The sequence below is a fragment of the Micrasema longulum genome, unplaced genomic scaffold (assembly GCF_059751315.1).
Source record: "Micrasema longulum isolate JH-2025_06_02 unplaced genomic scaffold, ASM5975131v1 h1tg000905l, whole genome shotgun sequence".
NCBI classification, from domain to species: Eukaryota; Metazoa; Arthropoda; class Insecta; order Trichoptera; family Brachycentridae; genus Micrasema; species Micrasema longulum.
In genome coordinates this window covers 1-225000 of record NW_028278096.1, presented here as the reverse complement: position 1 = coordinate 225000, position 225000 = coordinate 1, and the positions used below count along the sequence as shown (strand labels likewise).

The following is a 225000-nucleotide window of genomic DNA, read 5'->3' as shown; positions in this document are numbered from 1 at the left end:
GAAAAAAGATAAAAAACATAAGAAAAAAGATAAAAAAAGATAAAAAACATAAGAAACATAAGAAAAAAGATAAAAAACATAAGAAAAAAGATAAAAAAAGATAAAAAAAAAACATAAGAAACATAAGAAAAAAGATAAAAAACATAAGAAAAAAGATAAAAAAAGATAAAAAAACATAAGAAAAAAGATAAAAAAAGATAAAAAAACATAAGAAACATAAGAAAAAAGATAAAAAACATAAGAAACATAAGAAAAAAGATAAAAAACATAAGAAAAAAGATAAAAAAAGATAAAAAAAACATAAGAAACATAAGAAAAAAGATAAAAAACATAAGAAACATAAGAAAAAAGATAAAAAACATAAGAAAAACCAACCTAACCTAACCTAACCTAACCTAACCTAACCTAACCTAACCAACATAAGAAAAAAGATAAAAAACATAAGAAAAAAGATAAAAAAAGATAAAAAACATAAGAAACATAAGAAAAAAGATAAAAAAACATAAGAAAAAAGATAAAAAAAGATAAAAAAAAACATAAGAAACATAAGAAAAAAGATAAAAAACATAAGAAAAAAGATAAAAAAAGATAAAAAAACATAAGAAACATAAGAAAAAAGATAAAAAACATAAGAAACATAAGAAAAAAGATAAAAAACATAAGAAAAAAGATAAAAAAAGATAAAAAAAACATAAGAAACATAAGAAAAAAGATAAAAAACATAAGAAACATAAGAAAAAAGATAAAAAACATAAGAAAAACCAACCTAACCTAACCTAACCTAACCTAACCTAACCTAACCTAACCAACATAAGAAAAAAGATAAAAAACATAAGAAAAAAGATAAAAAAAGATAAAAAACATAAGAAACATAAGAAAAAAGATAAAAAACATAAGAAAAAAGATAAAAAAAGATTAAAAAAAAACATAAGAAACATAAGAAAAAAGATAAAAAACATAAGAAAAAAGATAAAAAAAGATAAAAAACATAAGAAAAAAGATAAAAAAACATAAGAAACATAAGAAAAAAGATAAAAAAAGATAAAAAAACATAAGAAACATAAGAAAAAAGATAAAAAACATAAGAAAAAAGATAAAAAAGATAAAAAATAAGAAAAAAAAGATAAAAAACATAAGAAAAACCAACCTAACCTAACCTAACCTAACCTAACCTAACCTAAAGATAAAAAACCTAAGAAAAACCAACCTAACCTAACCTAACCTAACCTAACCTAACCTAACCTAACCTAACCAACATAAGAAAAAAGATAAAAAACATAAGAAACATAAGAAAAAAGATAAAAAACATAAGAAAAAAGATAAAAAAAGATAAAAAAACATAAGAAACATAAGAAAAAAGATAAAAAACATAAGAAAAAAGATAAAAAAAGATAAAAAAAAACATAAGAAACATAAGAAAAAAGATAAAAAACATAAGAAAAAAGATAAAAAATAAGAAAAAAAAGATAAAAAACATAAGAAAAACCAACCTAACCTAACCTAACCTAACCTAACCTAACCTAACCTAACCTAACCTAACCTAACCTAACCTAACCTAACCTAACCTAACCTAACCTAACCTAACCTAACCTAACCTAACCTAACCTAACCTAACCTAACCTAACCTAACCTAACCTAACCTAACCTAACCTAACCTAACCTAACCTAACCTAACCTAACCTAACCTAACCTAACCTAACCTAACCTAACCTAACCTAACCTAACCTAACCTAACCTAACCTAACCTAACCTAACCTAACCTAACCTAACCTAACCTAACCTAACCTAACCTAACCTAACCTAACCTAACCTAACCTAACCTAACCTAACCTAACCTAACCTAACCTAACCTAACCTAACCTAACCTAACCTAACCTAACCTAACCTAACCTAACCTAACCTAACCTAACCTAACCTAACCTAACCTAACCTAACCTAACCTAACCTAACCTAACCTAACCTAACCTAACCTAACCTAACCTAACCTAACCTAACCTAACCTAACCTAACCTAACCTAACCTAACCTAACCTAACCTAACCTAACCTAACCTAACCTAACCTAACCTAACCTAACCTAACCTAACCTAACCTAACCTAACCTAACCTAACCTAACCTAACCTAACCTAACCTAACCTAACCTAACCTAACCTAACCTAACCTAACCTAACCTAACCTAACCTAACCTAACCTAACCTAACCTAACCTAACCTAACCTAACCTAACCTAACCTAACCTAACCTAACCTAACCTAACCTAACTTTTGACCTTTGACTTCTGAACTTTGTTGACCATTGACCATTGACCACTTCTGATCTGACATTTTACATTTGAACTTTGACATTTGACCTCTGAACTTTGCTGACCAGACATTTAAACTTTAACATTTGACCTTTGACCTCTGAACTTTGTTGACCTTTGAAATTTCACCTCTGACCTGACTGACCTGACATTTTACATTTGACCTTTGAAATTTTTTCTTTGACCTTTTTTGACCTGACATTTTACATTTGACCTTTGACATTTTACCTTTGACATTTGACATTTGACATTTAACCTTTGAAATTTGACATTTGACCTCTGACCTTTGCTGACCTGATATTTGAACTTTGACATTTTACATTTGACCTTTGACCGTTGACGTCTGAAGTTTGCTCATCTGACCTCTGACTTGACAATTAAACTTTGACATTTGACATTTAACCTTTGACATTTAACATTTATCCTTCGAAATTTGACATTTGACCTTTGCTGACCTGATATTTGAACTTTGACATTTGACCTCTGACCTTTGACCTCTGAACTTTGCTGAACCCCCACCTTTGCTGACCTTTGAAATTTGAACTCTGACTCTTGCTGACCTGACATTTGACGTTTGACATTTTACATTTGACCTTTGACATTTGACCTCTCACTTTTGACCTCTGATGGTTGCTGACCTGACATTTAAACTTTGACATTTGACCTCTGACCTTTGACCTCTGAACTGAATCTTTGAACTTTGCTGAACCCCCACCTTTGCTGACCTTTGCAATTTGAACTCTGACTCTTGCTGACCTGACATTTGACCTTTGACCTTTGACATTTGACCTCTGATGGTTGCTGACCTGACATTTAAACTTTGACATTTGACCTCTGAAATTTGACCTCTGACCTTTGTAAATATGTAATAGTGTAAATAATAAATTTAAGTTCAGGGGAACTAATTAATCTTCTTGCATACCGTGTCCCCTCAGCAACCATCAGAGGTCAAAAGTGAGAGGTCAAATGTCAAAGGTCAAATGTAAAATGTCAAACGTCAAATGTCAGGTCAGCAAGAATCAGAGTTCAAATTTCAAAGGTCAGCAAAGGTGGGGGTTCAGCAAAGTTCAGAGGTCAAAGGTCAGAGGTCAAATGTCAAAGTTCAAATATCAGGTCAGCAAAGGTCAAATGTCAAATTTCGAAGGTTAAATGTTAAATGTCAAAGGTTAAATGTCAAATGTCAAAGTTTAAATGTCAAGTCAGCAAACGTCAGAGGTCAGATGAGCAAACTTCAGACGTCAACGGTCAAAGGTCAAATGTAAAATGTCAAAGTTCAAATGTCAGGTCAGCAAAGGTCAGAGGTCAAATGTCAAATTTCTAAGGTTAAATGTCAAATGTCAAAGGTAAAATGTCAAAGGTAAAATGTCAAAGGTCAAATGTAAAATGTCAGGTCAGAAAAGGTCAAAGAAAAAATTTCAAAGGTCAAATGTAAAATGTCAGGTCAGTCAGGTCAGAGGTAAAATTTCAAAGGTCAACAAAGTTCAGAGGTCAAAGGTCAAATGTTAAAGTTTAAATGTCAGGTCAACAAAGTTCAGAGAACAAATGTCAAAGTTCAAATGTAAAATGTCAGATCAGAAGTGGTCAATGGTCAATGGTCAATGGTCAACAAAGTTCAGAAGTCAAAGGTCAAAAGTCAGGTCAGCAAAGGTCAAAGGTCAGAGGTCAAAGGTCAGAGGTCAAAAGTCAAATGTAAATTGTTAAAGTTCAAATGTCAGGTCAGCAAAGATCAAATTTCAAAGGTTAAATGTCAAATGTCAAATGTAAAATGTCAGGTCAGAAAAGGTCGGAGGTAAAATTTCAAAGGTCAACAAAGTTCAGAGGTCAAAGGTCATATGTCAAAGTTTAAATGTCAGATCAACAAATTTCAGAGGTCAAAGGTCAAATGTAAGGTCAGCAAAGGTCAGAGGTCAAATGTCAAAGGTCAAAGGTCATAGGTCAAAAGTCAAAGTTTAAATGTCAGGTCAACAAAGTTCAGAGATCAAATTTCAAATGGCAGGTCAGCAAAGGTCAGAGGTCAAAGTTCAAAGGTCAGAGGTCAAAGGTCAAAGGTCAGAGGTCAAATGTCAAAGTTTAAATGTCAGGTCAACAAAGTTCAGTTCCGTCATTTTTGTGTGCAAGAAGGTGAGAAAATTCATGGTCAGCCAAGGCGGAATCAGATACTTGGATACTAGAGGGTACAGGTTGAAGACACCAAGAAGGACAAAGAAGACGATCATCGATGCTGGAACTGCATCAAGATGGCCAAGTGTAAAACTGAGGCATCTAAGCACAGGGCCAATGTTAGGGAATGTCACTACCGAATCAAAATAATGATAAGGACTATGGAGAGAGTCAATTATAGCTAGTTTTATTTTGACTACCACAAACAGCATCCATTCTTACATCGCTGGCGCGACTAAAGTTATACAGTGGAACCTGGGCCGCTGTTAATCGGCACAAGAAGAAGCACTGGCTACTGTTAACCTGTCTGTACAGGGGAAGGATATACTGCTGCTTCAGGTTTATCGCCCAATCACCCTCTTGCCTACTTTTAGTAAGGTACTAAAAAAACTCATCAGGAATAGGATGGATAGATGCCTTTCGTCCCCATGTGCGAGGCAATTTGGCTTTACCAGAGCTCGATCCACGAAGGATGCCATCCGCCTGACTTGTAACTGGGGCAGAGATGCTCGGGCAAAATATGCCTGTGGGATATTTTTGGACATTTTTGGGACCTTTGACCTTTGGCCTGGTGGCCAATGGTTTTGGTTAAACTAAAGGCCAGGGGCTGCTTAAGAGAGCTTTTCGGAATATTTCGAAGTTACCTTGGAAATCGCTCCATATCGGTGATCCACGGGTCTGTTAGGGTCAAGAAATCAACAGCGATGGGATGCCCACAGGGCTGTCCTAGGGCTGTCTCTCTGGAACGTGGTCTTTAGTAAACTAAACTTACATTTTCACCGCAGTAGACGATGGGCCTAATGGTTAAGGGTAATCTTGACAGAGCAAGGAATCCAAACATCAGGATGAGGTTCGGTTCTTTAGGGAGGTAAAATCTTACCTTGGCGTGCAGCCGGACATGACAGGTTCGTTTCTAGGGCACGCAAAATCGATTTCAACGAAAGCCTGCTCCATCTTTATGAAAGTTAGAAGGATAAACAGAGTGAATTGGGGTATTGGGGGTGCCGGAGTCTGAACGCTCTATTCTATAGGGGGACCTACGTATTGCAGCTGACATACGCTGCAATAGTGTGGGTGCACCGAGCTGGACACGACAGGTTCGTTTCTGGGGCACGCAAAATCGATTTTAACGAAAGCCTGCTCCGTCTTTATGATAGTTAGAAAGATAAGGGGGTGCCGGAGTCTGAACGCTCTATAGGGAGACCTACGTAGCGCAGCTGACATACACTGCAGTAGTGTGGGTGCACCGAGTCTCTTCGGGGAATGTGCAAAGAACCCTTTTGAGTGGGCAAAGGCTACCTCTGTTAGCCATGACGGGTGCCTACAGAACCGTATCCACTGCCGCCCTGCCTATTTCAGCTAGAGAACTTCTCGCAGATCTCAAGGTGATGGAGTCGTCGGCGGTAAAATTACTAAAAAGGGGGGATGTGGTGGATTATTTTGACACAACTTTACAGTTACGAGAGGAAGAAAGACTAACACCCTTGATTCAACGAATCAAGAGGAGGACGATGGAGGTCTGACAGAGTAGATGGGACGCTGCGATCACGGGAAGGTGGATATACTTGTTTTTCCTAGACATCTCGATGAGACTGAAGTTAGGTACGAGTTGCTTGAACCACAACATGGTTAAAATGCTATCAGGACACGGCGAGTTTGGTGCAAAACTTTTGATTTGGGTCTAGTGTATTGTGCAGCGTGTGCTTGCGGTGAATTCTGTCAAACAGCGTCCCATATTCTATGGGACTGCCCACTCCTGGACACGGGGAGGGACATGGTGGTTTGGAGTCTGAGCAATGTGCCGAGACCTGTTTGGTGTACCGATTTAGTGGCGAATAGGAGCAACTTGAAGTTGGCATTTTCTGCGTTTGTGAAGGGGTGGGTTCAAAAGTGAGACATGTTGGGGGCCCCTCGATCTCGACCGAGATAACCCCTGGGCCTACTGCACCAGTAGATTGCACATATACGGGAGGAATGGATCCATGCTGGTCGAGGTGCGGAACTCATGTCTGTGCCGTCTTTGTCCCGATCTAAGGGAAGGTGGGGGTAATTATTTTTTTACTAAACAGGAGTCACTGGACGTGTCTGGACTGGACTGAGGTTTTTGACTGCGGGTGCCCCTGTCAGTGGACATCTTTTGTTGAGGACTTCCCTGAGCACGGAAAATACGTTTTTTTATTGCTTTCGTTTGATGAGGTAAAATTCTTCAACAATTACAGTTTTGAGTAGGTATGAGTGGTGCCAAAAGTTGGTTTGCAACCAGTAGTCTTTGGGTAAGTCTGCTGCTTTTGGGTGCGCTGCCGGCGACTGGCCTTGACTATCACCTGGAGGCGTTCTGGTGCTCCAGAGATTAGTAACTGACGTTTCCTATCACTGTCAACATAAAGGGGTTTGAAATGGGTGAAGGGTTTATTTATTTATTTTATTTATACTTCCCTTTGTCTTTACCTTGTAGACGATGAAGGGTTGTTTTAAAGAGACATTGAAAGTTGTAAATATAAATATTTGTTCGCGCTTTTTCTTACTGAATTTGGTTAGTAAAGGATGAATATAATCATAATGAAGTATAATCAATTCGTAATGAAAAAAAAAATTGCTTGCTTCTATGAGTGAATCCGAAAAAAGACATTTAGTCTTTAAAACGGATTCGGGTATGTGGTAGATGCTTTCAATGCTGCTTCAGGAGACTTACACAGGCAACACGGGCAAAATTAATGCATCGTAAACGATGAATCAATCGGTAATAAATAAATCGGTAACATCATCGGAGCATGTCTGTAAAGCAGCGGTTATAATCTGCAAACTCAATTTAAATGAAATTCTGTTGAGCAAATACCGGACTCCAATACAACGATGGTTCAAATTACAACTGACGCCGGACCCATGGTAATCGGATCCATGTACATGGAACCAACCTCGGATGTTGCTCCCGCTCTGGATAAACTCAGACTCTTAGGAGATGTTCCCATTCTCATCTTAACGCCAAAAATGTGTGGTGGGGAAGCGCTAGAACGGACCGAAGTGGCGAAAAAGTTGCAGATTTCTTATCAGAATTCGATCTACATGCCTTAAATGAAGGTAATCGGCCTCCTTTTGAGACCTATCGCGGTCAACGCTACATGAAAAGCGTCATTGACTTGACATTCTGCTCTTCAAGTTTGTTGGACACCGTAGACAGAAGGAGAGTCGAGTCTAACAATAACCATTTAAGTGATCATAATACCATTCTTTGAAATTTCTGCGAGAGTATGGAACCCCACGGAAACCAAAAAGGCCATCTTTAATATCAAAAAGGCCAACTCGGAAAAAAATTCGAAAGAAGTTCAGCGAAAAGTAAGGGAGCGTATATTATCACAGATTTCCTTCTCCGAAGTAAGCAACTCGCTGGATTTGGAGAAAATATCGTTTTGTTGATAGCGAGGGTCATTGTCATCCCCGAACCGGGAAAGGATGACCTTCAAGACATCAAGTCCCACAGGCCGATAGGACTCATCTCGGTACTTGGTAAAGTACTCAAGAAGAAGACGATTAATCGGATCAACTGGCATTTCATCGCAAAGTTGAGTCAGAAGCAATATGAATTTACACCCCAGAAATCAACAGAGGACGCTCTTAACGCATCAGTCAAAGTAATTAGGACTGAGTACAAGAAAATGATCGTAGCGATCTCGCTCGATATAAGAGGAGCCTTCGATAATGCTTAATGGTCATTCTTAATGTGCCAACTGAGCAGTAAAAAGTGCCCTCGAAACTTGTTCTTGCTGGTGAAGAGCTATCATCAACAAAGAAAAGTCATATTGTCGCACTTTGATGCCACCCTCGAAAAGGTGACAACCATAGGATGCGTTCAGGGATCCTCCTGCGGACCGAGCTTCTGGAATCACATCTTAGATGATGTACTCCAGAAGGACTTAGGTGCGGGAGTTGAACTGAAGGCATTCGCGGACAACCTTATCTTGACTGCCGTGGCAGACAAAACATCAGAACTTGAGAGGATATCAACCAATGCGCTGAAGATTATAACAACATGGGGCTCTAAAGCCAAACTCTAATTCGCCGAAGACAAAACCAATGCGATGTTTATTTAACAAAAAAAAAAGGACCGCCAGCCAGCCATTCACATGAACGGAGTCCAGTTGAATTACGTGGACTACTTTAAGGTGTTGGGTCTTACCATAGATAGCAACCTTAATTGGTTCAAACACGTTGACAATGTTTGTTAAAAAGCCGCAGGCATTACAAACAAACTCGTGAGAGCCGCCAAGCCTACATTAGGTGCGTCGTCGGAGATTATGAAGCAAATATACGTAGGCGCTGTAGAACCTCTGATCACGTACGCCTCAAGCGTGCCTCAAGACTTGCCGCAGAATCGATTTTATCAGGGAGTGGGAGACTATTTCTCACACCGCTCTGGTGCAGAAAAGCGTCATCGCCAGTTCTCTAACTTCAGCCGGTCCGATAAGCTACGCTTCCATGGCAGCATCTGGTTTCTCCCGTGATGTTGTCGTCAGCTCTTCGGACAAATCCAAGACGAGCTCTGACATCATGGCTACATTGAAGCAGGATGTTAGACCATCCGTCTTAAAGGTCGGAGTTAAGCTCGGGTTTCCTAGGACAGCGGTGCCCGTATTTTAACGGCCGTAGTGAACATTAATGCGGTTGACAGCCGTCGTAACGGTGACTAGAGAGTGGTTTCCTATAAAAATGGTGTTGATAACACCGTTAAAAAATAAAACCATTCTCTAGTCACCACTACGACGGCTGTCCACCGCATCACCGTTCACTACGGCCGTTAAGATACGGGCACCGCTGTCCTAGGAAACCCTAGCTTTAGCGTTATGATCCCGGCAAAGGACAACAAGGTCATCAAACTACCGACATTTAACGATGCCAAAACCATAAGGGCTGAAAATAAAAATGACATCTTTGTAAGACGTTTCTTCCCAACAACATTTTTTTATATAACTTATTATTTACGTTTCTTAAAACGTTAAAAAAAAGACAATTATATTTTAATGATATTGTATTATGTTATACATTTTTCGGAATAAAGACTATTAAAAAAAAAAAAAAGATAGTTGAAATGTTTGACAACAAAGTTGACGCTTGTATAGCAATAAATGTAAATATCATACATAATTATTACCTATTCTTTAATTATCTTAAATATAGGTACACAATTCAAAATACTTTTAATGCATTTCCTAAGATCTTACGTTTTTGATATAGACTGAACGGCGCGGGCACGAAGCGGGACACTCTTCGTCTGTTGTTGTAAGTTGTGGTGTTCTAACTAAGAGGGTATTTCAAATATCACTATTACGATTAAATTAAATATAATCTTAGCTGACTTCTCTATATAAATATATTACCCGCATCTACTGACATAATATAACAAACAGACACATTATTTTTATACTTGTTACGTTACTGTTAAGCTTTTATACTTGTTTTTTTTTTCCATTTTTTTTCACCACGTTACGTTACTGTCTAAGTTATAGCAAATAATGCGTTGCCCTAAACACTTTTTATAAATGAGATACCAAATAATGATACAGTCGAATCATTCGTTGTAAGAGATATGACTTATAATTAAATGAAAAATGTACTTAAACAAATAACTAATTGTATACTTATTTCATAAATTGTATTTTACGAATGTCACGTCTGATCACGACGTACATCCGTTAAAGAATGAAGGCGAAGAAGGCAATTACCCACGAATTCAAATGCTATATTATATATCTAGAGCTCGTAACGTGCCTATTTAATTAAACGTCATTGCCTCAAGCTACTAAATTTTTAAAACAAATTTGCGGGTTTTAAATAATTTAAATCACGCTCGTAATTATCATTATTACTATGGATAACTAAAGTAAAATGTATAATATTATACCTTAAGTTTAAACTATAGAAACTAGAGTTTAAGGTCTTGCGCACGTATTTTTCACTGTACTTATATTGAAATTACCGTTCTCCACATAACCCTGCGCGTGGCCCGTAATTCAATGTGTATGCTTTATTTTACCAATTAATCTTTCGATTGTTATTTCATAACTTAAAAATAAGTTTATTTTATTTCTACATTTCACATTTTTCCTGTTTTGGGTGCCTAATTTTTGAAATAGTAAACATAAAATCTGTTGAAGGAAACAAAATCTCAGAGATGTACTAACAAATTAATCATCATCATTAGCTTGACAGCCCTGGGTGGGCCTCGGCTGAATCCAGGAGTCTCCTCTATTCTTGCCGGTTTGCTGCCCTTCCTCTCCAGTTCTTCACTTCCAACATTATTGTATCCGCACTGATGCAGTATATCCATCGCATTTTGGGCCTTCCTGGTCTTGTGCTTGTGGCACAGAGAGAATTAGGAGTTTTATGGGGTTATTCATAGTCCATTCTAAATATATGACCAGCCCTCCTCAAGCGGCCCATCAAGATGGGGTTGATTTCATCTGGTGCTCCGTAGATTTCATTCAGCTCCTTATTGTAGCGACGACGCCATTTGTTGTTTTCTCTCACAGGGCCATAGGCAACTCTGATGATTCTTCTTTCGAGAGCTGCAATGGTCCCCTCAATATTCTTTGTAAAATAACCTAGGTTTAGGAGGCATATGTCAGGATCGGTTTGATCAGAGTTTTGTACAGTATTATCTTAGTATTTTTTCGTATCAATTTAGACCTTTATTGTTTCTGAAGCGCGTAGTAACAAAAAAAAATGTAGGTACTAACGAAGTAATGTTTGGTAATTTTTAGATTTCTAAGTACAAAAAAAATATGCGTATTTATTAAATACAATAATTTACCATCCTAACAAAATACATAAAACGGTAAATTAATTGAATTATTTAAATACTTCACAATGGGAGATTTACTTATAAGCTTACTTCAAAATAATATTTTAGCTTACGTTTACGTTTGAAAAATCTGGTAAATAGCCTCAAAATGTACTGAGTCAAATACAGATAGGTATTCAATAAAAAGCAAAATGGCTAATGTTAGGTACAATGTGAAAGCCTTGTCAATTAATATTTCTCTCGTCTTCTGTTCGAAGATTTTCGTTATAACTGATATTGCAATAAAACAGTTACTCAGTCGAGTTAAATAACGATTATTTATCGGAATTAACTTGAGGTTCATTGGTATTTGCATGAATGCGCATGTGTCTTTTTAAATTAGGTCGCAATGCACAAGTGAATGTGCAATGTGGGCATGAAAATGGTTTCTCTCCAGTATGAGTACGCATGTGAAGAGTTAAACTGGCTTTAGATGAATATAAGTCTGAACACTCTGAGCAAGAGAACGGTTTCTCTCCGGTATGTGTGCGCATGTGTAACGTAAGACTGCCTTTTACCGAACATTTGTATGTACACTCTGAACACGAGAAGGGTTTCTCCCCAGTGTGGGTGCGCATGTGTAACGTAAGACTACTTTTGACTGAACATTTGTAGGCACACTCTGAGCAAGAGAACGGTTTATTTCCAGAATGCGTACGCATGTGCATTGTAATACTATATTTTGATATACCTTTGTATGAACACAACGAGCAAGAAAACGGTTTATGCCCAGTATGAGAACGAATATGCAATATTAAACTATCCCTCGATGAACTTTTATATGTACAATCTGAACAAGCGAAAGGTTTCTCGCCAGTGTGGGTTCGTATGTGATTTTGTAATCTCGATTTCATCGAACACTTGTACGTGCAAAGTGAGCAAGAGAACGGTTTCTCGCCCGTGTGGGTGCGTATGTGCTGTTGTAATCTACATTTCACTGAAGATTTGTAGTCGCACATAGAGCAAATATACGGTTTCTCGCCAGTATGGGTGCGGATGTGTAATGTCAAATTGGATCTGGATGAACATTTGAATGTACACTCTGTGCAAGAAAATGGGTGCTCCCCAGTGTGGGAACTAATGTGCGATTTCAAATCCTGTTTCCGTTTACACGTGCGCTCACAATACGGACACTTGTGTATTTTTTTATGAGGTCTTTTTGATTGTAATTTACCACTGTCTTCTAAATTTTCAAGTTTGATTCTCTTCATCTCGAGCTTATCTGAAACAAAATGTTAACTGAGCACCAAGTTTTGCACTGTAAAATACTTAAGTTCACTAGATAATTTAATGTTGGCATTTCGGCCTTGAGCATGTATTCCGAACAAATTTACATTAAATACAAACAAATCTAGTTTTGCGAATTCATAAACTCAAAACTTTCGCGATTATTGTGTTAAGTGTAAAAGTTAGTCATCTGTCTCACAGAAATATTTTTGAGACAAAATTATCGATTAAACAGTAACTAAGAAACATCTTCAACTTAAGGGATTCATTTTGTTGGTAAAAACGACTAAACCTATGCGGATCAGATTGCGAATAGATTGGTAAAACTTCCCCAGAAACCAACGTGGCGTGTAAAATAATCAATAAAATAACAAAGATCGATAAGCTTATTTGTTACCTTCTCCAGCGTCGCCACATTGTTGTTCAATGTCAGGAGAGTCGATATCCACTTCCATATCGCTACTAACTCTTTCACCGGACCGTCGTCCAGTACTGGTCCCCGGTTCAGTCTTCACGGTAGCGACACTTGCTTCCTCACAAAATTCTTCTTCACTATGAACACCATCTTCTTCTGCATCCGGTTCGACTTTGACGACGGGAATTTCTGGGTAAAAGAATTCCTTTGCGGAGGAATATGATAAATCGGCAAACCGGTGTGAGATCTCTTTATTCATTATTTTGGGTTCCATCGTAGAAGAAGAAATTTCCTCCCAATCGCCAGTCTCCGGTTCAGGTTTAATGCTCACCGAAGTGTGCTCCATTTTGCAATTAAGTACTTACAATAATTTCTTCCAGTGTTTTCGCTAAACTCTATAAGGTGGATATCCTGCAAAATGAAATTTATGGATTACGACTGAATACATGCGTGTTATGCCACCACAAGGCTGCCCAATGCTCAGGTTGCATGTGAAAAATGTGAAAAAATAGTAGAAAATGAGTGTTGAAAACAACTTGATACCAAATAAGAAACCAATAATACGTACGCACGCATGGGAATGCAGCGGTACTGACTGTATTGACAGTAGACTGCAAGATTAATAAAAGTATTAACGGTAAACTAAACAACTTCATTCGTGGAGACCGGTTACAACTATAATATTGTCGTAACACTTCGTAGTTTGTACGGACTGAAAACTCGACGCACTGACAGATCATGCCGAGCAGCCATTTCGCGTAAGGCGCAATGGCGCATAGCCAATGGCATATATATCTATGGAAAATAGTTAAAAGATGTGTATATCTTTTCCTATTTTCCATAGATATTGAGGGCCAGAGACACGTTTGTACTTTGACGAGCTTCGACAAGCACAAGCGTGTGGTTCGGGCGTTTAGCTTACCTTTCGGACGCTTGCCGCAGTTTGGGACGGTGGTATTTTGTAAAAATATCGAAGAAAACAATAAATTTAATCTTACCTGCTTTAGGCTCGAACCAATGAACGCCCAGAGGTGATATTTTACGGCTGCGAGAGCGTTTAGAATATCACCTCATGACAAACTTCTGCATTTGAAAGGGTGTTGATGCTGAGGTTTGAATTGCAAACGCATGCCAAGCTTTTCTTTAGCGGGTGTAGGTAGCGTTAGAAGTAATTTGTACAGCCAGAAGTTCGTGTACTTAGTACCGTCAACGCCTTTTTAATTAATTAGTGCTGTGTTTCACTTAATACGGTTTTTAACAAAATACATATGTTTACTCTACATTTATTGACAAAAGATAACTAAAAATGGATTAAAACTATAGTCGCAAACATTAAATTAAGCAAATACTTAAAAATAACTGAAAATATATCATTCAACTCTAATAATCGTAATTTTTGTGGCGTTTCACAAGAAAATGTCTTTTTTTTTTTGTATATATAAACTCCTTGTGTGATTATTTGAGAAATTACTATAATACCTTGAACCCATACGATGTTCGCTCAGAGACATTTTCGTAAATAACTCCATGGCTGTTTAACTCTTAAAAGACTGTGCTGAATAATCCCTTTGCAGCCGGTGCTGTAACACAATGTGACCACAAGCATAAGTCGAGATATTTTGAAATGTAAGCTAAAATACCAAATTATTTACAATGGTATGTGTTAAAAATGATCTTTATTCAAAGATGTTACATAAAAAATATAAAATTAAAGCATATTTATGCAAAATAAAGTTAGAAATTGTGTTCATTCCTTTTAAAATCCCGCCAGCAAGCGCTGCCGCTCGCGTCTGGTTGTCGACTGAATTCCGAATTAGATTTACGACTGAATTTAGCGGAAATAGATCAACCGGGAGACTAGAAAGTATGCTTTGCTAATTCAACTCTTATTTGAATGCAAAAAAGAATATCAATTTTTTCTTGCAAATAAATACTAGATTTTATTAGCATAAATAAAAACGCTCTTAAAACATATTCTTAGAATAATATTGAAATAATACCTAAAAAAATAGCAAAAAAAAACTTGTAAGAAATAAAATAATAGTACGTAATACGTAATATAATTAAATCATAATTACACATACACAAAAATGAAAACGTAAACACGTGTTTTAAAACTAGTTACGAACAAATTTTTTGAACACTTTAAATTAAATAACTTTGGTTCTATTTAACGGTTAAAAAAAGCTTTGAACATACTTTACAACAGTTTGTTATAACTTCAAAAAATATACGTAGAGTTGAAAAATCTTTTCAATGTAATTACAAATAACTTCTTCAATAAACGCTTATATAAATTATAAAAGCCTGTCCAAGAATTGAGTCAAAACTTTTAAGCATTATAATTACTTAATTAATTTTTTGGGCACCTCAAAACACACAATGGTTTTCTTTTAACGTCGATAAATATTGCAGATTTAGTTTCGAAGAGTTTCAGAAAAAACACGCGCACTACGTTTATTTGGGCATTTTTACACCATCCTGTTTTTCTTGTTACATCTTCTGAACTTTCGTGTGTTGGCAATTCAACATCATGGAAATTGATGGTTTGGTGCAAGAAGAGAAAGAACATGAAGAGTACGTTTCTAAGAACATTTCGGTAGCGTTCGTTTGCTTTCGGTGGAATTTTACACACTATGTTTACGTGTATTTACGTTAGAAACTACAAATTGTAAAGCTAACGACCGCGGAAAGAATATTCTTAAACTTCTATCGTTGATTCTCTGATCAGTGTTTTTTTTTATATCCATAATATAGTTACTTTATTTTTATTTAAGTCAAGATTAAAATGTCACTATCTAAATATTTAAATTGTTCCTTTATCCTTCTTCTTTCCTTCCCACCCCCTCTCCGCTCTTCATGGTAAAGTATATATTTTTTAACTAAATGTTTATTTTGTTAATCTTTCTTTTTAATTTTTGTATAAAATTGTAAGATTCAATATGTCCATGTATTTATAATTTTCTCAAACTGAACGGTTTAAGTAGGTAGGAAGAAATTGCCTTAAGGTAATATGCCCGCCCTTACATGTATATATATATATACATATATATATATATATAAAGTGTCAAATAAATAAAAATAAAGGAGTTTAAACAAGCAATATCTATCAGCTCCATAAAAACTCTAAGCAGCCACCTTCAAGTTTTTCTCACACAAGAATATTATCTTGTTAATTTGTCTCCAATATCCACAACTACTTTTGTAGGGTTGTAGTGAAGTATAATTTCTGGATTTTTCGCTCCCCTCCAAAACGGTTTCTCTTTATTCATTATCATTATCTGATTCTAAAATTTGGTCCCCCCTCAAACACCTTTGGAAGGCTCATATTCACTTTCTGTATCTGTATTTTCACACTCAATATTGTCTTCTACGTCTAAAACATCTTCTCTATTTTCCATCTCCATGTCACTTTCATCACCTGCATATTAAATGTTCTCAATTTCTTTGTTAGTAAAATTTCGAGACATCGCTCATCCGGGGCAAAAACGACACAACTAACATTTTTTTTAAAACCGTGATAAGTATGTCGCTTGCAAGAACAAGACTTGTCTTATAAATACGTGTTTTATCCGGTGCAAAAACGGCAGAATGATAGTTTGACTACAAACGAGCATTTGTGCCAACGAAAAATTTGAACAATTTTATAAGTACTAGTGACAACAACGCCTGATTTGTAAGTTGCGCGCGGGGACCTGCCGAAAGCGCTTGTGTCTGTGCCTGTGTAGACATAAAGGTGATCTTATTTTCACCCACAGGTAATAACTTGCCATAATTGTCTAAAAATATATTATCCCAGTACAACAACGACGTAAATATAAGCATTAATATTTTATTGGTATATTTTGAGATCATTTGAAGTAATTTTTGAAAACTTTTTGCAATCCGTTAACAAATTAACAGTCCAAACTAACGTAATATTCAACAAAATTGTGAAAATATATTTTAAAAAGTAATTTATGACTATAACAATCTTTAATAAAATAAAATCATATTCACTGCAGTTATGTCGTTATTGCACCGGATGAGCGACATGATAAATTATGTAATTTTTTTATTTATTTCAAAATACAAAAATGTACAAAAACACAATTGTATTCCCATGAGTTAGCAAACTCATTCTGGGATTGATACAATTAAAGATTATCAGATAAAAATACATTTAGTTGAACATAATTAAAACAAAAATGGACATATCTCGGAGACCTTTTTAAAAACAAATTATAATATATTATTTAACATTAAATCACATGGGTCAAGGGTTATCGATAAATAATTTGAGGAAATGATTTTTTTAGTGTTATTTGATTTCCATTCGTAGACTGGTAAGAAATTGATTAAAAGTGAATAGGCAGGAGGTTATATTGAGTAGAGGCGAATTTAGAGGAGTGTACAGGGGGTATTTTTATTTTTAATGTTGTAATAACTTATATTTACATATAAGGTTTTAATCAAAAATCCTTGGGCACACTTCCACTTATTTGTTTGACCAATTAGCGCTTTCATCCTCTAATGGACATCTTCAGACTGGCGAATATTATACAATGTAAGGATGATTTATAGAAATCAAAATATTATCTTAAGTGTGGAAATGAGTGGAAGTGTACCAAGTATTTTTGATTAATAACTTATATGTAAATGTATGTAAATCATTACAATGAAATTCCATCAAGAATTGTCAAAAAATAATTTAAATCAGATAAATTGTGAATAAATTGTTGAAACATTTTGGGAACACGGTGTGTTAAATACAGCGTCAGCTCAGTATACTACAAAAAACTGCACGCGACTGATGTGTTCTCTGTCCCACAAGTGGTATAATTTTGTATCGTGCTCTTTCGGTATTGTTTTCTCGGTCACTCAAGCTCCGCCCCTAACTAATAGTGTCCTTGTCGGTCTTCTGATATGCTATATTCTCGTGCTCTTTCTTATAAAATTTAATAAACCACTTATAAAACTGGCATCTCTTTTGTTTGTTTTAATTTATTTTACAAAATGAAGAAAATGTTTTTTATAGAAAAAGCCCGTGCATTTTTAATAAAAATGTTTCCTTATTTTGGTGTAAAAAAGTCCATATAAGGATTCCAAAAAATATGAGTTGGTTATTAAAAAAAATAAGAGCGTTATTAAATGTTTTTACCCGAGGTAGACATCCGTTACCGCATAGCCACACATGAGTTAACCATCTTGGATGAACATATTAAGTTCTCCAAACCAATCTTCATGTTTAAGATGCGCATTTATAACTGGATTTTGTCAAAGAAAAGAGATCACTGTATAATATTGCTCCGAGAATAAATTGTTTATAGTATCGATGCTGTCTTCATTGTTGCCCTTATATGTTTATATTGTAACGTTGTAAATAACAAGTCCAACGTACCCCGTTTTGAAAGCATTTTAGTACTGGATTATAATTCTAAGTTGCCTGATTTAGCGCCATCTGACGGCCACAGTAGTAACTCATCCATACGATATCCGTGCAGTAGAAATAGATTCTTTTCCATTTGAAAACTCGGGACGAACAGTCCAACTGTCTACTAGGGTCCAAAACAGCAAAATACTTCGTTTTGAGAATAGGTATCTCAGAAGAATCTCAGGTGTGCGGTGGTTTGATTTCGTGTGGAACGAAGTAATAATAGAACGAACGCAGCAAACTCTTGTAACGACTGACATCAAATGGAGTTAATACGGTTGGCTTGGCCATGTAATGCGGATTTCTGAGAATCTTCACTTTGTTGCACTATAATAAAAGTGTGCACTGTGTTTATTAAAAAAAAACAATGAAAAATAATAGTCTTAACTGAAGTTTTGTCTGTGTTCAAAAGATGGAAAAATACGAATGTGTTTGTTGAATTTATTTACCAAACAAAAAACACTCGGCCTGGTTTTAATTTAACGAATTTCGACTCGATTATTACTTTCAGTTAATCGGCTGGAGCTTGAATTATGTACCATGCTTGAGGTTTTGGTTTTGATTCCTGGCAGAGTGGACCTGAAAGAATAGTTTTAAAAGTGGTTATATATTGAAAACACTTATCTAACCTACCATGTTACAAAAACTATTCAGACACCCTGGATGCAGTGCCTACATTTTTGCGAAGGGAATATTTAAGTCTATGTATTTACGAATGGTATGACGCCAATAATGAACCAGGATTGTGGTCCAAAAATAAAAACAATTGAATCTTTGCCAATTATTTAATAAATAGCATTACAGTGTATCTATTTATTTTTAAATGCAGTAATTAAAATGGGGTTCTTTTCCAAATTGGCTAACATGAACTAAAAGGTTATTATAAGAAATAATGTACTGGAAGATTATGTTATGAATTCGAATTTAAATATTTTTAAATATTGCCGCGTTTTTTTCCAAAACAAACAAAGGTTTGTTTTATGGTGAATAATGAAAATACCTGCTATAGCTTGTATCAATGTGAAGAGCGCCCTTAATTTTTAAAATAAACCAGTCAAAGGTGAACTTTCTAACGTAAAACGTTTCTAGTAAACTTATTTTAAATCATAAAATAATATTTTATTCTAATAAAAGTTGGTGCTGAATTATTTTTTTTTTAAACAAAATATTAGCGTTTTTATAATTTACCCAAATATTTCAATTTCGGTGGGCATTTTCAACAAGTTGTAAATAACTCACTATTAGAAAATGGTAATCAAGTTGGGGTAGAGTAGAGCCTCGAGCCTCTGGCCCGCGATTCCACAACACTAGCCACGGGACTACAATTCTAAAATTTTGATATTCAAGTAAAATTTTGTTTCAGATAAGCCTGAGATAAAGAAAATCAAACTGGAATATTTAGAGAAGCATAGATTAAAGTCAAATAGTCCCAATAAAAAAAATACTCACGTGTCCATTTTGCGAGCAAACGTATCACCGAAAGAGAATTTTAAATCGCACGTTTATTCACAAACTGGGGAGCAGCAATGCATAATTTGTTCATACAAATGTCCAACAAAATATATTCTTACAATTCACGTGCGTACTCACACTGGGGAGAAACTTTTCTCTTGCTTAGAATGTATATACAATTGTTCATCGGAATCTAATCTTATAACACACATGCGCACCCATACTCTCAAAGCTCTTTCTCTTGTTCAGACTGCAAACTTTAATTTTCATCCAAATTCAATTTGAAATTACACATTCGCACCCATACGGGTGAGAAACCATATGGGTACTTGCACTTTGTGCGAATACAAATTTCCATTAAAAAGTAGATTACGACAACACATGCTCTCCCATACGGGTGAAAAACCGTTCTTTTGCTTGCATTGCGATTTTAGATTTACGATAAAATCAAGATTACAAATTCACGTACTCACCCATACTGGTGAAAAACCATTATTTTGCTCAAATTGTCCATTTAAAGGTTCATTAAGAGAGAGTTTAAAAAAGCACGTACGTACCCATACTGGAGAGAATATGTTCTCTTGCTCAAAGTTTAAATATAAATGTTGTATAAGAAGTATCTTACATCGCGCATGCGTACCCATGCTGGGTATAAACCATTTTAATGCTCACAGTGCACGTTCACGTGTTCGCTGAAATGCAATTTAATAAAGCACACGAGTTCTCATCGTAAGAAACCATTCACTTGCTCATTGTATACCTACAAAGGTGCTACAATGTCTTTTTTGCGACTTCATTCGTTAATTCACTCGACCGAGTAGTTAACTATGTTGTTTTCAAAATGCGTAAGTATACACGTTGTTTCAGGACCAGGGCCCTTATCACAAGATTTCAATGGCAGAATTCGGTTCGATTTGGCAGAATTGTTTGTGTTAGAGACGAAGCGAAACCGAATCTTCGCCATACTTCGCATAGTATGGATGTCCTCGTTTTTGCTTTTGCGTACAACTATTTCTATATCGTTTTTATACCGAAAGGTCATTTTACACGAATGCTATCGTTACTTGTCGTTTTGGCAATTCGCTTTCGTGTTTTGCAAGTCAAAAAGTTGTCAGTTTTTGTTTGCTAAGTTTAAGACCGTGAGCTTCAGATAAACATTCATCACGGTAAACATTTTTTTTTTAATCCCAATTTTTTTTCTTTAAAAAACACTGTTTTTTTAATGTTTTTATTTTTGTAATCTGAAAATTGACTAAATCCTTAAGGATTAATTTCTCTAACTAAAATACATTTCACAAAGCTTTTTTATGTAGTTGTATAAAAACAGAATGACACGAATCCTTTGGCCATTTTCCTGTCTTCCCAGATGTGGCTACATATTGTGTAAAACATATCCACACAATAGTCTCCCATTTTTTTTTATGTTCTCTGTGGAAATTTCGTCCACACTGAGAGCCTTTCCTGGTGGAAATGAATTGCTGCGATTACTTACTCCTGTAGCTACGAACATACCTCAATGACTTTTATCTCTAATTTCTGAAACTGGTTCGCGTTCGCCAATATTTCGGAAATCAATTGTGGCTGGACAGTTTCCAGTAAAAAGTTAATGGAAATATATTTTCCAGACTTCTGTAATGTTTTTAATTTCTGTTATTCTACATCCATCGTCATCTTCGATTGTCTATGTCTTTTTAATTTAAATTGACGAGTTATTAATCTCATTTTGCTATGTACATTTATTTATTAACGGAATTAGACCATACAAAAAATGGTAAACAAATATTCAAACTATCTATATGTAAAGTTGAAATAAAATTTAAATTGAAAAAATCAAACCTATGCCAAAAAACTCTATTATAATTACTACCTCATTACCTATATAAATCTTTACAACAACTCCTATGATGAAATGAATAAACCAAATATTCTCATTTTTATGTTTGGTCAGAAAGATATTTTTTACAGCATCTGTTTATTATTAAAACAACTGCTTGTCTTTTGGTCGTACATAATACATACGTTGATTGGTTAGTATTGATAAATAATGGTTTCCGGTTATTTTCAATGTTGGTAAATTCAAATCATGTTATTTCTCTTCAAATTTTGGTAGTTTCTATTTCATTTACTAATGAAATTTTTCACCGCAACAAGCCAGGACGCCTAGCTACAGTGGTAAAATACATCACAAAACAACCAGGCTGAGGGCAAAAATACATTAAACTATTGTAATTTCACTTGAAATCGAGTCCGGAACCGGATATGTCGGGCAAGCGTCTTAACCAGTCCATGGAAGGCGCCATTTGGTTTGATATAAAAATGAAAACTACCCTCCGTCCCCTCCTCACCAACACCCCGCCCGGTGTCCTTGGATCTACCGATTTTTTTCTTGATGCAGGTTGGCAAATCTGTTTGCCAATACCTATTGTCTATGCTCCTCACACAAAATGGCCGCGCGGTGTAATCTGACAGAACAATGTGATCTGACAGAACAATATTCTAATATAGCTTGATTAGAATGACATTTGTCAGAAAAAGTGACGACATAACTTTGTAGTAACTAAGGAGTTATTTATATTGACATACGAAAAATCATTCGTATCTGGCGTGTTAATTTACTTTTTTAATACAATGCCTGACACATAAATATATAAAATCAGCTATAAAACTAACATAAATCTAATTATTAACGACGTTCTTACAAATTTACATCATTTTGCAAAAACGTTAGAGATGGGACAAATTAATCAATGTAAATTGATCGAATAAAAAAATAATTCATTTGATGTTGTTCATGAAAAAAGTATAAATGTCTTATTTTTGGTGAATAATTGTCTTAAACACACTATAATAGGCTTGTTTTTGTGTTTTAATATCAATTTTCGTAAACAGAGTTTCATGATTGCATGAAATAACTGATAAAATCCATTTGATCAGTGATCAGTAATTTCCATCACTAGGTAATGAAATTAGTTTGACAGCTGTCACTCTAATCAAGCTATATTTTAAGGACTATAGTTATATAACTGTGAATTTGAATTTACTCTTAATGTAACCTATTATTCATCCTCCGTCTTTAATCAGCGATGCTACATTACTACATTACTATGTAGCCGCATGGAAAGGGAACATAATTATAATAAAGTGCTTTCTTATTTGGTGTTGTTTTCGCAACTCTTATTTTCCACTGTTCACTTTCGTTGTTTTTGGACAACCTCAACGTATTGAGCAACCGGAGAGTGAGTTTCTGTGGTCGCCATCCATAACTTTATGCGAGGTTTATAAGTAAGATTGTTTACTTTACCTTCCTTATTCCATCAGTATGCATAGGCGTTAATTTATACCACGGGTGCAATTATGAATCTTCTCTATCCCCTAGCTAGAGAGTGGTTAATTTGAGTTTCCCTCGGCACGGGACGCCCCAGTGAGGGAACATTATTCTGTATAAAAAAAATACAAACAAAATCAAAGTAAAAATAAACAAATGAATTTTTTTTTTCCATGCGACTAATTTTTGCTTCATATATGGCCACACTGATGATTAAACGTCAAAAAATTTGAATACGTGAAAGCAAACACGGTGATTTTCATTTATAACATTATTGCGACCTTAAGCATAACCCAAAACACTTAATTAGGTTGAATATTGACCAAACCGTATTAGTTTTATTTCAGTTATTGAAGCAGTTTTACTTATAACGTTTAATCGTCAGTGTGGCCATTATATGAAGCAAAGAATCGTCACATAAAAAAATAATCTTCAAATTAATCACTCTCTAGGGCAGTGGTTCTAAACCTTTTTGAAGTCAGGAAGCACTTTTGATCATAAGGAAAATTTGCGGTACACCAAAACTAAAAATTCAAGACATACAAAGATAACTTTTAAAAATAAAACTGATTATTTTATTACAGAATAGTTAAAAATGACATTAATAAAAAAAATGCATAAAAACATAAATACTACAATGAAACTTTTTGCGGTGAAATGTGACACCTGAGCTTGTCGACTTTTAAAAATTTCAGCGATGTTAGGTCTAATATTTGATATAGGTATTTTCATTTCTTCATCTAAAATACAAAGTTTTTCACGTTTCTTCGTTTTTATATTGGTTAATGTCGAGAAATCTATCTCACACAAATATGAGGTTGAAAACTGTAGTATTTTATTTTTAAATTAAAGATGCACTTATTTTATAAACAGCATACACACAACATTATCGAAATAAACGCATAAAAGATTATTTAATCTCAAAGTTTGTATATAAGCTACATAAACGCAATAACGCAAGGGGAATCCCTTGCGTGGAAGTGCTAGTAACCGAGCAATGATTCTGGTGACCACTGCTGTGAGACGAGCGCAGACAACTTCACTTTGCAAGGGTGCTGCCATTTAGCCAGTATATATGCAACTCAAATCGCACAGTAAATGAACCAACATTAAATTTTGGTTTTCATAATTTCGCGGAGCACCGGTTAAGAACCACCGCTCTAGGGGGTGGAGAAAATTTAGGATACCACCACTGGTTTACAAGAGCCACTGTAGTTTAGAGATGTGGGAATTCAAAATTTTCGCTTTGCTTGAATAATTTGGTTTTAAATGTTTTTTAATGGGATTTCACTTTCAAGCTTGTGACAAATGTGATGGCTTCGCATTTAAACCTCCCAAGTGAGAAATTCGCACTTTCGTTTTACACTAACATGCGTTATGCAACGGTGCGAAATCATCAAATTAGATCCATTTTAATACTTCAATGATACGGAACCAGCGAAGAACGATTCAAACCGGTTTACAATATTCACAAATATACCAGTCGCGATGATTTCGCGAAAACGATTAAACCGGTCACATGATTCAAGTATCACTCGTCTTTTATTTCTATAATAACCCATTTTTCAACACTGATACAACTTTTGCTGGGACTTAAATGAAAAACAATACACATAATTTTAGCATTTATTTTGTTTAGTTGTAAGAATAATTTCAGAACATCTAGTCATTAAACATTATACAACACAAATTTCGTTACATTTAAGAATTCAATCCAATTCTTTTATGGCATATCAAATTAACCTGCCTCGTTTTTGCCTACATTATTCATTTGAGCAGGGCACTATCTTGATAGTATTATATTATTTTTTGTGCATTCAAAATTACATTGTATTACTTATTGCTATATTATCATTATATGCCCATAGTACTTTTACGTGGGTATTCTTGTATTATAACATATAGGTGCCAATATATATATACAAATACAAAAAGTTCAGAGTTAGTATAAAACTATTCGTGAAATCTCTGATCATTTTCAAATGCGGGCCTGGATTATCAACGGCGAGGTACAAAACAGATCTAAATCATCACTGGTTTGATTTGTAAGCCGCCGCATGCGGGTAACTGGGGATTTAGTGAATATAATATTTGTATCAGGATTATGGCTGAGAAACAAAAAATAAGACTAGTTGGGGTATGTTGGATACGATCTATTATTATTTTGGCCATTACGTGTGATAAATACACTATAATCCAGGAATTCCGCATTTCCACTAATAAGAGCATTTCTTAACCGTAAATTAGCACACGAATCTTTACGCTTTATAGAAAATCCTAATAAGGAAAACTTCAAACACGGGCACAAAAGAACCACCGTAAAAATCTTCTAGAACCGAAAAATAACATTTAAAAAGAGCCTATGTAAAATACCGAAAGATATGTTCTTTAATGATCTATTGTCCTTCGAGTTCGCTAAAGCGACGTTTTCATACAAATTCGATTTTTGGTCTGTTCTTCTCTACCTTTTTCCACTTCCGTTTCTGGTGGGTTTAAAAATCATTCGTTTTTACTATTTATGTACTATTTTTACATTTTTTTAATGTAACTTATTTTATTGTTTTAATACGCATGCAAAAAATAACATACAACAGATGCTAAAATACAACTGGGAATATATAAATAAATTAATACCGGTACCAATTAAAAGAAAAGGGGAATATAAGAAGGGAAAGATATGAGAGTTTATGGAAGAGAAAAAAACCGCAAACTACCAATGGCTTTAAGAATTGGAGCGCAGGTTATTGAGCAATAAGCAAGTCTATCAATATAAATATTTAGAATGTTGGCTGAATGATAAATGGGATCACTCACAGAAGATCAAAGTCAGAATACGGATGGCGCGAGACTGTTTTTTCAGGATGCGTGACCCCCTCTGCAGCAGAAACTTCAATTTAAACCTCCGAATGCGGATTGTACGATGTTACGTCTTCGCAATATTTTTTACGTCGTCAAAATGTGAACTCATCCAAACCACTTGAAATAGAAGCCTTTAAAATGTGGTGCTACATGAAGATATTAAAAATCTCCTAGGCGGACAGAATCCAAAACCATGACATTCTCCGACAGATGAAAAATAATAAAGAAGCGCATCTCTTGGTAGAAAAGCATAAATAAACGAAAACTCGAGTACTTTAAGCATGTGATGAGAGGCGAGAAAATAACATTTTACAAGTCAAGGGGAAGACGTAGTGTAGGAAAAGAGCACATCTCTAGGCTGAAGAACTTGCGAAAATTGTTGCCATGATATCCTCCATCGGAGAGAGGAACGATAGGAAAAAGGATATGAAAGAGATTCAAAGTTGATGGAGAAACATAATTTGATCGTGGATGGAAGATAATTCCAAAGTGAAGCCGCGTGGACCGTTTATGAGTTTGTAAATAAGGAGGAATTATGGATGGGAATTAGGGGGTTACTTTAAAAACGTGAACGAAGAGGTAAGCCATGATCTCATAGCGCTTAAAATTTTCACGGAGATATTAGTGGAGCGTTGGTACTAAGTAGTACAGTGAACAGAACTGTTTCTGCTGCGGAAATATGTTTTGTTTGCAATAACCGGTACATCGAGTTACAATTACCATAATACAACAATTTTTATTGTGAATTACAGGAGTGTAGCTTCTTGATATAATGCGTATAATAAAATCATACAATCAACTACTGAATTCACATCAAACTATTATTTCAATGGTCACATTTATTTTTCTTTTATTTATTTATTTCGAGGGCCTACGCCTTTGACAAAGTATAAAATAATATTGAAAAATAATTATAATGAAACAAAACACAAGTATAGAAAATATAAATACACAAAATAAAATAAAATCAGCAGAAAATAAAGAAATAATAAAAGAAAATTAAAAAAGAAAATATAGCATAGGTATGCAGCAAATTAACAATAAATAAAGAGTTTAAATATAAAAAGTATTGAAGTAACAGAGGCGATGTATCATAGTATAAACAGTAAAACAAGTATAACACTTAATAATTTAGAAAAGAGATGATAAAAAATAATGATTTTAATTTGTATGAAGATAAATAAATCAAATTTTCCATGTTTGTTCGCTAATATGTGGAGCCGTGGAATAGGAGAGTATTTAGCATAGTTTGAACTATGCAAATCAACAGCAAAAGGACATTAACGTGTGTACAATAATTCTACCCCAAGCAGTAACATGTGTTCATCAATAGAAAAGTTTTCCACTCGTGCAAAAAAAATTAAAAACATTCCAGGTGTAAGCGTAAGTTCTACGCTTGTATTAGGTAAATTTTGCGTTTAAGTTTCGTGAGTTATTCAGATTATATTTTCATTTGATTGAAAGAAGGATATCTCATTTGAGAGATCTAAGATATATTTGAAATTACACTCTGAGCACGAAATTGATTTTTCCCGTGCGAAGAAATTCTGTGTTGTAACAAATACTTTTTAAAGTTGCACGTAAATTCGCACTCAGAACATGCAAATAAGTTCTTATTAGTATGAGTGAGCAAATGTCTTTTTAAATAATGTTTTCTTGTAAATGTGCGTGTGCACTCTGAGCATACGAAAGGTTTCTCGCCCGAATGTGTTAACATGTGAGATTTTAAAGACCCCTTTTGATAGCAAGAGTAACTACACTCCAAGCAAGAAAATGGCTTTTCACCTGTGTGAGTCAGCAAATGCTTCTTTAGAGCTCTTTTCAGAATACAAGTATATTTGCATTCTGGGCAGGAAAACGGTTTGACTTCAGAGTGGGTAAACATGTGAGATTTTAACGATCCTTTTTGCGAACATGTGTATTTACACTCTGTGCAAGAGAATGGTTTCTCACCGGTGTGAGTTACCATATGTTTGTTTAAAGCACTTAATCTGGAGCACACGTATTCGCACTGTGGGCAGGTAAATGGTTTCTCGCCAGTATGAGATAACATATGACTTTCTAGAGTAACTTTCTGTTTGCAAGTATAACTACACTCCGAGCAAGAATAAGGTTTTTCGCCGGTGTGATTTAACATGTGCGCTTTTAGGGAGCTTACTCTAAAGCACATGTATGGACACTGTGGGCAAGAAAATGGCTTTTCACCCGTATGAGTCGACATGTGATAATTCAAAGTAACTTTCTGTTTGCAGGTATAACTACACTCTGAGCAAGAGAATGGATTCACGCCAGAATGAATTAACAAGTGCCTTTTTAAATTCGTCATTTCTGAAAACGTACGATCACATTCTGGGCAGGCATATTTTTTAAAATTAGGATCAATCGGCGGGCGTACTTTTTTGACATACTTTTTAACGTTCTTGGAAAAATGGATTTCATCTGAAAGAAAAAATATATTATTTTACACGAGAAATAAAAGTCACGCGAGCACGGCGATATATTTTTTTGTCTTTTTATAGCACTACAACAGCTCAAGATGCCTGATTGATGAAGCACAGGACGCCTATATTACAAAAAACACATTTTACATCTTGTGATCTGACTGGGAATTGAACCCGTGAGACAGCAAAGATAAGAGTTAATCTTACTCACTTGTATTCCCTTCTTTATCGGTAGGAGATTCCAAACGATTTCGCTCAATAGAAGGATGGGACGTATCCGGGTCCAAATCGTCCCTGACTCCTCCGCTGTGCTGTAGTCCGGTACTGGTTCCAGGTTGTATGTTGACAGTGGTAAATCTTGCATCCTTACTTCTAGTGGAGTATGGCGATACCTCTTCTTCGGAATAATTATCATCTTCACTGTCTGTTGAGAGTTCGGCTTTGATTAGTGGAACTTCTGGGTAGGAAAATTCATTGGAGTCTTTAGGGAGGGAGTCTCTATCTGCAGGAGACTTTTCTGGCCCAGTCTGGAGATTGTCTTCGGCGTCGCTAGTCTTCGGAACTCCCTCGACACTCACAAAGGCTAGCTCCATCCTCTGCAAGAATGTGTATACATTAGTTAGTTAGTTAGTCTGCAGACGTTGTTGTTTTTAAATATACATAATTAATTATCATCATCGTTTCCCTAGCTGCACCCAGTGGTGCGTATGGCAGTGCATTGGTACTCCCGATTTCAGCGTATTTACATCAACTTTGTTACTTGGAAGATAAAATTATCAGTCTTGATTCAGTCGCCAGTTTGGAAATAGTGAATAATTGCGGTTTTCAATTTAATCGGTTTTAACCGATTTTAAAACAACTATTTTACGTCCACGCTGCCAAGAATCGAACCCGGAAGTGGTCTCAGGCATAATAGGCGAACCCGCCAACCACTACACTACGAGGCGGAATTATCTTTAGTAGATTTCCTTTATCGGGATTTTTATCGGACAATAGACATTCGAAACGCTCGTCCAGAGTTCTGGTTCACAACCGGAACGTTTAAGAGCCGATCTAGTGATTTACGTCACAGAACACCAAGGCTCGAGACAAATCGCAATAGTGATCTCACCGGCAATCGAAGCCGAAACCCCGCGTGCGCAAGGCGAGCGTCTTAACTGTTACACCACGGGGGCCGCCAATGCTAACATGACTACGCAATTTCTAACATTTACTCGAGTGCAAATAGGTGATTATAAAATATAGTCAAAATTTTAATTTTATAAACAGTGTTTGACTTACTTCGATAATTTATGAGTAAATTTATGAACGTAGAACCTGTATAGTTTGGATGAAGCGAGTAACATGTTAAAGTTAAAGGCATATAGAAAATAGGGACACACGAGTATTGCTTACCTTTTCACGGGCTAAAATTCTAATGTCACGACCAGAGTATTCTCAAATATCCAGCAGTAATAATTTCTTCTAAATGAGTTAGAAACGCGGCAGCCCACTGACGCGTCACTTCAGGCGGCCATCTTAAGGACGCTTCATGGTCCGCAGACAATAAACGAGTAAACAACCATAAACTAAAATATATATGAATCATCTAGGTAGGTACCTATTGAATTATTGTTTACTTGAATATTTCCATTTTGGGGGCATTTTACAAAGAGTTCATAACTCAGTCACAGAAAAAAGGCATACATTTTGTGGTTGACTAAATACGCAACATTACCACAAGACCACAACCACAACATATATTATTAGCCAACCGGTTTCGGAACCTAATCTATTTTATGATAAGGGTAGGTATTCTGAAAGCAATATAAATTTATTTTCCATATAAATTTGGACACTCATTACGTCACTATTTTTTTACAGATCTATCCAAAAATATTTTTTTTGTTTTAATTGTCTTACCGGGCAAGACTTTATGCTTTGGATACCAGTTGACCGGAAAGGAAAGGAAAGGAAACACAAAAATTTCTTGAAATGGTAGCCAAGCGCTCCCCTTCCATCGGTGTTTAGTATTTATTGACTTTATTCGTTGTTTTTAGATGGATGTTTTTTATAGCATAAGCAGATTCGCCCCATCCCCCAATATTAATGGGACGAAGGAAAAAATCAATCCATTATAATATGGAAATACATATAATAATTACAGGTCTGATTTATAAATGTGTACTCCTGTTTAACAGACGTCGCTAACTCACTCCATATTTTCACTTTATAAAGCAAACCGACATGAAGGAATTAATAATTATTATTAACCGAAAGAAATTTTTTTATATATTCAGACCCCTGTATTTAGTAGCCTTACGTGTCATGTACAAGACTAATGTAGTCGGAAAAAAATAGTTTTTGTTTATCTTGGAAATGGGATGTTCGATCACTGATTTCGGTTTATTATATTTTGATTATCCGAAAGAGATTACGGATGCTGGGTCTGTTACATCGTTTTGTGGGATGGCGATGGGTTTTGTTTAAAAGAAACATCCATATAGGTAGAAAGTCTCATCGGAGAGCATTTGGATTTAGTAACAATGTTTTGATTTAAATTAAATTTGTACATTTATTGTTTATTAGTTGAGGTATAATTATTAGGTGTTCAAATTTTATTTGTACAACTATCTAAAAATAAATACATTACATTAATGAAAAATGTGCACATCTAGGTACATATTTACAATTTAAGTCTTTAAAGATTTGGACATCTAACTTAAAAATGAAATAAAACACGTTTTTTTAGTTAATTTGTTAATAAATTGTATAATCTTATTTTGTTTTAAAAAGGGGCATACAAATTAAATAATGTTAAAATACATCTAATCGTAAGTAACAATTTCTACAATAGGTTTAGCGTAAATTATTACAATGAAAAGGGGCCATTAGCACCACAATAGTTGTTTGCGTTTTTGTCAAAGCGGATCGTTTCATCTTACGCTTTCACATGATAGTTTTTGCCCATTTGATGAAAACGCAACAACGGTTTAATATTCGATATCAATCCCATCAGGAAAAATTCCGGAATTTGTTTTGAACAAACATTTTGACTTACCAAAACACGATAAAAAATGTCTGAAATTACACGCAGACAAGGTGACTCGCCGCAGTAGCGCAGCGCTTTTCGCACCATTATCGATGCAGTGTTATCTTAAACACAAATTATTCTGCGAGAATCCAGTCCGAGTTAAATCTCGCTTCCGAAAAACACATCATACTTTCTTTTCTTTCTCGCGCTATCGCGGTGTACCTCCATCATTCATAATACGAGAAGGTAAGTTGATCAGTCTTACACTTTAAGCATCTTAAAACTAAAATTTTGAATTAATGAATTTTCGCAGAATACATTCAAAGTAAAAATATCTCGAGAATGTTCGCACGAGTGAAATTATAAGAATATTATGTGATAGCTTCGTGGAAAAAGTCTCTCTGAGTATTGAGTATAAAAAAAGTATTCAAAAAATGCAAAACATTTTTCCGGGTGGTATAAATTTGACTACCGCTATGCCACTATGCCAGTAAGGGAGTAAGGAAGTAAACGACTCTATGAATCGGAGACTAGTGGCATAATATGTTGGAGACTATATAATGCCTAAATTGTATATCAATGTGGTTTTAGTATCAAAAAAATTCATCAAATATGTGGTGCGTTTTTAAAACAAAAGGAAAATGTTTGCACCGGTCTAAAACGTTTTATTGGCATAATCACAATTAACATGAATGTTTATTTATATTTATTTCAACACCCTAAGGGCTTTTACAACATTTTTACAGAAACAAACAAGTTAGATAAAATGGTAAATACACGGGAAAACAAAAAAATAAGTGAGGGTTTTCCACATTTTTAAATTATTATTTTTAAATAAGCTAAAACTGACGACTGCTTTAATTTTTCCGTGCGATATCAAATAAATTTTCTACAATATATAATATAAATAAAGATATTTTGAATTACCTGAAAATGAAAAACACACGCCCTAATTACATTACCACGCCATGCTTATCAGCTGGCCTCGGCGGGCATGACGTGTGATGTCAAAGTGACACGACGCTGGCTTCGAGCCATTTTGAGCGTATCCAAAATATAAAGATGAATTATTTTTTTTATACATTGATAGTTATATTAGAATCGTTATCGTCATCAAAAGCATACAAAAATTAACATATAAATTATTAAGTCCTACGGACTTGATAATTGAACGTGTGAAAAGATTTTGATTTAAACACTAAAATTTACTTTCAATATCCGTTCATTCGGTATCGGCTCGTCCGACGCAGCTTAACATTTTGAGAAAAGTTAACGTTAAACATTACCATATTTATATATCTATTTTATCATTCTTTCGTCAGTCATTTGTTACGCATGACCGAACCGTTTCAGTGACCCTTATTCTCATATTATCAATGACACCTCTCTCAGATTTGCACTCTCTCTTGATTTCGTCATTCGTAACCCTTTCACATATTCATCCGAAAGGTCGCATTTCAATCCTGTTCACTCTGCTATATTTTTACTAGCGATTAGTGCGCTCGGTGCCCCATTCATTTCGTTGCCCGCATTCACGCTTCCGAGTCTCGAAATACGCTTCCCGGACACGCGAATTCTTCTGCTCGCTCGAGACACGAATGAATGAGAGATCACTGTACGTATATTGTAAACTAACTGATAATTTCCTTAGTTAATTTATCTAATTATTCGCTACGACATTAGGTACTTAAGTTTAATTTTTAAACAAAATTTCCATCACATTTTATCACTTGGCCCAAATTATAAACATTATCCTACAGACTAAAACTAACTTTAAACCCTCGTCATCTTTTCCTCTTCCGCACCCGGTGCCTCGATCATATTTTACATAGAAGATGATCAGTCTTAACACAGCCAGTCGGGTGCCAATCCGCAATTAGTAATATGCGCAATACTTTAGACGATAAACAAACTAATGAAGTCAAACTAAATACACTCGTTACGAGCGACAATTTGTGGGTAGTGTCGCGGACTCCGGATCGGGAGGTCCGAGGTCCGAATCCCACTCTACCGAAACTTACTTACATTTTTAAATTTTGTATTAAAAAAATTAAAACAAAAACAACTCGTCTATTTATAATACGTCAAAGCAACAAACACAGATAAAAATTAATAGCAAAAAGTGCTCGGCGGGCCATCTAATCAACAATTGTAATGGGGACAGCATGGGGACAGATTGAGGACAGACATTTAAATAATAATCTTAGATATCTTAGAGTTTTAAAGTACGGTGTTCGATCATCCGAGTGCTGAATATTTTTCTAATACTACATGGAAAAGAATTTCACCGGAAAAAATAAATCATTTCCTATTATATTAATATTTGAGTCGTAGAGTTTAAACCCTCTCTGCGTTAATTTTGATAGCAAAGAGATAGAGATGTCATAAGGGATATGTGTCTCATAATCATCGAAAATCGCCAGAACAGTTTTCAAACTCTACGACTCATTTTTTAAAATATAATTTATAAGGAAATTTATTGTCAATGTTAATTATTAGATACGTATATAATATTAGATACGAGAGTTTGAATAAACAAACAACAATCCGTTATGCCAAATAGGTGCGCAGATTTTCACGGTCACTGTTATCATTATTATATTATACATAATATGTATCTTTTGGGGTAATCCCGTGTAAGTTGGATTTGTTACGACGTAACAACATTTGGAACTGTGGGAAAAATAAAACGAAGATTTTGCATAATGTAGAAATTACAGTGCAATCATAAACTGAACATGGTTCGTGCCGGAATAAACCACCGCCCGATGACAGATCATAAGTTCAGTAAATGCTTAAATTCCCATATTCTCAACAGCTTCGCATCTGTTGAAAAAACATCTAATATTGATATCTGTCATACCCAAAATATTGTTAATCAAATTGTGCTAATTAGAGTGACGTAAATTTTATGTCAATTTTTAAGAATGATAATTTTCAACAGGCGTTGAATTAGACTAGTTTTATCTTCTCTCGTGCCGTCTGGCGTGCAGTTGCGGCGTGGCGTGGCGTGCTGCGCAGTGGCTAGTCGCGTCTCGCCTGACTCAGATGTCCACTTCCACGATCTTCCTCTTGAGTGAGTTTCCCCCGACCGAGCCCTTCTTGATGATCTCGGCCTTCAGGCGACCGTACCACTCCATCCTGGACACTCCGTAATCCTGAGGAGATAAATCACTAATTACAATCGAATACATTAATCTTAACATCATCATCATCGCACCCAATGGGACATCGTTACTCCGATGAGAGAAGATAAAAATATTTGGAAGTTCAAAATTATGCAAGTCTTTTGCGTAAAATCTCCGGGGTAAACCAAAATTAGTAGCACCCTTAGATACCGGCAGTTCACTCGGTTATTCGGTCATTTAGTTCAGTCAGTTGGTCGAATAGTAGTAGAATCTGTCATCCGCACTGTACAACTGTCTAGAAGTTTCAAAAAGCTTCATTCTAGCAACGTGTTTTAGAATGCTAACTAACTCACCCAGTAGCCGAACGGAATCTGACTGTTGGCTCCGTGCACAACGGCCCAGAGTGCCCAGAACAGGTGGCTGGCGAGGGTAAAGGCGTCCACCTCGGAGTTGAGTCGGTTCACCTGCTCCGCGTGCACTTCTCCTTCCATCGTCAGCAGGTACTGCCGCATGAAGATCTCCTACAAACAGACATCGAGCTCGTTACATGCGCGGCAATAACATTATATGGCGATTCCGTTGCGGCTACCGAACCTCCCTTGTTTTTTGTGTAAATGGGATTACAGTATTATTGACTCGCTTATAGTGTACGAGGTATTGGCTATCTTTATCCAGTAGGGAGTAGGGAGTAGGGTGGCGAACCTTCACAAGAACCACAGAATCTGCACTATCGATGGACTTCAGTAGGTCTCACATTTCACTTGAAGAGATCACGCCATTTGTTTCTTATTATCATTTATTATCCTTATTGCCTGTGCGAATCTACCCGTGTAAGATACCTCCGTTGATCGCATCACAATCCGGGGCGCTTACGGTTAGATGGCCGACTGTGAAACTGGTGTTAGGGGTTCGGATAATGAAATCCGAGATTTTTTCACAGTTGATCTGGGTGTGGTGTATTTTTCATCAACTTCCTTCGATATCCTCTCTTTCCAACCTGCAAACGAGCCTCTCAAATAGAAGCGCGGAGTGAACCACTCTTATTGACAAAAAAAACCTTATCTAAACTGAGGATATATTGAATTTATAACTTTGACTAACAACATAATATAACAATGAATTGTATTTAAAAAATGATTTCTAACTAATTAGTTCGTCGGATTTGGCTACCAGATTTGAAATTTAAGATTCAATCCTACATTGGCTGAAATACTCGCATTCAAAAGTATTTTAGCGATTAATTTAAATACGAGCCATTCTACATAAAATTTATTGGATTACAATGCAATCGAAGCACCGAAAGTGGTCTTCGCACATCGCCTGAGGATAAAGTAATGCTGAGTAATGATAATATTACATATTGCGTACACAGCTTTACTTGTTTAACTGCAAAATAACAATTGTACTCGAATACAGAGGTTAGTAACAAATGCCTATATTATCCGTTTGTATTTTTATTGAAAATTCAACTTTGTTTAAAACCACTTTCCATATTTTAACCAATAAGATATTTGTTTAAAACCGATGCATTCGAGTAATATAATATCACCGACCATTTGACAAGTGTGTTCCATTTAAAGATATAATATAACATTAAGTTATTAATTAATTATTTAAATCATTGTTTAAAACCACTGTATTTTAGCAAACATATTATTACAATAATTTATAGCATTTTTCTCAGAAGCTATGTCTTATGAGCCGAGACCCGTGGAATTTAGTGTATACATTGAAAAGTATCAAGTCCGGGAACCGAATCCGGGGCCTTAAGCGCGGAAGGCGAACGCTTCGACCGCCGCACCGCGAGGCGGACTTTTCTCTGGCCGATTTCCTTTTTTGGCATTTTTACCCGAGAGTAGCTATCGAGGGGCAAACACTCGTCCGAGATTCCGGTTCTATTTCACACGCGAAACTGTATTCCTCATCCGCCCGGACACAGACTATACTATACCAAAATACAGTGGTTAGAAACAGTATGTTTTCTCAAGTATTGTGTTATTAGTGATATAGTGATACATTGTGATTACTGCCAAATGTTCCGTACTGTGCTGGGACATGTCCTCGCCCGCGCGTGTGTGGCCGCGTGCTCGCGCGCTCGCTGCGGGAGTACCCGAACTTGCGGCTAAAAATTGACAACAAAAGTGACGCATGCGGAATGTTGAATCCTAACTTCGTGCAGACTCATCCGACCATATCCGACTCAATGATCTCTCGAACCCAACAGCACCGGTCATAACGGATGGAACGCACTTCAAATAAAACTTTATTATTTGTTCACCCGAATAACTTCTTTTTATTTTTCTTTTCAAAATTGATAAGGCAATATTGTCTGCGTACACACTTAACATTGATATAAAAATACAGGATTTTTTTTTTAGTTTTACGAGAATAACTATGTAATTTATTTTGCCTAAAAATATTGTAATATTTTGCCTAAAAATATTGTAATATTTTAGGTTTTAAAATATATATGAAATAATGGTACTTAAAGAGGGCTGCAGTCTGATAAAACTTAAGGAATTCGTACAATTTCAAAATTTTAAAATGTCATTAAAAATATAAATTTGCACCAACCATTGATATCAGCCATTCAACGGCATTAAAATTTTGTTAAAAACTTACAGTAGAAATTAAATATTTACAACCATAATTAACTATTATTCTTTAAAAAAAAAACACAATTCCATAAAGAAGGGTTTGATATAACAACAACAACAACAACAATAAACAAATTTAACCTAAAATTGTAGAAAACATTGTGTAATTTAAAATTTTCGTATTTCATTTCAAAAACAAATTTGTAAGATTTTGCTTCAATCACATTTCTATTTAATTTATTATCATTAAATCATTAGAACAAATTTGACTCCGATACTTACGTCTTTATACGAGTACCGACATACCCGGGTACAGTCTAGATTTCAAGAGGCATAACCTGCCAGTCGAAAAGTAATTATATTTTAGTTATATAAAATTTTTAAGCATACTTTTTATCAGAAATACGTAAAAAAAATATTGTTTTCAGATAAAAATGAGATAATATTTCGATACCTTAGTTTTTAATGGCGCAATTTTGAAAGAACGGTGTTTTAAAATGGCAAAATAAAATGATTTCCTTACTTTTTATCAGACTGCCTCGACGATACTCAATAATCAATTTTTATGTATTTTCTCGTAAGTATTCATAGATCGAAACATTTTAAAAACGAATGAAGATGAACCAATATTTTGTAGCAATCATTTTCAAACGGAAAGATGCATCCTCGCAGTAGTTTTCATAGGCAGATTCAACCCCGGTTCTTTAAGAAATTAATTTATTTGGTTCACTTTAAATATAGCATTTTATTCCTCTTTAAATCGCAATTCACCGCGGTCATGAACGCCCGACATTATTCAACGAGCATTCTGTATAATTACTGAGTCGATGATTGCGTTAATTATTTATATTTTTATAGATATCAAAAATCATTCCGTGTAAATGAAGGACAGAATTAGAATAAACTTAGTCGGTAACGAATTACTCTCCCCCGGTTATCTGTTTCCCGGGGCGAAAGACCTGCGAGAAAGCAAAAAAGAAAAAGAAGAAGGCTGATCGAACATCGCAATATTGAGAGAATAAAATCAACGTGACGTATTATATCGATCGACAATGTCAAGATCAACATATTACAACACGGGTGAAGAACATTTTTGCGAAGGGAATATGGGAGTCTGGGCATTTACAGGGCTCGTGACCTGTCATTGGCCGGTTTAAGCAGCCAACGTGTAACATTCACATTCAGCTGCCAGTCTATTAAATATTATTCACTATGAAATATCGCGGGAATCCAACCCGAGACCTGAGTGCAGTTCCCTACGCACTATTAGGTGCGAAAAGGGGAATGACGATGATGAACATTCATATTTCTTCATTCATAAGTACAATAGCTGAAACCTTTATAGATGTGGGCGAGATTCATCTTAGTAAATTATTTTTATTTATTAAATCTAGCGGACAATGCGAAAACATGAAAATGTTCATATTTTCTAGGTGATCAGCCGGGTTGAGTGAATTATACGCTGTGCGACATTCACCGTTCCGCTTACGGGCAGTTGACTTCCACATTCACAAATGGAAATATTTTATTTGGTTTAGTTTTTCATAGAAATTGGAAGTACGATGAACACCAGCGACATCTATTGTTGAAAGGAATAAGCTTCCAAGATGCGCAACATTTTTAACTCTTAATTTATAATATACAACCTACTTACCGAGACTTCCATATTCCCAACAGCTTTAACTCTATAGAACAAATCAAAATATTATTATAAACAAAGTAGGGTTCGCACGAGGACAGAACGATGGAACGATATATTGTCCTAGAGATAGACAGGCCGGCGGTGAACGTGCGTTCACACGGACAGGAAAGTGGGACGATAGCTACTCACTCTGCACGTGCGTGTCGCTCCCTTTTTATTATTCTGTTTGACCTCTGACTATTCTGGTTTTTCGCAAACTAGCTCGTAACTCGCGTCGTCGTGTATTCATTTTTGCAGCGCTCCACGCGTGAACGACGGTCAAATCGTCCCATCGTGTTGTCCTGCGGTCGAGTCACGTAGATGGGTCAGGACAAAATTGTCTTATGTATTGTATCGTTTTCGTGCGAACCCGGCTTTGAACGATGTTTATTAATTATTAAATAATAAATCGACGCTCGTGATGAACTACTAAAATGGACATACAATCATATAAATACAGGCGACATATATAAATCTCGGCTTTGCATTTAACAAATAAAAAAAGGCAGATTATAGTATTGGATATTTTTTGAGTGTGATATAACTTTAAATTGAAAAGAAGCAAATATTTGTTGGAATATCTTTGTTTATACTTCGTTCGAACAATGACAAAATGTCCTCCGCGACTAACAGTCACATAACGCATTCAGCCTGTTCAATTTTTGCGACTTTTTGTAACAAATACAGCGTTCCAAAATGATGCGTTTTATATTGGCTTCCGATGCTTCGAGAGTTATCGGTTTGTTCCCCTATGGGAATATACCGTGAACTTAACGCAGCCCAATAGGAAATAATCCGATTGCCTCGAATCGCTAGATTGTAAAATTATTGCCAAACTTGTCTCATGATAAATTCACGGTTTCACAAAGAACCCTGCGTTTGGCAAACTTGACACAGATTTTTAAAGTAAATTTCCATAATTCGTGAGCTTTGTTCCGTTGTAAGGCGTTCCATTGTTAGTTTGAGTATTGTTGCAGAGCACAAACGCAAAAAAAAAAACTGTTATCGTTAGCTCGACAAGACAGTATTACCAATCGAAAGTTCTATCACAACAAAACAAAACACCCGTTAGGTGGCGGATTATTGGCTTTATAAAAGGTGAATTTCCGAGAGAGAAATATATTTGAATCAAGAAGTAATCGGTTTATATGGATAACAATGTTTTTACCTTTTGTTCCAATGTGGGGTAGTGGTCGAAAATCTCATAGTAATAAGGCTCTTCCGGGTTCGTGTAATCGTAGGCCCACTCGACAAAGTGATTCGCTAGATCGAATCCTCTGTGGTTGTATGAACAGTATTCGTAGTCGATGAGGACTAACTTCGGTTCTCCGTTGTCTGACTCTTCGGAGGTCTTGCTTATGATGGAATCGTTGGTTGCGCAGTCCTCATCCAAGTGCGGGTGGAGATTCAGCTGTCCGGTTGCGAGACGGTTCTGTCCGGTAGTTAGATCTTCGCTACCGGTTGCGAGATGTTTCTGTCTCGTTGTCGGATCTCCGTGACCGGTCGAGAGACGGCTCGGTCCGGTCGGGAGATCTCCGCGACCGGTCGCGAGACGGTTCTGTCCGGCTGCGAGATCTCCGTGACCGGTCGTGAGATCCTCTTCACCGGAAGCCGACCTCATATCTGCGTCAGACTGAGAAGCGATACGCGCCAAGCTCTCGGAACTAACGGAGGAGTAGTCTATGTTCAAATCATCGTTAGTCTCATCATTGTGGGGTATTTCTTCTTCTCTAAGAAGTATGTTGCCTAAAAAATAAAATATAACAAATTTTGAGTACGCCGAAACCATTTTAGACATTTTTTTGTGTTTTTTTTCCTGACGGGATTGATTCGATATTTAGATATTTTCGACAGAGATGAAGCTGCGCTGTTAAGAATACGTAAGTGTAGGCATTTGCACGGGCTTTACGCCTTTATGATCTTCGGCTAGGTTAAGTAATCACAGTGTAACATTCACCATTTCACCAATAGGTTTTCAATTTTCGTTATGCTCGGTTCAGATGTTATATTCACAAGCGTATGTTGATTTCAATTTATTAATTGTTGAATCGCATTATATAGTTATAATTTATTGACCTTTACGGCAGATCGAATGAATCCTATGTAACAAAAATAATAAAACTAAGCTATGGGTTTTAGTCAGATTTTGATTAAAATACCTCGAGGTAATATTGCATAGGCATAACTGGCTGACTGTTTCCCTGAACAAAAACCTCAGTGCCTCTGATTTACTTAACAATTGTTGTCAGTGCTACTCCACGGGTTGTCGTAGATTGTAGATATCAAATAGAATAACATTACAAATGACAAGTTGATGTATAGAAAACAGATAGCCGCTAAACTGCCGATATGTACAGAAAAATATGTTCATATTATGCGCAAAAACCGTATTCTAATAGTATAATGGGCGAATTCTGACTTGCATTAGTGTGCGGCTTCTGGGTGTGTAAAACAGTGCGTGAGATCTCGCTCTAGTATAATTATCGGGAACATACAAATTGATCTCTTTCAGTATATTTGGATTATATATACTTTCGGAAATCAGCTATAGAAATGTTTCCTGAGAAAAATATGAAGACGAGATTCGAGGGTATTGTAATTCGCATAATTATTATATCATTGTGTATGGAGATGTTGCGACGTTACCTTCCTGCAGGTCATTATGACAGAAGACTACGGGAGAGTCCACGGTGGAGAGGTAATCTCGCAGCCAGGCGACCTCCTTCTCCAGCTTGTACTCGCGCATTTTGTTTATTCCTTTGGCTTCTTTATCATTCTACAAATACAAAAAAAGCAACATACATTTATTTTATTGTTACATTAAAATATAAGATATAAATTGAAAATACTCGGTACACATCTGCTTATTTATTTGACCAATTAGCGCTTTCACCCTCTAACGGGCATCTTCACACTAGTAAATATAAAACAGTCATTCTATAATTACAATGGAATTCCATCGAGAATTGTCAATAAGTAACTTAAATCGAATCACATATTTTTTATTACGGTTTGAGTATATTGTTACGATCAATTCTTAAATTTACTTATGATATTGTAATTCACGAGCCGATCGGAAAGGGACATTACACTTCATATTATATTAAACGAACAAACCGGATAGGACGAAGACAGAACTAGCCACTTTACTATGTCTTTGCATACAGAACACGCATCCTCTATATTCGTACATCATTCATTTTCACATCCTCGTTTTCTGCATCCATCAACATTTGCATTGTAAATCTTTTTAGCCCTTTCTTTAGCCGTCCATTCGCTCTACACGGATGCAGAAAACGAGGAAGGTCGAGGAAGACACGGCATGATTGGTGTAGGTTATAATGTTTAAATCCTGCGCGTGATCAGTACGAACTGCCAGGAAATGGAATAAAAATCAGGACGTGTGACAAATGAGATAGCTGAGCACGTCGAGGGTCAGACCTTGGGTTTGTAGTGCTGCAGATGCTGCAGGGACGCCCGCAGCCACTTGTCCATCTTCCTCCACATCCACTGCGGCACCTTACACAAGGGGACGTCCATCTTGTGGATGGCGGCCATCTTCTCCGCGATCTTCATGGACAGTGCCGGCTCCGAAAGCTCGCGAGTCTTGAGCGTGCGCGCCTGGGAATAGATCGATGACATTATACGAGAGCTTAGTCATATATTTACATAAGTCGCACTCGACATTAGTATGCACGAGTATGTAGTCATCGGTGTTTTCAATCAAGCCTTATTCGGGGCTCGCAATCGGCGAGAGAGGTAAAAGTAAAATCAAAGGTTTTAGGTCCCACACTATAGCAAAAAATTACAATGATTTTAGTGAGAAGGCTACGCCTGTTTTTTATTTTAACAATAGTGGTTCTATTTTGAGACGCAAAAAGCTAAATTAATTTTTAAATAAGGTTTTTTGTTTTGTAAGATGTGGGAGATGGCACTAATAATTTCAAAACTTCCGTTGCCAGCTCCGGATGTTCTTTCCTCTTCATCTTCTTTGTGCCTCGATCTCCAAAATCCGAAACTCGAGTTTCAAGTGACTGGGAGCAGTCGCGTGCACAGAGTAGGCAGTAGGAAAAATAACATACATTTTACATGTTAATGATAAATCTTACCAGACAATTTCCTTCACATGCCACGTGGGTGTTATGAATAACTAAACTATTGGCTTGTACTCGATATTGAAATTACCTAAGCCAAGTCAAATATCCACCCGAGTGCCATATTTTGTGCTGTCAAGACTGACTGATTTTAGGTTATAACATATAAGTTGTGTCTGTTTTATTTCCAAATGAAGAGAACAAAAAGAACACAACAAATTTGTCGATAATGTTCTCAACAATGTTTCGAGTATGTCCAAATGTTTGCAGACAGGCTGGATTTCCTCCCTAGGGAGTTATTCCGATCTAAATTTGTTGCAACAGAGAGGGAAATCATTTTTGAGAAGGGAATATGCATTATTATATGCTTATGATCTGTCGTTGGCTGGTTTAACCCTTAGACTGCTAAACAACGATATATCGTTGTTGTTAATCCCTATCATAAAGTTCTAACTAGACTGATGCTGACGTCATAATCCCCAAAAGGGTAAATGAATTCGGGAACTGCTTGTTGCACTTAACCGTCAGTGGTATAAAACATTTTCAAAACATAAAAATTACTTATTCGACGGGTTATTATTCAGTTTCGTACCTATTTCAGCCCTACGGAAAATTTAATACAAAAAATGTTTTCTTACGCGCGGTAAAAATTCGAGCATTAAATTGTATGGCAAAGTTTCTTGAAAATTAATAAAAAATAATATAAAATATTTTAATAAAAACTACTTTGAACGACGTCACTTGTTCATATAAATCATCCAAGATATATTTTACTCAAATTTTGTTTAGCATGCATTGATGGAAGTGGTAGCTTTGATAATAAGGGCACTTTGCCCCGCAATCAACAAAAAAACCATTATAATACTGTCGTTTCAATAATAACTATTAAAACAATGCGCCTTGAGATTGCTGTGCGAGATCATTTTTGCTTGTTTTTATTTTCGATTAAGAAAGGGTTTACAACCGCTGTACGAGAATGTGTTGCGGGCGGCACGAGTTGTCTATCTTGCTCACTCCACTGGGCTTGAATTAGATATTTATGAAATGGAAGATTTTTCTTGGAATTGCTATTAATTTTCAAAACAGTAGTGTGTTTGGAAAACAACGTATTCGATAAAATATTTTAAAAATGTATTAATAATAAGATTTCTGATTAGATTCTTGAAAAACTGCGTAGCAGCGTAAGGGTTAAGTGGCCACTAGCAAATGACAGGTCATAAACCCCGTAAATGCCTAAGCCTAGAGTGACTCACCCCAATGTACTCCTCTATCCGCCCTCCGGAGAACACGCCGTGCAGCTTGGGCCCGAGGCGGCGCTCGGACAGGAGGGCGAATATGACCGAGTCCATGATGATGTTGTCCACTCCGCGCTCGCTCTGCGTCTGCCCGTAAATCCGCACCAGAACCTGCGACACGTTCGACAGCGAATGAACAAAAGCGCCCACGCCTTTCCCGAAACTGTTCGTGAAGACTAGTGTCTTTCTTCAGTTTCGCGTATTCGTATAAGAATAACCAGCTGAGCCTCTATTTCAGAGGCTTGCCAGCGGGTGAGATATAGTATATTGAAGGAACAACACTCGGACCGATTAAAAAAATATATATCTTAAATTTGTTTTTTTTGCAACTGGCGGGAATCGAATCGGTGACGCCAATTTTACAGTCGGCCGTCTAACTAACTACGCCTCTACAAACAAACCATCACGCCGCTTCTCTGTAGGGGTAGGCAGAGAGATGTTTTTTAAAATAATTTTTTTTTTTTCAGAAAAAACATTTGGGTTCTTACGATTTACCTAATTATTTCAATTTTAGTGGCCATTTTCAACAAGTCGAAATTTTAGCCATTCTTTCGCCATCCCTTAGCTCCGCACGCCCAAACCAATGCAGGACTCTTTTTGTCAGTCGTACTCGTCGGGTCTCCACATTGTGCACTGTGCACCGATTGCGGATAGTTTGACCACACAGAAATGGCATTTTGACAGCATCCAGCATACGTACGCATACATACTTACCCATTCTATACTTCCCCCCCACACATAACGGTGAATCTGTTCAATATCTACGGAGGTCGGGTAGAGCGACTCACCTTCCTGGGTTCCTCGAGGCTGAAGGCGGACTGGGGCGGCGCCGGGGGCCAGCGGGCCCTGTCCGGGAGCGCCACATAGTACAGATAATTGGACAGGCCCCCGCTAGAAAGGAAAACATCATCAGCTAGGTAAACTATTATACGAAGACAGAATTACGCGAGAAACACTGATATCTTCGGAAACTCGTAAAGCATTTTCAAAAGGAGGGTTCGGAAGTTATTGATCCTTTGTAAAATTTAGATTCAAAGCATTAACTTATCGTTATAATTAAAATAAAACATGGGCAGAATGGTGAATATTACACAGAGTGTAAAGCGGTAACTAAAACAAGCCAATGACAGGATATAAGCCCTGTAAATGCCTAAACTTCCATATTCCCTTCTGTTGCCATATTACCTTCTGTTGCGATCTTCTATTTAGATCTTTATATTTCCCTAGAGAGTAAATCCAACCTGTATACTAATATTTCGACATAATTAAAACATCATTGATTAATGATCTCTCTTGAAAATGCCCACTTAGGCGAAATGCTCGTCTGACAAATCAAATAAAGTGAATCTAAACCGAGGAGTTTTTATTTATTCGTGTAAATTACATCTTTTTAGAATAAAATTTTACCAAACTGAAACTAAATTTTAATTATATTACAAATTAAATTTTGGTCTATTTAACAACTCCACATTATTGGTGTTCACGTATAATTGGTAAAAGATGTTCAGTGTTATTATTTTATGTATTGTATATATTATATAATATATATTAACAAATTTGTAAAAAATTGGTTACTGGATTTAGGTCGAGAAAAATCGGAAAATTTACTCAAAATAAATTCCTAATAAATGAATATTGTATAACTGTATAGTAAATTAACTAGTAGGTAGTCATGTTATTGTTTATTTAGCATAAAAATGTCTGCCTTAAAACAGGTTGTACCCAGGCTGTAGTCAGGCAGACTAGACATGATCCAGAGAAGTCTATTACCTAAGTGTTTATGTAGTAGATAAAGTTATTGTTATTTTTGTTAATAAACTATGTTTATTTTTATTATATTATTATATATTATGATATATTTTACTGTTTGTGAACTGAAAATAAACAAATAAATTTTGAAAAACTTTCATTATATCCAGAAAGCTATCAAAACACTTGGAATTTTTGTAATATAAAGAAGTTCAGATATGGGGTAAAAATATAATAAATAATTGCTTTTCCGCAGCACGGAAAGTAAAGAAAAAAGAAATAATAGATAACACGGAGAACGACTCGTCGATTATGCAAAGGTCCTCAGACAGGCAACAGGCAGCAGGCAGCAGGCAGCAGGCAGCAGGCAGCAGGCAGCAGTTGTAACACGTTGTTCTGGTGGGCGCCACTTGATGACGAATTCACTGGAACCTCGTTTTATACTGATTTTGAAATAAAAGGATCCAAAATATGTATATATATTTTTTTAAACATTCATTTAACAGAGCATAATAGTAATATAATGAGGAAATTCAGTGTTTTTAAAGAAAAATGTATATTTGAACGTAGTTACGCAGAAAGCAATAAAAAAAAATTAGATAACGGTGTTATCGGGTGCAGTAAGATCAATTCTATGTTCTGCTAAAAACAGCCAGGCCGCTTTCATACTATATTAAGATGCCTACTTGGTGGGAAGCGCTTGTTAACCCTTACGCTGCTACGCAGTTTTTCAAGAATCTAATCAGAAATCTTATTATTAATACATTTTAAAAATATTTTATCGAATACGTTTTTTTCCAAGCACACTACTGTTTTAAAAATTAATAGCAATTCCAAGAAAAATCTTCCATTTCATAAATATCTAATTCAAGCCCAGTGGAGTGAGCAAGATGGACAACTCGTGCAGCCCGCAACACATTCTCGTACAGCGGTTGTAAACCCTTTCTTAATGGAAAATAAAAACAAACAAAAATGATCTGGCGGGGCAAAGTGCCCTTATTATCAAACCTACCACTTCCATCAATGCATGCTAAACAAAATTTGAGTAAAATATTTCTTGGAATTTGTTGCAACAGAGAGGGAACACATTTTTGCCTAGGGAATATGGAAGTCTAGGCATTTACAGGACTTATGATCTGTAATTGGCTGTTTTAAATGGCCACTTTACACACTGCGAAACATTCACCATTCACGATTATTTTTACATTACCTCAACTCTTGCATCTGTTGACTTTTGCAAACTAAAAGAGCTGAAACCTTTATTGAATTCGGCGAGTTTCATCTGGATAAATTATTTCACCTCCTAGGTAATGCCTAAAAATACTTAAAAAATATTTTTTTTATGCAAATTATTTCGATCAACAATATTTTGAGTATGTCCAAATGTTTGTATGGAGTTATTTAGATTGAAACTTCATGATAACGGGTAAATGTACTAAGAAGTGATGTTATTTCTTGGTAGATGTTATAATATAATTTTAAGTTAAAAAATAATGTTTTCGTACAACTGTCTCACAAATTGATATCACTTCCAAGAAAAATATTCCGTTTCACTAATAGCTAGTTCATGCATAATGGATTGAGCGAGATAGACATCAGTTGCTGAAATTACAAACAGCTGTGGTAAATTACATATTGTGTACATTTATATATATTTTTAATCTTACTTTATTACTCTAACTGACAAGTTAACTCTGCAAAGGGTCCTTTTTATTGTGAATAAATATACAAAGTATATTATTCAAAATGATAACGGATATTAAAAGTGATATAGAAATAATAATACCTTACCTAGAAACTCGGAAGCTTAGCAGCTCAACCTATTCCGAAAGTGAATTCGACAATAACGATCAACTTCTAAGTGATAGTGATGATAGTTTATATGACTCTTATGAAGAGCTCAAAATCGAAGAAGCATTTCTGAAATATTTTTGGATCAAGATCGAGCTGATATACTTTATTTACCACAATTACGTTTTGTTTGTAGAATAGTTTCTAGAATAGAGTTTGTAGAGTAATAATTACGTTTTGTTTGTAGAGTAATAATTACTACCTAATGAAAAGCTAAAACATTTAAATTTCACATTACTGTAGGTACCCATTATAATAAATCAACAAATGATTTTTAATATTCAAACGTCCTAATTGACAATCATTTAGGTTCCATGGTGAATTATTTTTATATTTTATCGCTCTTTACTTATTTGTTTATATTCTTAATTACGGGGTTTTCCGGTGATATAGGGACCTTACTAGATAAGAGTTATTATATTAAAGGTAAAGTATTCAATTAGTTATTCATTACGGAAATACATCAATATTTTTGTAATCACTGCTACTACTACTACTACTACCATCACGCCATTTCCCCGTAGGGGTAGGCAGAGAGAATGGACCGCCACACACGTCTATCCTGGCATACACTCCTAGCCTCTTCCACATTCATACATCTTGTCATACATGTCCTTCGGTTCTGTCTGCTTTTGACATGACCAGACTTAAGATTTTGGTTTATCTGATCATGCCACGTCTTCCTTGGTCGTCCTCGTCTAACGTTGCCGTTCATTTTTGCCATATATACTTGTTTTACCATTCTCTCGTCGTCCATTCGTTCTACGTGACCAAACCATCTCAGAGACCCTTTCTTAATCTTATCAATTATACTTGTCTCAGATTTACACTCTCGCCTGATTTCATCATTCGTAACCCTGTCATACATTGATTTCCCACACATTCGTCTAAGAGATCGCATTTCAACCGCGTTCACTCGGCTTTCATCCTTCCTCTGCCAGTTCCATGTTTCACTTCCATACATAAGTGTTGGGACTAAAACTCCGTTGTGCACTGCCAGTTTAGCTTCGATTGACATATTTTTATTAGAAATTACTGTGCTTAGTGCTCCGTTCATTTTGTTTCCCGCATTCACTCTTCTTTCAACATCTTTTTCTACTCTTCCATCTCTTGAAAACATGCTTCCCAGGTACACAAATTCTTCTACTTGCTCGAGACATTCGTTGTTTACATTTATTATGCAGTCAGTAACCTCACTATCCCTTTCAAATACCATCACTTTTGACTTACTTTCGTTCATCGCCAATTCGCTCTCCAGGCATACATCATACATTCTAGAGACTATTTGCTGCAAATCAGCCTTGCTGCTTGCTACCAGAACTGCATCGTCAGCATACAACAAGCAGCTTACTGAAAAATTATCAATTTTTGCTCCAATACCCATACATTCTATCTCTTTCATACAGTTGTCCATGTATAGATTAAACAACCATGGTGACATTACACATCCCTGTTTCACGCCTTTTGAGATCTCAAACCAAGATGTAAATCCCCCATTAACTCTTATACACGCTGAACTCTCCTCATAGAGAGACGATACTGCACGTATAAGTTTATTGTTTACTCCATACTTTTCCAACACGCCCCACAATTTCATTCTATCTACTTTATCATACGCTTTTTGCAAATCGACAAATGCGCAGAATAGTTTTTGACTTTTGGCCAAAACCTTCTCCGTTAGCATTCGCAGCGCAAAAATTTGATCCGTGCATCCACGTCCACTCATAAAGGCTCCTTGCACGTCCCACACTTTGTCTTTCGTCACCTTTCTTACTTTCTCGATTATAATTTTCCCATACAGTTTACCGACAGAACTCAGAAGACTGATGGCCCTATAGTTTCCACATTCCGCACGAGATCCCTTTCCCTTATATAAAGGCATGACAACTGCCCTCCTCCAATCCAACGGCGTATGTCCTTCCTTTAGGCAGAGATTGAAAAGTCTGTGCAGCCATGTACCCACGATCTGGCCACCACTCTTCAGATATTCCACAGCAACCTTATCATACCCAACGGATTTTGTAATCACTGGATCGGGTATAATAGCAGGGAAGACACAGAATATAATTATTTTTCTCAAATATCATATAAGTGATTAAAAATTCTAAATATTAAAATGATTTATTTTTTATTTCACTGTTTTTGCAATGTGAAAAATTCCCTGTTTCCGTTCCCGGCTAGCTAGAAGTTTCCTGTATTTAGTCGTTTCTCTTTTTTTAAAAACACTGCAAATTTAAACATCATAAATAAATGTATAATGAGGAAATTTAGTTGTTTAAAAAAATATATATATTTGTTAATAAACTACTAAACAAAGCTTTTTTTTTCAATTTTTATGTATCGTATATCAGCGCTACGATTTTTTAAAGTTTTGTATTTCCGAAATTAATCCGCGTGTGACGTCGCAAGTTCTCTTCCGCTTCTTCTTGATTTGTTCTGTTGATTGCTCCATTGACGATTAGCAAACCGGAAATCTTCCACAACCCTATTATCATTGGTTGATTCATATAAACAAGTGACGTCGTTCAAAGTAGTTCGTTTTTATTAAAATATTTTATATTATTTTTTATTAATTTTCAAGAAACTTTGCTGTACAATTTAATGCTCGAATTTTCACCGCGCGTAAGAAAACATTTTTTGTATTAAATTTTCCGTAGGGCTGAAATAGGTACGAAACTGAATAATAACCCGTCGAATAAGTCATTTTTATGTTTTGAAAATGTTTTATACCACTGACGGTTAAATGCAACAAGCAGTTCCCGAATTCATTTACCCTTTTGGGGATTATGACGTCAGCATCAGTCTAGTTAGAACTTTATGATAGGGATTAACAACAACGATATATCGTTGTTTAGCAGTCTAAGGGTTAATATAGTCGTAAACTTCGGAGACTTATCGAGAAATATCTACAAAAAACATCAATAATATTTTCTTATTTGTTAAAGGCATAAACCGTCGAGGAAATAAATAAATAAATAAACGATGTTGTCATTGATGTTATTTGCAGCAGCCGAATGTCAAGGCAACCGAGAATTGACAAATCTGAATACTTTATTCTCGTTTTTTTTGCAAATCAACATTCCGAGGTCATTTTTTGCATAGCAGACAGCGAACTGCGAAGTGCAAATTTCATAATGTTATTTGCAAACGAAGACATTTGACGCCATATTTTTCAGTGTTTGACAACCTTGTAATACATTTTCATTATCATTTGATAATCGCGAACGAATTCACTAACGGGCCCCTCGCGTTAAATTTATATTTGCCCGCTCTAACAATATTTTGAGTTTTTCCAAATATTTGAAGACTGCGACTGGATTTTGTCCTCTGGGTAGTTTAACATATAACAACAGAGATAGAGAACTAGACATTTAAGATCGGCTGATTTGAGTGGCCACTTTGTACACTGTTTAACATTCGCCATTTTGCCTATGTTTAAACATACATATTTCTTTAATTTCTTCCACCTTCATTTTTGTGAAGTTATTAATGCGGGTGAGATTCATCCGGCTAAATTACTTCACCTACTAGGCATTGCCTGAAAATACTTGAAAAGTATTTTTCACGTCGAAAAAGCTTTCGGTTCTTTTACTTTACGAAAGTCAACAGATGGAACAGTTAAGGAAATGCGGATGTTTAAACACAGGCAGAAATCATCAAAGAGACCACTTAAACTAACCGATGACAGGTCATAAGCCCTGTAAATGTCTAGACTTCCATATTCTCCTCTCAAAAATGTTTACCCTCTCCGTTGCGATAAATTTCAACCTGAATTACTCCCCGGGGAGTGAAATCCAGCCTCGTCTCGTCTACAAACATTTGAACATGCTCAAAATATTTCTGACCAAACGGTTTAATAGCCCGTATCTTGACTTCACATCTTAACTCCTGACAAATGGTCGAGATGCTCTTCAATCTGTGACCTAATGCGGCCCCCTATGCAGTATTACAATTTTCCACAATAAACATTACTTGAAGCAATTAACCGCAAAAGTAAATATATTTTAATGACTTGTAATAATTAAAGTGTCTGTCTGACCTTGGGGGATAATGTCTCGAATCACGTGACCGGAAACATTCCGATGCAGTTGGAACGTTGCGGTACTTAACTTAAACACATCTTATTATGAATTATGATTTAACTATATGGCCATATTGACGATATGCACACAGAGCAATCTGTATACAAGTCCCCGCTGGGGTAATTTCATTCCACCGATCGGAGAAATGAAATAATCTGAGATTCCCTCGATACACCCAAATCTATTTTAGGATGTTTCTAGCCAGTGTTGAAAATTGTACATTTGTTAGCGTTTAAGGTAAGCGATCATTTTAAGAGTATTTATTAGATTCAAAGACAAAGTATCGAGGTGATTCTACGATTACCTGTTTTTATTTTTTAAATTTTATTTGTCTTATGTTGATTTTTACACAATTTGTCACCCGTCTAGACTGATTGTGAATTTGCAAGTTTTTAATTAATGAAACATAATAATATGGGTACACAAAAGAAAATTATACTACGCGTCGAGGAGAAAGATAAAAACACATTTTTATACTGGATTCGTCATAAATTCTTTTGTAGTCCCGTGCAATAATCCACTCAGTTATTGACCTCAAACATATTGAAACCATTCGTAGCTTTCAAAGAACTGTTCGACTGACTGATCGTGCGGATTCGCCGATTATTAAAAAACACGTTATTGCCTTCCAAAAACAAACGTTAAAATTTTCGGCATATGCTGGCCCATATCGACCGTGCGGTTCGTAAAATTACGTTATTGCCTTTCAAAAATTCTTAGCAATATCCAATTGTCATTAAAAAAAAAATTCAAAGCAAAATGCAAATTTCACATCGGGTCGGATGGTGCGGTTTTAGTAGTATTAAGCCCTCGCTGACCTGATCCTGCGGAACTCCAAGTCCTCGGGAGAGATGGTCTTCCACTGCCCCTTGAGGAAGTCCCGGCAGATGTTGGCTGTAACCTCTCGCATCTTCACCTCGTCACAGCACATGGACAAGTACTGCAACAGACAACACACTCCGCATGAGCCAAACATTACTGATATTATTGTCTCGATAATTTGAGCTACTTATGCGCTTCGGAATACGGATTGTTTTTCTTCGGTTGTTCGAGTGCGTGTCGTAGTGAACTTTAACTCGTTAACTATAAAGGAATTATTCCAAATAAAAACATAAACTTGAAAGACCTTAGAACTACTAACTATAGTCAACAAATCCCAAAATCAGTCTTTTTTATTTTGATGTTAGACAATAGCAATCCAATAACTAATTTTCTTAGTATCTCTATCTCTCTTAGTACAAAATATTTCTCTTCGTCATTTTTTTTACATCATTATATATTTTTATACATAAATATATACTATTTACCTAAGTATTAATTTTAAAAAATAATGCATATATTTTTTCGTTTAATGTTATTCAAAATTGTTTTATTAGTTTTTTTGTTTTTTTTAGCTAGTTCAAAGTATTTCTAAGACAAATTTATCTTTTTTTTATCGATAATTCTATAACTGGTAATATTTTATTATTTTATATAGTTTATCTTTTTTAGACTTTCTTAATTTGTTAATTAATAATACTGTTTTAAATGCTCTGTATTACTTATGCTTACATGCATGTATATTTAATTGTATTTGTAACTAAGTGCCGTTTATTTCAATAAAATAAAATAAAAAAAATATTAGAATGGGCAACGATTCGAGATCTCTAATGGTGCCAATTTTCCAGTCGAGGACAGTCGAGGACAGCCGATCGTAACCCAGAATGGTGAGGCCCAGTAAATGCGTAGACCTACATTAATTAACATCTTAATCTTAAAATATTATTTGTACAATAAAAGATACAGTGTAGTCGGATAAGGGGAGTGGATATGATAGGAGTCTTGTAAACAATAATAAATACCCACATAGTCAGAGGAATGTCGAGTTAAGTATTCACTGATATCACGAAGTGTGTACTTTAAATTAATTGCTTGGTATTTCAAAGGCTGTATCAAAATATTCATTATTGTGCTCATTGATGATTAGAAAACTGTCGAGGTCTGAGAAAGAATTTGCTGATTCTTATGTATGATAATTATCCTGCTGAATCCGAATATGCCATCAGAATTTCATCAATCAATCAGTCTTTGTTTTTTTGTAATTATATGTTTCACTCCCAAATTAACATCTCATCTCTCATGTTTAATTTAAATAATTTCTCATCTTCATAGCCGTGTTATGCGCCGATGCGCCGATGCGCCGATGCGCCGATGCGATCGCACACGGAGAATGATTATTCCAAGTCCACCAGATCAACTGACAAGACACGAAAATTTCGTATATTCATTTATTATTCAAAAGATGTTGCAAAAAAACATTATTCTTTACTTGAAAACTACGGTATTAAATTAAGTATTATGTCGTACTAGCGTAGTAAGGGAGTAAGATTATATCTCCAATCGTTCCCAAAGGACTGCGTATGGATTTATATAATAAAATAGTAATTTTTGTCTTCACGATTATTTCTGTCTACATCGGACGCGTTCCGCCCGCATATTGTGAAAATTTGAAAACAATAATATGTATTTAATTATTCAAAATTATAAATATTAAAAAAAATAATAATCTACAAACATTCCTAAAATTATCGCCGTAAATGTTTGCGCACGCGATTTACAAATTCAAATAATATTTTCAGGATACATACCTCCTACCTATCTATGTTCTGAATGTCAAGGTACCCCGGCCCGATAGTATTCGTTATGTACTCTGAAATCTGGACACTACTTTTCATTTTGAATCCAGCCATAAGTCAAGTAAGGTTCATAACGTTGTAGTTCATACGAGACTCGTAGAGATAAGAGCATCCAACTCGTGTAATGCGATGAAAAAAAGATTCTATAGTCCTTCAAATATAGCTTGATTAGAATGACAGCTGTCAAACTAATTTCATTAGTGATGGAAATTACTGATCACAGATCAAGTCGATTTTATCAGTTATTTCATGCAATCATGAAACTCTGTTTCCGAAAATTGATATAAAAAACGCAAAAACAAGCCTATTAGAGTGTGTTTAAGACAATTATTCACCAAAAAATAAGACATTTAAACTTTTTTCATGAACAACATCAAATGAATTCTTTTTTTATTTGATCAATTTACATTGATCAATTTGTCCCATCTCTAATGTTTTTGCATGTAGCCTTGTAAAAACGTTAATAATTAGGTTTATTTTAGTTTTTTTTCCTTTTAAAGCTGATTTTATATATTAATGTTGATTTATGTGTCAAGCATTGTATTAAAAAAATTAATTAACATGCCAGATATGAATGATTTTTCGTGTGTCAATATAAATAACTATTTTGACGTTACTACAAAGTTATGTCGTCGCTTTTGCTGACAAATGTCATTCTAATCAAGTTATATTTTAAGGACTATAATAACGTATTGCGCAAAGTTTTAAATGGTGCATTATTGTAATTTGGCCATAATATAAAAACATCTCGAGTTTTAGGTACTGTCCTAATGCTTACAGCTTCACCGCTAGACGCGCCAGCTGCTGCGCACCGTTAATTTATAGAAGATCTATTATTATTATTATCACGGGAAGCTTATAAAGCACCATATTCATAATACAACACCTCAAGCGCACTTTACAAAAGTGATTTTACGCAATATTGATTTTAATTAGATATCTATCTGTATCTACTGTCGTACCTACTAAAAGCAAGAACATGATTATTTGTTGTCAGCATCCTCGCTGATAATATTCACCGCACGCGCCCGGTCTACTTGCCCCCATTCGGCGATGCATGTGGTACTTTACTAATGGATTCCATCAGTAGATTACAGATTTTAAAATACACTGTTCTTGGTATTACAGATAATTTTAAATAAGCGCCACCCCATAGGGAGATGCATTATTTTAGCAGATGGCTAAACTGCTATATGCATCCGAGAGCTAGGTACCTACTTTACATCCCGAGTGGTACTTTGTTATCTACCGCCGGCTGATAAAATGCAACATGTGCCTATCTAAGTGGTTAATCCATTACAGCCGCTTTCAAAAATATAGTTTGTACCGGGCATTTTTACTTACCCGATAGTGTATTGTATTGTAATACCTAGTCTCGCTCTCGGGGGCGCGCCATTCGAAGAAAGATGAATACGACCCGGCATCTTGAGCTCAGTGGGAATAACATTATGTTTAATCTTCTCTTGAAATGTATGTCAGCGGCTTAAAGTAACTTAGCGAGTTGACAGGAGGTAAACAATTAACACCTCCGATAGAAACATAAGAACTCATTAAATATAAAATGATAAGTTATCTGTATTTTCCTCGGAAGATATATTATTACAAGTTTTTGGAGTAGTGCGTAAATATATTTAGTCGGCCATTTTCGATCGCTATCGAGATAACTTCATACATTATATTTAGTTATGAAAGATATTATTGATAATAGGACGGACACTCATAAACATATTCTCATGTATGTTCTAATAATAACAATGTACCTTCTGCTTGAATTTTGATATGTTTTTTTTCTTCATAATACTTTTTAACAGCCTTATATGAAATTGAATTTTGTTACTTTTTTCTTGCATTGTGATTATGTTCATGTTGGCTATATTATAAACAAACATCATCGTATTGTAAAATATCCTTTGCTTATATATTCTTTTAGTACTTTTGATTAATTTAACATCAAATTGTTCATGTTTTTAAGAAACTCTGCGGTACAATTTAATGGTCTAATTTTTACTGCGCATAAGAAAACATTTTTATATCCTATTTCCCGTAGGGCTGAACACCCTCATTGGAAAACGTTTTATATCTTTTGGACCCATTTCACGCACATTCAATTCATTATTTAATTTTTTCGCTTCAATTATATCGTTATTTCTCTTATCTTCTAATGTCCTTCTATCGAGATGTGTTTTACCTTTTTTATTGATTAGTCATTTTATTATTTTATGTACCTATCTACTACGCGGGTGATCGACGTCTGAGCCAATTTTTTTTTTTAATTTTGTCTTAATAGTCTATTAAGAAATAAAATAAAAACCAGTGAACTTCCTCATTTACGTGTCATAAACGTGGCTAGCCAAATTGTAAAATGCCAAGTGTTGACAATACGGCTGATCGACGATTGGCCCTTTTACAATACGGAAGCAATACGTATTTCGGCTAAAATGACAATCCGGCTGCGACGTATACATAAAAATCGATTTATTCGATTTTAGTATTCGGAGTGCCCCATCCCTACAAATGTCAAATCAAACCTAACCTGCATGATGAGTAGCTAGCGTACAATGAACATAATACGTACATGTGAACATATGTCATCTGCACTATACACCATACATCACACCAGCTCATTTACCTTGTACTGTTGAAGAAAGCGTTTCAAAATCATTTTAAAGGGTTCGTTTCCAAGTTTATTTTTCCACGTCACAACTCGGAGCGGAAAACGGTCACGGCAGTCACGGCAGTCACCACACTCACCACACAGCCACACAGCCACACAGCCACACAGTCACCGAGGGATCCAATTTAACGAGAGCGGTACTTTATTGGGATTATAAATACGGCAAACGAAAATCGGTAGGGGTGCGTAAGAAAAATCGGTAGACTCTTAGTTCTGGACATATTAATGCATAGACGCGCACTATAGAGTAAAATATTTTAAAAACTAGTGACACGAAAACGTAACCATAGTTACTAAGTTTGTTTATTTACACCAGGGCTACATTCAACGATCACGCATTTGCTAGTACCAAAAGTTGGAGGATACTAATTTTCGGTACATAAAAAGTTTATATTTTAACGTTAACAATCAACATTCGTTTTTGGTGGATCCCAATCAGATTATTTCCTTAAATTCCTTCTAATTTCGACCCATTTATTTCTTTTCACTGGATTTTGGGGAATGCAAATTGTAAAATATTCCTAATTGTCAATGGCAACCGCTGTCCACTAATATGAACGCAATATTTCCCGAGTGTGACGTGCCGCGTGCCCGCGTCTAGTTATTCTACGTCAGAGCTTGTAGTCATGTGTAATGTGTAGTCATTAGTCGTGAACGACATAATTAAACAAATAAACCTAAATAAAAAGCACTTTATAATAAAGTTATTGTAATCTACCCCGTGCTACTTTTAATTTATTCCCGACATTCGGATCCGCGCCGCCGCGCCGCCGCGGTCTGACCTCTCTTCGTACTCGTACGCGCATTTTCTCCCTGGATTATGACAATTATTATAGTCCTTAAAGTATAGCAAGGAGTGATTTATATTGACACGCGAAAAATCATTCGTATCTGGCATGTTCATTTATTTTTTTAATACAATGCTTGACATATAAATCAACATAATTATATCAAATGAGCTTTAAAACTAAAATAAACCTAATTATTAACGACGTTCTTACAAAGTTACATCATTTTGCAAAAATGTTTACGATGGGACCAATTGATCAATGGAAATCGATAGATTAAAAAATAATTCATTGGTTGTTGTTCGTGAAAAAAAAGTATTTTATGTCTTATTTTTTAGTAAATAATTGTCTTAAACACACTATAATATGCATGTTTTTGCGATTTTACATAAATTTTCGGAAACAGAGTTTCATGTTTGCATGAAAAAATGGATAAAATCGATTTGATCGGTACATGATCAGTGATCAGTAATTTCCCATCACTAGTACTAATCCACATTAGTTTGGCAGCTGTCATAGAAATGATTAAAATCAAGCTATATTTTAAGGACTATAAAAGCGATGATTTTTTTACGCACTAGATTTGTAAATTGTCTTTAATTAGAGCTAGGACCATCCAAAGGGCATTAAAAGCGCCTGGTTTTGTTTGAAAAAAATCACAACGTGCCGACACAGAAAATGTCTCAGTTAATTAATATTTCCTTTCGTTTCTCCGTGAATATAAAAAAATATATTTTGTTTTTCAGTTATAAATAAAAAAAACTGCATTTTTATTTTTTACGCGTGTATGGGAGACGCACGCGTGAATTATGCGATCATTCACTGTCAGCAACGACAGCAACCGACTGAGTTTCACACAACACCGGCTACAGAAAACAGCGTCTCTGTCTTCCTTATATGTGTTATATCTTCGTGCTTTCTCTAATACAGATGTTTTGCTGTATTTGCGGACATCATTCTTCGGGTAGCGAGGTTAAATATTTTTTGTATTAAAATCCAGCATAGTTATACAAATTTTACTTTCCAAATCCGGTGTGAAAATGTCCATTTGAAGATAGCAAAAAATATAACTTCAACATTTAAAAAAAAGAGAGAGATGTATCAGTCTTGTATTCTATGTCGGCTAGTGGGACATCACAGCCGCACAAAAGTTAAGGAAATGAACACGGGCCAGCCGCCAGCCGCAAGAAAAAAGCCGTATTTTAAAATCAGTCGTGGCAACAACTTTACTGCGTAATCCAGAATGGGGGGTAATAATACTTCAAAGTTTTACCTTTTTACGGCTGTTTTTTATTTATTGATTGATTGGTACCTACCTATGCATTCGCTACCTACTAGTGGTAGGTGGTAGGTAATATACCGAAAATAGAGAGAATACAGAATAGAACTTACCGGTTTCACGCTAAACATCCTTTTTGGGAACATATCGCATCACCGCACTCGGTAGATCACACAATTCTGTACTTTGTACTGTCAAATCACTATTATCGTGAAAGGCATGAAAGTGGTCATCAATAACACAAAAATTAAAAATAAAAGCTCGTCGTTCGGCCAAAGAAGCTTCGAGTTTTTAAGTCCCAAAGCGTTTGCTTAAAAACAAATGAACTCAATAAATTTGAGAAAATATGGATGTTGGAAATGGGAGATTCGAAATTTCGAGAGTCTCTAGACATTGTCAGTGTAGATTTTTTAGGTAAATTAAAAAAAAAAGTTGCTAGAATTTCACCCGTCCGTGCACTCTGTAGCTGCAAGACGTTTGGTAAAATTAGCTTTGATATTATGTAAATGAACTAACTGAATAACGTAAACGTCAACTATACAAAATAGGGTCTAGATTTCCAACTGTCCGTGCGCTCTGCGGCTGCTGGATATGTCGCAATCTAGAATGTTTGTGTATTTTTTGTTAAAAACCCGCCAGTTATTTGTGAAATGTAAATGGGGGCTAGATTTCTAACCGCCCGAGCGCTCTGCAGCTGCAAGACGTGTCGCAATCTAGCTTCCGCGTGTTACTAAAATGTAATATAATCGGAAACGGGGAACTGAATCACGACGTAGCTGCGAGACTTGTTGGGATGTTCATTGTACAGTTGTACAGCGCCCTTGAAGTGATTTTCACGAAAATTACGCTATGGAAGTTATACAGAATAAATAAATAAGCCGAGACTCTAACTATCGAAATCGAGACCGGTAGCTCAATCACAAATAACTATCGACGTGCTTAAAAACGTGCTAAGCATTTGAGCGATCACAATTAACAATAATGAACATGCTCAAGTTATCGCAGGCATAAGTCAACGCGTGTGTAATTCACGCGTTGACTTATGCCTGCGATACATTCTCAAAATTGCGAAAATTGATAGATTTACTTACTACATTCACATTTTTTTTTTATATGAATGAGGATGTTCGGTGATTCTTTAAATATTTTTTATTTGTTAAGACTAAAACTAAGGAATTTTTTTATATTTTTATGGATCGTATTATCAGCGCTATGATTTTTAAAAGTTTTTTATTTCTAAAATTACTCCGCGTGTGACGTCTCAAGATCTCTTCCGCTTCTTTTCGGTCAGTTCTGCCGATTGGTCCGTTGACGGTTAGTAAACCGTAAATCTTCCACAACGCTCTTATCGTCGGTCGATCGTGTGAACTAAGAACGTCGTTCAAAGTAGTTCGTTTCCATTAAAATATTTTTTATTGTTTTCTTCATACATTTGAAAGAAACATCGCGGTAAAATTGAATGCTCTAATTTTTACCGCGCGTATGAAAACACTTTTGTATCCAATTGCCCGTAGGGCTGAAGTTCCTCATTGTCGTTAGTTTAGAATAGTCTCGAAATTTCGCCGACGTCAGACGCAGACGTCGCAAGTTCTCTTCGATGAGTTGTCCAGATTGGTGGGTTGGCTTCCCGGTAACCGGAAATATATCACAACACTCTGTCATCGGTTGATTTTGGAGAACTAGCGACGTCGTTTAAATTAGTTCATTTTCATTAAAATCATTTATATAATTTTTTCATAGATTTTCTAGAAACTTTGCCGTACGTACGTTTACCGCGCATAAGAAAACCTTTTTTTATGTTTTTCGTCCCATGGCCCCGATTACGATGGGAAGTTAACAGAGTTATCTTCGACTGTCTATAAAGAAAACCCGTGTACGAAAATTTGTATATTTGCGGGAACATTTCAAGTATCTTCGTCCGTAACCTATAATTGAACATGTTCAGAAGAAAAAAATGTAGGTACGCATATTCTGCTTTTCATACAGAAAACTTCATATTACTTTGTCGATAAAATTGAAGATAAATGCTAACTTCCCATTTTGATCGGGACCCCGGTGTCAAAGTTATTTAAGAAGGGAATATAAAATTCTGGGGTGTTTTTGTTAATTACACACTGTGTAACATTCGCCGTTAGGGCCACGTTGGAGCATCCGCAACTCTTCCATTTGTCGCTTAATTGGCCGCAAGGGCTGGCCTCTATCCACTATCCACCCTACTTGAGACGGGGGTGATATTCTTTCGAATTATTTCACCCACCCACGGTCCGATTTGTCCGCAAACATTCGAATCTTCCGGACTGTATTTTGGCCAGAGAATCTGGCGAGGGTTATCTCCGCCCGATCGAGTGTCACCGGTTATCAGAAAATGAATATATTTAGTTTGATCAATTCGCGGTATCGCGCGGCGTGCTGCGCCTTGCGACTCACGGAATACGGAACGGCCACGCGAGAATTCGCGAAACTTACGAGTATATTTGTTCGCTTTTATTCGCTTTTTCTCGCTCTCGAGGCCAATCGATATGACAGAAATGACGCGTGCGCGGTAAACAAACGTGTTTTATACTGCGCGCTATTTCAAAAGTATTTTACTAACAATATTCATGTGTACTAACAAATGTTTGTAGACAAGCCCGGATTTAATCCCCAAATTACAACTTACAACTGGGACTTCCATTCGAGACACGAGACTCGAAAGTCTCTACCCCTAATAAACATACTTCCCAGTAGCTCGATCACGAATAACTATCGACGTGCTTAAAAACATGCTAAGCATTTGAGCGATGAACATGCTGAAGTTATCGCGGTCACAAGTCAACGCGTGTATCGGCTTGGTTTTTGTTTTCCTCGTAAATAAATACAGTTCACTGGCGAAAAATCGGCGTTTACTATAAAAAATAATACAATATATTGCATTTGCAAAATAGTAAGAAGTATCTAATACAAAAAAGTGAAAATTAAATTACAATTACTACGGCGACTGCTTTTCTTGACATTTGGGTCGCCAACCGCCGGCCAAATGCAATAAATAGCGTGATAAATAATAAATAAACGAAAATAGGAGTTTTGGAATATTTTCCATATTTCCACCGGCGAAATTGAAATACGCGATTCCGCAGCAGGATTATGCGCCGCGAAACGTAAATATTTGGACATTTAATATTAGGTGTTCGCGGATGTTGCATTGTGATCGCGAATACGATAAACAACCATGGTGAGCGATTGTTGTCACGTCGCTAATAAGCTAATAAGCACATTCGTCTACATTCACGGTGATCTCACATTTAGTCATACAACCATTTCGTTGGATTTATCAACATTCATCGGCAATCGCTTTCCTTGCGGACATCGGGGAAGTTCGGAAGTTCGTTAGTTCAGTGTCCAGTGTCCAGTGTCCAGTGGTGCGGGAGATAGAATATAAAATATGTTTAGAATAAAAAATAATAACTACTTTGAACTACGATCAACCAATCAATGATAGCGTTGTTGCACTTTTGACAGCTACGGGGTTCTACTTTTTAATGTCAGGACAACTCACCGATGAGAATTAGTGACATCACGGGCGAAGTAATTTTAATATTACAAAACTTTAAAAAATCATAACGATGAGAATACGATACATAAATACTAAATAGTTAGTTTACTAGTTCGCTAGTTTGACAAATAAGACATGTCGCGAGAGTGATGAAACCGATTGCCGGTCTCCCAAACAACGCGGATTTATTAATTTTGTGTTTTTATTAATATATATATTTATCATAATTAATATTATAATTACGAGGCTATGTTGAATGCGAAGGAAGCGATCTGCTGATGAACGTCGATTAATCAAATGTGATGTTTTTGAAAGAAATGAAAGTATAAGTAAATGTGAAATCACCGCGAATGGGGTTATACTAAAACGGGCAGAGGAATCTCTGTATCCGGGGAGTATGTTAACTAGGGATGGAATGACTGAGAAGGATATTAGAGGATATAGAAGGTAAGGAGGGTGAGTGCCGGGAACAGAGTGAACGATGGATTTAAATCAACCTTGGCAAATAAATGTTCGTCGCGAGAGTCAAAATTAGCAGTTCACGATGGAGTCCCGGTCCCCGACCCTGATGTACGGGAGCGAAGTATGGACTTGGAAAAACGGAGGAGTAAAGTAAGCTGAATGCTGTCGAAATGCGATCTCTCAGTCGAATGTGTGGTAAAAATATGTACGATAGATGCGCAAATGTCGAGATCCGTACATCGTGTAAGGCTGAGATAAGCGCTATCGACAAAATCGAGAAAGGAGCTCCGCGTCGGTTCGGACATGCAGAGCGAATGGACAGCGAAAGAACGGCTAAAAATATTTACAACGCGAATGTTGATGGATGCAGAAATAGAGGAAGACCGAGAAAGACGTGGCATGACCGAATCCGACAAATGCTCGAAGGCGGACATGTTAAAAGTCGGAATAATCGGCGCGCGTGCACGAGAGGTGAATGAACGTGGAGGAAGCGAGATATGTACGCAAATATAGAGTGACGTGGCGTTCTATCATCTCTGCCTACCCTTACGGGGAAACCGCGTGATGGTGTGAATATATATATACACATACAATTATAGCGTAATAATGTTTGCTTTTAAAATTATGACTTCCTATGTTTGTACTTACCTGTATAATTTTTGAAAATGGCCCTTGGGCGTATTGGAAAATTAAATATATAAATAAACACTAACATAATGTTGCTTAAAAGAGTAAATAACCCCGACAGTCAAAAATATATCGACGCTGGTCCCCGATTACAATGGGGAGTTGACAGAGTTATCTCCGACTGTCTATAAAGAAAACCCCTTAATTGTGTAGGAAAATGAGTATGTTTGCGCGAACATTTCAAGTATCTCCGTTGGTAGCCTATAATAGAACATGTTTAGAAGAAAAATTGTATGCGTATTCTGCTTTTCACATAAAACTGAAGATAAATGTTAACTTTCCATTGTAATCGGTACCCTGGAAAGGAAAAAGTTACCGAGCAACTTTACCAATTAAGTTTTTTTTTTTTAATTAATAAAGAATCTCGTATTTTAATTTATTTTAAATTGCGCAGGAGGAATCACGCCAAAATAATACGAATAATATGAGATTATTATATAGTTTCCAGCGTCGATATCATTTCACTACATAGCGGTAAACACAGTGAGTCATCGTGTAATGGAAATATAAACATATTTCAAATAATCGAAACAAAGAAAGAAACTAAATTAAGAACGTAGTTCTTAGAATAATAACAAATATAAAGTTTCTTCGTTTTACTGATGCGCAAATTCTGCCGGCCTCGCGGTGCAGTGACCAGCGCGTTTGCCTGCCGTGCGAGAGGTCTCGGGCTCGATTCCCGACGTGGCCGTGGTCCGCGTATGGAAGTCCGCAGTCTCATATCTGGACCATTTAACAATAATAAATAAATTTCACCAAAAGTCTCGTAATCGCTGCGCTCACTTAACACGGCGAATATATTACATTGCTGGCTTGACAGTTGACAGTTGACAGCGGCACAGAAAAACCAAGTAATAGAAATATCTCGCGATTCAGCGGTGGAGTGTAATTTCGAAGAATCCTCTTTATCAAGTTTTCGGGTGAACGTAAATAAAGATCATCAGGAAATATCAGAAGAAGCGCTGAAGCATTTACTGCTTTTCTCCAGCACATACCTCTGTGAAAAGGCATTCTCCGCTCTTGTATATACTAAAAACAAATACGGAAACAGATTACAAGTGGAATCCGATTTGAGATTACAACTTAGTAGTAAACAAGACAAGGACAATCAAGACTAATGAACCAGGGACTGAAATTATAAAATAAACTACCAGACAAAACTAAACAAAAGACTTTTGAACAACAGAGTATAAATGAAAAATGTATATATTATTTTATGTAAAATGAATGTAATAATCCGTAAGGGTTTATAAATAAATTTTCAAATAAAAAAAAATAAAAAAAGTAACATCAACCCGAATATCACTAATTTAGTTACAAAAAAGCAACTCCAACCTTCTCACTTCTCATTAGTTAACCGTGTTGGTGTTGGCGGTGTTGGCGGTGTTGGCGGTGTTGGCGGTGCTGTTGCGCGTTCATTATTAACGTATTTTTTTTGTAAGAAAGTTTTTTTTGTGTTTGTATTGGTAATGGATAAAACATCAACAGTCCCAGATATGCTATTTTAATATGTACTTTTATTATATAAAAGCACAGAATTAAGAATAGTCCAGAAACCGCATACGCACATCAAACAGAAGGCGACTCAACTACTCATAAATGAGTAGGTTTACGTTTTGACCCATTAGATTATTTGTAGACGTCGCTCAGTACGCAACTCCCGATTTGAATTCAACTATGCCGAGTTGTGTCCCTTTAAAGTGTAGAAATACTGCTAGGATCTTAAAGAAATAGGAAGCAATCACATTTCATGTGTAGTTAACAAATGAATGTGTATGTAACAAATGCATTACTTAAAAATTGAATTTTTTTTCCATCTGTCAGATTGTCGAAGAAACAAAATGAATATTTCGTTAGTGTTGTCAGGGTAGTAAATTTTTTTACCCTACTTTGCTCGTCTAGTGAGAGAACTAATGAAAATTGGATCTCGGATTAAACAACTCTATCGAGGATATTTGACCGACATTATCTTTAAAACATCAAATATTATTTAACTTATACTTATACTTAACAAATATTATAAAAATATCCGTTTTATGTAAAATAAAATTTGTTTTATATTGCAAGTTCAAAGTTCACTAACCCTTTACTTATCTACTCTGTTGTGTCAATCAATATTTCCGCGTGCACAATAAAATTTTAGAGAAATTAACAAATTGCTTTTTTTTTACCTTACATTTGTGTTATGATTAATTTTTTACCATCTGGCAACATTACGCGGCGACTTCACGAATGCGCGCGGCGAAAGTGAGGCGAAAGGGGGGGGGGGGATTTTAGGACACAGTTCGATGTATTCAAATTATGATTCTACGCTACTTCTGAACTATTCTTAATTCTACGTATAAAAGTCATTATTTCACATTAAAAGTTCTTTATAGATTGAAGTTATCTCATTTGGTTCACGAGTTACCTACAATGTATTGGAAATCGCGCGATCAAAAAATCTTTTTCCTGAACATTTCGTTCAATGTGGTTTATCCTACAGATATTTCGGTATTTAAAGGGGTGTTTTTACACCAGCATATTTTACAGTCCCTGGACCGGCGCCTGAAGCGCGAGGTTGATCATCTTGCCTTCGTGTAAGAAAAATGAACAACATACGCCGCGATGGTGCACCGATGTAGTGCCCTATGCACTATGCACCATTAGGTGCGGAGAAGGAATGACGATGATGAACAAATAAACATATTTTTCGAATAAAACGTACGAGCGTTATATAATTTGCAGATCCGCGAATTAAATTGCAAATACATGCAAAATTTGTCAATTTGCCAAAAAAGTCGAGTTTCATGTTCCGTGTGTACACAGCTGCTGAATATAATTGTTTAAGTTTTAAAATACCGGCTGTTTTATTTTCAAAAACAAAATTAAAAAAATAGGACGCTATTACAAAAATATTCGAACGATTCAAAAAAAGCTTTCGAATACTTTTGACGTTTAGTTCCAATCTTCATTTTTGCACGTCACCGGTTTTACAGGTTTTGTAAAAAATAAGAAACGTCACGCACACCGGTATCCGCGCTCGCGACGTACATATGTATGCCGCATACGTCAAAATATTTCAACAAAAATAATAAAATACCTCCGGCATGATGTTTAAGGCACCAAATTTACACTTAGAACTATTTGAGGCACTATTTTCAATGGGTTTGACTATCCCACACTGTCACGGTAAGTTAAACGAGGTGTTTAATGTTATAATATAAGATTTGTAACTGGACACCACTGCACTGACGCGACTCTCCGCTACGAGACTTGCTTAAATACTAAAGCTAAAATTAAAGTTAAAATTGTAAAGCGCGTGCGCCTTTACATTCGCGATGTTGCTAGATATAATTGTATTATCTTAATCCGATGTTATCATATTATCAAAATTAATTTGTATTAGATAAAGAACAGCATAGATTGACCGTACAGATACTTTGTAAAGAAATCTACGTGTGCGTTCACACGAGGGCGATACAATAAGCAGTGCCTACTACAGCAACTGCCGCGCAGGATAAGACAATGGGACAATATAACATTCGTGCAACGCTGCGAAAATGAATACACGACGACGCGAGCGAGTTCTCGAAAAATATTATTTCTTAAATGGCAAGATGTATTGGAATCGTTGAAGGACAAACTAAATAATAAAAATGCGCGGGAGCGACACACGCGCCGAGTGAGTCGCTATTGTCCCGTCCGTGCGCGTTTACACGAGGACAATGCGACCGCGCGTGGCGGTGGGAGTAATCCATTATCCTGCCGAGATAGTCTGCACGTCTATCTCTGGGGCAATGTGTCTATTGATCTGTCCTCCATAATTTTTTCTCCATGGTCTTTGAGGGCTTGCAGCGACTGCCCTTCCTCGAGGGATGAAATTACGTCGCATATGCGGATGATGCTCTTCTGCTGCCAGCTGACAGTGGAAGGGGGCTTGAGACCGAGGGCTCAGCGACAGTGTCAATGGTATTGGAATGGGGATGTAGAAATAAACTAACCTTTACTCCGCGAAAGATGTTGAGCCTAAGTAAAGGGTAACCTTGACAAAGCGAGGAATGCAAACATCGGGATGGGAAGCCAGGGGGTTCAATTCATTAAGGAGGTAAGACCGCGGTGTGCAGCCGGACACGACGGGTTCGTTTCTGGCGCATGCAAAATAGATTTCTGCGAAAGCCTAAAGAGGGAGCTCTTTTTAAAAATGAGAAGGGTAAGCGGAGAGAATTGGGGTGTTAGGGGTGCCGGAATCTGTGTGCTCTATAGGAGGACCTACGTAGAGCAGCTGATAAGGTCGATGGAGGTCTGGCGGAATAGATATGATGCTGCTATTACGGGAAGGTGGACATACTTGTTTTTCCTGGACATCACAGCACGGTTCAGATGCTATCAGATCACGGCGAGTTTGGCGCAAAACTTTTTGATTTGGGACTAGTACATTGCGCCGCATGTGCTTGCGGCGAACCCTGCCAAACAGCGTCTCATATTCTGCGGGACGGCCCACTTCCAGGCACGGAGAGGGACATGATGGTTTCTAATCCAAGCGAGGTCCCGAAACCTGTTCGGTGTGCTGAGCTGGTGGTGAATACGAGCAACCTGAGGGCATTTTCTGTATTTGCGGAGGAGCGGGTCAGAGATGGGACTCGTCGAGGGCCCCTCGATCTCGAATTGAGATAATCCCCTGACCTACTGTTTCTGCGTATAGAATCGGGTTGCGGTCCCGTGGTTAGCGTCTCTGACTCGCGGATTAAAGGTCCACGGTTCGAACCCCACTCTGCCCCAACTTTATTATCATTTTCTAATAATGAGTTTTTTACAACTCGTTGAATATGGCCTTCAAAATAAAATATTTGGGTAAATTATAGGAATGCTAATATTTATTTTTTCTTTAAAAAAAAACAGATATACGCGAGAAATGGACCCACGCTAGTCTGGGTGCAGAAATCAAGTTTGTGCCGTTTTTGCCTCGATCTATGTGAGCGGCGCATCCGCAGTCCACAGTGACAACAAGTCACAGTCACCGCGGGGGGGGGGGGGGTCTTACTGCGTACTCGGATTGTATATATTTCCAGAATAAATGTTTTCCAAGACAAATATGATGTCAAGATTATTAGTGTTATCAATTTGCGAAGGTGTTGAATTTAACATGTCATTTGACTTAATCAGATCGTAGTCAGAATCCTGGAGAGAGTTTATTAGGCTATTAAATCTAGCATATTCTCAGATAAGAATGAGCTGGGGATTACTGTTATCGCGTTGCCGCCCACAAATAGAGTTGATTGATGCTCTGCCCGCTATCTTCACAGATCGGTGCATAGGACACCGCACTACATTGACTGCAGTCTCGTTCCGAGAGCCTTAACTTAACTCGGCATCGGGTCCTCTAGTCCCGGACAACTTCTGCTGAGAATTTCTGAATAACAGATTGGAGAGGGGGGTTTCACAATACGCACACTGACCCATCACCTCCAACATCATTTCCCTGTCCTCTCCTGCTGGTGCATAGGGAGCTGCATTGGCACTCCGACTGCTTACGCTTCAGGTGCCAGTTCAGGGACAGTGAAATTTTGCGGCATAAAACCACCTTAAAAACAAATATTTCGTGTCAACTCTCCTAGGAATCGAATTCGGGCTCTCGTGGCGAGCACTCCAACCACTAAACTACGAGAGGGATTTTTCTCCTTTCGATTTCTTTTTTTTAGATTTTTAACGGAGAGTCGTCATCGAGTCGAAACTACTCGTCCGAGATTCTGGTTCTGTTTCACACAGAGAACTGTTTTCTTCATCCACCTGGACTTTGACAAAAAGGAGTAGACAAATTACCATATTTTATGGACCATAAGATGCACTTTTTTACTCTGAAAATTCAATCAAAAATTGGGGCACATCTTATGGTCCGATGCTTTTTATCGTCTGAAACATTCTTTTTTTCTAAAATTTGATGGATTAATTTCAGTTCATCAATACATCTCCTCATGTGCGCACGCCGATTATTCCTAACATTTGTTGGACTCTGTCGCGCCATGTCTTACTAGGTCTATCGTTTTCTGCATCCATCAACATTCGCATCGTAGATCCTTTTAGCCGTTCTTTCGCTGTACATTCGCTCTACATGTCACCACTTTCTTGATTTTGTCAGTAATTTATTTATTTAACTTTTTGTACATAATTTTATTTGTACATTGGCGGGCTTATTGCCAAATGGCAATATCTTCCAACCAACCGATAAAATAATAGTTTTATTTTTATAATACTATTTACAAAACATATTCAATAGAAAATAAAGATTAAAAAGCTAAAGATATATAAAAATAGAAATAAACATATTTGTTTATAAATTACCTTAAATCAAAACTATTACTTAATGGGAAAAGGGGAAAAAGAGGAAAAAGGAAAGGAGGAGAGAGATCTCAGTAATCCTTGTCTCAGGAATCAACAACATTAAATACCAAGCTCTCGAGGACAAAAACTATTTTCAAGTGAAGAGTTAAGGACTGGATTTTCCTCAGTGGGAGGGATTTGAGTGGGAAATTCCGCGATGATTTTTCAAATGTTCGAGTTTACAGCTTACCATATTGATGTGCCATATACTTATATGTTTTTTTCAATTAATTTTTGTGTTTCTGATCCTATATTTGCGGTGATATACTCATGTGTCTGTATCAACTATGTGCTCATCTTATCTCAACACAGGACTTCAACTCCCACGGAGTTAGGACTTATGTTTTAAATTATGTGCAATAAACTAATGTATGTAAATAAATAAATAAAAAAATAATTAATAATGGAATTGATTTATTTCATCATCATCAACATTCCATGTCCGCTCCCTAGTTGGAGCATAATACGGTAACCGCAAGGAGCCTCCTGGCATCACAGATTCAGAGTCAGGTTTGCGTCCCATATTTCTGACGCAAACTGCCGACGAACAGACAGTAACGGACATCGCGAGCCTGGTACTGTGTACGAGCGGGCGAGCTCGGTCAAGACTCTCATGAGGCATCCCCGGCATCGGAGGTAGCTCAGGCGACCGTATCGCCTCTGCTTTGTGACAGTTGTCACCGAGGTTTGCTGCGTCACCACCGCCCATCTTCAGAGACTCCTATTCTCAAGACTCGGTATTTTGTTTTGTCGGGCCCTAATGAGGTTTTACGATTCGCATCAGTAGAGGAGAATAGGACTGATTTACTTACTAACCTTTTACAGCTGATTAACATGATGGCGTGTTTTTGTTATTATTCTGCTTCATCTGTGCGGCCTGAAGCCCATTTGCCTAAGTTATCTCTCCGCATGTGACGATGAAACCGACCTGGTTCCATTTTAAATTTCTGCTTTTTTCTACGACATCTTCCAATTTTGTAAGCTTTCAACGGTTCATTTTTTGACGTTCTTTTTGTTCCCTAGCATACTTCCTTCTGCGCAACGTGGAATACTCGATAGAGTTCCCCAAAAATTAAATTCAATACTTCGCTACAATGATGAAGAAAGGAAGGTATAGAAATAAATTAACAACAAGTTTATCTTTACAAAATGGACAATTTATTTCCTAATTAATTGGTCAATATGACTAGACAATAAGGAATTTCAATTAACTCTAATTATTATAATAAAATGGGGTATTATGCCACCTCGCTCGGTATCATTCAATTGTTATATACAAAATCGAATGTGCACATAGTAAAATTTACAGAAAAAAGTAATCTTTACATCTTGAAATTCCTTACTACAACAATCTTAATACGAGTGGCTATTAAAATTACTGACTAACAGTCTGCAATCAGAACTATCTTTATATTAATTACATCCCACAAATTCCATTAGTTTTGCAATGTGTCTGGAGTCTGTCTCGCGAAAGACGAGTTAGCAACAAAATTGAAAGATATGATGAAAGATGTATTTAAATGTTTGAATGAAAACTACTGGATACATTTTTATTGAATGTATGTATTACTAGTAAAACCCCGTGCAATGAAAGTGCTAAAATCTGAACATCTCTCACAGGTTCTAGAATGGTTTGGACTCAAAAAACAGAAAACTGTTTTGATTATCACGGTAGTATTTATTTTTAGACATGTTTTTTTACTATTTTCAGTTCTATGTTCAGGCTCAGAAAGGATTACACTCGATTGCAGTAAAACATAGTATAATAGGCTGTATTGAAATATGACAACACATCATCGTTAACTACTGACAGCGTGTATCTATCGACACATAGGTTTTATATTTTTAAGCAACTACTAATTTTTATTGTTTGTGAAATAACCTTAATAAAATTTGGTAATTAACGTATAATCTTTACTATTTTGTTTTTTTATGCTTATTTTGAAATTTAAAAAAAAAAACAACACAACTTATATAAACACCAAATACATAAATCTATCGAATAAAAAAATTAATACCAAAAACTAAAATTTTATCCTTAATTAATTTTTATAGAAGGCAATCTACCTCCAGCCCCATGATGTTAGCTAAAGACATCATCTCATCAATTACATCGTGCTCATCGGGCACCGCCTCGAACCCTTCGAAGTCACGTTCGATGAGGTTTTACGATACGAGACTTCCTAACATTTTTTTGTCATCGTGCGAATTGCTCTTCACGAGGAGTGCTCGCTGAGCGAGATTCAGCTGTTTTTAAAAATGCGAATACTAGGAATTAGTTTAGTGTTGCGATAGCGAGGGAGCGGCGCTATAAGGAGAGATGCATCGCCTCCGCGAGCCTGAGCTGGAAGTCCCGGTAGAGCAGTTTCCCCCCGAGGGGGACCCGGTACAGGAACATGTCCAGCGTCATGAGGCACAGCCCCTTGCCGTTCATCGGGAAGCGCTCGCAGAGGGGCGCGGGGATGCGGTGGCGCGCGCCCGTGACCGCCAGCCAGCTGCTCACATCCGCGCGCGTCCAGTTTCTGGGATCTGCAAACGACCCCACCGTTAATTACGCGCATATGAAAGGTAGTGTCGTTCAAACTGAATTTCAGGACTGCGCTCCCGTTATTCTAAGATTATAAAAATTTGTAAATGTACTAAGAATGTCCAAATTTATTGCAACGGGGAAGGAAAACATTTTTCAAAATGGAATATGGAAGTCTAGGCATTTACGGCTGAGGGTTATGGCCTGTCATTGGCTGGTTTAAGTGGCCACTTTATACACTATAACATTCCAGATTTGAACACCCACATTTCTTCATCTCTTCCATCAGTTGACTTTTTTGAAGTAAAAGAGCTGAAACCTTTATCGATGTAAGTGAAATTGGTTTCATTTCCCCTAGGGAGTGTAGTGTGTCCCCAGCTTTCCCGGCGAACATCTGGACATGCTTAAAATATTGTCGGTTCAATAATAGTATTTGAGAATCCTTTTTACCTGTTGGCAATGTTTCTTCGATATATGTCTGTCTCCTTTCCTCCGTCGCCGGCGTCCCTCTCCAATGGTGAGCGCTGATCGGTCCTCTCTCCCCTGCGCAGACCGCCAAACCTCCGTCCATTTCGTATTATATGTCAATTTGACAGTTTCAAATGCAAATTCTATCTCGAGAGGTTTCTTCGTCGGTAACTGATTACTAAATGAAGTTTGTTTTTACTCGATTCATTCTTCAAGAGCGGGCGTTCTACCTGCAAAAATATAAAACAATCACACTATAGGCGTCGATTAAAATAACGAGATGAGCATTTCTGAAGAAAGTTACGGACAGATGATCGAGAAAGTTGACAGCTTAAAATACCCGGGAGCGATGTTCCCTCTAAATCTAGGGTTTCTTAAGATCCTGTTTTCAAACGGCTGTGATTTGCGGTGGGCGTAAAAAGACGGCCATCTGAACGGTGATCAACAGCAACAAAAGCTGCCTGCCTAAAACGAGGACTCAAAATGTAAAACAACTGTTTTTTTAACTGGACTCGCACATAACTATCATTATGTTAATTGTTTGTAAATCTTCTGTTGTTTTTCCAATTGTTACTGGTTTTAATAATTGCATTATAAATGTGAAAAACAAACGTCAAGAACAAATAGAAGAATTTGTGTATCTGGGAAGTGTGATTTCAAGAGATGGAAGAGTAGAAAAAGATGTTGAAAGGAGAGTGGGTGCGGGCTACGAAAATGGCGCACTGAGCACGGTAATTGCTAGTAAAAATATGTCAATCGAAGCTAAACTGGCAGTGCACGATGGAGTTATACGTAAGTCCGAGTCAGGTATAATTGATTAGATTAAGAAAGGGTGTCTGAGGTGGTTTAGTCATGTAGAACGAATGGATGACGAAAGAATTGTAAAACTGGTATATATGGCGAGAATGAACAGTAATGTGGGACGAAAACGACCGAGGAAGACGGGGCATGATCAGATAAACCGTAATCTTATGTCTGATCATGTCAAAAGCAGGTAGAACCGAGCATGTATGACAAGATGTATGAATGTGAAGGATGCTAGGAATGTATGCCAGTATAGACGAGTGTGGTGGTCCATCCTCTCCCTCTAAATGGTGTGATGGTAGTAGAGGTAGTAGTAAAATGAAAAGACTTGTTTTTATAAAAGTGTGTCACGAGTCGCGAAGCCTCGCTCGGGGGGTCGCGGGCGCAAGCGAGACTAGAGTAATTCAGACAAGCCCTGTTAATGCCTAGACCTAGCCTAATACTCCCTTCTCTTAAATGTTCTCCATCTCTGTTGTAATGTGTTATTCCTTTTTTGCTTGTGCATAGCTTTAATGGTAAAGTATATAGCCATCAAAAAAGAAATAAGTAATACATATATTATGTTATATTTTGCAGATCATGTTTGACGGAGGGTAATTATGGACAAAAAGTGACAAAAAAATAAATATACACAACACCACCACGGGGATGTGGTGGTGTTGCCAGTACGGTAATATAATATAGTACCTACACAGCAAGGGGGCGACGGACTAGGCGACTATGCTCCCCGCTTCCGCTTCCGCGTATCATTATTAATAAACACATTTTTAAAAACCCAAAAGTCTAGTTATTTAGAGCGCCCATAACCTGTCACGAAATTGACTAATTTACTACCCAATGTCAAAATCTTTATATTTGTCTGAATATTAAATAACTTTAAAATCTTGGACACAAAAAATTTAGATTAATCTTTTAATAAACTACATAGCGGTTTGCACCATCTATTTGTTTATAAATACACATTGAATAGCGTTATTTTTGCCCTTATTTGTGTTCTGCATAGGTTTATGTTATTTTTGTTCATTAGATAATTCATAAAGCGCCATTTTTGTAAAATTCACCTCAAGGGCGCTGTACACTAAATAAATATCCTAGCACGTCTTGCAGCTACAGGCTACAGAGCGCATGGACGATTAGGGTTCTAATTCCTCGTTTCCAATTATGATATATTTCAATTATAGCAGATAGGAGCTAGATTACAGTCTTGCAGCTACAGAGCGCATGGACGGTAAGTAATCTACCCCCTATATTTATATTATGTTTTAATTTGACAGAAAAAAAAAATGTATTTATCAATTGTGTATTATGTCGGCCTCGTGGTGTAATGGTCAGCGCGTTTGCCTACCATGCAAGAGGTCTCGGGTTCGATTGCCGAAATTGAAATATTCTAGAGTAAAAAGGTGTTTTCACACTAGAATATTTTATAGTCCTGAACCTGAAACGTATGACTGATCATCTTCCCTTCATGTAACAAGTGATCAAACGCTGCGATTTGTATACCAATGCAGTGCCCTAAGTACCATTAGGTGCGGAAAGGGAATGATGATGATAATAAAGATTTTTTAATTTTCAATTATTTCAGAATTATTACTCCTAGATTATACCTATCTCAGATTTGTACTAGTCGTATGTACTAGTTGTATTTGTACCCTGTCACATATAGATTTTCCATACATTCGTCTGAGATACCGCATTTCGACCGCGGTCTCTCCGCTTTCATCCTTCCTCTACGCCAATTCGTGAGTATTATCAAATACCAAAATCTACCTTGGCAAATAAATGTTTGTCGCCGGAGGCGAAATTAGCCGTTGACAATGGAGTCCCGGTGCCGACCCTTACGCACGGAAGAGAAGTGCGTAATAGGGAAATATCACATACTACGAATACCGATAAAAATTTATAAAATGGACTTAGAATAACTAATTGTATTTTCAAAATCAATATGGATATTGTGGATATATTTAACTTTAAAAAATGAATTTTTTAAAAATATGTCACTAGAAAAACGCGGCACGTTTGGTCTTGATAATTGTGACGTCAAGATTTTCGACAATGTTCTAAACAAATTTGAATGGTCGGGAACAAATAAACATGAATCATGACGTATTAGGGGCGTGGCCAATGCGATGACCGTTTTTGCGAAATTCATAATAACAAATTTAAAAGTATTTTTTATGTATTAGTAAATGAGTAACAAAAAAATCATTTCCTTTACGGGACAGTACTTCAGACTTCACAGACCCTTTTTACGAAATGTAAAAAAAAAGTGAGATTTCCCTATTGGAAAAAACAGATGACAGTATAGGCTGAATGCTGTCGAAACGCGATTTCTGTGCGGTCAAACTGCGTACAGTAGCTCAATCACAAATAACTATCGACGTGCTCAAACACATGCTAAGCATTTGAGCGATCGCAATGAACAATAATGAACAGTCATAAGTCAACGCGTGTGTAATCTCTAAGTCAGCACTCGTGTCGGTTTGTTTTTTGTTTTCCTCGTAAATAAATACAGTTCACTGGGGAAAAATCGGCGTTTACTACAAAAAAAAACAATATATCGCGTGGTGACTGCTTTTCTTGAAATTTGGCTTACCTGCAATAAATAGCGTGATAAATAATAAATAAATAAATAAAAATGGCAGGTTTTTTAATATTTTCCATATTTACACCGATGAAATTGAAATATGTGATTGCGCAGCAGGATTATGCGTCGCGAAACGTAAATATTTCCACATTTAATATTAGGCGTTCACGGATGTTCCATTGTGATCGCGAATACGATAAAAAACGATAGTGAGAAATTGTCATCACGTCGGTAGTTATCTGCGATCGAGGCACTGGAGGACCGCGCGCTCCAACCGCTCCAACCGGGGAGCGAACGTGGTGTGACGACGAGAGGAAACGAGGTCTGTGCGCGATGGCAGAGTCGGCATATGGCGGTGTATCCTCTCGGCCTACGGCGTTACGGTGTGTTCCGTTTGCTGTTTGTGTTTTAATGGGTAGTAAGTTATATGGTACGTCACTTCCCCTTCCCTTCAGCTGTCTCTTCCTGTTCTATTATTAAATTTTAAAACGTGTTCCAAATCGTTCTATATCCGGAGAACGGAGTACCTTCTCGAAATCGACGATTTTAAATTGACAGAATACCTTATTTATTTATTTGACGATATTGTAGTCCGCATTACTGTCCGGTGTCCGGGCTGTTTAACTGTTTAACCCATCACGTACGTAGTAATGCAGACTGTAAACATAAGTTAGAATTTCGTGAATAGAAAGCAGATAGCTGCCAATCTGCCGATATGTACAGAAAAATAGATCCGTAATATCCGCAGAAACTGTATTCAGCAAGCGAATTGTCCTATCGATGGGTGAGTTCTGACTCGCATTCGTGTGCGAGCTTCTGGGTGTGTAAAGCAGTGCGTGAGATCTCGCTCTAGTGTAATTATCGGGAACATACAAACTGATCTCTTTCTTGGATTATTTTTATTTTATTTTTTATTTCACTTTTTGTGCATAATGATAACATTATAATTGTACATTGGCGGGCTTATTGCCAAATGGCAATTTCTTCCAACCAACCAATAAAATAAAAGTTTAATTTTTATAATTCAAGTTACAGAACATATTCAATAGAAAAAAAGATTAAAAAGCAAAAGACTAACTAAAATAGAAATAAACGTATTTGTTTATAAATTACCTTAAACCAAAACTATTACTCGATGGAAAAAAGAAAAAAAGAGGAAAAAGGAAAGGAGAGATTAAGGAAGAGAAAGGAGATGTTTCTTCAGGCGTGATTTAAACAGAGATACTGTAGTAACATCTTTGATGGTGGATGGGAGATGATTCCACAGTCGAGCCGCACGGACACTATATGAGTTAGAGAAGAAAGAGGAATCGTGGATGGGTATTAAGAGAGTGCCTTGAGAATTAGAACGAAGAGGTAAACCATGAACTTGTAAGTTATATATACTTCTAGAAATCAGCTTATAGAAATGTTTCCCGAGAGAAATTTGCCGACGAGACTGGAGGGTGTCGTCATCCAGCGTCCCCGCCGGACATAATGACGGATACAAGAATGGATAGTTATTATTTACTTTAAGATATAAGTTTCGCAAACATCACGCTTGAACCTTCTCTATTTCGAGGATGTGGTTCGATTCAGGAGGCTGCCAAATGACGGAACAGTATTCTACCTATAGGTAGTATGCTGCGGACCGGGGTATCGTCACTATCCACTATCGTCGTATCGTCGTATCGTCGTATCGTGCAATGTGCGAATTGCTGTAGTGTTATTGAAATATGTCATTTATATTCTGTACATCCGCGTCTGTGTCCAGGCGAATGATAAATACAGCGATGACGTATGACAGACGGCCGCTCTCAGGTAAACAAAGGCAGAATGATCAATGTTCCACAGAGTGTAAAACGGCGACAGCAGTTCTCGAGCCCTGTGAATTCCGTATTTCCTTCTCCAATCCATCTCCGCTGTAATGAGTGAGTGCCGCATGCAGTGCCCCATGGACCAAAATGCGCGAGTGGCGGGTGGAGGGTAGCGGCCGGCGCACGACCGGAAGCAGGAAGTGGCGGGGGACGGAAGTCGCGGGGGCCCAGTGTCGGGTTTGAGAGCCCGCGCTATTTCCGCGCCATTATTGTGGCGTACCAAATATCCCTTTTACGAATTCAACTCATTCTTTTTTCGCTATTATTTTTATTCTATTGTATTTTTATTATTTCCTATTGTATAGGAGAGGATAGAACGCCATATCACTCTATCTTGTCATACATTTATACATATTCTCATGCACGCACGCCGATTACTCCTACTTTTGACACGTCCATCTTCGAGTATTTGATGAACTCGATCATGCCATGTCTTTCTCGGTCTTCCTCGTTTTCTGCACCCATCAAATTTCTTGACACTTCACGGATCTCGACATTTGTGCACCTATCATACATCGTTTTAATACACATTCGCCCGAGGGATCGCATTTCGACAGCATTCAACCTCCTTTCATCATCATTTTTCCAATTCCATACTTCGCTCCCATACATAAGAGTTGGCACTAGAACTCCGTTGTGAACTGCTAGTTATTTAGCCTCCTGCGATAAACATCTGTTTGCCAAAGTAGATTTCTTAAGCAATAACACAATATCCAGAGATTAATGATCATAAACTCAGTGTCGATATGACACGCATACTTTCTGCTTTAGAAACAATATATTTATTTGTTTTCAGTTCACTAACTTGTGTGTGCGATGTGCAAAGTGCGATATACGAAGTACGAAGTACGAGTTTATACAAATCATTAAATAATAACACAACATATCAGAATACAAAAATTAAATATGTTAAGTAGCTTAAAATTTAATTAAAATATACGTAAGGAATGCAATTTAATTGAAAATATATGTAATTTATATAACTTGATCATTTCTCTTACATGGAGGTAAGATGATCAGTCATATGCTGCAGGTACCAGTCCAGGGACTATGAAATATTCTAGTGTGAAAACACCTTCTCAAATAAATATTTTATATCAACCATGTCGGGAATCAACCCCGAGATCTCAATAACAATTATTGTGGTAAAAATAATTACAAAAAAAGACTCCCGGTCCATGAAGAATTATAGAAATTGAAAAAATAACATTTTCAGGCGTTGCCTAGTATGTTTGTGTTATTGTTTAAATTTAATGTTGTGCACACAGTGCTATGTTAATATAAATCTAGACAATATTACGAACAAAAAATAAACCTAACACAGCACCAATTACGTACACAACACAATATATGAAACAACTATCTAACAGTACAACAAGATGTAAGAAGAATTTGTGCTTTGTGTGAATTTACTAGTGATTGTGTTTTTATTGTTGTGAGTATGAAATGTAGTGCGTGGAGTGAGGTGTATGGAGTGATGTGGTGTTTATGTAGTGTGTATTCTGGTAGTACCTAGTTTAGTATTAATTGATTCTGTTTATTTTCAAAGAGGCTAAATGATACTAATACTTATTACAGTAACTTTAAACTTTGAAGTGGGGCACACATAAGCAAATTCCCCTATGTGCTCCAATAATAACAATAATAACATTAGTAATACTAAACATTAAAATCTATAAGACTCAGCTTCCGTTTGTAGCAGAGAGCTGAGTCGTTAAAGATGTCTAAATCGTACATCTTCTCAATTTTAGAAAAGTTACTAACTGCTCTTCCTGTAGGTGAAATAATTCAATCAGACGAATCTCAACCGCATAAATAAAGGTTTCAGCTCTTAAAATTTCACAAACATCGACAGATGAAAGGATTGAAGGAATATAGATGTTCAAATGTGGGCGAATGGTGAATGTTACACAGTTTGTAAAGTGGCCACTTAAACCAGTCCATGACAGGTCATAAGCCCTGTAGATGCCTAGACTTTTATTTTATCTTCTCTCAAATGTTCTTCATCTCTGTTGTATGTTTATGTTAATAGCTCCCCAGAGAGTTGAATCCAGTCCTTGTCTACAAAAATTTGAACAAACTCACAATATTGTTAATGAAAAGTATATAATTCAAACTAAGCCAAAAAAAAATCTATCGAAATATTAGCGATAGGATTTTCAAAATTACTTCGCGTGTGACGTCTCGAGTTCTCTTCTTCCACCTTCGTGTAACGAGAAATTATCAAGATACGCTCCGCGATCGGTGTACCGATGCAGTGCCCCATGCACCATTCGATGCGGAAAGGGAATGATGATGATCGCCTTACCCTCATATGACAGCTGCGAAATGCGCTGCGTTCGGTTTGCAAATGCAGTACCCTATGCACCACTGGGTCCGTAAAGGGGAAGACGAATGTTTTGTAATTAATTAATTAAATATACGAGTGACTTACCAGTTATTTTTGTTAATCCGGAATAAAGTTCACTGCAAATCACTCTTGTATTTTTATTTTAATAACTTTTTTATGTAAATAACGCTATAATTAGCGCACAATTTTATACGGTTTTGATCTTCGTATGTTTTTCTAACAGTTTTTAATTAGTAAAATGAGTTATAATATTTATTAGACGACAGTCTTCAGGTTGTGGCGCGAACAAGCGAACAGGCGAACGTGCGGCACGTGGCGCGTCCGGACGCGGCGGGAAACGATTCGGGAATGAATGGAAAAAGGAGGCAGATTGGCAGATTGGTTATTTTGACGCCTGTTTGGTCGTCCCATATAACATCTGTACTACAGTGTGGTTTGAAGATATAATACAAAAATAATATTTAATATTTTAAATGTATGATATATCGTCGGTAAACCGGTGCCCTCTAAATGCCCTCTAAGTGCGTTATTGTCCATGATTATGGTATCTTTTTATCATATTTTGGACGTGACACGCGACGACGTGACACACACTCGCGAAGACATTCTAGTTCCTTTAAATGTTATGGATAATTATTTCAGTATAAAATATTAAGCTGTAAAGTAAATACTAACCTCCTGAATAAAATACAAATAAATATAACACTCAGACATCGGGAAATATTTAAACTGCTTTTGTTTTCAGGTAATCCTCCATACCACACACCTATGGCCCGCATGTGTCGGGAATATAATATATACTGCCGAAACAATAACATTGACATTTTTCATGATACTCTCTCAGTTTTTGCGAATAATCTCTTGGGAATAAATCTTATTTAATAAGTACACACGCATAACTTATTTTTTATTGCATTGTAACCTGTATAAAAAAATATATAAAATATATATTATATCTTAATATATAAATCTATTTTGTGTAACTCTATAATTGAAGATATATATGCATGTAAAATTGTATCGACGAATACTTTCAAATTGTACGTTTTCTAGTATGTATATTTGTTGAATTACCTAATAAAATAAAATAAATTTAAATTTAAAAAATGTCTGGTGGATTTTAATGTTTTCACTTAGAAAACATAATAAAATAAATAACTATAATAGTGGCTTTTTACAGAAAACTTAACTTCAGAGGATATAATGCATTTTATCGGACAATAAATGACATAGCGCTAGTTCAAAGCAACAGTGAGATATCTCTGAAGAACATGTTCTGAGATAATCGGACTTTGTTGAGGTGTGCAAGGTCTAGCAGAATTAAATTATTTGAAGTAGATTATGAATAATATATTTTCACACAGATTAACTATCGTCCTTCAATATTTTATTATTTGTAAACATTAATTTATTTAATTTACTAACATATCCACCACATGCGTATCTCAAAATCAGAAATTTCGGATTTATCTCACTGTTGCATGTTGCATGTTGCAAGTTGCAAGTTGCTTTGAGCTGGCGATATGTATAACTTCATTTTTAACTAGTTTATTTTCAAATTATGCCATTAAGATGAGGAACACCGACGATATCGATTGATTTGACATAAACGGCACAAATTGACTTTAACATAATACTCGAAACTTCACTGACAGAATGCATTAAGACTTAATGATTAAGTCATTAAAATAAGTCCCGAGATAATCGCATTTAAATCTTTTTTTATTCTTTCAACGCGTTATTTCTCCCACAATTTTCTTTTATTTTAATTTTTTTTAAACTTCGAAATAGTAATCAACATTTTGCATCTTGCACAACATTTTTAATACATAAAGACTGTTGACTGAATGCATTCTGTCAGTATAGCCTCGATATGCGTTGAAAATATACAGTCATACATAATAAGTATCAAAAACAAAGATTTTTCAACATAAAAGACCAATTTAGTTTTGATAAATTTTGTAAAAGAAGTGAACATTGAATGTGACAAAAAATAAAATAAATAAGAAACTCAAGTTAGAAAAGAATAATTGTTGACATATGCGCTTTCCACGGAGGCTATCGTTGGTAATTAGTAGAAATACCAGGCAATATAATATGGGATTGATTTGGTTTATTTATAATGTAATATGTTGTATGGCGTACAGAGCAGTTACTTAGTACGAATCAGGGGTAATATTCCAAACGCTCTCGCGGCCGTAGAAAAACCTTTTATCTCGCGTATTAACATGCGAAATACGCGGGGTAAAAGTGTTTTCTACGCTCGCGAGAGCGGTTCGGAATAGCACCGCAGGGCTTCCTAAGATCTGTGCTACAGAAAACTAGCAAAGTGTTTGAGGTTTTAGTAAATTCAAAGAAGTGTTTAATTTCAACATTAAAATTAAATTTTCAACATCAACCCTAGCCCTTATTCGTATAAAATCATAATAAAAATATAACAAAAACAAACCATCACGCCGTCGTAGGCAGAGAGGATAGAACGCCATATCACTCTATCTTTACGTACAGACCTCGCTTCCTCTACATGCATACATCTTCTCATGCACGCACGCCGATTATTCCTACTTTAGACATGTCCATCTTCGAGTATTTGATGGACTCGATCGTGCCACGTCTTTCTCGGTCTTCCTCGTTTTCTGCATCCATCAACATTAGCATCGTACATCCAAAAGGATTTAGGATGTACGAAGGATGTACGGCTAAAAAGCCGTTCTTTCACTGGCCATTCGTTCCACATCATGTCCGAACCGACTCGGCACCCCTTTCTTGATTCTGTCGATGATGCAAGTCTCAGCCTTACACAGTTCACGGATCTCGACCTATCATACATCAATTTACTACACATTTGCCTGAGGGATCTGATTTCGACAGCATTCGACCTACCTTCATCATTATTTTTCAAATTCCATACTTCGCTCCCATACATTAGAGTTGGCACCAGAACTCCATTGTGAACTGCTAGTTTTGCCTCATGCGATAAACATTTGTTTGCCAAAGTAGATTTCAATGCACCGTTCGCCCTGTTTCCGGTACACACCCTCCTTTCAATTCCTAGTAAACATACTTCCCAGATACACAAATTCTTCCGCATGATTCAGAATATCTCCGTTCACTCTGATCTCACATTTAGTTTTATTTCCACCCCTTTCAAGAACCCGAATATGGTACATTATATTATAAGTTTAACGTGTTTTTTTAGAGTTTGTAACATAAAATGTTAAATATTTCTAGTCTACAAAAACGTAGAACTAATTTTGACTCCATATATATGTTCGGCATACTAAATGGTATAATCGATGTTCCATCATTACTGGGACAAGTAAAATTCAATATCCCGACTCGTAGATTGAGAAACAATGAAGTACTGTTCATCGATCAGCATAGAACAAACTATGGCCTAAATTCTCCAATGACCCGCCTTTGTCGTATTGTTAACTCAAGACAGGATCTGGACTTTTTTGGTTTAAGTTTACAACGATTTAAACGAGCACTACATAAATAGTCCAGATCTTGTCTCGATGTCCCTTATGTTTGTCAATGCTTCTTTCTTTTTTCTTTAAATGTTTTAAACTATTCTTTTATTGTAATATTTAAACCTTATAAATTGTATACATGGACAATGTCCGTTAATAAATAAATAAATAAATAAAAATAAAATGCAATTAATTTTTAAATGTTTGTGTTTTTTTTAATGTGACTCCAATTTCCCAACCACCTTGCGAGCGTCAGCGGAAGTGGGTATTGTGTATTATTGGAATAACTTCCATTGATTCATTATTGGGTTCCTGCTTCCTACTCCTGCTCCACTCCTACGCGGGACGCGGGTGTGTGAGTGTGCGAGTGTGCGAGTGTGCGAGTGTGCGAGTGTGTGCGAGAGGCGAGAGGACGGCGCGTCGCAGGGGGGCCAAGGGGGTCCCGTCACGCGGACACGACACCTACCCTCCACTTAGCAACAGGAAACAGACAGACACGCTTAGCTACAATAATCATTCCGTGGAGGGTTGTAAGTTGGAATTTACCGCTAAGGGTAGATTCTCGCATAGACAACTGACGTATTTATATGTTGTTATTTTATCGCTTCCTTTAGAAGTTTACTGCTTTTTAATTTTGTTTACAAACAGACTGGTTCATCGGTTATTGTTGCAAAGTCAGTGGTACCGTGGCACTTCCTATGTACAACCGAATGAGCGTGAACCCAAAATAATAATAATTATGGATAACTTATATAGCGCCATTTTCGTAATATATTACCTCAAGAGCGCTTTACAAAGTGATTATATAGGGATATAAATTTAATTTTAACTTTTTAATTTAAGAAAAATAATGTACTTTTTCATATTACTTTTTCACCACATGCTAAGAATTTATTCAAATGATTTAGAGAACAAGTGGGTTTTAAGTTTCTTCCGAAACATCACTTCACTCTCACAGCCTCGCACCTCTGCTGGGAGAGCATTCCATGCCGTAGGGCCTGCGCCCGCAAATGCACGTTCGCCGAATTTAGTGCGCTGTTTGCGTAGAGGTATAATAACTTTTCCTTTCGACGTAGATGAAGCTGATCTAAGCGTAAGACGTCTGTCAGCTGGTTCATCTGGAATGTAGAGTTCCCTTAGATATTCTGGAGCAGAGTTGTGCAGTGACTTATACATAAGCCAACAGAGTTTGTATTCCACCCTCTGTGGAAAACGTAGCCAGTGCAATTCCCGAAGTAGTGGAGTGATATGACTGAACTTAAAATAAGTCTCGCTGCGGCATTCAATACAGACTGTAGGCGAGTCATTTTATTCATCGGTAGACCAGCGTAGATACCATTACAATAATCGACTCTAGACACTACAAACGCATTTATTAATTGACGGGCGGCATCAACTGGCAAATTTTTGCGTATGCATTTAATCTGTCTCAGCTGGTAAAAGCATAAACCTATCGTTCTACTAATTTGAGCGTCACGAGAAAGGTCAGAATAAGGATGACTCCCAGTGGTTTAACGGTGGGTAAAGCGGTACTCCTTACAATGGGTAGTGCCTAGTTCCTAGTGCCGCATCCTGAATCAAATTCTGTCGTTCTGTCACCCATCTACCATCTACCATCTACCATCTACCATCTACCATCTACCATCTACCATCTACCATCTACCATCTACCATCTACCATCTACCATCTACCATCTACCATCTACCATCTACCATCTACCATCTACCATCTACCATCTACCATCTACCATCTACCATCTACCATCTACCATCTACCATCTACCATCTACCATCTACCATCTACCATCTACCATCTACCATCTACCATCTACCATCTACCATCTACCATCTACCATCTACCATCTACCATCTACCATCTACCATCTACCATCTACCATCTACCATCTACCATCTACCATCTACCATCTACCATCTACCATCTACCATCTACCATCTACCATCTACCATCTACCATCTACCATCTACCATCTACCATCTACCATCTACCATCTACCATCTACCATCTACCATCTACCATCTACCATCTACCATCTACCATCTACCATCTACCATCTACCATCTACCATCTACCATCTACCATCTACCATCTACCATCTACCATCTACCATCTACCATCTACCATCTACCATCTACCATCTACCATCTACCATCTACCATCTACCATCTACCATCTACCATCTACCATCTACCATCTACCATCTACCATCTACCATCTACCATCTACCATCTACCATCTACCATCTACCATCTACCATCTACCATCTACCATCTACCATCTACCATCTACCATCTACCATCTACCATCTACCATCTAGGTAGCGAGTATGACTACTTGTATATATAATGTTTCCAGGGTCATAACTAATTATTTTATTTATTCTTACTTCAAATTAAAGAAAATAGATATTAAATATAATTTTTATTTAAAAATTAAAGAAAATAATTAAATATAAGCCACCAATTAAAAATACTCGGTTGGTTTCCACTTATTTATTCGACCAATTAGCGCTTCCCCCTCCAATGGGCATCTTCAGACTGATAAATATTAAAACATTGTATACAGTGTAAGGATAAATATTTTAATTTTCTGACCATTTCCTGAAAGTCGTAAATAACTTGCGCTGGAAAATTGGAATCGAGCTGTAGTAGAGTGAGATTTGAACCTCGGACCTTTGGCCCGTGAGTCGAAAAAATAAGTCGAAAGAGATACAATACTTGAAATATTTAGTAAAATTTTAAAAGTATTTTTAATTGGTAACTCCGCGACCTAGAGTATGCCGACGTTGCGGTTGTAATTGACGATTCAGTCGCGGGTCTTCGGCCCCCGGTAGGCTGGTACTCCGCACGCATAGTTTAAAAAATCAATATTGCAAAAACGCACGTACTGTGTGACACTTCGTGCCTCGATGCCCAAAATCCCCTGACTCTGTCAAACCGGGTCATCGAAAGGGTCGAGAGTTTCAAATACCGGGGAGTTTATGTTACAGAGTAGCGGTGAAGGCTGTCTGGAGATCGGATATTTACTCCGTGAAAATCAAATGCCGCCTATATAACGCCCGCGTAACACCTATTCTCCTCTGCGGATGCGAATCGTGGCACCTCACTAGGGCGCGATATAGCACAATTCTGAGTTTTGAGAATAGGCGTCACAGAAGGATCTCGGGCGTGCGGCGGTTTGACCTTGCGCGGAACAAACTAATAAGAGAACGGACGCAGCAAACTCCGGCGACAGCTATCATCGAGCGGAGGCGATACGGTTGGCTCGGCCACGTGCTGCGGATGCCTCCCGAGAGCCTTAACCACGCTCGCCTACTTTACGAGGCATCGGGTTCTCGGCGTCCCGGGCGTCCACTGCTGACTGTTCGTCGGCAGTTCGTGTTTTACATTTTTTTTTTTGCACCACAACAGGCCAGGAGGCCTAATTACAGTGGTGAATTACATCACAGAGCCCAGGCTTGAGAAAAATCACATTTTAATTTTTGTGTTCTCACCGGGAATCGAACCCGGAACCTTCCGTGCGTGAGTCAAGCGTCTTGACCACTACACCACGGAGGCCGCCGTGTTAGAACTACGAGTCGCGAACTTGACTTGGGAGGATGCGCAGGAGCTGGCAGCCGTCAGAGATGCCTGAAAGATATTCGTGGACACCGTATGCTCCAACTAGGGAGCAGTGGATTACCTACAATGGATTTCCATCATGAATTGTCATTGGATAACTTCGATCAAATTATTTAAATAAGCTTGAAAGTCCCGATGAAATAAAAGAACAACAAATTTAAATATCAGTAACTCCCTAGGAAGGAAATCGATCCAGTCTGCAAGCATTTGGACATACTCAAACATTATTGAAAGAAATTTTATTCATATTTAAAGCATTATCTTTGTGGTAAAACATTTTACTAAATGTTATAAAATATTTGTATTTAACCACTTACCGACATTTTTATGCCTACCGGTTTTGAGACGTACCCGAAAGAGAGAGATATGTATAGTGGATCTTGCATGTTGGTTTGATTAGTGTCCTGACGAAACCGGTAGACATAGAAAAGTCGGTAAGTGGCTTTATACAAATATTCTATTGAATGTTATTACATTTAGTTGACTTCTTTGAAGAAATAAGTTTATTTTTATAGCTTTTCGATTCACTGTTATGTTACACATCAAAGAACTCGTATCATCGCGAGCTATGAGCTACGAGATGCACCCGAGTACAGCCGAACGTAATCCGACACATCGCGACCGCGGGTTGCGGCCGATTTTTGGCCGATACCGAAACTCCGGTCGCTAGCGAGATGATTTATGAATGCAGAAGGCAAAGACAGGGTGACACGGCGTTATATCGTCTCTCCCTACCCCTATAGTCCATAGTCTATAGTGTATAGGGGAATCGGCCGCGGCGTGCAGATTTGTCCGTTTGTCAATACTATATTTTCAATTCCGCCGGATACGGGATCTCGATTTAATTATTCGAAATCCTCAAGCCGCATCCTTTTCCCGTGTGCTGTGTATTGTGTAGTGCGTACCGTGCACTGTGTATTGCGCACAATGCGCACCCACCCGCTCGCGCAACGAGAGAAGAGAACACATCCCCGACCTTGGCCGGAAGCGGCGTCCTCGGCCGGCGTCGCAGGAAGTGAGACAAACGAAGTCGGTCCAACTGTCACTCGCTTCCGGTCCGAATATTGCCTCCATAAACACACACAATGCCCGGCCGTTTGTCCGCCGCAACTATCATAATATATTATAGTGTATTTTGTCATTATACCGTACCTACGAATGTATGTATTGTATAATGAGAATCCGCTCTTTATCCGTGGGTTTCCGCTGGAAGTTGGAGCATATGGACGCTGGCCGCGTCACGTAGGCGACCACTCCCGAATGAACAGTTTCTTTCCCGATCCGCGGCCAGTCGTGGTGCATAGGGCACGGGCGGAGCATTGGCAGTCCAACTGCGGCGTGTCTGGATCATTGTTCATACGTTTATTGATTTATTTATGGTTACATATTTACACATTTTCTTACAGAAATTTACATTTTGTTACATAGGCAATAGGCATAGAATTAATAATAATCCAGAAGGAGCGTAAAATCATATTCGAATACATCGGACTGTGTCCAAAAATGCCACCACTATGCCCCCGCTTTCGCCACGCGCATTCCTGCCATCACCGCGTAATGTTGCCAGATGGAAAAAAAATCATAACACAAATGTAAGGTAAAAAAAAGCAATCTGTTAATTTCCCTAAAATTTTATTGTGCACGCGGAAATATTGATTGACGCAACAGAGTAGTTTCATTCATAGTAATTAGGTCATTTAATAAGAGTAATTGAATGAACTTTAAACTTAAAATATAAAACAAATTTTATTTAACATAAAACGGATATTTTTATATCTTGTTAAATTGATGTTTTAAAGATAATATCGGTCAAATGTCCACCACAGAGTTGTTTAATCCGAGGTCCGATTTTCATAAGTTCTCTCATTAGATGAGCAAAGTAAGGTAAAAAAATTTACTACCCTGGCAACACTTACGAAATTTCCATTTTGTTTCTTCGACAATCTGACAGATGGAAAAATAATTCAATGTTTAAGTAATGCATTTGCTACCCACACATGCATTTGCTAATTACACATGAAATGTGATACCATCCTGTTTCTTTAAGATCCTGGCAGTTTTTCTACACTTTAAAAGGACACAACACGGCATAATTGAATTCAAATCAGGAGTTGCGTACTGAACGACGTCTACAAAGTAGCTAATGGATCAAAACGTAAACCTACTCATTCATGAGTAGTTTATTCGCCTTCTGTTTGATGTGCGTATGCGGTTTCTGGACTATTCTTAATTCTATGGCAATATGTTTAATGAGCGTAGTAAAAGCATGCATACATATTTATTTTTGTTTTTTGCAGGCGATTCATCTAAACTGCCTAACAATTCACATCCACAATTTAATAAGCAAAGTGGCGACATTATCGAGTCTTTTTTTCAAATCAAAAACTTTGTTCCAAAAACGGAAAAAATTCTTATGTACGAAGCCTTTGTAAAAACTGAAATATGTAATATTTTATTTTAATAACGTAAACGGCAAATCTGCCTTTTACAAACATTTATAATATTAACATATTTGGCTTAATATTTTTTTTTTTTTAAAACATGAATTTTAAAAACAAGATTTATAAAAAAAACAATTAAACCAAAAATTATACAAGATTTAAATTTAAAAAAATAACCTAAAAATTATACAGCATATTCAGTAGAAAGTTTAAATAATAAAACATTCTACAGTAAAACAACAAGAAAATCATAAGTACTGTTTCACACAGCTAGGCAAAGTGAACAAAAAACTGTATATGAAATGCATGAACAAATAAATATAATCACCATTCACCATCTTTGAAAAAGTTCAAAAGGTTTGTTCTATAGGAACAATACCCTACACTAAATATATCAGATACGTGGGAATAACTATTGCCGAGTTCGTGAAGTCTATTTAATACAGCATTACAAGTATACACTGTCCGTGAATTTTTACTACAAAACGGTGGCACCTGTCTAGTCATTCTTCCAGGCACCCTAAAGTTGAAGTTGATATGCAACTACTATGGGGAACAGGAAATCAAAATGACATACACAGACTACAAAGACAGCAAAATAAAATATTAAAGTTTAGTATATGACCTACTCTTTAAACTAGAATCCTTAAAATTTATTCATAAATTGGCCACTGATGTAATTGTAGACGAAGAATTAAAACTTGAAAAAAACTGTAGTAAACGTGAACACGATACGAAAATATCAAAAAAATATCATAGACAACCTTCTAAAACGAGAAAAGGTCAGTCGAGACTCGAGACTAATAAACCATAGACTGAAATTATACAATAAACTACCAGACAAAACTAAACAAAAGACTCGGACAACCTTTACAAAATATTTAAAAAATATAATTATTAACAGTAGAATGTGAATTTTCAAAGCTAAAATATTTTGTTAAATGTATGTTTGTATGTATGTAAGGGTTAATCAATGAAATTTAAAATAAAATGAAAATATTTTTAAAAAAGTAACTATAAATAGTAACTAGGGAATCTAATCTAGGGATAGCCTTCGTCGTTTAAAGACAGTAGAGTAAATACGCATTTTTAAAATCTGTCAATTTTGTCATAAATACTTCTTCTTATTCATTCCCTTTCCGCATCTAAGGGTGCATAGACCACTGCATTGGTACACCAATCGCAGCGTATCTTTATAATTTTTTGTAACATGAAGGTAAGATGCTCAGTCTTGCGCTTCAGGTGGCAGTTCAGCACCCCGATTACAATGGGAAGTTAACAGAGTTATCTTCGACTGTCTATAAAGAAAAACCGATATTTGTGTACGAAAATGAGTATATTTGCGTGAACGTTTAAAGTATCTTCGTATCTATCTTACCTATAATTGAACATGAATGCATATTCTGATTTTCGTACAGAAAACTTAATTTTACTTTGTGGATAAAATTTTTAAAAAGATAAATGTCAACTGCCAATTGTAATCGGGGTCCTGAGATTATGAAATATATTTTTTTAAATAAATATTTCACATCAATCATGTCGGTAATCGAACCCGAGACCTCTTGCATGGCCTGCCATGCCATTGTCTGCAAACGCGCTGACCACTACACCGGAGGCCGCATCATTGTGGGCTTCAATTTTTTTTATCCTTTTTCTTATTTTCCCCATTTTTATGATTAATATTCAAAAGGAGATTAAATTATTAATATGTAATGTAAAATAACGAATCTAAAAAAAATATACATTTTTTGGTAGTGAATTACATCGCAGAACACCCAGGCTTGAGAAAAATCACATTTTATTTTTGTGTTCTCACCGGGAATCGAACCCGGAACCTTCCGTGCGTGAGTCAAGCGTCTTGACCACTACACCACGAAGGCAGACGCTTTTTTAGATAAACCGTTATAAATTTCAGTGAAATTTTGTGGCAATAAATTAGGCAAAGGTTCATTCATATCATGATTTTTTTATATTTAAAAAAGTTTTTCCCATGTCATAACTACCACTGCCATCACGCTATTTTCCTGTAGGGGTTGGCAGAAAGGATGGACCGCCACACAAGCCTATCCTGACATACATTCCTAGCTTCTGTCAGATTCGTGCAACTTGTCACACATGCTATTCGGTTTTGTCCGCTTTTAGCATGACCAGACTTAATATTTTGGTTTCTCCGATCGTACCAAGTCTTTCTCGGTTGTCCTCGTTCTACTTCACCGGTGATGGGCGGTTGAGATTCTAGTGTCACATTTCCAATTAAGGTCTATTTCAATTATAACAGATATAAGCTTAATTACGGCAAGTCTTGCAGCTACAGAGCGCATGGACGGTTAGGATTCTAGTTCCTCGTTTTCCACTAAGATCTATTTCATTTATAACAGACATGAGCTTGATAACAGCACGTCTTGCAGCTACAGAGCGCATAAACGGTGATATTAATATAATCAAGCATAATCAAGCCCTCATTTACACTATTTTAAATTGATAATGAAGTGTAGTGTATTTGAAAAAAATTTTTAAATAAAAAATAGTAAGATTAGAACACGTCTTGCAGCTACTAAACGCATGGACGGTTGGAGACCTAGACCCTATTTACCAAATTTAGATAGACATAAAAAAGTCCGTAAGTTGTTACATACAATTATTTACTAATATTTAGTGAAATATTTGTATAGTAATATAAAGTATTGATAAAACTTAGTCAAGCAATTGATGGTTTGCGCTACATGCGGACCGATTGAAGAATCGGTTTTTTGAAATGCCGGGGGAGTTTTTAAGAAGTATTAATATGTAAACAAATTTAATATTTAGTCAAAATACTTGACCAATAAACCTTTAGGGCGACGTTTCCGCTCTGAGTTTGAAAGAATCCGCGTCCATTTTGTCCATATTGTCCATATTATATTACGGGGCTCTATTTGTTATGTTTGTACAACATTTTATTGTATTCTCTATTAGGCCCATATTAGGAATTAGGACGCAGTTTGCAGGGAAGGACAACTCTCGTCATAAGCAAAAATACAGTTTTGAAACAAAAATCACAAAATTTATTAAATACTCGTATGAAGGAATGTCCTACATTTTTTTTTGTTTTTTTACAATATACATAAGAGGTAAAACAGAGTATTACAAAAAAAGGATTATTACAAAGCAATGAAATACATATTAAAAGTAAAAATAGTAAACAAAAATACCACAAAGGCATAGCCTGTTCGTGGGTATACAAGAAAATGTTAATGAATTTTTGCTCCTATAATAAATAATGGACAGTTAAAATATTTTTCCGTAACATAAGAAAGAGAAAACAAAATATTATGTAAAAGATTCTATTGTATTTTTTTTTCTAGTAATTAAGGATAATTTTCTAGTAAAAAGGAAATAAAAAATATTTTTAAAAAACATAAAAATATTCCTTATTATTAAAGGGCAACAAAATACATCATAGAAAAAAAGAGTTCATATCTTTAGTTTGAATCCAGGATAGTGCGTGTTTTTTAAAAGAAGGAAAATTTTGAAAGTAAAAAAAGAATGAAAAATTTTTGGGCCTATAAAATACGCATATTTATTTCGATTTTTGTTAAATAGTCCTATGTCGTCGGCAAACGTTTTCCTTCAAAATTGTACAGTGATAAGTCATTCATATAATATTATATATACATATTATAGTGGACGCAAAATAGATCCCTGTGGTACTCCAAAATTAACTATTAGTATTTCGCTTTTTTTCGTTTACATATTATGTATATTTCATTCGTCTACCCAGAATTATCGAACTTTTTAACGAACATCAGGATCTGAATAATGTTGGTTGTAAATTAAATAACTTTACTGATCAACGAATGAATAAATAATATTTGATAAATTTATTCTATCTACAATCATCAACCTGGATCCTTTGATGTTTCTCGAGAATATTTATTTGTCTTTGCTTATTCGTTTCTTTAACCGTTTTAGTTAAGACAAAAATCAAACAAACCATCAGGCCGTTTCCTCGTGGGAGTAAGCGGAGAACATAGAACACCGTATCACGCTGTCCACGCATAGGGACCTCGCTTCTTCTACATTCATACATCTCCTCACGCAAGCACGCCGATTTTTCCTACATTTGACACTTAAATGTTTAAATATTCGTCGGATTTAATCACGACATGTCTTTCTCGGTATGTGAATATTGTAAGTCGTCCATTTCCTGTACGTACATGTCACAAAACCAACGCAGAACTCCTCGCTTGATTTTGTCAGTAATTTTGACCATCGTATGAAATCGACCCTACGCTGCAATCGGAGAACCGATGCAGTGCCCTACGCTTCGCTGGCGGTGAATTGAATGCATAAAAGTGGCTATTTTTGACTGATCGAATTCGACATTTGAATGTTCCTATTTCCAGTTCGCGGGCCGCGGTTGACGGAATCTTTCCGACTGTCAGACGACAACAATGGCGGCGGCTTTAGAAACTTCCCGTCACACAAACACAAACACAAACAAGATGTCAGTCGTTATAATCCTATTGTTGCAGTTTCCTGCTTCGGGCGACCCGCTGTCTCCGCTCTCCGCTAACAACTATGATGTCCGTCCTACGGGCAGCTTTACGAGACCATAAATTATTGTAAATACTAAAGTAAGCAGTCACAGGAAACACCGGGTACCACGAGGGGCGGAGGGACGCCCGATACAAGTGTATTTTAGAAATAATAGCATCTTTTCACGAGTAAAGCTCTTCCCTTTCCTGTCTCGGATCCCGGGTCCCGGGGGTGCTATTTTGCAGAAAAAATAAGAATCAAAATCTTGAATAATCGCCAAACCTTTATACACACCCTGGGTAGGTAAGTACTCTGACGGGAAGTTAAAATTCATCTTCAATTTTATCTACAAAGTGAAATTAAGTTTTCTGTTTATAAAATTGAATAAATTTCCTAAAAATGTTCGTATTCCGGTTACCGACGAAGATACTTTGAATTTTTATACAAATATACACACTTTCGGGTTGTGGTCCTGTGGCTAGTGTCTCGGACTCACGGATCAAAAGTCCGCGGTTCGAATCCCACTCTACCCCAACTTGATTCCCATTTTCTAATAGTGAGTTATTTACAACTCGTTGAAAATGGACTTCATAATTAAATATTTGGGTAAATCATAAGAACGCAAATATTTCTTTATCTAAAAAAAAAAACTTTCGTACATAAATATCGATATTAATTTATACCGTCTCAGTATATACCGATGAAGATAGCCGTTTATAATCGCGGCCCTGGGGTGCTATTCTGAACCGCTCTCCGCCGTAGAAAACACTTTTATCTCGTGTATTTACATTCAAAACTCACACGAGATAAAAGAGTTTTCTGCGGCCGCGAGAGCGTTTGGAATATCACCCCTGGAGTGGTATTCTGAATCTTTTCTATCTATCCCCTGGAGTCTAGAGGGTGACCAATTTGGGGATTTTTATTTTTTGCATGCATCTAAACTTTGCTTCATTTATAGCCAACACTGATATACGGACACGTGAAACCGTATACGAATATTTTTATTTAGAGCATTATTGCGACCTTGAGCATCACCCAAAACACTTAATTAGGTTGAATTGAATTGTGAATTGTGTTTTTTTCCATTTCTTAAAAAGTTTTATATATTGTAGAGGTATTATTATTGTACTCTACTTGAAAGTAGCTATTTGTTAGTTCATGAAAAACATAATTTAACCTCAAGGAATAAATAAATAAAATAATTCAAGTTACTTACAATTTTTGGTTTATTACACGAAAATACAAAGATTACACAGATAATATTTTAGAGTGTATTTGAATACTGGTGAAGACAGAGAAGGGCGAGTGACGTGTTACGCGCCCTTATATAGGTCCATTGGGCACTGTGGCCATAGACAACAACACTTCTAAATTTAGTAAATGAGGTCTAGAATTTCAACCGTCCATGCGCTCTGTAGCTGCAAGACGTTCTGTTATCTAGCTCATATATATCATAATTGTAATATATCATAATTGGAGACGAGGAACTAGAATCCCAACCGTCCATGCGCTCTGTAGCAGCAAGACGTGTTGGGATATTTTTTTATTGTACAGCGCCCTTGAGGTGATTTTCACAAAAATGGCGCTATATAAATTATCCAAACATTATTATTATTATTATCCTCGTCTCTCACTCTCTGGTCCCCACAATATCATTTGACATTTAATCATCAGTGTGGCCATCATATGAAGCAAAGTGTCGTCACATTCAAAAAATAAAAATCCCCAAATAAATTACTCTCTAGGGGGTAGAGAAGATTCAGAATACCATCCCTGATGATGCAGGGGTAGCAGAGATGAACGTTTCGGTTATTTAAAAGAAATAGAAGTAACAGCTACCGTTTCACAAATTAAACTGTTTCATAAACAGCTAAGTGCTGCGTGGGCAAAAAATGTAGTACAAGCAAATGCTACAACAGTTTCTTAAAGAAATTAAAACTGTTACTTGTTACGATCCACGCTGCTCAAAACTGTTATTTATGAAACAGTTTCACATATCAGGAGTCAATTATTGTTTCCACGAAGGGAGGGGTAGCCGCGGTTTTGCCCGTGTACCTTTAAAATTGTTATTTTTAGAAACATTTGATTTTACTATCCCGACTAGTTCTGTCTTTACAGTAACAGTTAAAAACTGTTTCAGCTGGTTCCGAAGAATAACTGTTTTAAATAACATATGGTAGGTCCGGTTCTAGCCGAGGACAGATCATAGGCTCTGCAAATGCCTACACTTGTATATTCTCGACCTCTGTTTATGTATAGTAATAAACAAAGTTAAAATCCTACCCAAGTTCGCATCAGTGGATAAAGTTCATTGACTTCACCATTTTGTGTTGAGGGATGAAACACGGCGCCGGGGAGGAGGAGCCGGGGAGGAGGCCCACCCGGGGCTGTCGAGCTTGTTATGATGATAAAATAAAACAAACCCCTCGCTTATAACTTATATTGAGTACAATGTTTTTGGGTATTTATAATTAATAGTTATTACAAAGGTACTAAGTTACTGATGTTTGGTTATTTGAAATTATTCTAGTTTTGAGGGTTACCTGAGGTTCAGTTTTGTGCAGTTGAGTTAAGTTATTGTTTCGTTTTGTTGAATCTAATGAGGTTACTGTATACTTTGAATTAGGTTATTGTTTAGTTTTGTCGAGTCCAACTAGATTACTGTTCACTTTTATATTGATAGATTGGGTTATCATTTAGTTTTGTTTGATCACTATTCGTTGCGTTGGGTTTGTTAAGGTTACTTTCTAGTTTTGTTGAGTCAAATTACTTTTATGCTTCGATTTGGTTTTGTGTGGTTAGTTTTTTTTTGTCAAATGAGACTGTTTACTTTTATAGAAAAAGATTAAGCTATTGTTTAATTTTGTTGAGTCCAACTAGGTTACTGTTCACTTATGTACGGATAGATTGAGTTATTGTTTTGTTTTGTTTAGTTAGGTTACTATTAAGTTGCGTTGAGTTTGCTTAACTTACATTCTAGTTTTGTTTAGTTAAATTAGCTGGCAATAATTTTGTTTAGTTACACGATCCGAGAAGGAATAAATTTCACAGCATAATGTAAATGTTTGTAGAAATTTGTCTTATTGTTTTGAAAGAATTTTGTCACAAATAGCGCAGTTTAGTTGAGTTATGTTAAATAAATGTTATACCTAAGTATTATATGCTTCGGTTCAGTTTTGTGTGGTCGGGTTAGGTTATTGTTTAGTTATGTTTAATCCAAATAGGTTATTGTTTGGTTTTGTATGGTTAAGTTAGGTTATTGCTTTCTTTTGTTAGATAAACTAATGTTCACTCTAAAGAAGGTTTGATTATATATAATACTACTCGGGTTAAATTGTGAATACAGTTACATACATATCACTAGAGTTTAATATTATTTATATAGGTTATAATTATAATTAAGTACACAATTATGTTTTAAATTAGTATTAGATAATGATACTTAAGATATAACAAAAATTATAAATTATAAATGTTCAAATCATTTCTTTGGCAAATTACAATTTGGCATTAATTATAAATGAACAGAAACAAATTTAAAACTATCAGTCACAATTTTAAATCAAATACAAATTAATATAAAAATTGAGCAGAATACACATTTTGTAAACAAACTTTTAAAAAGCAATTATATTTAAACAAACGACGACCCTCAAAGGCTCGCCTCGCGCAAGGGGCCGAGTTTTATTCCAGGTGAGATCACAATGAGTGAGTGCATTTTTATCTGAAGCCTGGGTGCACTAGAGCCTCTAAGCTTGAATGAATTTGTTGCAACACAGAAAAAATCCCATTAATGAGTCGAACCTCGGTCGATCGATTGAGCTCAACAGGTATTACTTTTAAAAATAGAATAAATTCAAACATATTATTATTACTAACAATTGTCTTGGGATTATCACTAGAACCCTATCAGGGCACTGCAGATTAAATAAACACCTCGCTAGAATTAATCTCTCTGAAACTTCTAGATGTAGGTTTTGCAGTGCAGATGAGGAAACACCTATACACATTCTATATGAATGTAATGTTTTATATCACAAAAGAATCCGCATCCTCGGGGACAACTGGTTAAATCTGAGGATTTTAGATAGCTCACCATCCGCCTAATAGCCCGATACTTTGTGGACCTAGGCTTGGAGAGGGAAATTTAGCAATATGAGAACACCTGCCCTCCACACAGTAACCGAGCTCTTTAGAGATATGGGTTTGGAGGACAATAACTACTTTACGAGGACCCGTCACAATAGATCTACACAGGTTGCAGTGATGTCGGGAGCTTATACGGCACTGACCACCATCTACAAGAACAAAAACAACACCTGTCTTAACCAAAATAATGTTTGTTGAGTCCAATCTACGAGAGCTCCGCAGGAGAGGAAGTTTGTCTCCGGGTTGAAGTAAAATCGTGGAGGATAGAGCTTCCAGTGATGACCCTATAAATCAAAATTTGTGTTGAGTTGATATTTTCAATCATTGTGACCATTTAGCATCTTTTATGTCTCAATCGAGACTCCCATTTTTGCATGTAAATAGCCATTTATTCTTGAGTCTAAAAAACATTAAACAATTGGCAATATCTCTCAAACATATGTATAAAATGAAGTTGTTTGAGTGTAATTTCAAAAAAAAGATATGTATGGCGAGAGTGAATGGTAATGCAGGATGACGATGGGTAAAAGAGACTTGGCAGTCTTGACACAATCAAATAAACTTAGTTCAGTCAGGTCAAAAGCAGAGACAACCGAAGGGTATGTACGACAAGATGAAAGTGAAAAAAATGACCACAATGGATGACTGTAAAGATAGACGCATCCATCATCTCTCTGCCTCTACGGGGAAATTGGTGATGGCAGTCACTAGCGTATACTAAATAGACACATTACTCCCTTACTATCCGTAGGAAATCACAGTACACGTGCAAACATTCACATGGGAAAGAGATATACATATTGTCTTAGTTCATATTTCTGTGTAATTCATTGACATGACTATGAAACTGGCTTTAAGTGTAATTATTAAAACAGTTTAAAATTAAAAATAATATACTTAAAATATAACTGGATGAGTAATGGTCCCGTGGGTAGTCAGGGACTCTGGATCAGGAGGTCCGAGCTTCGAAACCTGCTCTACCACAACATAACATGTTTAATGACAATCTAATATGGTTTTTTATAACCAAAAAAGATAGCTCCAAAATGAAAATATTTGGGTAAATCATAAAAACGCAAAACAAGAAAAATAAACTAGTTATCTACATATTTTTGTAATAAATTGTACTTTTTGCGGGGAAGGGGTATAAAGCATTTTCTGCATAGCCGCACATCTGATCACGGATAAGATCAGCTGGAAAACGAAGGCAAATAGAAAGACCTGTCTATTTAATTATACGCCATTGATGTAAGCATTTATATGATTTCAGCCTTGACATCGAATCCCCATTCCCTGACTTCCAGAAGCGCCGTCTCGAGCTTCTTGCCTTCCGAGGCGGTGATGCTCCGCGCGGGCTTGGCGTACCCGCCGCTGGCCGCGATCTTGGGCCGGATCCTTATCTCGAAGTCGGAGGCGGACGCCAGCTTAGCGAGGTCGCCCTCGTCCGGGGCGTCGAGCGCCAGCTGCTCCGGCTCCACGGCCATCCCGATGGACAGCAGGTTGGCGATCAGCTTGCGGAAGACGCCCGCCTCGTCCTCGCTGAGCTCCACGGGCGCCAGGGTCTGGCGGATGGTGACCTGCCCCACCGCCTGGTTGAAGGCGTCCGGGACCTGGTTGATGGGGATCTCCTGACAGGACGCGGCGCACACGAACAAGAGGACGATCGCAGTATCCTGCGAAAATAAATTACAAAGAAATGTTTAAAGGGACCTATCGAAATGAACTATTCGTCATCGACTTTCTGTAGACTCGAGGGTCTGTTATTGCGGGATATTATCCTCTTGTGGCTGTGTGGTATTCCGGGCAGAACTCCTATGGGATTCTTGTGGAATTCTCGCGCACAACAGTATTGATGACTTTAAATGGAATAGAGATTTCAATAGTATTAGAGAAATAAAGATAAACTAGCTGTTCTCACTACTCACTACTCTAGTAGGTAATATTTTTGCCTCCAACTGCATGCGTAAATGCAACAAAGTACTCGTACCTCTTGATATGAAGAAGGCTGTAGTCTAGTAAAATGAACGCAAAATGAGGAAATCATACGATTTTGCCATTTTAAAACGAATGTTTTTTTTTCAATCGCGCAATAATAAAAAAAAAACAAATAAATTAAATAAAAACAGTAATTTTTAAAGGTATTTTTATTAAAAAATATAGTTAAAAGTTTTATGTAACTAAAATAAAATGACTTTTAGACCGGCAGATTATGCCATTTCAAATTTAGACTAAACTTAGAAATCTGGGATCTCAATAAAGACTAAGTATTGATATTAACAATTTACAATAGAGATGAAGAACATTTAAGAGAAGATAATATAGAAGTCTAGGCATCTACAGGGCTTATGACCTGTCAATGGCCGGTTTAAGTGGCCACTTTACACACTGTGTAACATTCACCATTCTGCCTATATTTGAACATCTATATTCCTTCAATTCTTTCATCTGTTGATGTTTGTGAAGTTAAAGAGCTGAAACCTTTATTTATGCGGGTGAGATTCATCTAATTGAATTATTTCACCTACATACTAGGCAACGCCTGAAAATATTATTTTTTCAATTTCTATACTTCTTCATGGACCAGGTAATTTATCAACTATATTTTGAGCTTGTCCAAATTTTTGTAGACAAGGACTGGATTCAACTCCCTGGGGAGCTGTTTATATTAACATTTTACAACAGTTAATATAAACAGCTCCCCAGGGAGTAGAATCCAGTCCTTGTCTACAAAAATTTGGACAAACTCAAAATATTGTTACCAAAGGCCGGTTGCATCGACAAAAGTTAAGTTAAAGTCAGGGCTAAAGTCAAATAAAAGTTACTTTTATGTCAAAATGCGTTGCATCAAAAAAAGTTAACTAAATATTAACAAAAAAGTTACTTTTATTTGACCGGCCGGCAGGGGACCGTTTAAAGTTAAATGCGATCTGCCATCTGCCATCTGTCAAAAAAGCGCCGTAAGTGTTGAAATCTATTGATCGATCGGTGAAAAGTTGCACAAAATGTCAATTTTATCGGATTTTTCGTCTTCCGATGACGAATTTATCATTGAGTTTATTCTAAACCATAAAAAAACTGTTCAAACCACGAACGGACCATTTTTTGTGGGAAGAGTCCGACTTTATCGCAAGATTTCGAATGTCAAAAAAGTGAAGAACTAATAATTATTTGAATTTTTAATTGTTAATTATTTTTCAAAACACAGGACTTGATCATCAGCGGCGTGGTGTAAAATTAATCTGAATCATCACTGTATTGAAATGATGTTTATTTATTTTTAAATAGAGCTAGATTGAGCTCAGCTAACTCTTTCTGGGCATTTAAGGCTGCCATAGTTGCCCGAAAAATGACCTTTTTTTGCTCTACTTCTAGAGTAAAAAGTTCTTCATTTTGTTTTAGCTTTTGCTCTTTTAATTTTTTATCTAGTTCAAAAAGGACGATGTCCCTTTTGTTCTTTTCTTCTCCGAATGCGCAGTGTTGCTTCGCCCTTTCGCACACACTGAAAATTGGAACGAAATTTAAACGTTTGTGCCCAAAGACGCGTCGCGGGGTATGTGTATTGCTACATGTAAATAAACAAGTACGTGCTTGCGCAAAAACCCAACAATTTTTAGGGTGAAACTTAAACCTTTACAGTGGCAACATTCTTAACTTTAACTTAACTAAAATAATGTTGATGCAACGGAATTTTTCAGTTACCAGATTTTGAGCCTTAACTAAATTTAAATATTTAACTTTAAACTAAATTTATACCAACTTTGATGCAACCGGCCCTAAGTATTGAAGTAAAATTTGTTGTAATAATTTAAAGATAATAAATTGAACGTGATAGTGGCTGCGGCAAAATTTAATTTTTTTGTTTTTGAAAAGAAATACGAGCATTTTAAATCACATACATTTTTGTAACATTTTCCTTTATTTCTACTTAAAATTATGCCTTCCTATGATTATGAAATTATGATTTCCTAATTTTGCGTTCGTTTTACCAGACTACAGCCTTAAAGCTAGGGTTTCCTAGGACAGCGGTGCCCATATTTTAACGGCCATAGTGAACGGAGATGCGGTGGACAGACGTCGTAACGATGACTAGAGTGTGGTTTCCTAGGAAACCGATGTTATCAACACCATTTAACACCGTTTCCCTAGGAAACCACTCTCTTGTCGACGTTACGATGGCTGTCCACCACATCACCGTTCACTACGGCCGTTAAAATACGGGCACCGCTGTCCTAGGAAACTCTAGCTTTAGGCTTTGCCAACAATTTTTTTTTAAGATTTTAAAAAGTACCAGCTGTTCGGAAAAAGCTTTACATAATCGTAGAATATTTGCAAAACAAAACAGCTTGGCAATGGATTTGCGTTTATTAGATTTGAATTTATTTATTTATTATATCGAGCCATAATCAGCAGAACAACGTCAGCGACAAATAGCGGAAGCGAGGTCTGTTTGCAAAGACAGATTCATATGGCGTTCTATCTTCTCTGCCTACCCCCACGTAAACAGGGTGATAATTTGTTTGTTTCATTTGGAAACTTTTCACATTACTGCCATCTACAAAAAGCATTTTAAACTAATTATAAATGTGAAAATCTACGTGGCTTTGAGCAGCGATTAATAAACTGCATTTTATTCAAACGAAACTTATCACTATGTCACTATGGTTGACGAAAAAGGTAATTAATTAATTTTAAACTTATACAACCCGTCATAAATATATTATAAAATATTTAAATACTAAAACAAAATAAATGACAGTTTTCTAACTCTGTCGGCCAAAATGGAAACTAAAGAATAATGTCAAAACAAAAGGCGCAAATCTAAAATTGTACTGAATGAATAAACCTAATAATATTTATTAAAATAAAATAAATATTCTAAAAAGGTTTTAAACATAAGTTTTAATAATTGAAATTAAAGCAAGATACTTGTCGCGAAAATTACTGCCTTCTATAATCAAATCTAAAACCGATTTGACAGCTGATACCTGTTACTCTGTTGTCCAAAAAATTAACTATAAAAGACAAAAAATACATTTTGCGTAGTACCGGATTCATTGTACATTGAACAGTTTGATGAAATTGAAATAAAACACGTGTTTTTTAATTCACGCTCGTTGGAAAATCTTAAGTCGTCATTTTTCACCTGACAATATATGCGATTTAATTTATAATACTCACAATTTTGAAGTTTAGACAAGCCGCCGCCCCCACAGCGATATACGAGAGCGCCATTTTTCCTGATTAGTGTTGCAACGAGCAAAAATTTTATTGATTCATCTGATGATTTTGACAGCTGACGTTATCATTTTGTGGCGAAATAGTAATATTTTGTTTATATTCTAATAATGTATTGAATTTTTTTTTATTTATAACATGATACAACTGTTTAAATAGCGTTTTTCAAGCAATACGCAAATGGGTAAAAAAAAAACAAGTTTAATTTTTATAAACGGTAAAGTAGGCTCCATCCCGTTCAAAAAATAATTTAAGCTTGTTACGAAAAAAAACTACTCATAAATGAGTGTTTTTACGTTTTTGCCATTAGTTACCTATTTTGTATGCGTCGCTTTGTACGCAACTGCCGATTTAAACTCAACTACGCCGTGTTGTGTCGTTTTGTGTCAAAATACTGCTGGGATTAAAAGGGAATAGGGTAATTAAGTAGTGATTTCACAAAGAATATCATTTAAGTATTTTATTATTAAACCATCTGTCAGATTGTTAAATAAAACAAGGCGGACATTTCGTTAGTATTGCCAGGGTAGTCGATTTTTTCCCCATCTTTCTATTACTAAACCATTTTATAATATCAAACTGTATTAATTTGACTTAATTATCAAGTGATTATTAATTTTTCTTTTACTTTTGCCTAATAAAAGTACCTGTTTTTTTTTATAGTCCAGTCAGTAAAATATTTTTTGTGGTTAAAGGTTTTTTTTGGTTTCTGTGGTTTTGTGGTCGGGTATAATTCGCTAGAGAAGCCCTTCAGCTCTATTGCGTAGAACAAAAGTGTTCCAAATTTTTAAACGTGTAACGGACGGTTTCGGTTTGCGCTCGCAATTCAGGACCCGAGTACCTACGGCCCGTTGCATTGCTGTAAATCGTAGCTAACTTCATGGTTGATAATCATATAATGGTTTTTGTTCGCGCAGACGTGACTCTATTTAGCCAGTGGTGTATTATTGCTGTAAGGAATAATTGATATGCTCCACCCTGACCTATTTCGAATTGTATAAGAAAAAGTTCCGCTGTATTTTGATGTATTTCTTCCAGCGATGCTCCGATAATGAGGAAGACCAATAATGTTACGAGTACTTAACTGCGTGTGATTGTTTAGCGAAAATGCACAAAAATTCTTTTAACTTTTGGCAAAACAATTTTTTTCCACATTTGATGGTTGAAAAGGCTTCAGAATCCCTTTTTTAATTTTAATCGTAGTTTATTATGAATGAGGAACTTCAGCCCTATGGGAAATTGGATACAATCAATATTTTCTATATGAAGGTAAGATGACCAGTCTTAAGTTTCAGGTACCAGTCCGGGGACTATGAAATATTCTTGTGTAAAAACACCTTTTTAAATAAATATTTCATGTCAACCATGTCAGGAATCGAACCCGAGACCTCTTGCATGGTAAACAAATGCGCTGACCACTACACCACGAGGCCGGCGCGGGAGTATTTTCACTGCAACCTTTCTTGTTTTGGACTTACGCCCGAGGCGCACGGCTGATCACTTCACCTTTATATGACAGATGATTGAGATACGCCGTGATGCGGTGCCCTAAGCATCACCGGCGCGGGTATGGATATGTATGATGAAGATTATGGTTTTAGCGTTTCAAATTCTTACGATCAAAACATTGGACCTTTCAAAAACTTCTTATTTTTATTTATTTTATTTATTTATTAAAAGAAAACAACAGCCATTACAACAAAAAATAAATATAGATAAATAAACCAAAGTTATAGGCCAATTATAGTTTTCTGTACATTACTAAATACAATGTTAAAAATAATTTTAAAAAAAAGCGTACATTGAAATAGCCACTCCGTATCATCCGCCACACGTAAAAAATAAATAAAATATTACAATAATAATAAAAAAATAAATAAAAAGTGTTTTATAAAGTTTATATTTGAAGCACTAACTTTGTGGCTATTCATTATAATAAAACAAATAAAACAAATTTTTTGTAACCACTTATTTTTATTTTTCACCGACCGGTTTCAAAGCAAACAAACTTCTTTGTCAAGGTTTACGTAATTAGTTACGTAAAACAAAGTTGTTTTATTTATTTTATTAAAAAGTTTTTTGTTTACTCGGACTTAAAAATCCTTTCGCCGGCGGATCCCTACGGAGCTATCAGTCCTCCCTTCTTTCTTCTTTCAAACAAGAGAAAATAATGACAATATTAAAAAAAAAAAAAAACAAAATATTAGGTAGGTACAGTTAGATGACATTATAATTACTATTTTTAATTAGGGTTCTAGAATTTTCTTTAAATTTGTTTGAAGTGAGGAAATATATATGTATTTTAGCTAAAAACATGTCATAATTATTTAAAATTCTGGGCAAAGATGCATTCTTATTATTCGTGCTTGAAATACCAACATGAAATAATTGTTGCACCCGAGTTGTACGTTGAGGAATACGAATTTTATTTTTTTCAAGCAGTTGAGGGCAATCTAAGTTATTATTACATATTTTGTAAAGGAAAGCAGTATTATTGATGATTCTTCTAGATTGTAAGGTATCGATTTTATGATGTACTGCAGCTTCTTCATAGTTATTGAAATGTAAATATTGACGATAGTTTGGGTGATTCAATTTTTTTTTGATTCTTTCAATTCTCGAAATATATTTGGAATATTGAGGAGACCAGACAGTGGAACAATATTCAAAGATACCGTACATGTGCAAAATAAAGTGTTTTTAATGTCTGTGGATTGTTAAATGGCTTACAGACTCTTATTATAAAGCCCAAAGTTTTGTAAACTTTGCTTACTGTCTTCTCTATATGTTCTTCGCATGTCAATTTTTTATCCAAATATACTCCAAGGTCACGAATACAGTCTATTTCAGTAATTTTGCATGCGTTTATAAGGTAAACGGATGGTATTATTATTTTATTTCTGGTAAAGGTCACTTTGTGGCATTTGAAGACATTTAAACAAAGGAAATTATCATTGCCTATCCTATCTAGGTCTCTTTGGAGGTTGTTAACATCTTCTAAAGATTTAATTTTAGTAAAAAAAATCATATCGTTAGCGTACAGGGAAAAAATGGCAAATTCAAAGCAGTAAAAAATATCATTTATGTAAATATTAAAAAGGAGAGGACCTAGAAACAATCCCTGGGGAACTCCTGAGGAGGCACATTTAAATAAAGATACAAACCCAGCTACAACTACGGTTTGAAGTCTTTTTCTAGGAAAGAACATAGAGCAAAACCATCTATGTAGATCACCGTGAATTCCAATCAGTTTTAATTTTTCTTTAAGAACCGTGTGCTTAACTTTGTCGAATGCTTTGGAAAAATCCGTGTATAAAACGTCAACCTGTGTTCTTTTGTCCATATTTTTATGAACGTAGTCAGTAAAATGCACCAAATTGGTTAAAACAGATCTTCCACGAACAATGCCATGTTGATTAATGTTTAAGTATAGTTTAATCGCGAGATACACCTGATCGTAAAAAATAGATTCAAACATTTTACTAAATACCAAAAGAATGGATATTGGCTAATAGTTATTTATTAGTTAGTTATAGTTGATGTTCAGATAATATTTTAAAGATCGAAAAAACATCGTCTTCACTATTTCCCCTTTCGTAACTAATGGCGCTTGGGACACTGGTAGGTATAAAAATGGTATTTTCCTAGCTTTTACCCGCAGCTTCGCTCACGCGGTGTTATGAAGAAATTTCTGAACTACAGGTAAACGTCGTTTTACGCCGGGGGCGGGGATCCGTTCCGAGAGACACCGGCGTAAAATAAACACAAATATAATGGAAGATATAAAAGGTTAGGTTCCGTGTCAACATTCTAAGAACAATCTAACATGTTTATTTAATACAGTTTAAATTCGTTTACAAAACAAATAATAATCAGACCTGGGCCCCGATTACAATAGGAAGTTAACAGCTTCGACTGTCTATAAAGAAAAACCGATATTTGTGTACGAAAATGAGTATATTTTACAGGAAGATTTAAAGAATCTTCGTCGGTAACCTTCATTGAACATGTTTAGAAGATATGCATATTCTGCTTTTCATCCAGAAGACTTAATTAAAATACATTTTAACTTTTTATTAGAATACGGACCATGGAACGATGATGATGTTTGCACGTAATCGATGAATATGACCAAATAAATAAATAAGACAAATCACTCTATTTCCGTAGGGGTAGGCAGAGAGGATAAAACGTCATATTTCCTTGCATACAGACCTCGCTTATTTTCACGCTCGCACGCCGATGATTCCAACTTCTGCAAGTCCAACTTCAAGTATTTGTTTGATTCGGTCATTTTATGGTTTTTTCGGTCTTCCTGTGCAGGTTAGATAAGCAGTCGCCTTTTAAATTTCTTTTATAATATTAACCCAGTCGGGAATCGATCCCGGGACCTCGAGATGTTAGGGAAACGCGCTGACCGACTAGACCACGAAGTGAAAAAAAATTGAACAGTTTGTTAAAAGGAAAACAATTAAACTGTTTTTTCACCATGAATTCATAGTAGTCGTAGTAAAGTAACATTTCATATGAACCAAAAGTGATTTCATTCTGATGCTTTGGATTCACAAAATAAAATCGGTTACGTTTTGAAGTGCGAAAAACGGCACAGTGAAACTTTGATTTTCGTCAGGCATACTCAGTCTGACGTGTAATTATTTTTTTCGCACAATGTCGGGGAGACATCTGCGAGAGAGTGAGAGAAAAACTATGTTCAAATACCTATTCAACATTTTTTTCTGACACCGCATGCCCTATTAAATCATTTATCTTTGCTCCCATCCCTAAACAATTATTAAAATGCACCAGATCTTATTTACTTTTTTTACTTTGTTTAATTTTTTTTTTGTTTTTCCTATTAATCGTTTTTGTATATCCTCATCATCATCATCCCCTATCCGCGCCTTAAATAATGCATAAGGCACAACACTGGAACACCAAATGCAGCGTATCTGGGACAGTATTTTTTTCAGTAAGAAATCGCCATTAAAACAAATATTTCACATCGACCGTGCCAGGAATCGATCCCGGGACCTCGAGCGTAGTGGGTGAATGCGCCAACCGCTACACTACAAGGATGACTTTATCACCGATAGATTTCTTTCTTTAGATTTCTACCTGAGAGCAGCCACGGTGACGAAAACACTCGTCCGGGGATTTGGTTCTATTTCATAAACATTATTCTATTCTTCATCCGCCCGGACAAGAACAGAACAAATACTGGTATGTGAAAAATGTAATATATTTCTAGGTGCGTAAAAAAATAGAAAATTACTAATCCGTTCCTAGCCGTTCGTTTTAGACGTCACGTTGTAAGCGCGTTCGTATAAGATTCTCGATAGATTCTAACTATCTACCTAAATGAATGGCAAAACATTTCGTTTTCACAAACCTTTCCACCGACTAATAGGAGGCGCGCTCTGCGTGTATGTGTGTGTGTGTGTACAAGCCACCACTACCGACGCACGTTTGTAAGGAGTCCGTACGGCCATCGATTGTGACGTCATGAGTACAATGGGCGACAAAAATCACATTCAACATCCGAGCCGCGAAAGCGTGTAAAAAAACACACTGTTTCTCACCAAAAAAACATAGAAAAAAAAGAAATCGAAGAAAAACGGGTTAAATTTCAAAGAAAATTATTCAAAACGAATTAATTCTTCATTTTTTTGGCCATTTCACTCACTGTACGTAATTAATTGATTTTAAATTTGCCGCGTATTACGTCAGCAGTGACGTTCGACTCGTTCATAGCGAGCTACGCGTTAAATATTGGAAAAGTATCGTCATCTCGCTCGCTCCCGAGCGGTTTCGGCGCGAGGTCGGAGCGACAGCGCGTTCCGCCGCGCCGCCTTTTCGGTAAACTCAACATGACAGAACAGCGGAGTATGAAAGGCCTCCAGAATTGAGGTATTTGTCGGAGAAAGAGTTCGTCCCTCGGCCATTTGTCGCGGATTTAATATCAATTAAGTGCTCGAGATGTCCGCCCGAGTGATTATGCACGCCGTTTCAAATGATCGAATCATCGCGGACTAGTGCTCTAAGTGCGCGGAGTGCGTTGCCTCGTCGCGTCTCCGTCTCAGTAAAATGCCGTAGAATCGTCTAAAACAAACAAAAATGGCTTCGAAATTCCTTCAAAACAACAAAAACATATTCCCGGTAGATAAATTAGTGAGAGTTGGGTATTACGAGCTGGAGAAGACGATCGGCAAGGGTAACTTTGCCATCGTGAAATTGGCTACACATGTCGTTACGAAAACCAAGGTAAAATGTTTTTTTTATACCAAAAATATCGAATTTATGACTTTTAACCCGTAAAATATTATTATTGTTTAATTCGCGTTGGATTCCACCAATTGTACAGTGTTTTTACGAGAAATTACTTGTGTTTTTTTTAGTTTAAAATTTGAATAGCTCGTTTTTTTGGCGTTTGTCTTCGCCGTCTGACAGTTAATTTTCTGCATTTATCGATTCGTATGCAATATTTTGAATGAATTCATGAATGGACGTCTGTCTAATATAAGTAAGGATTTCTACATTTATGTAGTAAAATGTAATGTTTTAGTGTTCATATTTCGGAGCGTTGTTTAAGCAAGTGATAATGCTTATCTTTTGGTCAATACGTTTGTTTTCGTTCGCGAAATTATCTCAACATTATCTCGGGCGAATATCGCAGACAATCGACTGAATGTATGAATCTCGCATATTATATTCCGCGATTTTTTTATTGTATAATATTATAATCTATGTGTAACATAATTCCCTACGTCCCAGAATTAATTTAACCTTATTTAATAAAACACGGTTTCGAAATACCTCTGTCCAAAAATTAAATAAAAAATGTTCTTGAAATAAGAAACGCGGTTTGACCTTTCTTCGTAAAAACGAATTCTCTTATTTTCTCCCTGGATTATGGCACTAGAGCGGTGATTTTTGTATGCAATATATGTAGATATTTACTATTGACCTTTCCCTGTCGCTTTGCTTTTTAGATGTGGTGTATTTTTCATTACCTTCTTCCATATCCCCTCTATCCCACCTGCTGACAAGCCTCAAAATATAGGCTTAGCGGGTTATTCCTTTTAAAAAAAAAAAGATACATTGTTTGTTACGGGAGCTAGGACCGCCCAAAAACCCAGAAAAGCGCCCAGTTTTATCTGCCGTCTTACGACGTACTATATTCAAATATGATAAATATGTAATTTTGAAAAACGAAAAATGACCGACACAGAAAATTTCATTCTGATACTTTTTCAAAAACAATATCGGTTCAGTTTTGGGGTGCGGAAACTGAGACAACGAAACGTCGATTTTTTCTATTTGAATTAGGCATAATCAGTGCGACGCGCAGTCGTCTTTTTCGCACAATATCGGGGAGGCATCTGCGAGAGAGTGACAGAAAAACTATCGTCGAATACCTATTCATCAAATTTTTCTGACACTGCATATCCTCTTAAAGAGTTGAAATTGTAATGTTTATTGATACGGGTGAGATTCACCTGACTGAATTATTTCACCCGATAGTAGGCAGCGCCTAAAAATAATTTCTCATATCCAAGTAAAAAATATATAAATATTTTTTTAGGCATAGCCTAGTGTGTACATGTTCTAATTCAGTCAGATGAATCTCGCCCCCATCAATAAAGGTTTCAGCTCTTTAACTTTACAAAAATCAACAGATGGAATAATTGAAGCAACATTGATGAATATGAATAAAGAGGTCTCCATCTCTGATGTAATATGTTGATCGTAATAACTCCGTTGGAGGTAAAATCCAGTCTGTTTACAAACATTTGGACATACTTAAAACATTGTTGAAAAATGCGTAGTTTTAAAACGTGTTCATTTTTTGGCTCTCCTGGAAATTCTGCGTTTTTGAGTTTTTTATTTTATTTGAAATTTTATTTATAAACCCTCACGAATTACTACATTCATTTACGAAAATGTTTTTTTTTTTTAAATCTTTCTCTATTGTTAATGATAATATTTTTAACACCTTTTGTAATTGTTGTCTGTGTCTTTTGTCTGTCTGGTAGTTTATTGTATACTTTCAATCTCTAATTTATTAGTCTGGATTGTCCTCGTCTCGTTTTAGAATATTGTATACGATATTGTTCTGATATTCTCATATTGTGTTCGTGTTTATTACATTAAAAAAAAAAAAATAGTTCTGTCTACAATTACATCAATGGCTAATTTATAAATAAATGCTAAGGGTTCTAGTTAAAAAAGTTTAGTACCATTTAATTGTTTTTTTTTTTTTTAAGTTCTTTAGTGTTAGATGGGAGCTTAGCTTTAGGGAGGTCATATAATACTCATATACTTACTTTAATATTTTATTTTGTCGTTGTTGTAGTGTGTTTATATCATTTTGGTAGCCTGTTCCCCATAGTTGTTGCGTATAACATTTTTTTGATTTTACATAGGCTTCGTTCGTGGATGTTTTTTACTTTTAAAAAAGACTCGATAATATTACATATATTGTAAATATAATATTACATTATATTGATGAATACACATATCTAGGACACAAAGTCGAACTTGGTAAAAATAACCAGACAGTGGAGTTACCAAGAAGAACTTTGAAATCATCCACCACATACCTAAATCCGTTTTAAAGACTAAATGTCTTTCTTCGGATTCACTCATACAAGCGAGCAATTTTTTTTTTCTTTACGAATTGATTATATTTCATCCTTTACTAACCAAATTCAGTAAGGAAAAGCGCGAACAAATATTAACATTTACAACTTTCAATGTCACTTTCACTGTCGCTCTAAAACCACCCCTCGTCGTCTACAAGGTAGAGACAAAGGGAAGTATAAATAAAATAAATAAATAAATCCTTCACCCATTTCAAAACCCTTTATGTCGACAGTGATAGGAAACGTTAGTTACTACTCTCTGGAGCACCAGAACGCCCCCAGGTGACAGTCAAGGCCAGTCACCGGTAGCGCACCCAAAAGCAGCAGACCTACCCAAAGACTTCGGGTTGCAAACCAACTTTTGCTACCACTCAAACCTACTCAAACAGAAGAACAGGGCTAAGTTGGGCTGCTTTCGGCAAACTAAAATAAAGAAGTCCCTATATGCTTGAAAAGACGAGTATATGAATCCTGCACATTGTGCCGGTGACAACATACGGACTAGAAACCATGTCTGTAACACAAAAAAGTAGCCAGAAATTAAAATGCACGCAACGACCCATGGAAAGACAGATGCTCGGTGTGTGTCTAAGAGACAGAGTAAGAAATGAAGAAATAAGGCGCCGAGCCGGAGTCGTGGATATCATGGATCGTGCAGCAAAATTGAAATGGCAGCGGGCAGGACACTCGGCGAGGTAAAATGATAGCAGGTGGACACCCAGAATAATAAAGTGGAGACCATGGGCAAACAACAGAAGCGTTGGAAGGCCACAAAAAAGATGGGTCGACGACATCGCCTCTATTGCCGGTAAAATATGGATAAGGAAGCAGGTGATAGGAAGGAATGGAGACGTTTGGAAGAGGCCGCCACCCAGCAGAGGGTAAAACTGAAGAAGAAGAAGAAGAATATTACAATTTCGATAGTTAAATTATTGATATAAATTATCCATGTCAATTGTCAGTCTATTGTTAGTCCTGAATTTCACATTAAACAACATTTACAGTTCAATTTTAATTAGTCGTTCCTCGCATCTATTTTATGTGATTTTTTTCTACATTGAAAATGTATATATTTCGTTTTTTTCATTAACTGTAAGTAAATGTGTGTCTGTCCATATAATCAACACAGTTAGGTCGTTAATTATCTTGTTAGTTAATGTGTCAGTTTGATTCTTAAAAAAAATAGTACTATGTCGTCGGCTAAAATTATACGATAAGTCATTGATATGTACTTATAACAGTGGACCCAAAATCGATCCTTGCGGTACACCAAAATTAACTTTTCATGTTTGACTTTTTTCTTCATTTAAATAAGTATATTGTTTCCGATCTGTTAGGTATGATTTCATTAGATCTAAATTTGTCGCTATGATTGCTGATTTTATAACTAACGTCGAAGTCCGAGATCGGACGCAGCAGCCTCCTGGGCTGGTATTCCAAACTAAATTATAGCGCGGTATAGCGCGTTTTTACGTACTAAATACGCATGATAGCGCGCTGTAAACGCGTTCGGAATTCCAGCCCTGGGCTGGTATTCCGAACTAACTCCCTAGGGAGGAAATCCAGCCTGTTTACAAACATTTGGAAATGCTCGAAACATTGACGATTTCATGCGAGGTGATTTTAAACGAAAATATAAAAGTAATTATTCATAGATGGCGCTTTTATAATTTCTTATTGAAAAATGGCATTTTTACGTTTATTCTCGATGGAAATTTTACAAAACTTGGTTTGCGGAAACTTTACACTAAATTGATTGTAACAAATATGATATAATTTCGGTCCTTTTCACAAAATGGTGTACAAAACAAAAAAAATATTTATCTTATTTTAAAAGCGCCATCTATCATCACCTTAATTCATAATCCTGATATTCGACTCGCATGTTATTTAATTTTTTGACCACGATCTCAACATGTACAGTGTACGGTATCAGAAGCTTTTTATACTCTAAGATTTGTGTCATGTTCATGTGTTATGACACTATTTTATCGGATGTGCGATGTCAGTAAGCACTCGCGATCCACGTGGCTCCACGTGGCTCCACAGTCACCACCACGTGACCAATCATATAACAATACAACCCTAATCGTATTATTATTCATTTGGCATTACTCGTAAACTTGATACAAAAGTATCGTGATAATAATGTTAGGCTCGGGGTGGTAATCTGAATTTTCTCTATCCCCTAGAGAGTGGTTATTTTGGGGATTTTTATTTTTTGCATTCACCCAAACTTTACTTCATAAAATGGCCACACTGACAATTGAACGTCAAACGATGTATAAAAATGCTTTTAAAACGGAAATAAAACTATTACGGTTTGGTCAATTCAACATAATTATGTGTTTTAGGTAATGCTCGAGGTCGCAATAATGTTCTAAATCAAAATCATCGTGGTTTATTTCACGTGTTAATATTTTTTGACGTTTAATCATCAGTGTGGCCGTATATGATGCAGAAATTACTCTCTAGGGGATAAAAAAGATCCAGAATACTACCCCCGGGCATAGTGGTAGAATACCGATGATAATACTATCCTTTTTATGGTGGCAGAATGAGGATGGTATTCCCATGCTTATTTTACCACTTTAACTAGGCGTAACTTTATACCAGGTTTATAAAGTAAGGCCTATTATTATGTTCGCGCTAGTAAAGCGCACGACTGTATTGTAACCACCGGCGGCTGCGCCGACGCAACTGTTGGGCCCTTTTCGCGCATGTCACGCCGATCCACCCGGCCCGGTAATTTTACCGGGTACACCCTACAAAAGGTGACACATTTTGTATGCCTTTGTAGGATGTACCCGGTAAAATTACTGGGCTGGGCGGATTGGCGTGGCATGTGTGAAAAGCCTCCGGCCTCCGTGGTGTAGTGGTCAAGACGCTTGACTCGCGCGCGGAAGGTTCCGGGTTCGATTCCCGGTGAGAACACACAAATTAAAATGTGATTTTTCTCAAGCCTGGCTGTTCTGTAATGTAATTCACCACTGTAATTGGGCCTCCTGGCCTGTTGTGGTGCAAAAAAAAGTCTACTCACTATCTTCATTCAGCCCTTCGGGCCTCTGGTAATCGGCCATTCGGGCCTCGATTGTTTAGTTACAAAAAAAACAAACTCAATTTGTATTTAGTATTATAAATGTATATGCGTAGCTTCAGAACATGTATTTTTGTACGTAGTGAAATTAGGAATATTTTGTTTGTTAAAAACATTATTCTGCTATAACTTACTTTAATTTTAGTTTTTGTATTGCATTAGTGAATAAGGAAGTTCTGTGTTTAAAATTTTTATTTTTCATTTGTTAAAAGACTTTCAAACCAAACCATTTTTTAAATATTTCCATGTCTACGTTTCGTATTGAGCCAAAATCACTCGCAAACGAATGGAGGCGTACAAAAAAAATGTTTCGTATTATCATCACCATTCCCTTTCCGCACCTAATGGTGCATAAAGCACTGCATCGGTACACCGATCGCAGCGTATCTCGATAATTTTTTTATTACGTGAAAATAAGAAAATCAGATCAGATGTATGAATGTGAAGGAAGCAAAGGAAGTGTGCCAGGACAGAGTGGTGTGGCGTTCTATCCTCTCTGCCTACCCCTCTGGGGAAATGGCGTGATGGTTAGTTAGTTAGTTAGTTAAGAAAATCAGTCTTGCGCTTCAGGTACCAGTCCAGAGACTAGTGTAAAAACACCCCTTTGAATAAATATTTTATTTCAACCATGTCGGGAATCGAATCCGAGACCTGTTACATGGTAGGCAAACGCGCTGACTATTACACCACGAGGCCGACAGATATATCGTATTTTCAGCGCTATGATATTTTCAGTTCTCTGCGGAGAGTTCGGCTTTCTGTTTACCGTAAATCTATCACAACACTGGACTTTGTTGTCTTTGCAAGTCTTTACAGATTTAAACATTCACTAAGATACACCGGATCTTGTCTTGAGGTAGTAATTTTTGTATTGTATTTATTATACGAAATCGTATTTACCATTGTTAGAATGGACTGCATAAGTCCGTCAAATAAATAAATAAATAAACACTGTCATTGGTTGATACGCAAGCAGTCGTGACGCCGTTCAAGGTAGTTCATTTTTATCAAATCCGTTTTTTTAAAACTTTTTCATACATTTTCGAGAGTAAATGCTTGAATTTTTACCGCATGTAAGAGAACATTTTTTTATCTAATTTCCCGTGACACTGAACTTCTTCACTATACGTAGGTATTATTTTCGCCAATAAACGTCGTATTTCGGCACTGGAGCTCGATCACATGGCCCTATGTGCCTCATCTGACGGACCACTGCTTTTTCCCACTTTTTAAAAATCTCTCTCTTTTTTATAAATTTTCCAACTACTTGTCGAATCATTTTTCTCTCCCGATGGTGCATAGGGCACTGTTTTGTTCAATCAAATGCAGCGTATCTCGATCGTCCGTTGCAGGAAGGTAACGTGACGTAACCGTTGGAAGCAAATATTGCGTGGCAACCTTTACGGGAATCGAACCCGTGACCTCGAGCTTTTCCTACTCGCTTTCGGCTTTCAGGATTTGTCCCGAGAGCGGCGGTCGAGTCTAAAACACTCGTCCAGGATTCTGGATCCACCCACCGGACAATAGAAGTGGGATACTTTTCATTTTCTCCCATATAACTATTTGTTTTAACGATTTTTTTAAAAACATATCGTTACACCAAGGTAAATCCTGAGAAACGGAAATTGGGTGGCATTTATTTATATATATTTTTTTCAGCTTGCTTTCATGTTAAAATACCCTATGCACCATGATTTGCGTAAAAGGATTGAAGAGAGACGAATAATTTTAATTCGTCTCCCGAGTACCAATATCGCTTGCTCATAGTAATGTTCGATTGTATCGCGTCCGAAGGCAATTAGTAGCTAAATTTGGTTTTATTATGCCCGGAATTATGGCACTAATGTGCAAATGAATAGTTTATTAACTAATTCAAGTGTTTGTACTTTGAATCAACCACTGGCTAAGTGTTTTTATTTCGTTATTTCAGTTTATCTATTTATTGTTTTCAATTTTAATTACAACATTTCGAGTTTGTCCGCAAATGTTCGCAGACAAGGAAACCACCCCCAGGGAAATAATAATTTCAGCAGAGACCTAGAACATATTATAGGGGGATGATAGCGGGCTGAATGCTGTTGAAATGCGATCTCTCGGGCGAATGTGCGGTAAAACTATGTACGATAGATGCGCGAATGTGCATTCTGTAGGGCTGAGAATAAGATTATCGACAAAATCAAGAAAGGCGTTTTGCGTCGACTGAAGATCTGGAGAATGGACAGCGAAAGAACAATAATAATAATAATCAAGGTTTATTAACAAAAATAACGATTTCTTTATCTACTATATACACACTAAAGCTAGGGTTTCCTAGGACAGCGGTGCCCGTATTTTAACGGCCGTAGTGAACGGTGATGCGGTGGATAACCGTCGTAACGGTGACTAGAGTGTGGTTTCCTAGGAAAACGGTGTTATCAACACCATTTAACACCGTTTCACTAGGAAACCACTCTCTAGTCGACGTTACGATGGCTGTCTACCGCATCACCGTTCACTACGGCCGTTAAAATACGGGCACCGCTGTCCTAGGAAACCCTAGTTTAAGGTAATAGATTTCTCTGGATCGTGTCTAGTCTGCCTGACTAGGTACAACCTGTTTTAAGGCAGACATTTTTATGCCAAAATAAACAATAACATGACTACCTACTAGTTATTTTTAAGAGTTATACAATATTTAAATATACCATTTATTATTTTAGAATGTTTTTGAGAAGGTTTTCCGATTTTTCTCTACCTAAATCCAGTAACCATTTTTTCACAATTTTATTTAATTGGATTCGGGTCACGGTTTTGTAATGTTCGGGTAACATATCGAATATTTTGATTTCCAGAAACCTGAAATTTCTTTGTCCGAATTCAGAGTTTGCGGTAGACCCCGTGACCCATCCTCTAGTTTGACTTCTGGTAGTGTGGGAGTGTTCCTTTTGGGATTCGGTAGAATAATTTTCTTTCACAAACATAGTTATTCTAGATATATATAATTGCCTTATATTTAATATGTCGAATTCCTCGAACAACTTGACGCTGGGGTACCTGAAGGGCTTTTTAATAATCGATTTTTGAGCAGATTCGAGAGATTTTAATATTGATTTATTATTGCCTCCCCATCCTATTATGCCATAAGTTATCATTGAGTTACAAAAAATAAAATATAGTTGTTTGAGTTTAATTAGGGATAAGATGTTACGTATCAACTTGAAGATATGGGAAAGTTTTTTAATTTTTTTTAAAAAAACGATGCGAATGTAGATGGATGCAGAAATCGAGGAAGACCGATAAAGACATGCCATGGCCAAATCCAACAATCACTGGAAGATGGACATGTCAGAAGTCAGAATAATCGGCGCGCTTGCATTAGAAGATATATGAATGTAGCCGAAGCTAGATATGTTTGCAAAAATAGAGTGATGATGCGATCTATCCTCTCTGCCTATCTTTAACTTTAAGGGGAAACAGCGTGACTGTTTGTTTATTTGTTTGTAGAATATGGAAGTCAGTATTGCAATAGCGAAATATCCTCAGAGTAATAATGCGTGAACCTATAGAGAAGCCCTATCACTATGTTTCATAGAATGCAAGCGATGTTTTTTTGCTTAGCAACAAATTGGTGGCCATTTCGTTTTATTTGACAACATAAACATAACGGTTTGATCGGATGCTTTTGTAGCATTGCTTGGCTTTGTTAGTAAATAACTTAGATATTTACGTTATAATAAATACAAATCGACTATGGTGAATTGCAGTATGTTTGGTTGCAGCGGTAGGAGCGTCGAAGGTGTTGAAGTAGACAGTTTTCACAGGTAATTGATTTAGAATATTTTCCCATGATTTACATTGATTTTTGGCATTTATTGTCCCGACACGTGTATATGTTGCTTAAAAACTTTCCTTATATCAACATATTTACTTCAGATACTATTTTTTCTCAATTTAGGGGATAAATTTGTGAATTAAAGTATGTTTACTGTTGATATTGACAGTTGATTATAGGCAAAATGTCAGGGCCGCACTAGGCATCCATATGAGTTTTTATCGAGTAGATGTCGATTCAAATTTTACTCGAAAATAGCAATGTCAACCTTAAAATCGCATCTTAAATGACGTGTCCAAATTTCAGGCCGCTACGACTCGCCGTTTCGGAGATGTGACGGACAAACAAACAAACTCAACACAGAACTTTGGTTCCATGGAGTTGAGATTTATGTCTCAATAAATGTAACATAAGTGTCTTGTGAATAAAATGAATAAATATAGGCGAATTATAGATAAATAAATTGAAAACTCTGCAATAATAAATACATAGGTTTATATTTAAAAGTATTTACAATGCAAATTAATATCCATTTGGCAATTCTCGACCTGAGTACGGCCCATTGTTTTGCTGCGAACTGTAGCTAACTTAATACCCAATAGTCGTGTAATGGTTTTCCTACGTTTAGGCTCCTCTATAGCTTGGCGCATTATTACTCTGAGGAAATATCACACACTACGAATACCAATATTAAAATATGAAATGGATTAAGAATAATTAATTGTATTTTCAAAATCAATATGGATATGGTGGAGAGAAAAAAATCGAAATAAATTCTCTTTTCCACACAGAAAACTTAATTTAACTTTGTAGATAAAATTGAAGATAAATTTGAACTTCCCATCAGAATAGCAGCCCAGGGCAGGGCTCTGATTACGAGTAATTTATTGTGCAGAGATTTATTTGTCTCCTTAAAGAGACCTTTTATACAATGATTATAATGTGATAAATACATAACTTCATATTATTTATTAAACCTACACAATATTGGCCATTCACAGCAAAATCCGCAGACAAAGGACCTTTTCACGTGCATCGTCTCAATCCACCGGCCGCGGCCCGGGAAAACTAGGGTGGGTTGGTTTGATACTTCTCGATTATTTTATTTCTCCATTTAATTCATTTAGTTTCGCCTCGCAGGTAAACAAGTTGCAAAATGAAATCGAATGGAGATCAGTCTGCCTCGGTGCGTTTACCTGCTATTGAATAAATCAAACCATTTGAATATGATACATGTCAATGTACCCTACCTACGTTATTCTATCTGGGCGAGTGGATTTTTACTGGGTGTGAAAACAGCTTAAATTGCCAAAACTAAACGATGTTTTACGGATCAGTATCCATTACATATATGTTAAAGCTGTAGTGTGATAAAAAGTAAGGATTTTATTTTTAAAGTAGGAAGATTTTGCTTCGACCACCTTTTTATTTATTCTATCATATTCAAATCATTAAAACGCATTTTACTTAAATACTTTGTCTTCTAAAAAATATGTCAATCGAAGCTATATTTATTTATTGACGGACTTGTGCAGTCCATTCTCACAATGGTAAATACAATTTCTTATAATAAATACTGGAACTAATCAAATAAAATACAATGTATCTTTTTTGGGTGATACCGTGTATGTTGGATTTGATCCGACGTTTCGGCTACCATTGCAGGAGCCATCTTCAGGGAAAACTATGGAAAGATGGCTCCTGCAATGGTAGCCGAAACGTCGGATCAAATCCAACATACACGGTATCACCCAAAAAAGATACATAATATTGATAAAAGTGACCGTGAAAACCTTCGCACCTATTTAAATAAAATACAGCTAAATAAAATTAAAGCTAGGATAAAAACAAAAAAATACTACCTCAAGACAAGATCCGGTCTATTATATAGCCCTTAAAATATAGCTTGATTAGAATGACAGTTGTCAGCAAAAGTGACGACATAACTTTGTAGTAACGTCTAAGGAGTGATTTATATTGACACACAAAAAATCTTCCGTATCTGGCGTGTTATTTTTTTATTTATTACAATGCTTGACATATAAATCAACATAATTATATAAAATCAGCTTTAAAACTAAAATAAACCTAATTATTAACGACGTTTTTACAAGGTTACATCATTTTGCAGAAATGTTAGAGATGGGACAAATTGATCAATGTAAATCGATTGAATAAAAAAATAATTCATTTGATGTTGTTCATGAAAAAAGTGTAAATGTCTTATTTTTTGGTGATTAATTATGTTAAACACACTATAATAGGCTTGTTTTTGAGTTTTTATATCAATTTTCGGAAACAGATATTCATGTTTGCATGAAAAAACTGATAAAATCGATTTGATCGGCACATGATCAGTGATCAGTAATTTCCCATCACTATTGACATTAGTTTGGCAGCTGTCAGTTTAATCAAGCTATATTTTAAGGACTATAGTGTTTTTTTTAATCTATAAAGACTTACACTAAAAAAGTTCAGATCTTGCCTGAATCTGCTGCGCCTCGCACCTCGATTACTGATCTTTACACCACTGCAGTGGTATTAAAACCACAGTTCACCGCACAAAAAAGTCGATAACTTCTCAAACTACAATCTTTTAGTTCCACAATTATTTTATGATTATCGTATTTTTATATATTATTCAACTTAGTGTTCATTTTCTTGAGACATCTCTAATAAAAAAATATGCTGTATTTTGTATTAAAAAAAGAAATGCTGTCTACCTCAGAACAGGTATTTACTATACCGAGTGAGAATAGACAGTGCTTAATATGTTTGCTTATACAGGTAAACGTCGTTTTACGCCGGGGTTTCGTTCCGAGAGACACCGGCGTAAAATGAACACAGATATAAGGTTAGGTTCCGTGTCAAAATTCTAAAAAACAATCCAACATGTTTATTTAATACATATCATACATATTCAAAATAAATTATAAATGTATTTAATAAATACAGTTTAAATTCGTTTACAAAATAAACAATAATCTCTTGATATAAATAATGATTTTTGTAACAAATACTGACTCAACAGTTCGTCAGTACTAAATTCAATTCTCACACTTTTTTGAAAAAGCATCCAATTTCATTTGCTTTGATTGTTGCTTCCTTTCTTGCAGAATCTTAGCATAAACTACAAATATTTGAATATTCCTTTAATTTTAATAATAATAAAATAAAAAATAAAATCGTACCTTTTTATTTTTCTTAAAAACAAAACGAAAACTAACTCGGAAACACTTTCACACACCTAATGGGCTGCTCGCGTAAACGGTAATAGAATAAAACAACGTGTAAAAGTGTGTCTGCTTTTAGAATCGCGGCGCCTACTGTCGTCTGGAGTCGGCCAACCGGTGTGAATCAAACCGACGCAAAATGACGTTTGCCTGTATTTTAATTTTGCTTTTTTGTATATTTTTTTACCTTCTTCACTGTTTTGCAAAACAGAATATAATAACACTATGATAATAATAAACGCCGATTTTTGGCACTGCACTGAAATTCTTTTTCATTTCCTTTCCGCATCAAATGGTGCATAGGGCACTGCATTGGTACACCAATCGCGGCGTATCTTGATCGATTTTGTTATACGAAGGAAAGATGATCAGTCTTTCGCTTCAGGTACTAGTCCAGGGACTATGGAATATTCTAGTGTTAAAATACCGTTTTAAATAAATATTTCACGTCAACCATGTCGGGAATCGAACCCGAGACCTCTTGCCACGAGGCCGTCGGATTACATTCATTTAACAAAATATTTTTTCTTTCTTAAACTCACATTGTTGGATGGGGTGGTGCATATGCCAATATATTAAACCCTCTTAAAATAGTTCAAAGATTGATTGTCAAAGTAATTTTAAAGAAGCCTTCAACATTCAGCACGGAAAATGTATATAAATTATTTAAAGTTCATACAGTAGACACTATTTACAAAATAAATTATACTATACAAATTTACAACGAAGGAAAAATAAACGAATTTGAGATGAATGAGTCACTTTGATACCAAAATAATATTAAAATTCCTAAATTATTCATAACAGCGGACCCGACAGACGTTGTCCTGCCCGAACGTTAGCTTGCCCGCTATTAGCTTGGTAAAAGACTTTTCATTGATAAGTAGGTACATATGTACGTAGGTTGTATAATTTTTGGGTTAATTTTTTTATAAATCTTGTATAATTTTTAGATTTAATTTTTTTATAAATCTTAGGTAAAAGGAAATTTATGTTTTAAAAAAAATATATTAAGCCAAATGTGTTAGTATTATATTTTTTTGTAAAAGGCAGATTTGCCGTTTATGTTAATTAAATAAAATAAAATAACCTCCCCGTAACTAAAAACTTTTTTTTTTATCAATATAATTAAACATTTTTACAGTTTTAACATTTCAATTTTCTTATTTTTTTACTAAAACTAAAATCCCACCAAGCCACTTTCTGTAGCTTGTTGTCAATGATAATATTTTGAGCGTCTTTTGTAAAGGTTGTCCTTGTCTTTTGTTTAGTTTTGTCTGGTAGTTTATCGCATTATTTCAGTCCCCGGTTTATTAATCTCATTTTAGAACATTGTATACGGCATTGTTACGATATTATATTATATCCGGGGTAAGTCAGTAGGCAGTAGTCTGTAGTCTGTAGTCTGTAGTCTGTAGTCTGTAGTCTGTAGTCTGTAGTCTGTAGTCTGTAGTCTGTCTTCTGTCTTCTGTCTTCTGTCTTCAGACTGTTATTTAGAAATCGTTCAGTTTGTGAAACGGAACTGTTACGAGTGCTACTGCTCCTTTTAAATAACCGAAACGCCCACCTCCGCCGTGTTCACGCGACGTAGCAACGTGACAAATTGTTTTTAATTTCCCTTAAGAAATCCCACAAGGGATAATAATCATTCCTTCATTCTCCGTTCAATTAGGGTTCTTCTTTCTCCGCTCTCCACTCTCCATTCTTCAAACTTTCAATAATTGCTTCTGGGAACCAATTATTACCTGTGACCTGTGACCTAACAGGGGGAGGTACTCGCGCCTCGCCATTTGTCCACCCGCCCTTCCACCCTTGCACCCTTGCACCCTTCCACCCTTCCGCCGCCCCTCGCAATGTCGCGTAATAACAATGATCATTATGTAAATCGGTAGGTAATACTACGCGAGTCTTGTTGTATTCGGGCGCGTGTGAGACGGAACCAGAATCCCGTAAAGAAATACGAAATCGGTGAAATATTTATGAAATGATATTTTGTTTATTTATTTGACAATTGTAGTCTGCATTCATGTCTGAATCGTGTATGCTGCCGGTGACTGCATGTGCATCAGAGACCACGGCCTTCGCTCAAAGAAATGTAGAAAAGCTTAAATGCTCCCAGCGATCCATGCTCGGTATAAGCCTGAGAGACAAAATAAGAAATAAAGAAATAAAGAAATAAAGAAATTATAGTCTTTAAAATTTAGCTTGATTAAAATGACAGCTGCCAAACTAATGTCAGTGGTGATGGGAAATTATTGATCACGGACCATGTACCGATCAAATCGATTTTATCAGATTTTTCATGCAAACATGAAACTCTGTTTCCGAAAATTGATATAAAAACGCAAAAACAAGGCTATTATAGTGTGTTGAAGACAATTCACAAAAAAATAAGACATTTATCATGAACAACATCACATGAATTATTTTTTTATTCGATCAATTTGTCCCATCTTTAACATTTTTGCAAAATGATGTAACCTTGTAAGAACGTCTTTGATTTATTTTAGTTTTAAAGCTGATTTTTTCTGCTGATATATTTATATGTCAAGTATTGTTTAAAAAATTAAATTAACATGCCAGATACGAATGATTTTTCCGAAACTAAAAATTGATAATATTCAAATATTGAATTTAATTAGGTACCTAGGTACTTGTTTACGGTTGAATTCCAAAACATAAAATAAATATCTTTTTCTAATATGCCATTCTTTTTGCAAACGTCTAACTCCGGTCTTCTAACCAACAGAGGAGTGTACTTATATAGGAATACGATTTAAATGAATGTTTTGAATTTAATATTATTTTAGTATTACCAAAAATCCAAAAAAATAAATAAATGGGTAGAAATTATAAGGAATTTAAGCAAAGAATCTGATTGAGATCCACAAAAAACAAATGCTGTTTGTAAACATTCAAAAACAAACTTTTTTATACAAAAAAATCTATACATCTTTCCATTTTTTTTGCAAATGCATTCTCCTCAAATGTAACCCTGGTAGATCGATGAATAAAACATTTATGCTTCTAACTTCTTTTTTACATATTCGATTGAAGATTTTAATATCTACGAACACGCTCAGCGCAAAGATCTATATTTCTCTGAAAACCGTACGTAAATCGGTTAAGCTGTTTAGGAAGAGTACGGTTATATCACACGTACAGAGGAATTATATATATAAAGATAAATTGTTAAATAAAATAAATAATAAGAAGTTGCATTACTTTCCGGGTTTGTTTAACCCATCACGTACTTAGTAATGCAGACTGTAAACATAAGCTGGAAATCAATAAATCGAAAGCAGATAGCTGCCAAACTGCCGATATGTACAGAAAAATAGATCCATAGGACGACGCTACGCTACAATTGAGGAGATAAAGACGGCATCGAAGGAGGAGATGAACAAAATCATGTAAGATGATTTTGTGAAGTGCTTCGAGGATTGGAAAAAACGCTGGCACAATCTGGCGGGGATTACTTTGAAGGGGACACGAATAAATAAATAATTTTTGAAAAAACACGAAACTCGCGATACTTTTTGAACAGACTGCGTACTTACGAATTGTATTTTATGTATCCTTATTGATCTTCCAAATAAAATAAAATATTATGTACAAAGACAAGTATGTATAAAGACATACTTCGCCTTTCTTTTTTTCCACTTGTTCAAACTTTTTAATTTTTATGTACACTTGTTGGTTTAGAAACTGCTGTGTTATAATACGCACGGGTAGACATAAACGTGTTTCGTTTACTTTATGCTTCGAGTGTTTATTTCTACGCGTTATGCATTTTTTGCAAAGCAAAAGGCACGGCTTGCCGTGTGTATTAATTTATAAATAAATAACAAAAGGAGAGTGTGTAAAGTGGCCACTCGAGCCAGCCAATGACAGGTCATAAGCCCTGTAAACTCCTTGACTTCCATATTCCCTTCTGTAAAACGTTCTTCATCTCTGTTGTAATATATTCATAAATGAAAGGTTGTTTAAACTGCAACATTTCACAAACCGAGCATCCCTATTCAATTTAAACATAATAAATTCTGTATTTATTTTATAAACTCTTAATTAAAAAATAAATATATGCATGTTCATGTGTGTATATGTATGTATGTATATGTATACATATACAGGATGTTCGTTAAACCCTGTCACATCCGAAACCACGATGATGAGTATGAGCAAGAAGACATTTTGGCACATTAAATTATTTTTTTAGAACGAATAAATTTAAAAAAATATATACAAAAAAAAGCAAATCGTTGCTTACTTCTGCAGTGGAGAAACGAAGGGGGGAGGGGGGAGTCTGATACTGCGCCGCCTCCCCTCACCTCTCCCCTTCAGAAGTAAGCAACCATTTGTTTTTTTTTTAAATTCTCGGTTCTAATTTTTTTTTTAATATGCTTATATGTCTTCTTGTCCATACTGATCATCGTGGTTTCGGATGTGACAGGGTTTAAAGAACACCCTGTATTTTTTATAATACATTAACTGTATTTTGAAAATAGAGATGTATGTTCAATATGTGACAGGGTTTATAAATTTTGTGTTTTTATTTAATATTTTTAGTGTTATATTTTCTCAATTTTTAAAATTGGTTAATTTTTTATTTATTTTATTATTTTGTTTTGCATTTTTTGTTTTTTTTATGTTATTTTGTAAACATGCCAAACACAAGAGCCAGACTCTTTTTTGGCAAGTTCAACCTTAAGTGTTCCATTTTTTTACTGAATGTATTGTTTATTTATGCTAATAAAGGTTTTTTTTTTTTTTAAATGGCTGTGTGTATGTATGTATGTATGTTTGTATGTATGTTTGTATGTATGTTTGTATGTTGTATGTGTACATTTATATTAATTTTAATTTCTTTTTTCATTGTTTTATATTAACTTACTATTTCTTCTTCTCTTCCTTCCCTATTTTCCCACCCCACTTCCTTCTCCCCCTAGCGAACTGTACGTTTTGTTTTTTTGTATTTTTGTTTCTTTATGAAACCCATAATTGGTCTTGCTATATGTTGTTATTCTTTATGTATTGTTTATTACTATGACTGTGTTGGTTTCAAAAATATATTTAAAAAAAATATAATAAAAACAAATGCACATGTTCTCTTTTTGACGCAGAACTGCTTCCTCGATTTTGTCAATAGGGAAAAACAAACACTTGTCTAGGGTTTTTGTGCTATACAATGCTACACACACAATGCTATATTCTTCGTCCGCCCCGACGTAAAGAAAATAGTGTGTATAGTAATATTAATAATGTGCTATAATTAACACGTTGGGTACGCGAACGAGCCGATCAAATACACTCGGAATTAATCAGCCGTGATTTTAATCGGTCACTTTATTTTTCCTTATAAATTAGTCGAGTGGCCGTTCCGTATAATCGCACGATTGTCAATCGCCTATCGGATTATGCTCAGTAAGTTGTGAGGATTCGATACAATTTTTCTAACTAGATCTTTCAAACGTTGTCTTTTAAGATATCGACCGTAAAAAGGGCACATACGAGGTTTGTTCGGAAGATAACGGAGTTTTTTTAATTTCCGAGAGTCTGATTGTCATATTTTAAAATATTATGTTGGTATAAATGCCCCTAAAGCATAGATAGAATTAAGAATAGTCCAGAAGGAGCGTAGAAACTTATTTGAATACATCGGGCTGTCCAAAAAGCTTCCCACTTTGCCACACTTTATCCGCGCGCATGCTTGAAGTCGCCGCGTAATGTTGCCAGATGGGAAAAAATATAATCATAACACAAATGTAAGGTAAAAAAAAAAGCAATATGTTAATTTATTAAAAATTTTATCGTACACGTGGAAATATTAATTGACACAAGAGAGTAGATAAGAAATGAGTCATTTAATAAGAGTAATTGAATTAATGAACTTTGAACTTAAAATAAAAAACAAATATTATTTTACAAAAAACGAATATTTTTATATCACGTTAAATAATATTACAAATGTCCACCACGGCGTTGTTTAATCCGAGGTCCGATTTTCATTAGTTCCCTCATTAGATGAGCAAAGTAGGGTAAAAAAATTTACTACCCTGGCAACACTAACGAAATTTCCATTTTGTTTCTTCGACAATCTAACAGATGGAAAAATTATTTAATTTTTAATGCATTTGCTACTTACACATTCATTTACTAATTACACATGAAATGTGATCCTATTCTGTTTCTTTAACATCCTAGCAGTATTTCCACACTTTAAAAAGACACAACACGGCATAGTTGAATTCAAATCGGAAGTTGCGTACTGAGCGACGTCTACAAAGAAACAAATGGGTTAAAACGTAAAACTACTCTTTTAAGAGTAGTTTGGTCGCCTTCTGTTTGATGCGCGTATGTGGCTTCTGGACTATTCTTAATTCTATGCCCTAAAGTATGCTAAACTTTTCAGCTGGATTGATTGTTTACTTTGTCTGTGGCAGCCGCTAAGGTTAGACGTGGTCAGCGTGCTCAGCGATTTTCGTCCTGGTGATCCAGAATGCCTCCACTGAGGCGATTGAGCTTTAGTTTCGGCGTCATATCCGTAAACCCACGTTTCGTCACCTGTTATAACACGTTTCAGTAATTCTGCATCGTCGTTGACTTCATTTAGTGTCATCTGAGCGACTTTTTTAGAATTTTAGAATTTCGAACAAATTTTGCTGCCACGATTTTCATACCCGAAACATTCGAAAAATCTTCATGGCACAAGCCAACCGATATGCCAACATCATCAGCGACTTCTCTGATTGTGATTCGGCGCTCGTTCATAACCATTTCATTAACTTTTTCCACGTTTTCATCGGTTGTTGATGTGCTGGGGCGTCCGGGCCGTTCGTCGTCTTCACGGCCATCTCGGAAACGCTTATACCACTCGCAAACTCTTGGTTTACTCAAAGCAGACTCACCATGGGCCTTTTTTAACATTTCACGTACTTTGTTACACTTTATTTCATTTTTTTACACAATTTTTTTATACATTTTTTTTGATCCATTTTGTTTAACAAACGAAAATCGCCGAGCTCATAAAAACACGTCTAACCTTAGCGGCTGCCACAGACAAAGTAAACAATCAATACAGCTGAAAATTTTAACATATTTTAGGGGCATGTAAAACAACATTATTTTTTTTAAAATTGACAATCGGACTCCCCGAACCCGCGAAATTAAAAAATTCTCGTTATTTTATGAACAAACCTCGTATTAAAAAGTTCATAGGAACATTTTTAATAATGTCCTTTTAAAAATGTCCATATCCAAATTTTACTACAGATTGTTGATTCTTAAATTACCAACAATATTTTGAGTTTGTCCAAATTTTCGTAGAAATATTTTGGAGAAGGTAATATAGAAGTCTAGGCATCTACAGGGCTTATGACCTCTCAATGGCTGGTTTTGTAATGTTCGGGTAACATAATGAATATTTTGGGGCCCAGAAACCTGAAATTTCTTTTCCCGAATTCAGAGTTTGCGGTAGACCCCGTGACCCATTCTCTAGTCTGACTTCTGGTTGTGTGGGAGATCCTTTTGGGATTATGTTTGTGAAAGCAAATTATTCTAGATGTATATATAATTGCCTTTTATCTATGTAATGTACCCGAGGGGCTTTTTGAAAATTATTTTAATAATCGATTTTTGAGCAGATTCGAGTGGTTTTAATATTGATTTAATTGCTTAGTTTGTTTAAAAAGTTCTCTAGTTGCTGTTAGATAGGGAAGGTCATAAACTAACTTTAATATTTTATTTTGCTGTCTTTGTAGTCTGTTAATGTCATTTTGATATCCTGTTCCCCATAATAGTTGCATATAACATATTTTAGTTTTTACATAGGCTTCGTACATAAGAATCTTTTCCGGTTTTGGAACAAAATTTTTGATTTAAAAAAAAAGTCTCGATAATGTCGCCACTTTGCTAATTAAATTGCTGATATTTTTACTTATTTTATCGCATCATCGTATGAACGATTCTCAACTCTAATTTTCCTGCATATTATCGTTTAGGCGATTCGCAATAATTGGTATTTATCGAGGCGAGGTATCGCCGTGTGCCGTGTGCCGTGTGCCGCGTGCCATGGATGTTTTCATACTACGGAGTACATTACAGCCGTGTTATTTAATTAATAGTTGTTAGTTTATAAAATTATCACCTCGTGAGTAGATACTTATCGATTTCTCGGACCCTATTCTCCAACTATTCGACTCTCTGTCGCAAAGGACACGTCCCGGTTTCGGCACGTAACATTTTTATTTCATTCTAATCGTTCCCCTTTCCGCACCCGATGGCGCATAGGGCACTACATTGTAAAAATACTTGCGGTGTATCTTGATCGTGTGTTACGGGAAAGTAAAGTAAAATAAAAATCGGGTTGCGGTCCCGTGGCTAGTGTCTCGGACTCACGGATCAAAGGTCCGCAGTTCGAATCCCACTCTACCCCAACTTGATTTCCATTTTCTAATAGTGAGTTATTTACAACTCGTTGAAAATGGCCCTCAAAATTAAATATTTGCGTAAATTATAAGAACGCAAATATTTATTTAAAAAAAAAAAAGAAAAAAAAGCGGTCAGTCTTACGCTTCTGGTGTTAATCCAGAGATGGTGAAATATTGTTCAAAAAAGCCGCGATGCGTGAGCGGGCGTCCGTCATTTTTGCTCTGTAGCTCAATCACAAATAACTATCCACGTACTAATAAGCGACAATCCAATCTGTAAAAAAAAAGTTAGGAGCATAAATCTTTTACTCATCGACCTACCGGGGTTGCATTCGACGAGAATACATATACTAAAAAAATTGGGAAGATGTTGTTTTTTTGCATATGGACAAAGTTTGTATTTGATTACAAACAGCATTAGTTTTTTGTGGATCTCAGATTTTTTCCTTGAATTCCTTACAATTTCCATCCATTTATTCATTTTTACTTGATTTTTGATAATACTAAAATAATATTAACTTACATTCAATACATTTTTGAAAGTCGTAATCCTAAATAATAAGCACCCCCGTTGTTAGAACAGCAGAGTTTGACATTTGCAAAAACAATTCTGTATTTAAAAAATATTAATTTTATGTTTTAAAATTCAACCATAAAAAAGCTACTTAAATTTAATATTTGAATATTAATAATTCATCACACGTACAGAATAATTATAAAATAGATGGCTGGTGATTTTGCACTTTTTTTAAATATTTTGCTTTGGGCAACAGCAAATCACACAATGACGAAACGAAAAGATTGAAATGTCAAATTCCCTTAGTATATAGGTAGTTTATCGAAAATTCGAACATCAAAAAAACGTTTGGTGAACCAGCTAATAGCAGGCAAGCCAACGTTTGGCCAGGACAACATCTGTCATGTCCGCTAGTGATTAATAAATAAGTCTCAATTTTATTTTTTTAGTTGAATGTAGAAATAGTCATTTGGCTACTGGCTTTGTTGATCTTCCCATAAATAGTAATCACGCACTCAGCCTAATTTTTATTATTATCGGTATATTTTCTAATTTTTATTTATTTTTCATTTTTTGATATTATTATTTTTTTGAATTTTAAGCATATTTTAATTTTAAAAAAAATACATGTAAAAAAGAATGTCCTTCCTACGGGCATTTTCTAGCTAGTCGGGACCCGAAACAAAGAACTTCCGTATGTTTTAAAACTGTAAAATAAGTAAAATAAAATAATAAAAGTCATACATTTATATGGTATAATTTACAATTTTGCAATTGTTAAATGGACTTAAAAAGTCCATAATAAATATAATTTATTATTTACATTACTATTACAAATATCCTGAATAGTTTTTCATTACAAGTAACGGTTTGATTATTTTTTGTGAAACAGTTTCCGCAGTTGCTTGTACCAGATTCTTTGCCAACACCCACAACGTTTCACGATACAGTTTAATTTGTGAAATGATAACCGTTACTTCTTTTGAATAACCGAAACGCCCATCTCTATTTAGTTTGCAAAATTTGATGAAGCGCATTGACGTTCAACCGAGCGAGGATACCATCAGCTTCTCGTCTCCCTGACTAGCGTAATAAATTGATTGAAGTCCCTCATCAGTTGTCAGTTGTTCCTAACGAGGTGTCTCTTTCGCAGGTGGCCATCAAGATAATCGACAAGAGCTGCCTCGACGAGGAGAACTTGAAGAAGACCTTCCGGGAGATCGCCATCATGAAGAAGCTGCGCCATCCCCACATCATCCGCCTCTACCAGGTCATGGAGACGGAGAACATCATCTACCTCGTCACCGAGTACGCGCCCAACGGGGAGATATTCGGTAGGTAGGCGGGGAGTGGAGACAGACGGGCAGACGGGCCGGAATTAGCGATGTGATTAAGAAGATGAGGAGGGGAGCAGTCGTAGGTCCACGGTAGAGCCCGAGATTCGAACCCCACTCTGCCGCGACTCGGTTCCCATTTTCTTGCCCGGCTATTTCGGAAAATGTTGCCAATATTTGAATATTCTGATAAATTATACAAATACACTTCTCTCTGTCGTGGAGAACAGTTTTTTAAAAATATATTTGTTAAATTTATTTCTTAAGTTAGCTTATATTACAATACATAGTATATACCTAAACTAAAGTCCTTGAAATATTTTTTTATTTGATCCAATATTTAATAAAATACATAGTTGACATAAGAAAATGTGTATACAATAGGTACATTCAATATAATTTCCTTTTTATTTATGGATGTAGCCACTCCACTGGCCCGCAGTCACGTTCCGGAGTGTCGGTGTATTATTTATTTTATACATAATAGTACATACTTTTACATTAATTGTTGTGTAAAAATTTAAAAGAAATATGAAAAAAGATTCTAAAACATACCTACATTTATGAAATGAGAAAGGACTTTCAAGAAATTAAAATTATATTATGATATATGAAACATATTCCTCAGCTTCCTGTCTAGTCTTTTTAGCAATTCACTTATGGTTTATGATGGGAAATTACTAATCACCGATCATGTACCGATCAAATCAGTTTTTTCATGCAAACATGAAACTCTTTTTCCGAAAATTGATATAAAAACGCAAAAACAAGCCTATTATAGTGTTGAAGACAATTATTCACCAAAAAATAAGACATTTATACTTTTTTCATGAACAACATCGAATGAATTATTTTTTTATTCGATCCATTTACATCGATCAATTTGTCCCATCTCTAACATTTTTCCAAAATAACGTAATCTTTTAAGAACGTCGTTAATAATTAGGTTTATTTTAGTTTTTAAAGCTGGTTTTATTTTATATAGTTATGTTGATTTATATGTCAAGTATTGTATTAAAAAAATCAATTAACATGTCAGATACGAATGATTTTTCGTGTGTCAATATAAATCACTCCTTAGATGTTACTACAAAGTTATGTCATCACTTTTGCTGACAACTGTCATTCTAATCAAGCAATATTTTAAGGACAATAATATTTACACTTATTTTACTAACGTATGTATTTACATCATTTTACAGTACACATAACATTTCTTTTTAAATTTATTCAAACTTTTCTCATTCTTCATACATTTTCTAACCTTTATAAATAATACAATTTTGAGATTCCTTATTCTGTCCTTATTTCCAGTAATATAATTATGAAACTTTTTATTTAGCTCTATCTTATTAATGAAGTATTTGGGCATTTGATTGTTTAAACATTTTAATATAAAAACAAGCATATTGTGCATATGTTTTGTGTCTGGAATAGAATCAGAGTGTTTTCCACTCGATGTCTACTCTCAGTGGAAACAAGTCCGGCTCGTTGTGTAGTGGTCGACGTGTTCGTCTAGCATTTTTAAATAATTGACCAAGTATTGATTTTAAAGGTTTTTTTAATTGCTCTATTTCATCTCCCGAACTGGCACCTGAAGCGTAAGACTGATCACCTTACGAAGGGTAAATTTAGCATCATGATAATACAGTACTCGCCCTCCCTCCGCTCAGTAGCCGGGCTCCCGAAGACCCGAGCTCGGCGGGCGAGAACTAATATACGACAACCCGTCATAATAGAGTCAGGAGTTCATGTACCAAATCCTGTCCGACTGATATTCTCTGACGCGCCCGTCTGTTGTCGCAGATCACCTGGTGTCCCGGGGGCGCATGTCGGAGCCGGAGGCGGCGCGCGTTTTCCGGCAAATGGTGGCGGCCGTGGGCTACTGCCACTGCCGCAAGGTGGTGCACCGCGACCTCAAGGCCGAGAACCTGCTGCTGGACGCCAACATGAACATCAAGGTGAGTGTCGCCTAGTCTCGCGAGCGAAGAGTTGTCGACTGTCTCGATCATAGTTCTGTCAGTGTGCGTTTTTGATTCTATCTTATCTATGCGCGCAATCGTCACCGTGCATATTCTGTTTTGCACAATCTTTTACCCTGAATTTGTATGAAAAATGCCATATCTGCTAAAACCGTGATTCGAGCGAGATAGACTACGCTTCATACCGGTGAATCGTGCGTTTGAGGGAGAAGACAATATTCGCATGCGCAGAATTAAAACATGACTTTCTTATGTAACGTCACTTTGACCACGCGTAATGACATAATATTAGTATTAATTATGTTGGTTAATTTACGTTAAATGTGCGTATAATGTTAGTGAATATAAAGCAGTATGCAAACAAAAACCGATGGCAAATTTAGCGTTGCTGATTCCGATGCGCGGGCTGTCATTATCGCTCATTTACCACGTCACACATATCGTATTCTTATAATATTATTTAAATGAATAAAAGTACAAGTTGACAAAATGTAAAGAAATGCGTTGCCGAAGTTTTGGTCAGCAGCCGCCGGTGCTCGGGAGTGAGAATGTTTGCCGTCTCAAAACTAAGAGTTGATAATAGTTTTGTTGTTAATTTTTTCCAGAGAATTTGCTTTGGCTCCTGGGGGAGATTTTCCAATTCCACTCACAATCACCAGCGCGATTATACTCATAATTTCGCTCTTTCTGTAGGGAATTTTTTGTCCAGCTGACAGTTTTTTCAAAACATGTATATTTTTTTTGTAATTATTTTTATTTAAGAAGGTAAACACGAACAGAAAATATAAAAGGAAACATAATGAAACCCACCAAGCAGCGCAACCGGCTTGTCAGCAGGTTTCTTCTTTTCCATTACAAAGAAAAAAGATGACTGTTAACATAAAATAATAATCAATATAAAGCCTTGAAAGTTTTGTCAACATTTTCTTTTAAGATCTGTTTAGGAATGTTATTGAAAATTTTAGTAATTTTAACACGCCTTTACAGCGATCGATCGACCGATCCAACACTTTTGAATGTATCACGATGTAACTGTATGCAGTGTAACGAGAGCTCTGTACTTTCGCAGCTGGCCGACTTCGGGTTCTGTAACGAGTTCAAGCCCGGCGAGCCCATGTCCACGTGGTGCGGCAGTCCTCCCTACGCGGCTCCGGAACTGTTCGAGGGCCGCGAGTACGACGGGCCCAAGGCCGACATTTGGGTGAGTCATACTTCCACGCTACTCGCGAGTCACATAGCATAGTCATTTAAATAACAGTCAAACTATTTCGATTACTTTCAGTATTGCATTACAAAATTTTCACTCTTTAAATTACTTTAATCATTCTATTAAACTGTTACCTATTTAAATTACTTTCAATATTGCTTTTTTTAACATCATCATCATTCCCGTACATTGAGTCTTACGCTTCAGGGTCCAGCCCAGAGGCTATGAAATATTGTGGGTTATAAACACCCTTTTAAAACTAAATATTTCATGTCAACCATGATGGGAATCGAACCCGAGACCTCTTGCACGGTAGGCAAATGCCCTAACCACTTCGCCACGGTGCTCTTTTAAATTGTTAATTAAATTTCCATTAATGTTGCTTTTTCAACTGTTATTTTTCAAATTACTTTCGATGTTTCTTTTTTATCATTACTTTTAATATTAAATAGTGCCGTATGTTTTCACGGTCACTGTTATCAATGTGTATTTTTTTTTGTTGTTGGATTCGTTTCGACGTTTCGGCTACCATTGCAGGAGCCATCTTCTTGGTAAACTGAATGTTTTGTAGAAATAAAAATGTGTCGCAGTCTGCAGCAGGCACATCCCATGTCATTTTTGTTTATTTTGTTTGGATGATTTTTTTATTTTTAAAAGGAATATTTGCGTCTACAAAGTGTTACCCTAGTTTACACGCTATTTTATTTTTATTAATTCTTTTCTTTTCTGTGCGCCCTGTTTGTTCAATAAAAGAGGCAGTTGAAATAGCATTTTTACAACGAAAGTGGTCTTTGGTGTTTTATTCACGTATAAAATAGCTAAGTTTGATAATTTCTGCATTTTTAACTTCGAAACGGTATAATGTGGACTCCCGTGTTTGACCCTCGAAGGTACAGATATTTATGTTATTGTTTTTGAGCACCAGTATTTCAAAATATCTCATCTTTTGCTTAATGTAACACGACAGACGTAGGTATGTTTCCTAAATAAAATTCTCAAAATATTGCTGACGAATGTGCTTCTCTGTTTGTAGTCACTCGGCGTAGTTCTGTACGTGTTGGTGTGTGGAGCGCTGCCGTTCGACGGGAACACTCTGCAGGATCTACGCAACATCGTCATACAGGGAAAGTTCCGAATACCCTTCTTCATGTCGCAAGGTAACCTCATTTTAAAGACTATCCTGATTTTAACCTTTTCAGCCGAGCTGGACAACCCAACCCTGACCACTTATAGCCGTATTAGATCGTGCGAGAAGAAGAATGCACACAAAAAGCGGTACTAGAAATATAGGCGCCAGGGGCGAACCGTGTATAGATGCGATTATGCACAGCTTACCATTATATTTGACTATCCGTTTTACAATAACTTTATTTACAGAAAAACAAACAAATAATGACTTTATCTTATATCTTGTATTTTTCTCTAAATATAAATAAAAATATTAATAAAGCGCGCCCAGCGCCAGCAATGAGCCAAAGAACTAGCCAATTACTCCAGCCTATTTCTTCATGCAAATAAGTGTACTATATTATGAACATCTTAAACCCAGTGGCGGGATTTTTCTCCCAGAGTAAACTTGTAGATTACACAAATTACAGTATTTCAAACATTATTTCTTAAGGACTATTTTTCTTTGAGATGATTCTTTTGACATATGACTCGCAACACATGTGGCGCTCGATGCGGCCGTTTTTGGCATTATTCATTTCAAGAACAAATCGACCAGTTGACATTTCAATCGTAATGAGAATACCTAATACTGACTGAATTCATTGTGCTATTTTTTATCAACTTTTTTATAAGTTATGTGTTAAATTAATGGATAATATAGCTACACAATATAATATATTACAAATTTACGTCGTTTGAGTTGATTTCATAGATAAGAGTTGTTGTATCACACAGATCCACAGAAAAAAAGCAATTTTTAGTATATAAAAGTTACGTTATATTATGTACCTACCATTTAGGTACAAATAAATTATATTTTTTATAGCTTACCTGTAAATAAAATCCCAGTTTGCCACCGATAGGCACACCAGCAAAGGCTGAGAATTCGACAGAAAAAAATATTAGAATTATTATACATTCTTAACATTATGGGACAGGATTGTGCAGAAAATTAAAGCAATATGACGATTGACAATATAAGCTATTACAAAGAATATGCTCTTGGGACAGACTAGATACCCCCCCTGAGGGTCTAAGGCCGATTGTGGATTGTGGATTGGAGATGTGTATGGACTTACGTATAGTATTAGAAGAATGAAAAAATATCGATCGCTCAGCACGGGCGTAGCTTAAAAAGCCATAATTACTTAGTGAATGCGATCTATTGTAAATAAATAAATAAATCAACGTCTGTCCGTGTGCAGAGTGCGAGCAGCTGATCCGCAACATGCTGGTGGTGGACGCGGAGAAGCGGCTGTCGCTGCAGCAGGTGGCGCGCCACCGCTGGATGGGAGCCGAGGGCCCCCTGGAGCGGGGGCGCTGCGCCTGCTGTCCCCCGGCGCCCACGCCCGCGCCCCCCGACCTCCTCAACCCCACCGTGCTGGACCACATGCTCACGCTGCCCGGCCTCTCGCACCAGATGGTCAAGGAGGTGACACTGTTCTCACATTAGCCCCCGGCTCTGGGCGGAATCCCTGAACATCACGGCTCACCTCACTGTTCACGCAGTGAAAGCATGTGATCCTCCTTCTCTAACTCGTATATTGTCCATGCGGCTCCGCTGTGGAGTCGTCTTCCATCTACCTGTGATGTTTCCGCAGCAAATATTTCCCACTTCTTCCGTAAATCCTCCTCTTATAGAGTTTTATTCCCCTTTTCCCACTGAAGACTATTATCTCATTTATTTCCTTTTTCCATTGAATATTAATAATAATCATCATGGTTTATTAACAAAAATAACAATGACTTTATCTACTACATACACACTTAGGTAACATACTTCTCTGGATCATGTCTAGTCTGCCTAACTAGGTACAACTGTTTTAAGGCAGACATTTTTATGCTAAATAAACAATAACATTACTACCTACTAATTGATTTATTATACAGTTATACAATATTCATTTATACCATTTATTATTTAAGAATGTTTTTGAGTAATTTTTCTCGACCTAAACCCAGTAACCAATTTATTAAATGTATTTATTTCCCAATGAAGTCTAATTATCTCCTTTATGCCATTGAAGACTGGTGTCTAATTTATCCCCTTTTCCCATCGATGACTAGACTCTAATTTATTTCCTTTTTCCATCGAAGACTAGTATCTAATTTTATTCCGTCTTTCCCATTAAAGTCAATTTTCTAATTGGTTTTTCTGTGTTTTCTACTCTCAGATAAATATCCTAAAAAAATAAATCCATTAGATATAAGCTTTCCTCGTAGTACAGTAGTTGGCACATTCCTCAGCTACACATGAGGTCCTGGGTTCGATTCCTGGTAAGGTGGACTATTTTAAGGGTTATTTAAACTATAATATTTATTTATTTCTCGACTGGCACCTTAAGCATAAGACTAGATTATTGAAATACACTGCATTTGGTTCACTGCCCTATGAACCAACAAGTGCGAAAAGGGAAATAATGATGATGGTGATCGAGCTACTTTGCATTTAGTCTCCCAATACAATGTCATATTGTTTTGGTGACAACCCTCTAACCGCGTCTGTTTTTGTCTGCAGTCTGTGAAGGGGGCCCGCTTCGACCACATCTCGGCCATCTACAGCTTGTTGGTGGAGAAGCTGAGTCGGGGAGGCAGAAGGCCTTTAGGGGCGGGGGGAGGGGGGACCCCGACAGGGGTAAGTCACACTAACATTACTACTTATGATATCTATCAACTTGGAGGGTCAAATCCGTAAGGATTTGAACAAAGTCTTAAATCCTAATGTTTGAAACCTGTCCGCTTCCCGGTTTGGTGATTAGCTCATTTGTTAATATTGAAGGTTAAAATCCTGACTTTATCTTTGCAACATATTTTTTATAAAATATTTATTCTCTAAGAATTTTCGTTAACAAACTTCCATGCTTTATTGATTTTAAATGATGTGTCACTGTTTAGTACCTAAAATGTGAGAATTTTTCTTTCGAAAATAGAGATTTCGAGTAATTTTCGCTATGCCTTATGCACCATTTGCTGCAGAAGAGGGTAAGAATATGAATAAAATTGGAAAATCTGCATAAATTTATAATTTGCGTTAACTGTGCGGGTCCTAAGTATGTTCCCTGGGGAATACCAACAGTGTCGACATACCATATTAGGTCATTTAGATAAAATTCTGAGTAATTTATGGAATGCCTTGTTAACGATAAAGCAGACTGTTTTGTGTGTAAAATGAATGTCATTCTGTTTTGTTGAAGCTCGGAATATTGGAGAAAAATTAAAGGACCGCGGAAGTGGACCTATTTTCAATGTAAAAACGAATATTACTTTTGATAATGACTTTTCACTTTCACTCGCCACGACGATTCCAAGATTTGTTATGTCAAATTTTAGATATGTTCGAAATCAAAGTCTTCTGTTATAGTACCTGAATGAGTGTCCTATGCACCATTTGTTGTAGAAAAAGATTAAGAAAACTTATGGAATGCAAAAATTTTTTTTTTTTTTTTGTTACAACAGTGCGGGTCATAAGTTTGTTCCTTGAGGAACACCAACAGTGTCCACTGACCATATTGAACAATTCACAGACTGCCTTATGCACTCTTTGTTTCGGATATGGTTTAAAAAGACTAATAAAATGCATTATGGAGTGTGTTCTCTGAGGAACACCGATAATTATTATCAGTTTCAGTATATTTCTCATTCCATTACAGGCGACCGTGGCGCAGATGAGTTCCATCGCGCTGCAGTCCGACAGCTCGGGCAGCTCGCCCGGCTCCAGCCAGGAAGGGGAGGAAGGGGTGGTGGTGGTAGAAGGCCAGGTGGCGGAGGGGGAAGGCCAGGAGGGGGAGGGGGGAGAGACGCCGCGCGACGTCGGGTCGCCGTTCGTATCCATGCCCGCCATTCCCGTGGCCAGCTACCTGACCGCCCAGGACCTGGAGAAGGTGAGAGCTTGAGATCACATCACATTAAACCCTAATCTGCACCAGTGGCTCAATCGTAAATGTTTATTGATGACGGACCAATGCGGCGAGGAACTTTTATCGCATTGATTATTACAGACACTAGCGCCCATTGTGATTGAACTACTGAAGGTGCATTGGAAAAGTACACACAGTGTACCTAAATCATGTCTTTCAGGAAGGTAAGATGGATTAAGAATGTAGTTCTGGGTGTGAAATAGATCTAGAATCCTGGACCTCGCAGTGTAGTGGTCGGTGCTCTTGCCTATCACGCTTGAGGTCCTGGGTTCAATTCCTGGGAGGGTCAACATGAAATATGTGTTTATAAGGTGGTTTTTCATTTCACTGTCCTTGGAATTGTTCCCAAACTTAAGACTGATCACCGTACCTTCCTGTACCACAAGGCTGCGTGTTTTTTTACCAATGCTGAGCCCTATTCATCATTAGATGCGGATATGGCTTTGATGATGATGAATGTCATATGTCGCTAGATTTTTATGCCCGTCGCCATGCTTTAGAGAGTGGACTTCAGGACAGGCTTTGTGAGTGGGGAGGACCATAATATTTGATAAGCCCATGATTAACAACAGGTGACCGGTTCGCGTTCGTTGTGTAATATTACAAATTTCGTTATTAACATTGCTCAGAACTCCAATACAAAATGACGACAAACACTCACCTAATTTTCAAGTCCAAACCTGGTTGGTGGAATTCTTCTCGTGGGCAGGCTTTATAGGATAATGAATTGAACAGGGCGCTTGAATTTGAATGGTCAAGTGTTACGACGCCATGGGTTTGTATAACCTAAACTAATAAACAATTGCCTGGTGCAAGGATCCAAAATTTGGCAATCACTTGAACAACTTATCAGCGATCTCGCAATGATACGCAATCACATGCACTTGCCGATACAATTAGTACCTCATTGCCCACGGTGAGATCGCTACATCTTCGAGGTTTCATAAAATGTTCTATGCGCCACCCTGTAAAAATAACACATGAAATCACAAATTTAAATTTGACCCGAATGAGCGCTGACACGTTGCTGTCTGTTTTGTTTCAGTTCGGGGAGATGGATCTGGACTGTGTGGCGGGGGCGCCGCAGCCCCCGGCGACAGGCGTGGAGGGCGGCCAGGACGGCTGCCAGGTGGGCGGGCTGGGCGTGCACGCACACACGCACGCCACCGCACGGCGACACACGGTGGGGCCGCAAGACTCGCGGCACGCTGGACAGGTGAGACAAAACTCATATTTTGACAAATCAAAACCGTGTCTAGAGAATCCAAGAGCATCGGTGACGAGATGGGTAAAAAAGTGTAAGATGCTTGGATTGTAGCATACGATAGATACATTTGGGGTATCCTCAGTGCCTTACTCCTAGAGAGCATGTTTACGAGATTTAAAAAAAAGCACACGGCTGAGGGGCCAAATGGCCATTCGGAGAGATAAGCTTCAGTGAAAGAGGAATTGAGGAGATTGGGTGTAGGATCTAAAAGATTAAAATCGCCTACCTTTCGGATCGATCCCAGCCAGTTGACTGAAGGACTGAGAGCTGGCTCTGGGACACTTCCCTTTCTCTCTTCATTGAGAATCTTGCTTTCTGCATCCATCAACACTCGCATCGTAGATCCTATTATCCGTTATTTCGCTATCCATAAGCTCTCGTCCAAACCAACGCAGCACCCTTTTCTCGATTCTGTCGATAATGCTTGTCTCAGCCTTACATAGTTCACGGATCTTGACATACATTATTTTACCACAGATTCGCCTGAGAGATCGCATTTCGACAATATTCAAACTACTTTCATAATTATTTATCCAATTCCACGCTTCGCTCCCATACATTAGGGTCGGAACCAGACAAACATCTGTTTAAACTTCTTAGATTTTCACGGCCGTTAAGATGCACAATAAGTTTTTTCTGGGTTATTATGCCGTGTGTCGTTCGTACTCTCTACCGACGTTTCGGATCGCGTTACAGCGTCCATCATCAGGGTTGATGTTATTTGTGTATGAATATGTGTTACGTTAGGTACTTAGAATTTTTTACCGTGTCGTAGTCGTTTTTGTGTGATGTTATGTATTTGGGACTTGTACCGTGTCGTAGTCGTTTAGATTAATGTGTACCATTATGTACTTAGGATCTATACCGTATCACAAATCTGAGTTACATTGCAATCTTTATGCGATTTCTTTATGACTGGGTACCAGGATGTTTTTAATCGCATCCCATCATCTCTGTTTATGTTGTCGGGATGTTTGTAAATCTCAATTGCTTCTTTTACTAGTCGTGTTTGGTGGTTCTTTGGCCTCCCTAAGATTATCGGCTCAAAGGAAAACTTATGCCCCGTAAAGCCATATGTAAAGAATATTACGGATAGAATTTCCAAAATCCTTAAAAAACACCAGATTAAAACTGTGTTCGGCACGTCGGCAAAAATAGGAGATTTTCTTAAATCAGCAAAGGACCGGGATCCTCTCGAAACCGACGGCATTTACAAACTGGATTGTAAAAACTGCCCTAAGGTTTACATCGGGCAGACTGCCAGAAATATAACAAAGAGAGTAAAGGAGCACATGAGTGCATGCAGGCTCGGCTACCCCGAAAAATCGGCCTTGGCCGAGCACCACATAGAAACGGGGCATAAGTTTTCCTTTGAGCCGATAATCTTAGGGAGGCCAAAGAACCACCAAACACGACTAGTAAAAGAAGCAATTGAGATTTACAAACATCCCGACAACATAAACAGAGATGATGGGATGCGATTAAAAACATCCTGGTACCCAGTCATAAAGAAATCGCATAAAGATTGCAATGTAACTCAGATTTGTGATACGGTATAGATCCTAAGTACATAATGGTACACATTAATCTAAACGACTACGACACGGTACAAGTCCCAAATACATAACATCACACAAAAACGACTACGACACGGTAAAAATTCTAAGTACCTAACGTAACACATATTCATACACAAATAACATCAACCCTGATGATGGACGCTGTAACGCGATCCGAAACGTCGGTAGAGAGTACGAACGACACACGGCATAATAACCCAGAAAAACTTATTGTGAAACATCTGTTTGCCAAGGTAGATTCCAGTGCACCGTTCACCCTGTTCCCAGCGCTCACCCTCCTTTCGATATCTTTCTCAGTCTTTCCATCCCCAGTAAAAATATCCCGGATACACAAATTCTTCCACCTGCTTCAGAATATCTCCATTCTTAAAGTTACGCACAAACTTTATGCTGCGACAGGGATTCCAGTACTATTGTCGCTATATTAATCCTTTGTTTTTCAGGTATTGGAGTGTACACATGCGCCCGTCCCACCAGCCGCACACTGCACCCTGTCGCAGGATACTGCTATGGAAGCCTTTACCAACGGAGGAGGAAAGGTAGGCTTCCGGCTAGTCCGTGCCATTATCAACTGGGAGATATTTAAGTTGGCCCACTTTGAAAATAACAACTGTGCGAGCACCGTCTCGTACACCTGGCATCCTGAGTGCCTACCGATAAGAGAATGCTTTTTACATCTTTGCAAATATACTGTTGACAAATATTAAAGTGTTTATACTTTTGAATACTCCCGTACCTCAGGGTAAAACATCTGACGATGAGGATGGGAAGAATGGCGACGTTACTATGACTGCCCCCTGCGAGAGATGTATCAACTCAACTCAATTGCCCATTTGTGCGTGGGCTCGTAACTAAAAGTTCTATTCTCCCTGATTCCACTTTAACCCGGGAAGAATCTTCTCTTCAGCAGAGGAGTTTCAGACAGAAAGAGAGGAGACTTGATAGAGACATGCAAGATCCTAAATGGTCACTACGACTGCCCCCTGCGAGAGATGTATCAACTCAACTCGATTACCCAAAAGGTCTATCCTCCTTAACTCCACCTCAACCCAGAAACAAACTTCTCTCCATCAGAGTGTTTTCAAATTGAAATCATTTACCGAAGATATTTGTCCATGCCACCGACCAATTTAAGTGCCACTAGATATTGCTATGGCAGTACCCAGTAGGCTGCGAAATTTCATGCAATTTTTAGTAAAGTAAAATCTTAAAAAAGAAAGTAGAGGGTATTGATTACCTCAAAGTTGAAATGACAGTTGTCAGCAATAGAGACGACATAACTTTGTAGTGACGTCTAAAGAGTGATTTATATTGACACACGAAAAATTATTAGTATCTAGCATGTTAATGTACTTTTTTAATACAATGCTTGACATGTAAATCAGCACAAATATATAAAATCAGCTTTAAAAATAAATAAAAAACTCAAATAAACCTAATTATTAACGACGTTCTTACAAGGTTACATCATTTTCCAAAAACGTTAGAAATGGGACAAATTGATCAATTTATTGGTGAATAATTATCTTAAACACACTATAATAGGCTTGTTTTTGCATTTTTATATCAATTTTCGGAAACAGAGTTTCATGTTTGCATGAAAAAACTGATTTGATCGGTACATGATCAGTGATCAGTAATTTCCCATCACTATTGACGTTAGTTTGACAGCTGTCTTTTTAATCAAGCTAAATTTTAAGGACTATAATAACAACATTATCGTATCTCTCCATTGCGCAGTAGTAATACCCTTCCCTTGTCTCCAGCTGAAGGCGTACGGGGGTAAGCGAGCCCGCGCCGGGAACTACCACTCGCTGCTGCCCGACATTAACCTGCCCCTCAACCTGCCCCCCGTGCAGCACCAGCCTCCGCACAGCTTCAGCGTCAAGGACCATCACCTGCTCAAGCCGCCGCCCGTCATGGGACAAGGTCAGTACGGAGTGTTAGCTACCACTGCTCAAAGTGCTATGAGGGGTTATTGATGAAGTGTACAATTCCTGGATCACAGAGGAAACAGGGTGAGGATCCGTTTAATTCTTCTGCATGTCATGTCGGGTCCCCCGTTGACACTGACGAGCGCTTGGGAGAAAGCTTCTCTGCCTCGGACAGTGTGGAACTGCTCCTCCACAGTTCTGACCCCTCCACGTTCCTCGATCTTCCCCTTCGTGACAAGCTGAAGTATGATAACTTTCTTGGATTTTTACGTCTATTAATTTGGTGTATTTCGCAGTGAGTTCCTTCGGACGACGGGCGTCAGACGGCGGTGCCAATCTGCACATGTGCTACCCTCCCGGCACTACAAGCCTCACTGAGGACTGCGCCCTGTACGCCCTTCCTAACACGGTAAGTCCTGAGATATTCATCGAAGACTTTCAAGATGCATTCGAAGGTTCGAATATTGTAATCGAAAATAAAAAATTCTTACGAAAATAATTTACTGTGTCATCACACGCTACAGATTTATTTAAATGATTTAGATCATCACTTCACTCTCACAGTTTGGCACTTCACGTATAATAACTTTTCCTATCGCCGTAGATGTAGCTGGTCTAAGCTAAAGACCCCTGTCGGCTAGTACCCGGGGTGGTATTCTGAATGCAAAAGTGCGCCTAGAAAACACATTTTAATGCGTATTTACGTACTAAATATACGCTAACAGAGAGATCTCTTCGCGCGCAATTCCGTTCAGAATACCAGCCCTGGAATTCATAGTCTCTTTAGATATTGCAGAGCAGAGTCGTGCAGTGCCTTATAGTGGTTTTTTAGTACAAAAACTAGCTTGCAAATTACAAATATTATTTGAAGATTCTCTCTTTGGAAACTAGTATTTCGAACATTATTTCTGAAGGACTATTTTTCTTTGATAGGATACCGTTGACATATATGTATCACATAGGACATGTGGCATTCGAAGTGGCCATTTTTAAATTAAAATAGTGTAGAATAAAGACACAGAAAAAATAGCTATTTATAATTATATTACTTGTGTGTAGATACAAATCAACAAACATTTTTTGTAGATTACCTATAAAAAAAAAATCACCCCTCGCTACTGGTAGCCAGTGTGATTCCCCGAAGTAGTAGAGATATGAATGTACTTAGGCATTCCCAAAATAAGGCGAATCATTTTATTCATCGGTAGACCTGCGTAGATACTGTATGCAATATTATATATTTGTTTCTTCCAGGGCTCATCGTCAGCCGGAGCAACCATGGGCTCGGAAACCACTATTGGCCCGTCGGCGCCCGACCCGACCGGGGCAGTGCTGGATGATCCCTCATCGGAGGCCTACAATACCAACCTGTCTAGGTAATGCCATTCGAGATTTATTAATTATAGAACGGCCTCAAATTTGTACCAGTTGGAGAAAAGATCTACGCTCGAAGCAAGTCTCATCACTTCACCCAGACTTATCAATGCATTCCGAATCCAATTTCCCGATACGAGGATCCAAATAGAACAATTGCGATTGCGTGGTTATCAGCGATCGCACGAAGGTACAGAATCACGCGCTCTTGCGGAGAAAGCCGGTCTGCATTCTGATCAGAGTTCAGGACGTAAATTGAAATTATAACATAGCAACCTTTTTAAGATAGCAAATATAAGATTTTTTCACTAAAAACATTAAATTTGTTTAAACTTTATGATGGAAGAAAAATCATAGACCTTTTAAATTTATTCAAAATTGTAAATTCAATATGGGATTGCCTAGAACTGCTATCTCTCATTAACTTTAGGGTGCCTGGAAGAATGACTAGGCAGGTGCCACCATTTTGTAGCAACAATTTACGGACAGCGTATACTTGTAATGCCGTATTGAACAGACTTCGTGAACTCAGCAATAGTAATTCCCACGTATCGGATATATTTAGTGTAGGGTATTGTTTCTATAGAGCAAACCTTTTGAACTTTTTCAAAGATGGTGAATGGTAATTATATTTATTTATACATTTCATAATATATACAAATTTTTGTTAACTTTGCCCAGCTATATAATACAGTACTTTACGATTTTCTTTCAAATATTTTATTATTTAATTTGATTTTTACATTTATTCTTAAATTGTTAAAACTTCTACTGAATTCGTTGTATAATTTTTAGGTTTCATTTTTGTTTATAAATCTTGGGTAAAAGGTAATGTAGGTTTTTTTTAAAAAATAATTAAACCAAATATGTTATTATAATTTTTTGTAAAAGGCAGATTTGCTGTATATGTTAATAAAATAAGCTAATTATAAGATTCTGCATAATTACCTAGAATATGTCCATGTACTTGTAATTTTCTCAAACTTAACAGTTTGGGTAGGTAGGAAGAAATTGCCTTAAGCCAATATGCCCGCCCTTATGTGCATATAAATTGTATATGTATTTAAAGTGTAAAATAAATAAATAAACCTTCATAGTAAACCACTATAGGATGTGTCCTTCAGATTTGATAATACTGAATTGCGTTCCCAGGTATATGATGAACAGGGGGAACAAGCAGCGCCACACGGTGGCCACGGCCGAGGACGTTCACAACGCGGTGTCGCACAGCCCGGCGCCCAGCTCCTTGGTAACTTGCTTCATTATTACCTACTCATTCAGTCGGTACATTAGTTGAAATCGGGCACACATAAACATATTATTTGGTGTGAAGTCAGTCACCGGTTTCAGGTTTCATTTTATCTGAGATATAGTAATATGTAATACTCAGAGTAATCATGCGCCAAGCTATAGAGGAGCCTAAACATAGGAAAACCATTCTATGACTATTGGGTATTGAGTTAGCTACAGTTCGCAGCAAAACAATGAGCCGTACTCAGGCCGAGAATTGCCAAATGGATATTAATTTGCATTGTAAATGCTTTTAAATATGTACCTGTGTATTTATTATTGCAGGGTTATTCCAATTTATTTTTCTATAATACTCCTATATTTATTTTATAAAACTGAAAATACATGTGTGCATTTATTATTTTATTTATTCATTCATTTTATTTGCAATACACTTATGTTACATTTATTGAGACATAAATCCCAACTCCGTGGAACCAAAGTCATGTGTTGAGTTTGTTTGTTTGTCCGTCACATCTCCGAAACGGCGAGTCGTAGCGGCCTGAAATTTGGACACGTCGTTTTAGATGTGATTTCAAGGTTAACGTTGCTATTTTCGAGTAAAATTTTAATCAACCTCTACTCGATAAAAACTCAAACTTTATATGGATGCCTAGTGCGGCCCCGACATATTGCCCATAATCAACAGTAAACATACTTCAATTCACAAATTTATCCCCTAAATTGAGAAAAAATAGTATCTGAAGTAAATATGTTGATATGAGGAAATTTTTTAAGGAACATAATACACGTGTCGGGACAATAAATGCCAAAAATCAATGTAAATCATGGGAAAATATTCTAAATCAGTTACCTGTGAAAACTGTCTCAAACATACGGCATTTCGCCATAGTGGATTTTTATTTATTATAACGTAAATATCAAAGTTATTTACAAACAAAGCCAAGCACAGCGACAAAACCATCCGATAGAACCGTTACGTGTTTGTTGTCAAACAAAATAAAATGGCCGCCAATTTGTTCCTAACCAACATCGCTTGCGTTCTATAAAACATAGTGATAGGGCTTCTCTATAGGTTGACACATTATTACTCTGAGGTAATTCTGCTTGGTGTTTCAAATTTGATTAAGTATAAATAATCACCGAACTGCAGAATGTTCCAGATTTGGTCGACCAAAACTGACAAGACTGCATAATGTTCCAAATATGGCACAAAGTTCAGTTGATGAAATAAATATGATATAAATATTATTACTTACTTTTTTGTTATAAGAGTGCTAGGGATCCATTTTAAACTAAAAGAACTATCGGCATTTGTGTTACAGAGCAGCAACAGTCCCACTTCTTCCTCCAACATCCGCACCAGGAGGACCGGACTCCTCACCGTCACGGAGCGCCCGCCAGGTAAGGCCGCTCGCTGCACCCCTCCACCCCCCACTCCCCACTCCCCCGGCTAGCGCTCTGAGGGTGGCAAATTAATACAATGGCCTGTCAACAACAGGCCATTATTATGACACTTTTTTCACTATTCTATTCTGATAGTTTAACTATCATATGACATATTTTTTTATCCCATCATAATAGTTTTTTTCATTACCTATCCTATCCTGACAGGTTTTTTCAGTACTCATCCTAACTGATTTTTTTATTACCTTTCCTATCCTGACAGGTTTTTTCATTACTTATACTGTCCTGGCAGTTTTTTAATTACCTATTCTAATGTTTTTTTTTTACTACCCATCCTATTATGACAATATTTTTACTATCCTATCCTAACTGATTTTTTATTACCCATCTTTTTTTTAAGAAAAATCAATATTTGCGTTCTTACGATTTACCCAAATATTTAATTTTGAGAGCCATTTTCAACGAGTTGTAAATAACTCACTATTAGAAAATGGGAATAAAGTTGAGGTAGAGTGGGATTCGAACCACGGACCTTTGAGCCGTGAGTCCGAGACACTAGCCACGGGACCACAACCCGATTATCTTATCTTCACACTTTTTTTATTATCTTATCAGGATACTTTTTTTTAATATCCTGACAATCTTTTCGTAATTGTGATTTTTTAAAATGAATTATCGAGTGTTACCGCATAAGGGCACCATTTACAAAGACCCTTTCCTTTAAAAGCTGACACAAACAAATAGTTTTAATTTTTAAATTGCCACCCTTAACGCTTAGAAAAAACACATTTATTCGAACTTATTAATTATGTTTGCTGTAAATTTTTATGTAAATTAGATTGTTTGTCGTATTTTTATGCATGTTAAATTTTGTGATTCCTATTTTTTAGAATTATTTAGATTTTTTATTAAATTAATTTTTTGCCAAATAAAATTGCATGGATTTTCTGTAGCAACCTGTTTAATGTATTTTTATTTCTTTTATTTTTGCATCAAACAAAAATGTATTGTCTAGCAGATCTCGGTCATATTTGGTTACATTTTTGGTTAGTTAATACCTTCTACCTTCTAACACAATACATTTTCGTTTGTTTTATAATTTTCCCCGCATTTTTGTGTTGATTTCATGTTTTTGTTTGAATTTTGTTTCCTCGACTATTTGACAACTGTCGGCGACAGTAATCAGTCCGGAGCTGGTCATGGAAGTGGAAGCCAGGATGAAGAGGAACTATCTCCCTCCGTCCATTCAGACCAAGCAGCAGGCCGCTCCTACCTACCACCCGACCGTCCAACAGCAGAATGGCAGCTACGCCAACCAAAACCAACCGCAGAATGCGAATTTCGCTCAATTCCCGATGCAGGGAACGAGTTTCGGTCCCGGAATGTCGAATTTGCAACCCGGAACCGGCATGTTTCAACCCGGAACGCCCACGTTTCAACCCGGAACGAGCATGTTCCAACCTGGAACGCCTACGTTTCAACCCGGAACGAGCATGTTCCAACCCGGAGCGCCCATGTTCCAACCTGGAATGCCCATGTTTCAACCTGGAACACCCATGTTTCAACCTGGAGTGCCTAATTTTCAAATTGGAATGTCTATGTTTCAACCGGGAACGGCTAATTTCCAACCTGGAATATCTAATTTCCAACCCGGAACGTCCATGTTCCAAGCCAGCTCGTCGTCCAGCCCTCAGATCGTGCTCCAGGCGGTGGGGGCACTAGCGAACCTGGGCTCCATCCAAAGTGGACAGCCACCGCGGAAGTATTCGAATCACGGACCCCACAGATGCAAGTTACAAACCCTCGCCACTGTACAGGAAATGGGTAATTAAACAAAACATTGCTTCAATTAAAAATGGTGGCGGTATATGTCGATTTGTTTCACAGCAGTCCATAACGAAGTTCCAACACGCGGGATGCACATTCAAAATAAATACTCCAAAAATACTGAAAAAGGAAATAGAGTGGAGATGAGTCCACCTCTTAGTGATGTGGTTGGCGCGTTCACCTACCATGGTCCCGGGTTCAATTCCTGGCAAGGTTGACGTAAAAATATCGCTTTTGAAGGTGGTTTCCCACTGCAATATTTTACCGTCCCCAGACTGGCACCGGTATGCGGTAATGCGGTAACGATGACGACGTGTTTTTATTTTATTCCGCCTTTTGCTGTGTTTATGATCTGTCCCTGCATGCCCAGTGTTGTAGATCAGTTGCCCGTAGTATATTTTTGTTGCACCTATTTGTATGCAGTCATCTGTATTTACTAGTTTACCATAGTAAACAACTATCCACCTTGTTTTAAACTATCTTCTGTATTTTATAACTGTAACCCCCTTTTCCCATCTTATCTATTCCCACTTCCATTCATTAATTCATTTCGTGTCTTTCACTCTTCGTTTCGCCGATCTCACCCACCACTCTCCACTATTCGCAATTCTCAAACCTGACTTTTCAACTTCACCCGCCGTCGCTTCGCAATTATCCCTCCCCGCTTCCCCCTTCCCGCTCCCTCCACCTCACCGCGGTCGATAATAACACTCCGCTCTGCGCAGCCCGGGAGCACAGCGAGCGCTACTCGCCCGTGCGGCGCTGCTCGGACGGGCAGTGCCTGGCGGCGATGGCGAGGGGCGCGGCGGCGGCGGGCGGCGGGGGCACCGAGGAGGGCGCCGCCGCCCCCGCCCCCCCGGATCACGCCCAGCCCGACGTGACCATCCGCAGCGCGCGGCAGGAGTACCAGATGCTGCAGGTAAGGAAAATACACCTCAAATAGCCGTGACCCGTATCGTTCGCGGCGGTCGTTTGAGATAAGCCGATCTGTGAACCGGCTCAAACCTCCGGCTCGAGTACCATGCCCGGTCACGGCTGTTCTGTCGGCTAAATTTGGGAGAGAGACGAGAACACTATTAACGGATGACTCGCTCCACAGAGAGGGTTGGAGAGACAGAGACAGGCGCAGGTGACTCCCTCGCCGCCCCTTCTGGACACCAACGCGAGTGCCAACCTGTCGTACCTGGCCACGGGGAGTTCCAGTTCTGTTCCCGGTAAGCGTTTATTCCATTCGTTGTGCAAAGGGCACTGCATTTATACGCTTGTGGGTACAAACGTAAATTGACAATATGTGTCTTTTTGGAATGCTCCCGTTGGATCCATTCCAACGTTTCAGCTTTCATTGCAGGAGCCATCTTAGGGGAAACTAGGTATTTTTGTAGAAAAAAGCATCTAAACTGTTTTTGAATGGACAACTTATCGCAGTCTATTACTGCCCGGCTGGAAAGGAAGTTTTTCTTGGGATTGAGGTGGAATTGGGGGCGATAGAGCTTCCAGTTCTGGCCCAGTAAATTAGTGTTGGGATTTAATTAATACATCTCATGCAGGGGGCAGTCATAGTAATTATTGAGTATCTTTTTTAAAAAAAATAATTTTTATTCACATAACAAATAAAAATACAATATTTTTATTTTTTATTTTATTTTTATTTATTAATAACAAATTAAAATACAATATTAAATACATATATTTACATTAACGTTTCCCATTATGTAAAAGAAATAAACAATTCTTGTGTACATAATAAAAAAAAATTACACTAAAAATGTATTATGTAACTTAGTAGACATTATAATAATAAATATGTACATCTCCCCTCCCCTCCTTATCCTCTCTTCAAACATTCTTGTCCTTATCCCGCCAATTTACAGTAACTTAATGTTCTTAAAATAAATATTTAAAAAATCTTTGATTATTGAGTACATGAAAATAACATTTTTATATGTATAAATTGTGTGTACTTATTTGATATGTAATATATTTTCTTTACTAACTTTGTATACTATGTGGAAATCTGTTATTAGTTCTGAGTTTATACACTATATCTGTTTGTTTACTAAAAATATGTATGCAGAACTGTTGATTTCCCTAATAAAATAAAATAAAAGTAAAATAAATAAAATAATGGGGAGTGACGTCTTACAATAGATTATTTTATTTTAATCAATAATATTTTTGAAAAATAACATATATAAATTACAAAAAATATATTTACGATGTTTTCAATCAGTGTTACATAAAGAAGAATTATAGATGTATTTTTTTACTTCTTTCTTAAATATATTGTATTCCCGACCGTACTTTTTATTATCTTTGTCCTCTGCAAGTGTAATGATGCTGTGCAGTAGTTGTTTTTAATTTGGGAAGTAAGATATTCCCACCTGCTCTAGGTCGCGTACTTACATTTTGAGACCTAGAAACACCACTATTACTATACTATATTACAACTAAATACAATTGTTTACATTAATTAATTAATTAAATACACATATTTACATTAATGTTTTCCATTACATAAAAAAAATAAACAATGTTTTTTTATTTTAATTATTAATATTTTTAGGATAACTATATTTTAATTATATTTTTAGGATATACGAATTACAAAAAAATATATAAACAATATTTTTAATCAGTGTTGCAAAAAGAAGAATTATAAATGTAATTTTTAACTTCTTTAACATATAACAACAGAGGTGAAGAACATTTAAGAGAAGGTAGTATAGAAGTCTAGGCATATACAGGGCTTATGACCTGTCAATGGCTGGTTTAAGTGGCCACTTTACACACTGTGTAACATTCACCATTCTGCCTATATTTGAACATATATTCATTCAGATAAACAAATATAAGTAAACAATATTACGACTAAATACAATTTTTATATAAATTCGATACATATATTTACATTAACGTTTGAAAATGTTTGCAATAAATCCTTAAAACTCCTTGGATTTATTAACAGAAGCACAACTGACTTCAAAATTCAATACCCTTAAAGCTCTTTTCTGTTCCCTAGTTCGCCCGCACCCGGAGTATTCCTCTGTCATCTGGTCTCCATATTATGATGTTCACATCGAAAATATTGAATCAGTTCAACATCGATTTTTAAGAAAGATAGGCTGGAAGCTGGGCTTATCCGGAGACCAATATACGTATTGAAAAAGCAAAGACAAACACAGGACAGTCAAAAATACTACATAATGGACTTAAACACTACAACGACCTACCTTACTACTTGAAAACTTTTACTGGAGACAAATTTAAAATCAATCTGAAAAAGCACATGATGACTGAACTAACTAGACTAGACGAGACATAAAATGACTAGACAATATTAAATTTCTAATGTAACCCTAACGGGTTTTTTAAAATTGTAAATAAATAAAAAAATAAATAAATAATGAGCTAGAAACTAGCTTAAATATATCTTCTCTTCAAGACCAGTGAAATAAATCCGACCTTCTAGTCCTATTTTAAATTCTCAACTCGCTCCTTGATGCGCCCGAACTACTGAGCTCGATATAATGAAATATCCCAACTAGAAACCTCAGACAAAAATAACTCTTTCATAGCGATAACCATAGAACTAACTATGGTTTCCATTCCCCTATGCCCAGAATTCTCTGTCTGCCAACAAACATACCAGTCTTGATTTCTTTGATAACAAGTTGTCTACTTTAAAACGATCACTGAATCAAATTCAATTATAAACACCTCTCTCCCGCTTCCACTCCCACCGAGTCTTCTATATACCATTGTGTCTTTCTACTTTCCTTTATAATATTTTCTATGTATAAATATGTCCTTAAAAATGCCCATTGGGCGTATATATAAATAAAAGTAAAAGAAAAAACAATTCTCACTATTTTTAAAATTGTAATCTTCTTTTCTTTCCCCAGGCTCTCCGATTCACCAGGGGTATCAGTACGCGCCCGGTAACGCCTCCTCCTTCCAGAGGATGAACTCTGCCCCCGAGGCGCGCTCGCAGCTGCTCACAGCCATCCAGTCCTCAGCGGCCATCGACATCTCCGTCCTGCGGCCGGACCTCGTCCAGGGCATCGTGCGCGGCCTCGAGCAGGCGCTGCGCGACAACCGAGTCAACCTGGACTCCGCCAACCGCGTCCTGCAGACCGGACACCTGCCGCAGGAGATGGCGCAAACGCTCGGCGTCACTCCGCAGATAATCGCCGACAATCTGGTGTTCAATCCGCAATCCCCGTACCGCAGCCGCGACGTGTCCCCTGTGCAGTACTCCGCCGACACGTCGCCGATCAACCTCTCCGCGTCCAGCTCGGTCAACTCGGGTCTGGACGCCTGCTCCGGCGGCTCGCCCTTCGCGAGCCGGAGCGCCGACGTCTCCCCGCACCGCTCGAGCCGCGCAGGCATGAACACCGGCTCCCCCCTGCACCAGATAACGCAGGGCATCAGCTTCTTGAATACGACGGGCGTCGGCGGATCCATCACTAAAGGAACTCCCCAGTTGCAGAACGCTCTGCCCCTGGATCTCAGAAGCCCGGCCGCTCTGCGCGATAGCACGAGTGACCCGGCGGACCTATCGATGGACACCACGCCCGTGTACGCGCAGCAAGATTGGCAGTACGCGGCCGGCCAGCAGTTCCTTCCGATGGTTCACCCGCAGGTCCACATGGTGTCCGTGGCGGGGGCGCACCGTTCCTTGAACAACTCTCCGATCTCGAACCCGGGATCCCCCGGATTGGACATGATACGGGAAGAGATCACCGGCGCCCACAACGCCAACATCGCCCTGCAGAACAACGTTCAGTTTGTGCGCGATCCCGTTTTCCTAAACAACTACGACGGCATCCCGCAGATCGTCCTTCCGCCCGACTGCAACCCTCTCCTGAACCAGTTCGCTCCGAATCAGCTCGCGAACGCGCAGAACCACCCGCAGATCAGCCTCACCGACTGCCTGGGATCGGAGATCACCCTCGTCGCCTCGTCTTCGGAAGACAGCATGGACTCTCTGGAGAACAATCCGGAATTCTCGCAATTCAGAGCCGCGCAAGACTTACTGCCGCAGTTTATCATCTCCGAACCGTCGGATTTTGAGGACCGCCCCTCTATTATGAAAGGCATCGGAAGGAAAACGAGTCAAGAAAATGAAACCGCCGCCAAAAATCGATGTAACGCTTTTCCTTCCGAAAGACCGGCTCCGAGTGAGAGTGAAAAACCTGTTGTATCCGAAAACCCCGCAGAAGTGGTACCTGAAACTCCCTTTCCCACTTTCGGGAACCAAGATTTGATCTCGCCGGACTGTGACAGAAGCAACCAGTTATTTCTAGCGCAGAATCCGAATTCGGACGAAGCCAAGTACGCGCGGCGCGGCAGCGACAAGTCGCTCGGTTTCAGCGACGACTCGCTGAGCAACGACTCGAATCACTCCGCGAACGTGTCGCCGAACTGCGAACAGAACGTCACATCCCTCTACTCTAATATCGTCTCCATCAGTTCCGGGTTCAGTGAGAATCGAGGCAGTTTCAGCGAGCACCGCGAGAGCTTCTCCGAGCGCGCGGGGAGCGAGTACCGAGGGTCGTTCTCCGATCGGGGCAGTTTCTCCGAGCGCGGGGACTTCGGGAGATCGAGCTTCTCAGACCTCGGGACCAGGAGCAGCTTCTCCGAAAAGGGCGAGACGCCTCGCTCGAGCTTCTCGGCGCAGGGCGCCGGCTGCTCGAGCGAGGAGTATCCGGCCTTCATGAGCCGCGACAGCAGCCGCACGGGGCTGTCCGGGCTCGAGAAGTGCGAGGAGGAAGACTCGCTCTGCATGCAGGGAGACATAGACAAGCTTCAAAAGTCGACCCTGGACCTGAGGATAAGCGAGGATTCGCTCAAAGACGAGCCGAGCGCGCGCACGAACGAATACTTCGAAGTGACGCTGTCGGACGTCTGCTCCGAGATGGACTCTAGCCGAATTCTCGAGGTTTTAAAAGACGTTATCAATACGAGAGTGCCTCCGCAGAACATCTTCGTGTTCAAGAACTCCGGCGATAGTGGCGGCGGCGCGGTGGCGCGGAAGGGCGACGCGGAGGGCGTCGAACCCGGTTCCGGGGAGACCCTGAACCTCAACTTGGAGTACTCGGGCGGGGTGCAGATCGAGCTGGTGGTGTGCGAAGGCAAGGCCAAGAACAAGGGACTGAAGATGAGGAGGATATCGGGAGACCAGTGCGAGTACGGCAAGCTCTGTCAGCAGCTCATCAGCAGCCTGACGGTCTAGCCAGCGAGCGATCCTTTATGCGAGTTTAATGAGCTAACCTGCAGGCTTTCTGCGGATATGGAAAGCCACGAGGGCTGATATCGATGCTCCGCTGTCTACCGGAAAGCTATTGAAACTATGTCGAAAAATAAGGCCGTAAACCCTTTTCTCATCCACTTTGAAATAGGTCAGGGGTAGAGCTTATCAAACAACCCCCATACTTCGCACACTCGCTGCGAGTATATCAAACTCATTCATCCCCTGACTCTTTAAATAAAGTAAGCTAACTCGCACGCTCTCGGTGAACACGGAAACCTAACTCGCTCATTGAGTTCAATAAGCTGACTTGCGAATACAGTAAGCTAACTCGCCCACCGCCCTCTGGTAGTAAGTCGACTCGCACTCTCGCTGTGAGAGGGATGTGCGAGTGGGAAGCTAACTCGCACACTCGCTGTGATCTAATATGCACCATTCCAAAATAATACTAAACTTATTCCCATTAATGTAAGACTACATTGTATTTGTCGGTCATGTTAACTGCAATTTCATATTAACTAATAATTTAACTTGCGTATGGATTTTTGCTAAATTTAACTTACTTTAGTATGATCGGTAAATTCAACTTATAAATGGTTGGTAAATTCAACTTACGACAGTATGATGGGTAAATTCAAAATGGTTCGTAAATTAAATATATAACTGTACTATGGGTAAATCCAACTTCTAAATGGTTGGTAAATTCAACTCATAAATGATTGGTAAATTCAACTTATGAAATTAAAACGGGTATGTGCAACTTATAAATTGTTTAAAAATTCAACTTATAAAAATTAGTTGTGTAAATTGAACTTACAAATTGTTGGTAAAAAAACTTATTTAAAGTACCGTGGTTAAATTACATTTGCCGAATGTTGGTAATACAACTTTAAAATTGTGTGACATTAATTTATATTTAGATATTGTGACGCTGCTTGAAAATGACTAAAAATGAATTTAAAATTGAGAAATGTGTGACGATAAACTCGACTTACCAATAATTGTGCGATTGCAAATTCAACTTACGGGTTTTGCAATGGTAAATTCAGCTTACGTATCGTGCGACACCAAATTAAACTTCATTCGATGAAACAATTAATATTTAGTATTGCCCGATACACCGGTAAATAGGACAATTAAAATTGTACAATTTTTAGTAGGTAAATAATTTGTGCCATCTATGAATCAAATTTGAAAATATTTTGATTTTGGTTTGTGTCTCGGCTGAATAAAATGCATTCGTCGTCCACAGGTGGCGCCTTATACCGAGTGCCGATTTTATCTTTTTTTATATGAACGCCTAGGAGTAATATATCAAAATGTTTTGTTTTTTTTGTATTGTTTTTTAATTTCTTGTACATTTTGTAAATAAATTTATTTTAGGTTATAATTTAGTTAGGAAGTTTAAATTACATTATCCTATTGTATAAGATACATGCGTCCATAAATTGTGTTTTTTTTTTTTCTATATTCGGTTTCAATATATAAATTATTTTATATAAACTCATTTCATCTTCATCATCAGACCCTGTGGTGCATAGGGCGCAGCATTGTTGTATCTAATGCGATGTATCGATCATCTGTTACGTGAAGGCGAGGTGATAAATCTTACGCTTCAAGTGACAGTCCATGGACAGCAAAATGTCAGTCGAAAACCACTTTTGAAAATAATTATTTCATGTCAATCTTCCCCTGGACCTCAAAAATGGTAGGCGAACGCGCCAACCACTACAGTACGATGCAGACGTTTTTCCCTCTCGATTTCCTTTTTCAAGATTTCCACCTAAGTGTAGCAATCTAATCAACACTTCTATTTCTCACGCACAACTGTAATCTTCATCCGCGCGGACACACGTTTAATTCTCCTTCGTTTATCCATGTCCGTTTCCCAGTTGGAGTATACAGTGTCCACAAACAACCTCCGGGCTTTTCACTCACTCCTGCGCACAGGAGCCTCCCGTGCCATCCTCTTGTTAAAACGTTGTATTTTTTATGGCTACATTCCATTTATCTTAATTTCCTTTTAAACGCATTTTTTTATTGTTTTAAATTAATTTTAATTAGTAAAATTATTCAAATCATTTTCATTTATGTCCAGCTTAAATTTTGCTTCAAGACTTTTATATCTAGTTTAAATTTATACATCTAATTTCATATCCAGCTCACATTTATGCACTAATTTCATATCCAATTTACATTTATACATCAAATTTTTTATCTCGCTCAAATTCACTACTCTGAATTTTATATCCAGTCAAATTTTTCAACAGTTTCACATCCAGCTAACATTTATGCACTCAATTTTATATCCTATTTATACATCCAATTCATATTCAGCTTACATTTATGCACTTAATTTCATATCCAGCTCACATTTATGCACTCAATTTTATATCCTATTTATACATCCAATTCATATTCAGCTTACATTTATGCACTTAATTTCATATCCAGCTCACATTTATGCACTCAATTTTATATCCTATTTATACATCCAATTCATATTCAGCTTACATTTATGCACTTAATTTCATATCCAGCTCACATTTATGCACTCAATTTTATATCCTATTTATACATCCAATTCATATTCAACTGACATTTATGCACATAATTTCATATCCAGCTCACATTTATGCACCCAATATTCATATCTAGCTTACATTTATACACTACATTTCATGTATTGCTTAAATTTACCACACTGAATTTTATGTCCAGTCAAATTTTTCAACAGTTTCACACCCAGCTCACATTCACGCACTCAATTTCATATCCTATTTACATTTATAGATCAAATTTCATATCCAGTTACATTTATGCACTCAATTTCATATCCAGTTCACATTTATACACTAAACTTCATATCTTGCTTAAATTTACCACACTGAATTTTATGTCCAGTCAAATTTTTCAACAGTTTCACACCCAGCTCACATTCACGCACTCAATTTCATATCCTATTTACATTTATAGATCAAATTTCATATCCAGTTACATTTATGCACTCAATTTCATATCCAGTTCACATTTATACACTAAACTTCATATCTTGCTTAAATTTACCACACTGAATTTTATGTCCAGTCAAATTTTTCAACAGTTTCACACCCAGCTCACATTCACGCACTCAATTTCATATCCTATTTACATTTATAGATCAAATTTCATATCCAGTTACATTTATGCACTCAATTTCATATCCAGTTCACATTTATACACTAAACTTCATATCTTGCTTAAATTTACCACACTGAATTTTATGTCCAGTCAAATTTTTCAACATTTCTAGTAGTCGTTTTCTGAAGCCGGTAGGCATATAAATTTTTTGAAAGTGATTTAACTTGAACTAAATAAGAAGCTATGTACATAAATAACCCTCAATTTTAATTTACGATATAAAATTTAAAGATCTCACGGTAGGGAAACTCAATCTACTAATACTTTTGTTCAGAATAGATCTTGTAAAGATTTCGACAGTCACTTTTTCTGCGTGTCCGAATGCGACGCGTCGGTCTAACTGTAAATTTTGACAAAATATTATTTATATTTAATTAAATATTTAGTTCCTGCCTTGTGCAATAAAACACTGTATATAATCTGTACATATAATATAAATATTCAAACTTGAACTGTTAGGTCAATTATTATATAAGATTATACAAACAATTATTTAAATATTTTTTAACAGTGATAAAGCTGTTGAGAATTCGGGAGTCAAAATGACATGACGCCAACTGCGAACCGTTTTGTATTAGCTGGTTTTGTATTCCGAAAATTATAAATGTATTCTATACAATATATCATTAGAATCATAAAAATGGGGCGTGATAAAACAAAGAAGGCGTAAAAATGGGGCGTGATAAAACAAAGATGGCGTAAAAATGGGGCGTGATAAAACAAAGCAGGCGTAAAAATAGGGCGTGATAAAACAAAGATGGCGTAAAAATGGGGCGTGATAAAACAAAGCAGGCGTAAAAATGGGGCGTGATAAAACAAAGATGGCGTAAAAATGGGGCGTGATAAAACAAAGCAGGCGTAAAAATGGGGCGTGATAAAACAAAGCAGGCGTAAAAATGGGGCGTGATAAAACAAAGATGGCGTAAAAATGGGGCGTGATAAAACAAAGCAGGCGTAAAAATGGGGCGTGATAAAACAAAGATGGCGTAAAAATGGGGCGTGATAAAACAAAGCAGGCGTAAAAATAGGGCGTGATAAAACAAAGATGGCGTAAAAATGGGGCGTGATAAAACAAAGCAGGCGTAAAAATGGGGCGTGATAAAACAAAGATGGCGTAAAAATGGGGCGTGATAAAACAAAGCAGGCGTAAAAATAGGGCGTGATAAAACAAAGATGGCGTAAAAATGGGGCGTGATAAAACAAAGCAGGCGTAAAAATGGGGCTTGATAAAACAAAGATGGCGTAAAAATGGGGCGTGATAAAACAAAGCAGGCATAAAAATGGGGCATTATAAAACAAAGACGGTATTCTCCACATATTTAGTTTTATGTAATACGCAATAAATGTTTTTTTAGTATTTTCCCAGACTGCGAGGATAATTTATAATATCAGTTAATACAGTAAAACTCCTCTTATCCGGATTAATGAGTGCCAGACGTTATCCGGATATGTGGAAATTCGGATTAGGCAATGTTTTGAAAGAAAACATCAAATTTACTATTAAGATCACTTTTTTTTACTTTTGAAATAACAGTGAATTGGAATCGCATTAAAAACTTAGTTGAACATGTCCAGCAAAGCCGTTCGCTTTATTTGTTATTATAACATCTCTTTAATTTTTTATTTCTAGCGACACTCTGGCTACTTAAATGGACGTTTGCTTTAACGAAACCATCGCCGTCCCACGAAACGATGCGATTAAATTTAGTGCACTAAATTGTATGGTGTTCTTGTAAAATGTATGAAAAGAAGATTAAAAATTAACTAACTTGAAAGACGTCACTTGTTCATCGGAATCGATCAATGATAGTGTCGTGATGGATTTCCGGTTTATGGGAAGCCAATTTGCCAATCAGCAGAACTTACCGAAGAGAACTTGTAACGTCATGGGCGGAGTAATTTCAAAATTACAAAATTTTAGAAAACCATCGCTCTGATAATATAACACATAAATTATTTTCTTTAAATTTTGGCTCAGTTTAAGAGTCTATTAACAAATAAAAATCCATTAATAAAACCGACGTGTCGTAAGCGCGTTAATGCTCTCTCCGTTTCCGTGATCGCAGGGCCGGTCGTACTAAAATAGCGCGTGCCTTTGTACGCATTTCACGCGTCGAGGTCGAGTATTCCGAATGATTTAAGATTTCGTACACCCGAAGGCATCCGACAGAAGCTTGATGAAATACTAGGACACGAGGAATTGTTTTAATTATCGACACGACAGCGGTTCAAATGGGAGTTTCCGAAAATTGGCTGAAATTTCACGGCCTGCTGGGAACAGCCATGTCAATACCTGACGGCGCAGAAAGATCAATAGATGGTTTTGGTTTGCCTTTTTCCTGTTACGTAGAGGACACTGCCATTGTTGGTGCGGAACAAGTTGTTACATGAGATCGAAAATGTGGAGATACGGCCCCGCCATTTGTGGTCCGAATCCCTAGCAGTTGTCAGTTTCTCTATCTGTCGTCGTATCCAACTCATTTCAGACCGATGGTGGAGATTGTTGTCTTTGTTTTAACACGCCTCAAATGAACGTAGTTATGCAGAAATTGGTGTTATCGGATGTGTTAAGGTCGATTCTATGTTCTGCTGAAAACAGCCAGGCCGCTTTCATGCAAAAAACTATAATAATCACCTTAAAAAATGACATTTCTCAATTTACACACCCACAGCACTAGAAAAACCTTACAGCATAAACGCTGATGGGAAGATTAATGCCTCCAGAAATCTAGTTTCCTTAAATTAATTAAAGTCGATAAATACAAAAGTGTTTTAATTTTATTAATTAATTCATTTAAAAATGCCTATAATTAAAAAAACATACACACTCGTACCTTCATTCATAGTTTGAATGAGGTATCATTCAATAAGATTTGTCTGTTTTCCGCAAAATGCATATTTTGGGTTGTGTGGTCAAGCCAGACTTTAAAAAATCACCAAAATTCCTCTAACATGTAATTCAATTATTTTTTTATGTAATTATGACAAATGAATTACAGTAAAACCCCTGTTTACGTTTTTCAAGGGAGCAACAAAAAAAGTGTAAAACTGAGGAAATGAAAAATGTATGGAAAAGGAAATTTCATTAAAATATAACTATTACAAAATTTAGAATTTTAAATGTACGGTAGAAAAATTGTAAGAACTGCCATGATTGGGGATTATTCACATTTACCAATGATATAATTAAAAATATTTTGTATTTTTTCAAACAATACTGCAATGTGTTATTTTTTTTTTAATTAAAAAAAATATACATAATTTATCAATGCGAGGACTACTCTTCCTAAACATGCGTCAACTGCATGTCACTATTTCGTAAAATGTCAAAATTAGACACTTAAACAAAATGGTTAATTACGCTGCTCCTATTTTGAATTTAGCTTGAGACAATAATTTAGACATTTTTTTATTTACCTCGATTTTATTCTCCATTCAAGCGGCGGCGCCCCGGCGCGTCCTTTGAAAGATCGAATGAGTTATGAAAAAAAATTCGACGTAAAACCGGGGTTATTAAAAACGTAAAAAACATTAATTGGGGAGAAAAAAATGGGACCTAAATATTTCGGCGGGAAAACATAAAAACGAGATTTTACTGTAAGTGATTCTTTACAATCAAGTGCCCCAATATAAATATACATCAGAGTTTCACTAGGGCTGGCTGTATCTTGCAAAACGCACTTCTAAGGTTATGTTGTCAGCCAGACTTTAAAATCGTTAAAACTGGTCAAAATGCGTGATTAAATTCTTCTTTGTATTTAAAAAAAAACTAATCTACGCATTATTTATCATTTGTCAAGGTTAAAAACATTCCGGCTGTTGTGTAGATTTGATTATTCACTCTTTTCACAAAAGTGTTATTGCTGCTTCCTGCATAACTACGTTCAAATATGCTCTAAATATCTCGTGTATTTTCTAAATTATTTCCGATTTGTGAAAACACCCTATTCTTCCGCGGCCCCATTTCCAAAACGCAATCACTCACTTTTTTGGGACCTATTTCAATTAAATAATATATATTTTCGGTCGCCGCGCTTCGGATCAGAGGTCCGAGGTTTGCATCCCCGCTCCGCCACCCGTTTTCGTGCGCGGTTACTCAATCGAAGTTCGTCGTGAGCGCAGAAATATTTTGAGATTTCAGCGTCGCAGCGCGGTGTCGGCCGGGGCGCAACCGTCGTGGGAGCGCACGGCCTTCTTTGCTCTTTCTCTTTGTAGAAAACATGTCTCGGGCGCAAAATTCTAATCTTGCCAGGGCTACGACGCTGAATATACATATTAGACAACCTAGATAATATTTTGATTTTGTCCAAATTTTTGTAGACGAGGACTGGATTCAACTCCCCGGGGAGCTGTTAACATTAACATATTACAACAGAGATGAAGAAAATTTTAAAGAAGGTAATATAAGTCCAGGCATTTACAGGGCTTATGACCTGTCATGGGCAGAATGGTGAATGTTACGCAGTGTGTAAAGTGGCCACTGAAGCCAGCCAATGACAGGTAGATGCCTAGACTTCTATATTACTTTCTTTAAAATGTTCTTCATCTCTGTTGTAATATGTTAACCTAGATAAGATGAGAATATGAAAGCCGAGGCATTTACGGAGCTTATGACCTGTCGGCTCGTTAAAATTATATTGTAATGTAAACATTCACCGTTTTGCCTACGTTGGAACATCCGTATTTCTTAAATTCTTCCGCCCATTTTTTTTTGTGAATTCAATAATTTTGTTTAGTATTCATTTCTCTTCAGTTATAATACTGAAAATTACATATTCTTTATTATACTTGTTCTAAATTTCTTTTAAATATCGTTACCTTATAGATTTGACTTGTTTTTATTAATTATTAATTTACTAAATCAATTTGAAATTAAAGATAATTATATTAGAAGGAAATTTTAGATTTTCATAAATGAGTTATTCTGAATAACTCGGTTTCTTGTTCCAGCCACTGTATTGATGTTATCACAAACATTTGATTGTGATTGTTCCGAATTACAGATCATAGTCGCGAGTTGTTAAACAACGATATATTTATTTTAGTATTTTAACGTAGGCGCAGATGATCATATTTTATTTGTTTAAAGGGACAGATTATTTACCAAACTTGATGGTAGATTATCACACTTCGTTTGTTTTGAATTAGAGATTATCAAATTTGATGTGTTCCAAGTGGCAGATTATTACACTTGATTTGTTCCGAATGACAGATTATCATTCTTGATTTGTTTCAAGCGGCAGATTATTATCATACTTGAAATGTTATAAGTGACAAGCTATCGCACTCTGTTTTAAATTACAGATTATCATATTTCATTTGCTTTAAATTAAAGATTTATCTTTGTACGTGATTTGCTTTAAATTCAAGGTGATCGTATTATTTGCCTTGTTCTAAGTGATAGATCATCAGGCTTGATTTTTAAATTCAGATCATCACATTTGATTTGTTTCAAATTAAAAAATATTGTTGTATTTGATTTATTTTATATTTAAGATGATCACATTTGATTTGTTCCGAGTGATAGATTGTCATATTTGATTTTTTCCAAGTGACAGATTATCACGCTTGATTCAAATCTAATCTGATTCTGATATCTAACTGACATAATATTATAAATGTACTTGATTTGTTATAAATTCAAGGTAATTATAATGGACTTGTCAACAAATTAATAAATAAGTTGGTTATTAATATACATGAAATGCACAAAATGAATGAATTAATTAAATAATAATATGAAATAATTAACTTCTTCTTGCAGTGCCTATTAATTAATAATTGATACAGTAAAAAAGAAAACATTTAGAATGATCAATTGTAAATAATAAATATAAATTTATAATTAATTTTAATCTTGTTAAATTTACTTAAATCTCATTCGAGCGATATGCGATTTATTTCATGTGCAATTTTCGTGCGTAATGATATATATTCCCTTACACGTAAAAGGGCACCTACGACTGTTTGTTTTTAACGCAGAATTACTATTTTTTAAAGTGTATAGAGATATGAACCCTGTGCGCAGGTTTCGCGGTACATTCCATTACCAAATTCATTTGCTCTCGTGAATCTTCAGTCGGAAAAGATAAATACTTAGCAATGTCGAAATTTACTACTGTAGCTTTGGTGTGGGGTTGATTTAGGATTTTTATCAAAGGTTTTAAAATTGTAGCCGCCATTTTACAATCTGGTTAAAAACAATGCCAAAAATGTTTAAATAAAGGGCATAGCTTGTGCGACATTTGTTGAATGAAATTCTAGTGTTGCCAGTTGATTTATTTTCTTATTTTATTGCTATTTCTGAAGATTCATGGAGATGCGTTTTGTTTCCTAATTATAAGTAGAAGAGAATTAATTCTTGAATAAACGGAGGTCGTTTTTGAGTCATTCAGTGTAATGATTATGTTAAAGACTGCTGTGATTATTTGTATAAGCATATATTACTGTAAAATCTAAAGTTATCATCTTAATTGTATTAGGTACACTATTCAATAATATTGGACAAACATCCAATTACATTTGTAAAATAAGATACAAAATATATTCAATATTGACCGTTTCTTGTCTCCTCATTTATATCCCATTCCTGCACACTATTCATTTATTAAAATTAACATTAGTTAATAAAATCCTTAGATTTTCGCGGCTTTTCAGATATTCGGGGCCTTTCTGGATTAACTAAAGCCAGATTGCACCCAAAAAGGTGAAATAAAAAAATTAATCACTTCCGAACTCCTCGATTTTCAACAAAACTCAAAAAGCATTTGAACTTACATAGGGTTTTGGCCCGCAACTCAAACTTTTTTCTGTAATTGAATTGGAGTTTAAAACAATTGAAATTTTAAAATTTAAACCCTCAGAAATTGAAAGTATATTTTTTTATTAGTAAAATTACATCAAAATTTTTTGTTACGAAGGGGTTTGGAATTTTTATTTATTTGACGGACTTCTGCAGTCCATTCTAACGATGGTAAATACAATTTCTTATAATAAATACAGGCACTAATCAAATAAAATTATAGCTAGGACGAAAAAAAAAATACTACCTCAAGACAAGATCCGGTCCATCTTAGTGAATTTTTAAATCTATAAAGACTTACACCAAAAAAGTCCAGATCTTGTCTCGAGTTTACAATACGACACAATCGGGACATTGGCGCATGCGAACCATAGTTTGTGCTGTGTTGATCGAGGAACAGCGCATTATTATTTCGCAACCGACGGATTGGAACATTGAATGCCACTTGTTCCAGTAACGATGGTACAACAATTAAGCCATTCAGTAAATTAAACGTAAATATGGAGTCGATGTTATTTCTACGTTTTTGAAGACTTGAGATTTTGAACATTGACTCCATTTCTCCGCAAGTGTAGTCTCCCCTCTCGAGAATGGATGATTGGCCACGCTACTTTTCTTAGCATACGATGTTGCACCGATTCGATATGATTTATCCGGCCTACATAGAAGGGAGACCAGATCACGGAGGCATATTATACAACACAAATGTTTGAAGTTAAGTAATTGTTGCGATTTCGCCAAAATGGATGTGTTGTGTGGAAAATGAGAGGTAAGTCGTGTCAATACATCTCACTGAGCAAAGTGGCTATCCGCTTTAGACCCTTGTGCGAGTACTGATTAGAAATACCTACTCCTGTGGCTTGTCCACAGATCGAATGTGTGACGACTGAACTTACAAGAGTTGCCTTAGTAAACTGAGCAAACTCCATACTTGATAGTTATCAGAATGGTTACACAGTGTGTAAAGTGGCCACTTAAACCAGCCAACGACAAGTTACAAGGCTACACAAGTTAATGTTTTCCCTCTGTTGCAGCAAATTTACTTATTACATATTATCATAGAATTAAGAATAGTCCAGAAGGAGCGTAGAATCATATTTGAATACATCCGACTGTGTCCAAAAATCACCCCACTGTGCCCTACTTTCACCGCGCGCATTCGTGATATCGCCGCGTAATGTTGCACGATGGGAAAAAATATAATCATAACACAAATGTAAGGTAAAAATAAAAGCAATCAGTTAGTTTCTCTAAAATTTTATTGTGCTCGCGGAAATATTGATTGACACAACAGAGTAGATAAGTAAAGAGTCATTTAATAAGAGTAATTGTATTAATGAACTTTGAACTTAAATATAATAGACAAATTTTATTTTACATAAAACAGATATTTTTATAATTAATCGATGGGTATCGGAAATATTTTTTAAAAGTGAATGCATTTTTTAATAATCATTTTATTAACAGGAACATATTTTATGCTTAAATAATTATGAAGACACAGTACCATATTAAAAAAATTATGTTTTCAAAAACGCTATTGAAGTAATTGACATATGTGAGTATTGTCAGTATATACAAATATTTTTTTACACCACAATAGTCCAGAAAAATCAATTACAGTTGCGACTTACAGCACAGATCACCCAGGCTTGAAACAATTACATTTAATTTTTGTGTCCTTACTGGAAAACCGTGCCTGAGTCAAGCATCTTGGCCATCTTCAGGACGGATAATTTTTCAAGTTATTGAAAATATACAAGCAAATATTCATTCAAATATAAAATTGATACAATAAATAAAATAATTAAATATTTAAACCTCTATCGAAAATGAAAAAAAAGTTTTTTAATGTAATTACACATAAAAAATGATGCTATCAATTTGTTTCAAACTCCACTATGTCATATAAAAAATCAAAACCATATTTGCGTTTGAGTGCCAATAATATATTGAAATGTTTTTTTGTGATTCCTAGGTTTTGTTGAAAATTTTTCATGGTGGGGTTTGATAACGAACGACTCAAATAATCAAAAAATTAAATCTATATTATCATCATCATCCCCTTTCCACACATAATGGTGCATATGGCACTGCATTGGTACACCAATCGCAGCGTATCTTGATCATTTTTATTACATGGCGGTAAGGTGATCAGTCTTACGCTTCAGGTACCAGTCTTGAAATATTCTAGTGTAAAAACACCCTTTCAAATAATATTTCATCTCAACCATGTCGGGAATCGAATCCAAGACCTCTTGCATGGTAGGCAAATGACGCCGACAATCTATATAATAACAGTACTAATTTAAATACATAATTTCTCAGCTCGCTTGCAAATTATTGTTTGTATCGTAAAAATAAAATGATTGAACGGGTCGGCAAAAACTAAAAGTTTTGTAAAAAAAGTAGCGAGAATTACAAAACATTTCGTAAAATGTAGCGAGTTTTTTTACAGCGGGCATCCCTAAATAGGTGTCAAGACTGTCAAATGTCAAAATAAACGTCAAATGCGATAGCTGTCACATTCCGCGATAATATCGTATTATCTCGAAAATAGCATTAAATATACGGAATTTACGTACGAAATAATGAATGAAAATAAGCGTACGATATGAGGATTGCGTTTTACGAACGTTTAAGCTCAAATTTGTTAATCTTTCGTGTGTAACATGTACGATTCGGACGAAGATCTGCGCGAAGTAAAAGTGAGGCGGGAGTACGAGAATCTGGGAGTCGCTCCCAACGAGAACGAGAGCGAGTGCGAGGAGCCGTTCTCCGGCGACCCGCACGGCCTCCGGAGGGGCGACGAGCGCTGCGGGGCGCTGCTGGCGGCGGGGGCGGCGGACCCGGGGGCGGAGCTCAGCTACGGAGCGGCGCAGGGGGGCGGGGAGAGCGGCGGCGGCGGGGCGGTGCTCTACACGTGCGCGTTCTGCGAGCTAGTGTTCACACACCCAAAACGGTGAGTTTTCGGGACGCTTCGGTATCACTTGGAAATACGTCTCCCGTCCGAAAGTTTCGGAATCACTCCGGCGCTCGTATCTCATTATTGGCACTCTTTGATTATGTAACAACACAAATCGACCCTGAGTAGCACCTGTTGACGTCACTCAACTTAAACATTCTCATTTTCAATGTAGTATCTCAACTACGCCATAAATGTTTCGGTTATTACTGGGGTGGATAATGCGTCAGGTGTCTCCATCCGACACGTCTGCTATTTACGAATATGTCTCAAGCCCGGGCACTGGAAGCGTAATGGCTGTTTAAGGGTTTGCGAATTTTAACAAACGTCAAATGTATTTTGTGTTTTATATTCTGTTTTGAGGAATTTTCCACAGGTCACCGTCAAAAGCCACACACATTAACATTTTTTATTTTATTTGTTTATTAATATTTTTACATAAAATGATGCATGTTTTTTTTTTATTACAATCTACTTTTAAATACTCAGTCAATCTTATAACTGTAACTTTCCAAAAACAAGACTAGCTCCGGTGCTTGGAGAGTGACTCACACTGTTATAGTTATTTATTTTTTTAAAGAAAGAAATATTAGCATTCTTATAATTTACCTAAATATTTGTAAATAACTCCCTTTTAGAAAATGGAAATCAAGTTGGAGTAGAATGGGGTTCGAACCTCGGACCTCTGATCCGTGAGTCCGCAACACTAGCCACAGGACCACAACCCGATTCTTATAATTCGATAATTTCCAACATACATAAGAATAAAAAATATATTCGAAATAAAGAGAAAAACAGAATGTAATAATACCATTATTAGTTCATAACATATGAACGACGTCACAAGTTCATATGAATCAACCGATGATAAGAGAGTTGTGAAAGATTTCCGGTTTATTTACTGTCAACGGACCAATCGGCAGAACTGACCGAGAAGGAGCAGAAGAGAACTTGAGACTACACACACGGAGTATTTCAGAAATATGAAATTTCAAAAAAAATCATAGCGCTGATAATACGAGTACAATAAATATATTTTTAGTTTAGTTTGATAGTCTATTAACATTTTTCTTAAATATGTATTAAAAAAAAAAAACAAATTATCAATAATTTCAGTTGGTTCAAATATTTGTACACAAAGATTGGATTTAACCCCTAGGAAGTTATTAAGATTAACATGTTATTGTGTGTGGGGTAACTACTACAACCAGGTGACTTCAAAATAAAAAAATTAAGGTCAACCATTAAAAATACATTTTTGTATCCTCTATATCTGTGAATGCTGCAAATAGAAAAGTCACGCATTAAAATCATCATAATATTGTTTGAATTGATAGGACCTGTCTATTTGTAGCATTCGTGGAGGAAGATAAGTTTATGTGGCTAACTCAAAAATCCTGATTTTGAAGTTATCTACACAGTTGCACATAGTAATTGCCCCGTGATATTACAACATATATGGGAAACGTTTTACATGCGAATGGAGATCTGAACGAATATGTTTTTGAAGTTTTTTAGTTCACTACAAGTGGCACACATTCGGACCGACGAAGGAGGCCATCGAAGCCAGCAGTTTGGCTCCCAAGAAGAAGAAGAAAATTGTCAAAGCCGAGCCCGCGGACGATGACACCAAGGAAGAGGACGGCGATGGAGAGTTCCCGTGTGACATCTGTAACCAGGTTTACCGGTGAGATATATCGTCACTCCTTCAGGGCTATGCCTTACTATTTTTTATTTTTTTTGTTTTTTTTACAATATACATAAGAGGTAAAACAGAGTATTCAAAAAATAAAGGATAATTACATAGCAATGAAATACATATTAATAGTAAAAATAGTAAACAGAAAATCCCACAAAGGCTTGGCCTGTTCGTGGGTATACAAGAAAATGTAGATGAATTTTTGCTCCTATAATAAATAGACAGTTATAATGTTTTTGTTTAACATAATAAAGAGAAAATAAAATATTAAATAAAAGATTATATGATATTTTTTTTTTATAGTAATTAAAAAAGGAAATAAAAAATATTGAAAGAAACATAAAAATATTCCTTATTATTAAAGGGCTACAAAATATATCATAGAAAAAAAGAGTTCATATCTTTAGTTTGAATCCAGGATAGTGCGTGTTTTTTAAAAGAAGTTACTACACCAAATATTCTCATAGCTAAATAAATAGTACCAAATCTACTAAAAGGTTGAGTTTTTTCTACTGACGTTTCTTGGGGAACTGCATTTTAATTATAGTAATAAAAATACGTATATAGTTTTATTCCACTTTGGACATGGCTATCAAAGGAACTACCAACCAGCGGTCCCTGTTATAGTTTTAACAAAATTTACATACAAATACATGTAATTCAAATACATTTTTATTATATTTTTTATTGTTTCAGCATTTACTTTGTGGAGAAACATTTTAAATTTAAATAGGTGCGAAGGTTTTCACGGTCACTGTTATCAATATGTTTCTTCTTTGGGTGATACTGTGTGTATTGGATTTGTTCCGACGTTTTGGCTCCCATCGCAGGAGCCATCTTCAGGGTAAACTGAGTGTTTTGTAGAAAAAACATAAACAAAGACGACGGGCTTAAATTAAACTCAACATGGTTCCCAGCACTACATACTACAAAAATGAATAGAAATGTGCCTACTGCCGACTGCGACACGGTACAAATTACTAGTACTTAAACACACACTTTTTTCTACAAAACACTCAGTTTACCCTGAAGACGGCTCCTGCAATGGTAGCCGAAACGTCGGAACAAATCCAACACATACGGTATCACCCAAAAAAGAAACATTAATTTTTAATTTGTTTAAAATGAAATAATTTGTAATTTTTACCACATAAGAGTTTAATATATTATAACACGACTAGTTTCAGGTATTCTGAATTACCCATAATTATATAAAATCATGATTTACAATCCCCGCTTGCATTTGTATATAACATAGAAATTTGCTTAGTCTCCCACCAGTCTGACGATGTTGGTCACGACAAAACCCGGTCACCGGTAAAAATTATAAATAAAAGTTGAACAAAACTAAATACCAAATATACTAGCTAACAGCTGCTCGCCCATCGTATTAATAGTAATAATAACATTCTATTTTTCAGAAGTCAACGAAGCCTGCTAAACCATCGCACTCGGCTGCACTTCGCAGTACCCAAAGGTTGCAACATCTGCGGCAAGACCTTCACCAACACCGCGTACCTGACGAGCCACATGCTGTCGCACAGCCAGGGCAACCGCTTCATGTGCAGCCAGTGCCCCAAGACCTTCAAGTTCATGCACAGCCTGCAGAGGCACATGCCCACCCACTGCGAGGACAAGAACTTCCCCTGCCTGGACTGCCAGAAGTCGTTCGGGTCGGAGTTGCTGTTGAAGATCCATTCCAAAACACATCTCAAGCCGATGAAAGGGAAGGCGTTCAAGTGCACATTCTGCCCTAAGAGTTTCTACCAGTCCTTTAGCCTCCAGGCGCACATACGCACTCATACAGGAGAGAAACCATTCGAGTGTACACACTGCAAGCAGAGGTATCCCACCAACTCTAGCCTATCGAGGCATCTTAAAGTGGTAAGTTTTCCAGTACTTTTCTACTCGATACCCTTCCCTTGTCTGCTCATTATTGTTTTCTTACAATTTACTATCGAACGTTTTTCTTCTTATTTATTTATTTACTTATTTAACACTTTATATACATAAACAATATATATACTCGTACATATAAGGGCGGGCATATTTCTTCCTACCTACCCAAACCGTTTAGTTTGAGAAAATTACAAATAAATGGACGTATTGAATCTTACAATTTTATGCAAAAATTAAAAACAAAGATTGACAAAAATAAAAATATGTAAAAAAATTTAAACTATACTATGAAGAGAGGAGAGGGGATGGGAAGGAAAGAAGAAGGATAAAGAAACTATTTATATATTTAAATAGTGACATTTCAATCTTGACTTAAATGTAAATAAAGAGGGGCGTTCTTTATTTACATTGAAATGTCACTTCCTGAATATTTGAGTTTTTCCTTTTTTATTTTTTTCCAATAAACGCAGTATTTTAGCACTGAACCTGAAACTACATGATGTATTTCATCATCATTATCATTCCCTTTCCGCACCTAATGGTGCACCAATACATTGGGCACTGCATCGGTACACCAATCGCAGTGTATCTTAATCATTTTTGTTACATGAAGGTAAGATGATCAGTCTTACGCATCAGGCGCCAGTCCAGGGGCCTATGAAATATTCTAGTGTTAAAACACCCTTTGAAATAAATATTTCATGTCAACCATGTTGGGAATCGAACCCGAGACCTCTCGCATGGCAGCATACGCGCCAACCATTACACCACGAGGCTGACAAAAATATATTTATATATAAATAAAGTGTTTCAATAAATAAATAATAAATATGAATATGAAAAGTGTTCTAATTAAACGGTTATTGTTGGAACATATTCACGTGAACCTTCGACGTTTCGAAGCAGTTCATTTTTATTAATCTATTTTTATGCATTTTGGAGAAACTTTGCCTTCTAATTAAATGCTCTAACTTGTACCGCATGCGAGAAAACCTTTTTTCTACCCAATTTTTCGTAGCACTGAACATTTTACCATTGCAATAAATATTTATTTTCTTAACTTGTATCTCTTCATCCAACCTTCCGTAGACCTTATATAGTGGAACTGCATACTTAACGCTTTAATTCAAAAGTCCATTTTATCTATGACTTCCTGACTTCCAGACTCACGGGGGGGAGCTGGAGTTCCCGTGCCCGCAGTGCCCCAAGACCTTCCACATCCGCTCCGCTCGGGAGCACCACGTGCGCCGCACTCACCTCCGCGAGCGGCCGCACGCGTGTCGCATATGCGGCTCCGCTTTCTCCTGCCGCTCCGAACTCGCCAAACACCACGCGAGGGTAATACACAATGCGGAAGTTCCGTGAATTTTCAAAAATGGCAAATTGTTTATTAACTATCAAATTACGTTAAAAAAAAAATATTTTTAGGTATCGTATTATCATCACTATAATTTTTCGGAAAAAAAAAAAATACTAAACGTTGAAAAATATAACAACCGAAAATCTATCACAACACTTTTATTGAACGTAAAACTCCATTTCTTAATTTGCAGAAAATACCCACAGCACTAGAAAAATCTCACGGTACTTTAAAAATCATTGAAACTGGTCTAATTCATAATTAGATTCTTCAATATGTTTCTTTTTTGGGTGATACCGTATGTGTTGGATTTGTGCCGATTTTTCGGCTACCATTGCAGGAGTCATCTTCAGGGTAAACTGAGACTCACTCACTCATATTGATAACAGTGACCGTGAAAACCTTCGCACCTAAATTGGTAAGATTGAATAATTAGATTCTTGTTTAAAATATCAAAAAAAGTAATGTATTAATTGTTTATCATTTGTTAAAGTCAAATACATTCTAACAGTTGTATAGATTTGATAATTCACTCTTTTCACAAAAGTGCTATTATCTCAGTTTCACTTTTCTATGGCTGGCTGCTTTCTGCATAACTACGTTCAATCGATTAGTTGTTGATGTGACGTATTTCAACATAGTTCATTTTCATTAATTTTTTTCATGCATTTTTGAGAAAATTCCTTATAATTAAATGCTCTAAATTTTACTGCTTGTAAGAACACATTTATATCTGATTTTCCGTAGCACTGAACTTCCTCATTTTTCAATATTTAAATAGTAATTTAACTTAGCTCTATGTACGGGGTATAGTTGTCTGTGTCCAAGCGGGTGAAGAATACAGTTTTCTGTGCTTGAAATAGAACCAGAATTCTGAATGATACCTTTTTGACTCGATAGTTAACCATGGGAGTAATCTCAGATAAAAATCCTGAAAAAGGAAATCGAGCGGAGTTGAGTCGACCTTTTAGTGTAGTGGTTGACACGAGTGCCTACCACGCTCGAGGCTCTGGGTTCGATTCCTGGCAGGCTCGATGTGAAATATTTGTTTTAAAGTTGATGTTAGGATCTCTGTCAAGTACCTAATTAATATTGCTACACATTTTGAAATAGGTACCTCGTGCGTTTCCGTAGTTCATATATACGAGGAACGCACGGGGATCGACTCCTTTCCATTTGAACTCTGAGGAGTCGACACCGAGCCTGACCTCCGACTTGCAGCTCGCTTCATGTAGTAGATGGGCTTGTCAAGGAAATAAAGGAAGATCAAATTAACTCAACCTGTTTTCATTTAGAAGAAAAAACAAAACTACAGTCCGCTGCTCTAACAGGCGATTTAATGCTCCTGAACTGGCACTTGAAGCGTAATACCGATCACCTAACCTTCCATATAACAAATATGATCTAGATACTCCGCAATTGGAGTGCCAATGCAGTGCCCTATGTACCAAGGTGTGGATAGAGAAGTGAAAATATGTTTATTCTTTTTTTTAATGTAAAAAAATTTTGGCTGGCCGGAAGATATTGCTTTTAGCAATAAGTCCGCCGAAGTGCGTGTATTTTTGTACTTGATGTTTTAAATATATAAATAATTTTTCCTTTCAGAATCATGAGAAGGTGGACGATTCGATGCTGATTGGCCATCCCATGGACGACCCTCGACCCGCCGGCAAGAAACGGAAGCAGAGAAGAAAGAGAAAGGAATACTCGGATGAGAGCAATTAAAATATATTTATATGTTTGGTATTCATTGTGTTATGTGTTGTGGTTAAATATAAAATAAAATACAAAAGGCCAAGATGTTGTTTTTATTCATTCATCATTGCAGTCAGATTACCAACGGTTGGATTGGTACTCTATTTGCAACTTGATCAGTACTCCAGTTGCAATTAGTACAAGATCCCGACTTAGATTGACCTTCAGATTACCAATGGTTGGATTGGTACTCTATACGTCTCAAAACGGACACGAAGCTGATGGAACGAAAGGTTTCATCCCTTTGTGCATATGTGCGTCGTATCTACCAGAAATTACCCGGAAAGATATGGCTAATGTGTTTTAGGTTACCAGGCAGACCCCTCGGACATCCGTAGTCCCTTTCATCTTGTAAACAATAATATAATATGTGACAGTGCTTTATTTATTTGGTTCTTTATTGTTTACTCTTTATTATGAACACTTGACTAACTTACTACTCTGCTAATGTGTGTTTTTTTTTATTTTAATCATTGTCATAAACTACGAAATCATTTCAAACTTAAAATTCATAAATAGGGTTTAGAATTCCAACCATCTATGCGCTCTGCAGCTGCAGGGTGCGTTGTAATCCAACTCTTATTTGTTAACCTGAAAATAATTAGAAAAAACCAATTTCATTTTTTAAATAATGTAAATGTCCCTTATTTATTTATATATATGCCCAATGGGCATTTTTAAGGAAATATTTATATTTAGAAAATTATTATAAAGGAACGTAGAAAGACAATGGTATATTGTAGACTCGGTGGGAGTGGAAGCGGGAGAGAGGTGTTTATAATTGAATTTGATTCAGTAATCGTTTTAAAGAAGACAACTTGTTATCAAAGAAATCAAGACTGGTATGTTTGTTGGCAGACCTAAGAATTCTGGGCATAGGGGAATGAAAACCGTAGTTAGTTCTATGGTTATCGATGTGAAAGAATAAGTTTTGTCTAAGGTTTCTAGTTGGGATATTTAATTTTATCGAGCTCAGTAGTATAGGCGCATCAACAAGTGAGTTGAGAATTTTGAATAATTAGAAATAATATCTTGAAGAGAAGATATACTTAAGCTATCTATTTATGTTTGTCAATGCTTCCTTTCTTTTTTGTGGTAAGTTTGTGTAAGTGTTTTTAACTATTCATATAATGTAATTTTAATACCTTATGAATGAAATAAATGGACAATCTTCGTAAATAAACAAATAAATATGCACCTTAATCAGTACTCCAGTTGCAATCAGTACAAGATCCCGACTAAAATTGACCTTTGCCTATCAGTTTTTCTAACGAAATGTCTTCATTTTATTTTTCATCTTGTAATAGATCTGGGGATCTGTTTATACAAATCTATTACCTCTTTGTAAGACAACTCTTTGACACCTCTGTGTCCTGGGACACCGAACTTTAACTGCCTCGCCACCTCTTCGGAAGCATGAGAGTGATCATATTATTACCTTCCTGTAATCGCTAATCAAGATACGCTGCGCTTAATTTAACATGCAGTGCTGTTTGATGATGAACTTGAGTCCAAAAGTTTGGGATAACCTGGGACTGGTTTCATCAATTTTGTAACATCTACAGGACTGGATAAATCTACTGATACAAAATTGGTAAGGATAAATAATGAAAATGTTCAAAATAGTAATGGCTACCCTTTTCGAATCCTAGCGATGCATTGGGCACTCCACCGGCAATCCGATTGCAGTGTGTCTAGATCATTTTTGTTACAACAAAAGTTAGGTGTGAAATTTTGATTTATATTTTATTACTATTAATTTTTTCGTTCATGAGGTTTTTACATACTACGTATAAAACATAAATACGTTAACCTAAAATTCAAGAAACATAGTATAAATAAATATAACAAAATACAGTATTTAGAAAGAGTATCTTATAAAAGAGAGAAAATGCTGTTTGTAAGATATAGAAATGTCAAGCTAAGCTGCAAATCAAATAATATTGCAGTACCCTATGCATCACTGATGTGAGTGTAGATAAAGAAACGATAATGATATATTTATCTAAATTTCTTTTGTTTCGAAATATTCATAAAATATTGTTTTATAAATGCTCGTATACTTTAAAAATGTTAAGTATTACGTGAATTTGTAAGTACTAAGTAATATTTCAACTTGTATTTTGGCCGACATCATTATAATGTTATAATTTTCGGCATTAAAAAAGTAGGTACCGTCGAAAAGAAAGAGTCATACTTTAGTTTAAAGTTGTCTGTGGCATGTCATTTTGTCTATGGAGTCCTGTAAAATACAAAATGGCTACTTGATATGTCAAAATGTCAAACTTGCGCCGAGTCCACGTAAACTAACACAATATTACTATTATTTCAACGTAAAAAGTGTCACAATCTTTATTACAATTACAACTTAAAGTTAGCCGTCAACTTTTCTGTAATTTATGTTGACGCATGACGCCGCAATATCCGAGCATTGGTAAGAAATGCCAACACAATGGAATAACACCGCTATAGCAAGCACTAAGTAGTTTGTTGTCGTTTGGAATGAAACCCTTCTCCCCGAAAACCATCTCAAGTATTTATTTAACTGTACGAAACCCGTGTTTGTGAATCAATTTACCACTTTATTTTATGAATATTAAGGCTATTGTGTATTATTACCGGGGGCATATTCGTAAATTTGTAGATGTTTCGGAATACACCCGAAGTGCCTTCGTAAATAGCGAACGTGTCGAATGGAGATACCTGACGCTTTATCCACCTCAGTAATAATCAAACAAACCAAATTCTTTTATAAGACATTTATGCCGAAATACTACAATGAAAACGAAAATATCTACGTTGAGTGACGTTAGCAGGTGCTACTCAGGAGCGATTACATTGTAGCGTTACAAAATCGAACGGTGCTAATAATTAAATACATGAATTAACGAGCACCCGAGTGATTCCGAAACATCCCGAACAGGACGTATTTCTTAGTGATCATCCCAAATGAATAACGTATCAGGTATCTACGAATATGCATACTGGAGTGAGACGTATCCTCAAATTGTAGTTGACCGATATATTGCGTATAGTAGCTATGGTTGTAATACAGTAACATTATGTAAATCTTTTATTTAATAAAAATATGTCTATGTTTATATACCTACATGCATACATTGTTATTATAATTGTATAATTTTAGGTTATAATATTATCATATATTTTAGATTTGAAAATTGTAATAACAAGCTACTGACGAATCGCATGCCTACAATGCAACAGGATTCAAATATAAATGTTCATTTGTAACAGATTTTACTAAATAAAAAATATTTTTTATTTGTAGGTGATTGTGAAGGAAATACTCATAACCGAATTATGATATGGTATTAAGTATCGAATGAACATTGCCGTTGTAAGTGTAACTGAAGACGGACAATATTACAATATTCAAAACAAAAAGGTGAACTATCCGGTAGCGAGGAGGCTTATATTACTTATATCAAAGTTGGACCGGCAACTGATGTAGAAGAATATACCTTTAATACTATGGAAGATCAAGCGAGAGACAACGCGAGTGCGACTTCTTCCAAAGCTGAATTGAGGACTGACGAAGTAGAACATAATACTCTTCACTCCAAAAGTGAAGGCTCCGATTTTGCCTCTATCAAGACTGAACTTGAAACTTGTCTGTCTCAAGTTCAGAACAAATCTCGTGAAACACGTCACACACAGGAAGATGTTATCCATGACGTGAATTCCGAGTCTGATGACAATGCGGTATTTTACCCTGAAGTTCCAATTGTCAATATTGATTATGGTGGTGACATTTACCATAAGATAAAAGAAGAGGTATCAAGTCCCGGCAGTCTTGAAGAAGAAGATGTTCCTACTTTCGAGGTTGAACTAGAAAATAGTGCTGTAGGAAATGATATTCATACTACAGAAGACACTCTAATGTCTGAGATGAGTCAAGGATCAGATATGGCGGACGTTAACACTGAAACAACTAACGAACTAATAGATATACATTTCGAGGAAGAGACGCCATCTGCTGGTAGAAGTAAAAAACCAGACGTGGCCACCGCCAATGCCACATCAACGACTGGTGAATCATTAGACACAGATTATGAAAAAGACACACCATATCCCGCCAAATATTTCGATCCGGATATTCAAGTAACTCCGGCTGTCGCGGAACCATTTTTATGTTCAGAGTGCGAATACTCAACTTTACGCGAGCGTGAGATCAAAGTGCACATACTGAAACATTCAGGCAAAGAAGTGTTCTCATGTACGGAATGTACGTATGTCTGTTTACACAAAGGTCACTTAAACAGGCACATTCTAATTCATACAGGCCATAAACCCTTCGTGTGCAAAGTTTGCGGTTACAGATGTTCACAAAACGGGTATTTAACAATGCACATGTTGACCCATACAGGTAAAAAGATGTTTGGATGCACGGAGTGCAATTACAGATGTTCGAGGAATGGGGATTTGAAAAGACACATACTTACTCATGCCGCCGTAAAACAGTTCTCATGTTCCATGTGTAAATACACCTGTACGCAAAATATGCATTTCAGAAGACACATGGCAACTATTCATTCGAACGTACAAACTTTCTCATGCTCCGAGTGTGAATACAAAACATTCCGAAGAGGTCACTTGAAAAGGCACGTGTCAACTTGTACAGGGAAGAAACTGCTTTCGTGTCCAGACTGTACATATATGTGTACGGACAACCGTAATTTGAAAAGACACAAGCTGACCCACACTGGCGTGAAGCCATTTTCGTGTTCGTCGTGTACATACGAATGCTCGAGTAAAGGAAATTTGAAGAGACATATCTTGATCCATACCGGTGAGAAGCCATTTTCATGCCCAGAGTGTAAATATAAATGCTCCAGTAAAGGCAATTTAGAGAGGCACCTTACAACGCATGCCAACTCAATGAATTAAGGCTCAAACTGCAAACGACGGCGATATTTGCAAATGACAAATTTTGCGACGCACGGATGATATAAACTTTTTAAGTGTTTAATTTTATTCTCCTTTAAACTGGATTATAAGTTTAAGGCAAATAAGATAGGCTAAAACTTGTGTATGTATATATTTTTTTGAAGAACCCGTGGCGTCTGTGCGTATTGAATACTTACATGCTCTTGTCGTTTTGTAAATTAGTGTCTATATCAGTGTAGTGCCTAACGCTCTATTAACTAATTACAAAAACATTTAAAACTTTTTAATGTGGTAAACAGTGAATTATATTCAGCGCTTGTGGGATTTAAAAAAACGTTTGTCTTCTTATTAGTGTTTAGTATTAAGTTCTTATTTTTCTTGTTTTGATCTCTTTTGTAATTTACACAAGGGAAATAAATAGCATAATAATAAAGACTGGGATTTTTTCAATGTTCTTCAATTTAATAAATACATTTTTGTTTTTGCTGTGTTCATTTATTGTTTTGTTTGTGATATGCTAATTATGCGCATAATCGGTCAAGATAATTGAGTACCCTATTAGATTTCTGGTTATGAGAATATCTGACTGATAAATCGGTTTTGAAGTTCTGTGTGAAATTAAACCAGAATCCTGGGCGAATATTTTCACCCGAAGACTAATTTCGGGAAAATCCTAAAACGAGAAATCGACTGGAGATAAGCCCGCCTCGTAGTTAAGTAAGTTCGTTACCTCTCAAACGAATTGGCTACTGAATAAGGCCACTGGCTAGGTCGATATAAAATATTGGTTTTCAGGTTCGATATTTCACTCACTATCGTTAGACTGACACCTGAAGTGAAAGTATGATCACCTTACCTTCACGTAACAAATGTTAAAGTTACGCGGCATTTATTTATTATTTCAACGGCGTATGCCCTTAACAAAGTCTGACGATGTAGATAAAAATAAAACACAAAACACTCATGCATTTTTACAACGTGAAACAAAAAAAATCGCGCATAGAAAAAAAATCAAACGTTTAAACCCGTAACTTTAGCAAACAAGACGAAATAATAGAAGTCAATAAATAACAAAAGTTGGAGTAACAAGAGGCAATGTATCATAATGCATTATTTTATATTAAGGTAATCAGCGCCAGAGACAGTACTAAACATAGTTGATAATTCCAGTTTGGAAAATTTTGTATTTTTAATCTCAAAAAAAATGTGTATTTTTAATCTCAAAGGATAAATTAAAAACCTACATTATTTATGTCTGTTTATTCTAACATGTGGATTTAGTGTACTTACCAATAGAGTGCCCTATCGCGTGCTGATAAGAGGATAATGATTGAAACGTAGGTACTTAAAGTATATTTTTTTACCATCTTGCTAAAAAGCAAAAATCGAACATCAAAACGCAGACACATAAAACAAAAATTCGTTTTTCTAAAGATCTTTTGACAAAATTCTCGTGCAGTAACAAAAGTATTATGTTTTTCAATCAATAAAGGCGAGTAATGGGGCTGGGGAATTAAGGTTAACTTTAATTTTTTGGATCGCGAGAAACTAAATTTTCAGTGTTAAAGTAGTTAAAAATTGTCAAAAATCTACCAAAATGTGGAGTGGATTTTATCGTATGGACGGAAACAAGATGACGCTTTGCGCACAATATTCTATGGAGCCGCTGACATGTATTTGCAAGCAGACGTTTAGGTCACCTTCCCCCGCCATTTTACGTAAGATATATATTTATTCTCTGATTTTATTTACTTGTGAGGTCTAAAACCTGCCTGTGAGTCATTTTTATTTCATTGATATTAAGTTAACATTTCCTCATGTATTTTTTTGGATTTTAATTTTATTACATTATAATAATTATTATAGTTAATTGTTGTTTATTCAAATACCCACTCACAAATTTATTTCATTCCTCAGGGTGTTTTAATATTCTCCGAAGAAGTTATGGAGGGTAATGATTTTTTAAGCACGTAGAGGCTACTGTGTTTTTTTGACAAAATAATTTACTTGTGACGTCACTTTTGCCTTAATATTTTTATTATTTTGTCCTACGTAATGTGATCCTCTAAATATGAAACATAAAAAAAACGTCTTGTTTATTTTGTGATTTATTACCATTCTCGACATGGTTAAATATTTATTTAAAGGGGCGTTTTTACACTGGTATATTTCATAATCCCTAGACTGGTACCTGAAGCGTAGGACTGATCATCTAACCTTCAAAAAATTTATCAATATACGCTGCGATTAGTGTACCAATACAGTGCCCTATGCACCATTAGGTGCGGCAAAGGAATGATGATGAAGATAATTTTGTGTATTTTTGTTATATGACTGCCATGATTGTCTCTGCTATCGTAAATTGTCTTGGTCAATCATTATTTGTCTATGTTTGACCGCAATAAATTGTCTATATTTGGTAATTGTCTTTGTCTAAGTAACTTTTTTTTGGCGACTGATTCAATTTGCCCGATTATTTAAGTTTGGGAAAGGATATTATAGCAGGTGAGCCGAGGTAAACAATCCATTAAATACTGTGATCAAATTACCTTCATTTGAAATATTTATGATTAAATCTAAAATAATGACATTATTCCTTTTTTTCCATTTGTGTCTCTTTGGTTTAAGTTTACTAAAATTTAAACGAGGACTAAATAAATTACATATTACAACAGAGATGAAGAACATTTTAGATAAGGTGATATAGAAGACTTGGCATCACAGAGTTTATGACCTGTCATTGGCTGATTTAAATGGACACTTTACACACTGTGTAATATTCACCATTCTGCCCATATTTTAACATCTATATCCCTTCAATTCTTTCGTATGTTGATATTTGTGAAGTAAAAGAGTTGAAACTTTTACTTATGCGGGTGAGATTCATCTAATTGAATTATTTCACCTGCATACTAGGCAACGCCTGAAAATCTTATTTTTTCAATTTCTATACTTCTTCATGGACCAGGTGGATTTGTTAACAATATTTGGACAAACTCAAAATATTGTTACTAAATAAATAGTCCAGATCTTGTCTCAGTGTCCCTTATGTTTATCAATCCTTTTTTTTCATATTTTTTAACGTTTTTAACTATTTTCCGTGTAACTTATGTCTGTAAATAAAAATGAGTACCTTAATTTTTCATGTTTTTTTGGTAATATAGTACCGGCATTATCGAGAATCAATCTATATGACTTGTTTAGCCGTCCCGATGTAATAAATATATAGTATTTAAATATTATTGTTTGGATTTATAAATATGTTTACATTGTATTTTTTGAAATTGTCTTTTTGATAAATATCGCATAAGTCAACTTAAATTGTAAGTATAAGATTGTATAAGTATATTTTTCTTTAAAAGTTTGTTTTAAATAAATAAATAAAAATTTTAAAATACGAGAGCCGGACAGTCGGCGTTTAGTTTTTATTTCGGACAAGTTTTGTTATTGCAAGTTGTAAACTGTTCCAGATAATAATGCCGCGGCCATATGCTGCGTGGCTTGCTGCCTGCAGAAGGATTATCCCATGCCGAGATGGAACAAGAAGATCCTCAGATACGTTATGGACTTTGGCAAGGCTCTCTACAGAAGATGTATCAAATCCCTGAGACTGAAAAGTAACTTTACTTTATTATATACGAGCTGAACCATGAGCTGAACAATGCTTTGCTATTGCTAGATTTGAGTACATACTCTTGTAAATATATATAAATATTAAATTAACGCAATCAAAAGTTTGAAATATTCTAATTGAGTAGGTACCTACAGTCCTTAAAATATAGCTTGATTCGAAGACAGTTGTCAGCAAAAGTGACGACATAACTTTGTAATAACGTCTGATTTCGTCGTGATTTATATTGACATACGAAATATCATTTGTATCTGGCATGTTAATTTTTTTTTATACAATGCTTGATATGTCATATATGTAAATCAACATAAATAGGTAGGTATATATAAAATCAGCTTTAAAACTAAAAGAAAACTAATTATTAACGACGTTCTTACAAGGTTACATCATTTTGCAAAAACGTTAGAGATGGGACAAATTGATCAATGTAAATTGATCGAATAAAAAAATAATTATAAATGAAAAAAGTATAAATGTCTTATCTTTTGGTAAATAATTGTATTAAACACATTATAATAGGTTTGTTTTTGCTTTTTTGTATCAATTTTCGGAAACAGAGTTTCGTGTTTGCATGAAAAAAATGATAAAATCGATTTGGTCGGTACATGATCAATGGTCAGTAATTTTCCGTCACTATTGACATTAGTTTGGCAGCTGTCGTTTTAATCGAGCTATATTAAAAGGACTATAGGTACTTGTTTATGGTTGAATTCTAAAACTGTAAATAAATAAAACAAATTTTTAAATATAGAATTCTTTTTGCAAATATCAAACTCTGCTCTACTTAACAGTGGCGTATTTTAAGTAATTAATTTTCAGAGTAAAAAAATAAATCGTATGGTCCGATAGATACGGTAATACGGGAATGGGAAATAGGAATCAAGTTATGATGAATGGGTGTTCGAACCTCAGGCCCATAATCCGTGTGTCGACAACACTTATACACCGTATACTTACCACAAAACCGTAATAGTTATTCCTGGTAAAAAAATTGACATAAAAATCATCATATTTTGAGAGTTATCTTGTTGCAGGTAATCAGTATGTGGGCATTGACGAGATGGTCTCGTGCTTCTATATCGGGGACACCAAGTACGGCATCAAGCTGGAGGAGGCCGTCAGGGGGAGGATGGACCCAGAAGTCGAGGACGAAAGGGAAAAGTTCAAATGGTACAAACTGCACGATTCATTCATTCTTATTTACAAAAAGTGGAGAACTGTAGGATCAATGTTGTTGAGGGTTGTTGGAGCTCTTACCCCAGTTGGAGATTGGCAGAAGACACGAGGTTGATGTTTGATGCGTATTTATTACATAGCATATAAATAATGAATTAAATTTTTAATTTCGGGGAACTTACAATAACTATATTATACCATTAGAAACTGTTAAAAAAATTATATTAAAAGTAAGGCTTCACAAAAATCGCACCTTTCCCTCTTTCCAATTGTTCCAAGAAGCTAGACTTTTAGACATAAGACAAATATATTGTTTTCAATGTTTAAAATATATATTTAAGAACCAAAATTTATTTACCAGTAATTCAAATAGATCAAGTCAAAGAAGGAATATCGTGTGTTAGAAATAGCACATTGTAAAACGAGGCTAGCACAGAGACATAAATATTTTTTAGGCCCAAAAATTTTTCATTCCTTTTTTACTGATAGTATTTCATTGATTCCAAATTTTCAAAATTTTCCTTCTTTTAAAAAACACGCACTATCCTGGATACAAACTAAAGATATGAATTCTTTTTTTCTATGATATATTTTGTTGCCCTTTAATAAAAAGGAATATTTTTATGTTTTTTTAAATATTTTTTATTACCTTTTTTAATTACTATAAAAAAAATCATATAATCTTTTACCAAATATTTTATTTTCTCTTTCTTATGTTACGCAAAAATATTATAACTGTCTATTTATTATAGGAGCAAAAACTCATTAACATTTTCTTGTATACCCACGAACAGGCCATGCCTTAGTGGAATTTTTTGTTTATTATTTGTACTTATTAATATGTATTTCATTGCTATGTAATTATCCTTTATTTTGTGAGTACTCTGTTTTACCTCTTGTGTATATTGTAAAAAAAACAAAAAAAAAAGTAATAGTAAAAAAATGACGCTCGAGTGTTACGGCATTGAGGAGTTGAACTAATACACGCTGGAGCTGAGTGACGTGCGTTGAGTTGACTTGTTGATCTGACTATTTGGGCTGACTGGGCGTTGCTACGACCTGTGGTCTTTTCATAGGCTGCAGGACGCTGCTCCCGCTGTTATGTGCAATACTGGTAGTCTTGCAGAACATAATGTATTGAATTCAATATAAAATGATGAGTTGCTTCATCGGTCGTTGATCTTTATTTCAGGTGAAATCATTGCATAGTGTGTGTCATCCATCAACTACAAATTCTGACCAATCTGTTTTTGGTTAGATGAAAGATATTGCTTTTAGAATAAGTCCCTCAAAGTACATATACTCGTATATTTTTGTATTTTTCCCCAGACACAGAATGAACTAGAAGTCTCTACAACGTTTGAGTATGTCCAAATGCTTGCAGACTGTTTCAGCTAACTGTTTCAGATAAAGGTTTCAGCTCTTTTACTTCACAAAAATCAACAGATGGAAGAGTTGAGGAAATGTGGATTTTCGAACATGGGCAGAATGGTGAATGTTACACAGTGTGTAAAGTGGCCACTTAAACCAGCCAATGACAGGTCATAAGCCCTGTAAATGCCTAGACTTCCATATTCCCTTCTCAAAAATGTTTTCCCTTTCTGTTGAAATAAATTTAAATAGAAGTCTCTCAGCCGATAACATGTGTCTCATTCTGTTTTTTCTCAGTGCCATCCGCGCAGCTCTCTCCACCGGGGACAGTTACATCGTCACAGTAGAAGGGTACAACTTCGCACTGTGGTGTGGGGACTACGGCAGGGGTGTCGCGTGTAACCCCGCCTGCTCTCCGCCTCCGTCTTCCTTCCTTTTCGACCCGCAGAGCTCGACCGGGGGAGCCAAGGACTGCACCCCCATTTACAAGTGATGTATCGATTGAATTACAATATTTTTAGTATGGCCAAATGTTTGCAGCCAAGGTCCAGGGAGTTTATCAAGGTTGATAGATATTACATGAGACACGGAGAGCTGTTTTAGTAGTGTGGGACTCACCCGGAAACCAATGTCTACTGTCATCTGACCCACTACCGTCTTAGAGACAGTGCAGAAGGTGAATTATACATTTACTGTATGTAAACAATGAAATATCAAACCACCTTAATTACTGAGTACCTAGCACGGATGTCAAATTGGCTGACAGGGAAATAGCGAATGAACTCAATTTCCCCCTAGGAATTAAAGTGAATACTGTGGACAGTTACTATAAAAGCAATAGCACCCTTAGTTATGCAGTCATTTATTCAATCACCTAGTTAGTAACATGAAGGTAAGATTATCAATCTTACGATTCAGGTACCAGTCCAAGGACTATGACATATTCTAGTGTAAAAACACCCTTTTAAACAAATATTTCATATCAACCATGTCGGGAATCGAACCCGAGATCTCTTAGGCAAGCGCGCTGACCATTGCACTACACGGCCAACCCTTTCCTTACTGTGCTAAAAAAATCCTCGCGATCCGCTGTTGTGTAGTCAGTACATACACAAAAATGACAGATTTAAAATTGGTTACTTTAATCGACTATATATGTGATAATATTAAAAATATAATCTCTTAAAACATGGAAAAAACATTTTCTAACGCTCACAGCGCGAGCAAACAGACCATCCTCAACGGAGCTCCAAGAGCAACTGGTGTTTTGTAGCATTGGTACAGACTGGCATGTATATCTATAGCATCGAGAGTGAGACGTAAGGAGTGTTTGAGACAATCGTATATTCGGTACTCTTTTACTTCATCGCCTCGACAATGTGACGCATTGGTAAGCTTTTGATTGTATGGAAGATTTATTTTCTAATATAATTATTTTTCTGTGCCCGATAAGTATTTATTATTTAATAATAAATTATTTGAACAAAACATTATTCCAGAATTTATTTTATTTACAGAGATATAAAAGTTATTAGATGAAATGTGTACTAGCAATACTTCACCGAGAAGGAAGAGTTAAACTCTTAGTTTACTCAGTTACTCAGCTAATAACTCTCGTGTTCTATTACTGATTCTATGTATTGTATATTCAAGATGTACCGAAGACTCAAAATCGTTTTCTCTGTCGCTCCAACTGGGGTAGGAGTTTCCTGCATTTGTTGTACCGAATCATATGTAGTTCTTCCTCTAATATCTTCTCAACTCTATCGACATCTTTTGCAATTTGGTTTTCTCTCAGAAAGGGTACTCCGTGCCTATCCCGCTACAACTGCCTGGAGTATATGCTGGACGATGTTCTGGAGACCATCTGCGGGATCGGGAGGAAGAAGAGGATCTTCTCCTTCACCAAGTTCACTGTAGAGAGCAGGCAATACCTGGTAAGGACTTCTGATCATGTTTCATTACTCCGCATATTTAAATGAATTTTTTTAGATATATTTCAACAGCAAGGGAAAACATTTTTGAGAGGGGGATATGGAAGTCTAGGCATTTACAGGGCTTATGACCTGTCATTGGCTGGTAAATGACAGGTCATAAGCCCTGTAAATGCCTAGACTTTCATATTCCCCTCTCAAAAATGTTTTCCCTCTCTGTTGAAATAAATTTAAACATGAACAACTCCCTAGGGAAAAAATCCAGCCAGTCTGCAAGCATTTGGACATAATCAAACATTGTTGAATGTTTTTAGGTCCAAAATATAACATTTTAGTCATTAAATGTGAGTCATAAAATCATTAAGATTGGGACCACATATTGTCACCGTTCAGACAAAAGTCTCTGACCCAAAAAACATCATTTTGAGAAATTGTAATTTGAAAGTCAGTCACTTTCAGAAGAAGTTTTTATGTAGACAACATGATTCATGCGTGTCTTTTTATTAAATTCCATTGGTAACTTTTTCCTTCTGACACATTAAAAATATCTGGATGGTTTTTAATGAGACGAAGAGGCTAAAATTTAGTCAAGTGACTTGTTTATATCTCAATACCATCTATAGTGAGATGAATGTTAATGCCTCTCCATTTGCTGCCCACTGGCTGCTTTGGTTTTAAGAGCGTTCATCTGCATTATTTGCCTTGTCGACAAATTGCTGGAGATGACAGTATCAGCTATAATGGCAGTATCATCAGCGTATCTTATATTATTGATTACTTTACCATTTATTTTAATTCCCATGTCAACATCTTGCAAGGCCTTTCTAAATACAAATTGGGAGTATAAGTTAAAAAGCATTGGCGGAAGTATGCAACTCTGTCTTACATCTTTCAGAATGTGTATGTTATCAGTTTTAATTTCATTTATACGGACATGTGCAGATTGATTCCAATAGAGGTTGTACAATAGATAATCCTTATATCTTTCCCATCCAACCCAATTTTGTTAAGTTCTAGCAACTTATCATGTCTTACATTGTCGAAAGCCTTCTCATAGTCAATAAAACACATATAGACATCTCTTTGTTGGTTAAGACATTTTTGGGTGAGCATCTGAATAGAAAAAAGAAACTCCCCTGTGCCAAAACCACTATGAAAACTGAATAGCTTCTCGCTTATATGCATATCAATCTTTTTCCAAAGTGTGTTGTGCAAGATTCGTAAAAATATCTTAAGAGCGTGGCTCATTATTGATGTACGTGACTATATCATATCGAAAAGGCTAATTCATTATTTTTAATGCATTTTTATTTTTTACAGGAAAGGAATCCCGCTGAGAATACTGAGCTCAGGTTTATGCATCACCATTGCAAGGAGGCGTACCTCGCTGTGGCACAGTTGCTGCGAGGGAAAAAGGTCAGTTGTTAAGTATTTTTTTAATTATTTAAAACATTTTACATACACTAAATGAAATACAAGCTTTGCTGGACAGTATTCAAAGCCTTTCATGAAATGGCTCCGAGATACCCATTGGACCTATGTATTAAGGAAAATACATGTCAAAGAAAATCTACTCTTAGATCAGCATTTGATTCAGGCAGAGGAAAACTTGTCGAAATCCGGCGCTCCCCAAACACTAGATTTGGAGATCGTGCTTTTGCCGTTACCGGCCCTTCTGCCTGGAACCAATTGCCTTCAAACTTACAAATCATCGACAGTCTCAGTCTGCTCAGATCCCAACTAAAATCTTATTTCTTTAGTTTATCATACCCTCAATTTTACATCAGAAAATATAATATGTCACTTTTGCTCAGTTAGAATGTAAGTTTAAGTATACAATTGTAAAGCACCCTTGAGGTGATTTTTCAAGTAAGGTAGGAGGGTACTTGTACATTATTTTCAATATTGTTTTTTGGGTGATGATGAGCGGTTTATAGATTGCCTGAACCCAACCACCCCATCCTATTACACCATGTGTTGCCACTGATTGGAAGAGTTTTTATTTTTTAATATATATTTGGACCCCTGTATTTAGCAGCCTTACGTGTCATGTACAAGGCTAAGGTACTCGGAAAAAATCATTTTTGTTCGTCTTTGAAATGGGATGTATGATCACTGATTTTGGTTTATTACCTTTATGAGTCCAATTGCCATTGTTGCAAAGTCCAAAAACAATGGCGCGTGATAACTACTTTTAAGGACAGTGTGGATATCTGTTAAGGATATTCCATCTTTCCTGCATTCTGCTTCAAGATTATGGCGTTGTAAACTAAAAAATGGGCACTGAAATAACAGATGTTTGATACTCTGTGAAGAAATATCATCGCGAATTGGACGAGTGCAAATTACACCGAACGAAGAGTGTTGTGGTCCGATACATTTCTTATTTTTCTTACTCTGTCAGGTGTCGTGTCTATGTGGGATTCCCAGCGAAGATGTTGGTCAATGATAATTCCAGATTATACTAGTCTTTATTCATTGGCGTACTTTAGTATCGGAGACAAGGTATCAAGTCTGTTATGATGTTTCCAGTTTGCGACATCCCTGGATGACCAAAACGCCGAGCTGGGTAGCCTGGCGGCTCGCGGGAGCGGTTTCTTCCTCAACCCGCTCAAGTTTTCCATCAAACAAGACAAGTAAATATTGCTAGACTATACAGTTTTTTTTAGTTCAACATTAATTTAAATCGGTGCGTGAGTTTTCATAGTCACTGTTATCAATATGTATCGTTTTTGGGTGATTCCGTAGAAGTTGGATTCGTTCCGACGTTTCGGCTACCATTGCAGGAGCCATTTCCAAGGTAACCCGAGTGTTTTGTATAAAAAAAGTATGTGTTTATGTACTAGTAATTTGTACCGTGTCGCAGTCGGCAGCAGGTACATACGGTGTCATTTTTGTAATGTGTAATGCCGGGAACCATGTTAAGTTTATGATGTTTACCATGTTTGTTCCGACGTTTCGGCCACCATTTCAGGAGCTATCTTCAGGGTAAACTGTGTGTTTTGTAAAAAAACACCTTTGGGACTGTGGGAAAAATAAAGAACCATTTACTAAATCCAAAAGATAAGAATCCCCTGGAAACGGAAGCTGTTTATAAACTAAGTTGCCAAGGATGTTATAAAGTATACATAGGACAAACAGGGCGCACAGCAAAGAAAAGGATTGACGAACACAAAAGAGCGTGTAAACTTGGGCACCCTGACAAATCCGCAATAGCGAAACACTTTATAGACACCGGACATTTTTTCGCTTTCGAACCAAAAATTTGACACAAACCCAGTAATTACAGTGCACAAATAATAAAAGAGACAATTGAAATACACAGACACCCAAATAACATAAACAAAGACGACGATTTCAAATTAAACTCAACATGGTTCCCAGCACTACATACTATGAAAACGAATAGAAATGTGCCCACTGCCGACTGCGACACGCTACAAATTACTAATACTTAAACACATGCTTTTTTCTACAAAACACAGTTTACCCTGAAGATGGCTCCTGCAATGGTAGCCGAAACATCAGAACAGATCCAACACACACGGTATCACCGAAAAAAGAAACATATTGTTAAAGATATAGCGTATACAAACATTTTGCAGTTGTTCCAACTTATCAAGCAGTTCAGAATTAGCATCTGGGTAACACACATCTGTGTAATCAATATTATAGATGATCGAAATAAGCTATATTTTGTTTACAAATGCAGTGCCCTATGCACCACTGGATGCGGAAAGGGTCCTGATGATGATGATTGTAGCATATGTTATAACACATACCGCAATATGTAAACAGTAAAATAACACAAAGAGCCTCCGGGCATCTATGTCGGTTGAATTCAGGAAAATGATTGTCTGATCCTACCTGAAAGTAGCTATGTATAGAACTGTATTCTTCAGCCGCCGGATCACAGAACACTGACCAATATTCCAGGGCATGCCACTGCCGACAGGGAGACGGAGTCGAGCTCAAGGGCCAAGTGTTTCTACAGAGAGGAACTCCCAACTGCCCGGACCCTGACGAGCCTCTCTGCGAGGAGGATCACGGCCACTACGCCCGCACTGGGGACTTGGGATGTCTCGTGCTGGAAGCCAGCAAGAGTCTTTTATAGTGAGTTACAGCGGACATTCGTGTATAGTAAGATACATCATACCCTCCCCTCGTCTTGTGTAGTGAGATAGAAGATTGAAATTTCACCATCTAAATATTTAAGTTGTTCCTTTATCCTTCTTCTTTCCTTCCCGTCCCCCCTCCTCTCTTTATAACATAATGTTAGTTTTTTTATGTATTTTTATTTACTTAATCTTTTTTTTAAATTGTCGCCTAAAATTGTAAGATTCAATATGTCCATGTACTTGTAATTTTCTCAAACTGAACGGTTTGGGTAGGTAGGAAGAAATTGCCTTAAGGCAATATGCCCACCCTTATATGTATATAAGCGGTATATATATATAAAGTGTTAAAATAAATAGATCATACACTAGTCTTGTATATTAGGGTGACATAAAGTAGTCTTGCATACATCGTATGGTATTTTTGGATAGTGAGATACACAATACCCTAGTATTTTGTAGTGAGATACATCGTATCCTAGTCTTATATTGTGAGTTACATTTTACATTAGTTTTGTTAAGTGAGATATATCATACCATAGTCTTGTATTGTGAGACACATTTTACATTAGTCTTGTTAAGAGAGATAGATAATACTCTAGTCTTGTGTAGTGTGAGATACATCATACCCTAGTCTTGTGTCGTGAGACACATTATATCCTAGTTTTATTTAGTGAGATACCTCATACTCTAGTCTTGTGTAGTGAGATACGTCATACAGTAGTCTTTCATTCACATGCAGTAGTTTTGTATGGTGAGATTCATCATACCTTAGTTTTGTTTAGTGAAATAGGTCATACTCTGGTCCTGTGTAGTGAGATACATCTTACCATAGTCTCGTTTTGTGAGGTGGATCAATGTTTTAAAACCAGATTGTTTTTTAAACCAGAGTATGATCTCAATTGTATACGAAAGAATAATGTTCACATATATTACTAGATGAAATATTTCAATGGATATAGTCTATTGGGGGACTGGTTATATCAGAAGTATTAATGGATCGCGTGATGTTTAGCTACAAGGAATGCTGGGGGCTCCAAGCGCTGCCGGTGGTGATCTCGGCCCTGAGGAAGACGGAGAGCAGGAAGGCCAGTAGCTGGGACAGGGAACTCCTGGACGATATTGTACTGGGAGGGTCGCAGATGTATCTGGTGAGGCAATTACCTATATTATGTATTTCTGTTTCAATTTTTAGTGCTGCAGAACAGCTTTTATTTGATATTTTTTAAATACATGTTTCAATTTGTTACCCACTAAGTCCAAAGACTTTTCGGTGGAACACATTTTTGTTGAAGACAGGTTTTTTTACATTAAAAAAAAATATATTGGACATATTTATTTATTACCGTTTAACAGACACTATAAAGTATTTAACCTTTCCCTTACTGTCCTAAAAGCACCCGCGCGTTACGGTGCTGTGTAGTCGCTACATATTAAAAAAATAAAAGAATTAAAAATAATTTAATTCAAAGATGATAATATTTCAAATCTAACCGCTGAAAACATGAAAAAACCATTGGGTATTGCTAACGACTCGGGCGAAATGTGCACCCGCGCCAATTTCCCGAGAGCTACTGAGTAGCTATATGGTACTGGACTACGTGACTGACTGAGAGTATACTTTTGATGATATTTGTAATTTATCCCCGATTTCCGATAAAATGCTTCTTTGTGCCTAATGAGTACTTATTATTTAATAACAAATTATTTCAGTCGATATGTAAATGTGTAATGGAGGAATACTGAAAATCTAAATCCAGTATTGATTATATTTAAAAAGATATTATAGTTATTAGACGCAATGTGTACTAGCTACACATCACCGCGCATAAATGCATTGAATAAAAAAATTATTCACTTGATGTTGTTCATGAAAAAAATATAAATGTCTCATTTTTTGGTGAATAATTGTGTTTAACACATTATAATAGGCTTGTTTTTGCGTTTTTTTATATCAATTTTCGGAAACAGAGTTTCATGATTGCATGAAATAACTTATAAAATCGATTTGATCAGTGATCAGTAATTTTCCATCACTAATGAAATTAGTTTGACAGTTGTCATTCTAATCAAGCTATATTTTAAGGACTATAAATAAAATTAGGTAGTGTTTAAAGCCCAAATCGTTCATCTTCTCAAATTTCGAACAATGACTAATTGCTTTTCCTAATAGAGAATTCTGAGCTGGTTTGGTGTTGCATTTGTCATTGCTCAGTAACGTACTACGAGTATGTCTAATGCGACGAAGGGGATAAATACCAATAATGCTTTCATCCTCAGAGTAATAATGCGCTAGCTATAGAGTGGCCCTATCGTTATTTTGCATAGAAGGAAACCGTTACATATTTTTGGTTAACGACGACTTCACTCTGCTGGCGGTCATTTTGTTTTGTTTGTCAACAGACGCTTTCGTCGATGTGCTTGGCTTTGTTTGTAAACAACTTGGATATATACTCGTTAGAATAAATAAAAATTGACAATGGTGATTAGCAGTATTTTCGGTTGCAGCAGTAGGAGCGTCAAAGGTGTACATTGTGGAGGGCATCACCAACAAGCCGTGAGGTTGGCAGAGCCGAACACCGCTTTGGCTCGCAACGCGTAATCCGATGCAACATCAGCTCGGACAAGTTATTAAACGTCGTGCATCGGAAGAACATTAACATTTCATCTTCGCTTTTCGCTCCCAACCACGCGGTTATTGAACAAGAATAAATATAGATTGTAAATTAAATGTTTAAAACTGTGGATTTATAATTAGGATTGATCGCATTGGGGTCACCATTTGTATGGATGCGTGAATTGATTTGAGGTTAAATGAGAAAGATGGATTACAATTTAAGTTATTTATTGAGTAAATACACACGAGTTACATCGTTACAATTTTTATATAGAAGGAATTTACAATTGCGAACACTTGGCGAGAAGCTGGTGGACGAGCAACACGAAATGCCAAGATGAAATGTCAATGTTCTTTCGGAAGAAGCATCGGTGCACGACGTTTAATAACTTGTCCGAGCTGACGTTGCATCGGATTGCGCGTTGCGGCCCAAAGCGGTGTTTGACTCTGCCAACCTCACGGATTGTTGGTGATGCCCTCCACAACATATTTAAATAAAATTACAATGCAAATTAATATCGATTTGGCAATTTCCGACATGAGTGCAGCCCATTGTTTTTCTGCGAACTGTTGCTAACTTTATACTTAAAAGTCATAGAATGGTTTTTCTACGTTAGGGCTCCTCTATAGCATGCGCGTTATTACTCTGAGCTTTCATCTAAGCTTGATATCGCAGCAACATCAACAAATTAACAAATAAAAAAACCACCGAACTTCCTCATTGTGACGACGAACGGACGCAGGATTACCGGAGGGCGTCGTGCAACCAGCGGCGGCCGACGCTGCTGGCGCTCGCGCGGTGCGCGGCCGGGCGCGGGGGGGCGGCGCCCTGGGCGGCGCGCACAGCGGCCTGGGGGCGCGCCCCGGGGCTGCCCGCGCTCCTGGCCACGCTGCTGGCCGGCGACGGGCTGGGCGTGCTGCAGGTATCTGTGTAATTATTGTTCTACTCAACGCAGGCCCCGTCGTCCACAATAAGTGGCGCGTCGCGTTCGTATGATTAAAACTTAATAATTAAAAAATGTAGATTTCTTGAATTCTTAATCATACTCTTTTGAAAATTTTCCACTATGGACACTACCCTTGTCACAATATTTATTTATTTGTTCTTTTACAATTGATGTATTACTTTTTGTATGTCTTATTAAACATAATTTAATACATATTAAATACATATAAAACATAATAAAAACACATGAAACTCAGAAATAAAAATATACTTCTACCTATTTGGCCTGGTCCACTCATCAATCTGTGTGCATCCTACCTCCATTATACAGAGTGTTCATTAAACCTTGTCATATCTGAAACCACGGTGATCAGTATGAGCAAGAAGACATATTGGCACATTAAAATAACTTGTTAGAACGAATAAAATTTTAAAAAATAAAATATTTAAAAAAGCAAATGGTTGCTTACTTCTGCAAGGGAGAAAAGAGGAGGGGAGTCTGATACGCGCTGCGCTCCATCACTTCTCCCATGCAGAAGTAAGCAACAATTTGTTTTTTTTAAATATTTTATTTTTTAAAAATCTTTGTTTTAAAATATGTTCTCTTGCCCATACTGATAATCGTGGTTTAGGATGGGACAGGGTTTAAAGAACGCCCTGTATGTTTGGGTTCACCGCGCCCGCGCCGTGCCGCAGAACGCTCGCCACTATGGCCAAGCACTTAGAGTTCAAGATTGAAATTGAATTTTAATTTTGACCTCTTTTTCTTTTTTTTTACTCGTTTTTCTCTTTGCTATACTAAATTTTAGTGTGGCAAAGAGTAAAAACATTTTTGAAAAGGGATATTGAAGTCTAGGCATTCACAGAGCTTACGTCCTGTCATTGTCTGGATTCTTATAGCCACTTCACTCTTTGCCTATTGTCATATAATTTTTATTTATTCACCTTATTGTTCCTGCATATTTGTATGTTGGCTGGCTTATTGCCAAATGGCAATTTCTTCTAACCAACCAATCAAATTAAAGGTGTTATTTATGTAGATTTTTAGCTTCCAAATGTATATGATTTGAAAAAAAATCTCTCTCTATCCCTACGGAGAAATGGCGTAATGGTAGTAGTAGCAGCATCTTGTAGTTTGACGCTATTTGGGCTACATAAAAAAAATATTAAAAAGGCCTTCTCATATATAACACCGAATATGCTACCAAAAATATGCAAAACCTATATCAGACCTACTCTCCAATACGGGTTTCAGATATGGAATCCCTATTTCGTTAAGGATATCAACTTGTTGGGAAGAGTCCAAAGACGAGCTACAAAGTTGTCGCCGACTCTAAAACGGCTTCCATATGTGGAGAGACTGGAAACTCTCGGTCTCACAACGCTGCAGGAACGGCGAGAAAGGGCTGACCTGATAGACATACGAGATACTCAACATTCACTCTCTCCAATCCGTGCCTCATGTCTGAGGATGGTGATTACGCCTGACTCCGGGCATGGCTCGTCTGTGGACAGTCTCCCTCCATCTGGAACGGCCTTGTGCTCTTCTATAGGCATTCGTCAGTGATGATTATGATAACTCAGTGACTGTGCCGCTCCATCTTGTCGGTTGACGTCCACGCAACCTTGCCCCTTCGACACTTCCCAGGAGAATAGTTTTCTCCGAACTATCAGAGTTCCCCCTGGAAATATGCCCAAAGAACTGCAGGATTCTTTTCTCACACTGATGTTAGTCTCTCTCCTATGTCCAGTTCCTGGAGTATAGATGTTCACTATAGCTGCTCAAATTTGGATCCCATGTTCAAGCTTAAATAAGATGCTCGCCTTCGAGGCCACAGTCTCAGGCTGGAGAAAACGAGATTCAATCTAACTCCACGGAAGCATTTCCCGAGCAATAGGGTTGTCTATTGTTGGAATAAGCTGCCACAAGAGCTGGTCTCAATGTGTAGTCTCAATGGGTTCAAAAATGGACTAGATTTGTTTGGGAAAAGTTAAAATGCGCCAGCAACTAACTTTCATTTAATAGACTTAAGCATATCAGCTTTAAGCTGCTCGCTTAAAATAAATAAATTATTAATAATAATAAAAGGACTGTATTCTAAATTTCCTTACTGACAAACTCTGCTATAATTTTGTTGGCAGTTTTAGAGTATTGAATAATTCAATTTGAAAGGTGGTTAAACTTTTGGTGTAATTTTAATTCCTCAGTACCCCGGGAAATTGGATGTCGGCGTTTGGAGAGAAAGGGAAAATTACTACCTGTTTGTTCCTCACGGACTGGAAAATAACGTAAGTTTCAAATTTGCCTTTTCAGACCTGAATTAATTCCGGTGTACGCATATTTGTTTTTATTCTGTGTCTGCTTAAAGAATTGTTTGAAAATTTTTGGCATTTCTCTCGTATTTTCTGTGGTCAGCGCATTCAACTGCCACGCAAGAGGTCTCGAGTTAATTCCCAGCACGGTTGATATGAAGTTAAGTGTCTTCGGCATATCATACATGGTCAAAATCTCAGAGTAATAATGCGTCAACCTATAAAGAAGCCCAATCACTATGTTTCATAGAACGCAAGCGATGTTGGTTAGCAACAAATTGGCGGCCATTTTGTTTTGCTTTTTTAACAATGACAACATAGGCATAACAGTTCTATCTGATGATTTTGTCGCTGTGCTTGGCTTTGTTTGTAAAAAAACTTGGATATTTACATTATAATACCAAAGTAAAATATTTCATATATTATATTTCAGACGGAGCCTTCCAAAGTGATGTGCTTCCACTCCCAGAGCCTCATGGCCTCCGCCCTCGGGGAGATCCTGCCGTCTGCGGCGGACATCTGCGTCTCCAGGATCGACTTCTCCCAGCTCCCCGAGGAAGAGCCCATAAACGATGAAGATGGTACCGACCTAGTATTCATTTCATACGCACATATTATAATTTCTCCAAAATTACTATTGTGTCCCTACCAAAGGAAATTTGAATGAGCACATTAAGTACTGTGGGAAATTGAAAGTAAAAAATGTACTCTTACTTTGGCTTGCCAAAAAATAATTCTTATATTCTTAAAGCTAGAAATGGCTGCAAGTGACATGACGGCAGCAAATAGATGTTATTGTGGCTTGTTTAAACATCTGGGATCCAAATTGCTTACTAGAAAAACTAAGACCATTATTTACAAAACTCTCCTCAGACCGGTCATTGCATATGGTGCCAAATGCTGGGTTATGACCAAAAGAGATAAAAATATGGTGTTAGTATTTGAAAGAAAAATATTATGGAAGATATTTGGCGCTGTCAACCAAAACGGAGTGTGGAGGAGGCGGTTTAATCATGAATTAAAGGCACTGCATGGCGAACCCGACATTGCACAATTCATCAAAGTAAGAAGATTACAATGGTCGGGCCATGTGCACAGAATGAATGATAACCGTACCCCAAAAAAGATTCTTTATGCCACTCCGGAAGGCAGACGAAGCAGAGGCAGACCAAAATGAAGATGGCTGGATAATGTGGAAAGTGACATTAGAGCCATTGGCCTGACGAACTGGAGAAGAACCGCGGGGTGCAGGGAGGAATGGAGACAAATTCTGGAGGAGGCCAAGAAGCAAATAAAATGTGGATTTAACTGACATTTATTGTACGAACCACTGACTTGCAGGCATTTTACAACATTGTTTGACCTGATCAGATTAGTTTGTAGGAACGACAAACCGTTTGTTTTTGTTTCTGACATTTAAAAGTTGTACCCCATAAAGCTAAACTTTGTACAGCATAGCTACCCCAGAAACCGAAGATCCGTTGCCGGTAGCCATAACAACATAACGTTATAATTTTTTGGCATTGCAAAGCAGTTTTTTTTATTAATTTTTTCATGCATTTTTGAGAAGCTTCGCTGTACAATTAAGTGTTCTAATTTTATATCCAATTTTTCATAGCACTGAACTTCTTCATCGTTCGTGTCACATATTAATTGTAGTGCAGATGATTTCAGAAAGTTGTGCGGCTCCGAGAAGAAGTATCCAGCACTCAAGGCCGGCCTCCCCATAGCCGTGGGCGTAGTGGCTCTGGCGTTCGACCACGGGATTCCCTCGTGTTCCTGGGAGTCCTATGACATTGATGAGGTATTGAACAAACTGTTACGATCAATTTACTTACGATATTACGATTCACAGTGCCTTACCAAAAAGTCCTCATTGTAGCGGCCCGCTGACGTGTAGCGAGACTTAAGTCCAGTGCTGTTCATGTAAAAGAGCAGCAAAAGGAAATATTTGCGTTCTTATTATCTACCCAAATATTTCGATTTTGGGGCCATTTTCGACGAGTTGTAAATAACTTCGAACTTCGGACCTTTGATCCGTGAATCCACTACACTAGCCACGGGACCACAACCCGACCCACTTTTGATCGACGATTTTATATCAATGCTGTTCAATATGTCATAAAGCATCCTTGTAACTGGGGGTGGTGTGGCGGCTCGTCTCATTGGTTCTACCTGGCGTAAACGGGAGGCCTGGGAGCCTGGGGAGCTGAGAAAGCGCTGACCGCTAAGTCAACCTCAATAGCCATGAAAAGGGATTTCCAGCAGGCCGTGTTGGTGCAGAGGTGATTGCAGTCAGGGCAGTCCAGGCGGCAACCAGCAGCGAAGAGCGAAGTCTGAAGCGGGGAGCGGAGCGGGCGAAGGGCATCGGAATGAAACACTCAACTCAAGTGCCTGGAGCGGACTGAATGTTTATTTTGAATACACATGTTATAAAGCGAATTGGGTCTACTGCCCGACCTACTGAGACATGTATTTTTGAAAACTTGAAACCAGTATCAGTGTTAAACTCATATTCGTAAACAATATTTTGAGTTTGTCTAAATTTTTGTAGACATGGACTGGATTCAACTCCCTGGGGAGCTGTTAATATTAACACATTACAACAGAGATGAAGAACATTTTAAAAAGGTAATATAGAAGTCTAGGCATCTACAGGGCTTATGACCTGTCATTGACTGGTTTAAGTGGCTACTTTACACACTGTGTAACATTCACCATTCTGCCAATATTTGAACATCTATATTCCTTCGATTCTTCATTCATTAACAGCTCCCCAGGGAGTTGAATCCATTCTTTGTCTACAAAAATTTGGACAAACTCAAAATATTGTTGATAAATCCACCTGGTCTACGAAGAAGTATAGAAATTGAAAAAATAACATTTTCAGGCGTTGCCTAGTCTAGTATGTAGGTGAAATAATTCAATCACACGAATCTCACCCGCATAAATAAAGGTTTCAGCTCTTTAACTTCACAAACATCAACAGATTAAAGAACTGAAGGGATATAGACGTTTAAATATGGGAATGTTACACAGTGTGTAAAGTAGCCACTTACACCAGCCAATGACAGGTCATGAGCCCTGTAGATGCCTAGACTTCTATATTACCTTTTCGTTCGTAATGTGTTCATATGCATAACATTGAGAATGCTCATTTGTCAACAGATTGTGAACAGAGGGCACCTCATGTTTGAAGAGACAATATTGCAAGCAGAGCCAACAAAACCTCAAGAGGTGTCTCTGTACAACATACCCAAAACGTTTGCCATTGAGGACATGGGCTTTGCAGAAACAGAAATCATCCACTCGGCCGTTACCGGTAAGCTGCATAATAACTACCTGTCTTTCCATCCAACGAAGGCCCTGTCGTTGTCCACAACGGTGACGCATATTCAAAAGGTCCAGTTTTTATATGATCTCTTCCGGTTTTAGCCTTCATTTGCTTATGCCATGGATTTGACGCCAATAAGATCAAGGATATCCATATAAAATTGCAAAACCAGAAAGTTGTTAAAGTCTTCTGTCAAGATCGGCTTTTGTCGGCCTCCCTGGCGTAGTAGTCAAGACGCGCATGGTAGGTTTCGGGTTCGATTCCCGGTGAGAACACAAAAAATAAATGTGATTTCTTCTCAAGCCTGGGTGTTCTGTGATGTAATTCACCACTGTAATTGGGCCTCCTGGCCTGTTGTGGTGCAAAAAACAAAAAGATGAGTTGACCTTTTATACTGATTAGTCATTTTATTATTTTATGTACGTACCTACCAGTCGCGAGTGAACGGTGTCTATAATTAGACTAATGCCCGTATTCAGAGACAAAACTATGATGAGGCAAGTAAGTAATAACTTAAAAGTGAGGACAGTTGAATGTATTTTCTCAGCTTGAGCTTTTTCTTTGAATGCGGACATAATCATTTCTTGCCACGGGCATGCTTTACAAAATGATTCATGCATACTGATAATTTGACTAAAAACTTAAATCAAACCTTTGACTACAGCAATTTATTTTGTCATGATAGGTAAGTCCTTGGCATCAATTTGGCCAACGTTTTGTTGATATTTACAACTTGAATTTTAATATTTAACTGCAAGTACAATTACTATAATACAATGCCTTTTTACCCTAAAATAGGCCATAAATCGCCGCCTTATCTTGCATGTCCTCCCAAAGTCTATGAGTCCAACCAAAAAACTTGACATTCACATTCGCGAATGAAAAAGGAGAACTTAAAAGGACGTGTGACAGACAGACGATAAAAATGTCATAAATGTCTGACAGGTAAAACTCTAATACAGAATCTCTGGCTTTTCTGCTGGTTGCCCACAACAAAAGATAAATGTTGCGAAGTTTTATTGAACGGCTAAAAGGATCTACAATGCGAATGTTGATGGATGCATAAAACGTGGATATCTGTCATTGGTTTTATTCTCTGTATATTTTACTTGTTACATTTTTTTACATGTATTACTATTGATTAATAAAATAAAATGAAAATACCCTCATTTGTCTTTCCACTGCTCGCTGTATGCATTTTGTATGCTTCTGACAGTGAAGGACGTAGCTTCCAGGCCATGTGTCGTCTTGATCATTGACTACCTAAATGGTTTTATTGTCAGTGTGAACTCAATCATGGGTCGGACTATGAATTTTGTTTTCAATCTTTAATGGCATTCTCTCAATATATGGTTTTAAATAACAGCTCGGGATACTCAATATGTACTTATTTCTCTATTGCGTAGGCCTCATGTATTGTCCCACCGAGAAGAGTGATATCCCCAGTCTGCAGAAAGGAATAACCAAGTTCTTCAAGGACAACAGGCACGGCATACTGACTGCGAGAGGCAAGTCGCTGGCCGTGTGGAGAGGCTGTGACAACTACGTGTACTGCTTGAACCACACTATGGAGGAACTTGGCAATGGTGAGTCTATATCTATCTATAGCAATGTTGTCAACCTGCAGAAAGGGATTAACAAGTTCTTCGAGGACATCAGGCACGGCATACTGACTGCGAGAGGCAAGTCACTGGCCGTGTGGAGAGGCTGTGACAACTACGTGTACTGCTTGAACCACACTATGGAGGAACTTGGCAATGGTGAGTCTATATCTATCTATAGCAATGTTGTCAACCTGCAGAAAGGAATCTTTTCATAATTTGGTACAGTTATATTTATTTTTCCATTAAGTTCATTTAACAATGATAAATACATTTATTTATAATATACAAAGTGTGTTATAGAAAATAATAGGAATTTTTAAATTTCGCAGGTTTGAGAGTTCAATTTATTATGTTGGTAAACATGCCCCTGAAGTATGCTAAAATTTTCAGGTGTATTCATTGTTTACTTTGTCTGTAGCTGCCGCTAAGATTTGACGTGTTTTTATGAGCTCAACGATTATTGTTAATAATAATGGATCAAAAAATTTGTATAAAATTTTGTGTAAAAAACGAAAATAAGTGTTGCAAAGTGTGTGAAATGTTAACAAAGACCTATGGCGGTCTGCTATGAGTAGAACATGAATTTATGAGTGGTATAAGCGTTTATAAGATGGCCGTGAAGACGTTGAAGATGACGAACGGCCCGGACGCCCCAGCACATCAACAACCGGTGATAACGTGAAAAAAGTGACTGAAATGGTTATGAACGATCGCCGAATCACAATCAGAGAAGTTGCCGATGATGTTGCCCTCTCGAGGCCGATCACCCGTGTCATTTTCTTAGCAGACGATGTTGCACTAATTCGATATGATTTATTATTTACTTTTTTAAAAATATGTTGTTTTATAATCGAGGCAGAATTTTCCCTGGCAGATTTCTTTTTTCACGATTTTTACTTGAAACCACTCGTCCAAGATTCTGGTGCCTTTTAGTTACCTCATAAATGAGTTGTCGATTATCGACGGTCGTTATTACAGGCATCGGGGGAACGTTCTGCCTTCTGCGCCTTGCGAATGAAGAAGCCCTCTCGCAGTACGTGGAGAGTGACCTTCCGCTGTCCAAGGACGACTCCTTCTGCCTGAGCGCAGTCAACATACAGCTGATGAAGATCAACAAGGACACTGGCCTGGTAGATCTGAAGCTGGAGGTACGGCACTCGTGCTAATGAACTTATTTTTACAATGAGGTGTTTTTTTTTGTTTATTTGTTAACCCTTCTCTTATTGTGCCAAAAACTTCCCCGCATTACGGCGCTGTGTAATGACTACACATGCAAAAAATAAGCGATTTTAAATGGTAAAAATGGAATATTCATAGAAAATAGCTTAAATTATTTCAAGTTGAAGTTAAAAATGATAACGATTTTAATCTAATTGCTAAAAACATGAAAAAAAACCGTTAGCTCTTGCTAGCAGTCGCAGCGCAAGTGAAAGAACCGCCCCTAGCTAAATTTGGAGAACTACTGAGAGTACTGGTACTTGTACTAACCGGCCGACTGGTGTCTGTCGAAAGTACTGGCAACTTTGATGTGCACGCGTGTGATGGGTGAAATTGTCTATCTCACTTTCGAATATGCCTGTAGTATCAAAAGTGTATGAGACAATAATGATATAATCGATACTATTTTACTTCATACTATGTGGTGTGTGACACATTGGTAAACTTTCTCTTGTACTGGTGATTTATCTCCGATTTGTGATAAAATGCTTTTTCTGTTCCTAATAAGTATTAATTATTTAATTAACCCAGAATTTATTTTACTTTATTTAATTTTTCGCATCCGATTTCACAAAGCACTGAACTTCCTCATTATATATAGTTGGATAATTTATATAGCGCCATTTTTGTGAAAATCACCTCATTGTTCCAAGCCAATGTAATAGTATTACGGTCTGCACCTTCAGGGCGAGTACTCCTGGCTGGCGGACAGGGAGGGCCAGGTGGCCGTGCTGAGGTCCTGGGAGTGCCCGCGCGCGCACAGCGAGTGTTCGCTGCCGGCGGCGGTGATGTTCGCGTGCGCCTCGAGCCTGCTCGGACCCAACAAGATGACCGGACACCATCTCAGCTCCTTGATGGGTGAGCCAAACGCCCCTGTATGTACGGAAGCGGGATCTGGGACGTATGGCCGCTGTCTCAATTCGAAACTATATTTGATTGGAGTAGTTAATAACCTTGAAATCAGCGGTGTTAATTTCATGAAATTAATGGAACTAATCTTTCGGTGACTTGTATGAAGGGCTTCGGAGGCTAGTAATTAAAAAAATTCATGGCAATAACAATCTAAATCTAAAACAAGGACTGGATTCAACTCTCTGGGGAGCTGTTAATATTAACATATTATCATAGAGATGAAGAACATTTTGGACATTATGGAATTTGGACAAACTCAAAATATTGTTGATAAATTCACCTGGTCCATGAAGAAGTATAGAAAAAAATAAGATTTTCAGGCGTTGCCTAGTATGTAGGTGAAATAATTCAATTATACGAATCTCACCCGCATAAATAAAGGTTTCAGCTCCTTAACTTACAAACATCAACAGATGAAAGAATTAAAGGGATAAAGATGTTCAAATGGTAACTATATTTATTTATGCATTTCATAATAATGCAATTTTTGGTTCACTTTGCACAGCTGTATGAAACAGTACTTATAATTTTCTTATTATATTACTCTAAAATATTTTATTATTTAATTAGTTTTTTACATTTATTCTTAAATTGTTTAAATTTTCTACTGAATATTTTTAGGTTAATTTTTTTTATAAATCTTGGGTAAAAGGAAATTTATATTTAAAAAATATATAAATTAAGCCAAATGTGTTATAAATATATATTAGAAATTTTTGTAAAAGGCAGATTTGCCGGTTATGTTAATAAAATAAAATATGGGCAGAATGGTCAGAAGTTCTGGCCAGCCAGGCCGTGTGCCATTGATCGAAACAAGTGATAGTCAAAAGGAGCAACGTCTAGACTCTAGAGAATAGGACGGGTGGGGTAGAACTTCCCATTTAAATGTTTCCAAGTATGTTTTGACCACTTTTGGAACATGGGGTCGAGCAATGTCATGCTGCAAAACCACTTCTACACACGGCACACGATTCCCTCTATGTAATAATCTCACAGTGAAAGGGGTAACGAAAGCATTCGAGTTCAATTAAATCGAAATCGCAGTTTTAATAAAAAAGGTTTTTAGTATGAGAAAAAACCGAGATACGTGGAGAGAGTGCTTTTACTCTCAATACAATAATTTGTTTTGTTGCCAATCAGAATGCGGCGCGGAGCTGAGCAGACGTTTGCGCAGCAAGTTTGGGAAGTTCGACACGAGTCTCGGCGACTCCCTGACGGAGGACAATGTGACGTTTGGGATCCACGCCTTCTCTATCAACTTCGGCCCCAAGAAGTTCCTCGTGTTTGACAAAGAGGCCAACATTGATTTCACCAAGGTACGCCATTGTTAATTGTTAATTCAGGCCTTGTAGATGGAAGGAAATGTTATTATTATTATTAAATTAGAAGTGGGCGGCTATCGTCTGATGTGTCCAGATCTTGTCTTTTTGGTAAGCTTATTCCACTTCCTATATATACTTCCAAAGGCCTACACTTCCGAGACAAAATCTCCAATTTGCGAGACCGCATGAGAACCTGATATTCGGACCACGTGCGAAACAGAAGATATTATAAGACGGGGAAGACAATTGAGGCGGTACTGGAATGAACATGTCATCAGAATAACGTAGGGCAGACTTCCACGTATCGCATTTCGAGAGAATCTCGAAGGAAGAAGCGTGGCGCGTTAGCTGGCAGTGGACTTCTCAAGAGAAAACGTCAGCACAAACAGAAGCATAGTATCTATAGAAAGTATGAAGAAGAAGAACAGATGGCGCCGTAACTATTTTTTGATGTACACTATTCTACGCATCCGCAGATCTACTATTGATAAAATGTTGTGTTTAAATTGAAGTTATAAGCTAACTATCTGACTAGAAAAAATCGCATTCGTTGTCTGTGTCTGGGCGAATGAAGAATACAGTTCTATGTGTGAAATAGTACGAGAATCCTGGATGCAGTCCTTCAATGGCTTCCCGGGTTCTTATGTTTCTATTTGTTGTTTCGTCCTTGTGTTTATTTATTTATTTTACAATAACAAACAGTCAACAATGATTATATTATATAACAAAGATACAATAATTAAATAGACTCCATGAACTCGGCAATAGTTATTCCCACGTATCGGACATATTTAGTGTAGGATATTGTTCTTATAGATCAAACCTATTGAACTTTTTCAAAGATAGTTTGATTTTTACATTTATTTTTAATTGTTTTAAACTTTTTCTTAGTTTGTTATGTAATTTTTAGATTTAATTTTTGTTTCTAAATCTTAACAATGTATGTTTTAAAAAAAAATTAAACCAAATATTTTTATATTATAAGTTTTGTTAAAAGCAATTTTGCCGCATATATTAATAAAATAAAATAAATAAATAAGGTTTGAACACAGGCCAGTGAAGTTTCTAAATAAAAATCATACATATCAAATTGTGGTATAACAAAAGGGTGTATTTGTGTGGGAGTAAGTGTTCAGGTGTGTGTAAGCGTAAGCATCATTAAATAGCAAGTGGGAGCATATATTCTTAATTTATATTTATATAATAAATTAAGGGGCATGTTAAATATACGAGTGGCTATCGTGTTGCAGAAGTGCAGCGGGAACAACACTCCGCCGAAGTACGACGCCACCGCGCTGTGCCGCTTCCTGGAGCGGGCTCTCCGCTGGCGCCGCTGCCGGCAGCTGCTGCTGGCCGTGGACCGCTCGCTGTGCCTGTGCGTGTGGCGCGCCTGGCCCGGGGGGCCCGTGGCGCTCCTGCACCCGGGGGCCAACCTGCCCTACCCGCCGCCGGCGCTCCCGCCCGCATCCGGCATAGGTGACTACGATACCACGAGCCACCTTCGCCACTCTCCCCTGGCTCGGATGTACAATGAGAGCTCTCATTAATTCCTCAAAACTGTTTATAAAGACTAGTGTCTTCGGTTTACCATATTAACTATCATCATTATTATTCCTTTTCCGCGCCTAATGGTGCATAGGGCACTGCATTGGTACATCAATGCGGAACTTCAGCCCTACGAGAAATTTGAGAGCATTAAATTGTACTGCAAAGTTTCTTGAAAACGTATGTATATGAAAAAAATAATAAAATATATTTTAATAAAAACGCACTACTTTTAACGACGTCATTGGTTCGTATGAACCAACCAATGATATGAGAGCTGTGAAGGGTATCCGGTTTGCTCACCGTAAACGAACCAATCGAGAGAACCTCTGACGTCACACGCGGAGTTATATAATACGATATCTATTCAGGGTGTTCTTTAAGCCCTGTCACATCCGAAACAACGATGATCAGTATGAGCAAGAAGACATATTGGCACATTAAAATATTTTTTTAGAACGACTAAAATCTTAAAAACTAAAATATTAAAAAAAAAACCAATGGTCGCTTATTTCTGCAGGGGAGAAATGAGAAGGGGGGTGGAGGAGTCTGATACACCATCAACCGCGCAACTGCGCCCCCCTCGCTTCTTCCCTGCACAACCATTTGTGTTCTAAATATATATTTTTTTAAATTTTCTTCCTTCTAAATATTTTTTAAAATATGCTAATATGTCTTCTTGCTCATACTGATCATCCTGGTTTCGGATGTGACAGGGTTTAAAGAACACCCTGTATATACAAACGTGAATGTATGTATGTTTGTCCTTTGTAGACTCAATAACTACTGGACCAATTTACATGCGATTTTCTGCAAAATAATCTAATTTACGTGAATTAGGTTTGTAAATAATAATATCTTCAATATGTTCATCAGAAAAAAAGTCAGGAGCGAATATGTGTTTTTCATCGATCTTCCAGGGTTGCATTAGACTAAAATGCATATAAGTATTAAAAAATTCGGGGATATTGTTTTTTTTTATGTTAAAAAAGTTTACATATTAACATTAACATCAATTATTTTAAATGGATGTGGGATTGATCAATTCCATTGCAATTGCTTAATTTCTACATATTAACTTATTTTCAATGGATTTTTAGTAATGCTTAAATAATTACAACTGACATTTGATACATTTTTAAAAAACAAATTCTTACACAAAATGCACTACTGTTGGTAAGTAGTGCGGAGTTTGACATTTGCAAAAAGAATTCTGTATTTGAAAATTAATTATTTTATGTTTTGGAATTCAACTAGAAACAAGTACCTAGGTACCTAATTAAATTCAACGTTTCGGACAGTTTTTTCACGCTTTTATGACACAGTCATTTTTCTTTTGGTTTCGAATTAAATGTCAAGGGCACGTCAAAACCCAACTGGTGGTTAAAGAAAGACTAGATTCGCGTTGAGCGTAAGTTAAGTGTCATAATTTTTAAATGCTCAGGGTAAAACACGGTCTGACTATTCTTTATTAACACGTATTCCTGTATTTTTTCCATGGATTATATGACTCGAGTAGTGATTTTTACACAATTTTGATTTGAGCACGACGAGGCCTCAGCCAATCACATGAGGAGGTAAATCGGAAAACTGCTTATTACAAATTTATAAATAGCTCAAACATATGTAACGTTTGTCCTTATTTTTAACTTTAATTTTCAACTCCAGTGGCTACAATACCAGAGCAGGATCCCGACGTGAGGTGTGAAGTCCTGGCCAGCGCTCCTGTCAAGGGCGCCAAGGGCCCCAAAAAAGGGAAGGGGAAAGCGGACGCCGCTCCGCCGTCCGCGCCCCCCGCCCCCTCGGGGCCCACAGTCAAGGCCACCGCCTGCGTCTTCCTGTACCCGGCGCTCAAAACCATGGCCCAGCATATTGGTATGTAACTAAAGACGATTTTTTTAGCAGAATTTCCCCTTAGTTTAGTTTTGGAATCATCATCATCATTCCATGTCCGCTCCCTGGGTGGAGCGTATGGCGTCCACGAAGATCCTCCAAGCATCTCTGTCGGTTGTCAGCTCCTGTGCATTCTCCCAAGTCAGGTTCGCGTCCCACAGTTCTGACACGAATAGTCAGCAGTGGACGTCCAGGACATCGAGTACCTGTAAAGGAGGCAAACGTGGTTGAGGCTCTCAGGAGGCATCGGCAGCACTTGGCCAAGCCAAGCGTATCACCTCCGCTTTATGACAGCTCGCCAGAGTTCGGTGCGTCCGTTCTCTTAATACTTCGTACTTTGCAAAGTTTGTTTTGAAAAGTGCTGTATAATTCAATATACGCAGCAGCATTGGGGGATCACTATCACATTTTTCGTACAGGCAATATTACCAAAATGTTTTTCCCAATTAATAAAAATAAAGGATAAAAAGTAGCCTGATCAATTGCCGGTCCCCAACTTTCGCTTTGCAAAAAATACGACAGTTCATTAGTCTATGGCGACGTAGCATCATTATTCTGTTTTAATATTAATTATTTTTTTCATTTGGAATTTCCCCCACGGAGTGATATTTTGTTTCAGGGAAAAAAGGAGCTTGTGATGCTTGTCAGCTCTCTGGCTATCCCTGTGAAAAAATCACCTTGATTCGTTGCTCGGTTGCGACTTGAAGAAACCTGCTCTAAGAAGGAGGACTGTACAGTGTTTATTTTTTTCAAACATTTTTCACATGTAATTCAAATGTGTGACAGTGCCCTATGCACCATTAAGCGTGGAAAGGGAATGATGATGATGATAATTAATATGGGTGTCCTATCCTAAGTTCTCGTCTATTTCAAGCCCAAGATAGTTTTGGAGTGTGCTGTGGTTAAATAATTATACCATTACCAGGCATATCCAGAAAGTAAGAGTACCGATTGGCTCTCGCGACGTGAGTTTTTTTTTTCCAAAAGTTGGCAACACTGATTGGTAGTGGGGGTCTCCTGAACACGACGAGCACCGGCGACCCTCGTTATTACCGAAACTTGCCTCGCAGTGTTCGTTTCTGCGAAAGATGTTAATAAGAATGAAAAACTCTACAAAACATTTGTTCGTCCCCAGGTAGAATACTGTACTCCTATTTGGTCACCTTACCACCTATAGAGTGTAAGTATTAATAGACTAGAAAGAGTCCAACAATTTTTTTTAAGCAGGTCGACTACCGGTTAAACATTAACTTTTCTAATCATGCTGAAAGTATGCAGTACCATGGAATAAACTCTCTTCAAAATCGAAGACTAATGTTGGACCAGTTAGTTTTATTCAAATTAATAAATAATAAAATTGATTCTCCAAACCTACTTGGAAGACTTCCATTCCGTGTGCCATCTAGACCGACAAGACAAAATCTTCTGTTTTACACTGAAAACGCGACAACAAACTATTTTAAACAATCTACAATACCTAGAATATGCGACCAATATAACAATATATTTACTGAGGCTGATATTTTTGGTGACAATGTATGTCAATTTAGGTCAAAAATTATAGAAATTTTGAGAGAAGCAGACATTTAACTTTATTATTATATAAATATTTTTTCAACAATATTTTGAGTTTGTCCAAATTTTTGTAGACAGGGACTGGATTCAACTCCCTGGGGAGCTGTTTATATTAACATTTTACAACAGAGATGAAGAACATTTAAGAAAAGGTAATATAGAAGTCTAGGCAAAAAAAATATTATTGAAAAAATTACCTGGTCCATGAAAAAGTATAGAAATTGAAAAAATAACATTTTCAGGCGTTGCCTAGTATGTAGGTGAAATAATTCAATTAGACGAATCTCACCCGCATAAATAAAGGTTTCAGCTCTTTAACTTCACAAGCATCAACAGGTGAAAGAATTGAAGGAATATAGTTCAAATATAGGCAGAATGGTGAATGTTACACAGTGTGTAAAGTGGCCACTTAAACCAGCCATTGACAGGTCATAAGTCCTGTAGATGCCTAGACTTCTATATTACCTTTTCTTAAATGTTCTTCATCTCTGTTGTAATATGTTAAAATATTTTTTCATTTCGTTTCTTTTACATTTATTATATTGAACATAATTTAAATTATTGTATTAAGTGTAAACAATATTTTTGGTGTGTGTATGAGTTACATTACATTACATGTTACATACAGTACATACTGTTTGTTTACCTAATAAATTAAATAAATAAATAAGAAATCCCGCCAAGTGCCAGGTCATAAGGTTCCTTCTCGCGGTAGGAAAAACTCCGACTGAAATTTTTGCACGGATCAAAACTGTTTATGGCGAAGGTGCCATGAACCGAACAAACGTATTTAGGCGGTGTCGTGAGTTTAATAAATATTGGTTTACGTTGTCCTCTTCGCTATACCAGATTAAATTCCCTTTTTTATGTACCAACTTGCAAAAACAATTATACCTCGAATTCATTCATTAGGCGTACCTGTAGAAATTATAACGGACTCAGTATTGATGTAGACATTTTTAACTGCATGTTGCATTTGTACAGAAAATTTCTTCATGGGGTCGATTATTTGGGATAGTTGCTGAATGTGCATCTTGAGTGGTTTATGCTATGTATATGTGCCGCATGTAATGTACATGTTTGTGTATGTTTTATATGTGCGTTCGTGTGTGTGCGTGGATGGCTCGGAGTGTACATTCGGTATTTTAATTTATTACCTCCATGGTAAACGCAAATGTTAACAATTATTCTTTTCTCACTAGAATTCTTATTTATTTATTTTTTTGTAACATTTAATTTGCATAATTTATGAAAACTTAATTGATCTTTTTATGTTAAAAAGTTGTGGTTTTTAATACTTATTATGTATGACTGTATGTTTTCTGAATAAAATTAAATTTAAAAAATGGAGAAGGGAGTGCCACGACTTACAACCTGCACAGAACGGGAAGGCGACTACGTGGAAAATAAGTTATAAACAATGTACTGTGATTTAAAAAAACAAATTTGAGTACTCTTACTTTCTGGATATGCCTCGTAGTATGAATGACTGTCGCTGTATACACTTCATGTTCATTTAAACTGTTTGTTGTAAAAGCCCTCTGGATGTTTTATGAATTTTAAATAAATGTAAAATAAATACAGGAACGGTTTTGCCGTACGGGTTCATCGAAGGCCGCCTGACAGCCTATCCCCTGAAGGTGGACACTCTGGCCGGAGCTTTCCTCTGCAGTCCGGAGCCTCGGCTGCCACCTCCCGAAGGTAATTAGACGGTTCGGACATGTGGAGCTAATGGATGATGATACCTACCCAAACTGTTCAGTTTGAGACAGTTACAAGCTCATGGACATATTGAATCTTACGATTTTATTCCAAATTAACAACAAAGATTAGCAAAATAAAAAAATATAAAAAATTAACACTACTATGAAGAGAGGAGAGGGGATAGAAAGGAAGGAAGAAGGATTAAGGAACAACTTAAATATTTAGATAGTGACATTTTAATCTTGAGTTAAATGTAAATATAGAAGGGGCGTCTCTAACATTAGTGGGTAGATTATTCCACAATCGAGCGGCTACTACTGTGAAAGAGGAGGCAAGAAAATTAGAGCGATGACAGGGTATTAAAAGGGTTCTCTCGTTACTAGAACGAAGAGATAGTCTGAGTTGTAAAAGAGGTTGGAAGAGCTCTCTCAGATAAACAGATATTGTGAAGAAGTGATAGAATGTGAATGTTCCTTCTATGCCTGATGCTGAGCCAGTGTAGTTGCGTGCGATATTCGGTTATGTGGTCGAATTTGCCAAGATCAAAGATATAACGTACACAAATATTCTGCAATCGTTCCAACTTATCAAGTAATTCAGAGTTAGCATCTGGATAACATACATCCGCATAGTCAAGGAGTGGAAGAAGTAAGCTCTGGACTAATGTTTGCCTAACACTAATTGGCAAGAAACTGCCATAAAGTTTACGACTAATGTCGTTAACCTGATCGTGCCACCCTAAATGCTTTTGTTTGATAATACCTAAGTTTTTGACTGAAGTCATGAATGGAATTTCTGTACCATCTATTTTAAAAAGAGGAATTGTGGAAAAATTAACTTTTGAATACATTTTTTTATCACCAACAAGTATAATTTAATTTACAGCCACACAAGAGTCAAACGCACCTTAATTAATGAATTAATATGTTTACTTTATGCTTTAAAAAATAACACTTGTGTATTCTCCCAGCGGAGGAACTTCCTATGCTGGCCAAGAACTTGAAGGTGTGTGGGCCGGGCATTTGGGCCCTGGCAGGAGAAACGGACACGACTCGAATCTCCGTCAAGGAATCTGATAGGAAGGAATTGGTAAACATTTGAGGGTATTAGAAAATTAGTTGTGGTTGCAAAAATAAACTATACATAAAAACCTACCTACCTAAATAATAGCGTAATTCAAAACCGTCTCTAAATCTTGCAAAAACAGATTTGAATTATACTGCTTGACACCGCAAACTTAGCATTCTCCATTGAGTTAGTGAAGCATAATTTTAAATCTCGCAATTCTTTTTTCAAAGTTTTTCGCAAATATCTAAGTAACTCTTTCAATGGAGATTTATAAATTTGCTTCTAATACGCTCATTTATCATAATAACCCATTTACACATCGATTCTAAAGAAATATAATATTTTTGTCAAATTTGTAACGGGAGTTTTTTTAAGCACGAAACAATTTTTAATTTAAATTAAATGAGCAAATACAGTAGAACTCCAAGATTCTCCAGTAGAATACCAATAAAAATATATGAAAGCAATTAGAAGAATTTGTGTATCTGGGAAGCATGTTTTCAAGAGATGGAAGAGTAGAAAAAGATGTTGAAAGAAGAGTGAATGCGGACAACAAAATGAACGGAGCACTAAGCACAGTAATTTCTAATAAAAATATGTCAATCGAAGCTAAACTGGCAGTGCACAACGGAGTTTTAGTCCCAACACTTATGTATGGAAGTGAAACATGGAACTGGCAGAGGAAGGCTGAAAGCCGAGTGAACGCGGTCGAAATGCGATCTCTTAGACGAATGTGTGAGAAATCAATGTATGACAGGGTTACGATTGATGAAATCAGGCGAGAGTGTAAATCTGAGTCAAGTATAATTGATAAGATTAAAAAAGGGTCTCTGGGATGGTTTGGTCACGTAGAACGAATGGACGACGAAAGAATGGTAAAAAAAGTAAATATGGCGAAAATGAACGGCAACGTGAGACGAGGACGACCGAGGAAGACGCGGCATGATCAGATAAACCAAAATCTTAAGTATGGTCATGTCAAAAGCAGACAGAACCAAAGGGGATGTATGACAAGATGTATGAATGTGGAAGAAGCTAGGATTGCATGCCAGGATAGACGTGTGTGGTGGTCCATTCTCTCTGCCTATCTCTGCCTATATAGAATAATTAAATGTATTTTTAAAATCAATATGGATACTGTGAGGAAAATTGTTTTCATACATAAATGTGAAAAATAAATTCAATAAAAATAGGTGCGAAGGTTTTCACTGTCACCGTTATCAATATGTTTATTTTTTGGGTGATCCCGCGTGTGTTGGATTTGTGCCGACGTTTCACGCAGTTTATCCTGAAGATGGCTCCTGCAATGGTAGCCGAAACGTCGGAACAAATCCAACACACACGGGATCGACCAAAAAAGAAACATATCAATAAAAATATGTTTGTAGGAAAACGCGAAGTGTTTGGCCTCGGTTGTTGTGACTTCGAGATTCGTGATATTGTTCTGCACAATTTTTTTTATATTTTTTATTTAGTTATTTTTTTATTTTTTTTTTGCACCACAACAGGCCAGGAGGCCCAATTACAGTGGTGAATTACATCACAGAACACCCAGGCTTGAGAAAAATCACATTTTTATTTTCCGTGTTCTCACCGGGAATCGAACCCGGAACCTTCCGTGCATGAGTCAAGCGTCTTGACCACTACACCACGGAGGCCGCCATTTATCGAAATTTGTGCAGAACAATATATGCCATTGGGCAAGGAATAAACGAACATGTATCGTGACGTGTTAAGGGCGTAGCCAATAGAATCACCGTTTTTGCGGTATTTTTTATGTTACTAATAATTAGCAAAAAATTATTTTACATTACACAGCATTTCATAGACCTTTATTACTTAAAAAATGTTTTTAAAAAACGTGATATTTTCCTATTATCCTAATCAATTGGGGCTGGACCCCATTCAGATAATCGAAAATTTGGATAATTAGATTTGTTCTGAATAAATGGTCTATTTTCATTAATTAGTGTATATATATAATTTTTTTTTTCATACAGTCTTTATTCAATTAAATATACACATCACAATATTAATACATTATAAAGAAAAAGTATTAAAATGTATTTTGTCCCGATAAACTATTCAATATTTTAGACTCTCTTAAATTAACTAAATTGCAAGAACGAAGAACATCGACCGATCTCATGACTTTATATAAAATAATAAAACCAATGTTTGATACCCCTGATCTACTGAAATTGATTTCATTCTATGTACCACCTAGATTAAGCAGAACATCTACAATATTTTATTGTCAAAATTGTCGAACGGTAGCTCAATATAACTCACCTATTGTTAGATTACAGAATACCGGGAATGAATATGCATCACATTTTGATATATTTAGTTCATCTCTGCCTAACTTAAAAAATAAAGTGACCAACATATTTTTATCAAAAAGAGCAAATCATCTTCAGAAGATTGGGTTGGAATAGTTATAATTTGATTGATTAATGTATTTTGTTATTGTATGTAAAATATATATGTATTTCAAGTAATTAATAATGTGTACAGTACGAGTATATTAATATTTCATACTCGATTTTTTTTATTTTTAATATTTTTATTTCTAAGCACTCTTTATACCACATATATGTAAATGGCAGAAATGCCGTAGATAAATAAATAAATAAATAATAGTTTGTCATCGGGTGCTCAGACGTTAGTTTTAATTAATAATCAAATAAAAAGAGTACAGACAATACTGTATACATATAAAATAATAAACATAAAATAAAATAAAATAATGAACAGATAAAAATGAACAAATTACAACATGGATGGAGAATACCTTAAATAAGGGAATATGGAAGTCTAGACATTTACAGGGCTTATGACCTGTCATTGGCTGGTTTAAGTGGCCACTTTACACACTGTGCAACACTCACAATTTTGCCCATGTTTGAACATCCATATTTCTTCAATTCTTCCATTTGTTGATTTTAGTGAAGTTAAAGGGCTGAAACCTTTATTGTTGCGAAGAGATTCATCTGACTGAATTATTTCACATTCTAAGCAACGCCTGAAAACGATTTTTCAATTTTTAAACTTCTTCTTGGACCAGTTGGTTTCATTACAATATTTGAGTTTGTCCAAATGTTTGCAGACAAAAGACTGGATTTCAGCCCAGTTTAAAGAAATATATTTTTTTTAAAGTAAGAAAATAGAGTTAAATAATACAATTAAAATTAAAGAATAGCAATTTACTTGAATATATTTTTAATTTATAAATAGTGCGTGCTCATAAATGTAATCAAAACATGATAAAAAATTAAACAAAGGAAATTGAAAATTCCAATTCATTTCTACAGAAAAAAATATAAAAAATAAGAAAATTAAAAGTACCCTTCAAAATTAAGATCTAAAAAATGTAAATAAAAAAAGAAAAGAATAAAAGATAAGGTTGACCTAAGAATATAACAAAAATGTAATATAGGAACGTTCTGTCTACTAACCTTGTTAAAAATGTAAAAGGAGATTTTGATTAATTAAACGAACAGGCAACACTTTTAGCAATAATTTCGGTTAATTCTGTTATTCTTTCGAGAATACAGTGCAGACAAGGAATGACGACGGATATTATACAATAAGTTGGTTGTGCGACAGGACTTTGCCAGCGCCGTAATCGGCATAGTGACGGACAGCATAGAGCCGTGCCACCACTGGGACGAGGCCATGCTGGACGTGGTAGTCCAGTACGGGGAGCAGCTGCACCGCACCAAGATACCCGGGGAGTGCGACAAGAGGAAACCCCTGACGGTCGCCACCAACTTCTTCATATCGGACTTCAAGGTAATCCTATACTCCATTGAAGATGGACATAACTCGTAGAGTAATAATTTCATTTATTTAATAACATTGGACAAAGTGGGCAATGACTGGATTCAACCCCCCAGGGAGCTGGTAATATTGACATATTACAACAGAGATGAGGAACATTTTAGAGAAGGGAATTATATAAGTCTTGGCATCTACGGGGCTTATGATCTGTCACTGGGTGGTTTAAGTCGCTACTTTACACACTATGTAAGTTTGGCGAGCGCCGTGGCGTAGTTGGTTAGACGGCCGACTGTGAAACTGGCGTCGCGGGTTCGATTCCCGCCAGTTGCAAGAAAAAAATCCAAGAAAGATTTTTTTCCTCAATTGGTCTGGGTGTTGTGGTGTATTTTTCATTACTTCCTTCCAAATCCTCTATCCTACCTGCTGACAAGCCGCAAAATAGAGGCTTAGCGGGCTTTTCCTTTAAAAAAAAAAAAAACATTATTCTGCCTATATTTGAACATCCGTATTCCTACAATTCTTCCATCTGTTGATGTTAAAGAGCTGAAACCTTTATTGATGCGGGTGTACACCAAATTAATTTCAAAATTTCATAAATTCTTCGCAGTTTATTTAAATATTCAAACGTTTTCAGATAAATCTGGACATTAAGTCTGATATCATAATAGGAGACATTCGAGCAGATGACGATGCGGAGATCATCAGTGTTCACAACGGACTAAACAACTTCTTTGGAGACGTAAGTCTGCTCTTATTTGCCTATTAAAGATCTTCTACATTTAGATGGTGTTTCAACAATTAAGGATCTCTGGGTCATCTATAAAAGCAGATCGACTTTTCGACTTTTTTTTCGACTGAAGATATTGGGTTTTATTCTCCAAAATGGCAGGGTTCTCGAGAATCTCAGTACACTCAGAATCCTGTACAACTCATTGGCTCGGACCAGGCTTCACAGTACCTCGGTGATATGGAGTCCGCACGAGACGAGAAATTCCCTCATGTTGGAGAGGATTCAGAAAAAAATTATAATGTATCTTTACATGAGGGAGTATGGTAGTTATCCATGGCTGTATCTCACTGCATTCCTCTTGGGTATGCTTGGGACTGACAGTTTGCAACTTCGAAGGTTCACACTGACGCATCTTTTCAGACTAGTAAGAGGTTTTATCGAGAACTTTTAGAGAGTATCAATTTTTATGTCAGGACTGTTTCACCTCCCGGCTCCCAGGACCAACCCGCCTCTGGTTTGCCGATTGGAAGAGCAGTCAGGCAGCTGAACATTATCGCTCGGGAGATGGACACCTTCACATCAGTGAAACTATGTTTAAGGGGCAAATACTCTCACTATTGCAGAGTACTATACCTTAATAATGTCGAACCATTGCCCTGATTAGATATGTTGTCCCAATATAACTGTATAAATATTTTGTAGAAACCTCTCGTCCAGGGTTCTGGTTTCATTTTACGCACATAACTGTATTCTTCATCCGCCTGGACACTCGAGAGAGAAAGAACAATCAAAACTTACGAAGGCTCTCAGAGTACCGTTCTTCTAGTGTTCATTCATGACCCGTCATATCAAAACATTTGTTTTAGTCATTGCATTTTTCTAGGTTATTAATGACTTCTCCACTATTCCAGACTAATGACCGGATTCTGTTGCAGGGCGGATGGTGCCACGGTATTTTGGCTTCGAGGAACTATTTTGTTGCCATTTGGCTGATGGATCCAGAGTTTTATAGCAAGTATAGGCATGAAAAGAAAGTTATCGCGTTCAGAAAAGTAGAGCGGGAACAGCAGGAGGAGATCAAAAGGCAGCGGAAAGAAGAGGCCAGAAAACTAATCGAAGGAATAACTTCGTCCGAGATGCTTAAAATCGATCGATCCAAACAAGCTAACGAAGAAGGAGATTCAGAAGTAAAAGATGATGAAAATGATGCGGAGGAGGGGGACGATGAAGACGAAGACGCGAAAATTGAAACTCACGAAGATTCGTCGTTGCAAGACATGCGAGAAATGTTCTATCCTGATGAATTCGGCGTAGCGCCTGATGAAGCTGTAATGATCACTATCGTAAAGGCTGCGGAAATAGTCTACTCTCCTCCTGCACCGCCCAAGCCAGCGAAAGGAGGTAAGAAAGATAAGGACAAGGGCAAAGGAAAGGACAAAGGTAAAGGAAAGGGGAAAGGCAAAGAAACTGCCGAACCTCCGCAGCTTCCGTCGGCTCCGACCCATCACTGTCCGGAGAGGGAGAAGAGAGAGCAACACCAACCGACAGCGGCACCCAGGTCACGTAGAGCTTCTGAACAGGCCGAAGAAGACCCGGAGTCAGAACCCACCGAGCCGGAACATAAGGCCGAGGATACTAAATCAATCGCCTCCGCACCAAAAAGTGAAGAAATCAAATCTGAGGCCGCAAGTGTAAAGGATGAAAAATCTAAATCCAGTGTCGAAACCAAAACTGAAAGCCACGAAGGAGCCGACGACGCCCAAGAAGGCCACGATACCGCGGAGGAAACCACGGAAATAAAGGAAGAAGTTTCTGATGTCAAAGAAGAAGTTAGAGAAGAAACAAGACCTAAAGAAGAAATCGAAGAAGGAGACGAAGAACTAGTCGAAGAGGTTAAAGAATCCGCATTCGAATTACTCTCCGTACATGGCTCCGTTCTTTCGGTGATGGATCACGTTCTCGAGGGAGTGGATGAACTCATCGATGAAGATTCCCGCCTGGCCGATGTTCCCGTGTCGGAGATCTGCTTCCACAGTGACCAGTGCGTCGTGTTCATGTGGGACCCGCACGGACACTGCTCGGAGAAGGTCCACATGGGCTACGGGAAGCCGACACTGGTAGCCTTTGAGAGCACCAAGGCTCTGGCTGACTTCTTCGTCATGAATACCCTCGACTCGGGACCAGGAACTAACAGGTAGGTCTGGACACGAATTGGAATTTATACAATTTTATAAAATTAATTTAAAAATTAATTTAGAAATCAAGATCTCAAAAAAATATTTGAACACTGTACAATCTTCCTAAGAACAGGTTTCACTAGTGAGGAGGACTCCTAAAATAATTTTATATGAAAATCATTTGACATCCATAAATAAATTCTGTGGCAGGTTCACGATAACGGGCGTGAGGGCCTCGTGGCGTCGCAAGACGGGCGAGGAGCGCCTGGCGAGCCCCCGCTGCCCGGAGCGCGCGGCGGGGGGCGGCGCCGCCGCGTGCCGCCACCCGGAGCACGCCGCCACAAGCCTACGTGCACGCAGGCGGCGGCCGTTCCTTCCTCGTGGGCGCCAGGTAAACATTACTTCCTGCCTTCCTAAATCCGAAACTGTTTTTCTTAGATTTTAACAGACATCATCAAAGGATTGATGATGAATTCTGCGATATAATGGAAATGTGAGAGTATGTGGCTTTGAAGGAACTATAAAGCAGCGATTATACAAGTGGGTTCAGTAAGTAACGGGAATTTTTAAATTTCGCGGGCTTGGAGAGTCCTATTGTCAAAATTTTTCACTTTCATTCCCTTTTTCCACGTTTTCATCGGTTGTTGATGTGCTGGGGCGTCCGGGCCGTTCATCATCTTCAACCGTCTTCACGGCCATCTTGGAAACGCTTGTACCACTCGTAAACTCTTGTTTTACTCGTAGCAGACTCACCATTGGCCTTTGTTAACATTTTACACATTTTATTTAATTTTTTACACGAAATTTGATACAAATTA

The 225000-nt window shown here is 36.7% G+C and overlaps 9 protein-coding genes across 20 annotated transcripts; 4 read left to right on the top strand and 5 right to left on the bottom strand.

Moving 5' to 3' along the window:
* Positions 1–10259: 10259 nt before the first annotated feature.
* Positions 10260–13695, bottom strand: LOC148278237 (uncharacterized). Its single transcript, XM_088231728.1, has 3 exons — positions 13506–13695; positions 12920–13348; positions 10260–12517 (listed from the first exon to the last, which is right to left on the bottom strand). Exons 2-3 carry the CDS (start codon positions 13281–13283, stop codon positions 11571–11573), a joined length of 1311 nt encoding a protein of 436 aa, XP_088087854.1. The 5' UTR covers positions 13284–13348; positions 13506–13695; the 3' UTR covers positions 10260–11570.
* A 3915-nt stretch (positions 13696–17610) lies between these two features.
* LOC148278236 (uncharacterized) lies at positions 17611–29958 on the bottom strand. Of its 2 annotated transcripts, none has more exons than XM_088231727.1 (3): positions 29823–29958; positions 28639–29023; positions 17611–18929 (listed from the first exon to the last, which is right to left on the bottom strand). In XM_088231727.1, exons 2-3 carry the CDS (start codon positions 29018–29020, stop codon positions 18862–18864), a joined length of 450 nt encoding a protein of 149 aa, XP_088087853.1. In that variant the 5' UTR covers positions 29021–29023; positions 29823–29958; the 3' UTR covers positions 17611–18861. The 2 variants fall into 2 exon arrangements, with proteins under 2 accessions (XP_088087853.1, XP_088087852.1); XM_088231726.1 differs by lacking the exon at positions 17611–18929 and adding an exon at positions 27333–28425.
* Positions 29959–31939: 1981 nt separating this feature from the next.
* LOC148278235 (choline/ethanolamine kinase) lies at positions 31940–67528 on the bottom strand. Of its 10 annotated transcripts, none has more exons than XM_088231714.1 (11): positions 67097–67288; positions 59447–59643; positions 52736–52857; positions 45024–45126; positions 44194–44346; positions 42288–42467; positions 41493–41622; positions 40015–40592; positions 36613–36690; positions 34922–35089; positions 31940–34598 (listed from the first exon to the last, which is right to left on the bottom strand). In XM_088231714.1, the coding sequence occupies exons 2-11, from the start codon at positions 59477–59479 to the stop codon at positions 34485–34487; spliced, it is 1659 nt and encodes a 552-aa protein (XP_088087840.1). In that variant the 5' UTR covers positions 59480–59643; positions 67097–67288; the 3' UTR covers positions 31940–34484. The 10 variants fall into 10 exon arrangements, with proteins under 10 accessions (XP_088087840.1, XP_088087839.1, XP_088087843.1 ...); XM_088231713.1 differs by having other exon boundaries at positions 59447–59535; XM_088231717.1 differs by lacking the exon at positions 59447–59643 and having other exon boundaries at positions 67097–67528.
* A 3981-nt stretch (positions 67529–71509) lies between these two features.
* LOC148278234 (transcription factor ETV7-like) lies at positions 71510–81707 on the bottom strand. 2 transcript variants are annotated; one of them, XM_088231732.1, is made up of 3 exons: positions 81639–81707; positions 73352–73599; positions 71510–72903 (listed from the first exon to the last, which is right to left on the bottom strand). In XM_088231732.1, exons 2-3 carry the CDS (start codon positions 73470–73472, stop codon positions 72683–72685), a joined length of 342 nt encoding a protein of 113 aa, XP_088087858.1. In that variant the 5' UTR covers positions 73473–73599; positions 81639–81707; the 3' UTR covers positions 71510–72682. The 2 variants fall into 2 exon arrangements, with proteins under 2 accessions (XP_088087858.1, XP_088087857.1); XM_088231731.1 differs by lacking the exon at positions 81639–81707 and adding an exon at positions 81048–81313.
* An 18283-nt stretch (positions 81708–99990) lies between these two features.
* Positions 99991–104431, bottom strand: LOC148278233 (uncharacterized). Its single transcript, XM_088231733.1, has 2 exons — positions 104361–104431; positions 99991–100855 (listed from the first exon to the last, which is right to left on the bottom strand). Exons 1-2 carry the CDS (start codon positions 104412–104414, stop codon positions 100439–100441), a joined length of 471 nt encoding a protein of 156 aa, XP_088087859.1. The 5' UTR covers positions 104415–104431; the 3' UTR covers positions 99991–100438.
* A 5776-nt stretch (positions 104432–110207) lies between these two features.
* Positions 110208–167628, top strand: LOC148278232 (uncharacterized). Its single transcript, XM_088231712.1, has 19 exons — positions 110208–110678; positions 133300–133480; positions 135287–135441; positions 136532–136663; positions 137703–137826; positions 139045–139271; positions 140358–140474; positions 141490–141720; positions 142802–142972; positions 145047–145142; positions 146370–146532; positions 146834–146946; positions 147792–147913; positions 149064–149160; positions 150488–150566; positions 151749–152393; positions 153122–153315; positions 153496–153610; positions 156299–167628. Exons 1-19 carry the CDS (start codon positions 110532–110534, stop codon positions 158629–158631), a joined length of 5442 nt encoding a protein of 1813 aa, XP_088087838.1. The 5' UTR covers positions 110208–110531; the 3' UTR covers positions 158632–167628.
* A 3500-nt stretch (positions 167629–171128) lies between these two features.
* Positions 171129–178349, top strand: LOC148278231 (uncharacterized). Its single transcript, XM_088231729.1, has 5 exons — positions 171129–171590; positions 173104–173280; positions 174714–175176; positions 176356–176529; positions 178157–178349. Exons 1-5 carry the CDS (start codon positions 171301–171303, stop codon positions 178274–178276), a joined length of 1224 nt encoding a protein of 407 aa, XP_088087855.1. The 5' UTR covers positions 171129–171300; the 3' UTR covers positions 178277–178349.
* A 3307-nt stretch (positions 178350–181656) lies between these two features.
* On the top strand, positions 181657–183708 carry LOC148278230 (uncharacterized). The gene has a single exon (XM_088231725.1). It carries the CDS (start codon positions 181799–181801, stop codon positions 183212–183214), a length of 1416 nt encoding a protein of 471 aa, XP_088087851.1. The 5' UTR covers positions 181657–181798; the 3' UTR covers positions 183215–183708.
* A 933-nt stretch (positions 183709–184641) lies between these two features.
* LOC148278229 (uncharacterized) lies at positions 184642–224573 on the top strand (the record flags this gene model as incomplete). The annotated part of the gene is made up of 26 exons (XM_088231734.1): positions 184642–184932; positions 186685–186831; positions 187880–188015; positions 189690–189881; positions 191191–191329; positions 192647–192742; positions 193859–193962; positions 195263–195439; positions 196457–196592; positions 198802–198981; positions 201213–201293; positions 201751–201898; positions 202982–203121; positions 204486–204639; positions 206058–206237; positions 207234–207403; positions 208160–208331; positions 209526–209701; positions 210958–211183; positions 212921–213127; positions 216305–216421; positions 217395–217513; positions 221102–221287; positions 221910–222014; positions 222941–224199; positions 224393–224573. Coding segments are annotated over exons 1-26 (5049 nt in total), but the record flags the coding sequence as incomplete, so codon positions are not given.
* Between the last annotated feature and the right edge of the window lie 427 nt (positions 224574–225000).

Bases quoted from the DNA above. Each gene is read 5' to 3' on its own strand.
- LOC148278234 (XM_088231732.1), bottom strand. From the start codon at position 73,472: ATGGACGGAGGTTTGGCGGTCTGCGCAGGGGAGAGAGGACCGATCAGC. The intron at 72,904-73,351 runs GTAAAAAGGATT...GGTCGTTTGCAG, and splicing joins CGAAGAAACATTGCCAACAG to ATCCCAGAAACTGGACGCGC.
- LOC148278233 (XM_088231733.1), bottom strand. From the start codon at position 104,414: ATGGCGCTCTCGTATATCGCTGTGGGGGCGGCGGCTTGTCTAAACTTC. The intron at 100,856-104,360 runs GTGAGTATTATA...TTATTTTCGCAG, and splicing joins CTTGTCTAAACTTCAAAATT to GATACTGCGATCGTCCTCTT.
- LOC148278235 (XM_088231714.1), bottom strand. From the start codon at position 59,479: ATGTTCCCAAAAAGGATGTTTAGCGTGAAACCG. The intron at 36,691-40,014 runs GTAAAAACATTG...GTCAATTTTTAG, and splicing joins ACCCCACATTGGAACAAAAG to CCGCAAGTTCGGGTACTCCC. The intron at 35,090-36,612 runs GTACGGAACATT...GTCTGTTTGTAG, and splicing joins CGAGGACATGTCCCAGCACA to GAGATCTTCATGCGGCAGTA.
- LOC148278230 (XM_088231725.1), top strand. From the start codon at position 181,799: ATGGAAGATCAAGCGAGAGACAACGCGAGTGCGACTTCTTCCAAAGCT.
- LOC148278232 (XM_088231712.1), top strand. From the start codon at position 110,532: ATGGCTTCGAAATTCCTTCAAAACAACAAAAACATATTCCCGGTAGAT. The intron at 133,481-135,286 runs GTAGGTAGGCGG...CTGTTGTCGCAG, and splicing joins GCCCAACGGGGAGATATTCG to ATCACCTGGTGTCCCGGGGG. The intron at 147,914-149,063 runs GTAATGCCATTC...TTGCGTTCCCAG, and splicing joins TACAATACCAACCTGTCTAG to GTATATGATGAACAGGGGGA.
- LOC148278231 (XM_088231729.1), top strand. From the start codon at position 171,301: ATGTACGATTCGGACGAAGATCTGCGCGAAGTAAAAGTGAGGCGGGAG. The intron at 171,591-173,103 runs GTGAGTTTTCGG...ATGTTTTTGAAG, and splicing joins GTGTTCACACACCCAAAACG to TTTTTTAGTTCACTACAAGT. The intron at 175,177-176,355 runs GTAAGTTTTCCA...CCTGACTTCCAG, and splicing joins TATCGAGGCATCTTAAAGTG to ACTCACGGGGGGGAGCTGGA.
- LOC148278237 (XM_088231728.1), bottom strand. From the start codon at position 13,283: ATGGAGCACACTTCGGTGAGCATTAAACCTGAACCGGAGACTGGCGAT. The intron at 12,518-12,919 runs GTAACAAATAAG...ATTTTGTTTCAG, and splicing joins ATGTGGCGACGCTGGAGAAG to ATAAGCTCGAGATGAAGAGA.
- LOC148278236 (XM_088231726.1), bottom strand. From the start codon at position 29,020: ATGGAGCTAGCCTTTGTGAGTGTCGAGGGAGTTCCGAAGACTAGCGAC. The intron at 28,426-28,638 runs GTGAGTAAGATT...TTTTTCTTTCAG, and splicing joins CGATAAAGAAGGGAATACAA to ATGAAATCCATTTTTCCAAG.